The sequence below is a fragment of the Callorhinchus milii genome, unplaced genomic scaffold (assembly GCF_018977255.1).
Source record: "Callorhinchus milii isolate IMCB2004 unplaced genomic scaffold, IMCB_Cmil_1.0 Scaffold8, whole genome shotgun sequence".
Classification (NCBI taxonomy): domain Eukaryota; kingdom Metazoa; phylum Chordata; class Chondrichthyes; order Chimaeriformes; family Callorhinchidae; genus Callorhinchus; species Callorhinchus milii.
Genome location: NW_024704749.1, coordinates 4,841,147 through 5,129,504, shown reverse-complemented (window position 1 = coordinate 5,129,504; position 288,358 = coordinate 4,841,147). Strand labels below are relative to the sequence as shown.

The window sequence follows — 288,358 nt, the reverse complement described above, 5'->3', positions numbered from 1 at the left end:
GGTTCGATTCCTGGCAGGGCGAAACCTTGGGCAAGTTTCCTTACTCCACACGCCTGATAATAATCACTCAAGGAAAAAAAACAATAATTAATTGTTCACTTCAATTCATAGCTGTTTGTGGGACACTACTCTGTGTAATTGGCTGCTGCATTTTGCCCACAAATATACCGTCAATTCACTTTACAGTAAATTCTGTGAAGCGCTTTGAGACATCTAGAAGATGTGAAAAGCGCTATATCAAATGCAAGGATTATTATTATTATTTATCAGATTTAACCAAACATCCTCCTTGTGAACGCTGTTGCTAAGTGAACAGACCTCAATAACTTGTTTTCGCGGGTTTCATCAAACTTCAGGAATTATTTCGTTCTATCCTCACAAGGCAAATTTCCAAATTGGACGTGTCAGGTATTATCCTTGATATTATATTTCTCGTCAAGTCTGAATTAAAATTAGGCCGGGCTTTTACAAAGCTTTGTGAGGTACTCTTCTGGTATTAGGTGAGCTGGAAATTGACTGATTTGTTTTTGTGGATTTTGATTCTGCCCAGGCTTGCAAGCAGCTTTACTGTGCAATTGCGGGGGGTGGGGGGGAATGTGAAGGAAAGTTTGTGCGTGATTGATTGATAAGACCCTGAAGTGTCAAGCTGAAGTATGATGATGGCAGTGCTTCATGTTGGTGCAAAATAATAATAATAAAAATGTGCATTGAAATGAAGGGCATAAACATTAAAACCACACCACCGAATTTTAACTCTTTCAGAATAACTTGGAACACTGGAGTTAAAATGCAGAGTTTCAGAGTTCCAATCGATTTGTATCACGTTGTTAAAAAATGACAATTAGAATTGGAGCTCTTCTGAAATTACATTTAAATCTACTTTAATATTTAATAGAAAATTCTCTCAGGCTTCTGTTGCATGATTTAATAAACAGTTTTTGCTGTAAACAGCAAAGAAAACCCTTTTTTTTTTGCAAGAATGGAGCCTTTGAAAGTTTGCAATCTCACTGATACTTTGCCTTATGCAGCAATAGAATTATCGTATCAAAACTGGTAAGATGCTAATCGTAATCGATAATTCTTGAAATGCAGAACAACCTTAACATTGCATATATTTTTCCTCTACAGAGCTTTTTCTGCAACTAGAGGTGAGTGATTTGGGTTTCTATTTTTCCTGCCTTTTATATTAAAAAAAACAGTCACTATACTCAGCAGTAATTTTTTGAAGCACTTTGGGGGCATTTTGACATAAAAAGTCATTCTAAAAATACAAATAATTCTATCTAAAAAAAAGTGCAGTAATAAAAGTCATTCCAAGAGGGCACAATAGAGTTCTGTAGCATAGTGGTTAGCATGCGTGCCTCACGGGTGAGATGATCCATAGTTCGATTGCTGGATGGGGCGTAAATTTCCTTACTCCACACACCTTGTTTACCTAGCAGTAAATAGAAACCCAAGTGTTAGTCGATTGGCGATCGCTTTCTGGGAGTAATAATCTCTCACATTCCTACATAAATACAACACAGAAAGAAAGATGTTGAATGTTCATCGCAATTTTTACCAGCTAGCCAAGGTTTTTATTTTTACGAGCTGTTGCAGCCGAGACATCAAAGTGTTTCTTTGTTCCAGACAGAGCAAGTGGAAAGGAATTACATTAAAGAAAAGAAGGCAGCAGTGAAAGAGTTTGAAGATAAAAAGATTGAGCTGAAAGAGAACCTGATTGCAGAATTAGAAGAGAAGAAAAAGATGATTGAGAATGAGCGGCTAACAATGGAACTCACTGGAGGTGTGTGAAAGGAAGACTTAACCTAATTTGTTGCTGTGCTTGCAAAGGGGGAAAAAGCAAAGTGCTAACAAATGGATTAGTCATTTTCTAATCTGAATCGCGCCTTTCAGGGACACTTGGCTAGAAAAAAAAGTACTGTAGCATGTACAAAGGCTATAAATTAATTTTTAGAAAATCCTAGCATTGGCATAGTGCCTTGTTGTTGAGATACCTCAAATTACTTCACAGAATATACTGTAAAGTGAATTGACCATAGTTTGTGGGCGAAACGTGGCAGCACATGCAGTGAATCACAAACAGTCGTGGATTGAATGAATAAATTATTTATGTACTATGAAGGGATTATTACCCACAGATGCGATCCACCAATTGACTAACAACCGGGTTCCTACTTACTACTGGGTCAAAAGAGGCTTGTGGAGTAAGGACACTTGCTTAGGGTTTTGCCCTGCCTGGGAATCGAACTCGGGTCCTCTCGCTCTGTTAACGATGAGACATTATAGGGATGTAATGGTGATCATAATGCATCCGTTTTGTTATTGCAGATTCCATGGAAGTGAAGCCAATTATGACCAGGAAGTTGAGAAGGAGACCCAATGACCCAGTTCCGATTCCAGACAAAAGACGAAAACCTGCACCTGATATCCTTTTAAGACAGTCAAATATCAGCAAATGCACCTTGTCCTTAACACACCTTACTGATCTTGTTGTAAAATAGATAATTATACGATGCTTTGTAATATTTCTATTAAGGAATAGGGAAAGGTGCAAACATCTTCTGGGTTTCACTTTTGAAACTTGTGTTCATACATGGGAATTTAATTGAAATTAAATTAATAAATTTAAATCACCATTGACGGTCGGGCACTCAACCCTCACTCTCTGGAGCTCCATCCTGGAATCCCTCTGACTCTTCCCCCCTCACCTCTTTCAAGGTCTGTCTCAAGACCTTCCTCTTCGACTGCGCCTTTGGTCCTCTGTACCCTCTTGACTCCCACCTTCAGCTTGGTTGCCAAGCCAGGACAGTTACTTGCCTTGGGACATCCTTCCGATGAGAAAAGCACTGTATAAATGTAAATTTGTGTTGTATCTGCTGTGTTCATTATGCTAAGGAAATGAAAATGGTGAACTGCTTTTTGAGAAGATTTTATCAGACACTACTGAAGCACAGAGGAAGGCGGCGCAGTGTGAGATTCTAAGATTGCAGAGCAGAGATAGATAACTGGCAGGTGGTCTAAAACAAAATCACAGCTTCCTCATAAAGGACAAAAAAGTACAGTATAAGAAAAGTGTGTGGGTTTAGTCTTGCATTTGCAGCAGAAAGCTGATATTGCTGTTATATTTTACTCATTCTTATAAATTGCCCCCACCCATCTCGATTTTTCTTAACCACCTTTACCGCAGTTAAATTACTTGTTAACAGATGAGCAGATTATGGATGATTTACGCACCCTTAATAAGGTAATTCACTTTAGGTACTTGGGGTACAACAAAGAAAATATCGATTTTGCTTTTGACAAACAAAATAAAGTCTCTCGTGACTACAGTATCAAGTGCTACCTCATTGGAGTTGTAGTTACCACTCGAATCATGGAATCTAACAGCAGTGAATTGGGTCACTTGGGTGAGGTATCAAAGGGCGGCTGTTGTACTGTATTTCAGTGGAATCTAAAAGTAACCGAATGGCTTTGGGAGATGAGGGGTAAAAGGATCAATAGAAAGCTGCATACATTAACTTGACTTCCGGCATTGTACAATAGACAGTGTACAAAAAGGCACCAGTAACCACAACTTTTTTAACTAGCAAAGAACTTTAAAAAGTGTTCGTTGCTAAATAATTGATTAAAATAATTCTTGAAAGATAAAAGATCTGAAACAATGGAATTTGTGTTTCGAGGAGAGTAATGCGTAAATATTTTTTTGTCTCTATTACAGCTGAAATCACCAAAACGACCAGGTAGTTATGCTTTTGATTTCTTCTTTATTTCTCCTATTCTTTGCAAAATGTACAAGCTTATTTTTCTGGAAGCAGAACAGATCTAGCAAATCAAACTTATTCAGTCACTTCAGTCCATGCTGCTTCACTGCTGCTGTTTTGTCTTTTCGATAGCCTCCCCGTCTTCTCCCGAGCACCTTCCTAGCGCTCCCACCGAATCCCCAGCACAGCGATACGAAGCCCGAATAGAGGATGGAAAGCTCTACTATGATAAGAGATGGTGAGTCAGGACATTTGTGTATTTCTGCAAGATACCATGTAATGCTTACATTTATATAGCTCCCTTCACTCAGAGAAGCATCTCGGAGAGCTGAAAATATTGATCATGCACATCATGGCTGTTTATGTGCAAATTGGCTGCCACGTTTGCCTACAAATCCAGTCACTACACTTCACATTGAAACAAAACAGGGTCCATCTGGCCTTTCCATACTGAAGTCAGCAAACTCAGCATGGACCAGGATTCGAACCAGCGAGCTACTGATTCTTAACCTACCGTTCTAACCACTATCCCATTGCATAAAGCGTTTGGCCCACAAAACACGCAGTCAATTCACTTTACAGTATATTTTGTGAAGCGCTTTGAGACATCCCAAAAACGTGATAAGGCGGGCGCTATATCAAACGCAAGGATTATTAAGGATTATTATAGGAAAGCTTTTCCCACTCTCGTTGATTCTGGTACACGTGCCAATGTCATGTGGCAGATTCTTCCCTCTGCTCACGCTGCCAGTCTAGGTTCTCACGTGAATTTGCTGTCACTGGGGCAAGGTACCAAGGGACACTAACAAAGAGGTGATAGCTTCTTTTGACCATAAAAATGATTATAGGCTGAAACCAAGCTGCACATCTTAATGAGTTTTTCCACGTACATTTGGTAAAATATCCATGTGTTCTGAAGTTTAGACAAACTGCCACAAGGCGGTGCTGTAACCACACTGTATTTTCAGATTATTTTCCTCCCTGGTTGTGCGTTAGCTCCGGTGGGTGCCCTGACAATAATGAGAACAGCAACAAGCTGTTTGTAGGAATGCAAGAAACCACTGTTTTAGCATTCGGCATTGTCACTTACAGGATGGTCTGAAATAAATGAGAATATTTTGAATCTGTAGCGTTGGGATGGAGGAATATTTGCTTCGAATCTATAATAACCCATTAAGCAACGATTGACTCCAAATTTAACTTTTCATAATAATAATTCTTGTATTTGATACAGCACCTTATCACCCCGTTGAGTAGTCTCAAAGCGGATTGTCTGTGTATTTGTGGGTGAAACGCACCAGTGTTCCACAAACAGTCGTGGATTGAATGATCTGCCAATCGGCTGACAACCGAGTTTCTATTTACTGCTAGGTGAACAGAGGAGTGTGGAGTAAGGAAACCTGCTTAAGGTTTAACCAGCACTGATGTGTGATATATAAAGCTGAAACAGTGCCGTGGCCTGGGAGATTGGGATTTAAATCCTAAAATCCATTAACATTAGTGTTCATGCAGATAATGAACAAGCAGTCTTCATAAATCGGTATTTTAGGCACCGCAAGAAGTACAGACAAAACAGCAGAACTAATTGATGGGTTTTATTGGGTTTCTCAATTTAATATCTGCTCCTTCTTTACTTTTCTTTTTTTACTTCAATCACCCTCCTTACTCCCACCTTCCCTGCCCTCCAACTCTCTTGATCCCAACCCCCAGCTTGGGTGCAAATCCTGACTCCAGCACCTTGGGACATTCTCCCGACGTGAAAAGCGCTATACAAATGTAATTTGTTGTTGTTGGAAAAACCTAGAGAGGCTCTACAAATTACTTAGTCACTACCCTTTCTAGTATGTCCTGTGAAGCGCTTTACGACGTCATAACCCTAAGTATCACACTTAAGAATTATGATTATTTTTAGACTTAAGCAGGCTGCAAGTGGCATGCACGACTGTCAAAAGCGAGTCCAGTCACACACAATGCACATCCTAAAAAAGGAGGTAAAATGTATTCTCCGAGTGTTGCTGATAAGATGCTGTGATAAAAAAAAGACTGCACGGGAACGCTGAATGGAAAATGTTAATCCGGATTTGAAATGATAAGATCGCGAGCGGGTGAAACAATTTGAGGTGGCAGTGCTCTTAAAACAGCAAGATTCGTGCAAAGCCTGAATTTGGTTTGACTTTGAAAATTCCCTGAAATACTGCGTTCCACTTTTCAAAATATTTGTAACTCCCCTATCGATGCTCTGTAAGCTGCTTTGCTACTTCTGAATCGAAGGACAATTTCTCAAAGGTTCAAGAGCATTAGCCTTAATGGAACATTTTTCTGATGTCTGATGTGAGTCAGATGAATTGTTAACCATGTTCAAACTCCACTGAGTTCTGTCTTCCTTTGTTGCGGCAGCATGACGATCAAGCCCATGGTTCTATAGAAGACTTCCATGAATTACAAGGCCGATTGTTAATTGTTTAGCTTTGCCTATTGCATCCCAACGGGGAAGGCGGGGGAGTTGTGTGTAAGGGAATCTTTAGACCTTGGCTGCTGCATCTCTGTATTGTGCGAAGCCTCCACTGAGATCAAAGGGGTTTAAGCTCCAGGGACAAAAAAAAAGCAGTCTGTTGCTTTTGTAATTTCACAAAAATAACCTCTAGTATGTTGTGGAGGAAGGGATGAAACCTGCTGTATTCTCTTTCATTGAATGCATCTTACAGTGTGGTACCATGTTGATGCTGACAATTTAATTCCAATAAATTTTGCTCCTTTGCTTCTGGTTTTTTGCCTAAGGGTTGGATGCAATTTCCCACGGTGAGTTTATGATCTTCGTGCGGTCACTGCAGAGGAAACAATTAGACTGTAGGGGAAAGGAATAATTTGGGAATGTTCCAGGGTTAACAGTAATGGGATGTGAAGCTGAAAGTATGAATGAGGAAATGGAGATCTTAAAGGTGTTGGTAAAAATTAGACTCGACTAGATGACACACTCGTCTTAACACAAATTTCAGGTTAATTGCTTCCAATTGTGGTGCGCCTTCCTCCTCTTTAAATATTTCCACAGGTGTCCTGTTGTTTTCTGACTTGAAGCTCTGCATGTCTTTAGGTGGTGGAGGTGCGGAATCGCAGATAATGTGACGCACTTGTGTCCGCCTTCATTTAATCCTCCTGCTTTCAGTGCGATTGGGGTGTCTGCAGTTTAGCTTGCTGGCTTTTTCCAATAAGAGAATTGTCGAAGGCGAGGTTAAGACAAAGATTTGTTGCGGTTTGATAAGCCAGGGGGTTGGGAAGCCGAGTAACTCTTCCATAACGATGGTTAAAAGGAGCCTTTCAGTTCCAATCCTTCAGAGACTGTATACTCGCAGTCACCAGGTAAACCCTGTAAAGCTCTTTGAGATGTTTCAGCAACATAATCAAGTGCAAGGATTGATGAGATAATAATCCTTGCATTTGATATAGTGCCTTATCACGTCTTCAAGATATCTCAAAGTGCTTCACAGGGTATACTGTAAAGTGTAATGAGTGTATATTTTGTGGGCGAAACGTGGCATTCAATTGCACACAGCAGTGTCCCATTGAGTGAACTAATTATTATTATGTTTTGTTGAAGGGGTTATTACCCCTGGAAAAGCGATCCACCAATTGATTAACAAGTGCGTTCCTAATGCACAGTACTTAGGTTTTGCTATTTCCCCCACAGGTACCACAAAAGTCAGGCCATCTACCTAGAGTCTAAGGAGAACACGAAGATCAGCTGTGTTATCAGCTCAGTCGGGACAAATGAGGTATTTGTCTTTATTTTCACTAGCTCGTTTGTCTTTGTCGTTGAATTCTGAAAGATTTTTTTCACATGTAGTCCTTTTTTGTTTGGCATTTCAAAACATCAATTTGAGTCACAAGTTGGCAAAATGGTAGATTATTCCTATTTAATCAATCTGAGCAGAATTATGGCATTTGCACAATGTTGAGTAACATTTATATTTTGATAAATTGAGTGGAATTCGTGTTGCTGTGGTTTGCTGTCATTTTCTGAAATCCCAAGTACTTTATAAGCAATCTTGTTTACTGATGACTCAATCACCTTTTTATTGTCTGTTCCTGTCCTCCACCGTATATTGGATAATGCATGTGGCTTAACTTTTCCATTAAGGGACTCGAAATAGCTTGGAGTGGCAATTTAATAGTCTTAGAACAACCGTAGTTTTTTTTCGTCTTTTCTGTTTAACATTCCTATAATTTATTTTCCATTCTCATTTTCGCCTCCTTATCCAGTCCACGGCAAATCATAAACTCTAGTGCAGTCAATGCAGCAAGTCCGCTTTATATAGTAAAATCTTGTTCAAAACAAATCTATTATCAAGCCAGTTGAGAGTTGCTGACGAAATGAAAGTGTAGAAAATTCACAGTCTATAAAGTCTGACAATAAATATCTTGACCCGACATTGATCTTTGTTATGTAAGTGCAGATTAAGCTTTTTTGGAGAGTGGAAGAGTAATCTTTAATAATAACAATAATCCTTGCATATGATACAGTGCTTTTCATGTTGGGAGGTTGTCTCACCAAAGTGCTTCACGGGATTTACTGCAATGTGTAGTGACTGTGTTTTGTGATAAAATCTCATTTTATGCACCATCCCTGGTTAATGGAGCATGTAGATGGGGATCTTTTCCAAGCTGATGCTTCTCTTTAACTGGTGATGGGATGGGGTGGGGGGGGGGTGTCATTTGAAGTAGTTAATGTTGACTTCCTGTTGAAGAAGTACCTGTGCTGTGCACTTTGCCGCTGGGAAAGTGACTGAGGCTCTTACTTACTAAATCCGATGCCTCTGGCATTAAGCCTAAATTCTGCCACTAATTGGGATGGCACCTCCTGCCAATTAGAAAGAGCCGTGCTCTTGAGATGAGCACGGAATAGTTTGGAAGACAAACCCAAGGAATATGCTGCGTTCCATTTCCTCACACGGTGAATCTCATTTCAAACATCAGATCAACACGTGCAGGAGGCTGTGTGACGGCCTTCTTCGAGACGAACGAGGGCTACATTCTACATTCTATCACCATCAATTTTGCGTTGCTCCGTGACCTTCCTTCCACTGCTGTGCCCAAGCTGACCAGTGCCAGAGCAGCAATCTGAAATCTAATTTGTTTGCTGGGAGTCATTCCATTCCCTTTTGATCACTTGGTATGTCAGTTGAAGCATCAGAAAAGCACAAGGCAGGTTGTCCAAAGATACAGTCCGTTCCCGATTGCTATCGTCCTCACAGAAACTAGCATTGATGAAAAGAGGTTAATCTGCAATGTTTTCTTCATTGTGGATGTTAAAGATCTATTGGAAAAGAGATGGGAGTTTCTTTTTCTTTCCCTCCCTCCCTCCCTCCCTCCCTCCCAATAAAATTGGCTGTTTTACGGCTGTTTGCAGCATGTTGTTTTGTGCAAAGTGGCTGCTGCGTTCACCGCACAAAGCACACAGTCACTACACTTTGCAGTGTGTCCTGCAAAGCACGTTGAGATGTCCTAAGGTGCTAGTCGAAACGTAAGGATTATTTTCCTACTTTAGTGAATGCCTTGTTTTTGATCCCACAACATGGTGAGCAGTTGTTTGCCTCATATTATTGTAAGCTCCCAACTGCTCCAGAGGAATTTGCATGTAAATGATTTCTACAGGGCGTGGAATATATTTGGAGTTATCCGTGCAAATCTGCAGCCTGGAATTTAGTTGTAATGGAGGATACTTCAAACATACAACCGCCATCGAAAATAATGAACCAACGACTAAACAATGTGGAGGCTCTTTAGTGTTAATCGCTGGGAGTAGCGTTTTGGCTGTAGAATGATGCATTGGGTCAAAGCTTTCACTTTCTGTGTGTGTGTGTGTGTGTGTGTTGCTCTTAGTGCTTGCGTACTAGTCTAGGAAGGCTTCTCGATCTTTGCTTTAGAAATGTAGATTCCATTCCAGTAGAAAAGAACATCTCAAAGCAGGTCCCTGTCTACACAGTAATGAGAAAGGTTTAATGCAATGTTTAGTAACTACCAGTGGAGTGCAGACTCGTAGTGTAGTGGTTAGTGCCCTCGCCTAGCAAACGAGAGGACCCGGGTTCGATTCCTGGGTGGGGTGAAACCGTAGGCAAGTTTCCTTACTCCACATGCCTTTCTTTACCTAGCAGTAAGTAGGAACCCGGTTGTTAGCGATTGGCTGATCACTTTCTGGGGGGTTAATATCCCCCCCCCAAAATGTGATCACTCAATCCACGACTGTGTGTGGGACACTGCCGTGTGCAATTGGCTGCCGTGTTTTGCCCACAAAATATAGGGTCAATCCACATTACAGCGGACGTCCCAAGGCGCTGGACAGTCAGTGTTTTGGACCCGACCTGGGGGTTGGGATTGGGGAGGGTGGAGGGCAGTGGGGGAAGCAAGGTGATGAAAAGCACGGTCGAAGAGGAAGGTCTTGAAGGAGGCGAGGGAGGGGGCGAGGCATAGGGACTGCGGGATGGAGTTCCAGGGGATGGGGGCAGAGTGGCGGAAAGCCCGCCTGCTAATGGTGGGGTGCGTGAGTGGGGGACATGAAGCAGGCCAGAGCCCGCTGAGCGGAGGGAGCGACCAGGATGGTAGGGGGTTAGGAGTTGCAGAGATAGGGGGGAAGCAAGACCGTGGAGGGCTTTGAAGGTGAGGATCAGGATCTTGAACTGTACCCTCTGTGTGATGGGAAGCCAGTGGAGTCGGGTGAGGACGGGGGTGATAGGGTCACGGAGCCTGGTGCGGGAGAGGACACGGGCTGCAGAGTTCTGGATGCATAGATATGCAGCCTATGGAGGGAGGTGTTACGGAGGCCGACAAGCAAGGAGTTGGCATAGTCAAGCCTTGATGTTATGAATGTATGAGGGTTTCGGTGGCCTGCGGTGTGAGACAATGGGCGGACACGTGGTAACGGATACATAACTTGAGTTCTCCTGTAGTGTTAAACAGTATTACTAATAGTCATTTTCTTTGTTGTGTGCAGATCTGGGTGAGGAAGACGAGCGACAGCACGAAGATGCGCATATACCTGGGACAGCTACATCGAGGGGTGTTCATCATACGCCGGCGGTCAGCTGCCTAACGCTGCATTCCTCACCAAAGTCTCACCAGCATCTCCTCTCAGTGAGTCTTCCCTGTGTTTTGGTCAGGGACCTTGCGTTTATAACTAAGCAAGCTTAGTATACGGACTGGAGAAGATGTTTATTTATATAAAGACATTTTCGTACGCCACCTCAACTTGTAAAAAGCACCTTTTTTTTTGACATTCTGTCATTTGGTTCCATTTCTTCTCGACAATGAAGTCGACCGTTCTTCCTGGCCGTGTTCTAACTCCCATTTTGAGGATGGTTTCGCTTGATCCCCGGCCGGATGAGAAGCCTCTTTGTTTTGCCTCAACGCTGGACAATCTAGAACATTTCGACCCGGACAGTTGAGTTACGACTTTGCGTGGGGAAATTTGATCTTTTATACGTGCTGTTTTATTCGCTAACCAAACGCTTTATTGCCATAGTCACAAGTGGACACGGGCCAAAAGTTAGATTTTTTTAAATAAAATAGCAAACGGATCAAAAAATCTTATTTCTTTTGCAAATCAACTCGGGAGTCTTCACAGTCAGTTAGTATTCTGCATTTAATAAAACTGAAAGTCGTGATGGGCCTGTGATTGTGCTGATTATGTTAATATTTTGCATTTGCCTTCTTAGTTTTCACGATGTGTTTTGTAATAATAATAATCTTTGCATTTGGTACAGCGCCTTTCATGTCAGAAGGATATTCTGAAGCACTTCACAGGATATACTGTACGCCCACAGTTTGTAATAACCTATAAATATATTTTTTTATCTGCTCTGAAAGTTTGCCCTAAGTGCCTCAAAGTTGCTTAGCTTGTCACCAGCTGAATGATCTGTAGTCTTCCATTTGCTCTCCGGGCAGATTTTCACTGCTCTTTGGGGGTATTTTTTTAAGGCGCTAAATGCTTCTAAACAGATTGTAATGGTGTCGTTAAACGAAGAGAGTTTGGCTCCTGAAGTGATTGAGTTCATTCAGTGATGGCTCAATTCATACAGACTGTGAAAGACCTAGGTGTGAACGATCGATCTCTGCTGATGCAGTAGTAAGGGTTGCCGTAATCGTTCTCTTGTTGAGTCGAGAATATATTCATATATTATTATATCTTATATAATATATATCCAAATATATTCAACCCCCAGCTTAGATGCAAATCCTTGACTGTCCAGCGCCTTGGGATGTCCTCCTGACGTGAAAGGTGCTTTACAAATATAATTTGTTGTTAGGAATAGGCAGGATAGCTGTCCTGATTGCTATCTACCAGCCCTTGGCTGGAGGTTTCACATTTCCGAATACTGGATGAGTGTAGAATCGCTGACTTGCCACGTAAACCAATGCCCATTTTGGGCAACATACCAGAGGGCTGCACCGTACACTATACACAAGAGAAGGAAAAGAGCAGACAAAACGCCTTACAGAGAGGTGGAAAGTTAAATGTAAAGGCGAACACAACTGGGAACGAATTCTTGGGAAATGTACTTTGGACACGCTGTAAAACTACTGTCATCAAAAGCCAACGGTCTTCAAAACACAGTTGAAGTGCCACCAAAGTAGCTTTTGCCGGGGCCATCTGTTTTCTTGCCATCGTCTAAATTCCTGCCAGCGTCACATTTTGGGAAGTGAATTGAATTGAAATGTGGCTCCCACAAGTTTGAAAGTGGCAGCAGATCCCTAAATAATAACAATAATCCTTGCATTTGATATAGCGCGTTATCACATTGTCGATACATCTCAAACCCTTCACAGGATATACTGCAAAGTGGATTGACTATTTTGTGGGCGAAACTTGGCAGCCAGTTTTGTGCACAGAAATGTCCTACAAACAGCCATTGAGCGAGTGACCAAATTTTTTTTATTTGGGGGATTTATTGGCCAGGACAAGGGGAGAAACCCCTTTCTCTTATTGTATAAATGATAAAAAGAAATAAAATAATTGCCAGGTAAAAAGCCAGTTCCTGAGTTGATTCAGATTGGGGGAAGCAAGCTGTTTTGAGGGAGGGAGGGAGGGAGGGAGGGAGTAAAAGGCAGGCAACCTGGAATCTGTGCTAAATGTTCTCCACCAAGTGTATTGAATAACATTTGCACTTGTTCAAAGGTAATTTTGTTTTGTTTCAAATGACTTGTATTCCCTTCACAGCCAATTGATCACACGCTGGAGAAATGTCAGTTGGCGGCTGCACCAACTATCGGTCAGAAATGTAAGATGGATAAACACAAATGTTTTCCCTGTTGCTGTCCGACAGAGCTGTTTTTACTGTCATACATTTATGTTGTTTTGTTTCCTTGTTGGACTTGTACCTTGGATAGAAAACTTGTTCTTATTCCTCTTCTAGCTCTGTCCCAGAGCCAGTAACTTTACAAGTGTTACCGTTAAAGATAACCTATTTTTTTTCTCATATATTAACCCGAAATCCCACATGTAAAATTACTACTTCACACAAGGATTCTTTTATTTCTCTCTTCTGGGCATCATAATGTGGGCATTTGCCCAAAAAACACACAGTAAATCCTGTGAAGTGCTTTGGAATCATCGTCCTGACCTAATAGGCGCTGTATCAAGTGTAGGATCAACACAAATAGCAGCTAGCTTGCCTCTTCACATCTGTTTAATTTTCTAGATATTTATATGTGTATTCTCCATAGATTTTAGTTTACAGTTGGATTATTCCAAAGGGAATACCTAAATTGCTGCTTTGTGCTTAAGGTAATGAGAGGGAAAGAAACTTTGCTAAAGAGAACAGTGAACATCATTTAAAACATAAAACTTACCCCGATCACCCCAGTCCTCGCCAGACTGCACTGGCTGCCTATCCCAGAGAGGATCGATTTCAAGATCCTCACCCTTGTATTCAAATCCCTGCACTCCTCTGCTCCCCCCCCCCCCCCCCCCACCTCTCTGACCTTCTCTCTCCTCAAAAAACGTTGCCTTCGTTCCTCCAGATCTGGCCTCCTCCGAGTCCTCCGCTCCACTCTCGGCGGCCGTGCCTTCAGCCACTATGCCCTGAGGCTCTGGAATTCCCTTCCTTACTCCCTTTGTCTCGCCCCCTCTCTTCCTACTTTCAGGTCCCTTCTGAAGACCTTTCTTTTCGACCGCGCCTTTGGTCACCTTCCTCCCCCTCCCCCCGGCTCGGCCCCGTGATTCGTTACTGTGAAGCGCTCTGAGATGGCGTGGAGGGCGCTATATAAATCCAAGTTGTTGTTGTAAGATACTGCAGATGCTAGAAATCTGAAACAAAAACAAATCGCTGGGAACACTCAGCAGGTAAGGCAGCATCTAAAGATGGAGAAAGATGGAGTCCTGTAGCTCAGTGGTTAGAGCACTTGCCTTGCAAGCGAGAGACCTGGGTTCGTTTCCCGGCAGGGTGAGACCTTGGGCAAGTTTCCTTACATCACACGCCTGATAATAATCTTTCAAGAAAAAAACAATAATAACTTGGTCACTTGAATCCACGACTGTTAGTCAGACGCTGCTGTGCGCAATCGACTGCTGCGTTTCGCCCACAAAATATACAGTCAATTCACTTTACAGTATATTCTGTGAAGCGCTTTGAGACGTCTAGAAGATGCGAAAAGCGCTATATCAAATGCAAGGATTATTATTATTAAAGGAAAGTTAGTCAACGATTCGGGTCCATGACGCTTCATCAGAACACAAGGGTCGTGGACCCAAAACGTTGACTCACTTTTCTTTCTCCGTAAATGCTGCCTGACCTGAGTGTTCCCAGCGATCTTTGTTTTAATTTAAGCATAATCCTTGTTGACTTGTTGATGAGACGCGATATCAAATAATATTAGTCCTTACATTTAGTGTGGAGCCTTTCGAGTTGGGAGGCTCTCTTCACAGGATCTACAGTAAAATGGAATGACTACCTTTTGTGGGTAAACGTGACAGCTAATCTGCGCACGGCAATGCCACACACATAGCAACGATCAACTTGATTATTATTGATTGAGGTATTCAAAATTATGAGGAGTAAAAGAACCAGAAGGGAGACTAGGAGAATTTTTTTTTAACCCAGCAAGTCGTTACGATCTGGAATGCACGGCCTGAAAGGGTAGTAGGAGCAGATTCAATAGTGGCTTTCAAAAGGGAATTGGATGTGTACTTGAAAAGGAATAATCTGCAGGAATTTGGGATAAGAGCGGCAGAGTGGGACTAGTTGGATAGCGCTTTCAAAGAGCTTGCACAGGGACGTTATGCTGTGAGATTCTATGAATTGCTCCACACTGTTTTCGCTTCCAACATGTAATTTCACCCTGAGTAACGAAACACTAAAACTACCTCCTCCGAATAGAATCACTCTACATAGTTTAACTCGTCCTGTTATCGACGCTTCTGTGATCCTGGTCCTTTAAGACTGGAGTGAGTTCCAGCTGCAAGTCTCTTGTACTCAGTCAGGAGACAGCTGTTCAAACAAATTTCTCATGTCCCATGTGTCAAACTCATGTGTGACAAGCTGGCTACAGCATCTCTGCCTATTGCTTGACAGTTCTAAGTTTTCGTCAAGCACGCATTTATTTGCGATGGTCCAAACATTTTTGTTCAGCACGACTGTTCTACTTAGCAGGGGGCTGACAGCTTAACCATCCTGCGCACAGAGTGAAAATCCTGCTTCAAATGTTTCTTAGGGAAAAAGGCCCATTAAGGGCATATTAGTTAGAGCACTCGCCTCGCAAGCGAGAGGTCCTGAATTTGGTTCCCGGACAGAGCGAAACCATAGGCAAGTTTCCTTACTCCACACGCCTTTGTTTACCTAGCAGTAAGTAGAAACCTGGTTGTTTGTCGTTTGGCGGATCTCTCTCCAGGCATAATAACGTAAATTCCTGTGTAAGGTGTTATGTGAATTGCAAGGATTTTTATTGTTTGTTTATTGTTGTAACCTGGTCAAACCTCAGCCATACCTTGGATGATAATGCTAATAATAATATTCCTTGCAATTGATATAGTGCCTTGTCACGTTTTCGAGACGTCTCAAAGCGAATCAAAATGATAGAGATATGGTTGGACACGGAACTCAATGTCAACCTTAGAAGGTGAAAGACTGAGACATCGGGAAATGGGCTAATAACCCAGCTCAGGAATAGGCTATAAAATGTCATGTAATAGTTAGACCTATCCGCATTACCTTCTTGCCACTTAATTTGACTTCAAGCATTATACTTTGCTTTCAAATACTTATGATGGAGATAACTGGGGAAAGGGCTTTTAATGTATTTAAGCAAAGCTCTGAAGGAATTAGCATCAGTACTTCAGTCCACATTAGGTGAGTGAAACACACACACTGAACTGGACTGATGACGCAAATCAATCCTTAGCCTTGGGTTTAATGTGCTTTGACGAATGGTCCATTGGGTTCTGAATTATGCCATTCTGCGTTTCATTACAATGGCACTTGGAGTACTCTTATCACACATTACTGTGGCATTTTCAATGAGGGACGTTGCATTATCAAAGACTGAAGACCATGTACTTACCTTTAGACGTTCATTTTTCTTTTCCGCCATGTGTAGTATAAGAACTGTCATCGCTGGTCGCTACAATGTCAAAAGATCTTTTAAAGCTGGCTTCTGAATAGTGGGTCTCAAGGGTCCCGCACTCTCTAGAACTATATCCCAGGGTCCCTCCGACTTGCTTGCTCCCTCCCTTCCACCCTCGCCTCATTCATAGACCGTTCTCAAAACTTGCTTCTGTCACCGTGCTTTCGGTCATCTTCCCCCTCCCCACCCTCCTCGGCTCCCACCCCCACCTCAGGTGCACCAACCAGTTCTGTGAAGCGTTTTGTCAACTGTCCTCTTGACGTGAAAGGCACTGTATCAAACACAAGGATTCTTATTATTATTATCTGTAGTGTAGTGGTTAGAACAATCGCCTTGCTACCTGGAGGACTTGGGTTTGATTCCCAGGTAGGGCAAAACCTTTGGCAAGTTTCCTTACTCCATACGCCTCTGTTTACCTAGCAGTAAGTAGGAACCCGGTAATTAGTTGATTGACGGATCACTTTCTGGAGATAATAAATCCCTCCAAAAAAAATTTGGTCCCTCGATCCACGACTGTTTGGGTGTAATTGCGTTTCACCCACAAAATACACAGTCATTTCACTTCACATTTTGTGAAGCGCTTTGAGACGACTCAACGATGTGATAAGGCGCTGAATCAAATGCAAGGATATTATTGTTGGCAGCGTCACTTTTTTCTCACTTAAGGGTGCAGACTTTACGTTCAAGGTCTCACATACTTCCTATATTGAGCAAAACCCACTCAGATCACGGTTTGAAACACATGGTTCACGATTGAATATCACCAAATGCACACACTGCTATGATCAGGCATACAGCACAATCCATCACTTTGTGATTCTCAACATCTCGAAGAGGAGACTTTCGTTTGAAAATAAGGCATCGAGCCGTAAATTTAAAAAAAAACGAGACGAAGCTTATGTTTCCCTTTAAGCTACGTCTGCACTGGAGCACCAAGCATTCATCTTATCTCTGTGCTGAACAGCGACAGGCAGAAGGAGCGTTACCTTTGCAGAGCAGTGGTGTGAATGTTCAGATGAGATATGCCAAGAAGCCTGCGGAGTTCTTAAAAAGAAAATCTCTGCGGCACTCTGGCAAAATTAGTTTCTCATTTATCTAATTTCATGCATCAAAGATATTTACTGTTTTGCAAAAAACATCGATTTTTGTTACAACTGTTGCTGGGTTACACCAGTAACCAAAAGGGAAGCTTTTTAAGCATAGGTTTAAGCCCTGATTGTACAACAGACATTCTCCTCCAGTCAAAGGCAATAATAATAACAATAATCATCATCCTTGTATTTGATATAGCGCCTTATCACATCGTTGAAACGTCTCAAAGCTCTTCACAGGATACACTGTAAAGTTGATTGACTATTTTGTGGGCAAAACATGGCAGCCAGTTGCGCACAGCAATGTCCCACAAACAGGCATGAAGTGAGTGACCAGTTTTATTTGGGGAGAGTGTTGGCCAAGACACCGAGAAAGAGAAACTCCCTTCTTTTTTCAAATAGACCCGCCGGATCTTTAACATCCACCTGAACAACTACTTGAGCGTCCCAGCACTTTAGGACGTCCTTCCGACATGAAAGGCACTATACAAATGTATTGCAAAATACTGCAGATGCTGGAAATCTGAAACAAAAACAGTAGTCGCTGGGAACACTTAGCAGGTCAGGCAGCATCTATGGGGAAAGGAAAGTGAGTCAATGTTTCGGGTCCACGACCCTTCATCGGAATCCTTCAGTTCTGACGAGGGTCGTGGACCGGAAATGTTGACTCACTTTCCTTCCTTCATAGATGCTGTCTGACCCGCTGAGGGTTCCCAGCGACTACTGTACAAATGTAATGTGTTGTTGTTAGTTACTGTGTGTTTAGTAGGCGAGCGCGGCAGCCAGTTTGCACACAGCGAATGAAGCGAGTTACCAGTTTTATTGGGGTGGGGAGGAGGAGATTGTCGGTCAGGACATGCTGGGTTGGGTGACCTCCTAACTCCCTCCAGCTATTGTAATAAACCACTTTGGAATCAGGCCACTTTGTCACCCACTTAGCACCGCTTTTTGGCAGCTTAATACGGGCTGTTATACAGAGAAGCTTTTACCATCATTCTTACATCCCAGGGTCGCTGTCAAATTCCAATCGGTCATGTTGTCATTCACATACACTTTTCTCCTGCAGCTGTCACAGCATCCAGACTACTTTGTAGTTTTTGTGTGGCTTTGCAAGCTCAATGCACGTGTAGTGTTTAATGTATCTGCAAAGCAGTGTCTTTCAGTACCTCACCACTGAGCCATTCGGCTTGCTGGTTGGAATTTATTGGGTATCATTGTAGCTCAGTGGTTAGAGCACTCGCTTTGCAAGCGAGAGACCTGAGTTCAATTCCAGGCAGAGGGCGAAACCTTGGGCAAGTTTCCTTACTCCACACACAGCCTAATAATAATCCCTCCAAAACCAAAAACAATAATAAATTGGTCATTTTCAATCTACGACTGTTTGTGGGACATTGCTGTGCGCAATTGGCTGCCGCGTTCGCCCACAAATATACAGTCAATTCACTGTACAGTGTGTTCTGTGAAGCGCTTTGGGACGTCCTCCCGATGTGAAAAGCGCTATATCAAATACAAGGATTATTATTATAACAGTCAAACAGATAAGGCAGAAGGCAGGGAGAGAGGACCCTTGCTTTGCCAATGATCACTGAAGACTTTAGTTTTTGTCTATAAGACTATTCGGTCTTAATGTTTAACGTTGCGAGGATTATCTGATAAAAATTTGCAGTATTCCTTAAAGTCTTCCTTAACCTATTTAAGTAACAGATGGCACCCCTCGACAGATAAGCGGTTTGTTCCTCTTGGGTTACATCTTAAATCGGCAGCCGTTTTTTTTGGAGGACTGCAGAAAAGCGTCTTCCAAAGTAAGATTGAAATTAAAAATGTTGCGCAAGTGGAGGGGGTGGAGGAAGGGAGGAAGCATCATGTTCCATCTCATCATGGAAAGTATTTGGCACAAGTTGGCAAGAACCAAGGTTTGGGGACCCCAGAGTGTTAGTTTAATGGCAAACCTTACCATTGCAAACGCTGACTGGAAGTTAGAATCATAATCTTGGCATTTATTAGAATGCCTTTCACATCAGAAGGATGCCTACAAATATACAGTCAATTCACTTTACAGTCTATATCAAATGCAAGGATTATTTATTATTATTATATCTCAAAACGCTTCACAAGATATACTATAAAGTGTAGTGACTGAGTGTTTTATAATAATAATCCTTGCATTGATATAGTGCCTTATCACATCGTTGAGACATCTCTCAGCTGTATATTTGTGGGCCAAACGCAGCAGCCAATTGTGCACAGCAGGCTACCACAAACAGTCATGGATTGGGTGACCAAATTATCATTATTTTCTTTTTGAAGGGATTATTACCCCCGGAAAGTGATCCGCCAATCGTCTAACAACCGGGTTCCTACTTACTGCTGGGTAAACAAAGGCGTGTGGAGTGAGAAAACTTGCCTAAGGATTCGCCTTGGCCTGGAATCGAACCCAGATTCTCTCGCTTGTGGGGACAACAATGTCCCCCAGACATCCGTGAAGCGAATGAGCGATTTCCTTTATCTGTTGCCATCGTTGCTGTCCGAGTGGAAGTCTCACTAGAATCTTCTTTGCCCGAGGAGGTGAACGTTAGCAAGTTAGGATCAGGTAATACGCGCACTGTACTTAAGAAACTAGCAGACTTCAGCAGAGTGGAAGAACAAAGAACAAAACCCCTGCAGCAAAGTTTGGGCGCTGTTATCAGGAGAGAATTGACAAGACGCATTAGTGGAATTGAGAACACCCAGAGCCTGGGTCTGAATCACAGCCAGGACGAGTGCAGTGATGTCTCGACTCAGTGCACCAACGTAACGTTTCAGTGAAGAGAATTGAGTCTGGACTGAGCTCCAGGACCTTCCCTGGAGGAGCTCGAGCCCTCATTTTGATGGCAGGCCAGTGTTGGACCGAGCCCCGTGGATCGCAGAGAACAGTCTGCACAGCGTAGCAAACTGCGCAGGCTTGATTACACTTCAGACCGCGACCTCCGATTCCAACTGACGACCTGAGACCGCTGCACACTGAGCTTCAATCCGTTTTGTCAACCTTTTTTTTCGCAACGACAAAAAGAATAAAAAGAAGGAAGAGCAATAGCGCTGGAGTCACCGTTTTGCCTTTGTTTTTAGGCACTTTTAGGGAGTGTGCATGTATATGTGTGTGGGGGGTGGGGCTGGCCAGGGGAGTGGGGGTGCGGGGAGCGGTGTGTGTGGGGTGTGTGTGTGCTTAAAAATATTGCGGTATTCCTTAACATGTTCCTTAACTTATTTGAGGAACAAGACAGTCCAACAGGTGGTGCCACTCGCCGCTTGAGTTCCTCTCAGGGTCCTGACGCTGCCTTTTTACTCCTGCCACAGGTGGTAGCACTCTCCGTCTGAGTCGGAAGGTTTGCGGGTGCAAACTCCCGCGGCGGGATATTGAAATCGTATTATCTGAGCTAACATTCCAAAACAGTGTTGAGATGCACTGCGTTGATGGAAGCGCCATCCTCCAGATGAGATGTTAAATTGAGGTCCCACCTGCCTATAAGCGCACGTTAAGAAGAGTTTCTCCTGGTGTCCCGGCCAACAATCACCCGGATAAAAATCAGTCATTCACTTCACTGTTTGTGGGACATCGCTGTGCGCAAAGCAGATGCTGCATTCTCCCAGAAATTAAATCCTGTAAGCAACTTGAGACGTCCCCGTGACATGAAAGGCGCTGCATCTAAATTCAAAGGTTATTAGTAGTAGTAGTATTATGATAGAGGTTTATGCCTCAAAAGGGGTTACAGCACAAGGCAGGATTTGGTTTGTTACCTTCCCCCTTATTGATGGCGCCAGTCACTAGAGTGAAGGAGTAGGATGGCTGTGTGTGACGCTGCTGGTCTGAGGTATAAATGAAACTAATGCAATTCAATTAAATTGACTATCTAAATAAATAATAATAATCCTTGCATTTGATATAGCGTTTTTCACGTCTTCTCGACGTCTCAAAGCGCTTCACAGAATATGCTGTAAAGTGAACTGACTGTATATTTGTGGGCGAAACGCGGCAACAACCAGTTGCGCACAGCAGCGTCCCACAGATATTCGTGGATTGAAGTGACTAAATCTTTTTTTAATCTACTGCACAAACACTTTTCTTGATCTTCGGCCAAAAGTCGCTAATTGATTTGTATTCCAGAACGATCACTGTCTAACCCGGGTACAGTTGAGTTTATTCGCTGTGTTTTTCACATCAGGAAGACGTCCCAAAGTGTGTTTGGTCATCTTCCACTCACCCGCCCCCCCCATCCCCCAACTGCTCTCCCTTCCCCTACCCTCAATTCGGGTGACAAAACGGATGTCTTCCCGATCTGAAAGGTATTCTACCTAAGCTCCAACCTTATCAAACGTCTTTTCACCATCCAATCATTGCCAATTGGGAGAAATCAAAGGATCGTGATGTTGACTACTTCATTGTCGTGGGACGTTTAATGATCATTGTAGATGTGTGTCCACTTGTGGTGGATAAAGTGCCTTGGTTTCCTCAAGTCGAGCAGTGAAGTGTCTTACGAGTGTTTGTTAGAGTCCCTACTTTTTGCCACTCAGACAGATGGACGCCTTGTTTGAAATTACCACTTGCCCAAAATGAAGGGTCGGTAGTTTATTCCTAAATGAAAACAGAGTCTGGCCTCGCAGATTGCCTGAGGTGAGTGGGGGAGGGGGGGAGCATTGAGCAAATTGAAGGCAGGGCTTTTGTCATCCTCGAAATACAGACCGTACATACATTGGAAGGGGAGATCCAGCCCTTGCGCTGCTCTGTAGCCATGGGAACTAAACGATTTCCACCATATTAAGTCGTCATCCCAGGATTGAGCCCGGATTCCTGCCTTTTGAAGTGAGGGTGGTTTGAAGTGTGGCTATTGTACAGCACTCGTGTGCAGGACACAGTCACTCAACGTAATGGCATCTGGGGGAATTGACGAAGGCAAAGGAGCCTGGCCTGGATCATCGGTCTTTGCTGTTTATCTCCGTAGTGTAAATGCTACGCATCTGTCTTGTCCTCTGGTGTAATTAAAATACACTGTGAGTGAGAGCGTAAAAACGGCTGATTGTAGCAAAGGCAACAGGGCACCAAGACCACAGCTACGGTGCAATTACACCCAAAGCCATTTGCCTGGTTTAAGACGCGGATTATTGACAAGTTATTTTCGAGCCACTGAGTGCGTGCATTTGCATTTGCCGAGTCAGCAAGGCCGATTCCAACACAAAAGACTTCAAACAGCCTCATACATTTTGGCAAGTCGATTTTAATGAAACCATTAATTTTATGATAATGTAGCGGGGAGTAATTAGAAATATTTAGACGTCTCTGCATTAATGTAATCAGTGTGCAAAGCTTTTCTACTTATTATTTTGTGCCGCGGAAAGAATTCGGAGGAGCAGGGCCCCAAAGAGCGATTGATTAAGTCGTTGTGCCTTTTCTTTTTAACCCGTTGTTACCCTCACAGTAAGTTGGAGCAAAGTTTGCTCGGAAGCTCTCAATGCCTGAGCGTGCGCGATGACCATCAGCTGTTGATCTCACAAGGTCGCAAGATGGCTTTGGATGAGGAAGGCATTTTCGGCTCATCTGGTTAGCGCTTAGAGCACTCGCCTCGCAAGCGAGAGGACCCGGGTTGGATTCCCAGTGGGGCAAAACACTGGCCAAGTTTCCTTACTCCACATATCTCTGTTTACCTAGCAGTAAGTAGGAATCCGGTTGTTAGTTGATTGGCAGATCGCTTTTCCGGGGGTAATAATTCCTTCAAAAACAAACAAAAATAATAGCAATAATAATTTGGTCACCTAATCCACAAGTGTTTATGGGACACGACTGTGTGCAATTGGCTGCCGCGTTTCGCCCACAAAATATACACTTTACAGTGTATCCTATGAAGCGCTTTGAGATGTCTAGAAGACGCGCTGTATCAAATGCAAGGATTATTATTATTTTTATTAGCATCTTCACTGTCCTCGCATCACAGCATCGAGCCGCTTTTTAAACGAGTCCCAGCTTCCTGAGGAATCGCGGCAGACCAATTGCGCACAGCAATGTCTCACAAACAGCCCGTGAAGCGAACAGCCGATTTTATTTGGGGGGAATTGTTGGTCAGGACACTGGAGAGAGAGAAACTCCTTTCTCTCTTTGAATAGCGCCGCGAGATCTTTAACGTCCCCCTGGACAGGCAGACGGAACCTCGGTTTAACGTCTCATCCGAAGGATGGCACCTCCAACAAGGCAACACACCCCCCAGCCCTGCACTGGAATGTTACTCTACAGCGGAATTGAATCAAACGCAGTCTCCCAGGCAAACACCTCCTCGTGAGGTGAATGGCAGCGAGTTCACACTGCTTAGATGAGCGTGTCAGCCCCGCTCGCCTTTAATTTCATTCGATCCCTAGTTTCTGCAGCTCATTTCCAATGAATTCAGATCACAACTCAACTCCATAGCCCTGACAGGTCTGCAAAGAGAGGACGGCAGTCTTGACAGTCTCTTTTGATGAGCGTTTAATTTCAGGAAAAAAACGTCGCTTTGTTAAGAGTTTGGGCCGGCCTCGACTGACAGTGATTGATGGGTGCTGCTCGATCAACTCCCAGGCTGCTGCTCAAATTCAACATTACTCCAGAGGAGAAGGCAAAAATAAGACACTTGGATCAACAGGCGCCACATCATCTCTACTGCATTTGCTCAGCGTGAAGTGCAATGCACTCCGTCCACTTCAGATGACGCTCGGAGTGCTTTCTGCGTAGAATCCGAGCGGTTTACAATAATAATCCTCGCATTTTGATATAACGCTTTAATTTATCACGTCGTTGAGATGTCTCAAAGCGCACGAAAGGCCACGCAATCAGATGTCAGGGTTATTATTATTGTTGTGTATTTCAGCAATTCTAATAATAATAATCCTTGCATTTGATAAAGCGCCTCATCACGTCGTTGAGGCGTCTCATAGAATATACTGTAAAGTGAATCAATCGACTGTGTATTTTGTGGGCAAAACGTGTCCCTACCACAAACAGTCATGGAATTGAGTGAGCAAATCATTATTCTCATTTTAAAAGGGATTATTACCCCCGGAAAGCGACCCGCCAATCGACTAACAACCGGGTTCCTACTTACCGCTGGGTGAGCAGAGACGTGTGGGGTCTCTGAGCGCTTAAATCGCCCACGAAACACATGCAGTCACTCCACTTTAAGGCACATCCCGTCTCTACGACGTTTTATGACGCTGTATCAAATGCAGGCATTACATAATATTACTGTATTATTAACAATTTGTAAATTGAGGTCCTGTCTGCCTGTTCAGGCGGACGCTAAAGATCTCAACAAATAATGAAACCTACCAAATGTTCTGACCCTATCTAATCGCTTAGCTTTTTCCTGTGCCTGAGGTAATTTGACACGTCCGAGGTTGGATTTGTTTCAGAGTTGGCCAGCACGCTAAATTAAGCCGATTCGTTCCAATAAGAATTCAGCTGGCTGGGCAAAGAATTCAGTCAGACACAGGTAAACAAGAACTTGAACGAGATAATTGAATAAGAGGATTCATTTCCTTTGTTCTTCAAGGCCTGTAGCGTAGTGGTTAGTCCGCTCGTCTCGCAAGTGAGAGGATCCGGGTTCGATTCTCCGGGCGAGACAAAACCTTAGGCAAGTTTCCTTACTCCACATGCCTCTGTTTACCTATTCCGAGGGTAATAATTCCTTCAAAAAACATAATGATTTTGTCACTCAATCCATGACTGCGGGACCCTGCTGTGTGCAATTGGCTGCCAAGTTTTGCCCACAAAATAGACAGTCAATCGAGTTTGCAGTATAACCTGTGAAGCGCTTTGAGACGTCTCAGCGATGTGATAAGGTGCTTGGGACGTCCTCCCGACGTGAAAGGCGCTCTATAAATGCAATCTTGTTGTTGTTGTTGTATCACATGCAAGGATTATTATTATTATAAGACTAATCTCTTGGCACTTTCAGTCATCATTCCTGCGCACCACCACCCCCTCACCCTTCCCACCCCCAGGTTCCCACTGTCAGTGTTTTGAGACCACAATCCTGCCGCCGTGAACGACACTATCTAAATGTAAATTATAATTGCGTTATAATTCAACACTTGGTGATATCTCAGCTGACTGACCCTTGGTGTAAATACACAACACCAAGGTCCAGCGCTGCATTATATTTGCAGGAGCTCCAAATATCAGGAGGACCATTGTTTTTTAATGAAAAGCTAAAATGATTCATATTCAAGGAATAAAACTGCTAGCCGTCTTGAAATATGATTCATCTGCCTGCTAAAACGTGGTGGCTATGGACTTGTAATGTATCCAGCTCATTACAGGCCTTTTCAAGTGCCGTGGTTAGAGAGCTGGTTGAGCGAACCCTGATTTATATGTGATCATGTTGAGAATAACCATTAGTGTCTCTACCGCGATTCCTGAGGCATTGCAACCCGTCGGATAGGTGAATGTGGGGGAAAATCATATCAAAATGCAAATGTGGCTCCACGTCACGTTGATGATAATTTTTACTTGTCGGGTGATTCAATTTACTGAGCATTCAGTGAGCAACTGTCTGCGGTCACATGTCCTAGTTAGTGCCCTGTGGGTTTTGTGATTGAAACGTGGCAGCCAATTGAACTTACAAACATAAATATGTCTAGACCAAAAGAAGACCGAGGTCCATCCAGTTCACCTTCCACCATCCTAGCAATCGCTTGCACATGTCGTGTCCCAAACTATATCCCAAGATATTGTTGGAATTGCAGCACTGAGAAGAGGGAAGGTTCCAGGTTTTATCAGTAGGCTGTTTAGTCAATTGGTGGATCGCTTTCCCAGGGTAATAATCCCTCCAGTGCTTCTGGGACACTGCTGTGCGCAAACACTATTTCAGTGAGCGAGTAGTAAATGTATGGAACACACTCCCAAGGGAGACGGTGGAAGCAGAAAGTGTTGATTCTTTCAAAAGGCAAATTAGATTTCTCTTAGAAAATAATATCTTGGGATACAGTGTATAGTTTGGTTCTCCTTTCGTCTAGCAATTCTTATGTTCAATTGGCTGCCGCGTTTCGCCCACAAAATGCACAGTCAATCCACTGTACAATATATTCTATGAAGGGCTTTGAGATGTCTCAACAATGTGATAAAGTGCTGTATCAAATGCAAGCATTATTATTTCTTTTACGAACAGCTTTATAGTATCTCTGCTGTTCAGCACACGGTAGAGAAATGGCATTGTAAAAAGGCATTAGGCTTGATGGAAATGGAATTATTTGAGTATTAAATATTATATGCATGAAATTTCATGTCCACACTTGCAGATCAGTGGACTTTTATTTTTCTGTTTTGTGCACCAGTGCATTATGTAATAATAATAATGATAATAATCCTTGCATTTGGTAATAGCCCATTCCACGTAGGCAAGATGTCTAAGAGCACCTCACAGGAAGTGCAATTAAGTGTGTGTTTTGTAGGTGATGACAGTGGTTAATTTTTGGTGCACAGCAACGTCCCGGAAACAGCCGTGAAGTGAATCACAGGCCAGGGGATTGTTGGCCAGGAAACCAGGGGAGAAACTTCCTTCTCTTTATGAATAGTGCTGTGGGATCTTTAAGTCCACCTGAACAACATAGAGAGGATCTCGGTTTAACGTCTCATCAGTACCTCTGACAATGAAGCGTTCCCCCCAGCACTACATTAGAGAGCGAGTTCAAAGTCCTGACTTGGGGCCTTGAACAGATAATATTCTGACTTAGCGATGGACAAAGATAGATGGCGTCACATAACTTTTCTTGTTTGTTGCGAGTGCTGTAGGTTCAATCTAATTACTTACGAGGACAATGGCTCCAACTTCTGACGCGTCTGAAAAATGGTGAAACATTTTTAATTTCCATGTTCTGGGATGACAGCACAGCCAGCCTGGCTCATCGGCAGTCACTGGGGGTCAGGAATCATCCCATTCAGCAACTGTTAACCCTGCAAGCCAAAGCCCTAACAGGTAGGGTGGTCCAAGCAGCAGGAAAGCTTACCGGACAGCGAAATCAATGGCAAACTAAAGGTTTTTAACCGGTTTTAGCTGGTTAGACTCCAGCAGTTACCCCAACGCACACTCTGGGGTCTCCCCCAAGCCTTGGCTCTTACCAACCTGCGCCTAATAATTGCTGGAATGAGTTAAGGCAGAGTGCGTCACTCCAGAGAGAGAGTGTGCATTCCATTCCAACAACCTATCCCTGGAAATTCCACGCGGAGGTGGAATGCATGATCATGGACTTGATCAGGGGGTTGGGATCATGAGGGCGGGGATAGCAGTGACCGAATTTGATACACATCAGCTCCCCCAAGCACTGCACTGGAGGGTCAGCCTTGACTCTGAGCTTTCTCCGATAATAAGAACAACTTCTAAAAGTCCCCTAAGGGTTCAATGTCTGACGATCAGTTTTGTCTTGCTTATCACTGCCGCATTCTCGTGGCTCGAGGCAGAGAGAGACTTGCTCAGCGATCAGAATGACTGCCTAGGATACTCCGCACACCAACCCTGCTTCCCGAAGCTGAACTATAAAGCTCAGGGCAATGTTACCGCACTTCCATCCATGAAATAGACCCATTACACACTCTAGGGTGCAACCCCACTGAAATATTGGCTGCTTCTGGATTTGTGCTGATGGTAGCGTTTCATAACAATTTCAAGCAGGTCAGGTGATTTGCTCGTTGAACTCTCACAAATTACAACGCCATACAGTTCTTAATAATTCATATAATCCCTTCAAAACAAATAATTTAGTCACTCACTCGATCCACGGCTGTTTGTGAGACAAACAGTCTTGGATTTGGCTCACAAAATATACAGTCAATTCAATGAAGAGACAGTGAAAAGCTTTGAGACGTCTCGAAGACGTGATAAGGCGCTGCATTGAATGCGAGGATTATTATTATCATATAATTTTTCTATCATTTGCATCTCACGTCGGGAGGATGTCCGCAAACACTTGTTATATTAAGTTGTATCACGGCAGAAAATATCAGTGGCTACAAAACACACTGTGTGAGATTGCGCTCCGAGACACTGCCCCATGTGAAGGGCGCTATATAAGTGCAAGTTGTTGTTGTTGAAGCAAGGCAATGCCCACCTGATCAGGACCTTGGATTAAGGTCTCATCCGCACTCTGACAAAGCAGCACTCCCCTCCCACACTCCCCGCGCTGCGTCGGAGGATCACACCAGATGTTATGAGTTCAAAGTCCCGACGTGCGAGCTTCAACCCACACCCAGAGGCGAAAGCACCACAACTCAGCCAGACAGACACCTTTTTAAGGGATTCTTAAGGAAATATAGTCTTAAGGAACTATTGCAATGAAAACAGGAGCTGAGGATCTGGTTAAGGTACAGTGGAGTGTGGGAATTGATGAATAGATAGCTGGACAGTGACCAGTCGCATGATTTAAACCTTTAATTAAATAATGTTCCTCGTTAATGTTTGTTCAAATGCGTTTCCATTTGAAATTTAAGTCTGGCTTTCTCTCTTGGCTGCACAGTCACCTGGAACAGAATTAAAGCTTGTTGTGCTTTTATTTTAATTTTAATTAGTGCGAACGCAGCCAGCCCTGAACAAGCGAAAGATACAAAGTGAGTGAAAAGCCCTCTCCCTCGCCCCCAAGTCCCAGCCCCCAAGGCCCCCCCACTCCCCCACAGCCCCGAGCTGTGCTGCTGGTGTTTCCAATTTACTGACAGTCCTTGAGAGGTGCTTGAAATTGCAAAGAATTGGCACCTGAGTATCCGACTGAGGCTTTGGTTAATAACATCCAACCGCAGGTAACAATCCCTTCCAAAAAAAATAATGATCATTTTGGTCACTCAATCCACGATTGTTTGTGGGACACTGCTATGCGCCATCGGCTGTCGCGTTTTGTCCACAGTGTATCTATCCCGTGAAGTGCTTTGAGACCTCTGATAATGCTCTATATCAAATGCAAGGATTATTATTATCATTGATAATCCAACTGGCCTTCATGTCTTCGCCCCATCTCAGGGCATGTTACAGTAATGATAATCCTTACATTTAATAATACTCCTTGCATTTGATGTAGAGCATTATCACATCCTAGAGACTGTCAAATCATTGCAAGATTCCTACCGGGTTCTAAGCAATGGGAGTGACAAATCACTGGGGGCGTAAAAAAAATGCCTTGTTTGTTCAGCAGTACTCCAGCAGTACTCCAGCAGTACCCCAACGCACACTCTAGGGTCCCTCAGCCTTGGCTCTTGCCAACCTGCGCCTAATTCCCTCCGGGGAGAGAATGCCCATTCCATTTTAATACATTCCAAACGAGGTGATGGGTTTCCATTTGTGACAGATACTCGCCTGACCCAAAAAAACAAGATTACATTTGTATAGCTCCTTGCACGTCGGGAGGACATCCCAAGGCACTGGAGAGAGTAACAGCATTTCAAACCTGAGCTGGGGTCAGGGGGGGAAGGGAGGGGAGGGGAAGGGGGGTGGCCAATGGAATGGTCGAAGAGGAGGGTCTTGAAGTGGACCTGAAGGAGGCTAAGGAGGGGCAAGGCAGAGTGACTGGGGGATGGAATTCCAGAGGTTGGAGCTGGAGTGGCTGAAGGCTCTCCTGCCAATGGTGCGGAGGGTGGGTTGGGGGACGTGGAGCAGGCCAGAGTCGGCTGAGCGGAGGGAACGGGTGGGTTGGTAGGGGTTAGGAGGTCGCAGAGGTAGGGTGGAGTTGGGGGTGGGGGGGCTGCGAGGCCATGGAGGGCTTTGTATGTGAGGACCAGGATCTTGAAAAAGGATATGTAACTGTTCGCATTCCACTGCTCAATAATGGCAGACGGATTTGTTTGGTGCCTTTTGTTTAAGAATCGCAGATGACATTAATTCTTCCTTATCAGGTCTTTAAGCCACTTATATCTGTGCAGCCCTATTGAAAAGTGGAATTGATTTGGAAAAGCCCTATTTGTGGGTGCAGGAAATAAATGAAAGCAAATAGCAATCCTTAAGTCGTGTGATTTGACACGCCACTGAAATAATACTTTGGAACAGTCAACTCCCGCTTCACACAATTAAACACAATTATGTCCATCTTTTAAAAGAAAAATACTTGCTTTCTTCCCTCAAACTGGCACGGGAATTGTGCTTCGATCTGCAATTCTGAATTGGCTGCCGCGTTTCATCCACAAATTACACAGTCAATCCACTGTACAATATATTCTGTGAAGCACTTTGAGATGTCTCAATGATGTGATAAGGCATTATATCAAATGCAAGGATTATTATTTTTAATGTACCCCTGAATCTCTGCGATGGGCTGTGAAACTGCATCAGAACCAGGTCACGTTCCAGGCCAGAGTTTCTGGGTTTAGTTATTGCAGCAGCATACCCCTAACAATGACATATTGGCTACAGATAAGGCTGCAAATGGCTTTGATGTACAACAGATGTACTGAGGCAGATAACACTTCAGTGGATACAGAACGCTCTCCGCAATGCAACTGACTCTGGCTTTTGCTAAGGCATTAATCAATCTCTCCCGAACCTGCAGAAGGAAAGCAATGTGGGGTTGAAGATGAAATAGGAATGTGAGAACACAAATCAAGGGCTGAGGGGTGGGGGATGGGTGGGAGACACAGATTGACTGTCTCACATTGACTTTGGCTGATGGTGAGTAGACCTTCTCAAGGGCATTCACCCGTAAATGTGCGGCAAATGCCATCCGTCAGATGAGACTTTAAACTGAGAAGCACTGTCTGTGCCCGTTCAGGTGGATGTTAAAATCACTGCTCATAGAGAAGGGGGTTTATCTCTCCCGATGTCCTGGACAACAATCCCTCTACGGCCCAGATAACATTGGTCACACGCCCCATGGCTGTTTGTGAGAACTTGCTGCGTGCAAATTGGCTGCCTACAACAAACAACAAAATTACATTTGTATAGCGCCTTTCACATCAGGAGGACGTCCCAAGGCGCTGGACAGACAGAGATTATGGACCCGAGCTGAAGGTTGGGGTGGGGGAGGGCAGGGGGGGAAGCAGAGAGATTGAAAGCACGGTCAAAGAGGAGGGTCTTGAGATGGGTCTTGAAAGTGGCGAAGGAGAGGGCGAGACGGAGGGACTGCGAGATGGAGTTCCAGAGGGTGGGTGCAGAGTGGCGGAAGGCCCGCCCACCGATAGTGGGGCGAGCATGGCGGGGAAGCCCGAAATATAAAATAATAATAATCCTTGCATCTGATGTAGCATCTTATCACTTTGTTGAGACGTCCCACAGCGCTTCACGGGATATACTGTGAAGTGGATTGACTGCGTGTTTATGGCTGACACTGCGGCAGCCAATTGCACACAGCAGTGTCCCACAAACAGTGGTGGATTGATTGACTAAATTATTTTTAATGCAGTCACTACACTTTACAGCATATCCTGTGAAGAGCTTTTGAAACATCCTCTCCTCCTGACCTACAGGGTATACTTTTTATACTTACATAGAATTCTTAACCAATTCAGCAGAAATGACGGTCCAGATGCCTGTATGAGACAATGTAATTATTTTTCCTGAAGATTTTAGTAACTGAAAAATCTCTCTTTCCTACGGACAGAACGCTATAATGTTTTGCTGAATTGCCCAGTGCAGGTTTGTGTCCTCATGAATATTCCAGAAACACAGCCCTGAAGCCATGGAGACTGTGCTCTATATTAACCGGGCTCCAGTGGGAAGGAGTCTCATTTCTAACAGAGTGAGGTAATGCTACTGAAATATCACTCAACGTGACTCGCAATCTAGAGAGCACAGGTTTCAATCTGATTTTGTTGTTTGGTCAGTCGGTTTGATCTGACACAGGCGGTAATCTGTTATCTTGGTTAAGAGTATCCAAAACCAGAATGAGAGTTCCACATTAATATAATATCATAATATAATAATAATTGCATAGCAGTGTCCCACAAACAGTCGTGGATTGAGTGACCAAGTTATTATTTTTAGTTAAAAAAAAGGAAGTGATTATTACCCCCTTAAAGTGATCCTCCCATCGACTAATGACCACCGGGTTTCTACTTACTGTTAGGTGGAGTAAGAAAACCTGCCTGTGGTTTTGCCCCGGCCGGGAATCGAACCGGGTCCTCTCGCTTGCGAGGCGATTGCCCTAACGAATACACTACAGGATTCCAGACCTCAGCTCCCACTATTTTGATGCTGCAGATTTTGGAAAATCACTGTAACACTCCTAAACCTGGAACTCTCTCCCCAAAAGGCTGTGGATTCTGGATCCATTCAAATTTTCAAGGTTGAGGTTTTTGTTAGGTCAGGGTATCGAGGGATATGGGGCGAAGGTGGGTAATTGGAGTTGAGGTACAGATCAGTCAAGACCTTATAGAATGGCAGAACAGGCTCAAGGGGCTGAATGGCCTCCTAGTGTTCTTATGTTCTTAAACACTGCAGCACGCATTCAACAAGAAAAAAGCTTAGCTCCTGAAATCCGTCACGCAGAAATGACAAGTGGCTAATGAGCTTTAATTGCACAGCACGTCTTGTTATTTCTCTCTCGTGACTGAAGTAACTTTTTGTCCTGCTATTGAAAGTCCTTGCAGAGTGCTTGCTGTATGATAAGTTAAAGATTTTTTTCTCCTGTTGGTAAGGAGCAGGATATAAATCACCGTACGTGCTCTCACAGTGGTGATCCATCACGCCCAGCGATCACTGGCAGGTGCTAGCTTTATAGCTTCTTCTCGGACTTTTGCTAAGTAATAACAACAACAGCGACTTGCATTCCTATAGCGCCCTTCACGCAGGCCAGTGTCTCTGAGCGCTTAACCATGACGGAGCCTGACCCCGAGCCGGGAGAAGGGAGGAGGTGACTGTAAGCACAGTCGAAGAGGAGGGTCTTCAGTCGTGATCTAAAAGAAGGGAAGGAGGGGGCAAAGCGGGAGGGATTAAGGGAGAGAGTTCCAAAGCTTTGGGGTATAATAATAATAATAATAATAATAATCCTTGCATTTGATATAGCGCTTTTCACGTCGGGAGGACGTCCCAATATATATATATATATATATTGTATATATATATATATACAATATATATATGGCCAGTATAGCAATCTGCCCACAAACAACCATGGAGTGAGTGACCACTTTTATTTGGGGGCTTGTTGGCCAGGACACTGGGAGAACTCCCTTCTCTTTTCAAATAGCACCTGAACAGGCAGACGGGACCTCGGTTTAACGTCTCATCTGGAGGAAGGAACTTGTAATTACCAAACAAGTAATTACCGTATTAGTACAACTTTTAGTGCCGTCGGCAGGGCAATTATAAATTTTATGTCTAAATATATTTTGAGAAAAAAACCAGAATAAGGTCTTCAGACTCCAGAGATTGTTCCATTGCTCTTTGGGCTGAAAAATGAATCATTCATAAAAACAACTCCTCTGTCACAAATCACGCAATTATGCATTGGCTTCACTTCTAAATTCCACTGCTTTCCCGCAGGCTCCTCAGTGATAAAAAGATAATACCTCTTATCTGGATGTGAAATGATCTTGGTTAACGTACAAATGGGGGCATTTGAGTCCACACGTTAAAAGGCCTGTCAATCACCTCGCAATACATGCAGATGTGAATCACAGGCCTATTAGCATTCCAGAAACACGCTATTATCTCAGGCCATGAGGGTTATTAACGAGCAGATGAAAGGAATCTCAACATTTATTGAGTCACCGTTTTACTTTTCCCCGAGCAAAGACTCCCTCGGACGTATCTCAATTTTCCATTTCGGAATCTCTGCCTTTCGAAAGTAGACGAGTGGTTAGAGTGCTCGCCTCGCGAGCGAGAGAACCCGACCTCGATTCCCAGGTGGGGAGAAACCTTTAGGCAAGTTTCCTTACTCCACACGTCTCAAAGCGCTTCACAGAATATACTGCAAAGTGAATTGCCAGTGTATTTTGTGGGCGAAACCCGGTAGCCAATTGCGCACAGAAGTGTCCCACAAAGAGTCGTGGATTGAGGTGACCAAATTCTTAACCTTTTTTAATTATTCTTGCCTTTTTTGAAGAGATTACAAAACAGAGAGAGAGAGAGACAGAGAGAAAGAAAGAAACGAGAGAGAAGTTTCAGGGCAATGCTTGAGAAGTTGATATACAAAGTTATTTTCCCCAGGGACCTGGAAGACTTTTATTTGCTTTTGCTTCTGAACAAAGAGACATCAAGTCAGTTGTGTTGAGTGCAATTCACCAGAGGATATTGGGAGCATTTGTGTGGCTGTGCATCATTTTAATTACCAACTGATTTGCATGCAAAATTGATGCACAGTGTCTGCTCGTTGAACAGATGCCACTTGTTAATTTGCTTATCTCCTGACTGATGCCAACCAACAGACTCGGCACAAAGGTTCGCCAAACAACAACAAAAGCCTGAGTGACATGCGACAAGGCTCTCTTGAATGCAGAGGCGAGATGTCAATGTGATTTGTTGTTGTTGTTGCTGTTGTCAAAGGACACTAATCAGAACCATGGCGAGCTCCTGCAAGTCCTCATCGGTGCTTCTTTGTTTGCATACGATCTCCTCATCTCCTGCTTGCTCAGCCTGGCTCAGTTGGACTTTCTCTCGCCTCTGAGTCAGATGGTCGTGGGTTCAAGCCCCCACGTACAGTCTAGATGGACACACTACAAGATCACTGTGGAGTCCTGTAGCCTAGTGGTTAGAGCACTCGCCTCGCAAGCGAGAGGAGCTGGGCTCATTTCCCGAGTGGGACGAAACGCTGGGCGAGTTTCCTTGCACCACCTGTCAATACACTTTACGGTATATTCAGTGAAGCGCTTTGAGACGTCTCGAAGACGTGATAAGGCGCTGTGTCAAAATGCAAGGATCATTATCATTATCACAACACAGCATTTAGGGAATCGGGCTGTGTTGTAAGAATTGCCGTCCTTCTGATGAGACGTTAAACCCAGATCCTGTCTGCCTGTCCAGGTGGACGTTAAAGATCCATTTGGAAAGAGAAGAGAGTTTCTCTCTCTCCTGGTGTCCTGACCCACAATCACCACCAGTAAAATTTGTCATGGCTGTTTGCGGTATGTTGGGTGCGTGCAAAATTGGCTGTCGGGTCGGTCCTCCCGCCAAACACACAGTCACTCCACTTGATGTGTAAAGGCGTTACATCAAAAGCACAGCCACAGAGGTACAGTCATACGGTGTAATTCCAAGCCGGGTAGAATGTCAGATTTAAGCGTTTTGCAACCAGAATCAAATCACCCATTTTGCAAACAGCCGAAATGGTGTCATTGGAAACAGTTGGCAAAGCTGCCGGTGTTCCAAACATCCCGATGTTGGGCAGAGCCGCTCTGATGGGAGAGAGGAGATGTTTGCCGGCGGTTTTCCACTGCCCTCTTTGCAAGATGGCTGCCGTGTTGGATCCGTGACAGTTTGAAACTCTTCCAAAATAAGCCGTGACGCTTGAATGGTGCAGAGCTGTTTCCTGTGCTCTACTGGCAGGATGAAGTCAGATGCCAGAGCCTTCTGTTCCCCTGTTGAGCTGCGCAACATTGCTCTTCCCAGCCTGTGTCAACTTTGCACCAGTTTTGATCGTAAACGTAATAACAACAGTCATCCTTAAATACGACATGGAGCCTTTCGCGTCAGGAAGAACATCTCAAAACGCTTCACAGGATAAACTGTAAAGTGCAGCGACTGTGTATTTTGTAGGGTACCGTGGCAGCCAATTTCCGCGCAGCAATGTCCTACAAATAGTGAAGTGAATGATTAATTTTGTTGGCCAGGACACCAGGACGCTACCCGGCGTGAAGGGCTCTATATAAACGCAAGTTGTTGTTGCTGCTGTTGTTGTCTAACCGAGCAGACAGATGGGACATCGGTTTAACGTCTCATCTGAAGGATGTCACCTCCGACAATGCAACACACACCCCCGGCACTGCAATGGAGTTTCAGCTTAGACTATGTGGTTCCAAGTTCCGACGTGGGGCTTGAACCCACAACCTTGTGACGCAGAGGCGAGATAGTGCTACCAACTGAGCCAGGCTGACACACCCTTCCTAAAGTGATAAGTCTTAGCATGGAGCACTTATTACTGAATGCAGAATCAAGTAGTCACTGTCTCAGAAGACTTTTCCAGTCGAAGTCTCTCCTAGTAAATAAATCACAATGGCTAGAGGTGGGCTATATATCACTTGAACCCTCTCAGATTCCAGCGAGATATACTGCAGAATCTCATGGTTTAATTATTAGGTGCGAGCATCCAATTCCTTTAACTCTGATTGCGCATCACTTACATTTGTTCCCCCCAAAAAAGCAAAAAAATCACTATAATTTATGTTAAGAATACAGGAAGCTCCGCTGTCACTAAGTGAAATTGGCACCTTTAAGGCGCCAATTACCTCGATACATAATGCATTATTCCAATCAATAAGTGATTGCTTGTGAAGGCAAAAAAAAACTTACTGTAATGAATTTAGAGTTGTTTTTTTGCGCACTGTTTCGGGGCTTCATTGCTTGTTAAAAGTATTATGGCACCCAATAAAAGAGTCACAAAACAGTAAAGTCATTCCCTTCCTGCAGGGCTGCTTTAACAATCAGTGTTAAAATCTTTGGAATCTCTGAGCCAGAAGGTTGTGGGTTCAAACCCTCAATTAAACTTGCCTAATTCGTGCTAATGTCAGCCTGGCTCAGTTGGTAGCACTCTTACCTCTGAGCAGAAGATTGTGGGCTCAAGCCTCACGTCAGGACTTGGAATCACCTAATCTAAGCTGACAATCCAATGCAATGCTGGGTGGGGGGGGGGGGGCGCGGGGTGTTACATTTCGAAGGTGCCGTCCTTCGGATGAGATGTTAAGCTGTCTGTTCAGGTGGATGTGGCACTGTTCGAAAAGAAGAAGGCGTTTCTCCTGATGTCCCGGCCAACAATCCCCCAAAATAAAATTGGTCACTCGTTACCGTGGCTGTTTGTGGGACACTGTTGTGCTCAATTGGCTGTCGAGTTTCGTCCACAAAATACACAGTCGCTCCACAGTGTACCCCATGAAGCGCTTTGGATCTCTTGGTTTTGCTCATGAAACATTTCGGTTGTCATTATCCTCCTCCTGCATTTCTCTTATCCGTCTCGTTTGTCCATGATACGGCGACTGTATTCTTCGTGATTTTAAATGTTGCATTGAATATGCATTTATTTCTCATTATTCCCCAGAAAATAGGAAGAAAGTTACACAGCGCCAGCTAAGGCCAGGAATTGGATTGTTAATTGATTCATTCCTCTCTTATTATAAAATAGCGTTTTATGGGAACCTGTTTCCTCTGTTATAATGAGCTGTGCTTCTTTCGATGACCTTTAATAGCGGACAGTTAATGTACAATGTTAGACAAGGATCAGGAACCTTATAATTATCCTAGGGTTAGCGCCTTATCGCATCTTTGAGACATTCTTAAAGCATTTCAACGTCAAATCCTGCGAAGCGCTTTGAGGCTTCCTCCTGACATGAAATGCGCTGTGTGAACTGCAAGGATCATTACATAGTTGTGTCGTGACCCAAACTGATAAATAGAAATCTTTTTATTTTGCAATCTCTACCGTTATAAGCCATCATTTCAGCCATCGTTGCACAAAAGTCTCCACTGCACGCGGGAAGATTGGTTCAGGTTTACTGTGATTTACTTTTTCTTCAGAAATCTCACCCCGACTTCAATAAATCGCTACTTTAATTTATTGCGCAGTAGCTCAGCCTTGGAATATTTAATCTGTCAAAATCACACCCTTGAATCCAGAAGGCATATGAATCTCTCTTTTTATTCCCAGCCAATTGCACATAGCAGTTTCTCACAAACACTCGTGGATTGAATGACCAACATTTTATTTTTCTTCAGTGTATCACATGAAGCGTTTTGAGACGTCCTTCTGACATAACGTTGCTGTACCAAAGGTAAGGATTATTACTGTTTATTTATATGCAGCATTTCTTCAAATCCTTGATCATTATGTGCTGGGTGTCACATTTCCTGCCAGGATTTGTGCCTTAAGTTTCTCGGTAAGCACTAAATGACTGTTTGCGGGACACTGCTGTGCGCAATTGGCTGCTGCGTTTCGCCCACAAAATACACAGTCAATCCACTTTACAGTATAGTCTGTGATGCACTTTGAGACATCTCAACGATGTGATAAGGCACTATATCAAATGCAAGGATATTATTATTGGCAGCGTCTCTCATTTAAAGGTGCAGACTTTGCGTTCAAGCTCTGGTCTCATATATTTCCTACGTTGAGCAAAAACCGCTCAGATCACTGTTTGAAACACATGGTTCATGATTGACTATCACCATAAATAAAGCAAATAAATCAGATCGTCACGTGTATTTCGATGTCCTCAAAAATACAGCAATTTATGTACAATTTACAGACAGGTGCGGTGAGCAGCTGCTTTAACTAATAAAACAACTATAAATGTATTGGATCAGTCAGAATACCTTTGTGATTTATGAGGCAGATTATAATACCAAAAGCAGATTACTCTGCATCCTTTCTATTGTAACTCCTTAATCTGAATTCAAATTAAGTTCAATAAAGCCATCAAGACGCTACTGTGAGATTTGAGCGAGCTATTTAAAGATTCGTCTCTCTCTGACTAATGCTTGAGCAAAGAACTCATGATGCTTGCAGTTACTCGCAACTAAACAGTAACCATCCTCGTGTTCGATACAGCGCCTTATCACGTCGTCGAAACGCCTCAAAGCTCTTCAAGGGATCTTTCCGTAAAGCGTAGTCACTGCGGATTTTGTAGGAGAACTCAACAGCCAATTTGCGCAAAGCAACGTCTCGCTAAACAGCCTTGAAGCGAAAGATCAATTTAATCTGTGGGGGGAATTGTTGGTCAGGACACCGGGAGAAACTCCCTTCTCTTCTCGTGGGATGTTTAACGTCCACTTGAACAGACACAAGGCGGGACCTGATCTCATCTGAAAGACAATGCCTCCGACAATGCAGGTCACCCCCCAGCACAGGACTGGTCTACGACTCTCAAAGCCCCGATGTGGGAGCTGGAACCCACAACCTTCTGACTCTGAGGCGAGAGTGCTACCCACTGGGCCAGGTGGACGCAGATCAAACACATTAATTTGTTAATAAATATGAAAAACAGAAACAAGCATTTTTAGAACACTAAAACTCTCTTTGGGGAACAGGGCAACAGAAACCTCTTCACTGTAAAAGAAATAACTTGCAATCCAAGTTTGGAGTGGGATGATTTGTAGGCATTTCTCAAGGCAGATTCTGCATTTAATGAACTATTTGCTGTCTGTGCCCCAAGCTCCTCAAAATGAATTCAATAAATCTCTTTGTCACCAGTCAGGCGATGGGTGGACAAGTTGCTTTTATTTTGACTGAGACAGATAAGACCTCGACACCTGAGAGTCACAGCGGATCTGAGCAGATTACGACTTTCAGTCTCGAGTTTTATTGTGCTGGGTGAGGAGAGAGGGGGGCTGAAACCGTGGGGTAGGGAGGAAGTGGGGGTGGGGGGGGGGGGGGGAAAGGGGCAGGAGGGGTGTGAAACGAGGTGGGGAGGGAGGGGGGGGGAAATGTTGGGGGTGGGGGGGATGGAAACTATGAGAAATGCTGCACGTATTTTTGAGTGAAGTTGGCGTGATTCTTTAATAACTTTCCTTTGCTGCCTTTATTGCCTTTGTTGCTCGTCGGTTAGTGAAAGGTGTTACGAGAATTTGGGATGATGAAGGCCTTTCGACCCTGGCCTGGGGGAGCGGGCTGGAGGGGGGAGTGGGGGGGGGTGGAACCTGAATAGAGGCGCATCGAATGATGGGGGTTTTTGACAGGGTAGACGAGGGGACACAGTTATAAGATAGACCACGAGAACAGCCAAAGGAAAATTTAAGAGGAATTTTTGATGGGAGGGAAGGTGACCAAGGGCACGGTCCAAAAGGAAGGTCTTGGGACGAGCCTTGAAGTAGGCAAGGGAGGGGACGAAGTAGAGGGGCTCTGGGATGGAGTTCGAAAGGGTGGTGGGGGTGTGGTGGGGGGTGCAGAGAGGCTGGAAGCCTGACCGACGATATTGGAGCGGGCAGAGCCTGCAGAGCGGAGCGAGCAGACAGCTGGGTGAAGTTTTAATGGGTCTCAGAGGTAGGGAGGTGCAAAGAGCATGGAGCGCGTTAAAGGTGACGATCTTGAACTCGATCCTCTGGTGGATTGGAGAGCCAACTCGGGTAGCTTAGTGCGGGAGAGCGGACACGAGTTGCAGAGCTCTGGATAATCTGCAGCACCTTTATTTTGGGGGCTCAATCGGGCCCTTGTTGATTTTGGAGCGACGTGGCGTCATTTCATCAAACATTTACGACTTGGAAATGAGGGGAGAGATCAAAACACGCTGACTAATTGGCCGCTGCCTGAGAATAAACTCCCGTCCTTAGCAAACGCTTTGAATTTTAACAGCCAGAGTCGGGTGGATTGTATCAGGTAATGACTGTGTTGAATAATCCAGTAGTTGCCGCGACTGAACGGGAATGCTCCAGCTAATTACAGCACTTGCTTCTGTATTATGTTTTAATAGGCTCAAAGTCTCCCGGTTTAAACAGAGAGCTCGTTGGATCAATCATTATCGCCTTAATAAAACACGCCATCCGCCAAGCGCTGATCCCACAAAATACACTGTCAATCCACTGTGCAGTAAATCCTGTGAAGCGTTTTGAAACGTCTCAATGACGTGATAAGGCGCTATATCAATTGCAAGGATTATTATTATTATTATTAAGCGTTGCCCCCCACCCCCACCCCCACCTCGCTTTGCTCCGCAGTAACTACTATCAAAAGGCAAACTAACTTGCACTAAATAACATGGGAAGAACTTGGATTCCTATCCTGCCCTATCACGTTAAAGCATCTCAAAGGGCTTCACACTGATTTACCGCTCTTGTTTTAAGACAAATGCAGCAAACAAACAATGCGGAGGCCCGGCGACCTATTATGTGGGACGATTGTTGGCTGGAACACTGGGATAATACTCCCTTCTCTTTCGGATGGTGTCCCGGGACCTTTCAAGTGCATCGGAACAGGCGGACCTGGGTTGTTAAAGTCTTAACCAAATGGCAGCTCTCTTAATTGAATGCTCTGCCCCTCCCCGGCACCTCTGCCCAGGGCTACGCAGCAGCATCAGTCCGGGCTGATCACACGGTCTAAACCAACACTCCAGTGCAGCGCTGGGTGTGTGTCGTACTGTCAGAGTTGCCGCCCTTCGGATGAGACGTTAAACCCGAGGTCCCGTCTGCCTGCCCAGGTAGTGGACGTTCAAGATCCCACAGCGCTACTCGAAAAGGGAAGGGAGTTTCTCTCTCTCCCGGTGTCCTGGCCGATAAATCCCCCCCCCCCCCAATAAATTCGGTCGCTGGCTCCGTGGCTGTTTGTGGGACTTTGTTGCCCGCAAACTCCGTGCATGTGAACTGGGAAATGAGAAATGAAGCAACTTAATCTAGCAGGACAGAGTTATAGCACAATTATATCAAAATTAATAATATTTTGCAAATGGTGCGAACGCAATACTGAAAGAGCTTTGTTCCCCTCACAGCGCCCGCATAACCTCTCACCGTTTGCAGCGCGTGCAATTTCAGCTCTGCTTTTAACCCTCATTAATACTGCATTCATTTGAGTGCAATCATAGTACATAATTATTGAAACAATACAGAACTCAGAGAGACAGCCGAGACACTGCGGCTCCAATTTACTTGAGAGGCTCGGATTCTGGTGGAGCTTTGCATTTTTACAGGCGACGATATCACTTGATTCCTTCAATTAATTTACCATTGGCAATTATCATCCATAATTCTGCGTCTCATAACACCTGAGCACCCTTGCAGCTCTGTGAGGCTCCCACTGGCAGATACAGGCAGCAGTTCACCTCTGACGATCACTGCCGTGCTTTGGGCTAATGTTACACTCATTCGAGGCACCTCCCTGCCTCTATCTCTATCTTGGTATCGTACCTGAAGACCTACCTCTTCGAACTAAGGTCACCTCCTCCTTCAAGCTTGCTTAGCATCCAGCCCTGCCCCTGTGCAGCGCTCCGAGACACTATCCTGCATGAAGGGCATTGTAATAAGAAAAACAACAACACGATTACATTTGTATAGCGCTTTTCACGTTGGGAGGACGTCCCAAGGCACTCCACCAGATATGCTACAAAGTGCAGCAACTGTGTGCTTGGTTGTTATTCTTACATAACAAGTGCCTTTTTTGGGGGGGGCGGGAAACAATGCAAAGAAACTTTTTTTTAATAGCCAACCAAGTAAAGTGAAAAGCAATCCAGCTTTCAGAACGGACACGATCGGTCTGTGATGAATGATGCACAATCGAATTGAAAAGTTATTGCACTGAGTGTGATTCATACTACAGCGCTAATGTCCCGTGTAACTCACACCGCAGTGATTTCATTTTACAGAATGTCACAGGAATACAAAACACCCTGCGTTACAAGGAAATTGTTTTTCAATTGCAGGGCAGGACTGCAAAGGAGTTAAGAACCTCGGATGAATCACTTTGAGTGGGAGAGAGAGAGAGAGAGAGCAAAATAGGCCTTGTTGTGTCCACACCGATATTAGCTGGTTTCATTCCTTTGAACATTTCTATAGGAGCACAGGGAAGGGCAGGTGAAAATGGTTCATTCGATCGCAAGGCACAGTCGTACGTGTAATGATGGTTATTATTTGTTATTACTGTTAGTAATAATGAGTATTCGTATTGTTATCTTTTGAAAAAATGCCACTGGGTAGAAATGTTTCCCCGAAAAAGGCATAAGGTAAATATATATTTCTCATTTAGTTCCAGTCCGAAGGAAGGTTACAAGGTTAATTAGGTTAAAGGTGGAGTCCTGTAGCTCAGTGGTTAGAGCACTCGCTTTGCAAGCGAGAGACCTGAGTTCAATTCCAGACAGGGCGAAACCTTGGGCAAGTTTCCTTACTCCACACAGAGCCTAATAATAATCCCTCCAAATCCAAAAACAATAATAAATTGGTCATTTTCAATCTACGACTGTTTGTGGGACATTGCTGTGCGCAATTGGCTGCCGCGTTCGCCCACAAATATACAGTCAATTCACTTTACAGTGTGTTCTGTGAAGCGCTTTGGGACGTCCTCCTGACGTGAAAAGCGCTATATCAAATGCAAGGATTATTATTATTATTATTATTAATTGCTGTGCACAATTGGCTGCCACGTTTTGCCCACAAAATATCCAACGACAAGATTCAACAACAAGATTTCATTTATACAGCGCCTTTCACGTCGGGAGGACGTCCCAAGGCGCTGGACAGTTGGGTCGGGACCCGAGCAGCGGGGAAATGGTCAGGGTGAGGGTAGGGAAGGGAGCGAGCGAGGAGGGGGTAGAGAGTCGAGAGGGGAGCTGAAAGCACGGTCGAAGAGAAAGGTCTTGAGACCGGCCTTGAAGTCAATTTACTTTACTTTACAGGATATTCTGCGAAGAGCTTTGAGACATCTCGAAGGCCTGATAAGGCCTATATCAAATGCAAGGATTATTATTATTATTATTATGGTTCCATTTAGCGCCTGGACTATATGATCTCAAAGGTCCCGATCTGGGGGTTTGAACCCACAACCTTCTGACTCAGAGGAGAGAGTGTTACCCATTGAGCCACAAGCTATTCGTAACTACAGTAGTCGGGGGATTAAACTCGTAGCGTCCTGTGCAATCTAAACTACGTTCTCTGGGCTGGATAATTGAGGGGAAGGAATGGAGTGAAATCACAGAGAGTTAATGTGGACTTCGATAAAAATCGACATATGTTTATAGCTGTTTCGTGACAATGTCACAATTAACAGAATAAAGTGTTTCCAAAGATGTGGAGGACAATCCCGTCAAGCACGTCGCATATAATCAGATAAGAGAGCGTGCAGTGGTATGCATACTAACTAGGTTAACAGAGCATTTAGAGGACATGTTGTTTCAAGTCTTTAGCTCTGATACGGATAACGTAGAACAGGAATTAAAGAAATTCACCAGGATACACTTAGGGGAAGAGGGAAGAGGGGAGGTTGAGGGAATAAATGTGTGATTTATTATTTGTAATTTACCTATTAGTAATTTATTATTAATAAATAAATACGTTATTAATAATAAATTGCATCTTTTAAATACAGTCATCTATTATTAAAGATAAATTATTATTACAAACATATTACATTATTAATTATTAGCTTTTTATTATTAAATTTACTACAAGCCACTACGCTTTATAGTGTAATAATAATAATAATAATCATAATCCTTGTATTTGAGGGAGTGCCTTATCATGTCGTTGAGACTCTCAAAGCGCTTCACAGCATATATATTGAATGTGTATTTTGTGGGCGAAACGCAGCAGCCAATTGCGCACAAACAGTCATGGATTGAGTGACCAAATTATCTTCGGTGTATCACGTGAAGCACTTCGAGTGGTCCTTCCGACGTGAAAGGTGCTCTGTCAAAGGTAAGGATTACTACTGTCTATTTATGCCTTAAGATTGCCGGCAGCACTGAGCTTGCTTTGCAGGTGGCTGGCAGCAAATATAATGTTGTGAATCTAATACAATAACTCTTTGAGTGCATTGTCAGTCTTCACATTAATGACATTCAGAGACCTTCACTTCAATGGGAATTGAAGATCACTGGGCTGGTGACTATTTCACAAGCGAGAGGACATGGGTTCGATTTCCGGGAAGAGCGAAAAGTTAGGCAAGTTTCCACACGCCTGTTTATCCAGCGATAAGTATGAACCCGGTTGTCAGTCGATTTATTGGATTGCTTTTCCGGGTGTAATAATCCCTTTTCAAAAAACATGTGGTCACTGTGGTCAATCCACGGCTGCTTGTGGGACACTGCTGTGGGCAATTGGCTGCAAGAGATTTCGCCAGCAAAATATACAGTCAATTCACTTTACAGTATGTTCTGTGAAGCGCTTTGAGATGTCTCGAAGATTTGATAAGGCGCTGTATCAAATGCAAGGATTATTATTATTATTATATTTTACACTGCGCGTCCCTTCGAGATTCCGCAAATCAACAATCCTATTGAAATGACTTGCAATAAGCAGCAGCCAGTTTCAGATAACCCTTGAAAATGCTTGCCTTTGACGTTCTCTAGCCTGAAGGGTGAGCAATCAATTTGGATTTGACGTGCCCTTTTAAGGCGTTTCAGCCTTTGATGTGAGGCCCTTTGATATTTGCATCCCAACGTTTAGTGAAAGTGGTGGTGATATATTAACTACATTTATTTGGCAGCATCTTCAGATACTAGATTATTGCACCTAGTGGAGTCCTGTAGTGTAGCGGTTAGAGCACTCGCCATGCAAGCGAGAGGACCCAGGTTTCGCAGGGCGAAACCTTAGCCAAGATTCCTTACTCCACACGCCTCCATTTACCTAGCAGTAAGTAGGAACCTGGTTGTTATTCAATTGGCGGATCGCCTACTGGGGTAAAAATCCCTCCAAAATAAAGTATTTGATCATTCAATCCACGACTGTTTGTGGGACGCTGCTGTGCGCAATTGGCTGTCGTGTCTCTCCCACAAAACATACAATTACTCCACTTTCCAGTATATTCTGTGAAGCGCTTTGAGACATCTCACCGACGAGATAAGTTGTTATGTCAAAGGATTATCATTATTATTTAGTTTACCACACAGTGGCAGACTGGTTCCCCAAAAAGGCTCGGGATTTTCAGGTAAAATGGAAGTGGAGGGGATTTGCAGACTGTTGATTCAGCATAAAAACTCCATGCGTTTAAACTTTATACGCGCTTAAACAGGAAGGCAAGAGAGAAGAGCTGTCCTGGCCAACAATCCCCCAGAAAAAAATGGCCACTGACTCCACGGCTGTTTGTGGGACATCTCGGAGTGCAAATTGGCTGCTGTGTTTGCCCACAAAACACACAAACACACACAGTCACAACGCTTTTCAGTGTTTCCTTTGACGCGCTTTGAGACGTCTTAATGCCACGATAAGGCGCTATACCAAATGCAAGGATTATTATTTCGGTGCAGTAAATCGGATAATAAGTCCTCATGTTATTGAAGACCCTGTTGGCAGAGGGAGAAAGATTGGACATGTTGATGGGGAGGGGAGTGGGGTGGGAGGGGGAGTGGAATATTGCGTGATTGATAAATAGTAATGATGATGATACATAACACTCTGAAGGCGAGATTTTAAACCACTTTTACACATAAGAGTGTTTCTGTTTGCCTTCCAATTTATCTGTCAACCATGATGATGGAACGTCGAGCTACAAAAGCTTTACTGCAATTTCAACAAAGCACCAGAGAGCTTTGGTCAATGATCTAGGTTTCAAGAGAAAAACAGCCCATTTTTTTTACAGGTTTGAGTGAACGCTATTGTGGGTCACCTACAAAATACACAGTCACTACATTTTGCATTAAATGCTGTAAAGCTCCATGAGGTGTCCTCCCGAGTTACCATAGCGTAGTGGTTAGCACAGCACCTCGCAAGCGAGAGGACCCGGGTTCGATTCCCAGGCAGAGCGAAACCTTAAGCAAGTTTCCTTACTTCACACGACTCTGTTTACCAAGCAGTTAGTAGGATCCCGGTTGTTAATCAATTGGTGGTTTGCTTTCTGGGGGTAGTAATCCCTTCAAAATAAATAAGTAATAAATGTGGTACTCATGACTGTTTGTGGGACGCTGTTGTGCGCAATTGGCTGCTACGTTTCACCCACAAAACGCACAGTCACTCACTCCAGTTTACAGTGTATTCTGTGAAGCGCTTTGAGACGTCTCAATGACGTGATAAGGCGCTACATCAAATGCAAGGATTATTATTATTATTAAATTCCATCTGGGTCTAGATTTGCTCACGTTTCTTAGCACTTCAAATCAGGGAGCTACAAAGGGAATATGTTGAGGAGGTTTTTAGTACGTAGGCTACGGAACGATTTGCGTTGGAGCGAGCGAGACGGGCCGAATAAAGTTTGTATATAAAAAGTCTTTCCTGAAGATAATTAATATTTATTCAACCAAAGAAAATTCAAGGCAGTGTCTTCCTAGGCCTTTGATCGGAAATGTGCAATAGACCGTTGGTTTCCAATGGTATCGCCTCGGGCTACAATCGCAATTGAAGATGACAAGAATCTATCTGACTCTCAGAAAAGTGGAAAATGTAAATACAAACATGCCTTAGAAAGCCATTTGGCTGAGCACAATGCAATCCAGAAATAGAACGAGGCTTAATAAATCACTCGTGTTTGTTTTGAAACGTAAGGCTTTTAACAGGGGTTGGATAATAAATATTTCTCATACAGTACATTAATCCCACATGTGAAACAGCCCTGAACGTAACTTGTTTGACATTTTGCTTTTCAATAAACAGGGTTTTGGGCCATCTCTTTATTAAATGGACTAATTTTCTCAAGGCAAACCTGCGCTTCTCAGAAGCTAGATGCTTTTGTTTGCGTTTGGGGCAAATTAGCGACAGGCTATTCCCGAGCTCATCACTCACTGCGAGCTGAAGCTTTTCCTGCTAATTATTAGTCATGTTAAAACTATGTGAGGATGATCCGGCTTTGTACAATGGCTCGTGCTATTGACAGGCAGATAAAGTGCTTCTGGAAACTAATAACCTATACTGTTAGTGTCCTTTTATCCATTGTTTTTGTATTCGATTTCTCCTCATTTCCTTAACTATTCATCATCAGTCTCTACATCATTTTAAGTCCTCAATTCAGGACAATGCAATCCCCCACCCCCAGCACTGTAATGGAGTGTCATCTTAGACTATGTGATTCCAAGCCCCGATGTGAGGCTTGACCCCACAAACTTCTGACCGAGAGAGCGACTGAGTGAACCAGACTGAAAGAGTCTGTGTGATTCAAGCGATGACACCTATTATAAATAATAATAATAATCCTTACGTTTGATACAATGCCTTATCACGTCTTCGAGACGTCTCAAAGCGCTTCACAGAATATATTGTAAAGTGAATTGACTGTATGTTTTGTGGGCGAAACGCGGCAGCCAATTGCGCACAACAGCGTCCCCACAATCAACCATGGATTAAGTGACCAAATTATTCTTTCTTTATTGTTATTATTTTTTTTGCAGGGATTGTTACCCTCGGAAAATCGATCCGCCAATCGACTATCCGTGAATCAACAGAAATGATTTATTTGGGTATCATGAAATATCATGACAATATCCCAGAAAAGAGTTTTAAGTTGATAAGGAATCATTGGATTGTTGCAAAGTAACGGGATACACAAGGATATCTAAAAATCCAACTTACTTTAATCAGTGAGAAGTTTAGTTAGAAGCTATTGATCTACCTATAAGTAATCTCAGGTACCAGAGGACAGAGAGAGATGCATCAGGAAAGATCTCAAAGCAAAGAGATGTGAGTGTAACAGTAATAATGATAATATTAAAAATAATGATCTTGGGATTTGATACAGCACCTCATCAGCTTGTCAAAATATCTCAAAGCACTTCACAGAGCTTTCTGTAAAACGTAATGACTGTATATTTGCAGTCAATCGCGGCAGCCAATTTGTGCACAGCAACATCCCACAAACAGTCATGACATGGAACAACCAGTTTTATGTGAGGCGACAATTGTTGTCAAGGACGCCATTCTTTTTGAATGGTGGCCATTTGTTACTTCTATTCTTGGATCAAAGCTCGGCTCTATAGAGTCTAACGTACAATGACGTCTGATAACATTCACAGCCTCAACTTTGCCCATTGTACTTACCTACCTGGTGCTTATATTACACAGCAAAATGAATCATAGAATTTTTAGAATCTTACAGCACAGAAGGAGGCCATTCGGCCCATCGTGTCTGTGTCGGCTCTTTGGAAGAGCTACCCAATCAGTCCCACCCCCCCGCTCTTTCCCCGTAACCCCTGCAAATTTTTCCTTTGCAAGTACCTATCTAATTCCCTTTTGAAAGTTGTTATCAATCTGTTTGAAGGCTGAATGAAGGTTCTTTTCCTCTCGATCTTCTTCACAGATTGGCACAGATTATCGCTAAAACGATAATCCTTACATTTGGTATAGAGCCTTCACATCAGGAGGACGTCCCAAAAGCAACGGTTATCAATATAATTTCCATTAATAATAATATATCAATAATAATGATATGAATAGATGGGTTAAACACAGCCTTAAGTAATGAACAATTTTATGCCGCGATTCATTCCGCTGAAGAAATTAACCTGCAACATAATCAGCGAAGTAAATCCAAACAGTAATTGCCAGTTTACAGTAAATTAAGTCAAAGAATTATATATTAAAAAAAGTCATCAGTTCTGACTTGTACGATCTTTAATTCAAAGAAATTCTGAAAATCCACGTTTGGCTTCACGTCCCACTTGGGGAATTAATAATAATAATAATATTTCATTTCATTTGATATAGCACCTTATCATGTCGTGGAGACGTCTTAAGGGGCTTCACAGAATATACTGCAAAGTGGATGGACTGTATATTTGTGGGCGTATGATTAAAAGTTTGGACGTTAAATCAACCAAAGTCGTTTGCTGGCACCCTTCCAAATCAGCCATCAGCTGCCAGCGATATTTCCTGACGTCAATTGAATTCAGAATCACAACAAAGAGATTTTCTTTTGTCAGGGCAGCGTAATCAAGTACACAAATCAATATTTCACGCCCGCTTTCTTTTGACTCGGTAGATTGAGCGATGGGAGAAGCACACCTCCTGCTCATCTTCCTTTCGATTCACGTCTCAGTCGCTGCCTGTGATAATGAAATTAGCTGAAAGTGTAGTCGTACTATCCATCAAAAAAGGTTCTCTTTTGGCAGTAACGCATACTTTACGTTTGGCAAAGATCATTAGGGCTTATCTGAATAAAATCATGCAAAAAAAAAAAGGGCTTTATAATTCTGAAGAAATTCTTGCAATGACCTCTAAAACTCACAAGCTGCGTCACAGGATATCGTTTGACGATAAATCATTTCTGCCCGATTTTTATTCTCTCTCCTACTCTCTGCTTGACGCGAGTTACTTTAGGAAATTCAAGCGCTGCTTTTATTTTCGTTTCAAACTGGAATAAGAATAATCCTCGCATTGTGACACTGGGCCCCATCACGTCTTCGTGACGTCTCAAAAGCGCTTCACGGAACGTACTGTAAAGTGGAATGACTGTGTATTTTTGTGGGCGAAATTCCCTGCGATCAGGACTTTGAGCTCACGTGGTCCAGACAGCCCACTCGATCGCTCCATTTCAACTGGCTCACCCGTTCCCTCCATATCTCGTCTATGTTATGTTTGTGGAAGGGAACCACCGAAATATCGCTGATTCAGACGTCCTTGGGACGTCCTCCCGACGTGAACGTCTCCCAAATAGGGCAATTGGCCCTCGTTAGCCAAAAGGTTGGTTCCTTCCTGGTCTAGGCTGATGCTCTAGTGCAGTTCCGGTGGTGCTGCATTGTCAGAGGTGCCATCCTTTGAATAAGATGTCAAACAAAGACAAGAAGAAATTGCATTTATGTAGCGCCTTTCACGTCGGGAGGATGTCCCAAAGTGCTAGCTTAGTTGCAGGAATGGCTGAAGCCAAACTGAGGCCTGAGAGGATAAGCTCGTCAGGAAATCCTTCCCCAGTCAGATGAAACAGTTATCTTAATCTCAATTTTGAGAATCCAGGAGTCACTTGAGGAATATTTCTTTTCTTAGAGAGCTGAAGCCAGTGGTAAGTCATCATTAAGGCTCAATAGGAAGGAAATTCGGGGTTCCCATTGGAATTTCTTGCCCTAAGTACATTTTGTTCTCTGCTGTTTCTTTGAGAAATAGATTACAGTGCTGCAATTATATAAATTCTCCAGCTTGTTAATAGTTTTCATGAAAGCTATTATAGAGAAATGGATTTCTGTCAGCATCTTCCTTTACTGTAATAGATGGCTCTTTCTTTCATTTATGTCTGAAGCTAAACACAGACAACGTAATGGGATAATGCTTAATTCTCTACAATGATGGTGCATACACAATATTATTTTAGTGGAGTGGAGTCCTGTTGTGTGGTGGTTAGAGCACTCGCCTCGCAAGTGAGAGGTCCTGGGTTCGATTCCCGGGCAGGGTGACTGATACCTTAGGCAAGTTTCTTAATCCACACTCCCGTAGCAGTAAGTAGGTACTTGGTTGTTACTCGATTGGCAGATTGTTTTTGGGGAGCAATATTCCCTTAAAAAAAATGATAATAAGTTGGTCACTCAATCTACGACCGTTTGTGGGACACTGCTGTGCGCAATTGGTTGCCGCGTTTCGCCCCCAAAATTTATGCAGTCCATTTACTTTACAGTATGTTCTGTGAAGAGCATTGGGACTTCTCAACGACGCGATGAGGCCTCTATATCAAACGCAAGGATTATTATAATCCTCATAATTCTGTACGGCGTCTCTGACAATGCAATTGACCACTTACTTCGTGGCTGTTTACGGGACGTTGCTGCGTGCAAATTCGCTGCCGCATTTCACCTCCAAAGCACGCAGTCCCACCGGTTGACAGTAAATCCTGCAAAGTGCCTTGAGAACGTCCTCCCGACATGAAAGGCGCTGTATCAAATGTGAGGATCGTTCTGTTTTTTAATCGATGGAGCACGGCAGTGCAGAACTGCGCGTGAGAGGCTCTGATTAATAGACTATCACTTACAAAGCAACAAAGACAAACGCTTTTCGGATGAGGTAAGCAAAAAAAAAAAACCAAAACAAAAGTTAGCTAAATGGCTGGTTTTGAACCGTTTGCTGGGTTGAATTCAAATGACAATTAGGATGTTATCTCAAATGTAATTATTTCACAAACGGGCAATTTAGCTGAAACTGTCACCATGGCTTTTGATGATTAACATAACTTGTTCGCTTGGAATACTTTTCTTTCCAGTCGTCTACAGAAACCCATATGTGTAACTTACTATTGTCTCCACAAAACACACACAACAACAATAACTTGTATTTATGTATAGCGCTGCTTCTCACAGGTTAGAGTCTCAGAGCACTTGCCCATATGGCGTGGGGTCGACGCCAAGCCTGGGAGGGAGAGGGAGGTGACTGTACGCGCGGTCGGAGAGGAAAGTCTTCAGTTGTGATTTGAAGACGGGCAACGAGGGAGGACAAGGCGGAGGGATTGAAGCAGGGAGGTCTAGATAGAGAGGATCGGGACGTGGGTGGCTGAAAGCACGGCCGCCGATGGTGGAGCGCTCGCTACACCTCACGGTAAATCCCGTGAAGCGCTTTGAGGCGTACGTCCCCCCGACGCGAACAGAGCCGCAGCAAACGCAAGAATTATTGCTATTATTGATGTTGGCAAAGTGTTGGCCCGTCCATCTCCGTGACAAATGAAATAATTGCTTGGGTTTGTCACAGGATTCCCCGCCTACCTGCCCGGCTGGACGCAGGGAATAAGGTAAAGCAGATTATCCCCATCTGTTTATTAATACCGCAAGTCAATGGCGGTGTCATTTATAGCTAGTTAATTTTCTCTGCGTATAAGCCAGCCATCCTCTGTAATGTATTCCTAACACCCAAGTGATGCAATTACTCCACACCAATTTTGAGTGATGATTGATGACACAGTTCGTCTGCGGTTATGAATACATATGCGGGTGTCAGGTGATCCCTAAAACAATCTAACGCTGCTCAACAGAGAGGGGAGGAAAATCAATCGCGGTGAGTGCTTAGGACTCAAAGCAGGAAGGAGGCTGTTGAATGGAAAATTTGATGCACATCCTCGCAGAGGTCCCTGATAAAACAGGACGAAGTAATAAAGTACTCGCTGCAGGTTTTTACAAGAGGAATAATAATAACCCAGCAAGCGGTGGCTATTGTTGTCGGAGCTAGGGACTCGTATAGTTCCGGCTGACACTCCAGCGCAGAGCTGGTGTGTGTGAGTGTGCTGCATTGTCAGGAGTCTTCGAGACGTCTCAAAACGCTTCACAGGATACACTGTGAAACGAATTGACTAAATCCCGCGACGCGCTTTGAGACGTTCTCCTGACGTGAAAGGAGCTGTATCAACTCCAAGGATTATTATTATTATTATTATTATTTCCAAGCTTCCTGTGGTTTTCTTTGCCACCTCCCCCTCCCCCCTGTGCAATAACCAAAGAGAACCTACCAGCGATGCATCATGTTCTGTCAGAGAGAAAATAATATTTAGAGAAATCAATGAGTGTAACACAATTAGCAGATTCTGACAGCTCTCTCAGAGTTGGGAATGCCGCATATCTTATGTGCAGCTTTGAAAATCATGTTGCAAACATGATTGCATTGATTTATTCAGGGGCAAACTCGTTGCTCATGAGTTGCACAGCCCGTGGATGCAAACATTTGTTTCACCAAAATGCTCTTGCGTGGATTTAAGCTTCCTCCTCTGTACTTTCTCTCCCCCCACGTGGGATTAAACCAAAGATATCCAAAGCAAAGGCCTTATCTTGCTAAATAATGGACGCGCACGTTACGGTTGAAGCATTTTATAAATAATCATTGATCGCCATTTTTTGGCTCACATCATTTGCGTTTGCTTTAGCATGTCGGCCTGGCTCAATCAGTGGGATTCTCACACCTCTGAGTGAGAAGGTTGGGGGTTCAAGCCTCACGTCAGGACTTTGACTTCACATTGTCTAGACTGATGCTCCAATGCAAGGCTGTTGGGGTGTGTGCGCGTGTTACATTTGCAGACGGTTTATCCTTCGGATGAGACGATAAACCGAGGTCCCCTCTGCCTGTTCAGATGGACAATAAATATCCCATAATGTTACTTGAAAAGAGAAGGAGTTTCTCTCCTTGTTGACAACCTGCAGATGAGCTCAAAGCACTTCACAGGATTTAAGGTAGAATGTACTGACTGTGAATTTGTTAGGTGAACACGGCAGCCAATTTGGACACAGCAATGTCTCTAAAACAGCCGTAAAGTGAATGGATCCAGTTGTATCAGGACATCAAGCGAAACTCCCTTCTCTTTTTAATACGCTACTAATTCGTGTTGAGTCACACAAAACATGAACCGTAAAGACTTTGGAAGATTTGAGGGATAAAATCTTAGTATGCTCAAGTAAAATCCTAATTGAAATGAAATTGTAGCTTGAATGTTATTCTTTGTAGCTTGAATGTCCTATGCTGCACAGGACACACTGGCCCAAATGGTAGTCATAAATCTCCTGTTTATTGGGCAAAGGAAGCCAGGAAGGCTGATTACTTTGGAACAAAACAGCTGGGAGGCACTGTGATGCAGCCACTGTCTTAATATCCAACCATTGTCTCTCTCCTATCTCAGTTTGTCTTCACATCGCTTGATTTAGGACTGTGTTCCTATAATCCTTACACTACCGTTTCCTTTGGCTGAAATGAATTGGGAACAAGGGCATAGATTGGCCACAAAAGAGTCGCTCCACTTTATAGTATGTCCTACTGATAATAACAACTGTTATGAATATATATTTTGAATGTATTACTAATTATGAATATATTAATACCATTGATTAATAACAGTCATAAAACAGCCATTATGAACATACTAATAATTATTATAATCAATAATAAGCTTTAACATGGAGTGTAAAGACAGCAGTCTAAGCTAAAAACAGTGCCTGCCCATAGCAGAACAAGTGCACGAAATTGATCTGGCATCTCATTAACCTATTTCACTGGGAGAGATAGACAAAATATAAACCCGCAATGAAAAGGAGCGAGGTCAGTTTGGTGGAATATGTTCTATTAATGACACTGGCTCCTCTGACCTCTTTGAACTGTGCAGATGAAGCACTCTATAGATTTCAGTGCATCCCAATGGGGTAATTTAAGCAAATAAGTGCTTTCAATAAAGATAAACATCGCACTGAACCAAGGGAAATTATCTCATTCAAAGCTAAATGGATTGATTGTGCCGAAGGGAATCAGCATCAACGGCTTTCTTTAAAAAGAAACTTCCTGATATTAAGCTGAAATATAGAAATAGCACATCATTTGGGTCATTTTACTTGTGCCTGTTCTCTGAAAGATAATAATAACCCTTGCATTTTATGTAGCACCTTATCACGTCGTCGAAAAGTCTCAAAGCTCTTCACAGAATATACTGTAAAGTGTAGTGACTGTGGGGGAAATAAATCAATCCATTTATTCCCACTCTTCCTGCCCCTTTCAAAATAACCTTTTATATATCTCGCCACCTTCACCGCCCCTCACATCGGCTACTTCTCCAATTCCCACTTAAAGTCCATTTTGGGTTCCTCGGGTTTTACTCAATGTGTCATCCAAAAGTTTTGTCCTCAAGACTGCCTTTCCAAGACAGCTTTGCACTAGGACCGGGCAACGTCTGGCAACCTCAGGCTCCTGCCTGACATTGAAGACTGCAGGTGCCGTGGTGCCAACCAGCAATGATAATGAGAAGCTTCCCCGGCTGATTGTCAAAGATCACTCCAAACACTGATTGTGCTGTGCCTCTTCAAGAAGGTCATGCAGCTGTTTGTTTAAATGGGTGAAATCTCTTTAGACCCACCGCTCTGCTCTGCGTGGCTCAGTCAGATAATAATAATAATAATATTATAAACCTTGCATTAGATACAGCACCTTATCGCGCCTTCGACATGTCTCGAAGCGCCTCACACAACGTACTGTAAAGTCAACTGTTTTGTGGGCGAAACACGCACAGCGGTGTCCCACTAACAGTTGTGGATTGAGTGACCAGATTGAAGGGATTGTTACCCCTGGAAAAGCGATCCGCCAATTCACTTACAACCAGGTTGCTACTTAGTGCTAGGTAAACAGAGGCGTGTGGAAGCTTGCCCAACGTTTCGCCCTGTCCGGGAATCGAACCCAGGTCCTCTCGTCTGCGAGGCGAGTGCCCTAACCACTGAGCTACAGGACGCCACAATGGGGTGAGGTCCCAGTGCAGTTATCTTCGTCAGGTAAAGTTATTTTGCCTGCGTTGCTAGTATAACACTGCCGCAGGAACAAGTAACCTTGCAGATAGTTGGTGCTAAGTGTTGAATATGGATGTGCCACATGCAGAATGTAGTGACTTGCCAGCAGTCAAGGGGATTTTGGGAACCTGCCATGGTCTTTGAGACTCCAACTGGATCTCTGATGTGTGCACAGTGACTTGGCAGCAGAGATGGAGAATCTGAAGGCTTTCAAGGGTACAAACCTGGGATAATGGCTATTAAATGACATTCAATGCAGATAAATGCCAGGCACTGGGAATAGGGAGTGGAAAATAGAAGTCAAATGTGCCTCACAGGTGGTGAAAAACAAGGAGGAAGCTGAAAGAAACTTAGGTGTCTTGGATTGTGTACAGGCCGAGATGGAAATAATAAGTAAGCAGGGTGCTGCTGGATTTCGTTGCTCAATACAGCTGTCAGAGAAATTGCCTCGCAAGCAAGAGGACCTGAGCTTGATTCTTGGGCAGTGCGAAACCTTAGACAAGTTTCCTTACTCCACACGCCGCTGTTTACCTGGAGGTAAAGAGGAACCTGGTTGGTGGATCGCTTTCCAAGGGTAATAATCCCTTCAAATGAACTAACTAACTAGAAACAATTTGGTCACTTCAATCCACGACTGTTTGTGGGACACTGCTGAGCGCAATTGGCTGCTGCGTTTTCGCCCATACGATACGGTCAATCCACTTGAGAGTATGTTCTGCGAAGCACTTTGAGACGTCTCATCGAAGTGATAAGGCGCTGTATCAAACTCAAAGAAGGAGAAAATACACATAGAATAACAATAGCAACAATAATAACCCATGCACTTTATACAGCCCCTTTCACATCAGCAGGACATCTCAAATGCCCTTCACAAGATTTGATGTAAAGTGTAACGACTTTTGCAGGTGAACTCTGAGAGAAAGAGGACATTTCTCCTGCATTGGTCCATTGCCTTCTGTATTGCTTGCCAAGCAAAAGAGCACTGTTCGTATTTCACTTGTCATCTCAAATTGGTTTTCTTTAGTCTAGTCTGGAGTGGTCCCTCTGACCTTGCCATTTCTTCAGTATTAAGGCTGTGTGCCCAATTTAGGGTTCGCATGTCACATCTCCTGTGATGTGTGTGATAATTTGTCACTGTGCCCAGCATAATCGACTGGAACTGCTGGCTTAATGGTATCTGCAAGAGCCTAACTATAATAGTAATAATAATAATCCTTGCATTTGATATAGCACCTTACCACGTCTTCGAGACATCTCAAAGCCTGTCACAGAACATACTGTAAAGTGAATTGACTGTATATTTTATGGGCGTAACTAGGTCACTCAACACATACAACAGTAACTTGCATTTATATATCGCCTTTCACCTTACCATTGTGCCTTCGGCCTCTCCACCCCCACCCTTTGGTACTCCCTCCCAAAGCCCCTTCACCTCGCTACCTCTCTTGCCTCCTTCAAAGCCCGTCTCAAGACCCTCCTCTTTGACTGCACCTTCGGTCGCCGTCCTACCCCTACAAGAGGACCTCAGGTCAACTCCCAGTCAGAGCAAAAGTTTTGGCAAGTTTCCTTACTCCACACGCCTCTGTTTACCTCCATGCAGTAGGTAGGTACCCGGTTGTTAGTCAAATGGCGGATCGCTTTCTGGGGATAATAATCCCTTCAAAAAAAACGAGATAAAATAATACTAATAATTCGGTCACTCAATCCACGACTGTCTGTAGGACGCTGCTGTGCGCAATTGGCTGCCGCATTTTGCCCACAAAATATACAGTCAATTGACTTTACGGTATATTCTGTGAAGTGCTTTGCGACGTCTCAACACCACGATAAGGAACTATATCAAATGCGAGGATTATTATCGTATTATTATTTCCACCCACTTTTATTGTTGTCTTCCCGCAGCGAGCCATTGTGGGATGCGTCAGGGACCTTCATTCATCGCCTTTATGTCTCTTCTGGTTCGCCTTATGAGGAAAATAAAAGGACGTCTCCAAAGATGGCATGTCTGTGCTGTTCGCTGCTGAAGCAACTCTCGCTGGCTGATTACTGTGAGTACACATGACTCCTTTCTGTTTTCCCATCACTGTCATTTATGCTGGATGCGCTCTCCTCAGTGCTGAAAGTTAAACACAATCCGTACCAGAGAGAATAAGATTGCTGTCACTTGTTACTCCGGATCACACGCTACGCTTTGAACAAAACGATGGGGAAAATCTATACCTCCTCTCATTACGTGCTGTTAGGCTAACGATGATATGAAGAGGGTGCCTTTCCGTTCACTTGCCAAGCGGAAAAAAGTACTGAATAATAATCATCCTTGCATTTGACAGAACACGTTTCACATCGGGAGTTCATCTCAAAGTGCTTCACACGATTCACTGTAAAGGGAGGCAGACAATTTGCTGCACAGCAACCTTCCACAAACCGCCATGAAGCAAATAATGAATTTTATCTGGGGCAGGAGGATTGTTGGCCAGGACACCAGGAGAAAAACTTCCTTCTCTTTTCGAATAGAGCCACGGGATCTTTAACGTCTGAAGGAGCACAGATCGATTTAACATCTCACCTGAAGAATGGTGCTCTGACCCATGGAGAGCTCTCCCTAGCACAGCATTGGAGTGGCAACCTGGCTTGTGAGTTCAAAGTCCCATTGGAGTTTGAATCCACTACCTTCTAACTCAGAGGCGAGAGGGCTACCAACTGAGCCATACGATGTTTACTGTAACGAGAGGGGTTTGTGGTTAAGCCTGACCCGATCTTCACCTACATAAGGACCGGTCTGCTTCATGTGGAGTCCCATAGTGTATTGGTTAGAGCGTTTGCCTCACAGATGAGAGGACCCTGGTTCAATTCCCAATAACACTCAATCCATGACCGTTAGTGGGACACTGCTGTGTGCAATTGGCTGCCACGTTTTCCTCACAAAGAACACAGTCAATTAATTCACTATACAATATATTCTGTGAAGCGCTTTGAGATGTCTCAATGTTGTGATAAGGTGCTATATCAAATGCAAGGATTATTATTATAATTATTATATTTATTATTTTAAATCTCTCCATGGTCTTGTTCCACCCTACCTCTGGGACCTCCTCAAACTGTAGTGACCCGACTGTTCCCTTCGCTCACTGGGTACTGGCCTGCTTCATGCCCTCTGCCCTACTCACCTCACCATCTGGGGTTAGGCTTTCAGCCTTTGCTGTCTGGTTCTCCATCCTGGAGTCTCTCTGACATGCTCCTCTTTTCCTCCCTCCCTCCCTCCCTCCCTCCCTCTGTTCTTTCAAGGTCCATCTCAAGAAAACAAATGGAAACTTATTTTCGCTTTCATTTTGGTATTTGCATTTTTCTTTTCATTTTTTCCTTCAAATTTCCTTTCATGCAATTTCACTTTCATCTTGCTTTTACCGTTCAATGCCTTTTGTCTCCAGGAACTCTTGGTAGATTCTCCAGACCTTGTGAATATTGTAATGAAAGTGTTGCCAATGACTTCTTATGGTCAGATATTGACTGAATCAAATGCCAATTCATTACTCTCTATCTTCAACCAGCGCACTCAGGATAAAAACACTCACCCCGCTATCTTCCTGGGGCTGTGCTGGTTTCTGACTCACGCTGGAAGAGAGAAGATTAAGAGGAGATATGATTGCTGTCTTTAAGAGTCTTAAGGGGCTAGACAATATAGATTATGACAAGCTGTTTCAACTCGTCCAGAATAATAAAACCAGAAGACCCGGCCTGTGATTGAAAGGGGGTGGGGGGAGTTTAGAACGAATCTATGGAAACACTATTTCATATTGAACCTGTGGAACAGGCACCCCAAGGAGATGGTTGAAGCAGGAAGTGTTGATTGCTTCAAACACAGATGAGATAGTTTTCTTTCGGGACGTAACATTACGGGATGTAGTACGTAGGAAGTTCGGGACATATGTGCATGCGACCGCCAGGAAGGTGGAAGGTGAACTAGGTAGACCCTGGTCTTTTTTTCATCTAGAATTTCTTCTGTCCTTATGTTCTTACATGGATCCTTGGCCAAGTTCATCCTGCAGTTAGTCAGTCAGTCACTCAGTTAGTCAGACAGTCAGTCAGTCACAGCTGCTAGATTCTTATGAGCTGAAATTGTCTGCTTGCCTTCGCAGTGTGAACGCTTTCATTTCCAAATGTCTGCCTTCCCGCGGGAATGTATGGGGACAGAGGACCTATGATGTCGCGACAGGGGATTAAAATGCGCAAAGCCTTTAATTAATGCATTCCAACATTTGCCGCGCTTGTTTGGTGTCATGAATCTTTATTGCGTTTGATTTGTTCAGTGAGCTCCATCAGCGAGACATCTCCATAACCCGATGGGTCTCTCACGGAGAAGTGGAATGATTCATTCATTCACTTGAAGCCTGCTTAGGAGGTGATTATCAGTGGTCGTCACCTTGTCTAGCAACACAAGTACCAAACCTCCCATAACTCTGAGCCTCAGGGTTTAAATTTAACAAGGATGATCCCCAGTGTTAGAGGAAAGAGATATGATCAACAAGGCTCTTCAGTCTCGACAGAAGGGGGCTTACAGAGGTGCACGCATTTTTTTAAATGAGGTTATTAATAATAATAATAATAATCATCCTTGAACTTGATATAGCACCTCAACATGTCATCTCAGAACGTTTCATAGAATATATTGTAAAGTGGATTGACTGTGTACTTTGTGGGTGAAATGGGGCGATCAATTAAAATGGGTTGAAAAATCAAACCCAGAACAATACTTTAGGCTGCATCAAGGACACGGGTTTAGGGATGCAAAGGGCAATTTCAGGACAGACACCAGGAGGTATTTCTTTGCCCAGAGGGTAATTAACGACTGGAACAGGGTTGCCGGGAAGGGCAGTTGAGGCCAGGACACTAGGAACTCATTTAAGAAGCAGCTCGAAGCTGTAAGGGAAGGGTGGTAGGGTGGGTGTGCTGGGGAGATGAGATCAGCTGGGCCCAAGAGCTTTCTTCATCCGATCCCATCTTGTGATCTCGTGAATGCGAATTAACAGACAAACTCAGATGAAAGAATTTCAGATGTATCGTTGATGTTTCTATTAAGAAGGTGACCCGGTGAACCAATCTACTCGAGCGTGAGGTCACAAGAGCACTGTGTCTGTACTTCCCACACGCTGAGCACCTGATCTCAGTTAATCTGCGTGGGAAAATACCAAAAGGGAAGCAAAACGTCTTTTCCACAAGAGGGAAGGTCCGATCAATGGGAAATGAACCTGCAGCGTGGCGTTGGGAGCAAAGGCAATGGGATTTTTCACACGGATGCACTCAGGAAACGATGGAATTTCAGCCAAGTTAAAAAAAAAAGAGAGAGAAACTTGTATTTCTTTCCAACCTTTCACTAGCAAAGGGCATCTCAAACCCTTCCCGTAATGTGGGCTCCTGTAGCGTCGTGGTTAATGCACTCGCCTAACAAACCCGAGGATCCGAGTTCGATTCCCGCGCCTGGGCGGGACGAAACCTTAGGCAAGTTTCCTTACTCCACACGCCCTCTCTTTACCTAGCAGTAAGTAGAAACCCAGTCGTTAGTCGATTGGAGGATATTCGATCATGGCTGATCTGTACCTCAACTCCAATTACCCGCCCTTGCCCCATATCCCTCATATCCAGTGAGAGCAGACAGGATATCCCGGGAAGCAAGTCATCATATACCATCAACCCCCTCACTTCCGTCACGTTTCTCCGCTCTCTCTTTCTCTCTCTCTCTCTCTAGAGTCCGTTGATGTTCAAAGGACAGATACAAGAGAGGTGAGAGCACCTCAGGGCAACTGCAGTGACTGTAAAGCTGTGCGCCATTGGTTGCCTCGTTTGGCCACGAAATGTACAGTCAATTCACTTTACAGTATATTCTGCGAAAGGCTTGGAGACGTCTCGACAAGGTGATAAGGCGCTGTATCAAATGCGAGGATTATTATTATTGTTATTATTAATTTGTAGGCCAAAGCGACGCGACAGCCAATTTTGCGCCCAGCGACGTCCCGCAAAGAGCCGTGAAGCGAGCGGGCGAGCAATTTTACCAAAGAGCTATTTCCCCGTGAGACATCACCGCTTTGTAACTGGCTTGTTGCAGCACAGCGAGTCTGTTCCTTTCAGAAATCTTACATGCGTGGGCACTTGCTGTGCGCCAGATGTGACTGTATATTATTAGAAAGGCAACAGGGATTGAGGGGGATGCAGGAGGCAGAGTTTATGCTGTCTTTATAGAAATAGGCAGTTGGCAATGTTCCATTTTGTTGCAGTTGACCTGTGAAGCGCTTGAAAATGGGTCTTTTTAATAAGAAGAAGAAGAATATTAATAACAATCCTTGCATTTGATACAGCGCCTTATCACGTCTTCAAGACGTCTCTCTTTATATATGTATATATATACAAAATAAATATTTTTATATCATATTTTTATATTACGTATTAAAATATTACTTTTTTTAATATATAAAAGGTCACTGCTGGACTTTGTAAACAGAATTACATTGGCACTAGCTCTACAGCGACGAAGCTCTATCAAGTGTGCCAGTGATAGTTGGGGGTGGAGTGTAACACAGGTTTGGCTCAGTGGGTAGCGCTCTTGACTCTGGTTCGTACCCCAGGTTGGCATGTTGAGCTCCCAGTCTTGGCTGGAAGTCCAGCACTGGTTGTAGGTAGAGGAGGGAGAGAGAGCTCAGCAATGTTGGACGTACAGGTCCTTGGGATGAGACGCTGAAGTCAACGTACTGTTGTCCTCGTCTTCAATAATAATAACAATAATAATAATAATAATAATAATAATCCTTGCATTTGATACAGCGCCTGATCACATCTTCGAGACGTCTCACAAGATATACTGTAAAGTGAATTGACTGTGTATCTTGCGGGCGAAACGCGGGAGCCAATTGGGCACAGTGGCGTCCCCACAAACAAGCCATGGATCGAGTGACCAAATTTTATTTGTTTATTTATTTTGAAGCCCTCCGTGGCTTTTATTATTATGTTGTTAGAGTTTAAATCACTCCGTGGAGGTGATTTCTAAATGGTTTTCAGTAGTGGGTCAGTGTTAATTATTAATATGATCATTAATAATAATAACTATTATTTTTACTAGTATTACACCACGCACATTAGTTTTTATTCTGTTTCTATGGAGCATTCAGATACCAATTATCAAGTAAATAGAGGCAAATGAGTGACTGAAGCAAACGAGGCAAACAATGAATCTGCAGCAGGAAGAGATTGAAAATTCACCACATGTCAGTCATCATTTGACAGAGAAAAGAAGATAATAAACTGAAGTAAGGGTTCAGCTTGAACTCTTAATCCGTCTTTCTCATTCGGAAGCTGATCGATTTACTGAGGATTTTGAACAATTTCTGTGTTTAGACTTGTTATCTATTGTTTCGTTTTTCTCTCTCTGTAAATCTGTTTTTAGTTTCCTTTGTAAAATCGCGACTGATAATAGTATCAAGGTATTAATAATCTTTATTACATTGTTGAAATGTCTCAAAGTGCTTCACAGGATTGACTGCAAAGAATACAGTAGTGTAATAACAATATGTATTGGCAGAATATAATAATAATAATAATAATCCTGGCATTTGATACAGCGCCTTTCGCGTCAGGAGGACGTTTCAAAGCTCGTCTCGGGGTGTACTGTAAAGTGCTGTGACTATGTGTTTGTAAGCCAACACAGTGGCCAGTTGGCACACGGCAAAGTCCTACAACCAGGCGTGAAAGTGAGCGAGTGATCAATTTTACCTGAGAGATTGTTGTCCAGAACAGAAGGAGAAACTCTCTCTTTTCAAACAGTGCAATGGCATCTTTAACGTCCACCTGAACAGGTTGAATGTCTCGTCGAACGGACGGCACCTACGGATATTGCAGCACGCACACCCCCAGCGCTGCAAGGGAACGTCAGCCTAAAGTGTTGACGGTGGGCGGGTTAAGCACGCCTTTGAAACAGAGCGAATTGCAGCGATCAGTATCTCTGACGGGTTTCTGAGCAGCTAATCTACGCGGGTGGCTGTGCATTTGGATGATTTTAAGCAGATAGATTATTATATAACTGCCAGCTATGAAAATGACATGTGAGCGAGGAACGCATTCAAGAAGTTACGGCTCTGAAATTATAGATTAATATTTCATTGTTGGAGCTTATTGTCAAAGGGATTGATAGCTTTCATTTTTTTTCCCGCAGCCTTCTCCTTTACCCGATTTTGACAGTTCTTGAGATATTAAAATACGCGGCTGCGAAAATCACCATCGCAGACCTCTTTACGTCGCCCTTTGATCAGTCCTCGCAGAATACGTGGATTCGAGTGTCGGCCTGGCTCAGTTAGCTGGTGGTCTCGATCTCTGAGACAGAACGTGGTGGGTTTGAGCCCACCCCCCCGCCCCACCTCGGGACTTTGAGCTCACACAATCTAAGCCGACGCTCCAAAGCAGTGCTGGGGTTATCACTGCGTTGTCGGAGGTGCCGTCCTTCGGATGAGACGTTAAATCGAGGGCCCGTATGCCTGTTCAGGTGGATGTTAAAGATCTCGCGGCGCTGTTTGTAAAGAGAAGAGGATTTCTCTCTCTCTCTCTCTCTCTGTCGAGGTCTTGTGGCCCACATTCCCCCAGGTAAAATGGGTCATTCACTTCATGCCTGTTTGTGGGACATTACTGCTTAGAAGACGTGATATCAAATGCAAGGATTATTCTTGTTATAATAATATTTGATATAGTGCCGTATTACATCATTGAGACTTCTCAAAGCGCTTCACAGAATATATTGTGGGCTGTATATATTGTGAGCGAAACGCGGCAGCCAATTGCACACAGTGTCCCACAAACAGTCGTGGATTAATTATTACTATTATTATTATTACTGTTGTGACTGCCCTGGCTCTTTTAAGAGCATCATTTCAGTCCAGCTTACCTCGGCCTTTCCACCCACTGTACTTTATTCCTTGTCAAATATTTATCTAATCGGTGTTGAAAACTGATATAGATTGCTCCGATACAATATCAGGAGATCGCTGCCCCCTCTTCGCTCTCTTTCCCTTTTCCAGTCCATTATTTTTTAATAAAACGAGAAAAATCCGATAGAGATAACATGTGGCTTCAGGCAATTTTCTTTGGTTGGTTTGGGTTTGTGGGGGGTCGCGGTGGGGGGGAACGTGGAACGATGTGTTAAAGCCATCTGCCATTGTCACCCATGTCTGATTAACTAACCATGTCCTCCTGTTCCTGTGTATGAAGCACAATGATTGGTCTCTGCAGCTTGAAGTTACAGGTTGACGGGCTCTAAAATATACCCGGGAGGATTTGTCGAGAAACCCTTTAATGAGGAATGACGTTGTTTCTTTTAACATCTGCGTTATTGCTTTGAAGCGATAGATTAACGTCTTCTGAGAGTCAGAGAGGTCGTATCATATCAATACACTTGCCATCAGTACACAAACGGTAGCTGATTTAAACTTAATTCCGTCTCAGTGGTCAATTATCAATCTACGACGTCTCTTATTCTCACGTGAAAGAGAATTTGAGAACCACACATAACATGGGAATGCACGTTAATTGGTTCAAGCTCCCACGTTGGGATGTGGGACTCGTATAAGTCTGGGCTAACACTCCATCCTGGAGCCCCGTTGCCTCACCTTCTTCAACGTCCGTCTCAAGATCTTCCTCTTTTACCACCCCTTCGGTCATCTTCCCCCTTGGCAAGTTCTGCCCCTTCCTAGGAGAGCATTTGTGTTACCTATTCTGATTTCCTTCGTGTAGCTCCTTGCATTTTATCTGCATTGAATTTCGAAATGCTTCCAATCATTGCACTGAACAAATACACGATGAAAAGACTTCAGTGCGTGACTTAAACACTTAAACAGTGCAGGCAAACCATATGCTCGCTCGTTGCTTACAGTCGATTCAAGACTTAAAAGAAAAACAGTCTCGGAATAAAAATAATAATTGCATTTGATACAGCGCCTTATCACTTTTTTGAGACGTCTCAAAGGGCTTCACAGAATGTACTGCAAGGTGAATTGACTGTATATTTTGTGGGCAAAATGCATCCCCACAAACAGTCGTGGATTGAGCAACCAAATTTGATTGATTTATTTATTTTTTGGAGGGATTATTACCCTCCACCGAAACGCTCCACCAAATTTTTTTTCTTTTAATTAATTTTTTGAAGGAATGATAAAAAAAATACATACAGTTAGCAAAACCATCGCGTTATTGTAGTGCGACGAGTAATGGATTATTGATGAAAATGATATAAAATGTACAACTTGTTTTAAAGGGTATTTTATAGGCACAGGACTCCGTGTAAGTGCAGAGATATGAGACGAGGAGATTGAAATAAACTGCCTCGGCATAGTGACTGACTGCCAAAATAATTGCTTTGCAGGCATAATGGTAATGTCCTTACAAGTATATATAAAACAATACAGCAGTGTCATTGTGTTTTACAATAATTACAGTATATTTTACAATCTCTGACAGTGCCACAGTACTGAACATGGTAATTCATACATTAATGATCTCCGTGTCTTTTATCGCAGCTCTTTAAGTATGTTAATAAGATTCCTTTGAAATCAAGCAATGGTTTTGCTGCAAGGTGTTAACCCGTTGAAGGCCACAGCTCCATCGCGCCCAGCTGTAAACACGATTCCGGGCCCCACTTCAACAGAGCTGCTCACCGATTCTTGCAATCGATATAAAGACGTCTCGAGGCGCTTCACGGAATATACTGTAAACAACAACAGCAACGACAACAAATTACATTTATAAAGCAAGTTTCACGTCTTGAGGTGGGCCTTGAAGGAGGCGAGGGAGGGGGCGAGGCGGAGGAGGGACTGTGGGATGCAGTTCCAGAGGGCGGGGGCAGAGTGGCAGAAGGCTCGCCCGCCAATAGTGGGGAGAGCGAGGCGGGGGAGGTGAAGCAGGCCGGAGCCCGCTGAGCGGAGGGAGCGAGCAGGGTGGCGGGGGGTTAGGAGGACACAGAGGTAGGGGGGCGAGCAAGACCATGGAGGGCTTTGAAGGTGAGGTCCAGGATCTTGAGCTGTATCCTCTGTGTGATGGGAAGCCAGTGGAGTCGGGCGAGGATGGGAGTGATAGGGTCACGGAGCCTGGTGCGGGAGAGGACACGGTAAAGTGAATCGACTGTATGCTTGTGGGCGAAACAGGACAGCCAATTGCGCGCAGCAGTGTCCCACAAACAGCTGTGGAAGGAGTGACCAAATTTATTTTGGTTTCATCTCCAGCTTCGAAATTTGTCACGACCTCCTTTTCATAAAGCTGCGTGAGCCTGCAATTACTGCCTTTACTCGTGTTAAATGCATCTGAATTGCTGCTTCATAACACACTTTAATGTTTTTCCTACCAGAAGCTGGCAGGTTAATTGTCCTATCATTAACATGCACCTGACCTTTTATTTTTTGTGGTTAAAAAAACATTTTAGCAATTTGCCACTCTCCCGATGCTTACCGTGCATTTGCCAAACCGAATTATTTCCATGCAAACTTTTCGCACGCTGAATATTTCAGCGTTCGAGTTTTTAGCCGTTATTTAATTTCGTCGCTAATCTTCAGAGTTTTGTTCCCCCCCCCCCCAGAAACTAGGTTGGTGGCATTCTCGTCTTCAAGTCAAGAAGGTTGTGGGTTCGAGCCCCACATCAGAGCTTCGATCGTAATCTGGTAATATGTTCCCAGTCAATCTGCTTTACAATATATTCTGTGAAGCGCTTTGAGACGTCTCAATGATGTGATCAGGCTCTGTATCAAATGCAAGTCTTATCATTGTTATTATATATTATTATTATGACAGATTTTCTTTCACAGACACTGTGAAAGGCGCCGTATTAAATCCAAGGTTTGTTGATCATCTTTACCAGTTTACGTAACCGTCGCTCTGGGACGCTACCCTGCGCGATGTGAGCACCATATAAACGCAAGTTGTTTAACGCACGCCATTTCCGGAGTTGTCAACGTCGACGCCGTACTGCCCTGAAGGGGTTAACTCAAGCGCGTAGTCGAATGGAATGAAACGGAACCAAATAACCGCCTGCCTTGACTCCACGTGCAGAATTCCGTGAGGGGTCCGCAAATGCCCTCATCGATAGCCCACCGCGAATCACGTGGCATTCTGTCGGTTCGGTCAAATACCTGGGTCGATCGTCGCGTCGAGCTCTTTGCGGGACTCTGCAGGAATCGGTTGGCGCTAAGACCCTCGTCCCAGTGAGCGTTGCCCCGTTACCCTGAGCACTGAAGGCATGCGAGCAAGTATTCTCAGTCTCTTCCGCTAACGAACCTCGGGTTTATTCACACATCCGCCTCGCAGTGTTCTGGCTTCTGTAGAGAACGGTGGTGCTCGACTCTCCGCTGAAAGACAGCATGGCATCCCATTACTATTAATGCAGCGAGCAGAGCCAAGCTAATTATCAAGGACCTTTCCCCCTCCGCCCAACAAAGTCATTACCATTAACATGGAGCTAATTACTCACAATATGTTCCTTTAATCACAACTGAAGGGACTGGGAACCTCACAGGAGTTCGATTTTGCATTAATAAATCAGCAGCGGCATTTGATGGGATGAGGGAGATGTCGGGCAAGCAGAGAGGTGAATGGTGGGGAGGAGGAAATAAAGGGAAGCAGTTTTTTTTGTTCTCTAAGCCTTCTGACACGCTCCCAGACATCACATAAAGGGCGTTGAATAAATGCAACTTGTTGTGTTGGTGGTGGTGATCGTATCCATCCGGCGTGTTTGCAAAGCGTGTACAATGCCCGATTCACGGCTGTTTGCAGTGTGTCTCGTGCTCAGATTGGCCGCCGTGTTTTGCCTACAAACACACAGTCACTACACTTTGATTTCAAAAACCCCTGATTGTCCAGCACTCTGGGATGTCTTTCCGACTCGAAGGGCGCTATACAAGTTTGAGACATTCTGCTGACCCACCCCCCAGATCGGGAGCAAATCCTTGACTGTTCAGCTTCTTGGGACGTCCTCCCGACATGAAAGGTGCTGGATAAATGTAACTTGTTGTTGTCGTTGCTGTTGTTTTCTAGGCGGAGGAGGACACATGCCCAGATGGTTCCTGGAAGGGACTGAGATGGTTTGGAGGAGATACAGGGATCTTAATACTGATTCCAATAGACAAAAAGCTTTGCTTTTGACAGTGTGCCTTTCATGTTAAGGGTAATGTCTGAAAGCGCTTCACAGGATTTTACTGTAAAGTGTAGTGACTGTGTATTTTGTAAATGAGCGCGACCCGATATCGCTGTTGTTATATCTGCGTGTTTCAGATTGCCGCATTGAGAAGCAGAAGCAAACCCAGCTACTGAAATCCAGCTACAGAAGCAAATCCACTCCATCACTGGAGTAGAACAGGACCCAGGACTAAATGAGACACTGTGCAGAAGAACCATCAGAGCAGACCTGTCTGCCTCTGTGCCACTTACAGCCAAACACTGGGTGCGCAGTGACCTGCGGCCTCCAACACCTCCGAGTTGCATAACTTAAGCCAGGCTAATGTGCTCGAACCCACTAGTCCGTGGAACGCAGTTGAATGCAAATCGAGTTGGAAAGTGAATACACGCTTGCATTCAACTCCCAGTGTGTGTGCATGTGTGTGAGAATGTGTGTGTGATCATTGATCATTCATTAATAATATTAATTATAGTCAATAACAAAAATGATAATAATTCTTAACAACAACAATTATTATTATTAATAGGCACAGAGACGGGATCTCGGTTTAACGTTTCACCAGAAACTCCGACAATGCAATGCGGCTTCTAAGTACTGCTTTGGAGCATCAGCTGAAAATCTTGCTGTGGGGCTTGAACCTCTCACCCTCTGTGTGTCAGACCTTCCTTGCTGATTACCTCCCAAAACTGAAAGTCGCATAGCGGAGCGGTTAGAGCCCTCGCCTCGCAAGCGAGCGGACCAGGCTTCGATTCCCGGGCGGAGCGAAATCTTAGGCGAGTTTCCTTACTCCACACGCCTCTGTTTACCTTAGCAGGAACCCGTTTGGTAGTCGATTGGGGGAATCGCTTTCCGGGGGTAATAATCCCTTCAAAAACAAGTTAAATCATTCAATCCACGACTGTTTGTGGGACACTGCTGTGCGCAATTGGCTGCCGCGTTTTGCCCACAAAATACACAATCAATCCACTTTACAGTGTGTTCTGTGAAGCGCTTTGGGACGTCCTCCCGATGTGAAAAGCGCTATATCAAATGCAAGGATTATTATTATTATTATTATTATATTATTATTTGCTGTATTGGAGGCTTAAGCAAACTCAGCCACTTCCCCCTCTCTCAGCATTGCTGAGGCAGCGTCTATCACACACAATATGCAACGAGATGTCCTTTAGTCGACATGTCAAGTTGAATGGAAATTAAGAACTGATTCACTGCTCCGTAACCATATCTCGCTGACAGATTACTCACTTGTGGGTTGCCATAGGTCTGTGTGGATCAGTGAGATTGTGATTGCTTCAGTCAAATGACAGATCTGGAGAGGGTTTGATAGTTCATCTGTTGCCTTTATAATACTTTTAAAACCAGTGTCTGCCCACTGAATTGTCTGTCATTTTTTTCAGCGGTGGAGGATGGGTGGGGAAGAGAGAAGGGTGATGAGTCTTATCATAAGAATGAGATTTCCTTGTTTTCTTCGAGGAAAGGGAAATCTTATCGAGTTCACATTTTTGTTTTCCACCCAAACTCACAAAGCCCGGAAGGAATATCACCTTGCCACAATCCGGTATTAGGTAAGCAGGAAACTTCCCGAGAGGGAGAGGGAGAGAGAGCGAGAGAGAGAGAGAGAGAGAGAGAGAGAGAGAGAAAAAGCGCATTCCATTCCAACAACCTATCTCTGGAATTTCCATGTGTAGGTGGGATGCGCGGAATTCTCAGTTTGGTTTGGAGACTCTTAATAATAATAATAATAATAATATTCCTTGCATTTGATATAGCACCTTATCACGTCGTTGGGACGTCTCAAAGTGCTTCACAGTAGGTACTACAAAGTCAATTGACTGAACGTTTTGTGGGCGAAACGCGGCAGCCAATTGCGCACAGCAGCGTCCCACAGACGGTCGTGGATTATGTCATCAAATGATAAGCAGAGTTACCGCAATTTACAGTAACAATTTGCGCAGAGTGCTTTGAGACGTCCTCCTGACGCAGCAAGGCGCTGGATCAAACGTAAGACTTGTTAACATTATTATTATTAGTAGTAGCAGTATTATTATTATAGCGATGCATTTCTCTTGTGAACTCAACACAATCTCTCTCATCTAATTCTATTTTGATCAGTTCAATCTGATCCGATCCGATCTGATCTCCTGTGTCATCCTTTGTTTCAAAGAGCTTCGTCAGGCGCATTTGCTACCGGATCAATTTCATTTAAAGGGTGCTTTTATCTCGACATCTCAGGGGTCCCTCTGCAGCTCTAGTTACAATGTTTCTCTGCAAGCAGAGAACATTCATTGCCGTATTCCCCCCACCATCATATCTCCACCATTTCCCCCCCACCCCCCTCACCACACCCAGCCCACCCCCCTCAGTCCCTTTCCTGCATTCATCAAGCTGTGCATATTGATCAAGGTCTAACGCTAAATAATTCAAAGGCACGGTAACCAAAATATCATCTGCTTGTGCAAGGAAAAATATCTCAAAGCGAGATGTGCCCTAATGAAAGAGATGTCTGATGCGCCGCTGGATAAGATTTCTCATTTACCCTTGAGTGTTGTTCCTTATTCAGGTGACAGGCTCCGGCATCCATTGCAAGCCCTCCACTGGCTGCACAGATACCTGGTTTAAATAACAAGGCGGGCCGCTTTGCTCGTTTGTTGGTTCGCTCGCTCACTCTGCATTCTTCCTTCGCTCCCCGCGCTTCAGCTCCTTGAGAAATCATTTATTCGGAAAGAACGCGGGAGAAAAATTGAACACGCAGCACAGGTCAAGCACACGCTACAGAAATTCTCTTTCCCATTCTTTTAAGGCGCCGGCAATTATTTTTAATGAAACCACTTTGCTCAACCTTTCCATCTAATGCACAGGCCTCCCTATCCCTGCTGAAATCTCTCTGGCATTCTCAGATGCGAGCGCACTTTAAATAACTTAACAGGGGCAAAGATTTCACCTGGGTCCAGATATACTCTATTTATAACCGCATTTCAAAGCTTCCTGAATTTGACAGTGCAGCCTTAACTTCTTGTAAATTCTATTAAGCACTACGAGAGAAAAGAACAACTTCCATTTTAAGGCTGAATCCAAAAATTGAATGATAATTATAATAATAATTTGGTAACTCAATCCACGTCCGTGGGTCACTGCTGTACGTAATTGGCTGCCGTGTTTCGCTCACAAAATACACAGTCAATTCCCTTACAGTATTTTCTGTGAAGCACTTTGAGTCGTTCGAAGACACGATAAGGTGCTATACCAAATGCAAGGAGTATTATTATTTTTATTATTCACTCTATTTATGCGGCATTTCAAAGCATCCAGACTTTGGCAATGCAGCCTAAACTTGGAACTACAAGAAAGAGAAAAAAAAAAACCTGCAAATTTAAGGTTGAATCTAAACATTTGCCTTATTCCGGATGACGTAAACTGCGACATAAATAGACCCAGGTGGAATTTCTCCCCAGATGTTGCTTGAAAGATGTATGAGCTTCCAAATTTGCTTTCCTGGGTACATTTAGCAACTGAATCCGGTGTCAGCTTGACTCAGTCGGTCTCGTCTCTGAGTAAGAAGGTAGTCAGTTCAAGCCTACCTGTTGGAGACTTTGAGCTAGCAGTCTAGTCTGATCCTCCAGTGAAGTGCTTGGGCAAACATCACTTAATCAGCGGTGCTGTCCGCTGGATGAGATGATAGACCAAGGCCCCTCTGTACCTATTCAGGCGAACGGACGTTAAAGACCCCACGACTCTATTCGAAAAGAGAAGGGAGTTCCTCCTGGAGTCCTGGCCGACAATCTTCCAAGTAAAATGGGTCACTCTTTTCATCTGGGACACTGACTTTGTGCAAAATTGGCTACCGCGTTCGCCTACAAAAATACACAGTCACTACATGTTACATATAAATCCCACAAAGCGTTGTTACTGTGCGCAATCGGCTGCCGCGTTTCACCCGCGAAACATACAGCCAATTCACTTTACGGTATATTCTGTGAAGCGCATTGAGACGTCTAGAAGACGCGATAAGGCGCTATATCCAATGCAAGGATTATTATTATTGTTATTATTACTGCTGTTATTATTAACTGTCACTGCTCATGTCTTGTGCAAACGCTCTCACTTTCAACCTGTCAATCTCTCGCTTTCTATTGTGTCTCCGTTGTATCAGTGGAGATCTGCAGTCTCGGCTGGTGAGATTGCAATTTGGTATCTGCTCCTGTCCAGTTATATACAAAATCAACAGCCGGTCAGATCACTGATAAATCCGAGATTGATTCGTTTGAATCTTACCCACTGCTGCTGTTCCTCTGAACCCCCATCCAATATTATTTCATAAAGAGCTTAACTATTACAATTGACATATATATGTACAGCGCCTTTCACATTGGGAGGACGTGTCAAGATGTTTTTCGCAGCCGACTGCAAGCCCGAGTTGGGGGAAGGAGAGCTGAGGAGAAGGGACGGGGGTGGCAGAAAGTGCGGTCGGAAAGTTGGTCAGAACAACAACAACAACTACTACTACTTGCACTCATACAGCACCCATCATGCCAGGAGGTGACCTAAGGCATGGTCAAAGAGGACAGTCTTCAGGTGCGATCTGAACGGGGCAAGGCAGAGGGATTTGAGGCAGAGAGTTCCTTGAGATGGGTTTGGAAATGGGGCGGTGGGGGAAGGAAGGAGAAAGCCATAGTGATTAGAGCAGTCGCCTCGCAGGCGAGAGGACCGGGGTTTGATTCCCGGGGGAATAATTTATGCTTGCGTCATCGTTGAAACCATTGCTACCGGGTTGGTGTTGTTGGTTCCCTTCACGTCACACGGGACTGGGGCACTTCTAGTTTTACATTATTTACATCAAGTTGTCAATCCAATGCTCCGTTTATCACCCAAATTATTCAGCACCAATGGACAGATGGGAGGAATGACTAGACAAGCTGGGGCTCTTCAGCCTTGAAAAGAAACATCGCAGCAGGGACCAAAGAGAGATGTATAAGATTTTGAACGGATGTTTGAGACGTCAAAGTAAACCCAGAGCGATATTTTCAGATAAGGCCAAGGGCAGCAGAACAATTGTTGGCCAGGACGTCGCGAGAAACTCTCTTCTCTTTTCGAGTAGTGCCGTGAGATCTTTAACGTCCACTCGAGAAGTCAGACGAACATTGGTTTAACGTCTCACTCAAAGGATGGCAACTACGACAATACAACGCTCCCCCAACATTGCGTTGGATCGTCAGCCTAGACTTTGAGCTCAAAGTCCCTGACGTGGGACTTGAACCCGTGATCTTCTGCCTCAGAGGCGAGAGCGCTACTGACTGAGCCAGGCTGACACTGCCTGTGTATCACAGTAGTTAATGACCAATTATATATGCTCAGCATCATCTGCGGATGATCACTTCTGACAGGAAGGAAGCAGGGACTGTTTCAACTGCGATATTCTTTTTTATAATCAAAAATAAAGCGATTTTGTAAGAACTGAAGTTAAGGGGGAAATGGAACCAGCCTGCAATGGTGGCTGAATGTATTTTAATTCCAGCTTTGACGTGCCATTTCTTTCAATGTAAAGAAAAGAAAATCTGCTCTATTCCCTTTCAGAAATCTATCCCGAAAATTAAGTCTCTCTTCTCAATACCTTGCACAGTTGGATTGGAACTTAATTTCATGTCTGTCAGTATCTTGTGTACTGCAAACAGTAGGGAAGCAAAGGACTTGTCTGTGCACATTAATGCATTTTACAACACATTGTCTTTAATGTCCCTCGCTGCACAGATAAAACAAGGGAAAGATTTGTTTAGAGAACCTTAGACAAAAGAGGAACAAACCTCAGTCCCCCCCCAGCTGCTGAGGAATTAATCCGCTGTGGCATTGGCCCATCAGAACTGAAAGCCTTATATACCTCTTCCTGGACATTATCATTGTAATAATCCTTCCGTTTAATACAGCGCCTTTCACGTCAGGAGGACGTCGCAAAGTGCTTCACGGGGTTCACTGTAAAGTGGAGTGACTGTGCGTTTTGTGGGCCAACCCATGAGCCAATTTGTGCACAGCAATGTCCCACAAACAACCACGGAGTGAAAGACCAATTTTATTGAGGGTGGAGTTGGTCTCATGGTACCCCAAGAAACTCCCTTGTCTTTTGGAACAGTGCCTGGGATCTTTAACGTCAACCTGGACAGGCAGACGGGACCTCAGTTTAATTCCAGCAGTGCTTCATTTTATTTCTGAGACGCTTACCTGTTTCGTTCCTTTTCCAGGTTTCACTCCTGCACAGTCAAATCACTTTACAATATACTGTGTGAAGTGCTTTGAGACGTCTCGGTGACGTGGGCCCTTCAGGAATCTGGATCGGTTGGGGATTTGGATAGAAATTTACAGTCGTGACCTTTGCAAGGTTTTTCTCGTGGAATCAGACATTGAAACAAGAGGGCAGTAAATGGGGAAAAACCAAGAGAAGGTGAGGAAGATTAACAGCTCAGCGCAGTGACCTGATTCCCAGCCTCGTCGACGATGGTGGGACAACCGTCGCAGTTTGTTTCCAGCAAACAGAACGAACAGAGAGTTCAGCAAAGAGAGTTCAAACTCCTCAGAGTTTCAAACAAATCCGAGCTCTCAAAGAGCTTCCAATCCACATAGAATTGCATACAATAAACAGGTCTTTTGGCCCAACTAGTCTGTGCCGGTGTTTACACTCCACCCGTGCCTCCTATTCCCCTCTCCTATTCCCTTCTCCCTCAAGTGTGTACCATGTCCCCTGTTAAATGCGTTGATGCTTTCTGCTTCGACTACAGCGAAGCAACCATGCTCTCGCCACCATCCGCGGGAAGATTTTCCCCAGACACAAAAGGCACAGTTACTGCACTTTACGGTATGTCCCGCGAAGCACTTTGGGACGTTCTCCTGACGTGAAAAGGCGCTGAACCAAATGTGAAAGCCTACCAACCTTCCTGTCTGAGTCGTGTCAGAATTTACTGCCATCAGCTCCTGAGGTCTGAATTGGCCATCAATATTACTTGGTTGCAGATTGCAGCACAGACAGCACTGACACACATCCCATCGATTCTGATCCAAGCAGATAGCAGCTGAACGAATAGATTTGTGTCCATTGCCCCCGTGGAGGTTAGGTTTAATTACTTTTCGAGTCTGCATTTTGTTGGCTGTTCAACTATTCCCCCACAATGTTGTCTTTGCTTCACTCAACAACCCGTCTCCCGTTAGAGCTCTGATACACTGTTTTATGAAACTGACCTTACTTTTAACAGCAAAGTCTGTGGCAGAGCGTCGGTGGGAAGCACGATATTTTTGATCAGGCATCCGATTAGAATTCTTCTCATCCCCACAGCAACAATGCTCCAGATATATATCACATCACAGCAGATTCCCCTGGTTACCAAGTTTCAGCCGAGCTCAGTTGGTAGATCCTCGCCTTTGAATCAGAAACTTACAGCACAAAAAATGGCCAATTAGCCCATCATGTATGTACCGGCTCTTTTAAGAGCAATCCTTTCAGTCCCATTAATATTATTATTATTATTATCAATATATTACGGATTCTGGCTCAACCCACCAGTCCCGGCAGGACTTTCCATGTCCTAACTATTGTAGAATCATAGAATCGTAGAATTATACAGCACAGAAGGAGGCAATTCGGCCCATCGTGTCCACATCGGCTCTTTGAAAGAGCTGTCCAAATTAATCCCACTCCCCCGCGTTCTCCCCATAGCCCTGCAAATTCGTCCTCACCCAAATATCTATCTAACAGCTCTGTGAATTTCTCCTAACCTCCCCATTGGAGACATTGTCCTGGGTGAAGACTGCTATATAAACGCAAGTAGTTGTCGTCGTTGTTGTTGTTGTGGGTTTGCGAATTACCTTAAATTGATGCCCACTAGTTACTGACTCGCCGACCAGTGGAAATAATTTCTTCCCATTCAGGCTATCAAAACCCCTCATAATTTTAAAGACCTCTCTTTAGGTCATCCCACGACCTGCTATGTTCCAATGGAAGAGCCCTGATTCCTCCGGTCTCTGCTCACAGGCTCAAGGTTGCTTGACACTTCTAAGCAATGGCTTGGTATTATATCGTTGAATGTGCAACTATATATAAGGACACAAAACCACAGTATGGTAGAAAAAATAATATGGTATTATTGTTAATTATGATCAAATGAACAGCAAGAAACAGATGTACTGGAGACTAATTTTACGATATTTATTCATGCGCTATGTGCAATTAGCTGTAATTTACATTTTTTTTGAATTCATTTTTAACAGTTTATTTGACAGGTTCTTGTAAACCAGGCACCTCAGAAATGTCACATTATTTCCCAATTTTTAAGACCTTTGTATTGCAACCGATAACAACTCTGGCACCTGCTCTGATCAGAAGTGAATGATTAAAATGATCAGATCTAAAGAGAATTATTAAAAATCTTTTCATTAAGTTACATAAGATTATTGCTTATTAGCTAGCGTTGAGCTGAATTTTTTTGATTATAAAAAGTTGTTTTGATTAAGTGAAGTATACTTAAGCTCATTAGCAGGTGTCGAGATGACTCGCAGAATGACAATCTTGATTATAATATGTTGCTTTAATTTAACTGAGCTGAGTTGCAGAACTTCTATCTAAATGCCACAGGGAAGCTGGGAGAACATTCAATAAAATGATATGAGAAGGTCAATATGCTGTATATTGTATTACCAAGGGTTAAATTGGGAAAGAAGGAAGAGGTAATAACAATAATAATCCTTGCATTTGATATAGCGCCTTATCACATCGTCGAAACATCTCCAAGCACTTGACAGGATATACATTAAATTGAAATGACTGTATTTTTTGGACGAAATGTGCACAGCAATGTCCCACAAACATCCATGGAGTGAGTGACAATTTTATTTGGAGGATTGTTGGCCAGGACACCAGGAGGGAGAAACTCCCTTCTCTTTTCTAATAGTACCGTACCACAACAACAACAAGATTCCATTTATAGAGCGCCTTTCACGTCGGGAGGACGTCCCAAGGCACTGTACAGTTGGGTCAGGACCCGAGCATTGGGGGGAAATGGTCAGGGTGAGGGGAGGGAAGGGAGGGAGCGAGGAGGGGGGAGATGGTCAGGGTGAGGGGAGGGAAGGGAGGGAACGAGGAGGGGGTAGAGAGTTGAGAGGGGAGCTGAAGGCTCGGTCAAAGAGAAAGGTCTTGAGACCGGCCTTGAAGGAGGAAAGGGAGGAGGCGGCGAAGGCACTGGGGGATAGAGTTCCAGAGCCTCGGGGCTGAGAGGCTGAAGGCCCGGCCACCGATGGTAGGGCGGTTGGGGCGGGGGATGTGGAGCAGACCGGAGGCAGAGGAACGGAGGGTATGGGCAGGTAGGTAGGGGGATAGTAGGTCAGAGAGGTAGGAGGGAGCAAGGCCGTGAATGGCCTTGTAGGTGAGGATGAGGATCTTGAATTCGAATACATACAATACATACATACATACCATACAACTGAACAGGCAGATGAAGCCTTGGTTTCATGAGTCATCTGAAGGATAGCAGCCAATTGCACTCAGCAGTGTCCCACAAACACTCATGGATTGAGTGAGCAAATTATTTTTTTCCAGGGATTATTACCACCAGAAAAGCGATCCCCAATTGACAAACAACTGGGTTCCTACTTACTGTTAGGTGAACAGAGGCGTGTGGAGTAAGGAAACTTGCTTAATGTTTCTCCTGGCCCGGGAATTGAACCCGGGTCCTCTTGGTTGCGAGGCAAGTGCTCTAACCCCTACACTCCAGGACTCCACATGTGGTTGACTAGCAAGACTAGACTGGAGCTGTGAATTTATGGCGAAGAGCTAATAGAGACAGACAACAAGTGCTTGAAATTTGAAATAAACCAGAAAATGCTTTAAATGCAGAGCAGGTCGATCAAAATCTTAAAGGGAAGAGATATTGATTCCCCGCTTAACTGCTCGTGTCTGGATTGAGACACATTATTGATTCATCATGCCCGCGATCAACGAAAGCAAAATCTAGTCATCCAAGTTAAAACCAGCGATCGTTTCGTCGCTTGTTCACGCTGTGAAAATGCCGTTATTAAATACCTAACGAAATATCAGCTTGGTCTGTAGAGCACTGCGTTACAGTGTAACATTGAGACATGTTGGACAGCAGTTCCGTGGGTTATTGCAGTAACATTTTCTGATCCTACAGATGAGACCCTAATCCTGAGATTGCTTTCTCTCTCAAGGGTACTGCATGTCTTTTGACCTCGTAGTCAAAATATAACCAGGACCTCTCCCCGTGGATGTTGTCGAAAAGTGAAGGGTGTTTCTCTCTCCCGCTGTCCCGACCAGCAATACCCCAAATAAACAACAACAACAACAAATCACATTTCTATAGTGCCTTTCATGTTGGGAGGACGTCCCAAAGCGATGGATGGTCAAGGATTTGCACACAAGCTGGGATTTGGGATCAGGAGGTGTGGAGGGCATTGGGGGGGCGGTTTGTGGTAGGAAACTTGCAGTCGAAGAGGATGGTCTTGAAGGAGGCGAGGGAGGGGAGGGCGAGGTGAAGGGACTGTGGGATGGAGTTCCAAAGGGTGGGGGCAGAGAGGCTGATAAAATTAGTCCCTCACTTCACGGCTGTTTGTGGGGCATTGCTGTGCGCAAATTGGGTGCCACGCTTGCCCCAGTCCCTCCACTTTAAAGTACATCCTTCGGGGTATACTTTGAGCCCTCCTGACGTGAAAGGAGATGTATCAAATGTTAGATGTCATGAGTTATTAAGCTTAAGCCAATTAGTGTGCAATGCAAAGTTTTACTCGAGTAGGATGAGATCACTGTCTTGATGTCTCATACCCTCACAGAACAGACTGTCTCTGTGGCTGAGCGGAATGCAAAATGAGCAAAATCACAACACATCTGACACAGATGGAGGTGAAATTGGTAGCAAGTCTCTAACATGGAGGTTCGTCAACACTGATTTACACCGGCAGGTACACCTTGAGACTGAGTTCTTTCTAGGCTCAAAATAAATACTGTTACCTACCGACAACAACAACAACAACTTGGATTTACATAGTGCCCTCTACGCCGGACGGCATCTCAGAGCGCTTTACAGTTTAGGATCCCGGGACCGAGCCAGGGGGAGGGGTGGGAAGGTGACCAATGGCGCGGTCGAAAAGAAAGGTCTTTAGCAGAGATCATCATCATCATAATAATAACCCCTGCTTTTGATACAGAACCTTATCACGTCGTTGAGACACTTCAAAGCGCTTCACAGGATACACTTTGACAGGATTGACTGTGTGTTTTGTGGGTGCAACGTGAGAGCCAGTTGCGCACAGCAATGTCCCGCAAACAGCCATGAGGCGAGCAACCAATTTTATTCGGGGGGACTGTTGGCCAGAAACTCTCTTCTCTTTTCGAATAGTGCCGAGAGATCTTTAACATCCACCTGAATGGGCAGGTGGGACCTCGGTTTAGGAGGACGGCACCTCCTAAATGCAAACGCATTGGAGTGTCAGCTTAGCCGATGCGATTCGAAGTCCCGCCGTTTTAGGGGCTTGAACTCACAACCTTCTGGCCCAGAGGCGAGAGCGCTACCAACTGAGCCAGGTCTGAAGATAAACACTGTTACTTACTCCCCTGACATCTGTGGAACCTGCAGGAGAGAATGGAATAATTTACACCTCCAGACTCCCAGATAAAAGCACTTCCACACGTCAAAATGGGAGTGTTTCTGATGGAGACTAATGGACAGTGGAGCCAACCGTCGCCTAGCCACCCGCCAAAGCACAAATGAGGTTCAGGTCTTTCCATTAGCTGGCGGGGAAGAGAAAAAGAAGCTGATTCGGAATAATTTGGGATGAAAAGGAGAGACATTGATCCTCCCGCTATCTCTTTGCGATGCCTACATGCGGAAAACACCTTAAAAAGCTCCGTGACAAATGCCTGCTCAAATAAGGATTGACAGGCCAGCTTGGTGGATAACTAGTGGCTGAAATGCACCACCATCATGTTGACTAATGATGCTTACTCTCCAGCGTTTGCGGTTCTTCATCAAACAGTCAAGCACAGAGTCGATGTGGGCCTTTGCATTTTTTTTCCCATACGCACACTCTAGCTCTGAGGTGGAGTCCTGTAGCTCAGTGGTTAGAGCACTCACTTCGCAAGCGAGAGGACCTGGGTTCGATTCACGGCAGGGCGAAATGTTGGGTAAATTTTCTTAATCCACACGCCTCTGTTTACCTAGCAGTAGGTAGGAACCCGGTTATTAGTCGATTGGCGGATCGCTTTTCTGGGGATAAAAACAACAACATTCCATTTGTATTGCGCCTTTCACATCGGTTTGAAACGTCTCGAAGACACGATAAGGCGCTGTATCAAATGTAAGGATTATTATTATTAAAGCTGTGTGTCAGCCTGGCTCGGATAGTCGGTTGCACTCTCCTCTGAGTCACAAAGTTGTGGGTTCAAGCCTTCAAGTTGCCCACCTTGGGACTTTGAGCTCATGCAGTCTAGATTGACGCTCCTGTGCAGTACTGGGGTGGGGGTGGGGGTGGGGGGGGTGGGGGTGGAGAAGGGAGAGTGGAATTGTTAGGCGTGCCGTGCTTTGGAGGAAATGTTAAACTGAGGTCCTGTCTGCCCTGCCTGCTCAGGTGGACGTTACAGAACCCGTAGGGCTACTTCGAAAGAGCAGGGAGTTTCTTTCCCACTGTCCTGCCCATTAATCCCCTCCATTCGCTGTGGTAGCACTCTCGCCTCTGAGTTAGAAGGATGTGGGTTGAAGCCCCTGGGGGGCTGTTGCATTGTCAGAGGTGCCGTCCTTCGGATGAGACATTAAACCGAGCTCCCGTCTGTCTGTCCAGGTGGACATTAAGGATGCTGTGGCCCTATTCGAGAAGAGAATGGAGTTCCTCTCTCCTGATCATTTCAATTGATCATTTCAATCCACGACTGTTTGTGGGATGCTGCTGTGTGCAATTGGCTGCCGCATTTTGTCCACAAATGTACAGTCAATTAATTTTACAGTCTATTCTGTGAAGCGCTTTGAGACATCGAGAAGATGTGAAAAGCGCTATATCAACTGCAATGTTTATTATTATTATTGTTGTTGTCTTATAAAGGGCACCCAAAGTGTTGCTCAATGGAAATGTTTTCACTCTAATTCTTTCTCAAGCCAAAGAAATGGGGGAGGGCTCCTATCTCCTGAGATTTATGTTATTGAGCTGCTGTTTTGTTGGTTGAGAAAAATAACCTTCGTTCCACACAGAGAGATTATTATCCAGCCTGCTAATGCTTTGTTCGAATGCTTATTTAAGTGATGGATGACGACTGTTTGATTTGGGAACACATTTTTTTAATATAATCTCCTCCCACTTCATGTGGGGGACTGGGGTCGCTGGTCAAAAAGCAGAATTGATGTTTATTAAAGAAAACAAAATACATTACCTTGAAGTTCAAAACTTGCTTCAAAAAAGCATAACTTACTCTCTTTTTTTTGGAAACTCTGATCTGCAATTCATCTCAGAGGACTTCATCAGGACATGCGCAAATTGGCTGCTGCGTTCATCTACACAATACACAGACACTGCCCTTAACTGTAATACTACTAGTAATAATCCTTGCATTTGATATAGTGCTTTATCATGTCGTTGAGACTGATAAAGCGCTATTCTGTGAAGCGCTTTGAGACCTTTCAATGACTCTGTCAAATGCAAGGATTATTATCATCTCCCAAAGGGCCAGTATTCTAAGGGAGAGGGTGGCAGGAACAAAGAGTGATGAGATTTAGATACGGCTGACAATAGGAATAATCCCTGCAATTAATGTAGCGCCTTAGCACAATGTGATTTAATGTAAAGTGATGTGATTGTGTATTTGCAGCTAATTTGCACACCGCAATGATCCCGCAAACAGCCGCAAAGTCTTATTAATGGCTGATTTTAACTGGGGCGTGGGGATTGTTGGCCAGTGATACATTTGCAGTTCACCCCACACTGAACAAACATTCCCCCGAGAGATTAATGATAAAATAATAATCCTTGCATTTGATATAGCGCCTTATAATAATAATAATAATAATAATAATAATCCTTGAATTTGATATAGCGCTTTTCACATCAGGAGGATGTTCCAAAGCGCTTCACAGAACACACTGTAAAGTGAATTGACTATATTTGTGGGCGAACGCGGCAGCCAATTGCGCACAGCAATGTCCCACAAACAGTCGTAGATTGAAAATGACCAATTTATTATTGTTTTGTTTTGAAGGGATTATTATTAGGCTCTGTGTGGAGTAAGGAAACTTGCCCAAGGTTTCGCCCTCTGCCTGGAATTGAACTCAGGTCTCTCGCTTGCAAAGCGAGTGCTCTAACCACTGAGCTACAGGACTTCACTTATCTTGTCTTCGAGACGTCTCAAAGCTCTTCACAGAATATACTGTAAAGTGAATTGACAATTATTTTGGGGGTGAAAAGATTACTGTAGAAATTGTAACCTCAGTCAGAATACTGATATTTTTATATCAGGTAGGCCGACAGATCCTGGTGAGAATGTGCACTGTAATACAGAAAGGCTTTAAGACATCCACACAGTAAGTGCTTATGTGTGTAGCAATTGTTTTATTCTCCTCTGCCCCACACCCCACCGCCCTCCTAGAGAGGAGTCCTGCTTGTCAGAAATGTGGCTCTATTGGTATACGGTTCCATCTATCGTCCCTTCCCCTTAGGACTCCTGTGCGATAGAAGAAATGGATGCAGATTTGTATTTACGGCCACTTGGGATCCTGCTTTAGCTGTAACTGCTGGAGAAATGGACATTTCGCTCTCCATCATTCAAGTTTAGAAGCACGCGAGGCAGACACAAACACCCGATGTGTCCTCAGAGACTGGCGGAGGCTGTCAGCGTGGAGCTTGCCAGAGTTGCTGAGATCAGGACAGCGCAGACAGAGAGTCTTATTAATAAAGTCGTGAAGAGGAACGAAGGCTGTCAGGGAAAGAGAGAAAACGACTGTCCCCCTGAGGCAGCCCTCGCTTTTCCTTTGTCTTTCTTGGCAAAGCAATGCGCTTGGCATTTCCACTGCAATGAGGCGTTTGATTATTGACTCACGCCAATTGCCTTCCGTCCTGCAGAGAAATGCTGAGGTTGCCTTTGCACAGCGTTTAACTGTGTGAAGTGGACCTTCAGCATTAAACATTCTCGTCCGTGAGCTTTGATAAAGGCAAAACGGGCTCCCAGGCTAAGACCGGATGGAATCTCTGGTCTCCCAACAGCCACTGTGCCCCGAAACCCTTGTATACTCGTCCTCTATCCCTCCCTCTGCCTTTCCCCCTTCCTTCCCCATCTTCAGGGGTCGCTCCTCAAGACCTTCCACTTCGAACGTGCCTATGGTCACGTTCCTCCTCCACCTCCTCCCCGGCTCGGGGTCGTGCTCCCCAGTTGTCAAGCGCTCTGGGACGCCACCCTGCTTGAGGGGTGCTATAAAGTTGTCGATGTTATACTCCGTCCTTCACCCATTCCTTCCTCCCTCTCATACACTTCTATTCCTTTCTCCCTCGTGTGAACATCTTGCAAGATGGTTTCTCTCCTACGAACTTGAGCATCAAACGCGCGCAAAGGTTTCTTTTGAAAAAAAGATGAAACTATTTTGCGGTGGCAAAAATGAGATCGTATCTCTCTCACTTCAGGCGGAGTGTGTTCGCCTGGTGATTTACTGTTCGTGTGCTACAGACTCTGTGAAAGCTTTGTGACATTGGCTGCCCTTGTGTAATACATGAGTCACATGGGAGCTGTTTGTGATCTGTGCAGAAGACAAAATGCTATTATTACTGAAACTGCGTGCCATTTATAGAGCTGCTGTGCCCATCTCAGAAGGGTAGGCAAAGGCACATTGGCTCCTCCATCACCTTTCATAGCCTGTCTTGCCCTCCACGACTGGGTCACGGCATCTCACGTGTAGTTTGTTAACACGAGATGCCTGTAGAAAAAAGGCATCCTCAGCGTTTTATTATGTTCATGTAATGTTAAATGTGATCTCATCCCAGGGACGCAGAGCTTAGCAAAGATTAGACATGCTCTCGTCCTTCACATGAGACATTAAACTGAAGTCCCATCTGTGCTTATTCAGGTGGAGGTTATTAGAATAGGGAAGTGAGTTTTTCCCCAGTGTCCTGGCCAATCTTCCCCCAGATAAAATTGATCATTCATTTCATGCCTGTTTGTGAGACATCGCTGTGAGTAAATTGGCCACAGCGCTTGCCTGCACAAAAACACAGTCACTACGCAGGAGGTGGGAGGAGGGGAAGGTGGGAAGGGGTAAAGTGTTCCTGGCTCCATCCTTTGAGATGTGTTGTGCATCCGTTTCGCTCACGCCCACATAGAGTCCGGTAGCGTAGTTAGGGCGCTTGCCTCGCAAGCGAGAGGATCCGGGTTCGATTCCTGGGCCGGGTGAAACCTTAGGCAAGTTTCCTTACTCCGCACGCCTCTGTTTACCTCGCAGTAAGTAGGAACCCGGTTGTTAGTCGCTTTCTGGGGGTAATAATTCCTCCAAAAAATAAATGAATAAAACTTGGTCACTCAATTCACGACCGTGAGTGCTGGGGGGGGGGAGGCATAGCGCATTATTGTCGGAGGTGCGGTCCTTCTGATGAGACGTTAATTCCTGCCCAACTACCCCCCAAATAAAATTGGTCACTCACTCCATGACTGTTTGCGGGACGCTGCTGTGCGTAATTGGCTACTGCGTTTTGCCCTCAAAATACAGTCAATCCACTTCACAGTGTATCCTGCGAAGCGCTTTGAGACGTCTCAACGACGTGATAAGTGGGACACTGCTGGGCGCAATTGGCTGCCGTGTTTTGTCCACAAAATGCACAGTCACTCCACTTTACAGTATAATCTGTGAAGCGCTTTGAGACATCTCAACGACGATAAGGCACTATATGGAATACAAGGATGATTATTATATTATATTATATCTATCCCTGAGGACAGTGCTGGTAGGAACAGCTAATGATGACTGCTGATCGATTCCCAGAGAGACTGCAAGACGGCTTCAGTGCTTATCACTGATCTTCTCTTTCTAACCTCATTTCAACCACAGGTCTCTGGCAAGGCAGGGGCCTTGTCCGGCTTATTAAAGTGTATTCCAGCCGCCCACTGCAATCTTCACAGGGACAGAGAGACATCAATCTGCTGCTTGTTGATTGTATGATCCGTGGTGTGATAAAAGTAAGTATTTTTACTGGCAGCTTTCCACAAAGCCAGACTAGGTGTGCTGGAACTCCTGTAAAGTGAGCCTTCCATGTTGAATAATTCTCTCAGAGACGTGCCTTGTTAGGTTACTAATAATGCCGAGTGCAACCGCATCTGGAGGGAGAAAGAAACGGCGAGCAATAGCAGTGCAATGCAATCTGTTTGATTGCTCTGCTACCCTGAGTGACATGTGAGCAAGTCCAACCTGATACTCCAGTGCAGTGCTGGGGGGAGGGTGGGGGGGGAGGCATAGCGCATTATTGTCGGAGGTGCGGTCCTTCTGATGAGACGTTAATTCCTGCCCAACTACCCCCCAAATAAAATTGGTCACTCACTCCATGACTGTTTGCGGGACGCTGCTGTGCGTAATTGGCTACTGCGTTTTGCCCTCAAAATACACAGTCAATCCACTTCACAGTGTATCCTGCGAAGCGCTTTGAGACGTCTCAACGACGTGATAAGGCAGGTGCTACGTTAAATTCAAGGATTATTATTATTATATTATTATGATAAATTTGGTTATTCGCTTCATGCCTGTTCATGGGACATCGCTGTGTACAATTCGACCGCCCTACAAAATAGGCAGTCGCTGTTAAATCCTGTGAAGCGCTTTGAGACGTCCTTCCGATGTGAAAGGCGCTGTATGAAATGCGATGATTATTATTGTAAATATTTCAGGATGCTGAGGGAAAATTGCAGAGAGAAGCATGTGCGGCTGTTTTGAGATGAAACATTCGAGCTGACTGGGATGAAAATTCCAGAGAGATTAGAAGGAGGACAACTGAACGGTTTGATTGTGTTGAGGGATATCTTCTTTTGGTCCATTTCCACAGCATTTGATTTCTCTAGATCAGCTCCCGTTAGTTTCTTCTCCAGTGCAGGTATTAATTCAAGAATAACGCCCACATTCTTCTGAAGTCAAACGTAGGCTTTTGAAAGACAAAAGAAAGTCCTTTTGGATGTTCATTCTCCATTACATGAGGAGGGAAATTCCACTGGGACGCTGAAGGAAATTAATTATTTGGGGGAGGAAAATAAATGCATTTTGTTCATCTCCACTGTCCCGGGCATAAAATAAACCAATATCCTTTTAACTCAAATGTGCTTTCAAGTTAATTGCTATTGACCGTAATTATGTCTATTACTGAATAAAAACACTTACCATTGTCCCTGGTTTGTGAACCCTGAACTGTCATTCAGGATGTAGCAAGACATTTGGAATGATTAGACTGACAAGACTGAAAGTAGCAGCACATGCGGACAAAGCCATAAAGAATGCAATTTGAACCCTTGGGTTTCTAATAATAATAACACCATATAATAAATAATATTCCTTGCATTTGATATAGCGCCTTAGAACAGTTGGGATAAAGTGGTTCAGAGGATATATTGTAAAATCCATTGCCTATGTATTGCAAGGGCGAAATTGTGCACAGCAGTGTCCCACAAACAGTCGTGGATTGAGTGATCACGTTTAAAAAATGTTTTTGATGGTTTATAATCCCCTGGAAACGATCCGCCAATGGACCAACAACCGGATTCCTGCTTACTGCTGGGTAAACAGAGGAGTGTGGAGTAAAAGAACTTGCCTAAGGTTTTGCCTTGCCTGGGAAGCAAACACGGGTCCTCTCGCTTGTGAAGCGAGCGCGCAAACCACTACGCTACAAGCACGAGGATTCTTATTCTTATTATTTTGGCTATAGTGGTGTACGACAGAGGGGTCCTGATCACTAGCAATGTACCATTGTTAATGACAGTTCAATGGAATGTAGGGCGTGACAGAACCCTGAAGCAAAAGGAGCCTTTCATTGACGTTCTATCACTCCGGCGGACAATCCCTGAAAGATATTTAATTTACTGTTTTAGTTGTCTGGTGTACTTGATCTTTTTGTAATTGAATCGCCCATTGACTGGAAGCCTTCCCCACCTTCCCAACGTCAGTGCTTCACAGTCAAGCCGTATAATTGGAAACGCCGCTTTGTTACAGTTCATCAAAGCGCATTTCCGAACGTCCGCCTTTCCAGTGATCTCAACAACGTGGCTTCTGACAGCTTTACTCCGTGAAATTGGAGGCTTTTTTTTAAATAGGAAAGACCCATCGTTAACTTTGCACCTACCTCTCTGACCTGCTCGTCTCCCACTCCTTTGTCCTGGTGTTTCATTCAGCTGAAACAGGTTAGTGCATTCCTTGACCACCACCCCCCACCCAACGCCAACAACGATAGCCGTGCCTTCAGCCACTATGCCCCTAAAAAATCATGAGGGCAATAGGACTTTGTGAACACTCTGTAAAGCGCTGCCCAGTTAATATGAGCTGACTCTCCGATGAGCCTGTTATTTTTGGTTTGGCAAACTCATCATCAAGTCTCTTTGTGCCGCGAGGGTCCGAACCCTTAGCTTCATGTTGTCTTCCTGGTGACTTGCCGGTCAGCTCTGCCAAGCATCATTCTTTTGCTTTGAACAAAATCACCCCCTGTGCGTCTCCACACACGATTTTCTAAATGGATTTTAATATTCAATTAAAGTATTAGTGTCCGAGCTTGACTGATTTATGGTCGCATTTAGAGGCAGCCCAGAGACTCGGTCATGTTAATTGATATTTAATAAGCCGTGCTTTCCATTTAAATGTAAAATTCGCCCCATCCATTCGGCCTTAATGGTCCTCACACTCGGCTGTCAAAACCTTTGATTGAAGTTTATGTCAAGACTTTGGAGTAGTGAGTCTGAGGAAGAACTTCCCTTTTCATTCTCTATCCTGAGGTGGATTCCCATTCTTCTCTGTATTGTCTGAGGGAAACATCTCAACGACTTGATAAGGCACTGTATCAAATGCAAGGATTATTATTATTATTATTATTGTTATTATTAGATTTTCAAATAAGCTTTCCTTTGCCGAAATACAAACTTTGCGAACTTCGATGAAACTTTCAAGCTGTTTCTTGGTTAAACAGATGGCGGCATGAACAAGTGAGGAGATAGAAACCAGGTGCCAGTCATGTTACTTACTGTTATTTCACTCAATGTCACACATCTGCTGGAGTTGATAGCGACGGATTTATTTCTTGATCACGCTGGCCTTGAGCGTTTTCAAAGTCACAAGAGGCTTCGTTTCGTAGCATGACCTTCCTCTATCTCCCCCCTCTCCCTCTCTTTCTCTCTCTCTCTCTCTCTCTCTCCCTCCACACAAAATAAATGCAACAGATTAATTCAAACAGTCTACAAAAGGAGTACATTTACTGGGTCAAAGTTGTGCGAGCGAAAGAACAAACCTAATGATTAGATAGCTCAGCTTCTTTGCTACATATAGTTCAAGTCCCAAAGGGATGATTCCTTGTCAGCCACTAAAATTATGGTACTTGGCGGACAGTGTATCCAATTGTCTACTAGTCCGTAAATTTGAAGACCTTGGTGATATTTTCTCATTATAAACCCAAGGCAGAAGGTCCATAAATGTAGCATCAGTCAGAGGGAGTTGCCTCTCACAGTTTTACTGGCTGTTTCCTGCGTCATACATTCCTCTTCAATCCACTTCACCTTCATTGTCCTGGGACACAAGTCATTGACCTCCCCACGCCCACCCCACCACCCCCTCACCAGTTGTTAGTTGAGGATCGCTTTCCAGGGGTCAGTCAATCAATGACTGTGTGTGGGTCGCTGCTGTGTGCAATTAGCTGCCGCATTTCACCCACAAAATATACAGTCAATTCACTTTACAGTGATTCCTGCGAAGTGCTTTGAGACGTCCTCCCGACATGAAAGGCGCTGCATCAATTATAATAATAACATAGTAATAATCTTTGCATTTGACACAGCGCCTTAGCACACCTTTGAGACGTCTCAAAGCGCTTCACTGAATATATTGTAAAGTGAATTGACTGTTTATTTCGTGGGCAAACCACGGCAGCCAATTGCGCACAGCAGCGTCCCACAAACAGTCATGGATTGAGAAACCAAATTATTTTTTGGGGTTGTTTTTAAGAGATTATTACCCCCGGAAAGCGAATCCTCCAATCGACTAACAACTGGGTTCCTACTTGCTGCTAGGTAAACAGACGTGTGGAGTAAGGAAACTTGCCTAAAGTTTCGCCCCACCCTGGAATCGAACCCAGGTTCTCTCGCTTGTGAGGCGAGCGCTCTAACCATTACACTTCAGGACTCCACAGATAATGAAACGAGAAGCTGTACAAGGCTGAGGTAGTCTGTCTGTCTGTCAGCATTTCACAAATACTGTAATATTTCACAAAGTCTGTAATATCGTCTGGTGGCTGCGATGCAGACACAGGTGGTGACAATTGCAAGGATTATTATTATTTTACAGATTGATAACAGTTGTTAGCCTCGAAATACCAAAATAGCATTCAAACACCCATGAAAAAGTTCGTAAAATGTTCCGCTGAATGTCTTTCCGAGCTGTAACAAAGCTGCTTCTCTGCAGCGTAACTTTTTTTTCCCCGGTCCAGAAATGATATTTAATGCAAAGTTAATTTACTGAGGGCATTTTTTTGGTTTGAAGTATGTTGTCAGAAGAGAATAAAATTGATAATTTGCATTGTGATAAATGATTCATATGCATGTCTTTGAACTAGAAAGATATAACTTCCTTCCCAGAAAGTAACAAGGTGTCATAAAGTATAGAACACAGACCGGGGGAAAAAAGAGTAAGATATTCATAGGATGTGAGGATGCTTCACGTATGCGCACTTACACCAGTGTGAGGTATAGATTGCTCCTTTGCCTTATGATCCCAATCTTGAGGGATACACAGCATCTAACAGAATTACTAAATGCAAAGCTACTTTGAAGCTTACTCAATCTTCTGGGGTATGATTCCACAGATGCCAGTCATTCTCTCAAAGCACTGCACTCCAAGATGCAGCTGATGACAGGAAAGCCAGTCTGGCAGCACCTAGAGGGTCAGGCTGGTCGGTCACTGTTAGCAGGGATGCTTCCTACTCAGCTTCTGTTAATCCTGCAAGCCAAAGCCCTGATAGGTACGGTGGTCCTAGCTGGACAAGCAGCAGGAAAGCTTGCCGGACAATAGTTACGATGGCAAGTGACGTAGTTTCAGCTGGTTAAACTCCAGCAGTTACTCTCCCCAATGAACCCTATGGGATACCCACAAGCCTTGGCTCTTGCCAACCTGCGTCTGATACCCAATACTCTCTGGAATCAGGTAATTAAGTGCGTCCCTCCAGGGAGATTGTACGTGTTCAATTACAGACACAGGGAAGTCTCCATGTGTAGGTGGCATGCATATGTGGAACTCTCAGTCCTGGGAAGCGATGGAACATGGACTGATGGCTTTTGAACACAGGGACGAGCTATGGATTGAAAGCAGGTTTCAAACCTTGGGGAGTTTGCCGATCGAGCGGGGCGCTAACACAGATGACAGGCTGACGAGATGCAGCGTCTGATACACCAATGAGAAAACACAGGAAGGCACAGATAGCATGCCAGGAGAAACAATTTTTAGCACAAAACACGGTTAGTTCTGACATATCGCGCATCTGTGTAAAGAGAAACCTATAAGGAAAAGGTATGGGATCCACGTGGCTACATTGTGTGTTGATCAGTCTGTGAGTCTTCTTACGAGAACACTGCTTTCAAGGCAATCTGTCAGAAGCAGCCGCAAGCTAATTATCACAGGTAACTGAGCAGTAGGGAGTCACCAAAAGCTCTCAGTTTGGGTTATTCATGGGAAGCGGGATTTCCAGACACAATTGAGTGCGTCGCGAAAGGCTTGTTAACACATGCGATCCATTCATTGTGTGTTTATGATGGGCTTTCAGCTGTTCTGTCCTCGCTCTGTCCATCCCAGGTTCCCCCCCCTGACCCCCCCCCCCCCCCCCCCCCCCCCCCATCCACCTCCCACTTTAAGACCTGTGTGGAGTCCTGCAGCACACTCGCCTCTCAAGCGAGAGGACTTGGGTTCGAATCTTGGGCTAGGGTGAAACCTTAGGCAAGTTTTTCCTTACTCCACACACCTCTGTTTACCTTGCAGTAAGTAGAAACCCGGTTGTTAATCGATTGGCAAATCGCTTTCCGGGGGTAATAATCCCTTCAAAATAAATAAACAATTTGGACAGTCAATCCATGGTGGTTTATGGGACACTGCTGTGCGCAATTGTCTGCTGTGTTTCACCCACAAAATGTACAGTCAATCCACTTTACAGTATATTCTGTGATGCACTTTGAGATGTCTCAAAGACGTGATAAGGCGCTGTATCAAATGTAAGGATTATTATTATCATTTGTTAGTATTTATACTCCACATGAGCCTCTTGCACCCTATTATTACCTTCTCCCTCGTCTAAACCAATAATAATAATAATCCTTGCATTTGATATAGCGCCTTATCACGTCTTCGAGACGTCTAAAAGCGCTTCACAGGATAGACTGCAAAGTGTAGTGATTGTATATTTTGTGGGCAAAATGTTGCTTCCCTTCTTAAATACAGACAAACGAATGTGACAGTAGCAGTCTGTATTTCGTGTTGTATTCTGCATTGCATTACAATTCAAGGCAATTGAATACAATTAATGTCGTAATGTGATAGGTAGCAGTTGACTGGCTAACGTTGCAAGTGAAAAAGAACCGTTGCAAGTGCAACAGAACGAATCATTGAGGGTTATCAACATGGAAATTGACATTGTTTGCATTATTCTATTAGAAATCGTATTATTCAATTAAATTATAGAAATATAGTATTAATAATCCAATATGTCCAATTAAACCTCCTTCCCATCTTCCTCTGCCCTTGGTAACGTTTTTTATCAGGCTCCACTGGCTCCCTATCAGTGAACGGATCGATTTGAAGATCCTCACACTCGTCTTCAAGGCCCTTCATGCTTTGGCACCTCCCTACCTCTCTGATCTGTTTACTCCAAAATCCACTAAGCTCTATTCTGCTCAACTAGTTTCCAGCTTCCTACTTGCCCGACATTCCACCGTGAGCGGACGCGCTTTGAGCCTCTACGCCCCGTAAATCTGGAACATTCTCCCTCAATCCCCCCTTGCCCCCTCCTTCCCCATGTTCAGGTCACATCTGAAGACCTTCCTTTTCGTCCGTGCTAATGTTCACCTCTCTCCCACCACCCACTCCCTCCGGCTTTGCCTTGTGCTCCATAACTGTCAAGCGCTCCGGCATGCTTCTCTTTCCCCCTTACCCCTGTAGTTTGTGCGATAAGAATAATGATGCTTGAAGCAAGCGAAAGCAGTTGAGAGAGTTATTTAATATGTATTGTTAGGATTAACCTTTTCTGATTGAAATCAGGGTTTCACAGTGTGGGGAGTAAATGGTTAGCTTTACCTCATCCGAGTGTCCTGCCCAGTACAAAACAGGGAAGAACATTTGTCTGAACGATCTTGAACACTGATTAACAGGAGCAATCTACCTCAATTGGTTTCACAGAGGATTCTTGTGTGGGTCAGGAGTTTTGAATGACCCAGTGAAATGCCATAGCTATCCGTGGTTCTGAAAGCAATCCAAATTTGATTTTACCTGCCACACACACACGCACGCACACACACACACGCACACACACAAGATTGGTTTGGATGAAGAAAGTCCTTCAGCCTCTCCATCTGATCTGATCCCTCCAGGAACACCCACTCTACCTGGCTCCCATCACAGCATCAAGCTGCTTTATTATGAACAATAATAATCCTTGCATTTGGTACAGCGTCTCAATGTGTCCAATTAAACCTCCTCTCTGTCCTCCTCTGCCCTTCGTAACCTTTCTTTACCAGGCTCTACTGGTTCCCTGTCACTGAACGGATCGATTTGAAAATCCTCAAAGATTCTCAAAGCCGTTCACGGGATTTCACTATGAAGCGTAATGACTGTGTATTTTGTGGATGAACGCAGCAGCCAATTTGCGCACAGCGATGTCCCACATGCAAACAGCCGTAACGTCAATGACCAAGTTCTCTCCCTCCTCACATGTTCCCCTGCAACCCCCTCAACTCTCTCTCTCTCTCTCTCCTGCTGGAATGAGTTGCAAACTCTCAGCAGTTGTGCCGTGCCGTGAGGAAAATGATTGCAAACCGTGGTAGCACATTTCCGCATCCGAAATCAATCGTAGCAGAATATTGGTGGGAAGAGAGTGATAATTAACTTTGGCCGGCGTTTAATTACATCCAGTTTGGGAAGCAGCCTCTGATGCGCTAATGGCTTGGTCTTATTGTACTTCCCCGAGGAAGCAATTTCTCTTTTTCTCTTTGCTGAGAGAAATGTTTGCATCCGCTAAAAGTTGGAGACTGGTTCTGCCACCGACTTCATCACTTATAAATTAAAGGCAGCGATGCATTCATGACGAGATTTGTGGCTTGCATGCAAATTAGTCACAAAGGATTTGCACTTGACTACAGGATAGAAGACTGATTTAATGGATAATACTTCCTTATTGAATGACAGAGCATTAACCAATTTCTTAACCTGCTGTTCTCAGAGCAGGATTGAAGCAAACTTTTGAACCCTGGACATTAGAGTGTGATGTCAACTTTGGTTCAGCACAAAATACTGTGGAGATGAAGTTGGATTAATTTTTGAGCAGGGAGAGGAGGAGGTTATAATGATATTAATAATCATCCTTGCCTTTGGTATAGTGCCCTATCATGTCTTTAAGACGTCTCAAAGCTCTTCGCAGAATAATAATAATCCTTGCATTTGATATAGTGCTTTATCATATCTTCGAGACATCTCAAAGCACTTCACAGAATATACTGTAAAGTGAATTGACTGTATATTTTGAGGGCTTGACAATTACACACAGCAGTGTCCAACAGTCGTGGATTGAATGAACAAATCCAAAAAAATTTTTTATGGGATTATTACCCCCGGAAAGTGATCCACCAATTGACTGACAACTGGGTTCCTGCTTACTGCTTGGTACACAGAGGTGTGTGGAGTAAGGAAACCTGCCTAAGGGAATCGAAACCTCTCTCTTGTGAGGCGAGTGCTCTAACCACTATGCTATAGGAATACGTCCTCATTTCAAAGAGGGCATCTTTCAATTAGTCACACGACAGTTAACCGGATGTTTGTTTCAATACAAGTTTGGGGGATTGCACCCCTTTTACGGAAACTGAACTAATGCCCCAGAGCTAATGGCGAGCTGTGAAATTCAGTGCCGCTCTATTTGAAACCGATGAGCCTTTTAAAAAAAAATCACGAAATAAATGATGCAGAAGATAACTCGCCAGAGCAGAGCGATATGGAGAGATCATCTGATGATAGGAGAAGATCAAAGGGTTCAGTCAGTCAAACACCCGGCACTAAAGTGTGGGATAATCTTTCGATTTCGCTCTGCGCTGCGGGACATTGCATCTTTTTTCTATCTGCTTCACTGCGACACGGTTCAATGCTCAATTCCTAGCCAGTGATCCCCCCCTGGTACCAGTCAACCTGTTAGCAAGGTACAGGTACCTCTGCAAATTCAGACTGTCAGGCTCAATGTGAACTCAGCCTCTCTGCCCCCACCCCATTGGAACTCCATGAAGAGGATTGCTGTATCAATGCAAGTTCGCCCACAAAATACACAGTCACGCCATTTCACAGTGCATCTTGCGAAGGGCTTTGAGACGTCTCGACGACGTAATAAGGCGCTGTATCAAATGCACAGATTATTTATTATTATTTAAGAGCACCTGTAATTCCCTGGAATACCTACAAATGACCCAGTCACTACACATTCCAGTAACATCCTTTGAAGGACTTCCAGACATCTTCCCGACATGAATGGAGCCGTATCAATTGCAAGGATTATTATGATTATTTTACAGCATGATGATACTTGCTGTTGGAAGAAAACATATTTGAAAACTAACAAAATAATCTTTCAATTTCCCTCTTGGATAGGTTTGAAATGAAGAGGTCTTTACCTTGGCTCAGAGAAATCTTTCTCAAAATGCTCAAAAGATTAAGCAATCTTTCTGTTCTGTACAAACTTGCAAACTCTTTAATTGAAGCCAATAGCTGTGGATTATTGGAAATTAGCTTCCCATCTGGTTCAGAGGCAGTTTGCCCCATTAGGGACCATTAATGGAACCTGTCAGTCATACTGTGGCAAGGCCCTGCGCTCATAAGCATAAGCTCTAAACTATGTCAACCTGCGGTCACCTTGAAGTTAATACATGGATCAGAAGGTGATGCTTTGTGACAAACACGTCCTGCCTACCCACTAAAGCCCAATGATGAAACACAACAGTGACATAGACTTGCCCTTGTGTCTGTGTGTCTATTCACCTCAGTCACAAGACTGGGGTGGATAGCTATATGTTAGGTCAGAGTATTAAGGGATACGGGGCAAGGGAGGATAATTGGATTTGAGGTACAGATCAGCCATGATCTTATAGAATTTCGGAACAGGCTCGAGGGGCTGAATGGCCTCCTCCTGTTTCTATGTTTCTATGTGTCAGCCTGACTCAGTCGGTCGCGCTCCCACCTCCAAGTGAGAAGGTGGTGGACTGAGAGCGCACACAGTCTAGACTGACGTTCCAGTGCAGTGCTAGCGGAGTTGGCGCATTGTTGGAGGCACCGTCCTTTGAGATGAAACGTTAAAGTAAGATCGAGTCTGCGCTTGTTCGACATTGAAGATCCCGTAGCATTATTTAAAAGAGAAGGGAGTTTCTCCCGTTGTTCTGTCCAACAATTCCCCCCTCCCACCCCACTCCCACCGAATCAAATTGGCCGTTCGCCTCATGGCTGTTTGTGGGACATTGCTGGGCGCAGGGTGGCTGATGCATTCATCCACAAAATACACAGGCAGACAGGACCTCTGGTTCACATCTCACTTCAGGCTGTGTGCGGGTCTTGAACTTACAGCCACCTGAAGCGAGAGTGCTGCCCACTGAGCCAGACTGAACTTGTTAAAAGGGAGTGAGCTCAGTTGTACTATTTTTGTTGCGGATGATGAGAAAATAATGAACAGTGTCTTAAAGGGAACATCCAATTAAGGGACTCCCTTAAACAACTAGCAGCTGAACCTGAGTCCTCAGTACTGTTAGGAGTTTGACGTGATAAGACTAAAGCAGCTCTTTACGATGAACTGCAAACAAAATTATAATATTTCAAGCCGATTTGAAAGGAGGGAGCCCTGGATTTATATACAGACAATATGCTTGCCAGCTGATCTCGCAATGGTTTATACATTGCTTGACAAGCACAATGCTTCACCAAAGTGGTGTTAAACCATTCTAATAACAGAGAAATGACTGCTGCCTGTTTTTTGACGATATTATAATGGGCGAAAGGTCGCAAATGTTTAAGCAATAACAATAATCCTCGCATTTGATATCAGCGCTTACAACTGCCAAAAGATCTCAAACCATTTCATATCATAGTAATAATAATAATCCTTGTCTTTGATATATTGCTTTATCACATTGTTCTGACATCTCAAAGGTAATGATTACTTCCCCCTGAAAGCGATCCGCCAATTGACTAACAACCGGTTTCCGAATTACTGCTAGGCAAACAGAGGCGTGTGGAGTAAGGAAACTTGCCTAAGGTCTCATCCCAGAGATTGGCGAAAACATGAATGGATTACACAGGGAGACGGAATGGTCAAGGACATTCAAAGAAACTCCCTTCTCTTTTCAAACCGTACCATGGGATCAACAATGATTCTCAAAACTCAGGTATATCAAGTAAGTCCTTTCTTCTTAGCTCACGGGACTCCATCCGTAGACCCGCGCCATTGAAAGAAGGCCAGGAAATATAAAAAAGGGATTATTTTCAGTCAGGTTGCGATGAGGGGAACTCGACAGCTCCTTAGCAGAGCATTCAGTCAAGGCTCAATCAGTTACTACACCAATAACAATTTGCACTTACATACCACCCTTCACGTAGGGTGGTGTCTCTTTAAATACATTCGGTAGTCATCTCAGGGTAGCCCAGATGGACTGCGATGCCCTTTACTGACTCCTGCCCTCCCCCACAAAGTGACCGCTGGGTTGTTTCAGCAGACAATCTTGACTCACGCACATGTTTTCCCCGCGCTGACGTGAATGAGCGACGGAGTAAAGGTAAGAAAGAGAGACCTCAAATGTTTTTTTCTGACTCGTGAGCTGTAAGCAAGTTTAACGATGCACATTTGCATATTGATTGCAGGTTTCCCTGGCAGCGGTGAAAGGGACCGGTCACGAGAATCATTCTGTTGATACATTCATTCGCCACTTCATTCATACAAATTGGGGTTGGTCCCATTGCCCTATTGCAAATAGCGCAGGTAAATGGACACTGTGCAAATTATAAATTGGCCAGAGGGCTGCCAACTCAAACAATCATTTTATCGTCAGTTTAACTCTATGAAAATAGTCATTGCCGCCCCCCCTGAAATTCTTTTCATTTCAAATAATTTTTCGTTTCTTAGAACGATCTCTGGAATGAGAAACTTCCATCTCTTTTCCAATAGGAACGCGGGATCTTTAACCCCCACCTGAACAGAAAGACGGCATTTGGCTACTTCAAAAGCAACTTACCACGCCTTCCATTAGAAACACTTGACCGGAAAGCTCACCACAGCTTAGCGGATATTTCATTGTAGAAACTGTTGCAATTGCAGTGCAATAGGTGCTCTGGAGACTGGTTACAAGGTCACGCCTCATCAAATCAAAGACCCAATTGTTTGTACAAGTCAATAGGAGAAAATCAATGTGCATTTTCAGGATGGAAGTTGAGTGCTTCACTGCTTCCTATGACAACATTTACCTTATGCCGTTTGCATTAATTGTTGCTTGGTCAGAATCGCACTCTCAGATTCCAAGCACTAGCTCAGAAGTAACAATAAGCATAATAATATTAATAGTAATAATAATAAATATAGTAGAGTTCACATTGTCACCATGTCCAGCTATCAGAGCACCTGATTCGACGTATTGTCCAACCACTGCGTATTTGTGGGTGAAAGTGACAGCCAATTTGCACACAGCGATGTCCTCCAAACAGCCATGAAATGAATGACTGATTTTATCTCAGGGATTATTGGCCACAACATCAAGAAAATTCCCTTGTCTTTATGAACAATGCCTAAGAAAATTTAACATCCACCTGAACAGGCAGACAGGACCTCAGTTTAATGTCTCATCCAAAGTCCACACCTCTGACAATGCAGCACTCCGCCAACCCCTCAACCTCCCATCCTCCGGTGCTATATTGGAGCAAAAACTTAGACTTGTGAGCTCTCAAAGTCCTGACGTGGGGCTTGAACCCACAAACGTCTGTCTCATGGGCCATAGTACTACCAATTGAGCCAGGCAGATACCCATGCAGAGACCAGCGAAATACTACTTCAATATGTTGCTCTGTAAAATATTGTGCAGTTGTTAAAAAAATAAGATTATAATGATTAGAGAAATTTGACTGTGGTTCTAAAAGTCAGTCTCCACAGCTTGCCTTGACCTCAGGCTATCTTGTTCAGTGCAGCTCGCCGAGTTTCCAATGCACTTCTTACATGCATAATAATTTTCACAATCGCATACACATTTTACGGGGGCAATTTTGTGTCTTATTTATTATGCAGGTGGAACGTAATGCCTTAGGAGAAGGATTTTATGGTGATGCTTTATGAAATCTTCATCTAGGCTGCATTGGAAAATCCTTTAATAAATGTTATTTTCTTTTCTTTAAAAAAACAGTGCGATTCTACTTAAACTTGAACCCACAAACTTCTGATTTCAGAGACGATAGACCGACAGACACCTGGATAGCAAAGAGGAGGGAGTTTCTCCCAGGGTCCTGGCTATTGACCCCCAAACCCCCCCCATCCCCCCCCACCCGCCAACAAAATTGTTCTTTCATACCACGTCTGTCTGTGGGATATTGCTGTGCGCAAATTGGCTGCTGTGTTCGCCTCCAAAACGGAGCACTTACTTCTTACGGCAAATCCTGTGAGGCTCTTTGTGACGTCCTCCTGATGTGAAAAGCACCGTATCTATCTCCACATCTACCGTATCTATCTCCCGCCATTCCATGTCCCCCGCCCGGCTGGCCCCACCATCGGCAGTCGGAACTTCAACCTCTCTGCCCCCACCCTTTGGAATTCCATCAGTCTCTTCGCCTCGCCCCTTCCTTGCCTCCTTCAAGGCACGTTTCAAGAACCCTCCTCTTCGAAACGCGCCTTTAGACACCCTCCTACCCCTACCCCATCCTCCCTGATTCCAACCCCCAGCTCGGTCCAAATCCCTGACTGTCCAGTGCCTTGTGACGTCCTCCTGACGTGAAAGGCGCCGTGTTAAATGCAACTTGTTGTTGTTGTTGTGTCAAGTGCAAGGATTAACGTTACATCATTGTCCCTTTTAAAGATTACGTATTGGGTCTCAGAAAGTATAGATTAGGTGTTGCAGTACTCAGGCTCTCCCAGTAGAGGCTACTGGAGCTCAATAGTGCCTCTCCTGGCGGAATCACACACTGCAGTATAATCCAGTTGGCAGTAGTGTAGATTTTGTCGCAAGCCTTGAGATTGTACCACGCCTTGTTCTGAACCGCAGTAACAGCTGAATATGTCACATACTCACCACCAATACTGCAGACTTTGTTACGTGATTTGTACTGGTATTCTCGCCTGACGTCTGATTAAGATCTGCCTCTTTGACCACACGTATGGTCACCTCCCCCTCCTCTGTTGCTCAGCATCCGACCCCGTCAGCCGTGCCACTCTCAGTCGCTCTGCTGCATATTGAGCACTGTATAAATGCAAGTTGTTGTTTTCCTGAACATTGATCCCTCCGACAAATCAATCCATGACTGTGCGGGACAATGCTGTGCGCAATTAATCGGCTGCCCCGCGTTTCGCCCACAAAACACACGGTCACTCCACTTTACAGTATATCCTGTGAAGCGCTTTGAGACGTCTCAACAACATGATAAGATGCTATATCAAATGCAAGTATTATTATTGTTATTATTGAGATTTTTACCAAATGTCACTCTAAAACACTCACAGTCGTTGATGTGCTGGCTAGCAACTAGCAGTAGGGCAATAACTCTCCTCTGCCTTTTTTTAAGGAAAATCAGTTTGAAAATTCCGAGTGGTGGACGTTAATGCGAGCCGAAATGATGGGCAGCCCAATTGAAGATCCGGGCAGAAGAGATAGTGTGACTTTAAATGTTACAGTTAAATTAGAGCTCTAATGGAAAATGACTGCCACAAGCCCTGAAAGGGATTCCCACTGCACACTACCACATTTAACACTTAAGCACAGTCATAAAGCACATTTCTTATTGCGCGTTACAATATGTCAAACGCAGATTTGTGTGTTTCAGAAAATAATGGGAGGCTAAAAACCGCAGCTTAGTAAAGGAATCACAGTTCTTCTGGTTAGACTACTGACAATCTTCTCTCTTTCTGATGCATTGTAATAATATTATGAGTTACACTGGCTCTTGTTTATTAAGGGAAGATTGCATCTATCCATGACCCTGGGCGAAATCAATCTTGCGTTTCTCAACAATTAACATCGATAAATAAGTCAAAGGAGGGAAGGATTTACCAAAAGCCTCTGGTTCATTGTGTTGGCTGAAGCCAATTTTTCACTGGATCTGTTGATATCACTCACACACACTGCCCAACAGTTCCTTACTTGCTTCCTGCTGAGCTGTCAGCCTGGCTCAGTTGGTAGCACTCTCGCACCTCTGAGTCAGAGGTTTGCGTGTTCAAGCCCCATGTTGGCTCTTTCATCTCACATAGTCTAGGCTGACATTCCATTGCAGTGTTGGGCTGCATTGTCGGAGATGCCGTCCTTCGGAAGGGCTGTTAAACCGGTGTCCTGAACGTTAAAGATCCTGTTGCATTATTCAAAAAAAACACAAGGAAGTTTGCTCCGATGAGCTGGCCAACGATCCTCCAGATAAAATAGGTCATGAACTTCATGGCTGTTTCTGGGGCATTGCTGTGCTGCAGTTTTTTGCCTACAAAATACACGGTCACTACACGTAACAGTAAATCTTGTGAATTGCTTTGAGACGTGCTCCCGACGTGAAAAGCACTGTACAAAATGTAAGGTAAAGTACAGATCAGCCATGATCTTATAGAATGGCGGAACAGGCTCGAGGGGCTGAATGGCCTGCTCTGGTTTCTATGTTTCTATGCAAGGATTATTAGGATTGCTTACCTCTCCTCGGCCTGTGTCTCTCAGTTGGTTTCCCCTCTGGCAGTGATTCTTCCCTGCTCTCATTCTCTGCTCTTTTCCCTGTTGTGCTTCAACCTAGTTTTCTATTGCAGTTACCTGATAGAATAATGATAATAATAATAACCTTGCATTTGGTTCAGTGGCTTATCGTGTTCGAAGAATGGCTTAAAGTGCTTCACAAAATTTACTGTGAAATGGAGTGACTGTAGTTCTAGGCACACACAGCAGCATAATTGTGCACAGCAATATCCCACAAACAGCCATGAAACGAGTGACAGATTTTATTGGGGTGGGGGGGGGGAGGGGGGGGATTGTTGGCCAGGACACTGGGAAAGAGAAACTCCCTTCTCTTTTCGAATAGCACTGAGGGATCTTTAGCGTCCAGCTGACCAGGCAGACTTCCAGCCTGAAATAATTTCCTTTCTGAGTACCAGATTTTACCATTGTAAATTTACACACCCAAGGTCCTTACAATCACAGGCTATTGGAATTCATCGCCCTATCTCTCTGCTATTAGATCTGAGTACTGTTATTATTGAGCCACTTTGGAGGAATTAGCAACATGGATCCTCTCGATATATCTCTGCCCGGGGCTCAATTTAATCATTTTCTTGTCACCTCCTTCACTTTATTTGGTTAACACTGAAATCTCCCAGCGTGTGGCTCACACCACTCGCTCTATGGCAGCGCTATGACTCCCTATCCTTATTGTGCGATGCTCCATAGTCGCAGGCAATGATTGCTTTTTGGTCGTCTGGGTGTCTGACACATGCGGAAACCCATCGCCGTGCTTAAGAGTATCCAAACTAGACTGAGAGTTTCACACGCATGTGCCATCTAAACATGGACCTTTCCCTATGGCTGGAGTGGAATGTGCACCCTCTCTCTCCCCGGAGAGACATATCCCGTTCACCTAATCGCAGAGATCTAAGGGGCAAGTTATCAAGAGCCAAGGCTTGGGGGCCCACCAAGTGTGTGTTGGGGTACTTAATGGAGTCTAACCAGCTAAAACAGTATAGCTTGCCATTGAGAACACTGTCTGACGAGCTTCCTGCTGCTTGTCCAGCTAGGAGCACTCCTATCCATTGGCGCTTTGGGTTCGTAGGGCTATCAGGAATCGAATGGGAAGAATCACTGCTCCAATTGTCCCTCCAACTCCTGCCGGTAAACCAGGTCTGTTATCAGCAGTGCCCTGGAGCACTGCGGACCTGCCTGGCTCAGGAACCAGACTCCCGAAGACCCTCGCAGAGGGCGGAATAGATTCCGACATTCCGTAAGAACTCCGTGACCGACAGCGAGCGAGCGGGCGGGGGGTGCGGGGGGGCCGGTGCGCGAGGGTGAGAGGCACAATTAGTTTAAAACTCCAGCTCACGGGTAGTGAAGTCGGCCGAGCCCAAAGTTGGTAAAATAGTAAAGGTTTTTATGATGTCACAAACATCAATTACAAGGACATGTTTACACATAAATCCCTTCACACTTCACCGCCAAAGGCAATTTGACACCTGCGTTGTAGCCATTTTGACTCTTTTGCCATCTGTTTGCAACTGAGCCCTTGGGATTTCGAGGGAACGTCTCCAGCTATGTCATAAATCGTAGCTTTTCAATTTCTTTTCTCCTCTAACAAGCTCCCGCTTTTATTTTAATTAATCTCCATCCCGGAGTCCCGGAGCGTAGTGGTTAGAGCGCTCGCCTCGCAAGCGAGAGGACCTGGGTTCGATTCCCGGGAGGGGCGAAACCTTAGGCAAGTTTTCTTACTCCGCACGCCTCTGTTTACCTCGTGGTAAGCAGGAACCTGGTTGTTAGTTGATTGGCGGATCCCTTTCCAGGGGTAATAAACCCTCCAAAAATAATGTGGTCATTCAATTCACGACTGTCTGTGTGACACTGCTGTGCGCAATTGTCTATCATGGTTCGCTCACAAAATCCACAAGTTACTCCACTTTACAGTATATTCTGTGAAGGGCTTTGAGACGTCTCGTTGGTGTGATAAGGTGCTGTATCAAATGCGGGGAATATTATTATCCCCATCATCCTGAGAATCGTTCATGTTAAAATATTTCTCCTTAAATTCCTGACACTCTTCTGTTCATGCCACAGGTTGAGCTTTTTTTTGGGTAGAAATTGTACTTGGAATTCATCGTTTTGGGAAAGTCAGACTTTCCCATTACAGTTATCCATCACCAAATGTGCTAAATGTTGTGCTGAATGCAATTTTAACCCCTTCATCTTTTAACAGGGTGTGGGGGGGGGTTGGGTTTCAGTGAGTGGAACATATATTAATCCTTGCATTTGATCCAGTGCCTTTCATGTCAGGAGGACGTCTCAAAATGCCACACGGGATTTTACTGCAAATGTGGCAGGCAATCTGCACGTAGAATCTTTAACGTCCACCTGAACAGGCAGACGGGACCTCGGTTCAACATCTTATCCGAAGGACGACACTTCTGACAAGACAGCGTTCTTCCCACAACACTGCGTCGGAGGCTCAGCCTAGACTGAGTAGCTGCAATAGAAAACTGGGTTGAAGCAACTGGTGAGGCTTGAACTGACAACCTTCTGACTCACAGGTGAGAGTGCTATCCACCAAGTCAGAGTGACTCATACCCAGATCAAGTGATGATTAGGACAGAGTCGGGGAAGTCTCGAGACGCAGTGTATTTTAGTCTGTTAGAGTTCAATACTGTGTCATTAGTGAAAGAGCAACTGCATTGGGGACATGGCATAGCTGACAATAGATTGTGATTGATATCTCCATGAGCCAGACTGACTGGATAATCCGGGATTGACGTTTTCCACTGATCTTTTCAAGCAGAATTAAAATTACAGACCGAGAGTTTGCGTCCAGGCAAAAGTTCAGTTGAAATCTTTTCTGACACGATGCTTTGCCGAGTAAAATTCGATTGGAAGTGCGGGCTTTCTCTTCAGAAAATAATTCTCTGCGCAGCCTGACACGGGGGAAAAAAAGAGAGTTGCGACCGCAAGCAACTTCTGTTTATATAGCCGAGTTTCGCCCACGGCAATCTACAGTCAATCTATTTACAATATATTCTGTGAAGCGCTTCGAGATGTGATAAGGCACTATATCAAATGAAAGGATTATTATTATTATTATGATGAATAATTTGAGATTTTGAGATATGACGTATAGCAAGTGTCGTACGCTTGCAAGAACCGGGCAACTTTGGATCTGCATAGTTGCCGTCCTTCAGATGAGATGTTAAACCAAGGTCTCATCTGCCCGTTCAGGTACACGTTAAAGATCCCATGGCGCTATCCGAAAAAAGAAGAGAGTATCTCTGTGTGCTGTGTGTCCTGGCCAACAACTCCCCGAGCTAGAATCGCCTATGCCCTTCATGGCTGTAGGTGGGATGTTGCTGTGTGGGAATTGGCTGCTGCATTCACCAACGGTCACTCCACTTCACAGTAAATGCTGGGAAGCGTTTTGAGACATCCTCCTGATGAGAAAGGCGCTGTATCGAATGCGAGAATTATTGTTGTTATTAATGTTGTTATTATTGCCATTTCTTAAACGTTCGCGCAATTGGCTGCCGCGTTTTGCCCTCAAAATATACAGTCAATTCGCTTTACGGTGTATTCTGTGAAGCGCTTTGAGACGTCTCGAAGACATGATAAGGCACTGTATCAAATGCGAGGATTATCATTATTATTATTGTTATTACACAAACAAACCCACGGAAAAGCAGAGGGTAAAATACCCACTTGATGACCAATGGGATTGTTAATTCTACACGTGAGCCACATATATTGCCTCATAAACAGAAGTGCTAAGGCACAGTTTTGCTTATGTCAACATTCCTAGAAAATGCTAACTCTCAGACAAAAAACACTCACGTTGCAATAAGAACCCAGAGGGCTCGCGAATAAACATTGACGACGCAATCCAGTCGTTTAATATTCCGGCTCTTCCACTGTGTCCTGGACCCCCACAGGGAATCTTTCCAGTGAAAATGCCCACAAATGAACATCCAGAGGCGTAATGTTTAAAAATCGTAAAATCGTTACTGAGCTGCATCGATTTGGGCTGATTTATGCAAACAGCGTTTGAAATCTCGAGAGTGCTAAAGCACGCAGCGTACCTTCAGCAAGCAATCCTGTTCACAATTCCCTCTGTGTCAGCCTGGCTCAGTAGATGGTGCTCTCGTTTGCCAAAAAGTCACGGGGTTGTGGGTTCAACAACAACAACAACAAATTGCATTTACACAGTGCCTTTCACGTCAGGAGGACGTCCCAAGGCGCTGGACGATGAGGGGTTTGTACCCGAGCTGCGGGTTGGGACCAGAGAGGAGAGAGGGGGGGGGGGGTGGGCGGTGGACAGCAAGGAGGGCGGAGGAGGGAAGATGACCGAAGGCACGATCAAAGAGCAAGGGCTTCGGACGGGTCTTGGAAGCGCCAAACGAAGGGGTCGAGGCATAAGTTTAATAATAATTTAATGGTGTAATAATGATTCCAAGCTCCATAACTGGACATGGAACCCATATGACACTATAACATATGACATCAGAGTTGCGGATGAAACGTTAAACTGAGGTCCTTTCTCCCTGTTCAGGTGGCCATTAAAGTTTCCATGTCCCTATTCTAAGGGAGAAGAGGTTTTACACCCGGTGGCCTGGCCAACAATCCGTCAAATAAAATCGGCCACTCACTCCTCCTTGGGGGTGGGGGGGGAAACAGATCCCAAAAGGACAAAAAAAACAGATCCCAAAAGGAAAAAAACAGTCGACTTTACACCGATCAACTCCTCCCTCGCCCAAACTACCACCATCCTCGGGCTGCATGTATCTAAAACACATTGCAAACTCTTGTCTGCCCACAATCGGAGAAAGAGAGAGAGAGACAAGTGAGAGAGGGATAGAAAAGAGAGAGGGAAGAAGAAAGAGCGAGCAGTCCATCTTGTCAGACAGAATCAATTCACCAAAAAGGAATAGAACGCCCAAAGTCAATATCCTTTTTTCCTTCATCCTTATGAGACCAAACCTCAAAGCCTTTTGACTAATGCAGGTCTCAATTTATCGTCCAAGACAGACTGAACTGTAACTGTCCCAAAGCTTCCTTGTTTCAACTGGCTATTGAGTGCTCACCAATATTGATTGGTAAAATCAATTGCATGGAAAATGTGCGCCGGAACGAAGAGAGTGTCTCTCTCTCCCGGTATCGTGGTCAAGAAATCCTCCAAATAAAATTGATCACTAGCTCCATGGCTGTTTGTAGGACATTGCTGTGCACAAACTGGCTAGCCTGTTCCCCACAAGAACACATTCGCTGCACTTTACAGTAAATGCTTTGTGACGTCCTCCTGATGTGAAAGGCGCTGATGTGATTGCAAGGAAGCAGGGAATATTACGATTACCATTATTATTGCTCAACTCCCCCAACCACCCCCCTCCTTGGCTCCAACCCCGAAATCGTATGCCCAGCAGACACTGTGAATGTTCTTTGGGACGTCCTCCAGACGTGAACGGCACTGCATGTGTGTAAACTCTACCCTATTGTACGTTTCACCTTACAGAACCTTAAGCTAACACTCCAGCGCAAGATCAATATTGTCATCTCGTCCCGCCAGAGTAAATCACAGAGCATCGATCACTGAGCAGCTGCTGGCTTCATCCTTTAAGATAAAACTCTCTTCTGTTTATTCTGTCACCTTTCCTGTTAAATGTGAAGGTGGCTTGAGCCCACAGAATACACAGTCAATCCACTTTACACTGTGAAGCGCTCGGAGACGTCTCAACAACACCGTAAGGGATTATTATTACTACGATCATTATTATAGAACATTCAGCACTCCGTTCACCTCAGACAAGCCGTTTATCGCTCGTTGCTTGACGCACCGCAGTGTTGCACAGAAAGCCTTTGTAAAGCATCTGCTTAAACTGGAAACATCATTGCATTTGACACAGCGCCTTTCATTGCATCAGGAATATGTCCCAAAGCGCTTGACAGGGTACACTCTAAAGTGCAGCGAGTGAGTATTTTGTAGGCGAACACAGCGGCCAATTTCACGCATGACGACGTCTCACAAACCGCGAAGGGAGGTCTCTGGTTAATGGAACTACCTTGAGGGTTAGCGTGGGCTGGTCCACAGACTGGTGGTTGACTAACTTTCCGTGGAGGATTGTTGGCCAGGACACCGAAAGAAATCTCCCTTCTCTATTTAAGTATCTGGCAAACTAGAGGCACCCTAAAATGTTAAGTTAAATCCTGGATGGAAGTTCTACCCAACATTGATCTTACTGTGAAATGTAGTGACTGTGTACAGCTTTTGTAGCTGGCTGTGCCCATTAATTTGCCTACATCAGGTGTGTCTACACTGATAAATCTTTCTGGGTCCAATCCCACTCCAGTTGCTATTATTAATTATAAACACAATTAAGTTACTATAATGGTGCAGATTAGCTTTAAAGTTATCCTCTACAACCACATGCACTTTCATTTCAGATCAATTATATTGTGTGAGGCGCTTTGTTTTGTAAAGGCATCTATTTATTTGTGAAATTAGCCGTGTAATTGCAAGTTATTCTTATTTCCTAAAGATCTTCAGCGTTTTAGTTTCCTATTAGCTTCCATCAACGTCCATCCAACCTTCCCGACTGTCAGTTCATTTCCTCAGCGATGTACAGGCCTCAGTTTTAGTTCTAGCTGACGAAACGTTAGGCAAGTTCCTAACTGCAAACACCTCTGTAGAAGAAAGTGGGAACCCGGTTGTTATTATTATTATTAGAATGTTATTAGTCGATTGGCGGATTGCTTTTCTGGGGGTAATAATTGTGAAAGGCAATGTGTGGGTGAAATCGGATTGTACCTCGTACACACTCTGAGAAGATAAACATAAATCGTGCTCCACCGATTTAAAAAAAGACTTTAGAATAAAAAGAAATCATTTGCAGACAGTGCATTGATGAAACATTATGGAACTATGGCTTCCAAAGAAACCTCACAAAAGTCTATCATTTTGTAAACGCTCCTTTCAATTCTTGTTAAAAATCCTTTGGGAAGAAAATTCCACTTGGGTCTAGATTTTTTTTAAACAATCCTTACACTTGATACAGCGCCTTTCACCTCTGGAGAACGTCTCAGAACGCTTCACGGGATTTACTGTTACAGTTACACTGTTGAATTTATCATTTAGTAAATTCTTAAATGCAAAAACCTTCATTTTGTGGTAAGAAAGTCACTTACGAAAGAATTCAGGGGGAAAAAATAACAGCTTCGTAGTTAAGACTAAATTAAAAAATCGTGTAAAAGCTGGTCATCCTGAAATTTAAGAGTAAATCTAGTCCCGGGTGGAATTTCTATCGGATATCTTTTATTCTCCCTTCTACCAATCTTTTCCTCCCTGAAAGGTGAGGGTTTAAATAAATCCCTGGTGTTTCCCATTTTCCTGGCCCAAATGCTCCACGTTTCCAAGTCACAAAGCGATTGTCAACAGGCCTTTTGACTGCAGGGGGCATTGCAGTCAAATCTGATTCTGTCCTCATGTCCACACATGCAACTCACAGCGAAGACCTGAATGTTTTGCCTGACTCGCTATAAAGCAATGAAGCCAACTGCAAAGTCCCAACTGCTGGGCTACCAGAGATCATCCAACTCAAGCCAAAGACCTGGGCACTGTGAATGATTTCGATGGAATTGAGAAAGTAAAACCCGAATAATACTTCCTGATGCATGTAGGCAGTAGAACAAGAGGACGTGGGCTTAAAGTTGCAAAGGGGGGGCAATTTCTGGGCAGACACCAAGGAAGGATTTTAAACTGCATGGCTTGTTATGGGACCCCGCTGTATGCAAATCAGTTGCTGCATTCACCCCACAAAATGCACAGTCACTGCACTTTACAGTATACCTCGTGAAGTGCTTTGAGACGTCCTCCTGATGTGAAAGGCGCTGAACCAAATGCAAGGACTGTTAGAATGTGGCTTTCGCAATCACAGGGCTCCCTCCGATTGCACACGCTTATTAAAGCCCGCAGTGGCAGGATTGATACTCACAGGCATTGCTCAAGCCTGACCGCTTGGTCACTAAGCAATCCCAGACTTTAACATGGTCAAATGAGTCTCTTTGCAGCCTTGCATGACTGATACAAAATTATTAGGTGCTTCACTTGTAGCTCCACAAAAAATGAATGCTGCCATTATAATAGAAATCCAGGCCTGCTGTTTATTACAGGGAGATTGAAATCATCGTGTCAAGCTCTTAGGGCAATTCGTAACAGTAATAAAGAGCAGCAGCCTGTTAGGATATTTTATTAAACGCAGCAATGAACACGAATTAACATTTCCCCATGTTTTGAGATTTGGTGAAGGTTTTAACAGCTGTGCGATTCTGTAAGGTTGGAGTCCCTATATTATTGAGTTCAGCTCTTTGCTTACAACGGGTGTCAGCCTGGCTCTGTCGGTAGCCCTATCAAGTCTGAGTCAGAGGGTTGCGAGTTCAAGCCCCACATTGGGACTTTGTGCTCATTGTCCAGGCTGATGCTCCAGTGCAGTACTGGGGGTGTGCTGCATTGTTGAAGGTGCCGTCCTTCAAATGAAACGTGAGATCCTGCCTGTTCAGGTGGACAATAAAGATCCTTTGGTCTCTATCTATAATAGAGATACTTACAGGAAGCGATGACCCCAGTATATGCCTCGCACCACAGTGGTACCTGAGCCATTCTGGTACCTATAGACGGTGGAAGTGACATAATAATAATAATCCTTGCATTTGATAAAGCACCTTATCAGTCTTCGAGACATCTCAAAGCACTTCACAGAATATTCTGTAAAATGAATTGACTGTATATTTGTGGGCGAAACATGGCAGCCAATTGCGCACAGCAGTGTCCCACAAACAGTCGTGGATTGAAGTGACCAATTTATTATTAGTTTTTTTTTGAAGGAATTATTACCTCTGGAAAAGCGTTCTGTGGGTAAAAGCTACAGGACATGCTAAGGAAGCCAACTAGCCAAGGTACCTTATTGAAGGTTCAATGTGTTAAGAGTTTTGCTTGATTTCCTTTTGAGAGGCTGGGAGACAACTTCGCAGAACCATTCATCAAGGTAATGAAATTGGGTGGATAGATCTTCTACTGAAATGGATAACCAAGTTAATGGACCAAGCAGTTTTTCTCCTTTCATGCTTGCTTATGTTCTTATTGCTCAGCTGTCTTCAATGTAAGTGAAGTTGGGACGTTATAGAACGGTTTTACATGCATTAAGGAACTTGACATCCATTATATGACTGCATTATACTCTGGTTTACTGCCATACATGGAGGACTCTGTGATGTTGGCTAAAACCAACAATGTGGATTTGCAATGAGAATTCCCTTTGTAAAGACACTTTGTAAAGTTATTGCTGTTTCCAGTGATCAAGATCAAAGTAAGAAAAAAAGATTTCAATGGAACAAGTTCTACCAGTGATCAGACACACCAAGGCAGTGGAACAAGAAAGCACAAGTTCAAGGTTACAAAAAATAATTTTGAAAACAGAAACCAGGAAGTATTTCTTTAGACAGTGGTTGATTAACAACTTGAATGGGTTACTGGGTGGTTGAGGCCAGGACAGTGGATGGACTCATTTAAGAAATAGACTGATACTGGAATGGAAGGTCGGGTGGGTGTTCAGGAGGGATAAGATCAAATAAGCCAAAGGGGCTTTCTTCATCCAAACCAAGCTTGGGATCTTGCCAATGTCCCATTTTTACCCAAAGATTTCTAACCTGCCGCTTTGTATAAGTACGATGTTCCTTTGGGAGACGGTGGAAGCAGAAAGTGTGGATTCTTTCAAAGGGAAATTAGACAGATTTCTTTTAAGAAATAATATCTTGGGATGTAGTATATAGTTTAGGTCGTGACACATGCATGTGACTGCCAGGATGGTGGAAGGTGAACTTTGGACCTTGGTCTTCTATTGTTTCGCGTTTCTTATGTTCTTATTTCAATGTGCATATTGTATTTACCCCAATAACCACAGATGGTATTGGGAGGAGAATTCCTCATAGGGTCTTCTGTTGAAAACCAACTGAAGAAGAGCGTTGAGACGTCTCAACAATATGATAAGGCGCTATACGAAATGTAAGGATTATTATTTATGATTATTACTATTACTAATAAAATAGCACTGATTGACTGTAACATAATAATTTCATTAGATGAGGATGAACACAACTACTGAGTGTCTAACAATGCGAGGAAGCCTCATTAGTAGTAATGATGAGATTATTAATGACCTGTGGATAATAATTCACCTGTCACTGAACAGAGCGAAACTCCTTGTGCTTATTCGCCTTACGGCAGGTTGATGAAGCTTCATCCCATTGAAAGAAAGATTCAACAGCAACAACAACTTGTATTTATAAAGCGCCCTTCACACGGGGTAGCTTCCCGGAGCACTTGATGTATAGGTTCTGACGTGCAGATTCTGACGTATTGACAGAAAGGAAAAATTCAAACGATGTTAAAGGGAAAGGGACACTGGGATTAAACAATCTGCCAACATGTTATAAACAAGTGGAACAGGCTCAATGGGCTGAATGACCTCCTTCCTGTACCCTCCTTTCCTTTGCTCCTATCAAGATTCCGATGCAGTCAATGTTCAGTGTTTGGCCAAAGTCCCTATACTTTCCAGTGAAATCCAATGCAAAATGGTCCCTGAATTAGGTAAGCAGGAGAGAGTGTGCATTCCATTCCAATAAACATCTCTGAAATTTCCATGTATAAGTGGGGGTGGGTGAGTGGAGGTGGGTGGGGGGGGAGTTTGGTCCTCATCTCATCCCTAAGGTGAGATTCCAGCCTTGAAATCATTCCTAGTTCTTACCTTACATAGCAGAAAATTCCCAAAGTCATTTTAAAAACTGTCACTCACTCCATGGCTGTTTGTGGGACATTTCTGTGTGCATCTGTGTCCGGCAAGGCGTTCCGAGACGTCTCGACAATGCAATAAGGCGCTGTATCAAACGCAAGGATCGTTCTAATTATCAATTCAATTTTCCCTTTGTTTTGCCACTTGCTCCTGTAATTGACAGATGGTGTTCTCTGTAGGGGCGACAATTGTGATCTAATCATCATTAAGTGATAATTGACCATTGAAGTAAGTGAGTATAACTATGCATAGTATGGTTTTCTTTGTACAATCACTAACCATTAACCCTCCAGTGATATTCTCATTTCTATATTAATAAATAATAATCACTTCCAGTTGATGTGGCGCTGCTCACGTTAGGAGGTCGTCCCTTCACAAGATTTTACTCGAAAGTGTAGTGACTGAATTTGTAATGAATTTGTAGGCGAACGCCGCAGCTAATTTGCGTACAGCAATGTCCCACAAGCAGCTATGCAGTGAATGACCAATTTTCTATGGGGATTATAATAATAATAATCACAATAATAATCCTTGCATTTGATATCATGCCATTGAGACATCTCAATGCACTTCACAGAATATATTGTAAAGTGAATTGACTGTACATTTTGTGGGCGAGACACAGCAGCCGTGTACCACAAACCGTTGTGGATTGAGTAACCAAATTATTATCATTTTACTATTTTAGTGAGGGATTATTAACCCCGGTTAGCAATCCACCAATCGACTAAAAAATGGGCCTACTTACTGCTGACGAAATAGAAGCGTGTGGAGTAAGGAAACTTGTCTAAGGTTTTTCCCCACCCGGGAATCGACCCCGGGTCCTCTCGCTTGCGAGGTGAGGTCTCTAACCACTACGCTATGGGACTCCAAAAGAATGACCAATTTTGTTTGGGGGATTGTCAACCACGACACCGAGAGATGAGCCAGGCTGGCCGGTCATCAAAAGTGCCTTGGAGTCCTGTGGACCCTTCACAGGAAGCAGACTACTGATAGAGACTGCCACAGAGGATAAACTCGTTAAAAATATTGTAAGCTTGACCTTTTTTGGGCGGTTGATTGTTCAGGGACATATTGAACTTCTAATATAATTTAACTTACTGCGCTTCCAATTAACATTTTAACCTTTGGTGTGGTGGCTCCCCCATGCTAATGATGGATATCTGGATGACACTGAGCACAGCTGAACAGATAGCAATAGACCCATTAATGGGAACATCAGGCAGATGGGAGGCAGTCTGTTGTATCTTGGAATTATGATTTAAATCTGTCTTCTCTTGAATAGACCCCACGTAATAAGCTCATCTTCTGTGCCCTTACTGGTGGACACAACTGTAAATATTCCTTCTTCTATAGAGATTTGTAATAATAAATTTCGCCCACAAAATTGCCTACAGTCAATTCACTTTGCAGTCTATTCTCTGAACCACTTTGAGATGTCGCAATGAGGTGATAAGGCGCTATATCAAATGCAACGATTATTATTATTTGCATTTGATATACCATTTGGCCTTGTCATGTCATTAAAATGTCTCAAAGTGCTTCATAGCATTCAACGGTGAAGTGAGTGACTGTGTATTTTGTCGGCAAAAGCAACCGCCAATTTTATGCACAGCAACATCCCACAAACAGCCATGAAATGAATTATCTTTTCCATTCGGGGGATTGTTGGCCAGGACAGTGGGAGAAAGAAACTCCCTTCCCTTTTCGAATAGAGCTGCGGGAGCTTTAACATCCCCCCTGAACAGGCAGACGGGACCTCAGTTTAACATCTCGCCTGAAGGACGGCATCTCTGGCAATGCAGAGCTCCCCCAGTACTCCCTATGTGTCCCGCCATGAGTTACTGAGAAGAGTCCCTATTCACGACCAGCCATCCCTATTGAAGAAATCTTGCTCGGTAGCGCTGTGCACTAAGAGCCCTTCCATTGATGTCTTCCCTTTGTATCCAGTTTGTCGCCACCTGGTTAAATCTTGCATTTACAATTCCTAATTTAATTTAGTTCCTAATTTGGTCATTCCAAACCGGCACCTGCAGTCAACACACTTGTTACAGCAAAGCCATCTGTCCCGGCTCCCCCTCTCCCAGGGCAAGCTCTTTACATTGAACGTCATTCATTCAGAGCTGTTGGAGGTTTACAGTAACCCAGCTGAGGGTCAGGGATCACAGAGACACCACACAGCTGTCATGGCTTGAGGCACAATCTCTTCCCGTTACAACAGCCCAGACCAGACCAGACCAGACATTCCTGGTGTGTTCCTGCCAACGCACTGCATATCGATTTTGTTTTCAAATCCATTCGCTCCCTGGCACCTCCCTCCCTCCCTCCCTCCCTCCCTCTCCGACCTCCTCACTCCCCAATCCACCACCCGGCGCCTGCGCTCGACTGGCCCTGGCCTCCTGCCCATCCGTCGCGACCTCCGCCCCGCCATCAGAGGCCGGGCATTCAGCCACTACGCCCCGAAACTCTGGAACGCTCTCCCTCAATCCCTCCGCCTGGCCCCCTCTCTGCCCTTTTTCAAATCCCGCCTGAAAACCTTCCTTTTCGACCGTGCTTACGGTGACCTCCCCCCAACCCCGGCTCGGAGTCAGGCTCCGCCACCGTTGAGCGCTCTGGGACGCTAACCTGCACGCAGGGCGCTAAATAAGTGCAAGCTGTTGTTGTAGTTGCATAGCACTATCCGCTCAGGCCTCGCTCGCTGTTCTGAATCGTGTTTGCTTCCATTAAAGAGACCGCATTCAAGATGTGTTTCCTCATGGTAACGTGAATGTAAGTAATACTGTTGATATGAATTGTTTCAGTCAGGCAACTGAAGTGTGCAATTGGAGCCTCCACAGTCTCTGGTGACTATGACAAAGTACAACCATGCATTGCATTGCTCTTTGAGGAATCCAAAAAGCGCTGACTCCGCTAAAAACCAAAATGTTATGAGCTGTTACAACAATTTAGACGAGCGATTAAGGCAAAGCAATCGAGCAGCCAGGCTCCGTACAGCTTTTGTCAGTCTCGCCGAAAGGCTTCAACTGGTTCACACCTTCCACCTTTACAGGATTTACGAGGGCGATATTCAAGGCTACAGCGTAAATGATTCCAACGGCAGATAGACGTCATCGGGTGGGGGGGGGGCTGTGTTGGACTGAGTTGCCAATTGTAATTCTTTTTCAGACTGAACTTTGTTTTTAACTCTGCGCCAAAATCCCAGGGGATGCGAGTTGAGGTGGGCAGACTCCACCACTGTTAAGCGCTCCAAGACGCTACCCCACGTGGAGGGCGCTACGTAAATGCAAGCTGTTGTTTTTGGTGGTGGTGTTGAGGGGGACGACCCCAGCAAGGGAACAGGTCGTTTGGCCCTGCCAGTGTTGGTGCCAGAATAATAACCGGGTCGTGCCAGTATAATAACCTTGGCATTCGATGCGGTGCATTACCACATCTCAAGGAGCCTCGCTAGGATTCACCGTGAAGTGTCGTGACTGTGTTTTGTAGGAAAACGGAGCGGCCAATTTGCACACAAAGTCCCCACAAACAGCCGTGAAGTGAACGGCCGATTTTATTTTATCCGGGGGAATTGTCGACCAGGGCACTGGGGCGAGAGAAATGACGCCACAGATCTTTAACGTCCACCGAAACAGGCACAGGATGGGACCTTGGTTTAAATGCATTCAATATAGTCCCATCTGTGCTTGCTCAAGTGGACGTTAAAACCCCTGTGGTGCTATTCAAAAGGAGTAGGGAGTTTCTCTCTCTCGGTGCCCTGGCCGACAATCCCCCAAATAAAATCGGTCACTCACTCTGTTGCTGTGTGGAAATTAGCTGCAGAGTTTGCCCACAAATACACACAATATACCCTGTGAAGCGCTTTGAGATGTCCTCCTGACATGATGGGCGCTCTAACCAAATGCAAGGATTATTATTATTATTATTATCCTTTTGCAGTCGGTACGAGTGGGAGTAACGGCAACACCAAATTACATTTGTGTAGCGCCTTTCACGTCGGGAGGATGTCCCAAGACACTGGACAGTCAAGGGCGTGCACCTGAGCTGGGATAGATATGTTGAGATACTTTCAAGGACAATAACAATAATAATCCTTGCATTTGATGCAATGCCTTACGTGGAGCGTTGCAGAATTTCTAATCAGGCAGACATCTCGCAAAAGCAATCTGCGAACACGTTAGTGTAATGGACAGAATCTAGTCACTGAGTATCCTGTTTTCAATCTATCCTTAGTAGCGCGAACTCCGTTGCTTCGTTGCGTTTTGACATCGGGAAATTGTCATTCGCCTTTTTTTGCGAACAAAAAGAACCGAACGAGGAAATTTAAATTAAATAGCGTCCTTAGAACCCATATTTCACGCGCCAGGAAAAATCTATTAAGTTGTAATTCGACTCAGATCAAATATTGAAATTTGCATTATTAAGCCAAATACATTAGGGTCTCTTTACATTTATTGAACGATCAGCAGTCCGCCTAACAGAAACCAACTTTTTTTTCACGATTGTTGTTGAGCGCTGTGTTGTTATTAATTGCCTCTCTTAATCGTGCTCATACAGATTTTATGTATGTCTTGACGGTCAGGTGAATGTGCAGTGTTTCACGCCTGTAATCTAACGTACTTGGCAGACAGCCAGCGGAGTTTTGTTTGTTCAGTTCTGTTTAAGGAGATTAGATTACGGCCCATTATACCGGCAACACACAATGCAAGGACTGCACCCAAGGCATCTGCAGCACTGTTTGATTGAGGAGAGCTCTTGTGCAGATGAACCACTTTTCCGACATATGGTCAGAGTCTTGATTGCTCTCGATTGCTCTCCCGCCACCCTGCAATCCTTGTGCTATTTGCATTATTTTTCTCCCGCACACTATTCCTGCTTCGAGGTGGGAAAAAAAATTGAGCCCCAGCTAGACTTGCACTCTGAGAGATCAATTTAAATGATGTTATTGTGGAGTCCTGTGGCATTGTGGTTAGTGCTCTCAACTCTCAAGCGAGAGAACCCGGGTTCGATTCCTGGGCAGGGCGAAACCTTAGGCAAGTTTCCGTACTACTCTGTTTACCTAGCAGTAAGTAGGAACCTGTTTGTTAGTCGATTGGTGGATTGCTTTACAGGGATAATAATAATCCCTCTACAAAAAAAATGTGGTCACTCAATCCACATTTGTTGGATATCCTCCTAACCCTACCCTATCTGTCCGCTACACCTCCTCATCCCAAATCACAGGTCAGGTCCAAATCCCTGACTGTCCAGCACCTTGGAATATCCTCCCGACATGAATGGCGCTGTGTAAATGTAGGTTGTTGCTGTTAGCCAAGTTGAGGGGCAAACTGAGGAGTGGGCAGGAGCGAGTTACACTGATACAGAAATGCTGGATCAATGATCGCCTAAGCACATTCTGAAAAGTCACTTACTGAACACAGATGAGGAGAGAGGAGGAATAAAACCAGACAGATTGTTTTGTAGGCTGTCTCAGGGCCTTTCCATTCAACACCGTTTGAATGCACCAAACCATTTCTCAGTATCTCCTGTTGTGCAGCCTTCTTATGCAATAAATAATTCCAGTAATAACAGCTTAATGCAAAAACCTGTATCCATTGGTAAAATTTCACTCAATTTGATGCCTTTTTATGTACGTTGTATTAAACAAATACAGTTTATTGCGATATTTCACCTCCAGGCTCAGTGTGTTTTACAAGTCAATCACTATTGTGAAAAAAACTATCTCTCTGCTAAGTGCTTTCAGTTGCTTTTTTTGTCGCTCCCCAGATTGTCTCACCGAACGAGCGATTAAATAGGCTCCGGGTACAAAGATTTCAAACCTGTCGGCTCGCTGAAACACTGGCTTTCGACAAAATAATAACAATAATAACGATCCTTACATTTGATACAGCGCCTTCCATGTCGAGAGGACATCTCAAGACCCTCCTCTTCGACCCTGCCTTCCGTCACCCTCCTACCCCTTCCCTCCCCTCGCCTCCCCTCCCCTCCCCTCCCCATACCTCCTGAACTCTCAGCTCGGCTCCAAATTCCTAACTGTCCAGCGCCTTGGGACGTCGTCTCAACACGAAAGTTATAAAGATGTAATGTGTCGTCGTTGTGGTTGCTCAAAGGGCTTCACAGGATACACTGCGAAGTGTGGTGACTTATGGACAGGGTGTTCACAAAGTCCTGTTACCCCACCTGTGTTTTTTTCTTACCATGAATTGTTAATTGCAGATCAGTCGAGTCTAACAATTTCTGATCCCAGCAACTTCCTCGCCGGTCACTCCATCCACCGAACATGGCGGCAGATCATTATCTGCCACGAAAATGATGGCGTCACACACACACACACACCGACCCTCTGAATGTCTAAATACAGTTTAAACACTTGCACTGAATACAATTACAACAACAACTTGCATTTATATCGCACCCCTCAAGCAGGTCCAGTCTCAAAGCGCTTTCAACGCTTCCAATGAAGTGCTTCTAAACACAATGATCGTCATTCTCCCTCATGTTTGAGTTGTTGGTCAGTGCGCTGTAGAAATAAAACATGGGGGCAACAGGACTTTGTGAACACCCTGTATTTTACAGGTGGACACAACAACCAATTTGCCCACAGCCGTAATCGGCAGTAAAATACAGTCACTCGCTTTACAGTAAATCCTGTGAAGCGCTTTGAGACACTCTCCCCACGCGAAAGGTGCTATATCAATGTAAGGTTATTATTATGAACTAATGTTACTTTTCTTAATATGTTTGAGCTTCTTAAATAACTACTGTTTGCAGGTTGGTTGATATTTTGTTCACCGGGTATTTTGTCAAGCCGTTTCTGTCACAGTTGCACCGATGATTATAGGAACTGTATTTGTTTTACATTGCCACGTAAGCCTGCATTCAATTTGCAGATCAATATAAATCTCTGATCTTCTCTCGTTCCTTATTTCTTATGTTGTAATCACTTGGAATGACCGCCACATCAATAGTACTACCTGTACAATCTATTTTATTCTTTACGATAATATCTGGTCGGTTACAGATTACTGTCCTATCTGCATGTACTTGTGAGTGCCAGATTGTTGTGATGTTATTTTTCATCACAAAAATCTAATTTGAATTTTAATCTAATATTATATAATCAGAATCCTTGCATTTGATATCACATGGCTGAGATGTCTCAAAGTGCTTCACAAAATATACTGTTAAGTGAAGTGACTGTATATTGGGTGGGTGAAACGTGGCAGCCAATTGCGCGCAGCAGTGACCCACAAGCAGTTGTGGATTGTAACCTGTAAGAGAGCTGCCTTTATGCAATGAAACACCGGCAAAAGCAAAGGCTCGTTTCTTACACGTTTTTTTATGTGGAGGAAGGAAACTTGCCTCAGGTTTCGCCTCGACTGGGAATCGTAAACCAGGTCGCAGTGCTCTAATCACTATGCTACAGGACTCCAATATGATAATTTCAAAATGATCATAATAATTTATTATTATTATTATTATCTTATTACAGTTTAAATCGCTCTGTGATGGGTCAGCCAGATCCAATAACACTGCCACGTGTCATTATAAAAAGGATGTTACTTTCCTTAGTATGTTTGAACTTCCTAAAATAGCTACTTTTTGCAGTATTATTGTTATTATTATCATTACCGCAGCAATACTCTTACCACAACACACAGATAAAACACTAAATGCAATGAGTCCAGCCCCCCAGGAGCACTGAAATACGAGGCTAAGTTTTGCTGTTCAAGGCTGCTTGTCCTAATGTCCGTGCGTCTCCACTTGCAGGAAAACTGCCTTCAGCAATGAAACACCAACAAAAGCAAAGGCTTCTTTCTTACACCCTGACTCACTGTGAAAATGTCGAATGCAGACGTAAGGGTTTTCAAACACTGCCTTATCGAATGTTGGGGCTATCCTAGTAGTTTCCAACTGTTTTTTTTTTGGTTTATAATCAAAAATGCAGTGAGTTAACTGTAGGAATTCTAAAATGGTTTGAATGACACAATAATCAGGTCAAATCAAATAATATTTGGTGCTGTCCAAAAACATCATTGTCTGTAACGAATTTTTAACCTTATTTTGTTAACAGATTACAATCCTCATAAACAGCAGCTCCTGTCCAGTAATTGTCAATATAATGCCAATGTGTCTGTTTTTACTGTTCTGTTGCTAAACCTCTCCTAGTATTTTACGTTCTTTATGTGGGTATTCTATATGAAGGATACATGCCCATAGAATACTCGGTTACTACACTTTACAGTATATTCTGTGAATTGCTATGAGACATTTCGACGACGTGATAAGGCACTATATCAACCTCAAAGATTATTTATGATTATTTATTAAAAACACAGTCACTACACGACAATAAATTCTGTGAAGCACTTGGAGACTCTTCAACAACAACAATAATAATCCGTGCATCTGATACAGCTCCTTTCATACCAGGAGGACATCTCAAAGCGCTTCACGGGATTTACTGTAAAGTTTAGTGACTGTGTATTGTTTAAGTGAGAGACTACCAATTTGCACATAGTCATCAAGCGAGTGCCCCAAGTTTACCGGGGTCAGGCGGTGGCATCACCTATAATAATAATAATCCTTGCATTTGATATGGTGCCTTATCAACTCGCTGAGCCGTCTCAAAGCGCTTCACGGAATATATTGTAAAGTGTAGGGACTGTGTATCCTGTGGGCGAAACAAGGCTACCAAATGCGCCCAGCAGTGTCCCACAAACAGTTGTGGATTGAAGTGACCACATCATTTTCTCTCTCACAGATCTAGCGAAAAACAACTTACATTCCTGTAATATCTTACACGTTGAGAGGATTTCTCAAATAGTACTTCATATATAGACCGAATGCAAGGATTATTATTCAGGCAAGACCTTGTTGGGTGCGAGTTTTGTCGGGTTTCGCTCAATCGTAGCATTAAGAAAAGAACTTAAGCTTTACATTCAATAACAGCTTCTTCTGGGTAAGCAAGCAATGGGTGAGTGTGCGTGCCAGCTTTGCTTTGAAGCAACCCACAAACAAATTAACTGGGCAAAGCTGAGAGAGTCGGGGATGACACTGCTGTACAGTGTTTTTTTCCGCATGGTGATTCGATTCAAAGTGGGAGTATTGACTTTCAATTCATTGCACTGAAATTGACATGCAACAAACAATCCACTGGGCAGAATGAATATATCTATTTTTTTTGGGTTGGGGAGGTGGAGGGTGGTGGTGGTGAGGGGGGGGTGGGGGGGGGTTGTGGTTGTCACAGATATCAGTGATGCAAAAAAAAACACACATCTGGGGCTGAATATCTAAAAGGGATGCCTCTTCAGAGAATAATAAATAATAATAATATCATTTATATGTGAAATGCAAGGATGGTTATTCAAACCATAGACCATAATAATAATAATAATAATTTATAATAATCCTTGCATTTTGCATCTCTTCAAAGAGAGCAAGGGACCACTTTTTTGTTCCTGTCTCTCTCTCTCTCTCTTTTTCACAATGTATTTGGCTGTGAGCTGCTTTTTTTTGGGGGGGGGGGGGTGGGTGTGGTGGTGGTGGGGGGTCGTTTGTAAATAAATAAGATTGCAAAAGGATATTGATTGTGAGTGAGGCACAGGTACAAACAAAAAAGCTCTGGCTCTGATGGGAATAAAATCTTTGGTTATGCAGACAGAAGAGACAGCAGGACAGGGGAGGAAGAGTGGTGATGGGGGGGGGGGGGGTTGGCTTTGTATGTGTGTATGTGTGTGTGTGTGTGTCAGAGACAGAGAGAGAAAGAGAGACAGATAGAGAGAAAGGAGGAATGAAAAAGAGACGTCATTTACACATCTGACCATCCCCTCCCTCCTTGCTCTAACGTCACGTAGTGAGACAAAACAAAGCACCATAAGAGCTCTCTCTCACACACACACAGAGACAGACAGACAGACAGACAGAGAGAGAGAAAGAAAGAAAGAGAGAGAGAGAGCTGCTGCTTTTGTGCTGTTGGGAGAAATCTTGAGAGCAAAGCTAAGCCACATCTGCTGTGTCTCTTGTGTTGCAAAGGCTTTGGTGAATTATATATATATATATATAGAGAGAGAGATAGATAGATAGATAGATTATATATATATAATGATACATATGTTTAAAATTTTATTTATAGATGATACAAAAAAAATGTTTTCCTTTCTTTCTGCCTCTTCGATTCCAAACTGCAAGGATTGATCGTTTCACAGTCAACAACAACAAATCATCATCATCATCATCACAATATTACTATTAACATCAATCAACCGTTGCATCACATCAAAAAGGAACCTGCAAATTGTCTGGACACAGAGAAAGAGAGAGAGAGAGAGGAGAAGGAGAGACAGAAGGAGAGAGAGAGAGAGAGAGAGAGGAGAGAAAGAGGGAAGAGCTAGGTTAAAAAAAAAAGAAGTGGAAAGCAGGTCTATCAAAGGAAGAAGAAAGAGCCTTGCCTTGCATTGCCTGTCCTGCCTTGCATTGCATTGGCTGCCCTGCATTGCCTGCCCTGCCCTGCCTTGCATTGCCTTGTATTGATGTTGACTGTCCATCACTGGGACAGAGCGCATTGCTTTGGCTGAAGGCATTCAGTCCCTGGACAGCTCCCATCTCTGAGAGGTGGACAAGGGATAGAGAGAGAGATAGAGAGTCTGATCTCTCTCTCTCTCTCCCTCTCTCTCACTCTCTATCTGCCCCTCTCCTCGCCTCCACCAGCCAACAAACAGGCTCTGTCTGCACTGACCATGGCCAGTGTTCACCAAGGGGAGAAGCAGCTTTTCGAAAAGTTCTGGAGGGGAACATTCAAGGCAGTGGCCAGCCCCAGACAGGAGAGTATCATTGTTGCCAGCATCACCGCCAGGAAGACCCTGAGCAAGTAAGTCAGCTTCTGTCTGTGTGTCTGTCTGTCTGTGTCTGTCTGCCTTGTGTGTGTGTGTGTTTTGTATGTGTGTGTACCTGTCTATCTACTGTGTGTGTGTATCTGTGTGTATGTGTGTTGTATGTGTGTGTATCTGTCTATCTACTGTGTTTGTGTGTGTTTTGTATATGTGTGTATCTGTGTGTATGTGTGTTGTATGTGTGTATCTGTCTGTCTGCTATGTGTGTGTGTTTTGTATGTGTGTATCTCTGTGTATGTGTGTTATATGTGTGTATCTGTCTGTCTGCCTTGTGTGTGTATTTTGTATGTGTGTATCTCTGTGTATGTGTGTTATATGTGTGTATCTGTCTGTCTGCCTTGTGTGTGTGTGTGTGTGTGGTTTTTGTAAAGGGAAAGACAGTGAGTGAGCTTGCAGGCCACAGTATATCTGTGGACTGGTGTGCAGTGAATTGGATTGGGTTGGGTTGGGTTGGGTTGAATCAAACCTCAGGGGTAGTAACTGGAGTTAGTGTTTATCTGACCCCCAACTGCCTCCATCATTCTGTCTACTGTGCTCTTTCTTGTTGATACCCTTGGTTTTGCTCCCCATTGTACTGTTTGCTATTCCCGGAATCTGATTGCAAGTGCGACAGCGACTTTATTCCCTGGGTTTATGGTGGAGCCAGAGTGGGACTTCATATGCTTCTAGGAACAGAGAGTGTAACCAGAAATATATATATGTGTGTATATATACCTTTTCTATGACAGTTCATAGCTTTAGGGGACTCTCAGTCTGGTTTGGATACTCTTAAGCACGGGATGGTTTCCGCGTGTGTCAGACACCCGGCTGAACCCATAATATGTAGGTACCTTTTGTTTCGGGAGAAAGGTTGAACCTTATTATCTCATTCAATGTGTGCGCTCTCTCATTTCTGCCCTGGTAATGGTTAACAACGACAGCAACTTGCATTTCTGTGCGTGTCGACAAAGGTGAAGACAAAGACTGGCTGAAAGGGACTGAATAGGTCACGATTTTTTTTTCCGTTCAACTGACATTGGTTGAACACAAAGAAAGAAAGAAAGAAAGAAAGAAAGAAAGAAAGAACCTAGATAAATATGAACAATAAGAAAATATGGTACAGACGTACAATGTTTCCCATCTCAACACAAACTGACATTTCTAATAGCTTGCGGTTTGCAGTTTGCGACCAGTTAAGTATCCAGTGCCCGATGACAGCTAAACTCCTTTTGCAAATAGAGACTGGCTGAACAATAACTTAAACATAATAACATTAATCATAATTATGATCCTTATCTTGCATACAGCGCCTTTCAAGTCGGGAGCACGTCTCACATACTGTAAAGTGTAAGCCACTGTGTGTTTTTTGTAGTTAAACTCGCATTTATCTTGCGCCCTTCACGTAAGATAATGCCTCGGGAAAGCTACGCAGAGCCGAACGAGGGAGGAGGGGAATGGGAGGGAAAGAGGGGGAAGGGGGGGGGGGGGGGAGAAGTGGGAAGGGTGGCACCGTACAGTAGTCAGATAGAGCTTCATCTGTACATGTGAAAATTTTCCTTGTCCCAAGCCACTGAGACAACACACGCCAGGCTCAAAGCAAAGCATCTCTCGGTGACAGCTGGCAAAGCACAGTCCATACCACACCAGGCAGGCCTCGAAGCAACCGCTCTTAAAAAACGTGCTCGATGCAACTTTGTTGCGCCCTAGGGCGCTATCTAAATGCAAGTTGTTGTTGTTGTAGTAAACGTGATGGACGAAAATAAAAAAAGAAAGAAGGTTGTCTCGGAATAAACGGGTGCCCCACCCCCCCAACACTCTTGCAGGTCAGTTTCTATCCTGACCTGGTGGTTTGGTTTGAGTCTGGGGGTTAAATAAACCCTAAGTGTCTGGTCCAGATATTCTTTCTCGTCCTATGATAAGAGCAGGTTACAGCTGCTCTGTATGCGTGTTTGTACATGTGCTTCTTTTCCCATTGTCTGGGTCTGTTTATGGCTGGGGGGGGGAGTCAGTGATTCCCAGCTCAGAGGTAAGGTGTGTCCAACCATAGTTAAAGCTGATCAAAGGAGCGGTGTGCAATCCTTTTAAAAATAAGAACAATGATAATAATAATAATTTGCTCGCTCAATCCACGACTGTTTGTGGCACAATCGGCTGCGGTGTTTCGTCCAAAAAATATAGTCAATTCACTTGACAGTATATTCTGTGAAGCACTTTGAAACGTCTTGAAGACGTGATGAGGCGCTATATCAAGCGCAAGGATTACTATTATTATTATTGCATTGGGCATTACATTGCTTTGAGGTCAGTGTGGATCAGTGAGTGGTACATTTTCGGTTTTCCAAATAAATATTTAACTTGGAGTAAAGATATATATGGTAGATTTCTCTCTCTCTCTCTCTCTCTCCCTCTCTCATTCCAAAATGGGGATAGTCCCATATTATGTTATGATATTATATTATCTTTTTCTCTCTCTCTCATAAAAGTAATAATCCTTGCATTTAATATAGCGCCTTATCGTGTCGTTGAGACGTCTCAAAGCGCTTCACAGAATATATTGTGAAGTGGATTGACTGCGTATTTTGTGGGCGAAACGTGCAGCCAATTGCGCACAGCAGCGTCCCCATAAAGAGTCGTGGATTGAATGATCAATTTTTTAAATATTATATGCTGCATGAAATGCAAGGATAATTATTATTATTATTAGATTTTTTTGTGCTGATTGTAATTGTGTAAGATACAGTAATAAACAAATAACATAGGGTGATTCATAAACACACACACACACACACACAAGTCTATTTAGGGGATTTTTTTTCTTTTATCTTTTTTTTTCTTTTTTTCTTTTGCTCAGTGGGGTGGGGGGGGGGGGAGGAAAGGGGAAAGTGGGGTTTAAAAAAAAATATATTTTCTCAAGTACAGCCAGCAAGGATAACAAACACACTGTTCGCTTGATCAGTGCCGTACTTTGGTGTATGTGTGTGCATGTGCATCACTGAAAGTTCATACAGATCTGCTTTGCAAGACATACATACACCCTCCTACACTCAGTTTAGCAATTAACATAGCCTCTCCAACCACCACCCCACCCCCCCCACCCCCCCACACATCTATATCTAACTGTCCTCTGCCTATTACAGCTGGAGGGTCTCTCTCTTGCCATTGTATCTGCAAGCTGTTTCCTACCAGCCTGTGTTCATTAAAAATTCAGCTCATTTTGTGAGAGACCCTAGCACACAGAGCAGATGGCTTGCAGGCTGATGCTAAGCCTGTTTTTTTTTCTCTCTCTCTCTCTCTCTTCCCTCTATCCCTCTCTCCCTTCGCCCTCAACAGATGCTGCTTTTTTTTTAAGGAAGAACAGAGCGGATTAAAGAAACCTTCCTAACAGTAGTTCAAATCGCAGAGGATTACTGATTCACAGGACAGACATAAAACAATATAAGATAGAAATGACAAGTGGGGCTTTTTTTTGATGTAATAACACACTATTGCTTTCTCACTCTTCTCACTTTCTGCACTGGATAATTGATGGATTTTAATATCCGTGTAACTTGTTGAAATTTGCGCATTTATTACATTTAAAGGCTGGTGGAGAATTATTGTCTCTCCCTCTCCCCCAACCCCAAGCAGCGCTCGAACACTCAGATTCTCACTGTTGCAAATTCACACAACAAAAATAAAGGAATGACTTGATAGGAAAGCACGCGGGGATCACAGTAATCTCTTGCTTTAATAAAGAGCGATATCTGGTATTCAGCGGAACGGTAGATTTCCCTTCACTGGGAAACCGGTTTAAGAACTGTATGTGCACAGTGCTAAATCTGCCACAGGGAAATGCGATAATCATTTCAGTCACTTGGAATTTTCCCTGCTTGATTTTTGGTCTCCAAATCCAGCTTGCACTTGCTCCCCTTGCTTTTGCAAGCAAACTGCACTGTGGATTCAATCCCTGGCCGTAACCTTCTTATTTATACCGGGTTTCAAGGCTGCAATCAGTGACGGACCAGGGTGAAACCAGAGGCCATGTTTTAAAATTCACCGCCTTGTTTCTAAGCAACGAGGAGGGTGGGGGGGGGGGGGGAGGCGAGATGGAGAGGAGCAGGGGAGGGAGCGAGGGAGGGGGTTAGAATGACAGATCCTGGCATCAAGCAGATGTCAATCGCTTATCTATCTGCACAGCTGAATTCAGGGACTTGAGGTCTGGAAAGAGAGAGCGTGTGTGTGTGTGTGTTTGTGTGTGTGGGTGGGTGGGGAGGGGGCGCGAGGAAGAGTGGGGGTTGGAATCTCCTACAATTCAATTTAATTCATCCCAGCATTGAACTCAAAGTGGAGTCCAAGTTCAATTTAAGCCAATTTAACCCACCGCTCGGTCCCCTTCTCCCTCTCATAAGTGTCCTCTTAAATACGTTGATGTTTTAAGTCTGCGATGGATTGTGACGCATCCGTTATGATTTCAAATGGTTCATTTCAATGTCGCCACGAGTAATGATAAAAGTAGAGACAGCACAAGTAGAGGGGACTATCCCCAAGCAGAAGGTCACTGCATCACAGGATCAGTTTAGATAAAGAAGTCCCTTCAGCCCATTCGTCTTAGCAATACGTAGGAACACGATTGTTAGTCGATTAGCAGATCGAGGTAATAATCCCTCCAAAAAAAAATTGGGCACTCAATCCACGACTGTTTGCGGGGACTCTGCTGCGCGCAATGGTTGCCGCGTTTCGCCCGCAGAATACACAGTCAATCCACTTTGCGGTATATTCTGCAAAGCCCTTTGAGACGTCTCGACGACGTGATAAGGCGCTGTATCAAATGCAAGGATTATTTTTATTATTATTATTCACCATTTGCCTGCAAGTACGGTCACTGCACTTCATAGTAAAATCCCGAGAAGCGCCTTAAGACGTCCTCCCAACACGGACGGCGCTGTGCAGACGTAAATTGCATTGTGCGCTCGTGACGATTTGCCCAACTATTGCGTCCTGGTTTAGACAGGAACCCAAACTAGCAGCGTGGGTTAGTAATCAGGATCCAGGACTCAATTCACTGATTGCTCAGATTTCCAAACAAATCCTGGGCCCAATCTTGTTTCCCGCTGCGGGGAACGGTTTTATTTTGATATCGACCCATTTGAGGGTCTCTCTCTCGCCTGCTGTTTGATATTTTTGTCTAACCCAAAGGAAGGATATGATGATGGACTGTGTTTTTTTTCCTCTCAAGCCAGGTCTGAGCAGCAGTTTGCCAGGCGTCTAGGGAAGAAACGTTTGACTGTGCGCAAACCGGCAGCTGCGGTCGCTCGCAAAATACTCGTTGACTGTGCTTTACAATACAGTACGTCCTGCGAAGGGCTGAAAGGCGCTGTACCAAACGCGAGGATTATTTTGCTCGGGATTATTTTAGGGGTGAGGAGCGGAGAAATGGAAGCTTTCAGGAATAGGGAAAAATCGGAGGAAAATCTAAGTACAAAATGCTACAATCCTTGTGTTTGATACACGCTTTATCACATCGTCGAGATGGCTCAAAGCGCTTCACGTGATATAATGTAAAGTGGATTGACCCTGTGTGTTGTGGGTGAACTGTTAGTTTCCTCCACTCTTCCCAGCTTCACCGTGTCCACTTGAAGCTGCAGGCAAAGAATAGCTTGTTAGAAGTCCTCACAATTGAGCCAATTAGCCAATCTTCCTTAGGTTTAAGCTGCCTCTCTAACCAGCAGCCCCATTGCTCTCCTGGTTACCTGTTCCTGATGTAGATGAATGGGGATCTCAGTCTGATATTCATACAAGCTGACAGAGAGTCATATACGCGCAGTGTACCGCGAGTTATCTTCTTTCTTCTGTTGTCAAAATATTGTCAGACGTTCTTTTAAGACCCATCGTGAGCAACCTGCGGTTCGTGGAAACATTGCATCGAATCAGGTGTACCGTAAGATCTAGTTTCCAATCTACAGTCCCAGCGATGAGCAGCGAAACACTCAGTTGCAATGTTTGGGCTTGTGTGCATGTGGCTTTTGATGTGTGAAATCTGTACGCCTTTAAAGTTTAAACGTAATGCGTTGACATCTTCAATTTGAATTCAGAATTTTCTAATTTCGCTCATGGATTTACATTTGTGGTGTCCTGTAGCGTGGAGGTTGGCGCACTCGCCTCGCAAGCGAGGAGACCCGGGGCAGGGCATAACCTCAGGCTAGTTTCCTTGTTCCACACGCCTGCGTTTCCCAAGCAGTAAATAGGAACCCGGTTGTTAGTCGATTTCCCCCCTCCCCCCACCCCCGCCCATGTCTGATGCTCAGAATTGCTATATTCTGGTCGCATAGTCTGATGGTCTTATCGGACACAATTTAGTAATCGCCTGACCAGCAGAGGGTTTAATCGTCTTTGTGGACAAGTAAAGTGCCAAACGATTAAAAAGGCTGCAGTAACCCCACAAGGAAGAGTTTTGTGTTTTCCTGCAAGCGATGATGTATGATTCCCGTTGTATAAATCAACAGCGAAACCTTGAACCTCTCTGCACAGAACGCCGCAGACTGCCAATCTGACCCAGTTTATTAAACTTAAATCCTGCAGGATTACCGCTTGGGTTTCAGCCTGATCAGAGAATGGTGTAATCATTGGCACAGTACTGTACGAAGAGAAAAGTAGTCAATTCCCTATATGAACATAAAGAGCAAGCACGTCGATCAAGAATATGTTGGGCGATAATGAAAATAAAACGTAGGATGTGGGAATCTGTTTATTCTTATTGTTAATTAATGAATAAAAATTTATTATTAATTATTGTTATATTACATAATAAAAAATAGCAATACTACTAATAATAATTGCATTTGATGTCTTGCCCTTCATGTCGGGAGGATGCCTCAAAGCGATTCACAGGTAATGTGTTTTGTAGGTGAACAAGGAGTATTAAAGCTAGCGCTATTTTTAGCTTGATGGTTTGAACGCTCTCCTCCTTCAGTCTGATGCTTAGAATTGCTGCATTCTGGTCACATAGTCTGTTGATCTTCTCGGACGCATTTAGTAATCTCATCATCAGAGGATTATCATTAGAGTGTAGTGACTGTGTATTTTGTAGACAGACGTGCAAAGATTGACATATACCGGGTAAAATTACACTGGGAATTAAATTTCGGAGGACCCAGAATTCTGCCTTAATTTTGAAGCCGTATTTGTGTAGATTCTGATAATATATATCACGTCGTTGAGACGTCTCAACGACGTGATATATAATGATGGCAATCGATTTTGCACAGCAATGTCGCACAGTCATGGATTGAGTGACCATTTTTTTGTTGGAGGGATTATTATCCCCGGAATGCGATCCGCCAATCGACTAACAACCGGGTTCCTATTTACTGCTGGGTAAACAATAGCCTGTGGAGTAAGGAAACTTGCCTAAGGAATCGCACTGGGTCCTCTCGCTTGCGAGGCTAGAGTTGTCGCGTTTCGCCCACAAAATACACAGTTAATTCCCTTTGCAGTATAGTCTGTGAAGCGCTTTGAGACGTCTCAACGACGTGATAAGGCGCTATATCAAATGCAAGGATTTTATTATTATTATTATTATCGTTATCATATTGACACCCAAAGCACCTGCCTTCCAGTTACTAAAGAGAAAACAATCTAAAAAAAACACACACACAAAGGAACAAAAGATGACATCTCTCACCACTAAATGAAACGGAAAATGTAAATAGTGCATGAGGCTCTCAGCATCCATGACCTTATTAAGTCTGAAACTGGAGATTGATCTCGTCAGGGACGGGCCAAAAGGCAGGCTATTTCCTTTGCAGCCTGCACAAGGCCTGGGGCAGGAGAATATGTGTGTGTGGAGGTAGGAGAGACGCATTTCACGAAGTTAATGATGGATCTCAGTGCTAACCAAGGCAGCAGTTATATTGCCTTAGCTCGGACTGCAATGGTGACCTCTGGAACAAAGATCACCCAAGGGATGGGGGGATGGGGTGGGGAGAGTTTGTGAAGCAGGTTATTGCATTGGTCGATTGATCTAGCTTCTGCAATGTCCATTCACTACTGTGCCAGGCTTGCTGCTCTTTGCAATCTAATAGATAGGAGCATTCACACAATGTAGGAATCCTGTAGCTCAGTGGACCAGGGTTTGATTCCCGGGTGGGGCAATGCCTTAGGCAAGTTTCCTTCATCCACACGCTTCTGTTTATCAATCAGTAAATAAGAACCCGGCTGTCTGTCGATCGGAGGATCGCTTTCTGGGGGTAACAATCCATTAACAAACATGCGTTTGCTCAATCCATGACTGTTTGTGGGACAGGACACTGCTGTGCGCAATTGGCTGCTGCTGCATTTCGCCCACGAAATATACAGTCAATTCACGTTATTGTTGTTGTTATTACAGTAAAAACCTACAAAGCGCTTTGAAACATCCCCCTGAGGCGATAGACGGTGCGTCAAATGCGAGGATTACTGTTGACTGTTATTTAATGAATTAACGGAAACAAATGTGCCGATAAGGGAAGAAAGTCGAGGAAAGCTCACGGACTGCGATTTCCTTGTGCAGTCACTGATTCGGCCTCTAAGACTGGATGCAGGGGAATGATCTTGAGTAGTTCGAAGATGTGCTATTTGCTTGATTGTTCCCAGGCAAATGATTGCAGTGATGATGGTTCTGCCTCTGAGCAGCGAGACGCAGAGCAATCATGAGCTTGTGCATCTGCAAAATACCTTAACCCTCCCTTCATCAATTGCTCAGGTCTCTCTGCTGGTCAGCGACCTCCTACTCTTAGCTCTCAAATTAAATGATTATTATTAATAAATCTTGTGAAGGGCTTGGAGACGTCTGTGTGGGAAGTTGTTGGGTGCAAATTAATTGCTGCGTTCGTCCGCAAACATGCAGCAAATGCGAGGATTATTGTTATTATTATAATTGTAGAAAAACGCAATAATAATAATAATAATCCTTACATTTAATTGCGTGCCTTTCATGTCAGGAGGATGTCTCGAAGTGCTTCACAGGCTTCACTGTAAACTACAACAACAACTTACATTTACATAGTGTCCTTCTCAAACCTGAAACATCTCGTTCACAGTACGATATGAAACAAGCATTGCACCTCTAACAGTGCAGCACAGCTAAATAGAGTTGAGGTTCGATTCAGTCGTGATCTAATAGAATGGCAGAACAGGCTCGGGGGGCTGAATGGCCTACTCACGTTCCTATGTTCCCCCCCAGCACTGCGCTGGTGTGATGCATTGGAGCTCCCTTTATTGGCGATTTGAGCTGTGTTCCTCTGAGCTGCCTCGCTTATAGTTCTGGAATTAACAGCTAACAGCTCTCTCCTCTCCTCAACTCCCCTCTCACAACCTGTGCGCTAGCCTCTCAATACATAATCACCACACCATAATGGATTTCGGTGAATTATTCATGGCTTAGACACATCACGATTATAATTGTTAACTGTTCAATTGTGCCACAATATAAAATTCAAGATTTTAGGCCAAGTCTATTAATTCACAAAACGTATTGTAGATAGATGTAGTCCTGACCTCCCTTCACAGGTACCACACTGCACCCCATTGCTGTCACAAGATCTGGTCCAGATGAAGGAAGCCATTCGGCTCATCTGATCTCATCCCCTGCAGAACACCCAGTCCACCATCCTCCCATCACAGCATCAATCTGCTTTCTAAATGAGTTCCCAATGTCCTGGACTCAACCGCCTTTCCTGGGGACCTGTACCAGTCATTGATTACCCCTCTGGGTAAAGAAAAACTTCCGTGAGTCTCTGCCCTTTTTGTAACTCTAAACCTTTTGTCCTCTTTTGTTCCGCTGTCATCTTGAAAGTATTATTCTGGCTTTGCTTTTTTCAATCCCATTTACAAATTTGGTAACCGACAGCAAAAGGAAATTACATTTGTGTAGCGCCTTTCACGTCAAGAGGACGTCCCAATGTGCTCCAACCAAACATAAAGCACTGGTAATCTGGGCCATTTATAATGTATAAGTCCCGTTACTTTACTTTCATCTAGACCAGACTCGGAAACAAAACAATGCCACGCAATGATAATAATAATAATAGTCCTTCCGTTTGATGTAGCGCCTTATCGCGTCACTGAGATGTCTCAAAGCGCTTCACAGAATATACTGCAAAGTGATTTGCCTGTGCAGCTTGTGGGTGAGACTTGCATTATTTGCCCTTCTAATGTTCTCCCGTTGCCTCCTGAAGGCGCTGACATAAGCTATCACTAGGCTGTGACACCAGTCACCCTCCAGTAGCTTGCTTGAGTGGATATCCTTCATGTTTGAGCCCAGACAGTAAGTGCTGGCAGGTTATTTCACTGTGTTATTTCGCAGCTGAGCCAAAAGCTTGCCCTTACTCAACATTGACTTTCCGGCAAGGGTCATTACACAGTGGTTAGCATTAGAATCTTATTTTTTCTCTGTCTTAGTGCATGGGTGCGGAGGGCAAATATATATTCCCTTGCCAAAGATTAGCTAACTCAATGACCAACGGGGAGAAACTTCAAAGCCCGATAACCTTTGCCCTCCAGTCCAGTACTGGGGGGAATGCTGTATTGTCAGAGGGGCTGATCCTTTGGCCTATATGTTAAGGCGAGGTCCCATCTGCCTATTTCCCGTTAAAGATCCCGCAGCACTATTGGAAAAGAGAAGGGAGTGTCTCTGTCCCGGGTGTCCTGGCCAGCAATCCCCCCAGATAAGATTGATCATTTACTTCAAGGCTGTTTTGCGGGATGTCACTGTGCGCAGATTTGCTGCCGCATTCGCCTACAGAACACACGGTCACTACACTTTACAGCAAAGTCTGTGAAGCGCTTTCGAGACGTCCTCCCGAAAGTGAAAGGCACTGTGTCAAATGTAAAGGATCCTATGAGGTAATGCAGCATATTTGATGCCAGTGATGAAGAGTAAAGGAGCAAAAATCCTTTTGAAGTTGTTCAATTAATAACCAGCAGAATGACTGCAACTATTGCATAGTTTAATGCGATGTGGGAAATCCACACTGCTCCCTTTTGTTTTAATGTTTAATCATATGCAAAGCACACTATACAGAAGACAAACATAGGGGTGATATCAATTGGGTTCTAAACCAAGTTTGGAGGCATTTATAATTACCTGTAATCCTACGATCATTTGTTTTAAGCAATATAATTAAGCCTCTGGGAGCCAAATGAGCCGTTTTCCAGCCATGCATTGATAGATCTAAGACATCCAGTTTTTAGTTTTGAACCGATTTACCAATTACTAAATACAATATTCCCGCTACAGTGGCTTTGATCTGAACTGCACTCCCTGTTTGGAAATGTGTTTCATGGGTGGTTTTTGAATATGATCGTGCACAAATGAGTATCTGCGTTGGAATCGTAAAGCCAAGTGAGGAGATACAAGCTTCAGTAAAATCCTGATAACCTGTCACTCTGTCACTATCTCGGCTACACCCATTTATGTATTTAGACATAATAATAATTAAAATGATCCTCGAATTTGATATAGTGTCTTATGTTGTTGAGACGCCTCACAGCGCTTCACAGGATAAACTGTTAAGTATATTTTTTGGGCAAAATGCGGCAGCCAATTGCACACAGCAGTGCCCCACCAACAGTCGTGGATTGATTGGCGAAATTATTCATTTATTTATTTTGAGGGATTTGCCAATCGACTTAACAACCGGGTTTCCTACTTGCTGCTAAGTAAACAGAGGCGTGTGGAGTAAGGAAACTCTGTGACTGATCACAAACATACACGGTGTAAACGTCTCGTAGCGCTTCACAGGATTCACTGCAAATTGTAATGACTGTGTATTTTGGAGGCCAACATACACCCAAAGCAAATACTTTTGGTTACACCCAGTCAGCAGGACAAGAGGGCACACGGTTCAGTGGTTGTGAAAGAGGCAATTGTAAGAGAGACACCAGGAAGTATTTCTTTAAAGAGAGGGCAATTAACAACCGGAACTGAATGGGTGGGATCCTGGACTCATTTGCTGACACAACGCACAGTCACTACACTGGGCAGTGATTGGCTGGGCCTCGCTTGGAGATGTTTTATGTAGTTGCTATACTAACTGCAATCATTTGAAAGACGCAGCGTGATGCTGTAATGGGAGGAGGGTAAAGGTTGGCGCTTGAGATATATGCTTTCAGGTGAAAAGTGCTGTAGAAACCCGTGTCGGCATTGCATTCGGGCAAGTGTGAGATCAATTGAGCCGAACCTCTTTCGTGAGCTTTGGATCTCGCTGCCTGAGCACAGCGGGAGTATTGACTTCCAAACTGCTGAGCAAGTCCTTGCCCGGCCACCTCAAGAGCAACACAAGGGTAGCAGTGACTTGATATTTCCAGCGATGTATTTGTGCGTGAGCTCTCGCTTGGCCTGTGGTTGTTCCGACGTGCTGCAGGGTGACAGTTCAGCGCTGGGTAAAACATTGCCGCAATTCGAATTGACAACGATACAGAAGTCATCAGTGCCTCTAGGCCTTTGGCTCCTGCCTCGACTAATCCGATGCCCTCCTCGCTGCCCTCCCCAGTTGCGCTCTCCACAAAGTCTCAAAGATGCGATAAGGCGCTATATCAAAATGCAAGGATTATTGTTAAATCCAACCAATTTTTTCTTGGGGGGGGATTGTTGGCCGGGACACCAGGAAAGAGAAACTCCCTACTCTTTTCGAGTAGCGCCACGGATCTTTAATGTCCACCAGAACAGGAACTTCGGTTTAGCATCTCATCCGAAGGATGGCTTAAACCCAGGACCTTCTGACTCAGAGGCGAGAGCGCTACCACTGAATCAGGCTGACACACATAATAATAATAATAATAATTAATAATAATAATTATAAAGCACGTATCTTGCCAGGAAGAGTTCTGTCTGGCAAGCCTTCTCCTTGTCCAGCCAAGATCACCTGCTGCGGTCTGAAGACTTGCCTGACTGCAGTGGTAAAGGCAGTGAGCTGTGGGCAAAGGTTGAGTCCAGAGCACCTCATCAACCTGCCAGAGCCAGTTTCACAACGGGTCACAGTCCCCCACAGCTCATTATTATTCTGATCCCTTGTTATATCCCTGGGAAGGAATCACAAAGCCTATCAGTGTCCCAGTTTCCCAATCAGGACGGGCTTGTCAAAGGGGAAATCAGGAAACAGGCGTTCCATTCTCATTTCCCTGTAGGGATCAACTGTCCTCATTATCTTTACCGTATCTTTGCACAATGCAAAGCACAAGAATGGCAAGAGACGCGGTGGTGGTGGGGGCAGGTGGGCACCAGCAAACGGAACGTAAAAATCGGTAACGTAAATGTGATTGAAATGCGTTTCGCCCGTTAAATTCACGGTCAATCCACTTTACAACACATTCTATGAAGCGCTTTGAGACGTCATTTGAATTGGACTATTTCCTTTAGGTCTTTAGTTCATCATATTCTAGTGGTTCAATTCCACATTGTTCAGTTCCATCCAGGGATGGGTTTCCGCATGTGTCGGACACCAGGATTACAAGACAAAAACATTTATTGAGTTCTTTCTTAAAAGTTAAGAATGGATTCTGTCTCAAACACAGTTCCAGATCAAATATTCCAGATCTTAACAGCGATCTGTATGGAAAGAAAATTCAGCTCACAACAATGACAACAATAACAACTTGCATTTGTTCGATACCCTTCTCGTGGGGCAGTGTCTGTGAACAGTTACCTCTTCCTCTTAGTTTGAACAGTGCCTTTTCCTCTGGGGAATTCTAAAAAGTGCCGTGTAATATGTCAAGCCGTGAAGTTTCTCTGTATCACAATGTACCTGGGAGTGACAAGTTATCAGTCTAGTTTGATTTCTTTTATGATCTATGGAGGTGACAATGTGCGTCGATGGAGAAATATATCCTGCTTTCAGGCGTGGGCAGCTTTGAACAAAACTGACAGACAGTGAATGGCTTGTTCTGTCCTTATTGCTGTGAATGCAATATTGGTTTAAAAGTACATTTTTTTTCCTAATGTTATAGCCTGAGTGAAGATGGTTAACGCATTTGTTGGAGAGACTCAGTGATTGTTGTGTTTCTAGTGAAATAGCCTTTCTGTTCAGGAAAAAAATACACTTCACAGTACATTGTGTGAAGTGCTTTGAGATGCCTTGAAAATGTGATAAGGCGCTATATCAAATGCAAAGATTATTATTATTAAAATATTATTATTATTAAGATACACAACACCAATTTGGATGAAGAAGGCCCTTTGGCTCATTTGATCTCATGCTTGCAGATTATCTACCCCTCTATCACAGCATCAAGCTTTTTTTTACATAGAACAACATACATGTAACAAAGGCCATTCAGCCCAACTAGTCTGTGTTGGTGATTATATTTCACACAAACCTCCGCCCCTCTTATCCCCCTCTCATACACTCCTCTTTTCACCTCTCCCTCATGTACGCATCAAGTTTCCTCTTAAATAAATTGAATGCTTTGTGCTTCAGTCGACAGTGAGTTTCGCATTCTCACCAAATGTAAGGTGTAGTATCTATCTTGGGGGTTGCCCTTCTCTATCGCTGGTGCGAGCCAAGGGAGAGATTCCTGTTAAATCCATCTTATGCTGTGCCTGACTCCGAGAGGAATTGACCGCTGACAATGGAAACACGCTCCATTTCTAAACAATGCTCATTGTGTTTGCTCGCGAAGGTTTTTGTGTTGAAAAAGGTCGGCCGTTGTCTAATTTCACTCGCAGGGCAGTGCCTAGATAGAATGTAGACTACTGCGTGTCAGCCTGGCTCAGCTGGTAGCGCTCTCACCTCTTGAGTCACAAGGTTATGGGTTTCAATCCCACGTCGGAACTTTGAACTCATTGTCGAGGCTGACACTCCAGTGTAGTGCTGGGGGTGTGCTGTATTGTCAGAGGACATTAAACCAAGGTCCCTTGTTCAAGTAGGCATTAATGATCTCATAGCACTACTTGAATAGAGAAGGGTGTTTCTTCTGATCTCCTCGCCAACAATCCCGTAAATCAAATTGATCATTCGCTTCATGGCTTAGTTTGTGGGACGTTGCTGTGCATAAAATTGGCTGTCGCATTTGCCTACAAAATCTACAGTCACTACGCTTTATGGTAAATCCACTTTGAGATGCCTCCTGACCTGAAAGTCCCTTTGTCCAGTGCTCAGATTATTATTAATAAAATAACATCGGCCAGAGTATTAAATGCAAATGCTAAAAACATCTGCGAGAGATATTACACAATTGTCTTCAAGAATAACGCTGGATTCTTTCTTAAAAGATTGGGTGTGGGGCGGAGGGAAGGCGGGGGAAACACATCATAAATTCCTTTAGGGAAGGTATTCATCGAGTGAAAGCATGAGATTTATGGACAAATAGATTGATGTGGATTCAAGGTTATTGCTTATCAAGGTCAGCCTGTAATGTAATGAAAGTGTCTGTCTGCAAATGTATCCAGAGACACATATGAATGATGAAGGTGGTGCACGAGAGAGTATCATTGACCCCATTTACGTGAGTGAGCTTGGCAGCATTAGATTAGATCCACACTCCTGATCCAGGTTGGTGCTTGAAGGAGAAATCCCATTGTAACCACGGAATGAAATGAGCATTTGCATTAATGATCTTCCCTTCACCCCCCCGCCCCATCAACTGGATGGACCTTGGTCCTAAACAACAACAACAAGATTCCATTTATAGAGCGCCTTTCACGTCAGGAGGACATCCCAAGGCGCTGAAAGGGAGCTTCTTCCAGAGTCCAAGTCAACCACTTATCGGGAGGGGGCAGAGAGAATGAAATGCGCTTGAAATGAAAATGACAATGTCGTTGTCAGGAAGAAAATGTCTGTGGGTTGTCACTCAACTCCCGAGAGTGAACTTACAGTTGCAAGATGTTTTTTTTTCCTCTTTCTGATCACGCAATCGTCTGTGTTTTATGTCAACCCCCTGCTTCCTCCTTCTTCTGTTTTGCTGATGTCCCCGTCTGCTCATCACTGTCCCTGACAGCCTCTCCTTCCCTCTTATCTATCCCCATTGTTGCTGCAACCACCTTTATCTGAGTGACTCCCGAACTGCTATCGGAATAATTAATCATAAAGATAATAATAATCCTTGCATTTGATACAGTGCCTTATCGCGTCGTTGAGTCTTTTCAAAGCGCTTCATAGAATATATTGTAAAGTGGATTGATAGTGTATTCTGTGGGCGAAACTCGGCAGCCAATTGCACAAACAGTCGTGGATTGAGTGACCATGTTTTTGGGGGGTTTGGGGGGCAGGGATTATTACCCCCGGAAAGCAATCTGCCAACCGGATTGCTACTTACTGCTAGGTGAACAGAGTTGTGTGGACTAAGGAAACTTGCCTGAGGTTTCGCCCTGCCCGGGAATCGAACCTGGATCCTCTCGCTTGCGAGGCGAGTGCTCTATACCAATACGCTCCATGGCAGGACTCCCATGATATTTCCCACATGAATAGGTAGAACTCTCACAGCATCTCTCATGTCAGGAGGACGTCTCAAAGTGCTGGCTCGGAGGGGTGGAGCAGGGGGGAGGGTAGGGGGAAGGAGAGCTGAAGAGTAGATTGTTGTTATTTTACCCTCTAAATGTTACGTGACTGCCAATTTTGTTCAATCTCCTGTTCCGTGTTAACATGACCAAGCTCAGATTTACTAGCTTGGAATACGGCTCAATATGCCATACAACAAAACACTCTGCTTTGCAGGGTGAGAAATAGTCAAAACGGTAGATGTATGGCACATTAAAGGCAGTAACCCAATCTTCGTGAATTCAATAACAAATAAACTGGTTTATTATATCATTTGAAACCTTCATTGTTTCACTGTCGCTACCTCAATCCCAGCATCCATCACACAGTCGTATGGCTACACTTTCAAAAGGCTTTAAACTGACTCTTTAAATGGGCTTTTGCTGGATTTAATAGATGGTTGATGGAAAATGTCAGCTCAGCTCAGTTGGTAGCACAAGTACTCTTATCTGGAGTCCTATAGCGTATTTGTTAGAGGCTCGCCTCGCAAGCGAGAGGGCCCGAGAGGACTTTAGGCAAATTTCCTTACTCCGCACCCCTCTGTTTACCAAGCAGTAAATGAGGAACCCGGTTGTTAATCGATTGGTGGATCGCTTTTCCGCCAGGCCTGTTAAGCGCTTTGGGACGTCCTCCTGCCGTGAAAGGCGCTGTATCAATGTAAATGTGTAAAGTGCTGTATTAAAAATAGCTGTCGGGCTTTCTGTTTTTCTTCCGGTGTCTATTTACGATGCAGCGAGGTGCTAGTTGTTGATAAAAGCTGCCCAGTTCAACAAGGACTGTCTCTCCTCTCTGCAGCACACATTAATTTAGACTCCATCAATAAGCAGGTCATTATAAAGTAATGAGCTTGTAGTTGCAATATTAGCTCGTGGTAATAGCTTTGCTAACATCTCATTTCTCTGTTGTTCCATAAGTACGATTGCATTACAGATTACAGATTGCATTACAGGCTTCACTCATTGTGATTGAAGGTCAAGCAAGAGTGCGGCCAGAGGTGATAGTTATCACCGGTGGGTGATAAGCATCGGTTGAACCCCCAAATAAGATTGGAATAATATTCGTCCACAAAATTTGAGGTCAATTCACTTTACAGTGTATTCTGAGAAGCGCTTTGAGTCGTCTCGAAGATGCGATTAGGCGCTACATCAAGTGCCAGGATTATCACTATAATTATAATATGGTCTTGCATTTGATGTGATGCCTTTTGCATCAGAAGGACGTCTCGAAGCTGTTCACAAGATTTATTCTAAAGTGTAGTGACCGTGTGTTTGGTAGGCCAATGCAACAGCCAATTGGCCTGCAGCCATGTCTCATCCAACAGTCATGAAGTGAATGACTAGTTTTATCTGGGGGATTGCTGGCCAGGATACAGGGAGAGAGGAACTCCCATCTTATTTTGAGTAGTGCCGCGGGATCTTTACTGTCTACCTGGCCGGGCAGACGGGACCTCGGTTTAACGTCTCATCCCGAAGGACGGCACCTCCGACCAACACAATGTTCTCCCCCAGCACCTCATTGGTGCATCAGCTTAGACAAGCGCGATTGAACCACGACTCAGTTCAGCGGGCTCTCTCTTTCGGGCACTACCGCAATGCCTCCAAACCTTTTTTAGCGTCAGCCGTTGGAAGTTTCCTGGAAAGTCAAACAAATCGCAGGACAGAAGAGCAGATTAAATTTTAAAGCTTCTCGGTCAGCGGGAGGTTTTGCAGGTTCGTCACGACCTTAAGCGTCTGCGAAGAGTGAGACCCACTCCTCTATGCACTTTTCACAGGCCTGCTATGGTGCTTTGTGTCGAGAGAGGGCTTTTGAGTGCATTTAGTGCAAATTAAAGGGAATGGGTTGGCCTTGTAGCGTGTCAAAATGATGGCTCTGAGTGCACACTATGAGCTTAGCTCTTTCCGTCTGGAGTGGACGGGGACAAAAAAAATCATTGGCGTTTTGACATCCGAGCACTTTCCGTAAACTGCTGATGGCTAAAATGCTCTCTCTCTCTCTCTCTCTCTCTCTCTCTCTCTGTCTCTCTGTTTCTCCGGATAAACTGCTTCAAACGACACGTCCCATTGCTTGGACCGAGCGAACAGGTCCCCGCTTGCCCTTGCTGAGGATCTTATTGTCGTTCTGCCAAATAGCTCACCTGTGGAGCAGCAAAGGACCTGGGTTTCCTGTCAGTGTGGAATAAGCACCATGAACACATGGGGCCGGTTACCAGCAAGAGCAGTAGAGGCCACGAAGCCGGTCTCATTTACCGCACAGCTTGAAGCTGTAATAAAAAACCCATCACTTTCCATTGTGCCTGCGGACTCCTCCCCCTCTCCCTCTCCCTCTTATTCCCCTCTTCTTGTCCAACCACACAATGCGCTGTGAGACAATATCCTATCTGTTGAGTGTTGTATAAGTACGTGGAGTCCTGTAGTGTAGTGGTTAGAGCACTCATCTTGCAAGCGAGAGGACCTGGGTTCGATTCCCGGGCGGGGCGCAACCTTAGGAGAGTTTCCTTACTCCACACGCTTCTGTTTACCCTGCAGTAAGTAGGAACCCGGTTGTTAGTCGATTGGCGGATCACTTTCTGGTGGTAATAATCCCTTCCAAAAAATAAATAAATCGGTAACTCAATCCATGACTGTTTGTGGGACACTGCTGTGCACAATTGGCTGCCGCTTTTCCCAGACAAAATATAGACAGTCAATCCATTTTACAATATAATAATAATAGTAATAATAATAATCCTTGCATTTAGCGCCTCATCACATTTCGAGAAGTCTCGAAGTGCTTCACAGAATATACTGTAGGGTGAATCAACTGTATATTTTGTGGGCGAAATGCATCTGGAAATGATCTATTCTGTGAAGCGTTTTGAGACGTCTCAACGACGTGATAGGGCCCTAGAATAAATGCAAGGATTATTATTATTATTTTACACGTTCTTGTTGCTGAGGGCAGGGGTTTTGAGGAAGGATGAAATCAAATGGGCTAATGGACTTGCTTCTTCTGACCTCTCTCAGTGAATTGCTTCTCCTCCCCCCCAGACAGAGGTGCTTTTTATGCAGCATATGTTAGCCTTTGACCTATCAAAAAGGAAATTCAGTTACACAGAAGAGTCTCGAAAAGACAGCAGTTTATTTTGCCACAAATCAGCAGATGGTTGGGGAGTGGGACTTGGCCTATTATTGCACAAAAATGGTGCCTGTTGACTGAAACATCGCTTTGGGTCTGAATGAAAAGAAATCTCTGTGAACCTCCCTGTGATCTTCATATATTTCGGTTGACGATGCTTTTAAAGGGCCTTCTCAAGACCTTCCTCCTCGCAATACCCTCCACCTTTCTTGATTCCAACCCCCAGCTCGGGTGCAAATCCCTGACTGTCCAGTGCGTTAGGGAGGTCATTCTGATGTAAAATGGAATTTGTTGTTGTTGCTGTTGTTGTTTCCCTGGTCCTGTTACAAGCTGTTTCATTAACACGGTCGGGAGAAGTAATTTTGGTCATCGGATAAGGGGAATCATGTCCTGATTCAGGGAAACAGGTTGTATTGTTTGGAAAATCTCTGAGCTTGTTATGAAATGTCCCAAACATTGCCCGGTTATTCCTATTGTGGCTCGGTCGGTAGCACACTCCACACCCCCCCACCCCCCGCCACCACTAGGTGGGACTCACATAATCGGGACCAGGGGGTCTTCAACCCCTAGGTGGCGCTCTCGCCATGATCCAAACGACAAGAGGAAAGGACAGATAGAACTGTGTTGTGGTTAAATCCAATTGAAGATGAAGGGCAGATTAACAAAGCATTTCATGCCTCTCGAAATAAAAATCTAGACGTTATTGTCTAAACTGTGGTAAATATCGCTCCTTCCTCTTGTTGTTATTAAACGCTCTGAGGTGCCTGGTCTAAGACGACACTCCAGTGCAGTGGTGGGGGAGCGCTGCAGCGTCGGAGGGGAGTCCCGTCTGTGCCTGTTCGGGCGGGCGCTAAAGATTACTATTGGAAAAAAAAAGGGAGTTCGTGACCCGGCACAGACAGGACCTCGGTTTAACGTCTCACCCGAAGGACAGCACCTCCAACACTGCAGCGCTCCCCCAGCACCATACTGGAACTTCAAGCTCAGCTGTGAGTTGCGAGTCCCAGAGAAGAGATATTCATCCAACACGAGACAGTTGGGTATTGATTGGACAACTGATAACTTTCCGACGCCTGGCGCGGATTCAATCTAATAAAAAAACACCCGAATTGTATTAAAAACATTGATCATTTTTTCAAATTGCATTAAAAGGATTGAGCAATTTTTTTAAAAAAAAAAGAATTGAGTTAATTTTAAGAGCAGGCCAAGAAGATGTCTTGTGTTACATCATTTGCAAGGTTGCCACCGAATCGTACTGGCGAGTGCTATCCACCTGGGGCCAAGGATATAAGAGAGAGGGAGAGAGTGCTGTTCAGCTCCACATGTCAATTTCAGTATCTCTTCCAACCCAGTCGCTAGCCTCGGTGAGATCACTAGTGGCCGCCACTTAAACATTCAACAGCAAAACAAAAATCGATAGATAATAAATTAGCCAACGCTCTTTTTTTAAAAAATGGGTTCTTTTTAACTAACCGCTGTGCGACAGTCCCGTAGCCTAGTGGTTAGAGTGTAAACACCGGCACGGACTAGTCGGTCTGGATGATAGGAAGAATTCTTTCATTTGATACGGTGCCTTATCCTGTTTCCGTGTCATATCACTCTATGCAGGATCTCTGTGTTACAAGGAATTAAATAACAGGCGAGAAGGACTGGAGCAAGATGCGGAGAGAGAGAGAGGGAGAGAGTGTTATGTGCAGGAGAACGTGATTTCTTGTGGTTATGCCTCACTGAGCTGTGTGTTATTCAGACCTGGGTGTCTGCTGTCACCTCCTGACAGTCCAGTGTCTGATTCAAGGAAGCGATGGGCCGGGAAGAAAGCACTCAAGGTTATTCCAGAGCAGGGTGAAGTCAGCCGGCGTAATATTCTGCTGAGAGCTCTTTAGCACAGCAGCACCATGAGTGAATTTTAATCCAAGTGAATCCATCGGTTATGCCACTGGACACTGGGGGGGAGAATTAGCTGCCACGTCTCGCCCACAACATGCACAGTCAATCCACTTGAATACAATATATTCCGTGAAGCGCTTTTATTATTATTTCCAAGGATGTTGGCGTTACGCAGCGCGCCAACAACAATCACTCGCCTTGCAAGCGAGACACCTGGGTTCAATGCCAGGCAGGGCGAAACCTTGGGCAAGTTTCCTTACTCCACACGCCTCGGTTTACCGGCAATGAGTAGGAACCCGGTTGTTAGTTGATTGGAGGGATCTCTTTCCAGGGGTAATAATCCGTCCCAAAAAAACTTGTTCGGGAAAACCTAATATTGCTGTTCAGTGAAGCCTAACTTTTGTGTTGCATCTGACAGCCCACAACTACTAATAGGAACCTGTGGGTCGCTGCAAGCCAGGACCAGAAAACCTCATTAAAACATTGACCGTTGAACTGTACTCTCTGGGGATGATCTTTGTGTGTTATCGTTCTGGACTCAGATATAAAGCTTTAAGCCTCTCCTCCCTCCCCCCCACCTCCAACATACACACAAGGAGAGCTCAGAAGATGCTTCACTTTCTGTGAGATGCCACTTGGGTCGAAGATTGACTTTGTTAACGCAGAACACTAGCCTCGCAAGCGAGAGGACCCAGGTTTGGTTCCCAGGCGAGGTGAAACTTTAGGCAGATTTCCTTACTCCACACGCCTCTGTTTACCTAGCAGTAAGTAGGAACCCGGTTGTTCGTCAACTGACGGATCGCTTTTCCGGGGGTAATAATCCCTTTAAGAAAATAAATAATAATAATAATTTGGTCACTCAATCCACGACTGTTTGTGAGTCACTGCTGTGCTCAATTGGCCCCCCTATTACTTTGCCCCCACAAAATATACAGTCAATTCACTTTACAGTACATCCTGTGAAGCGCTTTGAGACGTCTCGAAGACCTGATATGGCGCTATATCAAACGAGAGGATTATTATTATTATTATAGGATTATTATTTTCAGAAAGTGTTGCAGAATTTGGCAAATTGGTGTATTCAGCCTTAACTTTTGAGCCTGCTTTCCCGTAGATTCTTGAGAAAAACATAGGAGAGGACGGCATCAAAATCAAGGCCGCCCTTAAGAAATTGACAAGTTCTGGACATTCTGAAATGCTCCAGGGTAATTCGTAGACTCGGTGAGATTTAATACTTGGTTTGTTTAATTCCCACTATTCTGCTCTGTAAAGCATAAGCTGTATTTATCCTGTTCAAATGTTAATGGCCATATTGCTTCTCATTATTACCTGCTGCCAGAGTGCAGATTAATCCATGTGTGCTGGTGTCTGCCTCCCAACCACAGGAATAATAATAATTATCCCTTGCATTTTGATGTAACGCCTTATCATGCTGTTGGACATCTCAAAGCACTTCACAGGGTTTGCTAGAAAATGTAGTGACCGTGTATTTAATAATAATAATTATCCTAGCTTTTGAACATAGCGGCTTCTCAGGTCGTTGAGACGTCTCAAAGCACTTCACGGAATATATTGTAAATGGAATTGACTGTGTATTTTGTGGGCGAAACATGCAGCCAATTGCACACAGCAGCGTCCCACAAACAGTTGTGGGTTGAAGTGATCAATTTTTTTTGGAGGGATTATTACACCCAGAAAGCAATCCACCGATCGACTGGCAACCAGGTTCCTACTCACTGCTAGGTAAACAGAGTGGTGCGGAGTAAGGCAAGCTGCCTAAGGTTTCAGGAATTGAAGCCGTGTCCTTTCGCTTGCGAAGCGAATGCGTTAACCACTATGCTACAGGACTGCACATTTTGTAGGCAAATGCGGCAGCCAGTCTCCACAGAGCCATGCCTCGCAAACAGCTGTGAAATGAATGAATGATTTTATATTTAGATACACCCAAAGTATACTCCACTTGACGGCGAATGAATCGCGGAGCCCTTTGAGACGTTTCAACCTTAGAATCGCTGTATCAAGTTTAAGGATTTATTGTGTTACTGCGTGTCAAATCGATTGGGATGTTTTATTGTAATAAATAATATTATTTGCATTTGATGTAGCATCATTGAAATGTCTCAAATCAAAGCACTGCACACGATTTGTTGACAAGTAACGCGACTGTGTTTTGTGGGTGAACACAGGAGCCAGTTTGCGCAAAGCCATGTCCCGCAAACAGTGAATAATCAGCTTTATCTGCAGTGATTTGTTGACCAGGACTCACTGGGAAGAGAGAAACTCCCTTCTCTTTACAAGTAACACCACAGGATTGGTAGCGTTCACCCGAACAGGCAGACAGGACCTCGGTTTTAACGTCTCATCCGAAGGACGGAGCCTCCGACAATGCACTGCACACCCCCAGCACTACTTTCGAGCGTCAGCCTAGACTATGTGAGGTCCAAGTCCGTTTCGCCCACAAGATACACAATCGATCCCCTTTACGATATAAAGTGGATTGACACGATCATGGGAGCCTTTGAACTCAACAACAACTTGTAAATACAGCGCCCTTCACGTGGGGTAGTGTCCCGGAGCGCTTGACAGCGGGGGAATCTGACAACGAGCCAGGGGGAGAGGGAGGGGAGGAGATGACCGTAAGCGCGATCAAAAGGAAAGTCTTTAGGTGAGATTTGAAGGTGGGGAGGGAGGGGAGCAAGGCGGAGGGATTGAGGGAGAGAGTTCCAGAGTTTCAGGGCATAGTGGCTGAAGACACGGCCGCCGATGGTGGAACGGAGGGGGCGAGGGACAAATAGAAGGTCGGAGCCAGCCGAGCGGAGGCAGTGAGCGTGTGGTGGAGTGGGGTGGGGGGAGTAAGCAGGTCGGTGAGGTAGGGAGGAGCGAAGGAATTAAGTGATTTGGAAACGAGAGAGAGGCGAGAGTTGTCACTGACCGAGCCAGGCTGACACACAGCTGACAAACAACAGCCCGAACGTCAGCGCTGTGGAAAGATGTGTAACTCAACCCACAAAGCAATGACTTTCTCAATGTGCCAGCAATGATATCTCAGTCCCTGTTTCCAAGCATCATTGTGGCTTGTTTGATTGAAATGATCTAATTAGAGGCATTTAGTGCTGGAGTATGAGTACTTTCCTGCTGTGAATTGAGGTCTACAGAGATCCGGGTTCAAACTGCACCAAGTCATTTGCAATTTGGTGATTATTTACCAGTGAGTGAACAAAGCTAAATAATTCACAAGTGGCAAATTGCATTCAGAATTGATTGAAAATTCCAGTGGATGTTGGCATTGCATCTGTTTTTATTTTTTCCACAGTGCTTTACGCATCTCCACTCAAACATTAAATGATGCCCTTTGATGAGAGAGAAAAAAATAAAATGGAATCGTTAAAAGGAGAGGGAAATTTTTTTTTTCGGAGATCAGCTTAATGGAGGTCACACGGCTTTAAAAGTCACAGCTCATTCATATTTAATCTGTGACACTCTTACAGGAAAACTGTCCACCCAACACTTGCTTCGTTTTGCCCACAAAATATAGAGTCAATTCAATTTACAGTACATTCTGTGAAGCGCTTTAAGATGTCTCAACGACATGATAAGACGCTAGGTCAAATGCAAGGATTATTATCATTATTAAGACCAATTTTTTTATAAAACAAATAAAAAAAATTAAGATTATCCAAACCAAACCGAGAATTCCACGATCCAATGTGGAAATGGGATTCATGGAATTCTCAGTTTGATTTGGTTACTCCGAATGCACTCACGCTCCCAGGCTAAAGCTAGCTAGAATTTGAGATTTCTCCAGTCTTCTTTGGTTTGCAGGTAAAACATTTAGTTTTCTGTCTTCCCCACGTGACTCCTTGACAAATGCACAAATTAAATGGAGAAACGAAGGGGCCTTTAAGTCAAAGTAATTGGATTGCCGAATACATGGAACTGTGGCAACTTGTTATTAAATCTCTACCAAGCTTCATTCCATTTAACAAGCAGTTTCTTCACACTGCGATTTACTCAAGCACACTCCATCCATGAAATCCTCTCCGCGGTCATAAATCAGCGTGTATGTTGCAGGCAGACATTAAGTCGGAATCTTCGCAGGTAGCTCATTTGAGTTCCGAGTTCTTTGTCTGGAACGCCTCAATCCCCCCACCGTGCTCCCTCTGCCCTCGTGGAGTCTTTCAATGTATCGGTTGGAGCATTCGCCTTGCAAGCGAGAGGACCCGGGTTTGATTCTCCCCTCTCGCTTGCCCCCACTCTCCCCTTTTTGAAGTCCTCCCCTGAAGACCTTCCTCTTCAACCGTGCTTACGGTCACGTCCCCTTTCTCCCTGGCTAATCCTTGCATTTGATATAGTGCTGCCAATCGACTAACGACCGGGTTCCTACTTACTTCTGGGTGAACAGAGGAGCGTGGAGTGAGGAAACTTGCCTCAGGTTTCGCCCCGCCCGGGAATCGAACCCAGGTCCTCTCGCTTGAGAGGCGAGTGCTCTAACCACTACGCTGCAGGACTCCACAACTCCATTGCTTGATCCATTTCACACACCAGGGAAATACTCGCGCGCATGTGTGTGTGTGTGCGTGTGTGTCACACGTGTGGATATCTCTGGCTGGTTCGGAGACTTTCAAGCACAATGATGGGTTTCTGCGTGTGTAGGACGTTCAGCTGACCAAATAACAATATATAATCCCCATGGCTGGCTGGCTGGCTTGGCTGGCTGTTGAGTTTGCAATCCTCTGAGGGAAGGCAAGAAGGATATCAAAGACTGATTGCCACAACTCTGGAGCGAGGTGAAATAGAGATAGTCGGTATCCAATCTTCTGGTGGAACTGTTTGTTCAGCCTGAGGCACAAAGTAAATAATTGTCTCATAACAGCCCTTGTAACGCAGGCTACTAGGCTCTGTATATAATATAGATTGTAGGAGGGATACTGTAAAATGTTCCTGGATGAAGAACTATCGTAGAGACACCGAGAACAGAATGTGCTCATCTCACGACTGATGAAATAATTGTTCAGAGGGAACATTTAGAGTCTCACAAGATTCTCTAGCTGTTGCTCAAGGATAAGTTCTTTTAAACTCGGTCTCTTTCCGCCACCCCCACCACCGCCCCCTCCCACCGCCCCCCGCATTAATTGTGGCTATCTAGAAACAACTTGTAATAATAATAATAATAATATCAATAATCCTGGGCCTTATCGCGTCTCAAAATGCTTCACAGAATATGTTGTAAATTGGATTGACTGTGTGTTTTGTTGGCTAAACAGTGGTTTGATGGTTGCACAGAGGGTGGGGTGGGGGGGGGGAGGTTAGAGGGTGAGGGGAGAGAGCGGGGGAGGGGAGATGGACCGAGGTGCAACAAGCCAAGTTAAAGCTTATCCTTTCCTATCAATTCAGCGCTTTTATTGGCGCTGGTGAAAGATTGCGACGGTTTGCACTCAGATCCGCACAAACACCTAACAGGTGGCGATGGGTTCACTGCATCAGTCAGGCCTGGAAGCAAACACAGTTCCTTCACCTTTCCAAAGATCTCGTTCAGATGTCTCACTCTGGGAGGGGGGCCACACACAACAGGTTCCTCTGCACCTGCTTTTTGCCTGGCGTGTAATCTGCTGCTTTGTCTGAAGAGCCCGATTGTCCTCAACGAGGGACTCCGTTCACAAGTGTCGGCTACCAGGTCCTGTCCTCACCTGTCACTGCGGAATTAACATGTTTAGGAGTCACACCACCTGTCCACTGTTGTGCGATAATAATAACCCTTGCATTTGCTATCGACCTTATCGTGTCGTCGAGGCGTCTCAAAGCACTTCACGGGATACACTGTGAAGCGCAGTGACTGTGTATTTTGTAGGTGAACGCAGCAGTCAATTTATGCACAGCGATGTCCCCACGAGCAACCGTGGCGTGAGTGACCCATTTTATTTGGGGGATTGTTGGCCAGGACACAGGGAGAGAGAGAGAGAGAGAGCGAGAGAGAGAAACTCCCCTTTTTTTGAATAGCGCCGCGGGATCTTTAACAACCGCAAGGACAGGCAGCTGGTTCCTCAGTTTAATGTTTCACCCGAAGGACGGCACCTCTGACAATGCAGCACTCCTCCCAGCATTGCATTGGAGTATCAGCCTAGACTATGTGTCCGAGTCCGAATGTGCGGGCTTGATAGCACAACCTTCATGATTCAGAGATGAGAGCGCTATCGACTGAGTTGAGTTGTTATCCTCCACCCTCACACAGACACACACATACAAACAGACACACACACATACACATACAAACAGACACATAGACACAACATACACAAACAGAGAGCACACATACACGCAGACACATACCGACACAGACACACACACACAGACACACACACACACACAGACACACACACGCAGACACACACACACACACGTATGTTCCTTGCTACCATTTCTGTTAAGCTTCCGTCCGCCCATCAGCCTCTCACTGTGTTAATGAACTGCTGGGGTGATGAGATATTTTCGGGGACACAGCAAACGCTGTAAACAAAGCTTTATGTCAGCTGCTGGCAGGGTCGCTGTGACAGGAAGTGTTCAGCGTGCTTTCAGCACTGCGACCTGCCAGGCTGACATCTGCCGTGTGGCAACGGAAATATATATCCATCCCATGATCTTTTTACAACCAGCATCTCCGCGCGATGAATCTACAGAAGTCGACAGCTGCGATGGCATTAAACGCCTCTCGTTGGACAATTCACGGCTTTTGATGATAACCCTCGCATTTGACACAGCGCCTCATCACGTCTTTGAGACGTCTCAGAGCCCTTCACGGAATATACCGTAAAGTGAATTGACTGCTGATTCAGAAATGAGAGCCCCCCTCCCCCCAAAAAAAACAATCAGCCAGATTTTGGTGTAATTACAAGAGAAAGGAAGGATGAAAACGTGACTTTAGAAGCAATTAGTCAGCTCTGTTCCTTCCGCTCTGCCAAATTCCTCCCCCTCCCAGCCCTGAGTGATACCACACCCCAGTGGCCATTACTCATGCCTGAGCCCCGACAGTGTGTGCCTGTGTGCTGCCAAGCTGTTCTGACCCTGGGAGCATTTATTTTTGCAGCTGAGCTTGGTTCCGTCCTCACCCATCGAATGACGCTCACACTCTGGTGGGATGGAGCAGGGGGTGGGGGGGGGAGCACAGGGCGGGGGTGGTAGAGTCTCTGTATAGCAGTAGGCAATAATAATAATAATAATGCTTGCATTTGATACTGCACCTTATCATGTCATTGAGATGTGTCAAAGCGCATCGCAGAATATTCTGTAAAGTGTAGTGACTGTGCATTTTGTGAGCTTTCGTTTCACTGTTAAATTATGTAGAAATTAGTCAGAACCATACACCAACTCTGTTGAAGGAACCTCTGGAAGGATCAGGCTAGGAAGAAGGGACTTTCTCCTGGATTGACTGTGTATTTTTGTGGGAAACTTGCCTGAGGCTTTGCCCCCGCTCGGGAATCAAACCCGAGACTCCAGAGGAAGTCTGATTTTAAGGATTTTGAGCCTGATTTTAAGGATTTCCGCAAACCCGCACAATTTTCTGTCGAGACAGAGTAGCCTCACAGGCTAAGACCAGGTGGAATTTTGAGCGAAGGATGCCTTAAGATGGTTTCTTTGAAGCCGACAAGATCTAGGTATCTCAAAGGCATGAGGTCAGTCTAAAGATGTGAAGAAATCAGCTTCTCTGGAGGGTCTAAAAAGCAGAAAACCCATTGTGACCTTTCCAGTCATAATATGTTTGAAGTCTCGACCCGCTTCAGTAATCTGCCGAGTGCCTCATCCCTGGGGACGTCAGAAAGCTTTTCTAATGTCTTGGCGGTAATTTTGATCCTTTACCAGGAAAAGGTCTTATTTGCCGCTTCCTGTCCAGTTACTTTTTATTTCTACGTTTCAAGTCAATGTTACAATGTTAAAAATGACGTTTTCAATTGCAAGCCCTTAAACTGCCCCGTGAAGGTGGACTGTCATCCGTAGGATTGTTCAGATAAAACCCCTTGTTCGTTTCACGGCTGTTTGCAGGACGCCGTTGCGTGGATGTCTCGATACGTGCGGGAACCCATCACCGTGCTTGAGAGCATCCCCGCAAATTGGCTGTCACGTTCGCCTGCGGTTACGTTTCTCCCGCAAAATACACAAGTCACTGCGCTTTACAGTCAATCCAGCGATGCGCTTTGAGGCGTCTCGACGACGTCTGGAGCAGCCTAGAGCAAATGCAAGGATTATTATTGTTATGATAGTAATGTACAGTACAGAAGAAGGCCATTTGCCCTATTATTATTATTATTATTATCATTATTATCTTTGAAAGAGCAATCCTTTCATTCCCGTTGACCTGCCTTTTCCCCCCATACCCCTATAGTTCACTTCTAGTTAAGTACCTATCCAGCTCCCTCTTCGAGCGCTAACGTGGATATTGCTCGCCCACCGCACCCATTCCACATCCAAACCATCCTGTGTTAAAAACAATCCTCTTAATCGCCCCCTTTGCTCGTTAGCTAATTATCTTAAACTCATGCCCTGCGGTCACTGCCTCACTGGCTTCCCCTAGTGGTCTGGCCGAGAACTGACTTACACAGCCCATTTGCGATTGCAAGTTGTTCCCACGGATGCATTTATCCAGAGCTGTGATCAAATGTTTTATTTGTAATTTTAACTTGCACAGTTGTAGTCATTTTTATTTCTAAAACAAACGCACCGTTAATTGGCGAGCATTCATTCCTTCTTAAAAAAAGACGGCCATAATAACATTATTCCTTGCATTCGGTATAGCGCCTGCCTCATCATGTCGTTGAGACGTCTCAAAAAGTTTCACAGCATGTACTGTAAAGTGAATTGTCTGTATGTTTTGTGGGGGTACAGTAATTTTGTTCACCGGGCAGGCAGGTGAGAATTACAGTAATAAACCTTTTATTTAGACCAAAATTTAATTCAATAGCACCTTCCATCACAAACCTGGAGCACTCTCCCTCAATCCCTCCGCCTTGCCCCCTCTGTCCCCTCTTTTCACATCCCGCCTGAAAACTTTCCTCTTCGATCGTGTTTACGGCCAGCTCCCCCCCCCTCCCACTGGCTGGGAGTCAGGCTCCACCACTGTTATGCGCTCTGAGACACTACCCTGCGTGGAGGGCGCTCTGTAAATGCAAGTTGTTGTTGTTATTGTTGTTCGTGCCGTGTCTCAAAGCCCTTCGCAGGATATTTTACTGTTAAAAGAAAAGCACCGTGAAGTGTAGTGACTGTGTGTTTAGTGGGCGAGCGCGGCAGCCAATTTGCTCACAGCGACGTCCCCACAAACAGCCATGAAGTTGATTGACCGGGGAGATTGTTGCCCGGGACACGGAGGGAGAGAGAAACTCCCTTCTCTTAAACTGAAGCCAATGTATTTTGTTTTGCAGATGAGGTAGTTTTTCTTCCTTTTAATGTGACATATCACTGTACTGGATATGCCATAAACAAGCTTGATGGCCGTGAGTTAGTCAGGACTGACTGGCGTTGGATTAATCACATCCCGGCACCATTAAGGGAAAGGTTAGCGTTTAGAACGTGATGTTTCAAATGAAATACGCACTAAACGTCCCAAAATCTCAACCTAATTTAATGAGGTAAGAGGTATCACGAGGTCCTGCGTTTCTATTTTAACCAAGCCGTTACATTATTTCAAGAGATTCATAAATGCCGTATATAAAAAAAATTCAACAGCTTGTTTTGCATTCAGAGATTTTCCCCCGTTGAATCTTTTTTTCAGAATGGCTCACTCCTTTCCTTGTGAGCGAGTGTCAGCTCTCCCTGGCCTTCTGAGTCAGAAGGTTGTGGGTTCAAGCCCCCAAGTCGGGACTTGAACTGACATAGTCTGAGATGGCGTTCCAGTGCACAACCGGGGGTGTGCGTGTTGCATTGTCGGAGGTGCCGTTCTTTGGCTGAGATGTTGAACTGAGATCCCGTCTGGCTGATCGGCTGGATGTTAACGATCCTGTGGCGCTATTTGAAAAGAGAAGAGAGTTTCCCCCAATGACCCTGGCCAGAAATCCCCCAAATAAAGTTGGTCACTCACTTCATGGCTGAGTGATGGAGATCAGCAATTTTCCTCCAGCCGGCAGCGTGTTATTGTCAGTTTCCATTTGTCTGAGGGAAGCGGTAAGGCGGTTAGACCCACACACGGGCTGGAGCTCTCTCTCTCTCTCCTTCGCTGCCGGCTCCAGCTCTCCTCGTGGTGTGACTTCCCTCCAGAAAAACATTATCAGCAGCTAAAAATAACTGGAAAAGGGGGAAGAGAAAAAAAACATTTTGCGCATGTGTTAATTCACTCCCCTGGTATTTTTCATTGATGAGCGTTCTATCAGCCCGACTGCTGCCAGGAAGCACATGATGTCCCAGAGAAGAGATGTCCTCTCAGAGGACCTTATTTTATGGGTTTCACCCACAAAATACACAGTCAACACTTTCCAGTACTTTACTGTGAAGCGCTTTGAGACGTCTCAATGACGTGATAAGACGCTATATCGAATGCAAGGATTATTACTATTATTATTATTATCATTGTCATTATTATCACAGTAGAACGTTTTAAATGGGATAGAGAAAGTAAACCCAGAACAATTCTTTCGGGTGCGCCGAGAGAGGAGGACAGGAAGACCTGGGTTTAAGAGTTGCGAAGGGAGCGATTTCAGGACAGATACCAGGCAGAGGGTAATTAACAGCTGGGACAGGATGGTCAGGAACGGGATGCTGGTATCCTGTGATGGGAGGATGGCAGGGTGGGTACTGTTGAGGGATGAGATCGAACAATAATAATACTTGCATTTGATATAGCGCCTTATCACGTCTTCACGAAAGCGCTTCACACAACATACTGCACTGTAAAGTGCATTGACTCTTGCTTGCGAGGCGAGTGCTCTAACCACTGAGCTACAGGACTCCAAAGGGCCTTTCCAAACCTTTCTTGTGGTCTTGTGAATCGTATATGTCACGCTGCTGTACTGCGCTGTGCTGAAGGGGAAGGAACGCCTTTGGATACGCTGAAATCCACAGCACCCAAGACACTCTATCCTGCGCTATCCTGCGCTTGCATCGATGACGGCAACTCGCATCCATGTAGGGCCTTTCGCGTAAGAAATCAAGTGAACGTTTCATGACAATAATACCAATAATCCTTGTGTTTTGGCTAACACCTCATTCACGTCGTCGAAACACCTTCTGTGGAATGTAGTGATTGTGAAAAGGCAATAGCAAATTTGCGCACAGCACCATCTCCGTGAAGTGAATGACCAACTTTATCAGGGGTGGAGGTGGGGGTGACTGGTGGGAGGGTGGGTTGGCCAGGAGTTCAGGCGACAAACTCCCAGTGTTTCACAAGGCTTCACGGGATTTACTGTAAAGTACTGTGACCCTGTATTTTGTAGGCGAGCTTTGGGGGAATGAGAGAATTTTTAGGAACGCTACTGCTGTGGGGATGGTATGATTGCTGTTGCGAGAGATCCAAATCTTTGCCTTGTAAAGAGGCGATAATAGAGTTCTGTAATAGGATCCAATTGCCATTGTAAACACTTTTCCAGTGCTCCTGTGTGCTCGTTAGCTCTGTCTATATAACGATGGGCCATCTCACCACCCTTAATTAAAACGTCTCGCTGGTGAAATCCATTGTGCTTGAGGGCTGTGCTCCTCAGCTGATAAAATAGATGTGAAATCACTTCACGTCCCGGCGCATACTTCATGGTGCTGGGCTGGAGATATTTGCAGGGTCATGTTGATTGGTACTAATACGGATATTAATGTCAATATTTGATGCATTATGCTTGTAAAGGCTTTCTGATTTCTTTTTGCGGAATTATTGACCGGTTAAGCTTCGCCTTGACTCCCAAGAAAGATCATAACACATGCGACACGTCGTTTGTTTGAAGGACTTTGGAAGTTTAGTAAATAAATAAATAAATAAATAAATACATAAATAAGAACAATGCGTCATTTTATTCCTGTCGGGGACTGAAATTATGTTCGATCTACATTCTATCCTTCAGATGAGATATTAACCCAAGGTCCCTTCTGGCTGCTAAGGTCTCCCTCAATCCCTCTGCCTTGCCCCTTCTCTCCCCTTTCTTAAAGTCCCGCCTGAAAACCTTCCTCTTCGACCGTGTTTATGGTCACCTCCTCCCCCCCCCCCCCCGGCTCGGAGTCAGGCTCCGCCACCGTTAAGCGCTCTGAGACGCTACCCTGAGTGGAGGGCGCTACATAAGTGCAAGTTGTTGTCGTTGTTGTTGTTGTAAGGTGCATGTTAAAGGTCCTGTTGTGTTATTCGAAAGGAGATGGGAGATTCTCGCTCCCAGTGTTGCATTACTTGGCCTTTCTTACAGTTCCTTCTCTGGGAGAGGAAATAGAAAGCTCCATTCTAAACTAACCCTGAATTAGACAGTGTTTCTGACCGCCAATTGGCGTTCCTTCAGTTTATATTGTTCGCCTGTATGCGCCAGCCTTCTGCCATGCATTAAATTGAATTTGGTCAGAAGGAAGTTGAATGATAAATACACATTTCCTGCGGTCCGCTGTAAAGGAATTATTGACCTGCTTGGTATTATTATTACAGTCATTTCATACCTATTGGTTTCTATACTGTGTGACCTTTCCTATTTACTGAAAGATCAATAACTTAGATGTTGCATAATTATTTTTTTCCCCCCGTGGGTTGGGAAAAGTGGTGGGAGGAGAGGTGTGTGTGGGTGGGTGGGAGGGATTAAATCTACTCTGTTCTACTGGCCTGTGTGTGCTTCACGTTCCCCCACCCCATCGGTGGCTGAGGTTTCAGCCTTTCTGCCCCTACTCTCTGGAACTCCGTCCGTGAGTCTGTTTGACTCACCCCTTCCCTCACATCCTTCAAGGTTTGTCTGAGGACCTTTGTTTTTGACTGTTATTTCGGTCATCTTTCCCCCCCCCCCCCCAGAACCCTAGAAATTTTACAGCAAATTTACAGAAGAAAACCATCGTGTCCGTGCTAGCTTTTTTAAAAGCAATTACTGTGCACAAGAGAAGCAGAGTTGCTTGACACTTGTTGTAAAGTGTAGTGACTGTGTGATTTGTAAGCGACGGATAGTGCAAGGTGGAAAGGTTTAAGGCAGTGGCGGCCAACCTTTTTGGTCGGCCAACAAAATAAATTTTCTTGATTGAATATTTCTTCATTTAGGCCGGATAAAAAAAAATTCCCCCAGAGAGAAAAAAAATTGGTCATTCATTTCACAGCCATCTGTGCGCAATTTGGCTGCCAGTCTTCCCTACAAACTACACAGTCAATACACTTTACAGTATATTCTGTGAGGCATGATATGCTTTGAGACATTCTGGACCATGTGATAAGGCACTATATCAAATGTAAGGATTATTATTACTGATAGATCATGCGCTTTGAGATGTCCTCCCGATGTGAATGACGCTACACTAAAGTAAATTGTGTCCTATTGTATAAGTCACGTAGGCTAACATCTCAGAGAGCTTCACGAAAACAGGGGTCGGTTGGTGAAGGGAGCGAAGGGAGAGGACCAGGGAAACAGAAAACAATTAAGGATTGTGTCAGCACCTAGTTTCGGAGCTCGTAGCAGACTACGAAACTGATCAGTGTTGCCTCGCAAACTATTATATCGGGCGTGCCAATCCCTAATGTTGTTTTGTCACTCTCATTTACCTTACACGTTTCCAATCTGCCCTGCCGATTGCTTTGTGGCGAGACAATTAGATTCCTCCGGCTGGAATCACGGCCAGTCTGTCTGATGCTCATCTTCAAGTTGGAGGGGCTGGCTGTTATTGGAATTACAGGTGACAGGGAGAACAGTCTGTGTTACCGCAGATAACATAGAAATTTGTAGCTCATTGTGAATGGCAATGTGTAGCTACCACCAGCTGGGGAAAAAAAGACTGAATACAGGTCCCTCTTATGTTATAATGCTCTATATATTATTATTATATCTCAATAATCCTTCACACGATAATAATAATAATCCTTGCATTTGATATAGCGCCTTGTCACGTCTTCAAAACATCTCAATGCGCTTCACAGAATATACTGTAAAGTGAATTGACTGTATATTTTGATGCGTTAAACAATGCCCTGTTTGCCTGTTCGAGTGGATGTTAAAGGTCTCACAGCACTGCTTGAAAAGAGAAGGGAGTTTCTCTCAGTGTCTTGACCAACAATCCCTCCAAATATAATTGGTCAATTCACTTGAAGGCTGTTTGTGGGCGAATTCTGGGTGCAAATTGGCTGCAGCGTTTGTCCACAAAACATGGTCAGAATATCCCGTGAAGTGCTTTGGGATGTCCTCCCATTATGAAAGGCGCTGTATCAAACGCGATCAAGTGTTCACCATTATCATTAACTAGCTTGTTGTATTTGATCAGCCGGTGCCTGACACATGCGAAAACCCATCACCGCGTAGTGTATCGATTAGAGCAAGCGAGAGGACGTGGGTTCAGTTCCCCGGCAGGGCGAAACGGTAGACAACTTTGAGACATCCACCTGACGTGAACGATGCTACATAAAAGTAAATTGTACCGCGTTATATACAGCAGCCTTCACATAGAATAAATAATGTGTCCCACAAACAGTTATGGATTGAGTGAACACATTTTTTTTTAGGTTGGGAGGGAGGGGGGGGGTGGTAATTATTACCCGCGGAAAGCGATCCACCAGTCGACTAACAACCGGGTTCCTACTTACTGCTTGGTAAATAGAGACCGACTTTTTTTTGAGTTGGACGCTGAGTTTAGTCAAACTGTGATGTCTTTGCGGATTCTCTCCCTGTGCCCCGCGGTAACTGGCCTGCCACCCACACATTCGCCAGTGAGGCACAGTTTATATTTTCACGTTATTTCTTTAGGAGGTGGACGCTTTGAAGTTTTGCACTTCATCATCCCGGAGCGTTTGAACTGCTCGTGAGATGCTGTGGTGTTTCCTAATGTGAAATGAGCTCTGAAAGCAGTGTAGGCCTTGGGGCTGGATTTGTATCCATTTGTCACTTTTAGCTGAGACGCTGAGAAGTCTCTACCCCTTTCTTTTACCGGTTGGGGACGGAAACCTGAGGCAAGTGTCCTTACTCCGCACTCCTCTGTTTACTTAGCCATAACAAAAACAATTTGCATTTACGCGGGGTAGAGTCCCGGAGCACTTAATAAGTAGGAACATGTCTGCTAGTTGATTGGCAGATCGTTTTCCAGGAGTAATGATCACTCCATCCCTCCATCCCCCCTCCCCCCGTCCCGTCCCATCCCGTCCCCCCCCCACCCCCCAAAAAAAATGTGGTCACTCATTCTAGGACTGTTTGTGGGACACTGCTGTGCGCTATTGGCTGCATTGCAATACATTCTGCAAAGCAAAGCACTTTGAAACGTCTCAATGACGTGATAAAGTGCTATATCAAATGCAAGGAGTATTATTATTATTGTTATCATTATTATTATTAAGATTGGGGTTGAAATTCTCTGCGGCCCACTTGCTGTCATTACTCACAGTCAGGTGGTCACTGATGGAGATACAAGGGCGACCTCCCTTGTGAAGTAAGTTGCTCCCCCCCGATACGTGTCGCTCTCGAAACACTTAACAGGAGTCAGCGACACTGAGCGTGGGCACTTGCCAACAATCTCCCCACTGCAGCCAAGTGCTTTGAGTCCCGAACGCCACTTCACAATTGATTGATTCGATGATCTGCCGGAGTAAGTACGGAGACAATGTCAGGGGAGTGTTCTGTTCGCCCACAATGGCTTCGCTGAGAGTCAGCCCATTGTGGGGTTCATGTCAGCAGCCACACACCGATAATGATCTGCAGGCGAGATTTGTCAATATTCGCACAAAGAACTCTTTGTGACTAAGGGAGGCCTGAGCTCGGCAAGACATTAGCTGCCTTCCCCATTCATCCTTGTATCAGTCTGGCACAGTCAGGAGCACTCTCCCCTCTGAGTCAGAAGGTTGCGGGTTCAAGCCCCATGTTGGGACTCCATTACCAATATAGTCTCTGCTGACACTCCGATGCAGTGGGGGGGGTGAAGCTTTGAGTTGTTGGAGATGACGTCCTTTGGGTGAGACATTTTATGCCTCGTTTATGCCTGTTAAAGATCAGCCTCGACTGTGTGAGTTCAATGTCCTTCAAACTTCTGCCACAGCAGCGAAAGTGCTACGAACTGAGTCTGGCTTGGATGAGGTACCAGAGTACATCAGTGGAGGCACAACAACAACAACAACAACAACTTGCATTTCAATAGCCGCCTTCAAGTAGGATAGCATCTTGGAGTGCTGTACTTTGGTGAGGTCGGACACCAGGCAAGGAAGAAGGGGTAGGTTTTAAGGCAGGAGTTAAAGATAGAGAGTAGGGGTGAGGTGGAGGGATAGAGGGAAGAAGAGGGATAGAGAAATTTCCAATGGAGAGGGTAATCCACATGGCCGTTAGTCAGAGGAAAGCTTGTGTTCACAAACGTTCTCTGATCCAACTGCATGCTAATTTACACCGTGACATTTTCATGGTAAATAGCTTTGAGCATCAACAATCAAAACAAAGCCAGTAATGAAAGGTCAGTGGGAAACACTGTAACACCATTCATTTCCTTGTCAGTGCAGGCTTAGTAAATGGTGACAAATTCCGGAAAATAAAGCACCGAAATATTTATTTTCTCTGTGCACAGACGTACTTGAGCAAACTTGCTATAATTGGATAAGGGGGCTGTGGACAACCAAACCTGGTTAGAGATGCCTGAAGGAATGTGCTAACACATGAAAAATTGTAGTTCAAACTATGATTGACAGGATGGCTGATGACTTCAATAACAACAACAACAACAACACAACAACAAATGACATGTGTGAAGCGCCTTTCATGTCCCAAGTCGCTGGACAGTCAGAGATTTGGACCTGAGTTGGGGGTTGGGCTCAGCAAATGAGCTGCCGGTTTTCCAACATAACACAGTCACTACACGATAAAGAGGCACTTTGAGGCACTCTCCTGCTGTGAAAGGCGATACATCAAATGCAAGGATTATTATTCTTGTTAAAATATCGGCCGGAATTGTAGCTCGAACTGTGATCGACTGGGATGGCTGACTTTGATCTGTTAGTGCCTCGAGGAAATGAGGACATCAGTCTGATTGATGGACTTTGCCGAGAGACATGTCCTTTAGATTGTCCTGCCTGCCTTGCCCCTGGTGTGGTGGATGAAGCTGTGCGCTAACACGGGGAAAAGTGGCCAAGTCTTGGGTTAGATGAGAAATACAAACTCTGCAGTCTCTCGCTAGCCTGAGGTGAGCTACTACCCAGCTTTGGTGAAGATCATACAAGATTTGCTTGGTTGAAGAAAGCCCTTAGGTCCATTTGATCTCATCCTTCCAGATCACCCTCCCTACCATCTTCCCATCACAGCATCAAGATGTGTTTTCAATGCGTCCACAGCCTCCTGGCTAAACAATCCTTCCTGGTACCCACGTTCCATTTGTTCTGGGTAAAGAAGGGTGTCTGTCCTGAAAGTGCGCTTAGCAACCCTGAACCTGTGTCCTCTCTTCCTGCTGCCTTGCTGCTGTTTAAAATGTTACACCCCTCTACAAGGCCCCCTTTTAGTTGTCTCCTTCCAAAACTGAAAATGAAAGGCAGAGCCAGCTATGAGATTAGAAACATAGGAATTGCTAGAAGAAAAAAGACCAAGGTGCACTTAGTTCACCTGCCATCCGGGTAGTCGCATGCTACAATAATGGAGATGTTAATAGCAATTAATTCTGAGCTTGCAATTACAATATAAATGCCTTAGGTTCCTTTATCTCCAAACCCTCATGACTATGACATCCACCTCAGCTCCTCTGTCCCCACTTACCAGCTGTCGACTGCACCAAAGGTACTTTAATTCCCTTTTTAAGAGACATAAAAGCTTCAGACCTAAATTAAGGCCTGACTTGATTGGCTTTCCGGGGGTAATAATCACATTGTTCTATGTGAAGGCCGATGTATATAACACGGTACAGTTTACTTTTATATAGCATCGTTCACATCAGAAGGATATCTTCTAGTTGCAAGCTGTGTAAACCCAGACCTGGAGTGATGGCAGGTTCTAATTATCTGACAACCGGATTGCTACTGACTGCTAGATAAACAATGAGGAGGAAGCAAACTTGCCTAACGTTTCCATCCTGCCCGGGAATTGAACCCAGGTCCACTCGCTTGCGAGGCGAGTGGGCTAATCAATACACTACAGGACTTGTAAGCGTGGCGATGGGTTTCCGCATGTGTCAGGCATAATAACTAGCTAGTTAATGATAATAGTAAACAGTCGATTACATTTACATCACATCTATCCCCCCAAACGATTGGTCACTCAAACCACAACTGCGGGACATTGTGGAGTCCTGTAGCTCAGTGGTTAGAGCACTCGCTTTGCAAGTGAGAGACCTGAGTTCAATTCCAGGCAGAGGGCGAAACCTTGGGCAAGTTTCCTTACTCCACACAGAGCCTAATAATAATCCCTCCAAAAAACCAAAAACAATAATTAAATTGGTCATTTTCAATCTACGACTGTTTGTGGGACATTGCTGTGCGCAATTGGCTGCCGCGTTCGCCCACAAATATACAGTCAATTCACTTTACAGTGTGTTCTGTGAAGCGCTTTGGGACGTCCTCCCGACGTGAAAAGCGCTATATCAAATGCAAGGATTATTATTATTATTATTATTATTGCTGTGAGCAATTGGCTGCCGCGTTTCGCCCACAAAACACACAGTCAATTCGCTTTACAATGTATTCTGTGAAGTGCTTTGGATGTCTCAAGGACGTGATAATGCAAGGATTAAATCTCCCTTTTCCGTGTATCTGCAGTGGAATCAAATTGCCCTATAAAAACCTTACCATTGCAGTCAGGCGATCTATATATTTGTTTGTTGGATAACTCAGGTCAATAAAAATAAATCCTACGGCATATTTTTTTATGGATTAACATTAATTGCTTTGTATTGAATAATTCACTATGGAGCTAATGTATTTCACGTGGATATCCCACCGTATGGTATGCAACATAGCAACAAGGGGAACAAATTACCGTCACATTGTCTCATATTCACTGAGCTGTGTCAGCTCAGCTTATGCAGGGTTGTGAACCGTTCAAGAAAAAAGAGAGACAGAGGACTTTACCCAACTGTCTGGGCTGGATTCAATCTTAAACCTCAGAGACACCAATAATAATAATAATAATAATAATATTTTGATACAGCACCTTATCACCTCGTTGAGATGCCTCGACGGGCTTCACAGGATAGACTGTGAAAATGAATTGACTGCATATTTTGCCAATTGCGCTTTCTGGGGGGAGGAATTCACCCATCCATTCCCCCCAAAAATGTGGTCACTCGCTTAATGACGCGAACCTGGTACTTGATGACCTAAGTCCAGTGTCGCAGAACTGCTCTGCACTCTGCTCCCCTCAGTAGCTCCTTTCTTCAGGGACTTTATCAAAATTCAGTTGTATGCAAAAATTCTGAGCCTGTTTAAGCGCAAGAGGCACATCGTGACTGCATTCGACAGATCTGAACCACTTGGGTTGAGATATCTGCTAAGCCGCTAAGTCTCATTATAAGTTGCTCACGACACTTGCACGTAGCACCTAATGGTGCTGCCTAAACTCCTCAGAACGCCTTTCGCGTTGGGAGGATGGACGTCTCAAAGCGTTTCGCAGGGTTTTATACACAGTACTTTACAGTACGTTCTGTGAAGCTCTTTGAGACGTCTCAACGACGTGATAAGGCGATGTACTAAATGCAAGGATTGCTATTATTTAACTGTGACTGTGTGGGCGAATGTGGGCGATTTGCACACGGTAACGTCCTGCGAACAGCCGTGAAGTGAATGACCGATGATAAGAGGTAGAGGGGAGGCGTTATTTACGGAAGTTGGAGATATTCATGTTCAACAGTTGTTTCCCTCCCTCCCTCCCTCACCATCCCTTATTCCGAACACACCACCAAAACCAGGCACTTATTACCAGGCTCCGTGACCCCATCGCTCCCACCCTCGCCCGACTCCACTGGCTCCTCATGCCCCAGAGGATCGAGTTAAAGATCCTCGTCCTAACTTTCAAGGCCATCCATGGCCTTGCCCCCTCCTACCTATCTGACCTGCTGACTCCCTACCTACCTGCCCGCTCCTCCGTTCAGCTCCATGTCTCCCGCCCGACCCACTCTACCATCGGTGGCCGGGCTTTCAGCCTCTCTGCCCCCACACTCTGGAACTCCATCCCACGTTGAACATGAATATCTTCCTCCCTTGCCTCCTTCAAGGCTGGTCTCAAGACCCTCCTCTTTGATGTGCCTTTGATCACTCTCCCAACTCTCTGCCTTCCTCACCCCTACCCCCCCTCTCTCCCATGCTCGGACCTTGACACCTAACTGTTCAGCGCTTTGGGACGTCCTCCCGATGCGAAAGGTGCTCTATAAATGTAATTTTGTTGTTGTTGTTATACAGTGAAGCTCTTTTTTTTCCCCCTTCCTGTCAATACCCATCCCTCTCGCACATCACTCCCAGTGCCAGCGAAACACATCGTTTACTTTGTTTGGGCTGAATTGATTTGGCAGTACAGTCTGCCCCGCGTGGTGTGATTGATGGGCTGTTTAGGGTCCATGCACTCTCTTGTAATTACAGTACGGGGATTACATGATATGGAGATAAATCAAACCATTTATTCAATGGCTTTCTATCACAAGTCAGCGATAATTTAATAAAGCAACTCAGACTACTTCAGACTCTTCAACCACTGAAGACAAAGTCAGAAATATTGCTGTTTATACCTTGTCCAACACTCTAACCGATTACACTGCTCCATTACCCCTCACTGAGCTTCTCTCGACTGGTGTGTAAACTCCGGCACAAGACTAGTTGAGACAAACGACTGTTTCCTTGCTGTAGATTTTCTATAATTCTTCGTCTATAATTCCATGCGAAGCACTTGGCTCGCAAGCGAGAGGATCCGGGTTCGATTCGTCGGTGTGACGAAACCCTAGGCAAGTTTCCTTGCTCCGCACGTCTCTGTTTACCTAGCAGTAAGCAGGAACCCCTTTTGCAGGCGGTTGGCGCATTGTTTCTTGCGGGTAATAATCCCTTGAAAAAAAGATTTAAAACATTTTTAAAGCATATTTTGGTTACTCAATCCACGACTGTTTGTGGGGACGCTGCTGTGCGCAATTGGCTGCCGCGTTTCGCCCACAAAATATACAGTCAATTCACTCTACAGAGCATTTCTGTGAAGCGCTTTGAGACGTCTCAACGAGGTGAGAGGCGCTGCATCCAATGCAAGGATCGGCAAATCCTTGAAGCCTTACTGACATCAACACTGATCAGCAACTTTGGTAACCAACCTCTCCCCTCACTTCTTCTCTTCCGAAGCCAGTTCCTTTGCCATCAGTTTCAAGTAAGGTTGTCTGTCAGAGGCCAAGGTTATCAATACAGATTCCATTCCATTCCAGGCAAGTTGCAAGATGACATTTCTATATATATATTTTTTAAAAAAGAAAACGTTTCTACTTCAGTTTTCCTTCCCCTGAGGCCAGGGAGAAGGTTGCCATGACAATGTTCTGCTACCTTCTCGGTCGCTAAACCTCTCGAGCTGACAGGACACGTTTTGATTTTTTTTCCCCCCTGTGTCCTGGCCATCAAACCTCTCCTCCACCCCCTCCCAGGTCAATCCACCTTTCACTTCATTTTTGCTGCTTCTTGCAATTCACTGGCTCTGTGCAAATTAGCTGCTGCATTCACCTGCAAAGTGCAGTCACTCCACTTTACAGTAAATCTTGTGAAGTGCTTTGAGACATCCTCCCGACAGATAAAGTGCTATATTAAACGGAAGGATTATTATTATACTCAATCCACGACTGTTTGTGGGACGCTGCTGTGCGCAACTGGCTGCCGCGTTTCGCCCACAAATATACAGTCAATTCACTTTACGGTGTATTCTGAGAAATGCTTTCAGACGTCTCAACGACGTGATAAGGCGCCATATCAAATGCAAGGATTATTATTGTTTTCAGTGAGACCAATAACAATGCCACGTTACATATAAATGGATGTTACTCTCCTTAATTCAGTATATTTCAGCTTCCAAAAATAGCTACTTTTTGCAAGAGGTTGGTATTTTGTTCACCGGGTATTTTGTCAAGCCGTTTCTGAATAGTCTTATGAACAGTGCTGGTTACACAGATGATTATAGGACCTATGTTTGTTTTGTACTATTACGATTATGATTATGATGCACTATTCTTCTCCAGTCTAAAATCAGCTTCCCTCACTTTGTCACTTTGACAGCAATGTGTCTTATAATTAATGCTTTTACATTCATTACGAAGACACCAGAGATTAAAATGGACTGTCTCTGCGGGGTGGTCCCCCATTATAACGCACGGATTATGATAATAATAATACTCCTTATAACTCTTGCCTTTGATACAGCGCCTTTCACGTCAGGGGTGGGGGAGGGAAAATGTTGCAAAGCTTTTCACAGGACTTTACTGTAAAGTCTAAATGGCTGTATTTTGGAGGTGTACACGGCAGCCAACATGGCCACGGCAGCGTCCAGGAGAATGCCCAATGAATGCTTCGGTTGGCAGTATTGGGAAGAGCTGGGCTTCTGTGTAGGAAGTCCATTGATCAGCGGAAGAACTTGTGAAGCAACCCCGAGGCAAACTCTGCCTGATCCATTTATTCATCACTCCGGGAGACGTTGCTGTTTGTTTCGCTGGTGCGAGTCGACCACATTAAATGCCATAACATGACCCACACTGTACAGAACCGAAACAGCTCACTTCATGCCGGGGTTTATACTTCACATGAGCCTCCACTTCCCCCCCTTTAATCCCCTCTCCCTCTGTTCCATTCCCCCTTTCTACCTCTTCGAGCCTGCCTATGGCCAACCATTCCTCCCATTTCTCCTCCGCTGAGCATCCAAGCCCCCCCCCACCCCCACTCTGTGCAGCGCTCCGAGACTCCATCCTGTGTGAAGGACGCAAGTTGTTGTTGTTGTAGTACAGTTTCTTAGCAAGGAGAACACACTTTGATCTGTTAAAGGAAGTTCCCACCAGATGGTTTGTGCACTAAATTAATGATAGGACTTAAGGGCTTTGCAAAGAACACGTAACCAACAGCTTAATAATGATCCCAGAACACATGAGAGTCAGACTACAAGCAGACTTGATGCTGTAATGGGAGGAAGGGGTGGGGTCTGGACGGCTATTGTGGAGATGGGCTGAAGGGCCATCAGAAGTGATCTTGTGATCTTGTGTTTTTTTTGTTCCTTTTTATTATTATTAAGACAGGAGGGAATGACTTTGGCAGCGATGGTGTGGGAGAGAAACTGGGCCGATTGGAAGGCTAACTAGATGGAGACGCAGGCATTCCGCTGAGATGTCAATACGAGACGTCCACCTGCTCAGGTGGGATGTTAAAGATCCCGTGGAGCTGTTTGTAAATTAGAGGGAAGTTCCACCCGATGTCCTGGCCAATAATCCCCCTGATAAAAATTGGTCACTTACTTCATGGCAAAACTTTGGGCGTGTTTCCTTACTGTACGTGTTTCTGTTTACCTGGCAGTAAATAGGAGCCTGAGTGACGGATCACTTTTCCGAGGGGTAATTATCACTTGAAAAAACATAATTAATAATTTGGTCCGTAAATCCATGACTGTTTGTGGGACGCTGCTGTGCTCAATTGGCTGCTGCGTTCTGCCCATGAAACATACAGTCAATTCACTTTACAGTATAATAATAATCCTTGCATTTGATATAGCGCTTGTCACTTCTTCTCGACGTCTCAAAGCTCGTCACAGAATATGCTGTAAAGTGAATTGACTGTATATTTGTGGGCGAAACGTATATTCTGTGAAGCGCTTTGAGTAGTCTCGAAGACGTGATAAGGCGCTGCATCAAATGCAAGGATTATTATTATTATATTATTATTTATTTCGGAACGACTATCTAATGAAGAATAAATGTTCAAACAAACCCAGGATTTTAAGTTTAATAATTGCCCTTTAAATCCGACAGATAACAATGACTGGACCAATAAACAGTGCGAATCAGCATCCTAAATCCAAATCGATACGGTGCCATTTCGCAGAGTGCCCTGTGATCCATGCTCCCGAGTCTCTTTTCAACTACAGGATGCAATTGAGTCGCGAATGAAATAGATTTTACCTTTTAAAGATAGACAATGCTTTCCCTGGCGAGCTGTGCAGAGCCAAAATCAAATTAGTAGCCCTTTCAGAGGCTATCAGGTCTTCTGGAATTCTACAAGCTGGTGGTGTGTGGGTGGGCGAAGAGAGAGAGAGAGGGTAACTATTCTCCTGTTGACCCTGCAAGCCAAAGCCCGAGTGGCTAGAGTAGTCCTAGCTGGACAAGCAGCAGGAAAGCTTGTCGGACAGCGATATCGTTGTCGGCGAATGGCTCAGCTGATTTGCGCACCAACAAGTTTGCTTAACCAGTGAGCAGTATTGAGGTAACTCAGCCCTGTTTGTTTTCCTGTAGCGCTGGTGTGTCCTGTTTACAGGCATGTTGCGTGATGACTGAGTTGTTTGCACTGAATATTGACCGGTGCCCAGTGGGTGGTGAAGTACCTTGCGCAGTGGTAACGCTCTCGCCTTTGAGTCAGAACGTCGTGGCTTCAAGCCCCACTTTGGGACTTGGAACCACACAGTCAAAGCTGAAGCTCCAATGCAGTGCTGGGGGTGTGTTGCAAAGTCGGAGGTGCTGTCCATCAGATGAGATGTTGAACTGAGGTCCCGTCTGCCTGTCCAGGTGGACGTTAAAGATCCCATGGCATTACTTGAAAAGAGAAGGAGTTTCTCTCTCCCAGTGTCCTGGCCAACAATCCCCCAATAAAATCAGTCACTCACTCCATGTACGTTTGTGGGACATTGCTGTGTGCAAATGGGTGTTGTGTTTCGCCTACAAAATATAGTCAATTTATTTCACAGTATATCCTGTGAAGCGCTTTGAGGCATCTCAACAACGTGATAAGCCGCTATGTCAAATGCAAGGACTATTATCATTATATATTATATTATAACTTCCCCCTGACTTTATTGTTTATGAATTTCCTAAATCTTAAGAAACTGTACTTCCGATTGTTTGAGTGTCTTTCTCTAGAAACCCCTTTCATGAGAGATGGTTTATCGGATTCGAACTAGATTGATTTATTTGTTAGCAGAATACACACACACACACACGCCCTGACTCCCCACCTGGAACAGAAACTCTATTGCTAGCGAGAGAAGCCATCAACCACAGAAAAAATATATATCCTGCTGAATAGCCCTCAATATGCGATGCGTGGTTTCATCTTTGCTGCTGTGATGTGGAGGGCTGGGATTATTCATTAATCCTTAAAGCATTGCTGAATCTCATCATACGCAGCAATGCATCTGTCACAGCCACCCTCGAGTAGATGATAACATTTAGAGAAGGTTTTAAAAGTCATGCACGTTTTTTTTCTTCTTTGTCGAAAAGTAAAAAGCCTTTGAGAAGCTTGTAACCAAACTGAATTATCGGCGACTTTGGTTCACAGTCAAACAGCTGGGATGAAGGGCTTCTAGACGTCTGTCTGACGTGAAAGGGCTGTATCGAATGCAAGCGTTATCATAATTAGTCTCGTGGAGTCCTGTAGCTCAGTGGTTAGAGCACTCGCTTTGCAAGTGAGAGACCTGAGTTCAATTCCAGGCAGAGGGCGAAACCTTGGGCAAGTTTCCTTACTCCACACAGAGCCTAATAATAATCCCTCCAAAACCAAAAACAATAATAAATTGGTCATTTTCAATCTACGACTGTTTGTGGGACATTGCTGTGCGCAATTGGCTGCCGCGTTCGCCCACAAATATACAGTCAATTCACTTTACAGTGTGTTCTGTGAAGCGCTTTGGGACGTCCTCCCGACGTGAAAAGCACTATACCAAATGCAAGGATTATTATAATTAGTATTATTGGTATAATATTATTATTGTATGGGTTAGAGGGCTCGTCCCGCAAGCGAGAGGACCCGGGTTTGGTTCCCGGGTGGGGCACCACCCTGCTTGGGTCCAAATCCCAGCACCTTGGGATGTCCTTCCGACGTAAAAGGCGCTGTGCAAATGTAATTTGTGGTTGTTGGGATTGGGTAAACGGTTCTGCATGCTTTGAATCGGCCGCAGCTCAAATTAATGTGGATTACTGTTCGAGAATGAGAAGGCGGGACAACTAATAGCGATTCCCATTTTGTTCCCACTCTGCCTAAGCCCCCAGTTAAATGACACTCACTATTGGGTTGGAAACTTCCTCCCTTCCGTTTCCTTTCATTGAGATGTCTCAATGCGCTTCCCAGTATATATTCTAAAGTGGATTGACTATGTATTTTTGTGGGTGAATCGCGGCAGCCAATTTCGCCAACAGTGTCCCACAAACAGTCGTGGTTTGAGTGACCAATTATTTTTTAAGGGTTTATTACCTCTGGAAAGCGATCAGTCAATCAACCAACAACCGGGTTCCTACTTACGGTTGGTAAAGAGAGGTGTGTGGAGTAAGGAAACTTGGCTAAAGTTTCGCCCTGACCGGGAATCGAACCCGGGTCCTCTCGCTTGCGAGGTGAGCACTCTAACCACTGAGCTACAGGACTCCGAGCTATGAATAAATAAGCTTTTTTAAAAAAAATTTAGGGGATTATTGGCCAGTAGTTTTTCTTTACCCAGAGAGGCCCAGGATACTTAAACAACAGCTCGATGCTGCGATATCAAGACATTTGGCCGGGCATTCTGGAGGGATGAGATCGAATGGGCTGAACCGATCTTATAATCTTGTGATCTCAGAGCTGAAGACCGCTGTGTGTTGAGGCTTTGTATTTGCAAATATGCTCAGCTACACTGCACTGAAGGACTATACTCCACTGGACACTTGCCAACTCGAGGATTTGTGCACCTATGGCTAACTCTCAGTCAGGTGAGGGGCGAGGAGAGAGAAAGAGAGAGAGAGAGAGAGAATGGGTCTCGAAGAGGAAAATGTGCAGGATACTGTACTGCTGGGACGGTTCGAAGCCACTCTCAATTATTTGTAACAGCTGCCCAGCTGTTTTTATGAGGCCAACAAAAGGAATCTCTGGGAGAGGGTGTACAGCCAAAGATGCGGAACTAACGATTTGTTGACCCTGCTATCTCCCTTTCTCTGGAACTCCAATGATACCCAACAGAATATTGTTATATTCTGTGAAGCGCTTTGAGACGTCTCAACAACGTGATAAGGCGCTATATCAAATGCAAGGATTATTATAAGTGTAATGACTGTGAATTTTTGTAGGCGAACGGGTGAGGCAGCCAACAAAAAGTCATACCAAGCGAGTTGATATCAACCTTCGACACCTTGTAATCGGTAGAGGATTTCCATAGCTTATCTGGGCAATTAAGAGACTGAACTATTGATCTTCCATGAAACATGGCACATTTATCAACACGTGTAACTTATAGTCAGAAATCAATGTGGTTGATCTCTCTAGGTTGGGTAGACATCCCCAGCAATGTCAAATGAAAGCCATTTGGGTGGACTTAGTTGAGGATGTCAGGTTTAATCAAACATAAACCTTGAGCTGAATAATATGACACGTCTCAAAGCGCTTCACGGAATATCCTGTAAAGTGAATTGACTGTATGTCTTGTGGGCAAAACGCGGCAGTCAATTGCACACCGTAGTAAAAGTGAATAGTATTAATAATAATTAATAATAATCCTTACCATTTGATCTAACACACTTCATAGTCGGAAGGATGACTCAAAGTGCTCCACGGGATTTATTGTAAAGTGTAGCGACTGTATTTTGCGGGCGAGTGAAACATTGGGGTGTAAATATACGCTCGCACTCCTCCTCAGTGCATCAAGTGCAATTGCATTTCTGAAACTTTTCTTGTGTACAGAGCGCCCCGATGTTCCCCAAGAGAGTCTCCTTATTAATTTCTCGGTGATAAATGTGTCAGAACTAATTTTATATGGGAGGAAAATACTCGGGAGTCAGCTTTATGGAATTTTTAATACTCGACTCCCAATTCTCTGCTAAGGTTTTCACCCCAAAAGCAAGTCCGCTACCTTTAACACAAGAACATTCCTTCTCCTCACCCCCTCCCCTCGAGCTGTTTTGACAAGGTGAAACGAGTAGATTAGAAGCAATACACACATGATTAGCTCACTCCATACTCAAGAGAGGTCAAAAAGTCTAGGCTTAATTCCGGGGTGGAATAAAATCCTGCTTTGAAACCTGCCTGTGAGACACCTTATATATATATATATTTATATAACACTGAAGTTAAAATGTTGCATGGTATATTTGAATAGATCTGATTTGCTGAAGGTTTCGGTAACTAAATTGTCTTTGCTTCGAGATGGCATTTATTCTGTCTTATTCTGGGCTTGGCACTGCAGCCGTGACTCGAATGCTAATGCCCGTCTCCTTTGTCATCTGGGCGTCGAGATAAGTGGTGAAATATTCCCTGCGAAAAAAAAAATACTCAATTAAAGTTGCTCTCGGTGACATTGAAAGCGATTCTCTCGCTCCGTATGTGCAATCAGCCTGATTTGCCTTGCAAACCGCCCCCCGTAATTAACACGGTTTAAACATTCCCCCTCCTTAATAATAATAATAATAATAATCCTTGCATTTGATATAGCGCTTTTCACGTCGGGAGGACGTCCCAAAGCGCTTCACAGAACACACTGTAAAGTGAATTGACTGTATATTTGTGGGCGAACGCGGCAGCCAATTGCGCACAGCAATGTCCCACAAACAGTCGTAGATTGAAAATGACCAATTTATTATTGTTTTGGTTTTGGAGGGATTATTATTGAGAATTATTCGTATGCAGATATGGCTTCAGCATATAATTTGATACTGTTTTATCACAATCGACCTATTTATAATAATCCTCGCATTTTGATACAGCCCCTTATCACGTCTCCGAAACGTCTCAAAACGCTTCACAGAATATACTGTAGTGTGAATTGACCGCATATTTTGGGGGCGAAACGCGATTTGGAGTGCGTTGGCGAGCAGGCAACTGAGAAACGTGACCTCTTTGGCCATTTGATTGCGATGCACAGGTGGTTTAGATTCGACTTAAAGCATGTTGAGACGCTAACCTGGGTGAAGGGCGGAATATAAATGATAGGAAGAATCCTTGCGTTTGATATAACACCTTATCATGTCGTTGAGACGTCTCATAGCGAGTCACAGAATACATTGTAAAGTGGATTGACTGTGTATTTTGTGGGCAAAGACGACAGGAAGTGCAGTCAAAGAGATGGGTCCGAGATGCGAAAGGGATTATATAAATGTAAATTTGTATTGTATTGTATTGAGACGCTAGGGTAATATATAAATACATGCAAGTTGCAAAAAACTCCAGCTAGAGCTCAGGTTCACTGTAATAGCAATGGAAAGGCTCTCTATCTGTTGCACGTACATCCTGAAAGGTCATTGCACTGCCACACCTCGGGCAAAGTGTGAAATGTTACAGCCAGAAATAAGGGAATATGTTGTATTCCATTTTTTTTGCTCTCCCTTTCCTAACGACTTGAATTAACAAAATCCTCGATAAGTGCTCGGCGTAAGCACATAAGGCCTCCCTGGAACAGAATTCATGAGACTTTCATTGCCTGAGACGTTAAGACTCATTGTTCTGTCAGCGTATGTAGCTGCAAGGCACTTAGAGCGTATACATTGTACTGTTTGATGTAATGTGCGGTAAATCAGCACCATGAGGTTTCAATTACTGGGCTTTGATACCTTAAAGGCTCTGGGCTTGGAGGAGTGAAAAATGAAGCCCGTTTCAAGAAGGAGAGCGCTTTGATTTCAGCGCCGTCTTCTCTCTTCGTTTGAACCCAGGAGATCAGTGTGACGGGGCGAGCAAAAATAAAGGGGAATTTATTCTATCCCAGTTTTCCAAACAAAGACTTTGTCATTTGAATTTGACGACAATTTCATCCTTTGAATTCAATTCCCTTTCTAATCTCTTTCGAAAGTTGACCTCATCGAACCCCATTTCCCCCCCCCCACCCCCCAAAAAAAAAACACAGTCGCGAGGGCAAAAGAAAAAGAGAGATTTGGGTAATCGTGAACAAATGGCGTCAGAAAATAAATCCGAGAACATCGTTAGCTTCAGACCGGTTTAAATCTGCGTTAAAGCTCTGGTCCATTTGTGTCTCTTTTTTGCTGAGTTCCAGATAAAGTCAAATGTCCCAGAGTGACTGTATTGGACTGACCGGAAGTCCCATCTGCCTCAACTCACTGCCTTAATTCTTCTGCCCTGTCCCCTCTCTGCTCTCTGAGCGCTCTTGAGACGCCGCCCAGCGTGGAGGGCGCTATATAAGTGCAAGTTATTGTTGTTGTTGTTATTGTTGTTGCCCGTCTTCAGCAACTTTTCGACCGGGCCTACGGTCACCTGGACTTTCTCCCCGGCTTCGCGTCAAACCACGCCATTCTTCAGGGCTCCGAGACGCTACACCGCATGAAGGGCGATGTATAAGTCCAAGTCGTTGTTGTTCAGTTGACCCTGTGGATGAAAAAAATGGTTATTGACTTCCTGGCTGTTTGTGTGTGTGTATGGGACATTGCCTTGCACAAATTGGTTGTCACATTCACCTACAATTTGGAGTCCTGTAGCTCAGTGATTAGAGCACTCGCCTTGCAAGCGAGACACCTGGATTCAATCCCAGGCAGGGCGAAACCTTGGGCAAGTTTCCTTACTCCACACGCCTAATAATAATCCCTCCAAAAAACAAAACAACAATAAATTGGTCATTTTCAATCCACGACTGTTTGTGGGACGCTGCTGTGCGCAATTGCCTGCCGCGTTTCGCCCACAAATATACGGTCAATTCACTTTACAACGTATTCTGTGAAGTGCTTTGAGACGTCGAGAAGACGTGAAAAGCGCTGTATCAAATGCAAGGATTATTATTATATTATTACACAGTAAAATCCTGTGAAGCGCTTTGAGACATTTTGGCTGTGTGATAAGGCACCGAATCAAAGGCAGGGGGTATTATTGAGATGATTAACAGAGTAGAACAGTAGGGAATTGACAGTGCATCATCTATCGATAGCATTGTGTGAAGGAGGGTGTTCATAATTTAGAACCTATTTTATTATTGACAATGTTTCTGCTCTAATTGTCCCCCTGGCTTGATCTGGCTGAGGAAATAATCCACCTATTTACTCTCTCTTCACACCAAGATATTTTTCTTTAATAACAATAATAATAATAATATTCCTTGTATTCGATACAGCGCCTCATCATGTCGTTGAGACGTCTCAAAGCGCTTCACAGAATACACTGTAAGGTGGATTACTATTCATTTTTCTGAGCGAAACGCGGCATTCAATTGCACACAGCAATATCCTACAAACAGTCGTGGATTGAGTGCCCACTTTTTTTTGTGTGGGGGGTAGGGGAGGAGGGGATTATTACCCCTGGAAAGCAATCTGCTAATCGACTAACGACTAGGTTTCTACTTACTGCTCAGTAAACAGAGGCGTATGTGAAATTTTTATTCATTTTAATTTGTCATTTTTTGTGGGGGGTGGGGGGGTGTTCCAGTGAATCGCTGCCAGACCTGAGTGAGATTGAAGCAAGACGTGAAGCCCTTGGTAAACGTCTGTTAATTTGCAATCTGTTATCCCCTGTAGAATTGTGACCCATTCTGAAAGGCATCCAAGAGCATAAATCTCACTTTTCTTCCGGGAGGGAGGGAGGAGGGAGAGAGGGGGAGGGAGGGAAGAAGACAGAGGACATCACTTACATCGAGCACACAAAAAAAACCTTCAAAACATTGGACTGAGTTACACTTGTGCACGTTTCCACAACCCTGTGTGCGATAAAATGCTTGTGGTATTCACTCCTAAGTGGCCTAGCTCTAATTTTCAGATCATGTACATTTCCCTCTTGCGGGCTGAGGTTTTCCTAGGTCTCTCTCGTTATCAGGCGTTATTATTGACAGGCAGCAATAATGTTTATCCGTGTTTAGATTGCATTGCCTCGGCTTTCCATTCCTTCCCAGTGTCCCTTTCCGTGCCTGCTACTTTCTCATTCTTTGACATGGGTCCTCAGTCAGTGTTTTGACGGGGGTGAAATCAGGCGTGGCAGAAAACAAGATCCTTTGCAAGACGCCAAATATCATACTGCCTTGAACTGGCATTCTGCTTTATAGCACAGCAGCTCTCTGCGGGGGAAACATTGGTCCTAGCTGGACAAGCAGCGGGAAAGCTTGCCAGAACAGCGATGTCAATGGCAAGCTATGTAGATTTAGCTGGTTAGACTCCAGCAGTTACTCCCCACCGCACACTCTGGGATCCCCAAGCCTTGGCTCTTGCCAACCTGCGACTAATACTTTCCGGAATTTCCAGGGAGAGAGAGAGAGAGAGAGAGAGTTCGCATTCCATTTCAACAATCTATAGCTCTGGGATTTCCATGTGTAGTGTGGGATTCTCAGTTTGGTTTTTATACTCTTAAGCATGGCGATGGGTTTCCACATGTGCCCAACGTTTCACTCTGCCCGGGAATCGAACCTGGGTCCTTTCGCTTGCGAGGCGAGTGCTCTAACCACTCAGCTATAGGACTTGCTACAGGAATTAGGCAAAAAATTGGTCACTCAATCCATGACTGTTTGTGGGAAACTGCTGTGCGCAATTGGCTGCTGCATTTCTCCCACAAAATACACAGTCCATTGGCTTGACAGTATATTCTGTGAAGCACTTTGAGACGTCTCAATGACGTCATAAGGCGCTATATCAGCAGCAAGGATTATTATTATTTTCAGATTGCACAACTTCAAGATTTCTTGCGAAGCAACTTTTGTTGAGGGACAAGTGAAATTGGTCGCCGACACGTATTTCAGTTCCGAAGGTTTGAAGGTTGTAAGGAATGCTGTGTTCCATCTGTCTAAGTCAATGTCAGTCTGAAAATCCCTTCTGGTTAACATCTGCTGTGAACTGAAATCAGCTGGAACACCCATCTCCTCGCCTGTCTACTCCCTGCGCCTCGAAACCATGCCTTGTTACTGGCTCGATGTTGCGAAGTGGCTGCCTTTCAATAATGACCAGATAATGAGAGAGACCTAGGAAGCCCTCAGTCTATAGGAGGGGAAGTGTACATCATCTTAAAAGTAGAGCTAGGCCAGTTAGGAGTGAAACCGGAAAGCGTTTTATCACACGAAGGCTTGTGGAAATCTGGAATTAGCTATTTGTTGGTTAAGGGTATCAAGGGATATGGCGAATGGGTGGGTAAATGGGGTTGAGGTAAGCATCCGCCATGATATAAAAGGTTGGTGGGACAGGCTTGAGGGGCCGAATGGCTTCTCCTGTTCCCATGTACCATCTTGCCTTGCTTTTGATGTGCCATTAATCCTCCCACCTTCACTCCCTATGCGCTCCAGCCCTCTTGACTCCAACCCGCAGCTCGGGTGCAAACCCTTCACTGTCCACGCCTTGGGACATCCTTGCGACGCGAAAGCCGCTATGCAAATGCAATTTGTTGTTGTTGTTAGGAGATAGTCTTCTTTCGTGAACGAATAGGTGAATAACTTGCAATCCACTTCTACTAATACTAATAATACTAATTATTACTGTTACTATACTATAACTAATACTAATAATCTTGCATTTGATGCAGCGCCTCACCACGTCGCTGAGACGTCTCAAAGCGCTTCACAGGATTCACTGCAAAGTAAATTGGCTGTATATTTTGTGGGCGAAATGCGGCAACCAATTGCGCACTGCAGTTTTCTGTGTTCGGTCTCCTTTCCAGTTGTACGCAGTTCATTATATGTTGGATATTCATCTTGTGAAAAGCCTGGATTTGGCAGATTTACTGCAAAGGTGTGTAGCTCCATTGCTCAGCCTCATCAGCTAAATACCTAACAAGCCGTGTCCAATCACCAGTTGTAATGCAAACCCTTATATCCAAATAATAATAATCCTTGCGCACTTGTTCACGTTAGGAGGACATCCCAAAGTACTTTCACAGTATATGCTGTGAAGTGCAGTGAGCATGCATTTTGGAAGCACACGTGGCAGCCAATTTGCACACAGCAGTGTCCAACAAACATGGTTTTTCGGGTAGTAATAATTCCTTCAAAAAGAAATAATAATGGAGTTGAGGTACAGATCAGCCACGATCTAATAGAATGGCGGAACACGCTTGAGGGGCTGAATGACCTCCTCCCGTTCCGATGATCCTATTAAAAATGTAGTGTAGCTTGTGAGTCGGTTGTTGGTTTGCAAAGCTTACCTTTTTGGGGTGGGGGAGTATGGTGGTGGTTGGGAGGAGAAAAATAAAGTGACTTCAGAGCAATAACCTGTCAAGGGGTCATTATTACACAGCCCTGACAGATATGAAGTGAACCGGTGCAAATCTGGCTAGTTATTGCGTTCCAGAGCTGCCCGTAAATTCTTAGTTTGATCCGAGAATAGCACGTGGCTGATGGAAAAATCGATTTCATTTAGAGGCTCTCATCAGCAGAGCTGTTGAGACGACAGCTATCTACTGACAGCGAATTGCATCGGCCAATAAAGCTTGGCAATGAACGCTTTGTGTGTCTTGAATGGTCTGGAGATTGGAAAAAAAAAGAACAATTTAAAGGAAAAAATGGGAGGAGGCTTTGTTGGAGATTTCTGTGGTTGGGGCCAAACAATATTAGCTGTCAAGTTGAAAGCACTCGGAGACGTGCAGGGAAGATTGGAATTGTCAGTACATAAGAGACTTGATTAATTAAGGCTTATCTGTTCTCTTATGCTGGATCGCAGTATACCGTCATTAATAACAGGCAAATAATGGGGTGTAATCAAAATGGATTAGGTGGGAGATTGCTAGAGCACGGAATTGGATAACGTGCTCTTCTGGGCCTTGGTTGACCTTGAACTGATTTGAGTTCGTTTTTCAACAGAGAAACGTGGTAAGATTTATTCGAGGGAATGATGGCTCACAATTTCAGCCGGAATAAAAAGGTCACACACCGTGAGAGGCTAGCCTCTCGGCCATATTCTTTTTATTTGATCTCGCAAAAGAGGTTACTTGTTTCTGCGGGGAAGATTGGTATTTATTGGAGGCCAGGGTGGGGGAAAGGCAGCGGGAGAAAATCTCTTATGTCTCGTTGCTTTTGCAAACGTCTGCGGTGTCTTCTGAACAGAATGCTTGGCTTCAATGAGACTTTGAGGGCTGCAGAAGTATGTTCATCACGAATATCCTCTCAATTGCTGTATGTTTAATTGCTGAGTTTAACGTCTGGTCTATCCTTCGGTTGAGACGTTTGCCTGTTCAGGTGGACGTTCGAGATCCCATGCCTCTCTTTGAAAGGAGAAGGGAGTTTCTCCTGGTGTCCTGGTCAACAATCCCCCAAATAAAATCAATCGTCCACGTCATGACTGTTTGTGGGACATTGCGCGCAAACAACAACGACAACTTGCAATTATATAGCGTGCTTAAAACTAGCGTTCGTCTACAAAATACAATTACTACACTTCCTATGCCATCATATCAAATTCAAAGATTCTTATTATTATTCGAGTTAAGAATGAACTTGGCAAATTCAGAAGTGAAATCCTATAGAAATAGTCATTTTAGACTCAGGTGGAATTTCTTCCCAATAGAATAATAATGATAATCCTTGCATTTGATATAGCACCTCATCACGTCTTCGAGACGTCTCAAAGCGCTTCACACAATATACTGTAAAGCAAATTGACTGTGTATTGTGCGGCAAGACGCAGCAGCTAATTGCGCACAGCAGCGTCCCACAAACACACGTGGATTACTATTCTCCTCTGACTCCTTTTTCTGGTAACAGGAAGTAACTTGGAGGTTACCGACATCCAACACGCCTCGCCCAGTTGACACGCGGTGATGTTGACATTCGCACTAAAGCGCTAGCAATCCGGATACAATCACTGTAAATTTATCAAGCAACCCTTCGCAGTTGATTACCAGGAAAGAAACGCTGTCAGTCTGCATTAAAGCTCCGTCTCTCTGCACTCTGTGCTCTTAATCCTACTCCACCGCCCCCCCCCCCCTCCCCCCAACACCCCTGTCCCCTTCCAAATCACTCTCCAACCATGTCTGAAACTCTAGCTTTGAATCGCTGATGGATTTCAATGTTTCCACGACTGAAGGCAGCTTCCAAGCGACAATCTACCACAATCTACCAGGAGATGATCGAGCCATCTGTCTTACCTTTGAGATGACGAGCAGCCATTATTAACATAGTCATTTTGAACATACTAAGGATTGTGATAGGTATTCATCACCGCACTGGATAGGCAACATGCGGGATTGTTTCTGCACAGAGTGTCTTGCTCAGCCATGGCGCTAGTGATTGAAATGACACTTTAGATGCTTATTTCCGTGATACGGATTCACTCCGTCAGTCAGAGACCGACCAGCATTCGTCTGCAGAGCACAGTTACTGCACTTCCCAAGATGTGATGTGATAAGGCATCATATTGAATGCAAAGGTTATTAATGTTATAATTCAGAGCTAAGAATCAACTTAGCAAATTCGGACGTGAAATTCTACAGGAATAGAGTAATTCTTAGACCCGGTTGGAATTTCTACTCCAATATATTGAAGGAAACTCGCCTCTGTTGACCTAGCAGTAACTAGGAACCGGTTGTTAGTCGATCGGCCGATCGCTTTTCCGGGGGTAATAATCCCTTCCAAAAAAAAATAATAATCTTGTGACTCAATGCACGGCTGTTTGTGGGGACGCTGCTGTGCGCAATTGGCTGCCGCGTTTCGCCCACAAAATGTACAGTCAATTCACTTCACAGTATATTGCGTGAAGCGCTTTGAAACGTCTCGAAGATGTGATGAGGCGCCGTATCAAATGCAAGGGTCATTATTATTAATAGAAAAATACGGCATCAGCTCTGAAGTGAACCCACGCTTCCTTCTTGTACTCGGATTGTTGTAACTCATAGCTTGCGAATGGATGAGTGAAGACTGAAACACTTGTACTTCTCACCCTCTTATTGCAGTGACACATCGAGCTACCAGTCGTACAGAGAACCGAGAACCGATGAACAGAGAACCGAGAAGCCGAGTGCAATATTGGCAACCACAGGTATCAATGGATACAGCAAGGCCAAGGAAAATAGACATCAAAACCACCACAGAGTATGCAGGTAGGAGGCTGACTTTTCTAGGTCCATCCATCACCCACCCATCCAACCTCACCCACCCCACTGCATCCATCCTGGAGTCCTGTAGTATAATAGTTAGAGCACTTGCCTCGCAAACAGGGGTTCGATTCCCAGGCAGACGAAACCTTAGACAAGTTTCCTTACTCCACACGCCTCTGCTTACCTAGCAGTAAGTAGGAACCTGGTTGTTCGTCGCTTGCCGGATCGCTTTTCTGCAGGTAATAAACCCTTCAAAAAAAATAATAATAATAATTTGGTCAATCATTCCTCGACCGTTTGTGGGATGCTGCTGTGTGCAGTTGGCTGCCGCGTTTCGCCCACAAAATACACAGCCAATTCGCTTTACAGTATTCCCTGTGAAGGGCTTTGAGACGTCTCAACAATGTTTTAAGGCAATATATCAAAGTAAAAGGATCATTATTAGTATTATTATTAAGTAACTGCCCGTTAGTAACAGTAATAGCAAATTACACTCTTGCAGTTGGGGTAAATGTCTGGAACATGAGTAATTACAGTATTATAGTAAGGAGACAGGTCCTTGCTCTGGATTTTCAGGTCTATTTCATACATTTACATTCTCTCCATCTGTGCGCTCAAAGTGGCACATTTCCTCGGTAAATAGATTACCGGGAACAAACGATGGCAATTATCGAAACAAAATGATTTAGGCGAGCGAATTTAGGAAGTCGAACAGGAGTTAATGCAGTTTTAATTTCGTAATTTTCAATATTGGCTTCGAGAAGGTCCCAGAGGACAGATCAACAGAGTGTACGCTTTATTTAGACAGCGACAGGCAGAATGTGTTCAGTAGAACAATGCGAGTTAGGTTTTGGGAGGCTTTGAAGGTCTGACCTAGCCACCAGAGGGAGATTTTGCTTTAATTCGAGAGCACTTTGAAAGCATAATGTGACAAGACACGATGAATTAAATTAATAACAGCCTTCCAGACACGGTCACATCAAGTAACCAATTAAGCAGGCCAGCGATATCTGAGCGAGGGGAGAGGGGGGGTGGGGAAGAAAATGGCCTTTATCACAGAGTACCAAGGAACAGTTTGAGGCACTCATTAAAATAAGCTGAGATGTAAGGGGAGAAAAAAAATGTAAATGCATGGTTGGGAATGTTAAGTGCGTTCCATCTGTGACTTTTTTTTTACTCGTTATCTCAGATTACATGAAATAATACTGTAACTGGAATACGTTATTATGATTGGTAGCCATAGGTACTTTTAAAAAAAACCCTGGCAGAGAGAGTGAAAAAAATCCCATTAAAATTCTCATCGCCAACATCTGTTTGGAAGCAGGGTTTCTGGTTGTCGTGAACACTTTGCACTGCACGATATCCAGACTGCACATGTCTTTTCAGCTCTAGCAAAAGGAGGTTGTCTGTGTGTGGGGCGGGGCGGGGGGTGGGGGGGGGGGGGGGTGGCGAGGGGTAATTAAAGAGGTGCTGTAGAGATAAGGGCAGCACAGGCTTGATGGGTCAAATGAGTTCTGCTGCTGTTCATTATTACCTAGAATAATATTAATTAATCCTTGATGCAGTGCCTTTTGCCTCGGGATGGCTTCTCACAGCACTCCACGGGATTTACTGTGAAGCGCAGAGGCTGTGTGTCTTACCGGCAAACACGGCAGCCAATTTGCGCACGGCGACGTCCCTTACTTCCTTCAAGGCCCATCTCAAGACCCTCTTCTTCAACTGCGCCTTCGATCACCCTCCAACCCCTACTCTCCCTGCCCTCCACCCCTCCTGATCCCAACCTCCAGCTCGGGCCCAAATCCCTGACTGTCCAGCTCCTTGGGACGTCCTCCCGACATGAAAGGCGCTGTACAAATGTAATTTATTGTTGTTTTTGTTGTCCCACAAACCACCTTGAAGTGAACGACTGATTTTATCTTTTACGTGCAACATACAGAAGCCCCGACTGTACATGGGAGTTTACGTTCTGCAGCAAGAAGGTTATATAAGCGACGTGGGTTGTCATGATGGGGGGATGGGATAGCGAAAAATCTTTGGCCGCACTATTAAGTCTTAACTTTTCAGCCATAAATAACTTTTGAACAAGCTCTGCTTATATAAGAGCGAAGCAATATGTTCAAACCCAGTTAAAGTGGACAAATAATGGCAGCTCTTAACGTTAACGTTTGCTGGAAGATTGCTCAACGAGGTCACCGCATTGTGTTTCTGTGCCCGAAGTCAGAACTCATTTGGGTTTCCGTCCATTATGCCTCAAGGATAAATGCCTAACGGCGCAAGTCTTGTTGCTGTGCGATTCTGGTGACGATCATATCTTGCAAACAACAATCCACACAATGCATTTTATGCAACGTGTGCAATGTCCACCAGCATTAATTTATTGAAGAAATGTCAAAAGTAAGTGAAGCAAATTCACATTCTGTGTTCTACGGAGACAAAGCTAAGCAAAGCTACCTGCTCCATTTCACTTAACGTTGTTTTTACATTGCTCACCCAACACCCCCCCCCCCCCACCCTCCCGCCATGCAATGCCCACCGAGGTCCTGCCTCTGGGAGAAAGCTCCCAGTTGTCGGAGACGAGTAACTTAAAGATCCCATTGCGCTGTTCGAAAAGAGAACAGGGAGCTTCTCTCTCTCTCTCTCTCTCTCTCTCTCTCCCCCCGATGTCCCCCAAGTCAAAATTGGTCATTCTCTCCACGGCCGTTTGTGGGACGTTGCTGTGGGCGAATCGGCTCCCGCATTGGCCCACAAAATACACAGTCACTACATGTCATATTCAGAGCCGGGGAGAGAGTGTGCAATCCATTCCAACAATCTATCTCTGGGGTTTCCACGTGTAGGTGGGATGCACGGAATTCTCAGCTTGGTTTGGAGACTCTTAAGCAACGGTGATGGGTTTCCAGGTGTGTCAGACACCCGGCTGACCCCCACCCAAATAAAAAATTAGTTGGGAAACAAAGCCAGTTTTATCAAATTGCAAGGTTAAGATTGGCTCATTTGTAACCACTTCTCTCAGCAGATCCTGCCATTCCGCTCGCTCTCCTCTGCCTCCGTCCAGAGGGAAGAAGAAGAAAAAGAAATCAGAGCACAAGAGAAAGCGGTGAGCGGGTTTACATTCACCACATTCCCTGCGTCTTGTCTCCTAAAGTGCCTGTACCTGTGTCTCACACACTCCCGTATCTCACACACCACCCAATTCACACACACCGACTGTCCTTACACACACTGCCTGTCACACTCCACCTGTATCTCACACCACTGCCTGTATATCTCACTATCTCACACGTTGCTTCTATCACTAATCTCAAAGGGGCTTCTCAAGATGTACCATGAAATGATGTGACTGTGTGTATTTTGTGGGCGGAATCTAGACCCAGGTGGAATTTCTCCCCACTCAAAGTAACAATGAATCCAACTGATATTTCTGAGCGGGGTTTGTTGTTGTTGTTGTTGTTGTTGTACGTGTGGTGGGGGTGTGGCTGTTAACCCGTGCCTCGTTTTTTTCCAGGTCGCCTTCTTATAGCCCGGCCCCGGCGAGAAAGAAGAAAAAGAAAAGCTCTAAAAAGCACAAACGAAACAGGTAAAGGTGAAAGCGTGTGACGGTCACTGTGAGCAGCACAGAACATGCGAGGTGAGGGGAGGTGAGGCGAGGCGAGGACGTTAGCCACTACGCTACAGGGACTCCAGAGGCAGAAATGTTACTGACCGCCAGAGTGACACACGGCTGACCATTCTTAGACCTGAAAAATGTATTGCGAATGTTCACTAACCTGATTGTGCTTGTGATGTACTTGTGTGTGCGTGTGTGTGTGTGCGTGTGTGTGTGCGTGTGCGTGTGGTAGGCTTGACTGGGCATCCTCTATAGTCAGGGGACCTGCCAACATTGACTGGCAAAGGTCTCATATGAGCCATGGCCATCGTGGGGTGGGTGAGGTGGGGTGATGGGTACCCGAGAGCAATCAGTGTCCATGAAAACCTCGCCGCAGCCAGAGGAGAGGCCAGACCATGAGGTCAGAGGCGAAACCCAGTGGGGAGAACATTAGAGAAAAATAATAGGACCCACTAAATGTATTAAAATTAATAATAATAATTCTTGCTGTTGATTTAGTGCCTTATCACGTCTTCGAGAGCGCTTCGCAGGATATACTGTAAAGCGAATTGACTATATTTGTGGGCGAAACGCGGCAGCCAATTGCGCACAGCAGCGTCGCACAAACAGTCGTGGATCGAATGACCAAATTATTATTTTTTTTGGAAGGGATTATTATCCCCGGAAAGCGATCCGCCAATCGTCTAACATCCGGGGTTCCTGCTTACTGCTAGGTAAACAGAAGCGTGTGGCGTAAGAAAACTTTCCTGAGCTTTTGCCCTGCTCAGGATTTGAGCATTAAATTAATGGATTTTAAGCTCAGATATATTTTTAGCTTGACTGCACATTTTATAGTTGATTGCACATTTTGGGCTGTGTACTGATAGAGAGGTGCCTTTCAGCTAACCCTTCACTGCACAGTCCTTGTTGAACTCCACTTGGAATTAGTTTTAAATTAAAGAAAATGTTTATGTCTAATCCTCTTGAGTGCAGCTCTCTTTCATTAGTTTCATTGCAAATTGGGAGTAATTGCTTCATTTGCCTCCATCTCCGGGGGAAAATATGTGAAAAAGAAACTTGATCTGTAAAAGGTGCCTGAAATTTCTCAAACGCTAAAATAACTCTATTTTGCAATTTTTATTTAATAATAACAATAATAATAATAACAATAATAATAATATAATAATCCTTACATTTGATTCTTGCTATGTGCCTTTCGCATTGGGAGGACAAAATGTTTTACGGGATTCAGTGTAAAATGCAGTGGCTGTGTAATGATAATAATAATAATAATAATCCATGCATTTAATACAGAGCATTATCACATTGTTGAGTTGTCTCAAAGCGCTTCACAGAATATATTGTAAAGTGGGTTGATTGCACACAGCAGCGTCCCACAAACAGTCGCGGATTAAGTGAACAATTTTTTCGGGGGAAGGGATTATTACCCCCAGAAATCGATCCGCCAATTGACTAACAATCGGGTTAATTACTATTACTACTGCTAGGTCAAGTGAGGCGTGTGGAGTAAGGAGACTTGCCTAAGCTTTCCCCCTGCCTGGGAATCGAATTAGGTTTCCTCAAACCGCTAGGCTACAGAACTCCACAGCTTTATATTTTATAGGCGATCGCAGCACCCAGTTTGTGCACAGCTATGTCCCCACAAACAGCCGTGAAGTGACCGATGGATTTTTATTTGCATTATCCGCAGGTCAGACTCAGCCTCCACGAAGAAACGACGACACAGGTAAGGAAGCTTTAAGAATTAAAGTTGGCAACGAATCTGGTCTCCGGCTTGCTTGTTTTTTTTTCTTCCTGTCATTTCACGTTGCTGTCTGATCGATGAAGGAAAATGAGACGTTTTGTTTTTTGCTTTTCCAGCTCTGCGAGTCCACGAAGGAAAAGGAAAGAAGAGAAAAGACATCGGAGACGGTGAGAACGCAGACATTTGCTAGACAGCTCTTTGTCCCCGTAATAATAATGAGAATAATAAGAATAATCCTTGCATTTGCTGTAGCGATTATCACATTGTTGAGACGTCTCAGAGCGCTTCACAGGATATGCTGTAAAGTGGATTGACTGTGTATTTTGTGGGTGAAACGCGGCAACCAATTGCGTACAGCAGCGTCCCAGAAAACTTCATGTAGAGCATTTGATATAACGCCTGATCACGTCGTAGAGATGCCTCAAAGTGCTTCACAAGGGTATACTGTAAAGTGGATTGACTGTACTTTTGTGGGCGAAATGCGGCACAGCAATTTGATACAGTACCACAACCCTGCCCCCCTCTCCCAGTGCTGGATTGAGGATTGAGTGACCAAATCTTTGTCTAGACTGGGCGTCAGGTTTAAATTCAAGGCAACCTTCTTGCATGCGGTTGGTCCATTAATGATCTGCTGACGTTTAATCTATTTCATTGCTTTCTATTGAAGCAACACACAATGTACATAACCCTTCCAATCCTTCGAGTGAACTTCTGCCAGCACATCACGACTGCAGAACAGCACTGCTGACTACCTGAGCTCCCCCCCATTTCCTTTCTTGCGTCTTATCTTGTAATAATAATAATCCTTGCCTTTGACACAGTGCCTTATCACGTCGTAGAAACGTCTCAAAGCGCTTGACAAGATATACTGTAAAGTGGAGAGACTGTGTACTTTCGTGGGCGAAGGCGGCAGCCAGTTTGCGTACAGCAATGTCCCACAAACAGCCACGGAGTGAGTGACCAATTTATTTTAGGGGCTTGTTGGCCAGGACACCGGGAGAGAGAAACCCCCTTCTTTTTTCAAATAGTGCCATGGGATCTTTAACGTCCACCTGAACAGGCAGACGGGACCTCGGTTTAACGTCTCATCCGAAGGACGGCACCTCTGACAATGCAACAGCCCCCCCCAGGACTGCATTGGTATGTCAGCTTAGACTATGTGATTCCAAGTCCCAATGTGGGGCTTGAACCCACGACCTTCTGACTCGAATGCGAGAGTGCTACCACTGAGCCAGGCTGAGGCATGTTCCAGGTGGTTTGATGCTTTGCGTGGCTGGAATCCTAGTTCGGTCTTGTAAGTGACATGGTTGTTACGTGCCCCTTGAATTGCAGTTGTTGGAAACAGGGAACTCGATCAAGTGATACATGGGAGCCAGGACATTGGCCTACGAACAGTTATTGCTGGAGAGGATGGCTTTTGCTCAGAGGAATTGACCACTTAAACTTGTCAAGGGAAGCAGGGAAATAAAAGAATATTTATTTAGGTTCCCTGGCAGCCTCTCCCGGTGGCCTTATGAAATTATTAGGGCAAAATATTTCCTTTGGTCGGAAACAGACTGAGGATAATTTCCTCCAGAATTCTTCTCTCCCCACCACCTTCCCCCTACCCACACCCACACCCACACCCACACTCCCAAATAGTCACCACAAAGAGAAGACTGAAGAGCGATACTAATGGGGCTCTTGCAAGGTCAGAGCATTGTAATGAAATAGCTGAAAAATACAGATAATATTTCCTCTGTTACCAGCCGAACACTGAGAATTTATTGGTATCGTTTCATCCCTTCCGCAGGTAGCAACTTACTCGACTGATTTTCATCGAATACATTTTCCCCATAGGTTCAGAGCTATAATAGGAATCGTTCATCAGATAAATCTGCAGTGCAGCACAGCAAGAGGTTTCATAGAGATACAAGAGACAATTCGCTTGCTTAGACACACAATATTCCTGGAACGTTGATAAAAATAATCCTTGCGTTTGATGTAGCGCCTTATCACATCGTTGAGACGTCTCAAAGCGCTTCACTGAATGGATTGTAAAGTGGAGTGACTGTGTATTTTGTGGGCGAAACGCGGCAGCCAATTGCGCACAGCAAAGTCCCACAAACTGTGTGGATTGAGTGACCCGATTGATGTTTTTTTGAACGGATTATTACTCCCGGAAAGTGATCCGCCAATCGAAGTGATCCCAGGTCCTCTCACTTTTGAGGCGAGCTCTCTCACCAATAGATTCCACATCGTATATCATAATATATATATATATTCCATCGAATATTATGATATTATGATGTGACCGTACAAGGTGATACAGGGTGAGCAAAAAGTCATGATACTATTACAGTATCTGATAAGTCTTGAAGAAATTATGATATTTAGAGGTTTTTTTAGATAATAGGGCAGTTATCACATCGTTTTGGTCACCCTATATATGCTCTAACCAATACACTAGTGGATTAGAAATGGTCAGGGTGATTCTCAGCACTGATCACCTCTCTTTCTTGTGTCCCAATAAGATCTTGGAGTGGGTCACCTTCACGCAAAGCACACAGAGGGCGACGCTCCATCACAAGGAGCTCAGGCTCCAGCTGTTCCAGCAGGTAAATCAGAGCCTCTTTCCCCCAATTCTACGCTTACACCCCATTCAATCAGTCACAGCACCAGCATTTTATCACCACTCTATCATACAGTAAACCTCACATAAGTGGTCTCACTTGGAACCATACATTTAACATGACTTATGCAAAGCATGAGCTATATCAAACTTGCAGAGAATATAAAGTCTTGAACAGGACTTGGGCAGGTTTATGACTTAGATGTTCCTCAGTTTCCCCTCCTTCCACCCTCGCTCTCTCTCCCTGCCCTCCATTCTTCTCCCCTCACTCCCAAATTTGGAAGCTGTCTTTGAAACAAACCTCCCTGATGGAATGCAGGGATTTGAACCTGCGTGGAAATTTCCACCCAGATTTCCTGTTGCCATCACCGCAAAGTTTCTTTGTATTTCAAGCAAACCCAAATTTTCTCTCTCTCGTCCGTCCCTCCCTCCCTCCCTCCCTCCCTCTCTAACACAGGGCTGATGTCCAGAAATGGTGTTGGGGAAAGGGCAGTTGAACGGGACTCTTAAAAGGAAACGGCACAGACAGGATAGACCGAATAGCCTTCTCCTGTGCTGTAAATAGCTAACGTTCTAGGCAAAGCAAAGCTCCAAAATGTGCTTTTCCCCCACTCCGACCAAAATAAACCCACATAAGCTGATTCCCCTTTCCCCAAGGGAGAACATTGCTCTGTTTTCCCCATTATAAGAGAACACAGTTCAATCTTAGGGCAGTTTCTGCTGTGGACTTGTCTCTTGCTGGGAACTCCGAGGAGGGTGGGAATTGTCTCAAACATAATCCGACTGCCGGAGAGGCAAAACAGACGTCCCACCAGCACAGGGCTGGGTTTAAACCAAGGTCTGAGAAGACGTCTCATTTTACAGCACATTGTGTCCTTTTTGGGAGTGAAAGCTTACAAGATGGGAAGCTTTGCACAACGGGTTAGGTAAGTTAGCAGCTGCACCAGATGTTTGGCTTCGTAAAGGGTCAACATAATGACTCAGACCTCCACCCCATCACGACTGCGTGCATGAGGCGAGCGAGCAAGCGAGCATGTGAAAGCATCTCTGGCACACTTCATGTTGGTCGACTAATGCACTAATGTCTCTAACGTTAACACTTTCAGTGGAAAGTCACAGAGTGGTTCTCTATGCGCCGAGGGGCAGTTTGTTCCTCAGCATTACATACACCAACACCAACCTGCATTTATGTTGCACCCTTCACGTGGGGTAGCATCTTGGAGAGCTTAACGATGGCGGAGTTTGACGCTGAGCCGGGGAGAGAGAGGATGTTACCGTAGGCACGGTCGAAGAGGAAGGTCTTCAGTTGCGATCTGAAGATGGGTAAAGAGGGGGCAAGGCACAGGGATTGAGGCAGTTGACCAATTTTATCTAGTGAATAGTTGGCCAGGACACCAGGAGAAACTCCCTTCTCTTTAAAAGCATTGCAGAGGTATTTTTTAATGTCTTACCTGAACAAGGTAGCTCCGTGTAACGTCTCACCCGAAGGACAGCACCTCCGACCATGCAGCACTCGACCAGCAGTGCACTTGGGTGTCAACCTAGACGGTATTAGTTCAAAATCCCGGCATCCAGTGGGGCTTCAAACCACAACCTTCGGGTTCGGAGGCAGGAGTATGACTGACCTAACCAGGCTGACACACAAAGAATGGCTTTAAACCCATTTTTCCCCCATTCAATGGGAAAGCTTTTGGATGTGGTTCGCAAATTCCACGTATGAGCCCTGTTTGCATGTAAGTTGGCTCCCAGCGCAAATCAGGATAGAAATTGGATACCAACATAATGCAGCCAGCAGAGCTTTCAGTATTTAAAGCCTGGATTAACGTTGGACAATTTGAGCAAATAAAATGGCAATTGTGCCATAAATCAACTGCAATTCAAAGAAGATTTATTTTCTCAATTTCTAGATCCGCCCAAAGAAATACTCCAGCCCCCGGTGGTAGACGGTATTATTAGTAAAAAATAATAAAAATAATCCTTGCATTTGATATTTTTGCATTTGATGTTTCGCCCACAAAATATACAATCATTTTACTTTACAGTGTATTCAAATGCAAGGATTATTGTAAGGACTGTTACATTATTATATGACGCCTTTCACATCAGGGAAGCGCTTCACAGGATTTTACTGTAAAGTGTAGTGACTGTCTATTTTGGAGTTCTCAGTCATGTACCGGCCAGCCCTGTATTTCGATCTCGGGAGAGGTAATCTAGAATATACTGTAAAGTGAATTGACTGTGTATTTTGTGGGTGAAACGCTTTGAGACATCCTCCTGAATGCTAATATGCAAAGCAAGGATTATTATTCTTATAACTCGGACAGACTGCATGGAACTGTTCTCTGATGTCTGAACTTGGATTCAAAGTGAAGTCAAGCGGAGCAATTTCAACCTAGTTCCTGCCTTGACTCAACTGCAATGCACAAAGATGTCCACAATAAGGCACTAATTGGCATTAAATTAGCGGTTCCCTTCAGAGCCGCTGTGAGGATAGTGAGTGTGCGGAGGAGAAAATGTCATAGTGTTGCAAAAAGGGACGCTTCTCAGAAGATGGGGGTCAAATCCTATCATTACAACAGTGTCTGTCGAGCTTTATCCTGTAAGTAACTCATGCTGTAGCCTGAGCTTAAGTCTTAAATGCCAGCAGTCACTGAGAACAAAATTGTTCCTTTTTTCAGCTCTGCTATCTCACCAGCTTAAAGGAAATTCGCCCAAACCCGCTCTAGACATAATTAAACGTAACATGTTCATTACTTGCGATTGGAATACGTGGGTGAAGCGGAGGAGGTTCGTTTTTTTAATTAAACACTTTTTTATTAAAATGACATTCCCACTGACTAAGCATGAATTTTCTTAGCGTTGATGGGATTCTTGGCTTATACTATTCTTTTTAATAATTTAATAATCCTCACTTTCGATCTGGTGCTTTATCCCGTCCTCGAGATGCTTCAAGGCACTTCGCAGGAATTTATGGTGAAGTGCAATGACTGCGTATTTGTAAGTGAACGAGGCAGACAGTTTGCGCACAGCGACGTCCCACAAACAGCCATGAATTGAATGATCAGTTTTATCCGAGGGATTGTTGGCCAGAACATCGAGAGAAAACCCCTTCTCTTTTCAAATAACTCGACGGGATCGCTAACGTCCACCTGAACAGAACAGACGAGAACTTGGATTAACGTCTCATCCAAAGAAAGGCACCTTCCGACAATGCAACACGCCCCCAGCACTGCATTGGATTGTCGGCATAGTTTATATGGGTTCCAAGCCCCGATGTGGGACCTGAACCCACAACCTTCTGACCTGACTACGAGGAGAGAGAGTGCTCCCAACTTAGTCAGGCTGACACGTAGTTATTGGCGTAGTTAGAAATTATAAGACAATTTAAGGCTACTTAATGAATTCAGAAGTGTGGCATTTAGGCTGTCCAGACTCTGGTATCTAGGGAATAATGAGGTGTATTAAAGTATTCCATTTAAATGTGCAGTTAACATTAACATTACATGAGATTGAAGCTATTAAACTGAGGTCATTGTACATTGTCTGTACAGGACTAACATTTGCTAACATTAACCTATGATGTAGCTTTCTCCAGCCGTGTTCCAGTCAAATTTCCAATGAATAAATCTCCTTGCGTTTGATACGTCACTGATGTGGCTCAAAGCGCTTCACAGGAATTTGCAAGAAAGTGTAGTGACTGTGCATTCGGTTTGCCCACAAAACACAGAGTCACTCCACCCTCTGGTAATTTCTGGAAAGAAAGTGGATACTGTAAAATGAAATTGACTGTGTATTTTGTGGGCGAAACACGGCAGCAAATTGCGCACAGCAGTGGCCCCACAAACAGTCGTGGATTGAGCGACCATATTTTTGGGGTTTGTTTGTTTCTTTTTTTTCTTGAGCGATGTTTAGCCCCGGAAAGTGATCCGCCATACGCTCGATTAACAACCTATTGTTAGTTCCTATTTACTGCTAGGTAAAGCGGAGGCGTGTGGAGTTAAGGAAAAAAAAATTTCCCCTTCGAATTGCTTTCGCCGTGAAATTGATTTCGCCGGCGTTGTTAAGCTCTCTGAGACCCCACCTCGGGCGAAGGCCGCTGTATAAATGCGAGAGGCGGTCATTGTTGATGTTGTCGATGTCGTCGTTGCGGAACACCGGTTACAGAGTTCACTCCTGGTTCTGTTTACGCTGTAGCAATGAAGGCCGGTCAGGACCGGGGAGAGACTTACGTGGCAGGTCGAGAAGCAGCAGCCCCAGAGTTTGCTCCAAGGCCAACGACAAGCAGGTCGTCTATGGCAAAGGTCGTGCCTCTTCAGCTGGGTCACCGTGTAAAAGCCCCCGGAATAAACCCGGCAAATCCGCTGACAAAATAGTGAGTACTGAGGCCAATTTTATAGCTTGCACTAAGATCAAGATTAATAGGAGATGAAAATCTTTATTCGGGCCACATAAAATAAAGGGCGGTTGACAATTCAAGACACGTGTGTATTGATTTAATAAATAGAATTAGTTAGACATTCCCTCTCCAGCTCTCCCCACCCTCCCCACCCCTCCCCGGGCCACCCCTGTCCTGCCCCGTTTCTCTCGTCCTCCGCTGGTTGCTTTAACTAGACCAAAACGTGACGTTCTCTTATTTTGGGACTTTTTTTCTATCAAGAAGCCTTTTGTTTTATAATAATAATAATAATAATAATAATAATAATAATAATAATAATAATAATAATAATAATAATAATAATAGGGAGACATCTCAAAGCCCTTTGCGGAATATACTGTCAAGTGAATTTTCCCCGAGTCGCTGGTCTGTAGTAAACAAACCCTTGTTGCCCAGTCTCGCATTCAGCTTGATATTAAAGAGCCGGGCACCAATGCTGCTTTAAGTGATGATGTACTAGATTCAAAGGCATGAATCTGGTGCAGCCCAACAGAACCCTCGCCCAGCCCCTACCCCAACCCTCCCACCCCCAACCCCACCCCCAACCCCTCGCTTGATTTCAGCATTATTAAACAACTTCCAACCAATTTAAACGTCATTGGCGGGAGAGATTCGAGGGTGTGCCCTGTTCCGCACTGTCATTTTGCGTGGTCCGAACAGTGTGGCTAAGTGACTGACTGAACAGTATTGCGTTTTGAAGGTTATCACTGTGTTTTCTTATGTGTTAGCATTTAGTTTGGTATAATCCTCTGGACAGGTGTTAAGATATTAAAAGCAAAGTGTGAAGAGGATTGCTGCATGTTTCCGAAATGGGGGAATCTGCATTGGGGCAATTTATAACAATAATGCTTACATTCGATATAGCGCCTTTCACGTCAGGAGGATGCCTCAAAGCCCTTCACAAGTTTATACCGCAAAGTATATGTCGCGGGTGATCGCGGCAGTCTTTTTGGGATCAACAATGTCCCACAAAAAGTCATGAAGTGATTGACCAATTTTCTTACTTGGGGGAATTCTTGGCCAGGGACACCGGGAGAAACTCCCTTCTCTTTTCGAATGGGACCTTGGGATCTTTAACATCCACTCAAACGGGCAGTCGTGATCTGGGTTTAACCATCCGAACGACGGCACCTCTGAAAATGCAGCTGCCAATCCCCTCCCCCCCCCCCGCCCCAGCATTGCACTGGAGTGTCAGCGTAGAATATAAGCGTCCAAAGCCCCAAAGTGGGGGCTTGAGCCCACAACCTTCTGACCTGACCCGGAGACGGGAGTGCCTCCGACTGAGCCAGTCTTGAGCTCTGTGTAAAATTAACATGTTAAAGTTGCTGCACAGTGAAACCTCATTTCATCTCGCTGAACGCAAACATTGTAATGTCACTTTTTTCCCCATTCCTTCATAGCAGTGTGTAGCGGGGACGCTGGTGGGGGGTGGGGGGTGATGGGGAGTGGTGTGGGTTGCGGGGCGGTGTAGGGGAAGACGGCTGATTCATTTAATTTAAGGGAATAACTTGCGTTGACACTCGATTTATCTGCAACAAAAATTCATTAGAAGAAATAAAAACATATGCGGGGTAACAGGACATTGTGAACACCGTGTACAAAGTGAAAAGTAACTTTGTGTGAGAGCATTGTTGTGAGCTGAAAGCACTGTTGAAGTCAAATCCAATCTATTTTGCTGCATGTGTGTGCGCGTGTGTGTGTATGTGTGTGTATGCACATGTGTGTGTGTGTGCAATTGTGTGTGTGTGCGTGTGTGCGCAATTGTGTGTGTGTGTGTGTGCATGTGTGTGCGCATGTGTGCGTGTGTGCGCATGTGTGTGTGTTCGTGTGTGTGTGAATGTGTGTGTGAGCGTGTGCCCTAACCATTCTGCGCAGTGTTTCCTAAAATTTCCTTTTTTGGTTCGAAAGTGAGCAAGGCCCGAAATGAATACAGCATCAGTCCACAGGGCAACCTCCAAATAATGTGTTGGTATATCAGAGGTAATAATAATAATAATTTCATTTGATGTAGCGCTTTTCACGTCTTTGCGACGTCTCAAAGCGCTTTGCAGAATAGACTCTAAAGTCAAATTGACAGTATATTTGTGGGCGAAATGCGGCAGCCAATTGCGCACAGCAGCGTCCCACAAACAGTCGTGGATTGAAGTAACCAATTTTATTATTGTTTTTTTGTCTTGAGGGGTTATTATCAGGTGGGTGAAGTAAGGAAATTTGCCCAAGGTTTCGCCCTGTCGGGAATCGAACCCAGGTCTCTTGCTTGCGAGGCGAGTGCCCTAACCACTGAGCTACAGGACTCCACTGGTACCATGGACATAGGGCAAACCCTTAGGGCAAGGATATCTGCTTCAGATCTCTTATTATTAAACGGTTCATGTGGGGTTATGAAAAGCATGTGCCGCCTCTTTGATAAAGGGCCTAATTTATTTTATAAAAATAATCCTTGCATTTGATAAAGTGTTTTATCACTTCCAGGCGTCTCAAAGCACTTCCCAGAATATACCGTAAAGTGAATTGACAGTATATTTTGTGGGCGAAAATCAGCAGCCAATTGCGCACAGCAGCGTCCCACAAACAGTCATGGATTGAGTGACCAATTTATAAATTTTTAACGAANTTTTTTTTTAGGAAGGGCTTATTACTCCCGGAACTACCTGGGTTCCTACTTACTGCTAGGTGAACAGAAGGGTGCGGAGTAAAGAAAATTGCCCAAGGTTTCGCCCTGCCCGGGAATCGAACCCGGATCCTCTCACTTTCGAGGCGAGCGCTTTAACCAATAGACTCCACTTGCGGTGTCTCTTAACCGATTTCCTAATAAGAAACGGTTGTTTATCAAATTTCTGTAATGCGGAGCGTGCTACTGGCTGATTATTGAATTTCTGAAACATCATCGACTGTGGTGTGAACGCATTTGACTTTTCGAAGTCTCAAAGTGCTTAAGTTCGTTGCACATGCATTTCTTATTAAGAAATCCGTCAGCGCAAATTAGAGCCGGGTATTCCCATGGGTAGGTTGGGACAATCACCAATGCCTCCAAAAGACACACACAGAGACAGAGAGAGACAGAGAGAGAGACACACACACACACACACAAATACACACAGACACACGCAGAGCCGGAGAGAGCCACGCGCACAGAGAGGTAGAGAGACACACACACAAGCAGAGCCACACACACACACACAGGCAGAGAGAGAGACACACACACACAAAGCCACACACAGAGAGGCAGAGAGACACACACACACACACACAGAGACACACACAGAGAGGCAGAGAGACACACACACACAGAGACACACACACAGAGAGAGACACACATAGACACACACACACAAACACACATGCACACAGATACATACAGTGTATAGTTTGGGACACAACATACAAAGCGACTGCCGGGATGTTGGAAGGCGAACTAGATGGACCTTGGTCTTCTTGCGCCTTATAGCAAATTCTTATGTACTTATGATCACCGGATTCCCATTTTAGAATTCCGAGACTGGGAGCGAGGGCGCCGGGCAGACTGGAAGAAACAGCTGGGATAGAGCTCTCTGTTCCTCCCAGTTGCTGCTCCCCAGTTCCTGAAGAGACACGGCTAAACCAAAGAGATATCGCGTTACAGCCGAGACAGATTTAGAATCTCGAATGTTTCCAGGCTCCTTTTATAATGCAAGTCTACATTTACGTAGCGCCCTTTCGTGTCGGGAAGATGGCCCAAAGCGCATTCAGACCCATTGTCGCGACCCAGAGTAAGTTTGCTGCATTATGAATAAACGCAGTCATTTTAAGGACATTTCGTCCGAGCTCTTTATTAATAATAATAATCCTTGCCTTACGGTTAGCACCTCGTCACGTTGTTGAGACGTTTCAAAGCGCTTCACAGAATATACTGTAAAGTGAAATGACTGTGTATTTTGTGTGCAAAATGCAGACTCTTTAAGTGGAGTCTCCATGAGCGTGAGGAAAACTTAATCGAATCAGTGGAGATTCGTGGAGCAATGTATTTAACCATCGACTCATGAATCCATGAGAGAGGAGAGAACAGAGAAAAATAGTGGATCGGGTTAGGAGGGCTGAAGGCTCGTGTGCAGAATAAATACCAGTGCTGACTAATTGAACCGAGTGGCCTGTTTCCGTGCAGTACAATCTGTGTAATTTCTTGTAATAAGTACGAGAGATAAATTTCATCTGCTTATTTTTGAGTTGCGTGGCGTCGATAATAAGAATAATCCTTGCAATTGACTGTGTATTTTGTGGGAGAAACACGGCAGCTAATTGCGCAAGGCAGTGGGTGACCAAATTATAATTTTTCTGAAGGGAATATTACTTCCCGGAGAACGCTGCACCAATTGATCATTTTATTTTATTTTATTTTATTTTATTTTATTTTATTTTATTTTATTTTATTTTATTTTATTTTATTTTATTTTATTTTATTTTATTTTATTTTATTTTAAGTCAATGAAAGGCTCCCACCAATTTCTGGGGAAAAGATAAGGTGGGGAAACAGTGAGGATGTTGAATACGACATCCTTTACATAACAACAACAACAACAACTCACATTTAATATAATGCCCTTTACGCTGGACCGAGTCTCGGAGAGCATATAAAGAGAGTTAACCTGTGAAATATTCATCTTAGGTTGGTTGTATGACCACTGGTAATACAATATACAGCCCGAGTGCTATTATATATTTAGAGTTGATCTTTATAAAGGTCGCCCCAGTCTTTTTATTGTAACCACAGGAGGATTGGATTAATGCGTTGGAAACTATGGAACAGAATGTGGGTCAGAGCTTGAGACTTTAAAGAGGTAGTGCCCATTTGTCAGATAGTTGGCATTATTTGCTCCAGCAGAAATAATGTAACCTCTCCTTTAATCTTGCTCCAGAGCATCTGCGAAGCCAGATGGCTGTTGGCAGCTTTGAGGTTTGAGGCTGTCAATGGCTGTCACTCAAACTCACCTACTGCAGTCGAGGCGAGAATTTGGTCAGTACTTAGTTAAAATTTTATGTGGCCAATTTTATTTTTTCTTGCTTCATTTTCTTCCCACTGGCATCTCCACCTCTATTCCTCCTCTTGCTCGCGTATGGTTCCGTAGGCAATGATTTCCCTCCCTTCCCCTATCCCCGGCCATTAATAATAATACTAATCATAAAAATAATAATCCTTACATTTGATATGCTTTAATCACATCATTGAAACCGGCCTTGAAGGAGGCGAGGGAGGAAGCGAGGTGGAGGGATTGTCGGATGGAGTTCCAGAGTGTGGGGGTAGGGAGGCTGAAAGCCCGGCCACCGATGGGAGAGCGGGTCGGGCGGGAGACACGATGCAGGCCAGAGCCCCCTGAACGGAGGGAGCGGGCAGATTCGTAGGGAGTCAGCAGATCAGAGAGGTCAGAGGGGGCGAGGCCATGGATGGCCTTGAACGTGAGGACGAGGATCTTGAATTCGATCCTCTGGGGGATGGGGAGCCAGTGGAATCGGGCGAGGGTGGGAGTGGTGGGGTCACGGAGCCTGGTGCGTGAGAGTACACGAGCTGCAGAGTTGTGGATGATCTGCAACTTGTGAAGGGAAGAGTTGGGAAGGCCGATGAGGAGGGAGTTTCCATAATCGAGCCTACTGCTAGGTAAACAGAGATGGGTGGAGTAAGGAAACGTGCCTGGGAATCGAACCTGGGTCCTCTCGTTCGCGAGGCGAGTGCTCTGACCGATATGCTGTACATGTGTGAGCCTCGGCAGGTCACCCAGCTGTAGAGGGTGCCTGACTTCTCCCCACCTGGCTGCCACACACGCACGCACACAACAGGAGCAGCAAACCCAGCTTTTTTTCTCTTCCCACCCTACTGACCACAAAGACAGGGATTGAAACCAGCGAGCTCTTGATCTGTAAACTGCGGTTAAATGTCTACTACACCATCAGGGCTGCCCCTGTTCAGGAGTTCATAACTGGGACATTAGATGGAGTCCTTCACTGAAGTTTCCATCAAACTCAATAACGAGTGGAAGACCGCTATTTGTTTTGGCCAGCCGGGTGTCTGACGCATGTGGAAACCCATCAGTGTTGCTTAAAAGTCTCCAAACCAAGCTGAGAATTCCATACATCCCACCTACACATGGAAATGCCAGAGATAGATTGTAGGAATGGAAAGTGCGGACTCCCTCGCGCTCTCTCTCCCTAGAGGGATGCTTCCTGCTTACCTAATTCCAGAACGTATCAGGCCAGAAATATATTGTATTGAATATTTTAAAATAAATATAGAAATATCGGAAGACTGATAGAGGTCGCGAGTCACGAAGGTTTGGGTTACATTCTTGAACCGTGCCTTTGACCTTTCTGCCTTGCAAAGGGGCAATTTCAGGACAGACACCAGGAAGTATTTCTTTACTCAGCAGGTGCAGGGTAGGAGGGTGACAGAAGATGTGGTCGAAGAGGACGGTCTTCAGTGTAATATTAGGGTATTAAGGAATTTTCAGCTCTGAAATGGGGAACTTCTGCTTCAGGCAAACTCCAGCCTTGGCTCCCAATTCACCTCCACCCTCCAAAACACACACACAGACACACACAACCACACACATAGATACACACATACCTCACTCCTGGACAAACTCAAACTGCTCGCAAGATTGATTTGGATGAAGAATGCCCTTCAGCCCATCCGATCTCATCCCTCCGGAATACCCGCCCGACGCTTTCCCCATCACAGCATCGAGCTGCTTTTTAAATGAAACCCAGTGTCCTGGCCTCAACCACCCTTCTAGACAACCCTGTTCCAGTCGTTAATTACCCTCTTGAGTTAAAAAATATTTCCTGGTGTCTGTCCTGAAATTGACCTTTGCAACCCTGAATCAGCATCCTCTTGTTCTGCTCTCTCCGTGCGTCCGAAAGTATTTGATCTGGATGTTTACTATCTCAATCCTGTTTAAAATCCTTTAAACCTCTATAAGGTGCCCTCTGCGACATCTGCTTTCAAGCCTGGGATCGGAGGCTCAGCTGGAATGAGCCGCGACAGACTGTCAGTGCTCACAGCCAAGTACTCACCGTACATAATGGGGATAGTGAGAGGGGCCGTGTCTCCACAGGAACTTGGTCTGGTGGGAGGAACGGAATAATAGGGGAAAAAGGCAGGTGGTGGTGAACGAGAAGTAGATGATAACACTCACTGGTAAGACTCGCTGTTGCCACCAATGAGTCAGCTGTCCAACTTAAGTGATTTATGTTTCAGGGGAAAACAGGAGAGAACTACTGATACGATGCGTGCATAAGCACAAATAAGGATTGCGTAATAATAATAATCTATACGATTAGTTAGCGCCTTTCATGTCTGAAGGACGTCTCGATGCGTTTCGCAGGATGTGCTGTAAAGCGGAATAAATTGTTTTTTGCGGGCGGAATGCGGCGGCCGATTTGTGCGCGGTGACGTCCCGCGGAGTTGCGCGACAAGCAGGATGGTTTGCGTAACGCGGGGCACAAGACGAGGGAGTCACTCACTCCTCCCGCGAATGCAATGTCAATAACCAGCTTTGCTTTGTGCCTCTGTCTCTGTCCCTCCATCCCATGTAACTCATCCCATTGTACTCTCGCGATTCGGCTCTCGTAAGAGAATCGTCGCCCGTCTCTTATCATTCGCTCTCGGCCCGTGGTGCTCACCGATGGTGCCCCAGGGAATGCGGTTACCTGTAAAAATGCTTATTTTTAAAATATATCCACCTCTATTAAAAAAAAAGAACCAAGCGTTCGGTATCTAGCGAATTCATTAAACTGACAGAAGTTTGTTGTGCTTTGCTCGGAACTGTGTCGCGCCAATGGAGAAATGTTCTTTGCGTTTTCTTTCTAATCCTGCACTCGAAATGAATAAGGGAAAGGTGGGTATTGTCGCTAAATTTACAATTCAAGCCAGTTACAGCGATAGACGATGTCGTCCCTGGAAACAAAGTGCTGTTTGAAACCGAAAAAAAAATGGAGTACATTGCAGCTCCGAATATGTGTGAGTGATAGGCCAATTTCATTTCTGAGGCCAAGTGCCTAATTGTTTAGATCTTAAAGGCAATCAGGACTCTAACTCAGCAAGGCAGGCTTTGACATTTTGCCATCCACTGTCGTTAGCTCAGTTAATTCAACCGTTCAAAATTGTCACGCGTGATTTCTGACACCAAGGCAACCCCGCGAGGCACGAAACCCAGGGTGTTTAAACCACAGGGTCTTTGACTTCCCGGCACTTGTTGCTAGTTTGCGTAAACGTTTTGATGGGATCCTGCAAAAGTTTTTTGGTGATCCTTTCATGCTCACGGTTGAAGCTCGTTGACACTTTGGTCTAGCGCCTTATCACGCCGTTGAGACGTCTCAAGGTATACCGTAAAGTGCAGTGACTGTGTGTTTTGTGGGCGAAACTGAATGACCGTTTCACTTTACTCTCCCCGTTTATTTTCTTCCTTATCCTTTTCCTTTGCACCTCTCCAGTGTCCTTTTGTAGGTGGTGCGCCCATAACCTGCACACAGTATTCCACATGTACGCGCACTGTTCATGTGCAGACTCAGAATAACTTGCCTTGACCTTAAACTGCATCCCAGTACATGGTTAGCATGCTTGAAGCAGTCTGATATTGACTGGATGCTTTCAGTAGAGGGTCAATAATCAATCTAGATTCTTCCCCTTTTCTTCCTTGCTAATAAATAGACTTTAATTCTGTAGACATATTTAAGGTGTCCTCTTCCAATGTATTCCAAATGCAGAATATTGTCATATTGTCACCTATGAAATACACAGTCACTGCACTTCACAGTAAATCCTGTGAAGAATTCATAGGATACACCTTTTGAGATGTTCCCAGGACGTGAACGGTGCTGTATCAAACGTGAAAACTATTATTTTTATTTATGATAGTTATGTAATTATTACGCACCGCATTCTTACATCAAATCCGACTTTTTCCGCTGTTTGGGAAGTTTGTCTGGAGTGAGAAGTCTCCAATTGCCTATGTAAAATTGTCACGTTAAAGGCAGCGGCTCAATCGACAGCTCGCAAAATTGTAAAATGCCATCGAACTCGCACATATTCTGTATTAAATGTACCACAATTACTCTTCCAAACATCCCCTTGGTTCGAGGAGAATTTGACGATCGAAACAGATTTATCAATTCACACCAGGTAGAAACTCACACAGGCAGACAGTCAGTTTAATGTTATTCTATCCTCTCCTCCTCACTCCCCCACCCCAACCCCCTTCCCCCCAGGGGCAAACCCAAACGGAATTACGACAGGCTTTCAAAGCTACGACAGATAAATCGATGAATCCTGCACTTAAATTGAATCGGGTTGCTGGCTCTCACAAATCAACCTGCTGTTTTCCGCTTTGAGCCATTGAAACTGTACTAATTTTGTTAATTTAATACCGGAACCGCTGCGTGAAAAGGCAGGAGCCAAGCCCTGAGGGTTGCTTCCCCCCGTCCCACCCCCCCGCCCCCCAGGAAGCTTAGCTCTCTGGTGATTAGAAACAATACATAGTTGTGATATACATAGTTTATAGTTTGGGACACGACATGTCACGCGACTGCCAGATGGTGGAAGGCGAATTGGACGGACCTCGGTCTTCTTTCGCCAGCAAATTCTTACGTTCTTCAGACCATAAGGGTTAAAAAGACGACAATGGGAGGGGAGAAGGGGGAAAGGGGGAAGGGGGTGGGGGAGGGAAAGAACGGTGATGGGGGAGAGGGGGAGAGTGGGTGAGAAATGACTAAAACGAACCGGCACTTAGCATCTTTTTTTGAGGTGGGGGTGGGGGGAGGGTGGGGGGGAGGAGGGTGGGGTGGGAACAAAAATAGCAAACAAGTTAAACTCATCCGTCCCACATGAATGAAAGGAGAAAAAAAATACATGAAAACACATAATATTCACATGGAAACAAAATGGAGGGATTTGGACAGGGTTTTGTGTCTTTTTTTCTTGTAATTTGAGACTCTAATGATGCACTTATGTTACCCGCTCTTCCCTTTTTCTTACACCTTACCTACTTAAGGAGGAATTCTTGATTGGTAAGTCGATGCTACCTACAGACCTAGGGATATATTGTAGGTCGGTGGTGAAAAAAAATAGATTTCTTCTACAGGAAACTCAAGCAGTACCTTTCAGAGGGCTTTTTTAGTTAAAGTGATGGACTATTTGTTTTGCGAGTTTAATTTCCGACATAATTCTCATTTTGTGATGTTCGTTCATCGCCCTCTCTTGCCACGCTTCTTGGGGTTTTATTGATTTCCACTTTTATGCAGTCCGTAGTTCTGTATTCACATTTCCCTCTCTTTCCCTTTTCTTTCTCTCTCTCTCTCTCTGTCTCTATTTCTTTCCCTTTCCCTCTCTCTCCACACACCACTTTTCCGTTGCCTTACTCCCTTCGTTCTTTGAGTTGGTTTATTTCTCTTATTATTAGTAAAAGAAAAAAAGCTTTTTTTTTTAAACTCCAATTTCCTTACGATTCTGATTTCTCTTACCACATGGTTTCGTTCGCATGCTTTTTTTTGGTTAAAAATTAAAACCACTACCCAAAAAAAAAAGCCAATTTTTTTGCATGACGTCTTAAGAAAAGAAAAAGAAAAAAAAAAAACGACGAGCTTTTCACGTTCAAAAAAGAGTTTGGGTTGGTTTTTTTTTTTTTTGGTTGGTTTCTGTTTCTTTTTGTGTGTTTGTAAGGGTAAGTGCCTTTAAAGGTATTCAGTGCATCATTGCCGCTGGTTTGTCTGCCTCCGCGCAGAGACTGTGCCACAGTGATAGCAGAGTGCTTTCTGTCTGCAGGTATGGAAGGCTCAGGACGAAGCTTTGACGAAGGATTACGACTCGGGCAATGACACCTCCTCGCCCCCCTCGGCCAAAGCGGCGGCCGTCAGATCGCAAGCTGCGGGGGAGGCCAAGTCGCAGCAGCCGTCCCAAGGGACCCCCTCCCCAGAGAAACTGAAGTTCAGTGACCTTGAGCATGGCTCAGATTCCGGGAACTCCGTAACCAGCTACCCGTCTCCGTGCAAAGGGGCGCCTTCTCCGCCTAATGCGTCGCCCGCTTACCAACTGGACAAGGGCGTCAGTCGGTAAGGCTTTCCCGACCGACTGCAGCAGCTGTGCGCGATCGGCTGTCGCGTTTCGCCAGCGGGGTGCGCGGTCGATTCACTTCGCAGTGTATCCCGTGAAGCGCTTTGGGACGTCTCGAAAGACGTGATAAGGCGCCGTCTCGAGCGCAAGGATTAGTGTTGTTATGACGCACGTCAACAATAACTTCCGCCCTTGGGATGGGACGTTAAACCGAGATCCCGTCGGTCTGTTCAGTTGGAACGTTAGAAATCCTCGCGGCGAAAAGACAAAGGAGTTTCTCTCCACCCGTGTCCCGGCCAACAGTCCAACCCCCCCCTCCCCCACCCCGAAAAAAATCGGTCACTCACTCTGTGGCTGTTCGTGGGACACTGCTGAGCGTAACTGCAGCTCGTGTGCTCTCACGCACCAGGCTCCGGGACCCCATCACTCCCACCCTCGCCCGACTCCACTGGTTCCCCATTCCCCAGAGAATCGAGTTCCAGATCCTCGTCCTAACTTTCAAGGCCATCCATGGCCTTGCCCCCTCCTACCTCTCTGACCTGCTGACTCCCTACCAACCTGCCCGCTCCCTCCGTTCATCAGGGTCCGGGCTGCTCCATGTCTCCCGCCCGACCCGCCCTACCATCGGTGGCCGGGCTTTCAGCCTCTCTGCCCCCACACTCTGGAACTCCGTCCCACGGTCCCTTCGCCTCACTTCCTCCCTCGCCTCCTTCAAGGTCGGCCTCAAGACCCTTCTCTTCGCTCGTGCCTTTGGTCGCCCTCCCACCTCTCTGCCTTCCCTCACCCCTACACGCCCCCTCCCCCATGCTCGGGCCCCGACATCTGACTGTTCAGCACTTTGGGACGTCCTCCCGACGTGAAAGGCGCTCTATAAATGTAATTTTGTTGTTGTTGTTGTAACTGGCTGCTGCTTTTCACCCCCAAAATACACATTCAATCCACTTTACAGTGTATCCCGGGAAGCGCTTTGGTGAGACGTCTCAACGACATAGTACGGCGCTGCATCAAACGGAAGGATTATTATTTTGTCCAGCTTGGACCACTTTAACCCCCTTGGAGATTTTGGTTGCAGGATTAATACGAAACAGCTTGATACTGTGATGGGAGGATGCTAGGAACAGATGGGTGGTGGGGGGGTGGGGGGGAAGGATTGGGGGGTTGGGTTTTGAACCCAGGGATAATTAACAGGTCGACTCTTTCCCCTTTCAGAGAGTTACCGTCGACCCACGACTGGTGCGCCACAAGCGACGAGAGGAAGAGAAGCCTCTCTCCCTCCCCGGGCAGACATCGCTCCAGGAGTGACTCCCGGAGCACAGGGCACCCCACCACTTCCCGGAGCTCCAGCCGTTCCTCCCGCTCCCGCTCTCCCGCGTACACCCCCACCACCAAATATTCCCGAAGCAGATCGCACTCGTCAGGAAAAAGGTTGGTGCGAGAGTGTTTGGGATATGGTGGGGTGAGGGGGGAGTGGGGGGACAAGTGAGAGGGTGATGGAGTGGGGTGGGGTGGTGGGGTGGGGGGGTATGGGGGGCAGGGGATAAATAGTTCCCTGCAAAGCGCTTTGAGACAACTGGAAGACGTGATAAGGCGCCATATCAAATGCAACGATTATTATTATTATTGTAATTATTACGTTCAATCTCTTGCCAGAGACAATGCAGCCCCCATTACTCCCCCCCTCCCCACCACCCCCCCCCCCCACCCTGACTGGAGAGGAGAAATAAACGTTGGGGTTGAAAATGCGATGGGTGATGTAATAATTATCACGGGTGTTATTGTCACACTGTCACAGTCTTTCCACTGCTGTGGAAAGAAAGGGAAGGGAAGTCTTAGCTAATGTCTGGCCATCGCTAGATTGACGCACGGATAATGAAGCTTTGTCCCCTTTTTGCCCCGTCCAGGTCTTCATCCCGATCCTCAAGTTATTCCCCGAAGTCCAGGAGGAGAAGCTCAGGAATCAGGAGCTCACGATCCCGTCGGAGTCCTAGCTACTCCAGATACAGCCCTCAGAGGTAGCTCGGGCCTTCATCTCTCCGTTGTAGCGTAGTGGGTTAGAGCCCTCGCCTCGCAAGCCAGAGGACCCGGGTTCGATTCTCAGGCGGAGTGACAGTGGTGGGGTGGGGGGTGGGGGGGGCGAGAAAACTTAGGCAGGTTTCCTTACTCCACACACGCCTCTGTTTGTCTCACAGTAAATGGGAACGCGGTTGTTAAGCGATTAGCGGATCGCTTTCCGGAGGTTATAATCCCTCCTCAAGAAAAACAATTGGGGTCGCTGTTGTGCGCCGCGTTTCACCCACAAAATACATTTGTCAATATATACTGTGAAGCGCGTTGAGACGTCTCGTAAACCACCCGATAAGGCACTGTATCATCAACAACAACAACAACTTGCGTTTATATAGCATCTCCCAGCGCTTAAATGCGAATGACATCGAACGCGAGAATTCTAAATATTCTTATTATATATAAATATATAATCCCGACGCTTTAAATCGCGATCGTGTAGGGACCACGACCGGGAACGTAAAAAGTACAGCTCGAGGGAGTCCAGGCGTCGGCGCTCTCGATCTTACTCTCCGATGAGGAAGCGCAGGAGAGATTCTCCCAGTCATTTGGAGCCTCGTAGGATCACCAGGTCTGTAACGGCAGCCGCTCACCGAGTCCTCTCTCTCTCTCTCTCTCTCTCTCCACTCTCTCTCTCTCTCTCTCTCTCTCTCTCGTGTGTTTCCTTACCGGACAGGAAAGGGGCGCGGTGGGGGGGTGGAGGGGTGGTGTGGTTGGGGGGATGTGGTGGGGGTTGTGGGTGGGGGGGTGGTGGTGGAATGGGGCAATTAAGCAAAAGAAAAAAGACGACTTAGATCCCTTTTTATTACACTGGGGTTATTTGGCGTGAACTTGAATCGCAGATAGTTAACGGATTGAAACGTTCCCCAAGTGATGGGATCAAAGCAAAGCTTTTAAAGTGCGTGTCAGTGGAGCCAATGACAAATGCCACGTCGGGACTCACACAGTCTAAGCTAATGCTCCAATGTAGTCCCGGGGCAGGGGTGGGGTGGGGGGTGTGTGTGTGGAGGGGTTGGGGGTCGCATTGTCATAGGCTTGCAAATTACCCGGTCCCTCCACTCCGGGTGGAAGCGCTTCTGAGCCGTCCTTGCGACTCTGCGAAGGCGCGATCCCCAAGGATGCAAGGATTACCATCGTTGTGGTTCATTGGTTTTATTGGGTTTGTGTCCTGCATTAGTGCTCGCAAACGCCCCATCCCGTACTACAGACCCAGCCCTCTGTCGTTCAGCAGCGTGAGCAGCTACTCCTCCTGGTACAGCGGCCGGAGCTGGAGTCGCAGCCGGAGCCGAAGCCGGAGCAAGAGCAGGAGTAGGAGCAGGACCCGGAGCAGGAGCAGGAGCAGGAGCCGGGGCCGGGGCCGGTCTCGCACCAGCACCAGCAGCGGCAGCGGCAGCGGTAGCGGCAGCGGCGGCGGCAGTTTCTACAGCTACCGCAGTCACAGTCGCACCCGGAGTTCGTCGGTGAGCGGGAGCAGCAGCCGGAGCAGGAGCAGGAGCAGCCGGAGCCGGAGTCGGAGCTATGACTCCTTCGGGAGCTACGAGAGCCTCAGGCGCTGAGGGCTCCCTCCTGCCATAGGCTTGCCGATTGGCCTCCGCGTGCGGTGTGCTGGTTTCCCCCCCACCCCCCCCCCCCCCACCCCTCCGCGGGGTCTACCCGGTGGAATCCGGGTCAGCCAGTTGGTGTCACAAGGCGCTCAGACTGAGGGACGTGTGTCTCCCAAACCCCCGCTCGCCCACCCCCCCACTCTTCTCCCTGCCCCCTCTCCTCTCCCGCTATCCCATCTCCCCGTTTACCTTGAGGACGGAATGAAAACCCTTACTTAAGAGGTGCCTGAACGAGGCTGTGTCACGGGTCCGGACGTGCGAGTGAGGCACACGGACGATCGATGTCTTAAGCGCGTGACGCAGTCTTTCCCACGTGGCACGGAGTTTTTGTTTCGAACAGAAAATGGTTGTCTTTTCCTTTCACTCCCCTCCCCTCACCCCCCCCCACCCCCCCAATCAAAAACATCCAGGTCCCTTCCGTGCCTAAAATCGGGGGCGGTGGGGTGGGGGGGAGGGTGTTGGGGGGTGGGAGGGGCGACCGTCTCGATTCCGAGACCGGAACCCCACCTTGTGCGGAACACGCAGTCCCTGCGCTCCGCAGTAAACCCTGAGAGGCACTTTGAGACGCTCTGCTGGCACGATAAGGCCGCTTCATCCAAATGCCCCTCAAGACTTGTCGCACACATACAGAGCCCCTCATTGAGGGTTAATACTAATCCTTGCACCTTATCATGTTCCTCGAGACATCTCGAATCACTTCACGGGATTTCACCGCGAGGTGCAGTGACTGGTCTGTTTGCAAGCAAACATGGCGGTCAATTTGCGTACGCCAGTGATGTCTCGGAGCGCTTTAGAGGGACAGGGTCGGGCCCCGAGCAAGGGAAAGGGGGAAAGTGGGGGAAGGTCAGCTGGTCACAGGCGCATTGCAAAAGTTAGGATGTGAGGTCGATGATGGAACAGCTACAAATTAAGCACAAAATTAATATGTAGCTTTCCCGTTGCTTGTCCAGCTAGGACCACCCTACCCATTAGAGCTTTGGCTTGCAGGGTTGACAGGAGGAGTGAGTGGGATGACTCCCTACACCCCCCCAGTGACTGGTCCGCCCTTCCAAGTCCTGCCAATGACAACGGACTCGTTTGGCTCAAGAACCGGTCTACGGAGACCACCACAGAGGGTTGACTCGAGTCCAAGGGTGTCAGCTTGGAACCACTTGCCTCCCTTACTCTCTCCCCCTCCCTCCCCCCCATTCTATACCTCCCCCACCCCCCTCCCCCCACACACACAAACCACCGGCAGAGGAGTCCATTTAACAGTATTGCAAAAAGAACATCTGAGGTGACCTACTTTCCCAGCACTTGCCCTGCGGAGACTCAGGGTGCAATGAACGGGCGCAAAAATAGACCGAGTGAGAAGTGCCACAGCACAACAGGTGCAGCGTCTATACTTAGGACATTTTTTTTAGACTTGGTCGCTGAGTTGCTGAATCAGATCATGTACAAGCACATCTGACATCCTCCTCCCATTCTCTCTCCCTCCTTCCCTCTGTCTGACCCTCCCTTCCTCTCTCCCTCCCTCCCAGCGATGACAAGTCAAAGTGCATCCAATTGCCCCCCTCTCCTCCCCCCGCACCCGGCCACTCACACCCCCACCTCACACCCCTCTCTCATACCTCTGTTCCGTCTGCTTTGACCGCAGCTATGAACGACGCAGTTGCCATAGGCAACGAGCATTGTTGGAGACTGGAACAGAAACTGCAGGTCTGGTTATAGCTTCACATTCCCAACTTAAAGCCAACTCAAATGCCGTTGAGAACCATTGATAGACAGTGGGATTATCCGACCTGGAATCGAGCCTGTTTTCACAGGAGCCTCACCCCTCTCGGAAATGTGTGCTCGTAACCCTTTTGATCCGTTGCCTTTGTTTATTAAGTGGTGGAGTCTGCTGCAGATCACGACATGCCGCGATCCGTTCTGCCTTCCCCCATCTCCGCGACATCGCCCGGCTACACCGCTGCCTCTCCCCCTCGAGCCGCCGAGCCCCTCACCCACGCATTCAGCAGATCCAGGCTTGACTACGCTAACACCTCCCCAACCCTACCCTACTCCCACTCTCCCCTCCCTCCCAGCTCAGGCTTACACGATCACAAGTTTGGTCTGGATGAGGAACACACTTTGGCCCATCCGATCTCATCCCTCCAGAACACCCACCCTTCCCTTCCGTCCGTGCATTGCCCCATCCCCCCCCCCCACCCCCCGCATCACTGCAACCCGCTGCTTTTTAAATGAGTCCCAGTGTCCTGGCCTCTATCATCTCTCCTGGCAACTTTGTTCCACGTGTTGATCACCCTCGATCACCCTCGGCGTAAAGAAAAACTTCCTGGTGTCTGCCCTGAAATTGCCGTTTGCAAACCTAAACCCGTGTCCCCTCGTTCTGCTGTCTTGATGCCTTGGTCTAGGTTTACTTTCTCACTCAGGCTTTGTAAAGCGCTTTGAGCCGTTCGTTCGTTGTCCATGTGAAAGGCGCCGTATAAATTCAGTTTGTTGTTGCTCGCGCCTTGGGATGTTTCAGCCTGATCAGACTCTACACCAAATCCAGGGAGTTTATTACCTTCTCTGAAGCAGAAGATTGTGGGTTCAAGCCCCAGGTCGGGACTTTGAATCACATCGTCTAAACTAACACTCCAATGCAGTGCTGGAAGTGTGTTGCATTGCCAGAGATGCCGTCCTTCATATGAGATGTTAAACTGAGGTCCCATCTGCCTGTTCAGGTGGATGTTAAAGATCCCATGACACTATTCGAAAAGAGTGCCAATTTTTTTTTAAAAAAAGAATAATTTGTTCACTCAGTCCACGACTGTGTGTGGCACTGTGTTTTTGCCCACAAAATATACAGTCAACTCACTTTACAGTATATTCCGTGAAGCGCTTTGAGACATCTCGAAGATGTGGTAAGGCGCTCTATCAAATGCAAGGATTATTATTACTATATTCCAAGGCCCAGCTCAGTTTCGTTTTATCTTTGATGTGCGCCTTTCAAATGCGTGTTGCAAAACAAACAATGTTAAAAGAGTTGAGCCAGAGCTCAGTTAGCAAATTGGCTTAGGGAGCACAATCCTGCCAATGCAAAGATCGCAAGCAGTGACAGTAATCTCGCAGGTGAATATAGAAAACCCTAATTGTCCTTCACCCTGTCTTAGTAACTTATTGATAGTCCTTTCCTTAGTTTGCGTTCCGCTGAATTTTATGTTTATTTAAAATCTGTCACCTAGAATTAGCGAATATACCAAAATATTGTCTGCTATAATTGTCGATCAATTGTATTTTCACTATGCACTGTACATACGTTTAATGACAGAGATCAAAACCGTTCCAATTATTTATTTAATATTTATTTGCCCTATTTATGACGTTATTTATTATAGATCTCGGCCTACGGGACTTGTATTTATGAATCTGCCCGTGCGTAACGTGAAAATAAATCCTCTCCGTTCTTAATATTTTTTTTTCTTCTTTCCGTAAGCGAAACATTTGTGGGACCGTCTTTGTGAGCATCTTAAGTAAAGTTTCCCCCAAAATATTGATGATTTGCGACACGATTTTCCCAGCCAGCGATGAATGGCAGCAGCTAAATAAATGACCACATTGGACACCGTTCTGTATTATTAATATAATTAGCTAGAATTATCAGTCCGATTTGCCAACAGCCAGTGTGTTGTGTATTCGTCAGGTCACAATCTAACCAAAATAGTAATTGTAAATGTTTTTAGGCGAGAAAAAAAAGTGAAACTGGGAGGAACAAGGAGCGTAGCAATGCACTGGTACGGAAATGGCCCTCAGTAATAAATCCTCATACCCGCTGTTTGCAGTAGAGTTGGAGGTTTTCTCTTGATATCTGTGAAGCAGCTCTTACGATCTCTCTCTCCTGTGAAAATAAGATACTATATTCTCCATGACATTAGTCTTCCTGATGTATTTAATTTGTGAGCTTGTAAAACAAATCTGTTCAAAATAAACATCCTGACTTGAATTTGCGGCTGGTTTTATTTCATGCCTGTTTGTCCCTCCCTCCCTCCCTCATTCCCTCATTCCCTCCCTCCCTCCCTCCCTCCCTCCCTCCCTCCCTCACTCACTCACTCACTCACTCACTCAATAAATACACTCACTCAAACATGTACACTCACACGCTCTCACTCACTCTCCTTTACTCACACTTATTCATACATACACACATATGCTCGCTCGCTCGCTCACATACATACATACATACACACATACACACACACACACATACATACACACACACACACATACACACACACACACAGATACATAGTTTAAGGCATTTTTAATTTGCATTCACCTACAAAGTGGAGTTGCCAGGGTCAATTGTCCCTTAAGAGTGAGTTGGGGAATCGATGAATTTTGTTGTCAGCTTGGATCTGAATCCCTCTCAAGCACAGTAATGTGAATCAGAAAATACGAGCGCCTTTGCTGTTTTCTACACAGTGGAGCCCTCCTGGAGTGAAACAAAGTGGCCATAAAAATATTGTTTTCAGAATCATTTTCCCTCGAAGATGTTGACAAAACGACAGTTAAATAGAACAACATAAATATAGACCTTTGCAAAACACAGCAGAGCCTGAATTTGGGCAAAGGCATGTTAAAGAGAGAGAGAGAGAGGGAGGGAGGGAGAGAGAAGCAGAACCCCAGTGAGGGGAGATTTGCAGGCAAGCAAAAACTCAAGCCAAACCCAAGCTGGAACCAAGGCATTTTTTTTAACATATAAAATGCTGGGGAAAATCTCTACCGGCCCCTAGGAATTCCGCAAGCAGTCATTTCAAAGTTCCCCATCAGTAAATTGGCCTTCCATAATAATAATAATAATCATAATAATAATAGTAATCGCAATTTCATCGGCAGTCTTTAAGCGGTCACCATTCAGCAGTTTCTATAGAAATTTAGACACACTTTGCAGATATTATTTGATAATTAAAGACCTAAAAAACATAAGAATTTCCGAGGCGAAAGAAGACCGAGGTCCATCTAGTTCGCCTTCTGCCATCCACGTCGTGTCACAAACTATACACTGTATCCTGAGATATCAGTAAGAACATAAGTATATTCATTCAATGACTATTACTTATTAGATTACTGCTTTCATGTGATTTTAATCATCCTAAGGTCTTTTGGGTGTGGGATAAAAATGGCATCTTTGAATTCAGTCCCCAGCAACTGACAATCCCTTAAAAGATACCCTGGGGCTGGGCTATTTGATCAGTCAAAATGTTTCATGGTGGGTGGATGAGCTAGGGACCCAGATTTGCGCACAGCTATGTTATTGCCCAGCTGCACAGCTGATAGTGGAATGTAAGCCATCTGTTCGGGTGATATTTCAGTCAGCCCCGCATTCCTTAGATAGTCAGTCAGTCGAGGTTTCGAATGAAAAGAACCGATCAATTTACTGGGCTTTATGAAGCCATCGTTCCTTCTTTATTCAATGCAAGAACTGCTACAAGTGCGTCTTGTCCGGCTGGCTCTCGCTTCCGAGTCAGAAAGGTTGTGGCTTCAAGCCTCACCATGTCGGGACTTGGTCTCAGCTGACGTTCCAATGCTGTGCTGTGGGGTGGGGTGGGGTGGGGTGGGAGGGCTGCACAGTCAGAGGTGCCGATTTTCAGATGAGACGTCAAACCGAGGTCCCGACTGCCTGTTCAGGCAGACGCTAAAGATCCCGCGTAAGATTTCGGCCACAAAATCCACACAAACCATTTTACAGTATATCCAGTAAAACACTTTGAGACTTCTTGACGAAGTGATGAGACACTATATCAATTGCAAGGATTATTATTAGTAGTAGTAGTATTATTACGTACCGATTTACTGTGGCGTCCTACATACTGTTTAACTATGGCACCGATACAGCGCTTTGCAGGATTTACTTGAAGGTGTAGTGACTGGGTACTTTGCAGGTGAACGAGGCAATTTACGCGAGGCGACGTCCCGCGGACAGCCATGAAGCGGACGGTCCATTTCGTTCATGGCCACGGGAAACCCTTCTCTTTTCAAGTAGCGCCATGGGATCTTTGATTAAATATTCGAGTGTAAAAATTCTCAATGGCGTACAAGAAAAAAAACCCTCTGTTTCCTTTCTTTTCTGGCTTGACCTTTCCCCTCCTTAGTCGCCTCCTCTCCATTTCCCTTCGGGTCAAAGCAACAGTACGATACAACAACCCCCCACCCCCCCCCCACCTCCCAACTCTTCGACAGATAAGACTCTCCTTATTAATAATTCTCCTCCAATGTGTAACCTAGTGATCACTACAAGCAATGCTCCTGATGCCTCTCACCCCCAACCCCTAACCCCAACCAAGCAGGGCAGAAAGGAACTTGATGTGTGGTCGAGAAGTCTCCATTGCTATTTACAGCCCTTCCGTCCCAGAGAATTTTCTGGTAATGATCTGTAACGATGACAGCGCAGAATACCAAGTAGGTGTCATGCAATTTGGAAGGAAGAGTTGGGATACGCCTGCATTCCTCAATGGAGCGGTCAGTCAGTCAATCAGTCCATCAAGACAAGTTGGGGGAGGTGAGTCAAGCTGTTTTTTCGGTCATCGGCATGAAATTGTTTACCAGATGACCACCCGAGTGATTTTTTTTTGTTGTCTTTTTTTGCTGCCCTAATTTCCGTCATTCGTAAAAGAAAAACAAGTGGGAGCGACAAGAAAGTTTGGCGCTGTGCAGGTTTGAGATGGGGAGAGAGGTGGTGGGGGGGTGGGGGAGAGAGCGAAGGGGGGGAAGGGGTGGAGATGGAGAGAGGGGGGTGAAGAGAGAGGGGGGGAAAGAGATAGAGAGGGAGGGAAAGAGAGTGGGGGGGAGGGAGATAAAGAGTGGGGGGCAAAGAGAGAGGGGGGGAGGGAGATAGAGTGGGGGGGAAAGAGAGAGGGAGAGGAGAGAGAGATGGGAGAGAGAAGGGGGAGGAGAGAAAAGTGGGAAGAGAGTGGGGGGTTAGAGAGAGAGGGGGTTAGAGGGGTGGGGGGGGGGAAGGGAGAGAGCGAGAGAGGAAGGAGAGGGTGACAGAAGAGTTTATTATGAATCAAATATTTCTGATCAGTGACAAGTTGAGAGGAGGAGGTGAGGAGGTAAACAGCAAGCGGTGACTGGGGTGGCTTTAAATAGCCACAGAAGTAAGGGAGAGAGAGCGGGGGGGAGAGAGAGGTTGGGCTATTGTGGATTGGGAAAACGAGCATAACTAAACATGGGCATCGCACGTAAGAGAGGGTTTGACTCGACTCTGCCTGCGGCTGTCATCTCCAGCGAATAGAGAGAAAGAGAAAGAGAGAGATGGATTTCCATTGCTCACAAGTTTCAGAGAATTGGAGATGACAAAGTGGGCAAACTCCTAACTCCCTCCCTCCCTCCCCCTCCAAAAAATGAGCTTATAAATAGCAGGGACCTGTCTTCTCTCACTCTGGCAGAAGTTCTCAATGCAAAACAAAGTTTGATCTGTGCTTGTGGTGTGAGGATCTCTCTCTCTCTCTCTCTCTCTCTTAAGCTTAGTTGGAGATGGCAGAAAGTCAAGCTCCTTTCTCTTGTCAGATCCCGGGGAGACATAGGAGCAATAGAGACCCTTTCAGGGAACCTGGCTTGACCTCTCGTTTTTTGGATGATGAGTTCGCTTTCCCCGACCACTTCACAGCCGACTGGCCCGACTGGGCTCGACCCAGGCTCACCTCCACCTGGCCAGGACCCTTGAGAACTTCCTTCAATGGTCCCAACAGAGAACCGCAAGCCACCTATTCCCCGTCGCCTCCTCAGTACTCGGCTCGCTACATGGGTTACCCAGAGTCCAAGAGCCAGACCAGCCTCACCCCAGGGGAACCTTGGAAAGTGTGTGTCAACGTGCAGAGCTTCAGACCCGAGGAGATCACAGTGAAAACCAGAGACGGTTTTGTGGAGATCTCAGGTCAGTCAAGTCAAATCAGTCAGTCCTTTCCACCGGTAGTGGCCAACCAACCAAATCCATGGTTCTTGATTGAATATTTATTATAATAATAATATTAATATTCATAATAATCCTTGATTTGATTAGAGAGCCTTATCACGGAATGTACCGTAAAGTGAATTGACTGTGTATTTTCCGGGCGAAACGCAGCAGCCAATTGCGCACAACAGCGTCCCCACAAACTGGATTGAGTGACCAATTTTATCTTTTTTTGGGGGGAGGGATTAACTGTCCTAACTGCTGTGCTACAGGACTTCATTTCTTGATTGAATATTCCTTGATTTATGGCGCTTTTTTGATCGGCCAAGAAAATAAATGTAGCTTGGTTGAATATTTCTTTCTTTAAGGCGTAAATCTGTTGCTATTTTGTTATTTCCGTGATTATTTTGTTGGCAGGTCAAAAAATGTTGCGCTTACACCTGCTTTGGTCTTTCACGCCCCAGGCTGTTTGTGTCGGACTTTGAGGTGGGCAAATTGGTTTCTGCCCTGGCCTATAAAAAATATACAGTCACGACAACTCCTTTGGTCATTGGCATTCATGGCTCTTTTGTGTGTGTGTGTGTGTGTGTGTGTGGTGGGGGGGAGAGTGGGGGCTGCTCAGAAATAGGCTGCCACGCTAACCCACAAAACTCACGGTCAATGTACTTCACAGTAAGATCCTGCCAAGTGCTTTGCGACATCCTAAGGCACTGTCCCAAAATGTAATAATCTATTTTTATTTCGATGGACAGATCAGACAGGCATCGGGGATTACAGTCCAACACCATCTGCTCTCTCCCACACCTCCCCTCCCATTCCCCCCCAACCCCCAAAACAAAACCAGACTGACTGGAATCCTTACAATGCTCAAAAATTAGTATACAATATGGGAAACAAAATCGAGACTCGAGTTGGTGTTATGTAGCCGATCGATTGAAGGATGCTACTACACCACAACAACCTGGTTGATGTTGCGCCCTTCACGTGGATAATATCTCGGGGCGCTTATATCAATTTAAGTTGTTGTCGTTGTTGATTTGGGGGTAGGGGAATCCGCCCATTGGAATTCTACAGAAAATAACAATGATAACAATCCTTTCATTTGATACAGCGCCTTATCACGTCGTTGAGACGTCTCAAAGCACCTCACAGAGTATATTTTAAAGCGAATTGACTGCGTAGCAATTTCTCTCTCGCTCTTGTCACACTTCTCAAGGAAAAAGACCAGCAAAACAAAGAGAAAAGCTTTGAGGTGCTCCTGATTTGAAAGGCAAGGGTTGTTGTGAAGACTGTATTGTATGGTTGTGCAAGAGGCAAAGTGTCCAGATTTAAAGGGAGACTGCGATGGTGGATTCCAATGGGAATAAGCTTGATGCACATATCAGAGGGCAGTGTGTGGGTCGGTGGCTGGCTTTGAAATGGGAATTATGTCTGCAGTGGTGTCAGGAAGTTAGATGGGGATAGTGCACATAAGTACAGAAATAGACAGGCGCCTTAGTGATGTATAATAATAGATGATGGAAAACCTACACGTCAAAAATAAGTCTCTTGTTACTGAGGGGAGTGGAACGCAGTTCTACAGTACTTTTTCCCCCACCTTAACTCCAGTTAAGAATGGCTCACGCAGTTTGGTTCAGGCAACTGAGCAGATATTCAAGTGATACACTTGGATCCTGACTGATGGCAGTAAGTTTGATCGTGTGTTTCACTCACCCTTTGGGTTTGACGATCCGCTATTTTTCTCTCTCTTTTCTCCAGGGAAACACGAAGAGAAACAGGAGGAAGGCGGGATCGTGTCAAAAAACTTCACCAAAAAGATCCAGTGAGTAACAGTTCTTTTTTATTGTTTGTCGGTTTCAGTGGCCATTGACAGTGAAAGAGAGAGAGAGAGAGACACACACAGACACATACACACATCGATTGAGAAATTTAACAAGAGAGGGAGAGAGAGTTATTTGAACCCGCAGACAATGTCTCACTTGAATATCTTTTTCTTTTTTGTTGTAAAAAATACATGTTGTTTTTAATCTCCTTGCGTGTGGCGATGTAAAAGCTCTTGCCTCTGCAAAAGAGATCTCTAACATTAAAGCCGAGAATTTCAATGAACTCCACTGGATTAGACAGAGAGTTCTTGGCAGCAGTGACGAAGCTTAAATCCAGACCTTATTTGGGGATATAGTCGACTGTTGCTGTCTCATAAATCCCCCCCCATAATAAACCCTCCACCGACGATTTTCCATGAAACTTGCTCTTAAAATACCTGATCTGCCTGTTTTATTACTGTTTTAAAAGAAAAGGAAACTTTTAATAATCATAATTATCAACTTTTCTTTTAGAAGAATAAAATACGTAATAATAACAATAAAAGGGGCTAATAATCACCCTAACCGCCCCACAAAAAACGCTGTTTACCACGCCTCTGTTTACCTAGCAGTAAGTAGGAACAAGGGGTGGTAAATCGATTGGCAAATGGCTGTAGTGTTTCGCCCACAGAATACACAGTCAATCCATTTTAAGGTAATTCTGTGAGGTGTCTTTGAAGCTTTGAGACGTCTTAACAGTTTGAGACCCTATCACCCTCATCCTCGTCCAGCTCCACTGGCTCCCCATCCCCCAGGGGATACAGTTCACCTTCCTCATCCTCACTTTTAAAGCCTTCTGAGGCTTTGCTCCTCCATACCTGTGTGACCTGATAACTCTGTATAGACCCCCTTGTCCACTTCACCCGCTCATCGGGCTCCGGACTCCTCCACGTCCCCCGCCCAGCCCGCCACACCATCGGCAGTCAGTCGGGCCTTCAGCCTTTCTGCCCCCACCCTTTGAAACTCCATCCCAAAGTGCCTTCGCCTCAACCCCCCCACCCTCCCAACCCCCACTTCCCTCGCCTCCTTCAAGGCCTGTCCCAAGGCCCTTTTCTCTCTATCACATCATCACTCACGACATCTCAGAGCGCTCCACAGGATAGATTGCAAAGCGAGGTGGCTGTGTGTATCTACATCAGTGAAAGCAGCAGCTAGTTTGCCCTTAGCAATGTCCCACCAACAGCCGGGGAGTGAGTGACCCAATTTTATTTTGGGGGGGTGGGGGGAATTGTTGGCCAGTACATTGGGAGAATGAAAAGAGAATAGAGTTTCTAATAGTGCCTTGGGATCTTTAATGTCCACCTGAACATGCAGATGGGACCTTGGGTTTACACATCTCTTCTGAAGGAAAGATGTAATCCCTACAGATGATACCGTGTCATATGGAAATTATATTAATTATGTATTATGGGCTGTTTGTGGCTGAATTTGCACTCCATGGCGTTATCCTAGTTACGTAAATGAAGGTTGTTGTCGTTGTATTATGGGTCGTTTCTGGTAATAACGCTGAGAATGCGTCTGTTGGTGTTTCATGGTGAAGTTTTTGTCAGATCTGTTTCATGAAGGGGGTGGGGGGGTGGGGGGGTGGGGGGTGGGAAGGGGGAGGCAGGCAGGAAGAGAAGAGAAAGTGCTAGAGGGATGCCAGATGAGTCCTCCGCTATATTTATCACACTAGCCTCATGCCGTAGTCATGGGACACTCAGCGTCAACAGTATTGACATCACATGTTGTGTGTTTGTAAAGGTAAACATTTTGCAAGTTCAACTTTGCCTTGGGAGCTTTAATAAGTTACTAGGGTCAGAATTCACTTGGCTTTGGAATTCAGCCACTGAAATGCAGGACTCACACAGGAGAAAAAAGTAAATGGAACCTGGGGAGGAACACATCCAGCGATCAGCACTTGCTAATTCTGCTACTTATCCTCAATTTTCCTTCATAAAGCAAATACATTATTTTCCTGTTCCTCAGCCTTCCTATTTCTCATTCACGCATTCGATAGCTAAGGTGTACACTGTACAGTGAGTAGCTTTTTAAAGATGTTTTAAGGTTCATGGAACAAAAGAGGAATTAAGATGAGGCATTGAAAGATGAATTAGGATAAAAAGTAGAAGGTCATCAGTAATTGCATCAATAATGGTCTGAAATGGACTCTGACTATAGACAATGGGGTTTCATGTTGTCCTGTTATGGATTCTCTGTTATTCTTATTGTTCATAAACCGTAAGGAAGAGTTCGGTACAGCTTGCAAAGCTTCATCTTGGTTGACAACATCATGCTACGTGTCCAGGTCAGGTTTACGTGTTTAAGTGTAAAGGAGATTGTATTTGCAGGGAAATGGATGAATTATGCAAATAATTATTACAATAATCCTTGCATTTGATATAGCGCCTTATCATGTCTTCGAGACATCTCAAAGCGCATCATAGAATATACCGTAAAGTAAATTGACTGTATATTTTGTGGACGAAAACAGCTTTGGGATGTCCCCTTGCATGAAAAAGCACTGTACCAAATGTAAGGATTATTATGGAACAGAAGACGCAAAGAATAAAGGGGTTTAAAGTCTGTTTTCCTGACCCTGAGCTATATTACTCCTTTTAATAAATTCTTAGTAAATGTGTCATCTGTTGCTGTGAGACTATTGCGCTACAAACGTAATTGTTTACTTTGCCTCTCCAATTCTGCGGAGTTCAAAGTAAATGCCATTGTATTTACTTGTAACTTGCATTGGTGGGGGTGGGGGGGGTGGGGGGGAATGCAATAGTTAGCAACATCATTCATTGAGAGTGATTCGATCGCTAACAGACAATCCTGTGATGAATGCCAGTAGCTTTATCTTACTGCGAGCAGAGATGCTGCTCAATACCTGGAGGTTCTTCGTTAGTTAATCCAAGTCTCCGCTTGTTAACCCCATTGTGAAGCCCTTTGTTTTTTTTGTGACCACATCGACAGAAGTTAGCAGATCATTTTTTTCCACAACAAATATACAATTAACTAAATTATATAATATTAATATAATATGTTATACAATGAGATAAATTTACAATAAGATAATGTAACTAAAACGGCTGCCGATTTCGCCCACAAAAACGCACAGTCACCGTATTTTACAGTGAATCCTGTGAAGCACTTTGGGACGTCCTCCCGATGTGAAAGGCGCTCTACCAAACATAAGGATTAATACCATATCAAGTGCAAAGGAACCTTATGTTTCCACCCACTATTATCAGCGAGATCAAAATCAGCATCGTTTGTTTTTTAACTTGGACGTAGAATATTTTTCCAAAGTGGTTGACATTTTTGATGTGAAAAAAAGATGTGGTCACTCAATCCACGACTGTTTGCGGGACCCTGCTGTGCGCAATTGGCTCCCGCGTTTCGCCCACAAAGTACACAGTCAATTCACTTTACAATATATCCTGTGAAGCGCTTTGAGACGTCTCAATGACGTGATGAAACTCTGTATCAAATGCGAGGATCATTAATATTATTATTATAAAACGGATCAAAGGTAATGACGTTTTTCAATGCCGGTGTTTGTCTGTCGTCCCGCAGGCTGCCGATGGAAGTGAACGCTGTGACTGTCTTTGCGTCCTTGTCCCCCGAAGGAGTTTTAATCATCGAAGCCCCCCCTGTGAGACCACCCTCCTACCTGTACGGGGATGAATGCATGGCCGTGGACCGAGAAGGAAGTGAGTTCGAAAACCAGGAACAGACCGTTTCATCTTAATCCCAGTTTTGCCACAAAGTCACACGTCGTTCGAAAACAAGTTCTATGTGTATTACTTTTTGTAACAAAGATTGTATATAAGTCATTATTTGTTTACTTTGATACTTCAGGATGGTCTTATGGAAGATATTGATTCGTTTTGGTCTAATTTGTATATGAGACGAGGACTGTATATTGATCAGGGCTTTTTTTTTGGCAGTAAAAACCATGTGTTTCCATGCCTGGCAGAGCAGAATGGGCTCTATCGATCCTTCTGTAAAAGTGCCTTATTTGTTGATTTTAAATAAAATGCGGTTTGAAAATGTTCTCTCTCTCTGTCTCTCTCTCTCTCTGTCTCTCTCTCTCTCTCTCTCTCTGTCTGTCTCTCTCCGTCAATGAAGCCTAAATCATTAGAAAGATCATCTTAAACCGCCACGTGGAGTCCCATAGCGTATTGGTGACGGTGCTCGCCTCGCTGGCGAGAGGACACAGGTTTGATTCCCGGGCGGGGCGAAACCTTAGCCAAGGTTCCTTATTCCCACAGTCCTCTGTTTAACCCAGCAGTAGATAAGAACCCGGTTATTAGTTGATAATATCTTTCCCGGGGGGGGGGGGGGTTGGGTAACAATCCCTCAAAATAAAATTGATCACTCAAAACACAACTCTTTTTATATAAATGCAAGTCGTTGTTGTTGCGGTTGGGAAATGCCTTGAGGTTCCTAACACCCCTGACCTGATCCCAGCCCCACTTTTGCTGCTCATCACCACTTATCCCGGAGAACACACAAAAGGACAAACTACAGACTTGTGTTCCACTTAAATCAGGGAAAAGATGCATTCGGCCTCTGATTACCACTGTCATCCACTGGAAATGATGTGACAGACACACTGAGGCACTGGGAGTGAGAAGCAATTGCTTTCAATTCAATTCAACATATTTTCCAATGTAACGCCTCAAAATAAAATAGATTTGAATTGCATGGGTTTTGGAGGAACTGCTGATTTTGGTGAGTAGATTTCTCTTCCCACTTAAAGCTTATAGTGAAAGGAATATGTATTTCCATATAGACAAGAATACAATCTTGTCACCCACATTAAACACCACGACAAATTACATTTGTAAACAGCGCCTTTCAGGTCGGGAGGACATCCCAAGGCGCTGGACAGTCAAGGATTTGGCCCCGGGCTGGAGGTTGGGATCAGGAGAGGTGGAGGCTAGGGGTAGGAGGGTGACCATAGGTGCGGTCGAAGAGGAGGGTCTTGAGACACCTTGAAGGAGGGAAGGGGAGAGGTGAACGGGCTGTGGGATAAAGTTCAGAAGGGTGGGGGCAGAAAGGATGAGAGCCCGACCTGCCGATGGTGGAGCGGGCCAGGTGGGGGACATGGAGCAGGTCTGTATGGAGTTAGCAGGTCACAGAGGTAGGAAGGAGCTAAGTGTGGAGTGTTCGAGGGAAGCTTAGAGGATTTGCTGAGCCTGACAGTGTGAAGGAAGGAAACCATTGGCAGATATACAGCACATCAAGATAAAAATTCTATCTAATTGACAAGTTCTGGGACTGGAAACTTGAAGGTAATTATATAATAATAATATAATAATAATCCTTGCATTTGATATAGCACCTGATCACGCCTTCTAGACATCTCAAAGCGCTTCACAGAATATACTGTCAAGTAAATTAACTGTATATTTTGTGGGCGAAATGCGGCAGCCAATTGCGTACAGCAGCGTCCCACAAACAGTCATGGATTGAAGTGACCAAATTATTACTGCTATTGTTTTCTTGAGGGATTATTATCAGGCGCGTGGAGTAAGGAAACTTGCCCAAGGTTTCACCCTGCCGGGAATCGAACCCAGGTCTCGCGCTTGACCCACATTGAATCAGAGCTCTTAATATATTCAGCAATCTCACGATTTGCTTGGCTGGACGCTGGAGCAAAAATAAATTGAACGGTTGGCGTTAAACAATGAAAGGTCACTTTCAGCCTTGATATACATTGCAATTTATATGTGAAAAAGCTTCTAAGCTACTTTTATTTCTCAAAGGAACAGCGTAATGGCAGTATTTATCCGGTGTAGATTGACGTTTATCGGAGATGGGAACGCATTCAGATGGAAAATGCTGCACTTTCTATTATACGCCTGGTGTTTTATGATTCCGAAAGGAGGCGACGCAGGGGCTGACAGAGGATCACGTGGGAAAATCGTCAATTTGTATTCACCGCGACTGACATTTCAGGTTGCAGTGTTTACATAAGTAAAAGGAGGGAGGCTGTAGATTGCTGTTAAAGAGAAACTTACTCGTGAAAACTCGTCAGGTTGGCTTCTCGTCAGTGGCAAATCAAATGATCACTTCCTTTAACTGCGCAACAAGGTGCTCTAAGAAAGTCTAGGACTGCAGAGCAATTGGCCCATCGAAACCCAAAGCAATTGATAATAATTGCCACCAGTTGTGAGGCTTTCTGTATACTTAAAACAGGTAACTGTAGGGTATGTGGTTAGAGCGCTCGCTTTGTGAGTGAGGACCTGGGTTCGATTCCCAGGCAGGGCGAAGAGTTGGGCAAGTTTCCTTACTCCACTCGCTTCTGTTTACCCAGCGGTAAGTAGGAACCTGGTCGTTAGTCGATTGGCGGATTGCTTCTCCGAGGGAAATTAAAAAATAAATTTGAAAAAAAAATGACAGTAATAATAATTAGTTCACTCGATCCACGACTGTTTGTGGGACACTGTCGCGCGCAATTGACTGCCGCATTCTTTGTAAGTTTCTTTTAAGAAACTACAGACAAACCTCGCTCTGAAAAGTCTCATCGATAGGACCCATCTGTGAATTCTGCTCCACCTATCGTCCCGTTAAGACAAAGTCACAGTTTGGTCGGAATTGCTTTATTCTATCGTAGCAAGATACACATTGCTCTCGTTTACAGTCTCCGGTACATTAAGCACGGGATATGGTTTGATCATGCGTTAACTTCGCTAAAGCATCTCTTACTTCACACAAGACAAATCGGCGGAGACTCTTGCCCTGAATTCGGTCAGTGGCGCTCAGACCGAGCCTGGGGTCTTTTCCTGCTCTGGTTTCTCTGTGGCTACCTCTTCCTCTCTGACCTGTTCCTGCCCCACTTCCTTCTCTTGCCTCACTTCCCTCTTGTCCTCCTGGTCCTTCTCAGCCGCGGGCTTCACCTCTGTCTGAACGGGGATGACAAACTCCACAGGAGCCTTGAGAGTCGGCTTGGGGAGAGGAGCCTCGATGGTAAGGATTCCATCGGACGTCAAGAATGAGTTCACTGCCAACAGGTCTGCTTCCGAAGGGAGCCTGTGATCACGTAACAGGAGGTGAAATTAATTAGGTTTTGTTCAGTCAAATGCCCATCCTGGATCCCACAAGATCTCTAAATGGGTCAGCCTGGCGCAGTGGGTAGCGCTCTGGCTTCCGAGTCAGAGAGTCATGGGTTCAAGCCCCCACGTCTGGGACTTGGAATCACATAGTCTAAGCTGACGCTCCATTACAGTACTGGGGGGAGGGGGTCAGTGCACCTTACAGTCCCTGCACTTTACAGTATATCACGGGAAGCAATTTGAGACATCTCGACGACGTGATAAGACGCTGAATCAAATGCGAGGATTATTATTATTATTATTATTATTATTATGATTATTATTAAATTTCACTTCTTTTCATGTTTGACATCGCTATTGTTTGCTGGCATTGTGAATTTTGTAAAGCGCTCAAATAATGATTGAATTTAAATCCCAATTTTCTAGCGCTTCGAGTCTCTAACCTGCATGAGGGTAAATACATGCAAGTCGTTGTTGTTGTTGTTACTCACTTATATTTTCTGATAAAACTGCGCGAAATAAATCCATGTCGATCTGGTCTTTCTTCATGTTTCCCTGCGAAGCAAAAGCATTTAATCTAAGTACAGTACATGAACTGTTTCCCAGGTGTATTAGGAAGATGGATACCGAATAAAGACAATTGATTTACCATTAGATTGGAGAGCAGTTCACGGTCTCTGCTGACAAAGCATCGAATAGCTATTTACAACTCGACGCAGAGAAGTCAGAGCTTCGATGCGAACACAAGCGTTTCCAATAAACATGGCATAAAACATATAACACAATATAATACTCCTCGCATTTGATACAGCGCCTTATCGCGTCTCAAAGCGCTTCGCACAATATGCTGTAACATGAATTGACGCTCCAGTACGGAGCTGGGGTGAACGTTGAGGTGTCGGAGGTGCTGTCCTTTGGATGAGACGCGTAGAGAAAAAAACATGGGGGTGACAGGTCTACGCGGACAACTTGTACATACAATATATTCCCAGATCTTGGATCAACTGGTAATGGCACCATCTAGTGTTCGAGATGTACAGGGCACATACTGACATCCCCAAAGCATTTGAAAATGCCTGTGGCATCGAACATAACATAACATGTAGGAGCAGGAGGAGGCCATTCGGCCCTTCGAGTCTGCCCCGTCATTCAATCATAGCTGATCTTCTAATCTAACTCCAGCTAATAACCTGACCCCGCCTTATCCCCATATCACTTAATCCCTTTTGCCATAAGAAATATATCTATCTCAGTCTTGAATATGTTCCAGGACTGAGCGTCAACAGCCCTTTGGGGTAGTGAGTTCCATACATTCACTGCCCTTTGAGTGAAGAAGTTCTTCCTCAACTCAGTGCGAAAGGGCTGCCTCTGATTTTAAGGTTGTGACCCCTGGTTTTAGTTTCTCCAACCGGGGAAACAATCTCCCACTATCTACTCTATCATGCCTTTTGATGATCTTATAGGTTTCTATAAGATCTCCTCTAATTCTTCTATATTCTAGAGAATATAGGCCCAAATTGGTCAGCCTATCCTCGTAACTATCTATCTATCGGTACCCAGTCACTGCACCTCACAGGAGATGCTATGAAGCGCTTTGAGACGTGAAGGTTCTGTATCAAATGCAAGGATTATTATTATTATTGGTTATTGTATCTGCTACTGGCATTTATCCGCCCTCGGATCATGTGTTATTGGTAACGGCAGCAGCACTCCTAACTTGTCAATAAGCGGAGATGATTGAAGTTGGTCACGAAAGCCATTTCCTGACACTGATTTAATAATAATAATATATAATAATAATTATAATTTCCACCGTAGTCGCCCACAGCACATACGCTGTGAGCTCAATGTCCCTGCGTTATTCATTGGGCACTTACAAGGCAAGATAATTGCTCCGTGGAATGAAAACATCTTTGCTTTATTACAAAATAATAATAATAATAATAATAATCCCTGCATTTGATACAACTCCTTAAGGTATCGCTGAGACAACTTAAAGCGCCTTACGTGATTCATTGTAGTGCGCAGTGACTGTGTGTTTTGTAGGTGAATGTGGCAGCTGGTTCGCATGTCCCACAAACAGCCGTGATGTGAATGACCTGTATTTTTTATTTAGGCGAGGGGGGAGGAATTCTCGGGTCCGATTGTTCAACTGTTTCAGTGCAAAAAAAGTCTATGGTTTTTCAAACATCTGCCCTCAGAAGTTTCAGGGAAGAAATAAAAGTTAATATCTCTTCCGTCTTGAACTTCTGAGATGGGAATGATTCTGGCGAACTTCTCTGTTTGCTTCTGGGAGATACTGAATTTTGGAAGGTTCCTTTCGATCGAGTCAAAATAATAATCATAATAACCCTTGCATTTGATCCCGCGCCTCATCACGTCTTCGAGACGTCCCAAAGTGCTTCAAAGAATACACTGTAAGGGGATTAACTGTATATTTTGTGGGCGAAACGAGTCGTCGAAAGAATGTGGACACCAAAGTCTTCGGGATTACGCGAGATATATTTAGACTGGAGACTCATTCCAGTCCCTTTGCGAATGGATCAGAACAGCCCACACTTCACTGATGTTCCCACTGTCTCTGTTTCTAAAGAGAAGGGGATGCAAAGCTATTGTGGTGCTCCACTGCGCTGGACTGCAGAGACCAGGGTCACGGAACACAGCCTTCCTCAAAGGGACTGAGAGGGTGGATACGCAGCAGATAGACAACAGTCTCTCTCATTTACCCCTGGAGTAAAGAGCTACACGGAATCATCAAAATTACAGCAGTCACCGCCACCATCCTATGCTGGTGTTATCTTTTCCACCGCACCGATCTATTCATCTGTTGATCTATTCGGATGAGACGTTAAACCGAGGTCCCGTCTTCCTGCTCGGGTGGACGTTAAAGCTCCCGCGGCGCTATCAGAAAGGAGAAGGGAGATTCTCTCTCCCGGATTCCGGGCCGATAATCCCCCTCCCCCAAGTAAAAATTGGTCACCCGCTCCACGACTTGGTTTAACGTAACATCCGAAGATATTTCACCCGCAAAATACACAGTCAATTCACTTTACAGTATATCCTGCGAAGCGCTTTGAGACATCTCGAAGACGTGATAAGGCGCTGAATCAAATGCCAGGATTATTATTATTATTATTATTATTATTTATTATTAAATTAAATGCGAGGAGGCTTGATATAAGGAAAGGGAAGAGAGGGAGCGCGACTTAGGAAAGATACCGATCCGTAAGAGTTGCTAATTTGTCGAGAGGGTGTGAAAGTTGGAGAGGGGACGTACCTGAGATCTCCACGGAGCCATCGTTCGCTTTCACCTGGATCTCCTCTGGAGCGAAATGCTTAACGTTGAGACTGATCCTCCACCTGTCTGAGGTCTGCTGGACTTCGGACAGCCCCCCACTGAGCCGCCCGTAAGGGAAGGTGGGGGGACACTGACCAGAAAGGGCCCTAGCCGCCGGGTAGGGGGGTGCGAAGCCTCCCGCCCAGCTCGGCCCGAGTCGTTTCTCCACCCACTCCATCCATTCCCTCGCCGCGGGTTCTTCGGGGAAGGGAGGCAGCCCGAAATCCTGGTCGAAAAGCCGGCTCGGGAAACGGCAGTTACCGAAGGGATCCCATCGAAGCCAACTGGAGTGAATTGGATGCTCGGACATTTTTGTGTGTGGGAGCGGCGGTGTGGGGTGGGGGCAGAGAGAGAGAGAGAGAGAGAGGACTTTGATCGAGTTGACCAAATAGTCACAGCTCAAGTTGCTGAGGTTCGTTACAATGCAGTGTCACCACATCTTGACTGTATTTATACATCCAGCCCATTGCTTGATCGCTGATAAATGGTCCCACAATTTGACACCAGGATCAGGATTGGCACTGTCCAACTGGTCTGCACAACGACAAAGGCATTTGCAATGACTTCAGCTGTTAAACTTAGAGAGCTGACTTAGAGGAAGGCATCAATTTATAAATAGCACGTACAGTCACCATCCCCTGACATTGTCACTCGTATAATAATAATGAGATGATAATCCTTGCGTTTTGATGTATAGCGCTTTATCATCTCAAAGCGCTTCACAGTATATATTGTAAAGTGCAGTCACTGTGTATTTTGGGGGTGAAACGCGGCAGCCAATTGCCCACAGCAGCGTCCCACAAACAGCCGTGGATCGAGTGCGCGCGTTATTTTTTGAGGGATTATTACCCCCGGAAAGCGATACGCCCATCGACGAACAACTAGGTTCCAACTTATTGCTGGGTAAACAGAGGCGTGTGGAGTAAGGAAAATCGTCTAAGTTTTGCGCCCCGCCCGGGAATCGAACCCGGGTCCTCTCGCTCGCCAGGCGAGTGCTCTAACCGCTACGCTGCAGAAAAATTGTGGGTCTTTGGATGGTCGTGCAGGAAGCTGAGCTAGACTTGAAGACTACATAATAAGCCTCCTTGCTCCCCCTGTTTTATCTTATTATCTTATTCACGTAACTTTTTTAAAGTATTATACGGTCTAATTATTTATTTATCCCATTCCAACTCCGATCAGTTTGCAAGTCAGGCCTTCTCTCCCACCTGACAAATTTGCTAGTCACGTTCGTTCCTTGTTAAAGTAAAGCCACTCAAAGCTGCGTCCCCTTTCATTTGCTCGATTGGTCAAGATGATGAGATTCTGCCTCTTAAATAATTGAATGCTGAGTGGCAGCCCGCTTAACATGGAACTCGTTCTACCACAGCCTGCTCGGAGCAGGACTCCACCAGGTCAGTTATAAGTTACGTGGACACATCCCAGTTTAGTCACTCATCTGGGCAAGCGAGGGGAAAATACCAGCGTTAATAACCAGAATAACCGTGCGCTCGCAACATGGCTGCACGTTTCCGGGTAATGACCACAACACGGTGCAGTTACTGGTATCGGACATTGTTACACTCGACTTATCTGCATCAGAAAGCAGTGGGAAGGGGTGGGTGGGGAAGGGGGTAACAGGACTTTGTGAACGCCTTGCGCTAACAGCCACTGTGTGTTGACAGAGATTCCAGATGCATGAATTATTACTCAGTTCCTTTAATATCCCCAAATTGCATTCTCGGAATATCAAACCCACGGCAACCCATTTACAAAGCATTACTGCCAGCTTCTCATCAAGGTGATGGATGCGAGTGCCGGAGAAACGGAATATGTTTGCACTGTAGGGAGCTTTCCTCTGCGTTAAGCATTCCCGGGGTCAGGCACAGTGTGGTTGGATTCCAAGCAAGTCTCCCTCTCCTTCCCCAATGGCCACGCCTTCCGCTTCTCACTCCGACTGCCGCAGCGACAAAAAACGTCAACAACAGCGTGCATTTATATCGCGCCCTTCACACGAGGCAGTGTCTCGGAGCACTTAACAGTGGCGGAGCACGGTGGGGGGGTGGGAGGTGACCATCAGCCCGGTCGAAGGGGAAGGTCTTCAGTCGAGATCTGAAAGAGCGGATGGAGGGGACAAGATGGAGGAACGGAGGGAGAGCGTTCCGAAGCTGTAGTGACTGCTGAAAGTGCAGCCGCTGATGGTTCCTCACGGTGAGGGTGTAAGTCCCCCAATTTGGTGAAGTTTAACACTGAAGCTGTGGTTGGTTTATTGTAATTTATATTAATAATAATCCTGGCGATTGATACAGCGCCTTTCAGGTCGGGAAGACGTCTCAAAGCTCTTTACGTGACTTCACTGCAAAGTGTAGAAATAACTTTAAGCGCTCCGGGATGCAGGTGAAGAGCGCTGTACAAAGGCAAATTGTTGTTGTTGTGGTCGTTGTTGAAACGGTTGTGCTTAACTACAACCTGGAACATAAATTAACCGGGTCTCTTTGTCTTTTGCCATTTTCCACTTCCATTTTCACTGACGAGAGGCGTCTCTCTCGCTCTCTTTTTTTTAAAAAAAGGGTTAAAATATTAAACGAGACGCGAGGCACCTGGTTTAGGTTTGGCAGTTTGTTCCGAGTCTGTGAAATATTGGTCTCAGGTGCGATCAGCTCCTGAGTTTGCGCGCGAGGATACTTTAGCGACGTTGGAAGTTTGAAGATGGGATCTGCGGGATCTGGGAGGGAAAATGTAATTGTTGCCGACGGCTTTAGCGCTCGCTGTGCGAGAGGGTTCAGAAATAGAGTAACTAACAAGCTCTGAATTCCAGACCTAATGAACTGGCATTCCTGGGAACTTTCACTTTCTGGAGGAATTTGAGAGTGAGATGGCGAAGCACTCTTACGGCTCGCACGCAAACACACACGCGCGCAAACACACACGCACACACATGCATGCAAACACACACACACACATGCACACAGGTATACACACACGCACGTACACACACACACAAACACACATCACGGTCATTACATGACTGACCTATCACCAGGCTATAACATTGGCTGCTCTAATGTTTTTCAGTATCAGTTGTTCCAGTTGTTGTTGTTGTTGTTGTTGTTGTTGAGGTGTCATCCCTCTGTGAGATGTTAAACCAAGGTCCAATGCGCACCCTGCACCCACGGTTCAATTCCCGAGCATGGCGAAACCTTAGTCAAGTTTCCTTACTTCGCTCATCTCTGTTTACACAGCAGGAAGTAGGAACCAGGGTGTAAGTCGATTGTCAGATCGTTTTTCCGGGGGTAATAATCCCTCCTCCCCCCTCCCCCCAACAAAAATGTGGTCACTCAATCCACGATTGTTTGCGGTGCGCATTTGGCTGCTGTGTTTCGCATAAGAATACACAGTCACTCCATTTTACAATATAGTCTGTGAAGCGCTTTGAGACGTGTCAACAACATGAAAGGGCGCTCTATCAAGCGCAAGGATTATGATTATTACTATTATTATTATTATTTCATAAAGGGAAGGGACAGGTGTCCTGACCCATCAACCCGCATATAAAATTGGTCATTCACTTCCTGACTGTTTCATGATTGTTTGCTGTGTGCAAATCGGCTGACGTGTTTGCCGAGAAAATCCACTGTCAACTCCCTTTGCGGTAAAATCCTGTAAAGGAAGCCCTTCAGCCCATCTGATCCCAACTTTGCGGAATCCGTACTTTTCGGTTTGCTTTTATCATTTTTTTAATAAAAAGACCGTGGTTTGAGGGTCACAGTTTTAGATGTAACTTCACAGAAAGTCATTGCAGGGCTCCGCCATCCAGATATTGCTTTATTATATGTGTGCGTTTTTTCTATTAAAAAACAATAAAATATTTCCTGATGTTATTCAGGTGATATCAGTCTCCATCACAGCTGTGGTATACCAGAGTCTTGGGACGTCCGCCCGACGTGAAAGGCGCTATGCGAATGCAATTTTGTCGCGGTCGTCGGTGCAGTTTGCGGAGGTATCCGATTTGCAACTTGGCTCGGAATCTGCCGCATTTCCAAAGGGGCGTCAGGAAAGAAGCATTCGAATCTGGAGCGCAAAAGGGGTGGGTGGGGGGATGGGGGGATGGGGAGGAGAAAACAACATTTATTTTTGGAAGCCGAAAAAAAATGACTTGCTGAGAACGACTTTTTATCAAAGTAGAAATAGCCTTCAGAGGAAAAATCCCAGTCGTATATTTAAAGGGGACGGGTGAGAGAGACAGAGCTAGAGAGAGAGAGAGAGAGAGAGAGAGGAAGAGGGAGAGAGAAAAAAAAACACCCTTTCTTTCATGAGTTGGAGTGAGCCGTGGCTTTGTTTGTTACCATTGGAAACAGAGGCTGTTGGACAAAAACATAGGGAAACATAGTCTTAACTAAGTAATCGGCTGTCGGTTTTACAGGTGGTTCGAGCTGACGGAGGGTTCACGTGGGTGCACGGAATGATTATTTTGTTCAACGAGAAGGAAGGCCTGTGAAACGTTTTAAAACAGTTCAAAAACTTTTTTAAAGTTTAAAAGCTGAAAAAGTCTCCCTTATAGTTTTTTTTCCCCCGAAAGACAAGTTTTGAACTTCTCTCTTTCTCTCTCTCTCTTTCTCGTTTCTTTTTTTTCTCTTTTTCTTGTTAGGAAAAAGTTTTTCGTGAAAACTTTTCTTTTGTTTGGGGTGGGGTGGGGGGTGGGGGGGAGACAGAAAAACATGTTTGAGTTGTTTTGCAGAACTTTCACGTTCCCCCCCACCCACCCCACACGCATTCCCCCTCCCTCCCCACACATTCCCCCCACCACCCCACACACCTCCCCCTCACCCCATACGTCGCTCCCCCACCCCCCACCCCACACATCCCTCCCAACGAAACGTTTTTCTTGAGCTTTCGCAACAACAACTTGCATTTTATACAGCGCCCCACGCATCAGGTTGCGTCCCAGATTGCTTGATATATAACGTAACCCTCTTGCTTTTTTTTCTGCTCAGCTCAGCAATGCCTACGCAGAGCTGCCGAGGGCTAGACCCGCGGAGTTTCGTGATCATTCAGCCCTTGCCCTCCCCGCCTCTCGGAGGGTTAAAGATTCAGGCGAGAAGCTTGACCTCAGAGCTTGGCGTCTACAATCCCTGCGAGCCCAGCAGGGAGCAGATTTTCCGAGAGAACTATCGGCGCAGACAGAGGCAGCTGAGCCAGCAGGGATACAGGTCTGTCAGCTGGAAACCCTATCAGGAAATCGGAGCGCCTCTCTACCTGGAGACCAAGAAGCTCATTCTGCATTCGCTGGGGCAGCTCGATCAGGTCAGAGTTTAACCTTAACCTGTTGTAGTAACAATAACAGTAATAATCCTTGCATTCGATGCAGCGCCTCATCACGTCGTTGAGACCACTCAGAGTGCTTCACGGGAAATATACTGTAAATATACTTCGTATTTTGGTGGCTAAACGTGGCAGCCGATTGCGCACAGCAGTGTTCCCTCCAAACATCCATGGGATGAGGCTGAGAGGCAGAAGGTTGTGGGTTCAAGCCCCAAGTCTAAGCTGACACACAATGCAGTGCTGGGGGGGGGTGGGTGGGTGTGGGTGGGCGGGGGGTTAGGGGTTGCACTGTCGGAGTTGCCGCCCTTCAGATGAGACGTTAAACCAAGCTCCCGTCTGTCTGTTCAGGTGGACGTTAAACATCCCCGCGGCGCTATTTGAAAAGAGAAGGGAGTTTCTCTCTCTCTCCCGGTGCCTTGGCTAAGAATCCCCCCCAAATAAAATTGGTCGCTCACTCCATGGCTGTTTGTGGGGACGCTGCTGTGCGCTACTGGCTGCCGCGTTTGGCCCACAAAACACACAGGTCACTCCACTTTACAGTATATTCTGTGAAGCGCGTTGAGACGTCTCAACAACGTGATAAGCCGCTGTATTATTACATAGTGTTCCTTTTAGCCACCTGCCCTCCAGGATATTACCGATGAGACACACGGTACAGCGGAAGAAAAACTTGAAGAAGTAAAACTCCCCGTCTCCCCAGACGTCTCAAAGGATGACAAGGTAACCAACCTGTCATTCTTCTGGTGTCGTTGCTTGATAATGACTTCGCTTAAGTGAGCATTTCACATCTCACAAACTGTGTGTCGGCCTGGCTCAGTCAGTGATGCTCCTGTCTCAGAGTCGCAAGGTTGTGAGTCCTAAACCCCATATTGCAGTCCCGTAGCGTAGCTGTTAGAGCGCTCGTCTCGCAAGCGAGAGGACCCGCATTCGACCCCCGCCGAGGTAAACCTTTAGGCAAGTTTCCTTTCTCCACACGCCTGTTTACCCTGCAGCAAGTAGGAAGCTGTTAGTTGATTGTCAGTTTGCTCTCTCTCTCTCTCTCTTTCCCTGGACGGACGCCCCCTGCTTACCTAATTCTGGAGAGTATTAGGCGCAGTTTGGCAAGAGCCAAGGCTTGGAGGGAGAGCCCAGAGTGTGCGTTGGGGTAACTGCTGGAGTCTTAACCAACTAAAGTCGCGGAGTTTGCATTGATATTGCTGTCCGGCAAGCTTTCCTGCTGCTTGTCCAGCTGGGACCACCCTACCCCTACGCAAAGTGAAAGCTCAAAGTAACGTCCGGCAGAACCGTGCTTGAAGATGGACAAAGGTTGACAGAAATGGAGGGGATTTTTTTTTGCCGTTGTTTTGCAGTTATTCCCCGGAAAGCTGTTGCGTCTGACTCACGAGAGCAGAGAACTGAGGACCATCCGTAAGGATCTCGTCCACACAAGGTAAAAGGACAAGGCAAAGGTTACGTCCTCTGAGTAGCTCAGCTGTGCATTGCAATGATTCGATGCCCGACACAAGTTTTGTTCAACGCGACAGATCTCAAAGTTGAGGCAGGGAATTGAAGGGGTGGGAAAAATGGCCTTCGATCGACACCAGAGGGAGGAGGAAGAAACTCCCTTCTCTTTTCGAACAGTGCCGTGGGATTTTCTACCGTCCGGCTCAGCAGGCGGGCGGATGGGACCTCGGCTTACGGGACGTCTCAGCCGAAGGAAGGCACCTACCTCTGACAGTGCGGAGTGTCGGCTTAGATGGCGCGAGGACAGAACCATCTCCGCGATCGCCCGACACTTCCATCGAAGTGTCAAGGCAACAACATGAGGCGATGCTCTGACTGAGCAGGAACAGACGGTGCCACCAGGTGGTGCTACTGGCAGCATTTTGCCAATGAGTAGAACCACCCCCCCCCCCCCCACCCCGATCTTGGGTTAAAAACATCACCCTGCGGGTTAAAATCCAACATAATTCCAGCTTCGCTGGCAAAACAGCGAATTTACTGCCGCTCTAGTTGGGTAGTAGTTCCCGTTGCGTTGCCAAGCTTCCCCTCCTGCTGCCCGCGGGCAAAGCAGCTCTTAGTAGATAAAACATCAGCAACAACAACAACTTGAGCTACACAGCTCTCGCCACTCAGGGTAGCGTCTCCGAGTGCTTAACAACGGCGGAGCGGTGGTGGGGGGGTGGTGAGTGGGGGGTGGTGGGGGTGTTGATGGCTGTAATTATATTGAAGGAATGCAGACAATCTGCAAGTATTCATCATCTCAGCCTCACCGTTGAAGAGGAAGGTCTTCAGACGCGCCCTGAAGACGGGGAAGGATGGGGGGGGGGGGTGGCGGGTGGTGGGGGACAGGGCCAAGGCGGAGCGTGCTCCAGACTTTTCGGGGAGCAGTGGCTGAAAGGGCGGAATGGAGGATGGAACGCGGACTCCTTATTACTGAGCCCCGAGGTTAATGCGCTGATGAAGCCGACCTTAAACGGCCTGACTCCGCTGCGGCCCAGTCTTATCCATCAGCACAGTTAATAATTGCTCTCAGCACTCGAACAATTCATCACTGCCGCTTCCAATACGGCCTTTTCTTAGTTTCGGAGCGGACAAACAGCACGTTTTGTACAGCTTCTGCTGTAAGGTGATTTCTCTCTCGATCCGGTGCGTGTGAGTGTGCGAGAGAGAGAGAGAGAGAGTGGTTTCCATTATTTTGTATCAATGTTAATTCCACACAGCTGTGATGATGACTATAGACCCTGCGGATGAATCCCTCTCTCTCTCTCTCTCGCTATATCAGAAATATGAGCTTCCATTCTTGTTGCTGATCACCAATTTACTCGAGTGCATTGTGGGTTACAAGAGGGAAGTAATAATAATAATAATAATAATAACAATACTAATAGCCCTCGCATTTTAAACCCAGCGCCTTATCGCATCATCGCGACGTCTCTAAGAGCTTCGCAGGACACGCTGTGAAGGGGTGGGGGGGGGGGGGCGGTGGGTTTGACTTAAATACCGTTTGCATGATTCAATCGCTTCCCGTGCTAACGCGCTGGTCTTGATTTGTTTCCCTCTGCGTTGGCAGCCAGAGGTTCAAGCAGAGCTCGCCCGGGCTGACGGTTTGCATGTTAATTCCCTTAACAACTCCCTTAACAACGGGTAATCCGCTCGCTCTGTAACGAGCCCACCGTTTGCAATCTCGTCCGGATAATTGGCCGCAGGGTCAACAACTTGACATTTGCCGTTGCCACCGCGACCGTTGAAATCGACAACGAGACCAAAACGCGCGGCGGAAACGCGGACGTTTCATCGTCTCCGCAGTAGGCTGTGCGCGTGTTAAACGGGGGAGGTGTGGTGCAGGTGCAGACACCCACACACACACACACTCACGCACGCGCACACGCACCACACACACGTGTGGAACTCACAGTCTGGTTTGGATACTCTTAACCACAGGTGCTGGGTTTCCGCTTGGGTCAGACGCCTGTTAAACCGAGGTCCCGTCTGCCCGTTCGGGTGGTCAAGCGCTCTGAGACACTGCCCTGCGTGTAGGGCGTTGTATAAGTGCAAGTTGTCATTGTTGTTGTTGTCATCAAACATCCGGCGACAGGATTTATTTTTCGTCAGAACGAAAGGCCATCGACTCGAAATGTTCGCTCGCTTTCCTCTCTCCATAGATGCTGCCTGACCTGCTGCGGGTTCCCAGCCACTTCTGTTTTTATTTCAGACTCTCAGCCTTTGCCCTTTGCAGGGATTTATTTGATTTGCCCCTCGTTGGGCGGCTAACGGATATGTCGTTTGCCGGTTTCCAGACAGCTGATGAGCGCGGTGAGGCGGGGAGCGGGCTACTTCAAGTGTCTGAAGAAGGAGGAGGAGGAGAAGGAGGGCGAGTTGTTAGCCGCGAGGCGGAGGCGAGAGGAACAGCGCAGGGCGGCCTGGAACCCACCCAAACCTTCATCAGACGAGGAATCCGAGGGAGAGCAAAGTGACCCTGAAAAGTACGTCTGTATCAGGCGGATTCTGGGCTGGTGCTTCAGGGTCAAACACCTTACGCAGATTTAATAATAATAATATTGATAGTAATAATCCTTGCATTTGATATAGCGCCTTATCGCGTCTTCGAGACGTCTCAAAGCGCTTCGCAGGACAACGCTGCAAGGTAGATTTGACGGCGTATTTTGTGGGCAAAGCAGTTATATCGTTATATCAAATGCAAGGATTATTATTATTATTGTTAATATTTCCTTAGCTTTTTTAAAACGGAGCCAGCGTCCTTCGAGGTGACCGGGCAAGGATCAGAGACGGGCAGGTGGTCTTCAAGGAGGAAGAGGGTGGTGCCTACACGACCTTTTACCCCGATACACTGCAGCCTGCTGTCAACCAGGTTGACGGAGAGAGATGCGTGAGTAAGCCCGAAAAAGTCCCGTTCGCGATACGGGGTGTTGTTTGGCAAGGCCCTCCCTCGCCTCCTTCAAGACCCTCCTCTTCGACCGCGCCTTCGGTCACGCTCCTACCACCCCTACCCTCCCTGCCCTCCACACACCCCCCACCCCTCCTGATCCCAACCCGTCCCAGCTCGGGTCCAAGTCCCCGACAGCCCAGGGCCTTGGGACGTCCTCAGGACGGGAAAGAGCCCGTGCGACTCGACCTTGCATTCAGTATCGCATCTTAACAGGTCGTCAAAATATCTTACAGTTGCCTCGCAGGATTTACTGGTAGAATGCAGGGTTTTTTTTGGAGGTGAATGGGGCAGTCAGTTTGCACGCAGTGCCCACTAAAGCCGTGGCGTTGAATGGCCAAAGTTACCTGGGGGAATTGTTCCTTTCTCTTTTCAAACAGCGCCACGGGATGATAGTGCTAATAATAATATAATAATAATAATAATAATAATAATAATCCTTGCATTTGGTATAGCGCCCAATCAAGTCTTCGAGACGTCCCAAAGCGCTTCACCGGATATACTGTTCAGCGAATCGACTGTGTGTTTTGTGGGCGAAACACGGGCAGCCAATTGCGCATAGCGGTGTCCAACAAACACTCATGGATTTGGGGTGGGGAGGAACCAAATCATATTATTATTATTATTATTAATTTATGTATTTTCCTCTCTCCCTTCCCTCCCTCTGTCCCGTTCTCTCCCCCTCTCCTCTCCTCTCCTCTCCTCTCCTCTCACACACACAGCGAGACTCTCTTCCGCCAGCTCTGTGTGCTGATCTGGCTGCTGGAGACATTGACCGTCGAACCACCCAACGCCACGGGAAGCGTGTTGACCTGTTGGAGCGGCAGGTGAGCTAACCCCGAGAGCCGGTGGGCACACAGCACCACCTCGGGTGCCAGCATCCATTTGATGGTTCGATTCCCGGGCAGGGCGAAACCTTAGGCGAGTTTCCTTAACCCACGCGTCTCTGTTTACCTCGCAGTAAGTAGGAACCCGGTTGTTAGTCGATTGGCGGATCGCTCCAAACTCACTCAAGTTTGCGGGGACGCTGCCGTGCGCAATTGGCTGCCGCGTTTCGCCCACAACACACGCAGTCGATTCACTTTACAGTATATTCCGCGAAGCCCTTTGAGACGTCTCAACGAGGCGATAAGATAAGGCGATAATCAAAGGCAAGGCTTATTTATTATGATTGGTGCTGCACCTTACAAGTAACACCTACGTTCCAGAGTCGATTGACAATTGGCACGAAGCTTACAGCTGATTAAAAATGGGTGTCAGCCTGGCTCAGTGGGTAGAGCTCCCATCTCTGGGTCAGAAGGTTGAAACGGTTGCAATGGTTCACAGGAGTCCTGTAGCTCAGTGATTAGAGCACTCGCCTCGCAAGTGAGAGACCTGGGTTCGATTCCCGACCGGGCAAAACTTTGGGCAAGTTTCCTTACTCCACACGCCTGATAATAATCCTTCAAAACAAAAGCAATAATAAAATCGGTCACTTCCATCCAACGGTGCTTGTGGGAACGCTGCTGTGCGCAATTGGCTGCTGCGTTTCGCCCACAAAATACTCAGTCAATTCACTTTACAATCTATTCTGCGAAGGGCTTTGAGTGCATCTGGAAGACGTGATAAGGCGCTGTACTAAATGCAAGGATTATTATTTATTATTATGGTTATTGAATGGGAGGAATCCTACCCAGCGTTCAGGCCTCCAGAGTTTTCCTTTCTGTTTCAGAGATCCGGGAGGAACCAAAAGCTCAACCAAGAGGATCAATAAAGATAAAGCCATAGAAACCAAATGGGAGCAGTTCGTGATGCAATCCAAGGTAACCTGCGCTCTCACCTTCGTGTCGCGCCGGTTGGAAGCTCTCTCGCCTCTGAGTCAGAAGGTTGTGGGTTCGACCCCCACCCCCCCGCGCCCCTCACCCCACGTCAGGACTTGCTGCATCATCGGGAGGTGCCATCCTTCGCTTGAGACGTTCCCGTGCTCCGCTCTTAGGAGATGTTAATGCCGGGTGAAGGGGAGCTGTATAAATTCAAGCGGTTTAGTTTGACCCAACTCCCCTGTCCGCACCTGTTCAGGCGGACGTTAAAGATCCCGCGGCACTATTCGGAAAGAGAAGGGAGTTTCTCTCTCTCTCCCTCTCTCTCAGTTTCCTGGCCAACAATCCCCCCTCTCCCCCCCCACCCAATAAAATGTAGTCATTCACTTTGGGACACTGCTGTGCGCAAACTGACCGCCATGTTTCGCCCACAAAATACAACAACAACACCAGGGATCAGGGAGGGTGGAGGGCAGTGGCGGGAGGGGGGTGTGGGGTGGGGAGGTGACACAGGGAGATTGAAGGCAAGGTCGAAGAAGAGGCTCTTGAGAGACACGATCAATCCACTTTACAGTGTATCCCGTGAAGAGCTTTGCGACGTCTCGACGAGGTGATGAGTTGCCATATCAAATATCAGGATGATTAAACCCTGTGAAGCACTTAGGGACGTCCTCACGATGGGGAAAGGCACTGGATAAGATGTAAGGACTATTATTCTTATTCATTTCTAGGGTAAGAAGCTGGGCCATCGGACCCCCCGCAGGACATCCTTCCACCTGCGGAAAACCTCCTTCGGGAGCGCTTCCCGGATCAGCCTGATGTCGTCTAACCAGACACTGGTTCCCGACAGCGCCTCGTCTTTGATGACCAGCTCTGATGAGCTGGCGGCCGGCACCTCAGGGCTGAACCTCGTGTGCGAGACTCAGGAGGAGGAATCGGCCACCAACGGCTCCGTCAGTCACAACAGGCAGGAGCGGGAGGACGAAGAGCCGGTGACAGACTGTGAGTGAGCAGCCTGACCCCCCCCCCCCCACCCACCCACTCAACCCCACTCCCCACCCCACCACACACACACCCCCCCCCCCCCCAACTACCCCCGAGAGGGTTTACTGCCCATGCAGCCTCAGATCTCAGCCTCTCGTCCACTTTAAGACAGTGTTGAAACCCCCCTTTGCCTCATGTTGAGAACCCAACATGGCCTCTCTCTCCCAACTCACCTTCAGCCACTCCTCCCCACTCTTCCCAAAACCTGGAACTCCATCCCAGAATCCCTACACTCCCCCCCACCATCCCCCACCCCACCCTGCATCTCTCCCACTCCCCCCCCACCCAAGACCTTGATCAGGCTTGCGCTTACAAATGGGGGCAATTCGAGGACAGCCACCAGGAAGCTTCTCTTCCCGACTGGGACGAGGTTGCCAGGAAGGGTGGTTGAGAGCAAGGCACTGGGACGAAACAACAACAGCAACTATATAGCGCCCTTAAGGGGGTTGGAGGGTAGCTTCCCGGAGAGCTTCACAGCGGCGGAGCCTGACAAAGAGCCAGGGGGAGAGGGAGGGGGAGGGGGGGAGGACTTGTTTAGAAAGCAGCTTGATGCTGCGATGGGAGGAGGGCAAGAGTGGGGCGGGCGTTCTGGAGGGATGAGATCTAACGGGCTGGAAAGGCCTTCTTCATCCGACCCGGCCTTGTGACCCGGTGTGATAATAAATAATTGATAACGATAATTTGGTCGCTGCAATCCACGGCTGTTTGTGGGGACGCTGCTGTGCGCAATTGGCCGCCGCGTTTTGCCCACAAAAAAGATACAGTCAATCCACTTTACAGTGTATCCTGTGAAGCGCTTTTGAGACGTGGCGAAGACGTGATAAGGCGCGATATTAAATGCAAGGCTTATTGTTATTATTATTATTGTTGTTATAAATTGCTCTGGGTTCCCAGTTCACTCTCCAGTGTAATGTTTGTCGTTGCCACCGGGTGACGCCACGGAACCGGGTTTGGGCTTAATCCCTGCATTATACGGTGTTCGGCCGAGTCAGAAATGTTTCCCCGCGTCCATCCTCCGTTTCACTCCCAAGTCGGAAAATACGAATTGATCAAAATCGGTTAAAAAAAAAGAGTGGATGAAAAAGGCTGTCCGAGGTCCCAATTTTTTTCCCTTTCGCGCAACTGTGTGTTGTCGTTCGCTTCGAGGCTGTCTGTGGGGGACGCTGCTGTGCGCAAATCAGCGGCCGCCTTTCGCCCACAAAACGCACCAGTCACTGCACTTTACAGTCAGTCCTGTGAAGCGCTTTGAAATGTCTGACGACGCGATAAGGCGCCATATCAAATGCAAGGATTATCACTATTGCTATGATTATTAGCCCAGCCCCACATCACAGGAATAGATGCCCTGATTCTTACCCCAAATCCTACAACTACTCACGTGTCTCCCCGCTTGCCCCTTGTCCCCATATTCCTGACATTTTAGATATCATTTCCCCTTTTCCCCAAACCCGCTCCCCTGCCTCTGATCGCCCCTCCACCTCCCTCCTCCCCGGTCTTCCAGGATCAGCCACATGGCCACCGCCTTTTAACACAGGAGGTGTGCGATGTAGAAGGGTTTGAAGCAGCAGGTGCTGAGATAACATCGCACGATTACTAAGCAACCAGGCTGCACAGACTGAGCCGTCGTCGTCCGTCAGGCTGGAGATGGTGATGATGCCACGTTCAGTCTGGGGCGGTGTGACCTCCCAGGGCCTCCGTCTCTTCCCCTCAGAGAGCGTCACAGACGCCGAAGGGCCTTCACTGAGGTCCCCTTCCCTCTCCCCACCACCCCACCCTCTCCCCTCCTCCCCCTCCCCTGCCCCCGCAATGCAGGTGGCCGTGTCCAAAGGAAAGGGGTTAAATTGAAGGGGATTAAATTCAGAAAGAACTCTTGTCTGCCCACAATCAGAGAGAGAGAGAGAGAAAGAGAACGAAAGAGAAGCGAGTGCTATAAAATGGCTGACTTAAGCGCTCCGAGACCCCGTCCGGCGTGAAGGGCGCTGTGTGTGAATACAAGTTGTTGTTGTTTTGTTGTTGTTGTTCGGGCTGCCAGGTCGCTGCTGATGTCACTTCTGGTACAATGCGGGCGCGAGGCGACCTCACTTCCTGTGCGCCGGTCGCGAGAAGCAGCTCACACACAGCGATTTCCTCACCGAGTGGGAGTGGGAGGGGCTGCATAGCAGTAAATAGCATTGGATCCACTACAACAACAGCAACAACAACAACAACAACAACAACAACAACATTACCTGAGGGTGACTGAAGGCACGGTCGAAGAGGATCTTGAGATGGGTCTTGAAGGAGGCAAGGGAGGGGGCGAGGCGGAGGGACTGTGGGATGGAGTCCCGGAGGGTAGGGGCAGAGTGGCAGAAGGTCTGCCCGCCAATGGTGGGGTGGGTGAGGCGGGGGAAATGAAGCAGGCCTGAGCCCACTGAGCGGAGGGAGCGACCAGGATGGTAGGGGGTTAGGAGTTGCAGAGATAGGGGGGAAGCGAGACCGTGGAGGGCTTTGAAGGTGAGGACCAAGATCTTGAACTGCATCCTCTGTGTGATGGGAAGCCAGTGGAGTCGGGTGAGGACGGGGGTGATAGGGTCACGGAGCGTAGTGCGGGAGAGGACACGGGCTGCAGAGTTCTGGATGATCTGCAGCCTGTGGAGGGAGGAGTTGGGGAGGCCGACAAGCAAGGAGTTGGCATAGTCAAGCCTGGATGTAATGGCTGAGGGTTTCAGCGGCCTGCAGTGTGAGACAGTGGCGGAGCCGGGCGATGTTGCGGAGTTTACAGATACAAATTGGCCGACATACCATAGAGGGACGTATGATTCTTGTATATGTATTGACAGACCTGAGGAAACTGCTGGAGTCTGTGCACCAGAGCATAGCGAAGGAATTACACGGAGAAGAGGGGGCTGAGAGGAAGAACTGTAAGGAAAGGTAACGTATTCTAACACAAGGGGGTGGGACATTCCATCCGGTCTCCGTTGACTCTCCTTATGGCATATTTCGGAGCATCCAAAATTCGGCAAATTTGCCAGCCTGGGTAAGGAGGGAAGATATAAGGGAGGAACGAGACGCATGGTTCGCAGAGTGAAGGAAGATTTGGCTCATCTGATCGGACGCACAGATAGATGTTTCTCTTTTATCTTAGCTCGGCTGCGGCTCCGAGGAGCGAGCAGAGGTGCGGGTGGACTGATCGCAGTGTAGAACAGCAACAGCAACAGCAGCAGCAACAGCAGCCTGGGGTCTGTCAACCTGCCCAGCGACCCAGAAGGTGAGCCGTGAAGTCTTCTCAGTCCATGGAGTGTTTCGTGCAGACCAGGCTTTTTAACTCCAAATTAATCCTGCTTCGCTGCAATTCCAGCTAACGCCTGTCAATCGTGGCCAACATTTCCCCCCCCACCCCCCAACCGCTTTACCCCTCTCTCCCCGCCCCCACCACCCACCCCACCCCGGCAGTGATTCTGCCTGTCTCAGTCGATAACACTCTTACCTCCTGAGTCAGACGGTTGTGGGTTCAAACCCTACGCCGGAAGCTCACAGTCTGACTCTCGCTCCAGCGCAAGGCTGGGGGCAGCACTACTCTATCGGAAGAGACGTGAAGCCGAGGTGCCCCTTTGTGCCTCCATAGTTTCGTCCGACGCACGTTTGACTTTGACATGTACGATACGGCAGGCGTGGTTTGGGGTGGGAGCCTTGTCTTTGGTGGGTTAGGGGCAGCGGACGAAGGAGTTAAAGTGACCGTTCTCCCTCTCCCCCTCCTGTCCCTCAGCTCCCCGACACACCCCTTCTCGAACGCCGGCCGCTTTAGCGCCAGCAAATCGAGGTTCTCGGCAGATCTGCAGTCAAAGTTCGTCGAGGTAGCGGAGGAGGCTGTCTTGTCTCTGCACGACAGCCTGGCATGTTTAGAGAGGTCAGTGCGTACTGCGTGTGGGCGCTGCGTGTGTATTGCATGTGCACTGCACGTCTGCATAGTGTGTGCTGCTCTCGGGCAGCGCGTCTGTGTCTGTGCAAACAAACCAGAACAACACGTGTCTTAACGGCTTTCACGTCGGGAGGACAGCCTGAAGCACCGGATGGTCAGGGATTTGGACCTGAGCTGGGGGTTGGGATCAGGAGGGGTGGAGGGAGGGTGGAGGGTAGGAGGGTGATCGAAGACGCGGTTGAAATGGAAGGTCTTGAGGTGAGCCTTGAAAGAGGCAAGGGAAAGGGGGAGGGGGGGGAAGGGGCGAGGTGAAGGGACTGTGGGATGGAGTTCCCAATGGTGGGGGCAGAGAGGCTAAATGCACATCCCCCTGATGGTGGGGTAAAATGGGTCACGGCTCAGATGTGAGGTTCGAAGGACAGTCGAGTGTCAAACAAGATGCCAAGGTTCCTTACTGGCTCAGCGAGGTGTGGAGTGCATCCCGTGAACGGTGATGCTATCAGCACCCGAGGTGTGGAGCGCTAACGGGAGCCAAGCAGGAGGCCATGAGCCTTGTTGACGCTCGACTGGAAATTGACACGTCTCTCTCTAAAGCGCATCGCGGTGACTCTTTTGGCGCAAGGCTGTCAGCTCTGGAGGCCTCACCCACTTTGCCCTTCGCTGAGCATCTCGTTGGCAAATCTAGGAAGCGTTTGGACAGCGGCAGAAGCAAATTGAACGCCTTAGACCAGCCGAGGAGCCCCCACACGTACGCTCAGGACTTGTGCCGATTGGCTGAAGAGCCCGGGCCAGATCAAGTTCAAGGCCGGGCAGAGACCTGGTGAGCATCAAAGACGTTCGCAAACTAATCCCATCCATTCTTATCAAGTCCCCTTTTCCTCACCTCAACCCTGCTTCAACCGCCCACCCCACCAACCCCCCCCAACACCCCCCCACCCACCCCACCCACCCCTCCAATCCCCTCCCCCTCTCCCTATCTTAAAACTTAACATCGCCCCAAATAGTGGCAAGGTTCAAGTTCTTAAAATCAGACTCAATTTGGAAGCCCAGAATTTTCTTGCAAGTGAGAGGACCTGGGTTCAATTCCTTGGGGCAGGGCAAAATCTTTGGCAAGTTTCCTTACTCCACACACACACGTCTCTAGGCTGTTTACCTAGCAGTAAGTAGATAGTTAGTCGATTGGCGGTGATAATCCTTTCCTTCCCCCCCCCCCCAAAATGTGGTCACTCACTCAATCCACGACTGTTTGTGGGACGTTGCTGGGCGCAATTGGCTGGGGCGTTTCGCCCACAAAATACTCAGTCACTCCACTCTACAATATATTCCGTGAAGCGCTTTGAGGCGTCTCGAAGATATGATAAGGCACTGTATCAAATGCAAGGCTTATTATTATTATTATTATTACAGTTAACGATTTCACAATAAACAGGATTCAGCCTCACTGTTTCTCTTTAAGGGTGACATGTTTTTTAGGGGGAGGTAAAATTGAGCCAATTCAGACCAGGAAACGTGTCTCTATTTTTTACGCACCCCTTTCCTCCCCGCTCCTTGGCCCTGATTGCCCCTCCTTTCCCAGGTTCTCTGGCCTGCTGTCCAGAATTCCCGAGGGCCTGAAGGAAAATCCGCAGATCAGCCGGGCGCTGAGGAGACTGTCGAAGCTCGGAGACCGTCAGGACTTGAGGGTTCGATCCCAGCACTTCCTTAGAGTGCTGAGCGGACTCCGAGACTGGGAGCTGTGCTCTCCCTATGTCAGCTCAGCTATCGAGGTGAGGGCATCTCCCCCAATCCCACCTAGTCTTAGCCCCTCATACCATATTGCCACAAAAAAGTGTCCTGGTCAACAATCATAGAGACCAACTCATCCTCCACTCTGCAAACCATGTGTCTTATTCCACCCCAATATAATAATAATATCTATATATCTTCCCTTCCACCCCCATCGCCCTCCCTTCTCCCCGATTTTTCTCCATATGGACTATTGCACAAAATACACATATCATTTCACTTTACAGTATAGTCCTTGAAGCGCTTTGAGACGTCTCGACGACATGATAAGGCGCTATATCAAATGCAAGGATTATTATCTCATCCGAAGGATGGCATCTCCGACAATGCATTGCTCCCCACCCTATCCCTCTGAGCCCCCCCCGCCGCCCCCTCCCAACACTGCACTGGAGCATCGGCCTTGACCGTGCAAATTCTAAGTCCCGGTCTGGGGTTCGAACCCACAACCTTACTCATTGCCCCCAAGTGACTGCTATCCTGTCTACATCTCGTTCACAGTTTACACGGGACAAAGTGGTTCAGATGTCAGCGGAGGATTATGACTCCTGGCTTCAGCTGCGGGTGGATATAGCGAAGCGATGTCCGAGTGCACCACCACCCATGAGGTGAAAGGTCAAGGGGCCAAAAACGGTCCCGCTTCCTGTTCGACGTAGAATGTTCGATGTGCGTGGATTTCTTTTTCCTTTTTTAATGAAAAAAACCAATCGCGATGCATTTGACCGTTTTCTATCCCAAACGCAAGTGTGTCGTTTGCTGTCCAGTGGAGATTGTGTTAGTATTAATTATTATTGTTGTTAGATCGTCTGCGGTTTGCAGTTGAGCATTGCAAAATAAACTAAAACTACAACAAATTGCATTGATACAGTACTTTTCACGTCGAGAGAACGTCCCAAGGCACTGAAAACCACACCAACGGCACCAAAGGGCTTCTCACTGAGAGGCCAAGTAGTTTAAGTCAAACTGGTGCCAGAGCACACCAGAACCGATCCACTTTTCCTAGAGTACATGTTGCACAGTGGCAACAACAATAAAATAATAATAATAAAATGATCATAATCCTTGCGTTTGGTATAGCTCAAGGAAACAAACATCTCACGGGCAATTGCTGACAAGTGTAGTGACTGTGTGTTTTTGTGGGCAATTGTCACAGCCAGTTTGCACGCAAGAAAGTTCCGCAAACAGCCATCAAGTGATTTAATATGGGGATTGTCAGCCTGTACACTGGGAGAGAAACTCCCTTCTCTTTATGACTAGCGCCCCGGGATCTTAAACGGGATCTTTAAGTCCAACATAGGGGCTTGAACCCCTAACCTTCTCACTCAGGATCGAGACTGCTACCAACTGAGCCAGGCTGACGCACGATGAAAAGACAAAATCAAGGTTGCTTAGTATAACGGGCCTCATTAGCATCGAGAAGGCTGGTGTGATTACACCATAACAGAATGAAATGGCTTTTGAGAGGCGAACGGGAATGCTGATTACGAGTAATTAATCCATTATGTTTGATATCCATCTTTAAATGGATGTCGTTTAGCGGACCCAGTGGGGTTGTTTGCATTGCGTAGAAGTTTATTCAAACAGGCTGGTGCTAATGGCAGCTTATCACAGTAGAATGTTACGACTTTACGCTACGTTAACTGGTGCAAAGGGTGAGATTCTGTGTGAGTCCCTCTCACAAACACTGGCTTCACATTCCAAGTGCACCAGCCCAGACCAGCGCTCTTTCACTCGTGTAATTGCTCGCTCGCCCCACGACTGTTTGTGGGACGTTGCTACGCGCAAATTGGCTGCTACGCACACATTCAAAATACACATTCACTCCACTGCATGGAGTCCTGTAGCTCAGTGGTTAGAGCGCTCGCCTCACAAGCGAGAGGACCAGGCTTCGATTCCTGGACAGGGCGAAACCTTTAGGCAACTTTCCTTACTCCACACGCCTCTGTTTACCTAGCGGTAAGTAGGAACCCAGTTGTTAGTCGATTGGTGAATCGGTTTCAGGGAGTAATAATCCCTTAAAAAATAATAATTTAGTCACTCAATTCACGACTGTTTGTGGGAGGCTGCTGTGTGCAATTGGCTGCTGCGTTTCGCCCACAAAATATCCAGTCAATTCACTTTAAGGTATATTCCGTGAAGCGCTTTGAGACTTGGTGAGGTGCCGTATCAATGTGAGGACTGTTATATTATTATTAATGCACGGTTGCACCTTCAGCCGCTATGCGTGGAGAGGCGATTTCCGCTTATTGAAGCAGAAATCTAATCTTGTTGCAGACTGACCAAGCTTGAGCAGATGTGCAGTGAAGGTGACTGGTGGGGGATCATTAACACTGGAGAGATGCACTCTGCATTTACATGGGTTGCCACTGATTTGCATCCTGGTGTAACAACAGACAGCGGGTCAGATAGAGGGTTTCGGTGTGATACACATTCCCTCTGAGGCTTATTTACAAGGCAAATAAACATCAGTTGCAAACCCAAGTTAATCAGTCAAATCTGTTTGAACGTTATGCAAAAGGCCTTACCCAAACCATCCGTGTGTTAAATTATCTATCTATATCTATCTGGGGTGAGACATTTTAAGACGCAGATGATCCACAGTGTTAGAGGAACAAGCTATAAGCAACGGTTAGACAAGCTGGGTGCTCTTCAGTGTTGAGAGAAGACTGCTTAGATCCTGGGGTTTAGACTGAATCAGGTTTACACCTTCGGGAGCTTAACTTACTCCGAGCCCTTGAGTTTAGCAAGTTTTTTTTGCTGTGTTTGGAGACAAAGCGAAACAACGGCTCTTTTCATTGATCAGCGAAAAACAGACCAATTGTTCCTTGACCTGTTACGAACATTGGCGTGAACCAGCTTTTCTTAATAACCCCCAATAGCATTTCCACACTGGTAGAGGGTCTGAACACTTGTTTAAATTCTCAACCGAAGGACAGCACCTCCAAAATCGCAGCGCTCCGCCCAACCCCCAAATGCACTGTGTTTGAGTATCAGCCTAGACCGTCTCCCACGTGAGGGCTTGAACCCCCAACCTTCTGACCCCAGAAGCGAGAGCACTATCGACTGGAACAATAATAACAATCTTTGCGTTTGATGCAGTGCCTCATCGCACTGTTGGATTGTCCCAAAAGACTTTGTACGATTCAATTGTAAAGTGCAGTGACTATACTTGCAGGCAAACTGTTTTGTGAAGCTGACCTGATCTCTATCGGAAAGACAGAACATTGTAATCTTTTATGTTGGTTTCAGGAGGTCATCTGAAAATACATTTCTGATGTGTATCAGCAATTGCAAGGACATTTGGAGTCCTGTCCTTGTACTGGATAGAGCACTCGCCTCGCAAGTGAGAGGATCCGGGTTTGATTCCCTGACAGGGCAAAACTTTAGGCAAGTTTCTTTACTCCACATGCCTCTGTTTACCTTAGCAGTAAGTAGGAACCCGGTTGTTAGTCGATTGACAGATCGCTTTCCGGGGATAATAGTCCCTTCAAAAAGAAATAAATAGACAGACAGGCAGTTAAACAGACAGATAAATAGATAAATATTAATTGACTGTAGGCTCGATCGAAGAAGAAATTCCTTGGGTGCAATCTGAAGATGGCCAGAAAGGGGACAAGGCGGAGGGATGGAGGCAGGAGGTTTCAGAGAATTGGAGTGTAGTGGTTGAATGCACAGTCACTGATGGTGGAGCGGAGGGGTCCAGAGACATGCAGAAGGTCTGTGCGGCCTGAACAAAGGGGATGGCTCCCCCCTATAAACACACAGTCACTACACTTGACAGCAATTCCCTGCAAAGCACTTTGCGATGCTTCAATTGCATCTTATGCAAAGATTAGCATTTATCATGAGTATTGAACTTTGACATCTCTTAGTTGATTAAGGTGGAATCCTGTGATCATGTCTGTGCGAAAAACATTCAACTCTGGATTTAAGGCAGACTTAATAATACCCTTTGAGTAAAATTGTTTCAATGCAACAGCAAGTGACAATTTGGATAATTCTAATTGAGAACTGATTGCAGCCTCACCAATTATTGATTTAAATGAGTAGGTAAGTTCAGTACAATTAGCCCACAAACATCCCCCTCCTCCCACCGGGGTTGGGAAGGGAGAAAAATCAGTTGAAACGAGGAAGAATTCCCCCCCTGCTTCTTGATTTGGAATTTTACAGCGTTCAGAATTTGGTAAAAAATTTGAATGCAGTCTTAACTTTGATGCTGTTTTTTTCTGAAGCTCTTGAAAGAAATTTAGTGAAGTTTATATTACAAGGTTATTACGCATTTCTTATCCTTTCCCCTCCCCCATCCTTTCCCCTCTTCTCCCCCCATCCTTGGTCTGGGACACTGCCCTGCGTAATGCGCACTATGTAAATGCAAGTTGTTGTTGTCACATGTAAATTGCAACGTTCCCTACAAAATACACACTTCTCCAATTCACAGTAAAATCCTTAGGACGTCCTCCCGACGTGAAAGGCCCTATACAAATGTCATTTGCATTGTATTGTAATGCACTCGGAGACGTCCTCTCAATGTGAAAGGCATGAGTACTATTATTATGATTATTATTAATAATACCTCTCCGTGAAAGAGAGGCCCATGGCTGAACACAGGCTTGCATTGTACGGGAAGAAAATGTTACTGTTAGGAGCCAACCTGCCCACCTGTGAAAAAAATATGCACAGGCAGAAAATGATTCAGTCGGCCTGAGGGCCTTTGGACCAAAGTTCCTTATGAAAATAATCCTGTCTAACCAGCCCAGCCCAGCTCAGCCCAGCACTGCTCATTTACCCATTACCTTGACAACTCCCCAAGGCTTGGCAATTAAGTGTGGGTCGCACCCAGGTAGCTTTGAAAAAGTTCAATAAGTTGCTTAACAAAGAAAGTCCGACTCCTGTTTATTTTTCTCACTTCTGATATTCTTCCCACCGTCTTCCTCCCTCCTTGAAGGAGTTCAGTTCCTTTCCTCCACTGTCGAACCGTTCCCAAGACAACCCGTGAACATAAGAACATAAGGGTTTGCTAAGCAAAAGAAGACCCAAGGTCCATCCAGTTTGCCTTCCGCTTTCCTGGCAGTCCCATGTCATTATATCAAACTATACATTGTATGCCGAGACATTTTGCCCACAAGAATGTACAGTCAATTCGCTGCACAGTACATTCTGTGAAGTGTTTTGAGATGTCTCGAAGATGTGATAAGGCAAACCATCACCGTGCTTAAGGAGTATCCAAACCAAACTGAGTATTCCATGCCATCCCACCTACACGTGGAGATTCAAGAGATAAATTGTTGGAATGGAATGCTCTCTCTCTCTCTCTCTCTGGAGGGACGGATCCTAATTTTGGAAAGTATTAAGTGCAGGTTGGCAGGAGGCCAGGAGTTGGTGGGAGCCCCAGAGTGTGCGTTGGTGTATTTTTCCTTTCACTCCCTTCTCCAGTGTAAACGCTCTGATGGCTGGTCACCAATATTAAGCTAAGCTGATGTGGAACAATCTGGCAAATAAAGAGTGGAAATAAAATATTCCTGATCACTTGCCTTTTCCTTTCAGCAGTCCGCAACTCCCACCGCGCCCTGATTGTGCTATTAATACTGGACTAAGATCAGTGTGGACTCTACTCCCTGTGTCAATCTAATATGTTAACGCTTCACGCTGAATCGTGACGTGGGGGTCGAGACCCATATTATCAGGACTTTGAGCTCATAATCTAGGCTGAAGTTCCGAGGCTGACCCAGTGCCACATTGTCGGAGGTGCCGTTCTTGAGATATAGACGTTAAACTGAGGTCCTATCTGCCTGTTCAGGTGGATTTAAAGGTGCCCTGGCACTCCTCGAAAAGAGAAGGGAGTTTCTCTCTCTCGGTGTCCTGGCCACCCATCCCCCAAATAAAATCAGTCGCTCACTTCATTAGCTGTTTGTGGGATTTTACTACATGAAATAGGCTGGTGCTTTTACCTACAAAATACACAGTCACGACACTTTAGTGTAAAGTTTGTAAAACGCTTTAGATTCTTCGACATTGAAGATTGTATATGAAATGCCAGTAAGAGTAGTATTATAATAACGGTCGCCCTTCCTATCCGAAGATGGCCCTTCACACAATGTGGGTGCGTGAGCTTGTTTATCGTGTAGAAGCCTGCACAGATACCACACTCTTAGGTAACAAGCTGTTTCAGAGAATATCTGAGAAGACCAGACCACTTGCTAACCACACTGGCCTAAACCATTACCCCCGGCAAGCGATCCACCAATCGACTAACAACTGGGTTCCTACATACTGCTGGATAAAACAGGCGTGTGGAGTAAGGAAACTTCACTAAGGTTTCGCCCCCATCTAGGAATCGAACCTGGGTCCTCTCGCTTGCGAGGCGAGCGCTCTAACCACTATGCGTAGGGTTGAAGAGGGTTTTCATTGCGTCAGAACAGTAATCAGGGACTTTTAACCTTGCGCCCGCTGATAAGGACCAAGGTTGCTTTACGGGAAAATAAAGGCACTGAGAGAAATGCCAGGTGCAGAGCTAGGAAGAGAACAGCAAACAACTTCTATCCACCAATGTATACAGTCTGTCAAGGGCAAATAACACTGTGTTTATACTGCTAGAGCCAGCATGCTTTATTCCCAGCACTGAAGTCAAGAGGAGCAGAAAGTCCAATTTATACTTTGTGCATGTGAAACTTAGTGCAGTGACACCAAATTACATGCAAAAAATAATAAATTGGTCACTCAATCCACGGCTGTTTCTGAGACACTGCAGTGCGTAATTGGCTGCCGTGTTTCGCCCACAAAATATCCAGTCGATTCACTTTACGGTATATCCTGTGAAGCGTTTTGAGACGTCTCGACGACATGATAAGGCGCTATATCAAATTCAAGGATTATTATTATTATTAATACCAAGTAATTTACGTTTGTACCATGCCTTTCACATCGGGAGGACGTCTCAAGGCACTTCACAGGATATTCAGTAAAGTGGAGTGACTGTGTATTTCGTGAGTGAACGCATGGAGATTCCAGAAATAGATTGATGGAACGGATGAAAAGAAAAACACCTCATCCGAAGGATGGCATCTGTGATAATGCAACGCTCCCCCAGCGCTGCACTGGAGCGTCAGAGAAAGATAACGGGCGATTATTATTGAACAAAATATACAATGCACAGATCCTGATAACACAAAGAAACAACTTCACATTTACAGATTCAGTTTACTGTGGTTTGTGGGACTATCCTGGAATGTAATTTATTATCCTCTTTAATTGACTGTCGTTAATTATGTCCCTTTAAGACATAATTGCAATGTTCTCCTGTGGGCAAGATTTTCACGTGTGTTTCTTAATTAACCAGGGAGTGAAGCAGGGCTGGGCTCAGTGTCATGTTGTCCTTTCTCCTTGAAGAACGCGTGGTTGAACGCGATATAAATGCGTCTCGTGATTTTTGTTTCTTTCAACAAAATGCAGGCTTTTGCTTTTCGAGCGAGAGAAACTTAGGAATAAAACAGGCATGGAATCCATTGATGAATAATCCTGAGAAACACTATCTGCACAGTTCCTCTTTCACCCTCTGTGTCTCTCTCTTCCTCTTTCGTTCTCCCCCAACCACCCGCCATCCCACACGCCCTCCCGCCCCGCAACCGCCCTCCAACTCCTACACCCCCTCCCCCACCCTCCAACCCCCGAACACATTCACACAAGCCTTCTATTGAGATACAGTATTTCAGCCAGGCAGAGTGTGGTTACAGTTAGCCAGTCCTGCTGCTCAGATTGAACAGTCCAGTTGCAGGAGATGTCAGTGTGCTTCTGATTATTTTTCTTTATCGACTGAAATGGAAACGGTTTCCTTCCTGATGCTTTAGAAGTGAGGGCAGAGAGAAATGCTCTCTGCACAGCACCTCTTTCTCTCTCTCTCTTTAAAATCTCATCTGAAGGCACCTCTGATAATGCAATGCTCTAGAAATTAGGCCAGTGATCCCTCAGTGAGTAGGCAGACAACACCGATAAGTGGCACATTTTCATTTGGGTAACATCGGGTCAGTCCACGTGCTCCCAGCTCTTCAAATCAATGCAAACATCTGATTTCATCGCAGGTTGGGCGAGAACTGGAACCAGAGTCCGGTTCAGCCCCACGCCAGCTCCCAGCTAAACACACCTGTTGTGCTTGTCGTGTTTCCAACGGGTACTGTTAACCCATCTGCTCATAAGAAACAGCATTTCAACTTTGCAGCACATTCCCAGCTCTGCTTTAGGGCATCAGGCGTATTCGGCCCATGGGCCGATTTCAACCGGCCACCCCACCCCCCCCCCCAACCCCCTCTGCTCCCCTTCTCTCCATTTCATCTGCTCCCTCCATAACCCGTAAATGTTATGTCAAGTAAATGTTTCCCCCCACCCCCCCCCGGCTCGGAGTCAGGCTCTGCCACTGTTAAGCACACTGAGGCGCTACCCTGAGTGGAGGGTGCTATATCAGTGCAAGTTGTTGTTGTAGGTTTCTGGAAGGGAAACACAGAAGTATTGTTGTGCGTTGGACTTACAACCCATGGACTTTTGTCAAATAGGGCATCCAGCCCTCAGCAGCCAAAATTTTGGACCCCTCATGGCTTAGACTATAGGACCCTCATAGCCTAGACTGGAGCTGTGTTTTAAGGCTTCTGCCTTTCTGCAATGCAAAGACCAAAAGATCAGTTGATGAAGTGATCAGAACAATTGCCAGTTGGGATGAGCGGATGTGGTCCATCATGTATTTCTCCATCACTTTCACAAGAAGTCCTATCACAACAAAAAGCGCATTCTTCCTTTGACTCGTCTGGACACATGTGAATGTTGCACAACTGATCTCTCAACAGACTGCCAATGAATCCTCAAAGAAAATAAATGTGGTGAGTTGTGCAATTGCCATCCATTGACAAGGGAAGTGACTGAGGTTTGAATCAATTTGGGAGCTTAGTTTACAGTTGGGCCAACTTCAAAACTGCAGCAAATGTAACGCTCAGTTTAGTGTCAGAGCCACCCACCCTCTTGTCAGTGAGACTCATTTCATCCGGATGGAAGTGGGGCTAGAGAAAGGGTCAGGATTTGAGAGTGAGTGGGTCAATTATCTTCAAGATAAGTCGGTCAACAACAGGAACTTGCATTTATATAGCACCCCTCATTCAGGGTAGCGTCTCAATAACGGATGGACAGTGGCGGAGCCTGATGCTGAGCGGAGGTGACCGCAAGCACAAATTTTATATTAAAATATTATTTACAGCTGCTGACTTTGCCTGTGAACACAGTCACCAATACACTTGACAACTTGGATCTCAGACAATTCAACCCAACAACTTGCGAGTCCCAAAGTCCAAACATGGGGCTTGAACCCACAACCTTCTGGCTCAGAGGCAAGAGTCCTACAGACTTGAGTGAGGCTGTCATCTTGAAACCTGTGAACCAGCTCCAATTACACGCAAGCCACGATGCAACACAAAGCACCCTTGATACAATTGCTCTGTTCCTTTGACTAGCAATAACTTGTCCATTTCACAGACCGAACACATTGGATGGCTGTTCATTGCTCAAGGGCAGAGGCAGACACTGGTCTGGCATCCTGGCAGAGAACATTTGAATCATCAACACAACTCATGCTTATGTTAGTGAGTCAATTTCCGATGATCCCCAATGTTCAACATGGAAAATTTTAAAGACAACCGAGGTCTGCCAGTGTCCCAGGGCTCTCAATGGTAAGCCATATGGTTTTAGCTGGTTAGCCTCCAGCAGTACCACAACGCACACTCTGCAGTCCCTCAAGCCTTGGATCCTGCCAACCTCCACCTAATACTTTTCCCGAATTAGTAAGAGAGCGGATTCCAATCCGACAATCTATCTCTGGAACTTCCACGTGTGGGTGGGAAGCATGGAATTCTCAACTTGGTTTGGACACTCTTAAGCAACGGTGATGGATTTCTGCATGTGCCAGACACCTGGGCCGACCACACAAAAAATATCCCAGGATGAGTCACAGTCTTTAGGAGAGGGAAGTTGCTTAAAACTGCATGGAGGGAAGAAAACAGGATGTTTAACATTGGTCTGAACAGGCATAGACAGAACCTCGCTATAACATCTCAGCCAAAGGGATGGCACCTCTGACAATGCAAAGCTCCCACCAATACTGCACTGCAATGTCAGCGTAGACCATAAACCATGTCCCGGCATGGTTCTTGAACCCCACAACCTTTTAAACTCAAAGAAACAATTATGCTACTGACTGAGCCAGGCTCACCACCTTTCTCTGATATGCTAGCAAAGCACACATCAATTGATCACAGCCAGTTCTCATTAAACATGAACCATGGGGTTTCGGTGGGAATGAATCAACAGGAAACAGAACAATTCATTGCACATTTTTTTTTGTTTTTTTTATTAATTGCACAACTTTAAATAGTAAAAATTGAGAAAGCATCTGAACAGTTACATACGGCAAGAATCAAGTGGGGGTGGTGGGGGCTGGGGGGGTGGCAGGAGGGGGAAGAGGGAAATGAAGACGGTTATAAGCATTTACATAGTAAATTTTAATTACACAAAAATAGATCAAGCACATGGTATGTATCTATGTACATGGAACGAACTATCTTTAATAGGGGCCAAAATATACTGCATTATAACACAGTGTATGTCCAACTATCTGAATGCAAAATACTGGGACAATTTACAATAGGGAAATGCAAAGGCTTATGGATACCATTCAAGGAAGGCAATATCGAGGCATGGGAGGAGGACACACATTGAGTCAAATAATCCATGCCTACAGGGGGTCCTTTGGTCACTTGCTCAAGAGCATCTGGTCTGAGATAGCCCCAAGGCTGACACACTGCACGGAATGTCTTTGTGGACAATACCATGCAGGCTGATCTTTTCAGTTGGTTTGCTTTTAACTCGGGGCATGTGCAAGTTATGTGGATGTGGCTGGGAGGGGGGGGAGGGGAGGGGTGGGGGAAGTGAAGGCAGAAACACAAAAGCACATTGATAACCAAGGGCTCGTCACTGTGAATCAATTTGGTTTGAGGGGGGCACAGGGATTGAATTCGGCTCGGTATGAACCAAGCCTAGGAGAGTCAGCCTAGGGGTTAGACAGCTATTAACTGAGGGAAGAGTTCACTGGTGAAAGTGTCCTCCCAGCTGTTCTCCAGGGTCAACGGAGATGACATGTCGCTGAGAGGGGATGCAGTTTCCTCGTAGCCAGAGTCGCTGTAGGAATCTAAGGGGCATTTGGGTTTTTCTGGATTCTGCTCGGATGAAAGAATATTTTTGAGTCCCAGTTCGGTGATGAATTCATCTTCCAATGGCTCGCACTTGAGCTCGATTTGGACTGGTTCATTGTCTTCTTCCGCAGTACTGAGAGATGCTTCCTCGATCTTCACAGCAGTTTCGCTGCTCTCTACTAAGCCAGCCTCAGCCAGAGGCTTGTGGTAAAAATGGTCGAAGCGGATCAGTTCATTAATGGCTTCCAGCTTTGTCGATGGGGCCCCCAGAGAGGGAGCGGTGGAGGTTGGTAAGGAACCATTAGCAAAGCAACCATTGGTGTTGGTATATTCCCCCAGGTCTGTGAACGATCTGGACTCCTCTTCACTGAATCGGAGCAAGGTTTCTGGATCAAAGTAATCCAGGATCCCAAGGAATAGATCAGACTGTTGGGAAATAGACAACAATGTGTAAAAATAACCTTTATAACAAATAGATTGTTATATATTATAACCCTTAAAACAAATTTCGCTCAGAAAATACATACTCAATCCCCTTTACAATATATTCCGTGAAGTGCTTTGAGATGTCGCAACGACGCGATAAGGATTATTATTATACAAATCATAATCCTTGCATTTGATATGGTGCTCAATCATCTCATCGAGACGTCTCAAAGCGCTTCACAGGATTTGTTGTGAAACGCAGCAGTCAATTTGCCCACAGCAACGTCCCACAAATGGCCAAGCCATTAGTATCATCTGTGTTTTTAGTATCATCTGGGAGATTGGTGACCAGGACACCGTTTCATCTTATGTGTTGACCAACACTGCGCCAGGCACACTCGCTTCCCCCCCCACCCCCCAAGCCTATACCCCACGAAAGCCCAGGGCTCTCAGCGAACTCTTACCTCAGAGTCTGAAGAGTCAATGCTGTCAGTATCCATGTGGAAGCAATCATCCTGGTCGACAGCTGGGCCTGCACCTGCTGCAGAGGCACACATAGTCTGAGTACTGCTGACTCAGCTGACCCGGCCGCCAGGCTCATCTCATCCACTCTGGCCTGGAGAAGCACCTGCGATAGAGACAGAGAGAGAAAGAGCACAGACTTAGCAACACAAGAACATAACATGAGAATTCCCGTCATGTCGTTGAGACGTCCCAGAGTGCTTGGCGCTTACACAAACGTAATTTGATGTGAAAGGCGCTATGCTGTACAAGGGCCTTGTATATTTGTTGGTGGTGTTATCGTTGTTGCTTCACAGCATAGAATAATAAAAATGATAATAATAATGCTTGACTTTGATTATAGCGCCTCATCGGGTCATCGAGACGTCTCAAAGTGCTTCGCGGGATATACTGTGCAGTGGAGTGACTGTGCATTTTGTGGGTGAGAAGCAGCAGCCAGTTTGCGCACAGCAACATCCCATAAACAGCCTTGAAGCGAGCGACCAATTTTATTTGGGGAATGTGTTGGCCAGGACATGGGGAGAGAGAGAACCTCCCCTCTCTTTTGGAATAGTGCCATGGGATTTTTCATGTCCACCTGAACAGGCAGACGGGGTCTCAGTTTAACGTCTCATCGATGGACGGATATATACTGTAAAGCGGATTAACTGTGTATTTTTACGGGCAAAACTGGATTCAATTTGTGCCCAAATTAGTCTATTCTGTGAAGCCCTTTGAGACCTCAAGAAGACGTGTAAAGCGCTATATCAAATTCAAGGATTATTATTATTATAATAAATACTGGGAGCCCTGAGATGCCCCATAAAATAGAGTAAATCTAGATCAGGGCTGAATTGCTCCCTAAAGTGCACTAGACATTAATAATGGAAAGATTGTTATTTTTTTTAAAAAGAGATTAATGTGTGATCGCTGAAGCTTAATGCCCGGGTTTCACTGCGACCTTTTGTTAATACCAGCTGTTTAGTTTAAGAGAAATGGTACAAATGGGTATTCAGCAGAGCTTGTGCGCTCTTAAAAAAAATGACACAGCACTTGGCTCTGCAGAGGCGTCTATTACAATGTGCCTATAGTGTAATAAATAGGGGGAGCTGCCGAAAATGTCTCCACAGACGTTCATGCAGAGGATGGAAATTCAATAAGGTCAATATATACCCATGGCAGAACCTGTCATCACCTTTATAACATATAATATATATATGTACACACAAAAAAAAATTTGGTCACTCAATCCGCGACTCTTCATGGAACACTGCTACGTGCATTTGGATGCCGCGTTTCGCCCACAAGATACAGTTACTACACTTTACAATATATTCTGTGAAGCGCATCTCAACGGCATGATAACATGCTAGATCAAATGCAAGGGTGATTATTATTATTATCATCATCATCACAATTATAATGCCAGCATCCTAAATAAGAGGTAAATTCAGTGGTTAGAAAGCACTTGGATCAACGTTCGTGCTTTTGCTCGTGTAAACCTGCACTGGCAACTGTCCAGCGTGATTTTATAATGATCCGTTCATGAAACTATCCCTTCCCCTAGAAACCCAACACAATGCATCTCCCTCATCTACCTCCCCTCCCAGCCCCTTGCCCTCCCAGCCCCCTGCCCTCCCAGCCCCCTGCCCTCCCAGCCCCCTGCCCTCCCAGCCCCCCCCCCCCCCCCCCCCCCCCCCCCCCCCCCTGCCCTCCCAGCCCCCTGCCCTCCAGCCCCCTGCCCTCCCAGCCCCCTGCCCTCCCAGCCCCCTGCCCTCCCAGCCCCCTGCCCTCCCCCACTGAAGAGCAACTTGTAAAGAAAGGATAATCCTTACATGTTGCACAACACCTTTCACGTCAGGAGATGCCTCAAAGCCCTTCCCAGGACTTATTATAAAGTGCAGCCAGCAGCTGTATTTTATAATGGGTGAACGTGGCAGGCAATTTGCGTAAGGCAATGCCCCCACAAACAGACACAAAGTCAACGGCCAGTTTTAATATGGTGGGGAGGGTGGGATTGTCAGCCAGGACACTGGGAGCGAGAGACCCTTCTTTGAGTAGGTCTGTGGGATCTTTTAACACCCACCTGAGCAGACCGTTTGTGGGACACTGCTGTGCGCAATTGGCTGCTGCGTTTTGCCCACAAAATACACAGTTCACTTCACAGTATATCCTGTGAAGCGCTTTGAGACGTCTCAACGATGTGATAAGGCACCATGTCAAACGGTCAGGGTTAATTACATCCCCAGTGATCTCTGTGGGAAGCCATGCGTGGGGCTTTAAAATGCACAATACTATAGCGCCAACTGATCCAATCTGCTCTTTAAATAGCTGGGAGGCTTCAGGTGGAACAGAACAAGGATATGTAAATTTCAGCTTCCTGGTTGCGGCAATCATTATACATTTGCACGCCAAGTATTCAAGTGGAATAAAATACTTGGCTCCAAATTCCACCACCTTTGGACTCCGGGCAGTTAAAGGGAGATGGAAAATATTTTTATTATAAATAGTCCAGCTGTGAAGAGTAGTATATTTTTAAAAAATGAGATAAGCTGCAATCTGCGGCCTCATTTCCTCCCCGTCTCTTTCAACCCAGGAAATCACCCAGGAAATATTTTTGCCCACAAAGCATAATAATACTTACCTTTGATATAGTGCCTTATCACTTCATGAAGTCTCAATGCACGTCACCGAATACACTGTAAAGTGAATTGACTGTAGTCTGTGGGTGAAATGCGGCAGCCAATCACACAAGTCAATACAGAATATACAGTCACTCCACTTTACAGTGTATCCTGTGAGCGCTTTGAGACGTCTCAACGACGTGATAAGGCGTTATATCAAATGCAAGGATTAATATAAAAAGTGACCTCCTCCAACTGACCCATTCCAAGAGGATTAATGATTGAATGGATTTTACTGAATTATTTATTGTTTGATTTATTATTATTCCTACCTTTTCCTTTTCGGGATCAAGTACTTCCATTCCTAGTCTCTGTCGCAGCTCCTGATTCTCGGTCAGGAGACTGTGTGTTTTTTCATGGAGGAGACGGTTTTCGATCTCAAGTTTCTGGTTCTGCAGCAGAACAGACAAGAGGGCATTGAACAGAGTTACCCAGAAAGGAAAGACACACGACACAGATCACAGTGATGGGGCAAATAACACGGACACTCCTGGGTAATGTTGAAGCTGTCCACGCTCCCCCTAAAGGAGGGGGTGGGGGGTGGGTAGGGCAACAGGGAGGGGAGGGGTGGCACAAGACCCACCAACTGAGCCTTGCAAAAGTTAGTAGAAGCCCAAGGTGAGGAAGCCTTCTTCAGGGCATTGGGACGTCCTCCCGTCGCTATAGAAATGCAATTTGTTGTTGTTCCCTTCACCAAACTGGAGTGAGCTTCACACGAGATGCTGTAAAGTAATCCCTTTTTAAAAAAATACAAAGACAATTGGCTTCTTTTAAATTCAAATGGGTGTGGAGGAAATGGCCTTTAACATTTTTTAAAGACCGTATCATAAGATTTGAAAAAATTTGCACACCCTGAAATACTGTGTTAACAGGTTAATAATAATAAGCTTGGATCTGGGTTAAGGGTACCTGTACATTGGGGATAGAGTAAGGAATGGCTGAAGGCTCATGTGGAGTATAAATACTTGCACAAACTGGTTGGTCCAAGTAATTGGTTTCAATGCTGTACAGTCTTTGCAAATCTTTGTAGATTTTTCTACATAAAAGGAAACATTTGCAGGGTTACGGGGGTAAGAGTGGGGGAGTGGGACCAGTTGGGTAGCTCTTATTGAACAGCTGGCACAGGCACGATGGGCCGAACGGCCTCCTTCTCTGCTGTAAGACTCTATAATTCTATTTTTTTATATCTTTATATCACATTAACAACAGGCAAGTGACTTGCTCTGCTCGCCTGCGTACCCTGGAGTCATAGACGCTAACGAAACAAACGAGAGCCTTCTTGCTATTTCATTAGGGTTGTGAAAAGAACAATCCATCATTCACAGTCACCAGGGAAAATCTCTCCGTGCGGGTCTGGCCTCGGTCTGGTTTGGGTCATCCGCACGTGTCAGACGCCCAGCTGACCCCCCCCACCACCCCCCCCAAAAAAATATAATCGTTCTCACCTCAGATTCCAGATCGATCACCTGCTGCTCCAGCTCAGACATTCGAGCTTTCTTCCTGTCTCTGGCTGTCTGAGCAGCAACTCTGTTTTTCAATTTCCTTTATTAGGGAAAAAATATTTGATGTGAATATATATATATATATACACACACACACACACTTATTATTTATGTACATATATTTATATTGTAAAGTGAATTGATTGTATATGCTGTGGGCCAAACAAAATCAATCCGCAGCCAACTGCACACAGAGGTGTCTCACAAGCACTGGTGGATTGAGTGACCACATTTTAAAAAAAAAGATGTATTGGGTGAAAATATATATTCATATAATATACACAATATATATAGAAATACATATATATATATATCCTATATATAATGTATATATACTTATAAATATACGCACACACACAGATACAGATTTATTAAATACACACATATGGATAAATTAACTGTTTCGACGTTTTAAAGAGCCTTCAGTATAAAAAGCTCAGCTGAGATTACGCAATTTTCCTCACGTCAAACTGCCACGAAAGCAAAAAGGACATTTTTCTCTCTCCCTCTCTCTCTCTCTCTCTCACACACACACACACACACACACACAATCACGTCGTTAAGAAGAACACTTACGGTCAAACAAAACCACAAATCCACATCGTCTCAGCGAGAGAGAGAGAGAGAAATAAAATAAAACACTCGTCGATCTCGCAAACACAGCTCTGAAAAATGACAACAGTTTCATCTCCCAACAGCTCGACAGAAGATCCATTAAAGTAATAATAATAATAATAATATCTCAGCAAAGTCGGACATCTCCACGTTGGGTGACTTGACTCGGAAATGTCCTGAAATAATAGGATTTTATGTGTTTTTTGTTAATTTTTTTTAAAAAAACACAGAAATGCACTGAAATCATTATCCTGACCACCTGGTAAAAACAGAATGAATTCCCTGTGTACGACTTCCCGATTGCAGATGCAAAACATTATATGAAATGAATATACCCCCCACCCCCTTACCCCCCCAAAAAAAAAACAATTGAGGGGAATTTGAGGGGAAATATTATCCCCAATGGTCTGGTACAAATAGATGATTTGCTCCCCTCTCTAATACATCCTCACGACTTGTGTAACATATATTAAAATATCCCCCCCCCACCCCCCCCCCCACACACACACACACACAAACCCCCAAGGTTTAAGTGTGTGGGGGGGGATGTGGGGGGGGGGTGTTGGGGGTAATAGATCTAACCTCCTCAATGCTTTCTCCTCGGGGCTGAGGTGGGTGAGTCGCTGCCGTTTCCTGTGCGGGTGGCCGGCCCCCAGCCCCGGGGGCGACGGGTCACCGGCGTCCGGTCCGGAGGCGCTGCTGGAGTACAGCACCGAGAGGTGGCGGCCGATGTCGAAGCCGTTCTGCTTCCCTCCGGGGATCAGCAGGACTTTGGGAGAGCCCGAGGTGGCGGTGACGGCGACCATCCTGACCGTGGGGTGGGGGGGTGTGTGGGGCTGAGGGTGGGGGGTGGGGGCTGAGGGTGGGGGTGGGAGGGTGTGGGGCTGAGGGTGGGGGTGGGAGGGTGGGGGGGTGTGGGGCTGAGGGTGGGGGGGTGTGGGGCTGAGGGTGGGGGGGTGTGGGGCTGAGGGTGGGGGGGTGTGGGGCTGAGGGTGCGGGGTGGGAGGGTGGGGGGTGTGGGGCTGAGGGTGGGGGGGTGGGAGGGTGGGGGGGTGTGGGGCTGAGGGTGGGGGGGTGTGGGGCTGAGGGTGGGGGGTGTGGGGCTGAGGGTGGGGGTGTGGGAGGGTGGGGGGTGTGGGTGGGGGTCACAGTGGATCAGAACGGCGCGGAGTCCGAGCGCAATGGATCGAATCTTCGCCGAATACAATGTATCCAAAGCCTTTGTCGACGACAGTCTGTCGAATCCGCGTCGGTTACAGTGTATCGAGAACCCGATCGGTTACAATGTATCGACCGCCGCGCGCGCGTCTCTCTCTCTCTCTGTGTCTCTCTCTGTGTCCACATCCCCAGAACACAAACTACACTGACTTCACACTCCCCTCCACACACTCCCCCCTCACCCTCTCTCTCTCTGTTACAGTCCAACTGGTTCCACTTCCGATCAGGGCTTCAATTTCTACCATCGTGTTGAAATGCCATTGGTGGAGCTGTCGCCAGCATCAACCCCCCCCACACCCCCCCCCCCTCCACCACCACCACACACACACACACACACACACCCCCCCTCGCCTTTCATTGGACTCCACCGAGTTCACTCACTGATGAAAGACTTTGGCCCACGTAGCGTCATGTGTCTTGTTTACTGACTCGGGAAAGGAGGGAGTCATGTAAATCCACTCGATGTTACATCAAAATAGTTTGGGGGGGACTTTCCTGGATATCTTTAGGGATGATTCAATCGGGTGCAATACAAAGATCTCCATTCCTCCCCTCTCCTATCCCCCCCCCCCCCCACCCCACACACACATGTCCCACCATGATCTGAGCCGAGTTTGGGGGGAAATTATCCTCGGAGCGGGGGTTCCATTAATTAGGGTCTCCTCGGAGCTGAACTGGCTCCAAGGTGACGTGTTTGGCAACGGAATGTCGGAATCGAGCCCCCCCCGTAGCGGTCTCGGTTGTCCGGTTCTTGAGCCAGGAAGGTCTGCAGTATTCCAGGGCACTGCTCCCAGCCCGGCCCGGCCCAGCCCAGCCTGGCTCATCGGTGGGATATGGAGGGTCAGACCAGTCACGGTGGGGGGGGGAGAGGGGAGTAGTCCCACTTAGCTCCCGTTAACCCCGGAAGCCAACGCCATACCGGGATGGTGGGGTGGTCCTTGCTGGACAAGCAGACGGAAAGCTTATTTTTTTTCCTTTCGAGGGGGGGGAGATAATCACAGACTGTCATGCTGTTATATTTATAACAGTAATAATCCTTGCATTTGATATACAGAGCCTTTCATGTCGGGGTGGGGGGGGGGCACATCTCAAAGCGTTGCACAGGATTGACTGCAAATTAATGTAGTGACTGTGTATTTTGCAGGTGACACCTGTTTCCTTCAGCAAGCCACATATTGCATCAGCCACGGCCTGCCCGTTTTCTGTAATAAATTTCACATTATTAATTTTGCATTCTTCCTTCTCCCCCCCCCCCCCCGCCCCCCCCAACCCCTCCCCCACCTTGAAAAAATAAACTAAATTGAAACACGTACGACCGCCGAAGCTCATAGTTCAACGTTTTGGTGAAAAACAAAAAGGCTGGGTTTTATATTCGTTTTTATATTTGACAAAAAAATGGAAAATGCAACATGTCAGGTTTAAATCCGTCGCTAACAACAACAGCAACAGCTTGCATTTATACAGCGCCCCTCATTGCTATATAAATACAAGTTTAACCCCCCCCCCCCTACACTCCCAGGGCTCAGCTTTAACCCCAGAGAGCTTAAACCTCTGCACTGAGCTTTTTGATTTGTCTATCTGGAAAGCTGTCCAGCTGTTGTGGAGACGGGACTGCGGTTTGAAGGTTGAAACTCTTTTTTTTCTGCATGTTTTTAATTTATAAATACCTCTCAGATGGTTTCACCCAGACTTGTTCGGACGCCTGAGATGGTACCATCGGAAACTTTGACACGCGACACATGGGGCTGTTTGCAGAAAAAACGCCCGTGTAGAACACAGCAATTGCATCTTATTTCTTTAATCAGCTCCACCGTCGGTGGGGTGAGCGAGAGAGTACTCAGCCCCAGTCCAGCCAGGCAGGGCAGCACAGTGCAGGCAGCCAGTGATCATGATTTCCCCCCCCCCCTTTTCTTTCTCAATGTAATCCTATCTAATCCTTGCATTTGATGCAGCGCCTTATCACGTCTTCGAGACGTCTCAAAGCGCTTCACAGAATATACTGTAAAGCGCATTGACTATATTTTGTGGGCGAAACCCGGCAGTCAATTTGCGCACAGCAGCGTCCCCACAAACAGTGACCGCATTTTTTTTCGGGAGGTGGATTGTTACCGCTGGAAAAGCGATCCGCCAATCGACTAACAACTGGGTTACTGCTTACTGCGAGGTAAACAGAGGTAAGGAAACTTGTCCAAGGTTTTGTCCAGCCCGAGAATTGAACCCGGATCCACTCGCTTGAGAGGCGGAGTGCTCGAACCACTGAGCTTCAGGACTTCTGGGGGAAGAGATAGTGGGGAGATCAGCAAAAAGAAAAAGAGAGCCACCTGAAAACAAAGCAAGAAGTTTGGCTCTGGGGAACGTGCTTTTTCCCTTGGGATTAATTTAATGGCCTTCTGAAGAGGTGCAGGTGCCAACAGCAAAACACTCACTGCCATCCAAATTGGTCCCATGGCTGCAGTTTGCACAGCTGAGGGCTGAGGTGTGAGAGTGTTTGTGCCGTTACTCATCAAGCGAGGGACTGAGGAACACCAGCCCTTTTTCCCCACCTGAGGCCTGAAATTCCACCTCGCCTCAGGCCGTCGTATCATTTTGTCTTAAAATTTTATCTTGGCCCAGAATTTGGAGGCTGGTCCTTTTGAAGCCTAGCACTCTCTCTCCTCGGAGTCAGAAAATTGTGGGTTCAATATCCCCCGCCCCCACTGAAACCCACCCCCCCCCCCCCGACACCCCGCCGGTCGGGAGTTTCAGCTCGCAATCTAGGCTAATGCTCCAATGCAGCACTGAGGAGCTGAGGCTGCATTGTTGGGAAGTGCGGCCTGAGGATGAGATGTTAAACGAAGGCCCTGTCTGCCTGTTCCCGTAGTGTAGCTGTTAGCGCTCTCGTCCCGCAAGCGAGTGGACCCGGGTTCGATTCCCGGTCCGGGGCGAGACCTTAGGCAAGTGTCCTTACTCCACCCACATGTTTCTGTTTACTTCAAGGTAAGCAGGAGGATCAGGATCAGGAGGGTACGGGTGGGAACCTGACCAAAGTTCCAGAGGTTGGGGGCAGAAAGGCTGAAGGTTGTAACATTACTGGGTGTTAATGCCGTACAGACATTAACAGAAGATCTCAAGAAATGTCTGAGTCGAGACGCAGGCACCACTGACGTGCTTAGATTCTCTTTGATGCCGGGTTAAAGAGTGGTTACCGTGCGCGGGTCAAGTAACGGGAGAGACATTACGGGAGGAACTCAGTGAATGTGCAAGTTCTTAACTTGGGACAAAACATAATGTCTTACAGTCTTCTGCAATCGTGAGCAAGGCCGGGAGGTCTGCTGACAGCTCATTTGGTAAAGTCACTGACCGGCTCGAAATTGACCCACGCATGCAGAACAAAAAGCTATCAGACTGAGCAGCGAACGCACGCACACGCACACGCACGCTCACACAAACACGCTCACACACACGCACATGGATTTGTCAAGGCAGCAGAACAAGGGGTACTGGATTTGGAGTTGCAAAGGGCCATTTCAGAGAGAGACACCAGGTAATATTTTTTTGACGCCGAGATTAAACAGGATTAGTGGGCAGGATGGTTAAGGAACGCACACGCACACGAACACGCACACGCACAACACACTCGCACGCACACACACACACACACACTCGCACGCGCACACACAGATGCACGCACACACACACACATATGCACACACACACACACCGATACACGCACACACACACACACACACACACACAAACACCTGCGCGCACACAAACACGCGTGTGTGGGAATCTCCCGGTATCTCTGCCTAGCAAGCCCAAATCCAGATTATTACTATCATACCAGACTGCGCACACACGATAAATTTTTGTGGTAAGGATTCACACACGAATTTGCTTCGCCTTGGCTAACCTCTGCCATAACATTATATCTGTTCTCTCTGTTCCTCCGTCATGGGCTATGAATACAAGAGTTATGCAAATTCAGTTCCTGTTGGCAGCTTCCCAGAGACCAAACGGCACGTCAAACCCCTCTTCGAATTGAAGAACAGGAACGACTCCTTTCGCTCAGCAAAGAAAAGCAAATGAAAGGTTAAGACGAAAATGTGAATTAAATGTTGGAACAGCCGTTGATTTAACAAAGGATTCCATTCTCCGTGTTAATCCTGCTCATCGGGACTACACAATTTCATAATAATCCTTGCATTTGATACAGATATAGTATTGTAAGACGTGTCATGTTTGAAAGTGGCCGGTGATGGGGTTTTTTCTGTCATTCTTCGGCTGGTAAATGGAGAAAGTCTTGGTGTCCACATCAAACTTACTCTTACCTGTTGTTGTTTATTTGCTGCTGCGAAGACAGATTTAAAAAAAAGCGAAATAATACAGGTTTTTCTGACAATTAAAGGAATTCTTAAATCTTTTACAATTGCCAAGACGGCAGAACAAGAGGAATCGGATTTAAGGGTCATTTCAGGACAGGTACCAGGAAATGTTTCTTTACCCAGCGGAAAATTAATGACTGAAACAGGTTGAGCGAGAGGGGTGGTTTGAAGAAGTTTCGGATGAAGAAAGCCCTTCAGCTGATCTGATCTCATTGATCCAGAACATCCACCCCTACTGTACCTACATCACACCATCTTCCCTGTTCCACCACCAATTACCCTCCGGGTAAGGAAATACTTCCTGGTGTCTGCCCTGAAATTGCCTTTTGAAACTCGAAACCTAGGTCCTCATGCTCTGGTGTCTCTGACCATCCTTAAGTATGGGATTAAAAGCTCTCAATCCCATTTAAAATTTGACACACTTTTTACATCTCTCCGAGATGTTGTCTCTCAAGAGTGAAGACCCTTCGCTTGTCTAATCATTGCTCCAAGCTCATTCTTCTAACGCTGGGGTTCACTCTCGTCGCTGGTTCACACATGCACATACTCAAAGCGAGAGGCCCTGGGTTCGATTCCCAGGCAGGGCGAAACCCTAGGTAAATTTCCTGACTCCACACGCCTCTGTTTATCTAGCAGTCAGTAGGAAACCAGTTGCTAGTCGATTGGCAGATTGCTCTCCGGAGGTAATAAACCCTTCAACAAAAATATAACCCCCCACCCAAAATAATAATAATAATAATAATTTGGTCGTTTCAATCCACGACTGTTTGTGGGACGCTGCTCTGCGCAATTGGCTGCCGCGTTTCGCCCACAAAAGATACAGCCAATTCACTCTACAGTGTATTCTGTGAAACGCTTTGAGACGGCTCTAAGATGTAATAAGATGTATCAAATGCAATTATTATTATTAATAATTTGGCAAGGATGGGGAAAGCGATCAGGGATTGGGGGTGGGGAAGTGGGGGAATGGAGGGAGGCTGACTTGTGCCACAGGACTTGTGCCAAGGCACCTGTTACCACCTGTGGGAAAGGTATTGAACTAAGTCACATTATGGGTTTCCATTCAAATTCCATGAGATCGCAGATTATTTACAGAACCTGCCGTGCTTTTTCTGCCGCTGCTATTCTGTGTTCAGTTGGCTTGACCAGCAGCGGTGTGTGCTAATGTTTTTTGGAATAAAGCTCTGACCAGGATGTGGTCATCCAATAATCTGTACTGTGACTGAACGTCAATAAATTCATTCAAATCCCAACACTTCCAAGAGGAATGATCCCAAAACACACAAGCAAGCAAGCAAGCAAGCAATCCATCCATCCATCCATCAATCCATCAATCAATCAATCCACTTTACCATGGATTGTGTGAAGTGCTTTGAGATGTCTCAATGACCTGAAAGACACTATCAATTTGCAAGGATTATGATTATTATAATGTAAAACCATTCTATCAAATGCAGGAGTTACGTTTGTTTAATACATTTGACGTGTGCAATTATTGCCTGGCACTGGACAATTTGAGGTCTGCATTATTGATACGTGAGCAGATTGAAACTGCCACTCACCTCACACAGTGTTTACCATCACACATTCACATTCAATCCCCTGTCAGCCCTGAAGGCCCCCGCGTGAGCTGAGAGCATTGTGTCGTGGGAGTATCTGGTCTCTTCCACCCTGTGGAGGGATTAACACTTGTGCAAAACAAACAGGGCCCCAACCAGCAGAAACCGCTGCTTAACGCATCTCTGTAACTGGATGCCAAACGGTGCAAACAGGGAGTTTGTGGAGCCCTGTCGAGCATTGGTCATCGCGCTCTACTTTCAAGCGAGGGGACCTGGGTTCCAGTCCGGGCAGGGTGAAACTTTAGGCAAGTTTCCTTACTCCACGCACCTCTGCTTACCTAGAAGTAAGTAGGAACCTGGTTGGTGGATCGCTTCTCCGGGGGTAATAATCCTTTAAAAAAAAACTGTTTGTGGGAACGCCGCTGTGCGCAATCAGCTGCCCCGTTTGGCCCACAAAATACACAATCAATCCACTTGTGAAGCACTTTGAGAGACGTCTCGCAGACGTGATCAGGCGCTGTATCAAATTCAAGGATTATTATTATTATTATACGATAATTGTTGGGTAATCCGAAACAATGTGAAAAGAGGGGGAACCGTCTGTTTGACTGATTGGTAATTGGTAACAGCGACTGACGAGACTCCTTACCGCGTTGAAACGTCTCAAACAACAACAACCACCATTACAAAATTCACTTGTCTAGCGCCCTTCACACCGGGAGGACGTCCCGTCTCAAAACGCTTCAGACGACAGATCGCTTTGAAGCGCGGCAACTTTGGTGATGAAAGCAAACCCGACAGCTAGTCTGCGTCGTCAGCCCACAGACCGCATGGCCGTTCCACTGATCGGTATATCCTGTGAAACGCTTTGGGACCTCCTCCAGACACGAAAGGATTATTATTACCCAACAGCGAGTTACGTTGAGATAGAGAGCCTTTCAGACCTTGGCACTTGCCGTGGTTCCATGTAGTAGGATTGAGCAACGGAGACTGACAATTTCCCGACACAGCTCTGTCAGCATGTTATCTTGTTTACCTTCCCCCCAGGTCTCTTCTCAGAAGGCAATCTGGCAAAGGTTCCGCTGGGCGAGAGGACGATGAGACAGTTCAGTGCGATCTGGATTTGGTTTCATCGCCAGTCAATAGCTTGGGGAGGTAGGCTGGAAAAGCTGCCTTCGCTTTGGCCTGCACGGTTTGGCGTGCCTCCTTGTCTCTTAACCTGTTAACACCATACCAACCTGTCCACTCCCTCCCTGCTTCACCATTGCCCCCACCCTCTAGTACTCCGTCCCCGAATCCCCCTGTCTCGTCTCCTCCCTTTGCCCATCTCACGACTTTCCTCTTTGATCGTGCTTTTGGACAGACACCCTCTCACCACCGCACCCCCCCCACCTAGCCTGCACCCTTCTTGATTCCAACCCCCAGCTCGGGTGCAAACCCTTCAACTGTCCAGGGCCTTTGGGACATCCTTCTTGAAGCGTTCTGAGACGCCGTCCACTGTGGAGAGCGCTATATAAATCCAAGTTGTTGTTGTTGTTGACGAGTTGACTGACTGATATCAGCTGCCGTGTAACTTGTTCACGCTCGCATGAATTTGTTTTTGTTGTGGCTTGTAAGTAGATATATCGGGGGAAGAGAATATGATGTAAACAATATTGATAATAATAGCAATAATAATTAGCGATGTGATAATCATAGGAATGTGGATTTTTCTCATACCGACCAGCTGACGGGTTTTGCCAGAGATTTGATCGTGCTCCTATAATTCAGCAGCTCGGTGGGGATTGATCCCCAGAAGAACACTGAGGAAACGTTGCGATCGTTGGTTGGGAAGTGGATGGAAAATAAACCCCTTCAACACGAAGCTCTGGAGAATGATGCTCCCTCGCCCCAGGAGCCTGTGGAAATAAAGCCCCAACAAATCCTTCAAATAAAACTTAATCCCTTCACGTCCTGGCACTTCCCTACCTCTCTGACCTGTTTTACCCCCCCACCCCACCCCAACTCACAACCCGCTGCCTCCGCTCCACGGGGTCCTGCCTTCTGCATGTCCCTCGTGCCCCGTGCTTTCAATCGCTGTACCCCGAAACTCTGGAACACTCTTCCTCTATCCCTCCCTCTGCCTTGCCCCTTCCTTCCCCATCTTCAGGTCACGCCTGAATATCTTCCTAGTTGACCATCCGTGCTTATGATCACCTCCGGCTCAACCTTGTGCTCCGCCACTGGCAAGCGCTCTGGGATGTTACGCTGTGCGAGTGATTGTGTTGTTGTTCAGAGAATCATGGTATTGTTTGCACCCCTCCCCCCGGCCAACCAGGGGTCTGACCCACACGGAAACACATCTCCAATCCTCATGGAGTACCCGCGCTCTCTGCCTGGAGAGACGCACCCGTGCTCCCCCAAATCCCAGAACGCAGGCTGGCGAGTGCCAGTTAGGGCAATGAGGACTCCCCAAAGAGTGGGTTGAGTCTGCGGGGTGGGGGGGAGGGGTGGGGGCTGAGGAGGTCACTTCATAGCTGTTTGTGGGTCATTGGGGTATGTGAATCAATGCCGTGTTGGCCTTTAAAATACACATTATTTTACTCCAATTGCCTATGAAAGGTGAAGCTTGAGATGTTTGGAGGTTATAGGCTTTGTATCAAATACAAGGCTTATTTTGACACAACCCCCAAGGGAATTCAGCCCACAGATAATAACTTCTCTTACACATAAACCTCCAGGCTAATTGTATTCATGCTAAATAAAGCCAGTCTGTCTATTGATAACCGTCTTATCCACTTCCAAACAATAATGATAATAGTAATAATCCTGGCATTTGATACAGCGCCTTATCACGTATTTGAGACGTCTCTTAGCGCTTCACAGGATATACTGTAAAGTGAATTGACTGTATATTTTGTCTCTCTCGTTGTCTCAACCGAAACGTGCACAACAAATCTTAGTTGGAGGGTTTGTGTGCCAGTACCACCTGCTGGAAGATGAAGGAAATGACATTTCACTGATTTTCCTGCTCATTTGAACCGCCTGTTTATAATAATCCCTGCATTCGATACAGGGCCTTATCACGTCGTTGAGACGTCTCACAGAAGCTACTGTAAAGTGAATTGACCGTATATTTTGTGGGTGAAATGCAGCAGCCAAATGCACACAGCAGTGTCCCACAAACAGTCATGGATTGAGTGACTAAATTATTATTATTATTTATTTTATTTTATTGGAAGGATTATTACCCTCGGAAAGCGATCCGCCAATCGACTAACAACTGGATTCCTATTTATTGCTTGGTAAACAGAGGCACGTGGAGTAAGGAAACTTGTCTAAACTTTTGCTCTGCCCGGGAATTGAGCCTGGGTCCTCTCGCTTGCGAGTCGAGTGTCTAACCACTATGCTGGAGGACTCCATATCAAACATGTGAAAGAGCTTCACAGGAATTCATCAGAGAGTCACAGAATTATACAGCACAGAAGGAGGCCATTCGGCCCATCGTGTCTGCGTTGGCTCTTTCAAAAGAGCTATCCAAATCAACCACTCCCTCGCTCTCTTCCCATAGCCCTGCAAACTTGTCCTCCCCAAATAATTATCTAATAATTACTCCCCAAATAATTGTCCGCTCCAAACAATTATCTACTTCCAATTGTTGTAAACATGACATTTATAGAGCGCCTTTCACGTCGGAAGGTCAGGACCCGAGCATGGGAGAGGGGTGGGGTAGGGTTGAGGGAAGGCAGAGAGGTGGGAGGGCGACCAAAGGTACGGTCGAAGAGAAGGGGCTTGAGGCCGACCTTGAAGGAGGCAAGGGAGGAAGCGAGGCGAAGGGACCGTGGGATGTCACTTGTGACCTTGACCAGAGCAGTTTCCATGCTGTGGGCAGCACGGAAACCCGATTGGAGGGACTCACGGAGGGAGTGGGAGGAGAGGAAAGAGCGAAGCTGGGAGGCGACATCTCTCTCAAGGACTTTAGACAGACAAAGGAGGTGGGAAATGGGCCGGTAGCTGGATAGCTGTGTTGGGTCAAGGGAAGGTTTCTTCAAGGTGGGAGTGATAGTGGCTGTTTTGAGTGGAACAGTGCCAGATGACAGGGAGAGGTTGATATGTCGGCGTGTAGTGGGGCAAGGAGAGGGGTGGGGATGGGGTCCAGGGAGCAGGTGGCGAGCTTCATGCAGGATATGATGGTGATGACCAAGGAGGGGGTGACAGGTTCAAAGATGTGGAAGGAGGGATGGGTAGTGGTGGGGTGGGTGGCGGGGGGTTATGGAGGGAGGGGTGGAAGTTGGGAGGGCAGTGGCAGCTGAGCAGATTGCCTTGATTTTGGACTCGAGGAAGTCCAGCATTTCCTCACGGTGGGAGTCGGAGGAAAGAATCTGCGAGGCGCGGCGTGGCGGGCGGAGGAGCCAGTTGGCGGTGGAGAACGGGAGCCTGGGGTTGCCCTTCGCCTCCAGGATTAACTTGGAATAGAAGGACGATTTGGCTGAGGCGAAAGCGGGGCAGTAGGTTTTGATGAGGTCCAGCCGGATTTGAGCTAAGTGCATTCAGCAGCCCGCACCTGGCCCTTGAGCGAGCGGAGGTGAACCAGGGTGAGGATCGGGAATAGGAGGCAGTTCCTGGAGGCGAGGGGAGCAAGGGGAGTCGAGTGCGGTGGAGAGGGGGCTGGCTGCGGCGGAGAGCAAAGTGCAGTGATTCTTTTATTTTTAGGTTGGCAAACCCGAGTCAATTTGCGCACAGATGTGTCCCAGACAGCCACGAAGTGAGCGTTTATCTTCGCAGTGATTCAAACCGAGCACATTGTACATTCTTACCAATTTACTGCATAAACAGGAATCTAAAAGGTCAAAGCCACAGGCTGCCCTGCACATTCTTGTCATTCCACTGCCACCCAGTGGCAACGGGCGAGAAACGGAGGTACATGCCAACAAGCCATCTGGAGCAGCTGATCTCAGACTATGGACCATTTTGTGTGTTGGTGTCCACCAAGTCCTCTAAACACCCCCCACCACACCTCCCACCACCCCAGCACACCCCCTCCCCCTCCCCCACCCCCCACCACACACCTTTACAAAACTAGGAGAAACAAGCCGTCAGACCACTCCATCCGTTCGGCCAAAAATATACAGTCGATTCACTTTACAATATATCCTGTGAAGAGCTTTGAGACGTCTCAGCGACTCGATAAGGAAACTTGCCTAAGGTTTCGGCATGCCGGGAATCAAACCCCGGGTCCTCTCGCTTGTGAGGCCGGTGCTCTAACCGCTACGCCGCTGTTGAAGGGGTAGAACGGCATCAGTTACAAAAATACTTCTGTCCGTGCGCGCATGCACACGCACTCACACACACTCACACACACACACATTCACACACACACACTCACACACATGTTCACACACACTCACACTCTCACACACACACTCACACACACACTTTCTCAAACACACACACACACAAACACACTCACAAACACACACTCACAACTCTGCAGGTGATTGATGCTATTAATCAGATTGGGGAAGTGGCGGGGGGAAGGGGCGGAGGTGGTGGGGGGTGGAGGGCTGTGTCTGAGTTGTAGGGGCAGAGGACCCAGCCCAGTGCGGGCACCGTGCCTTTTTAATCTGTTTTTAATGAAACCAACTCCCACATCATCTGGTATCCTACAGCCCAAACACTGTCGGCTTCTATTTGCTTTGCACCGTGATTAAAACTGCCAGGACAGCGTTCTTTAAAGAGAGGATTCCGGCTCGTGTTCCCGGCATATTCAATCATTTCCGCTGTCATGATTCTTCTCGTTTCCCCCCTCCCCCACCCCCGTAAGGATTTAATCCCTTAACTCGCTCTGTTTGCTGGTGTTTTCAAGGCTCTGTTATACTATCCTTTCAGGTCCCACTGGAGCTTTGTCACTGACTAGCCTGAATAAGAGGTGAATGGAAGGGGTGAGAGGGGTCTTGATACCCAACTAAATCTGACCCAACTCCCACACACGCATACAACTGGTAAAGGGTTTCAGACTCAAGGTGAGAAGGACACTGGTAGCACCTGTTGGAATCCACCTTCAAAGCCAGAACACGAGGTCCTCGTACTCAGTGACAACACCATACCAAAGGCATGAATCTGGCCCTTCAACACCTGCAACAACAACTTGCACTTACTAACCCTTCACCCAGGGCAGCTCCTAACAATGGCGGAGCCTGAAGCTGAGCAACGGAGAAAGAGAGAGAGAGAGAGAGAGAAGCACGGTCGTAAAGGAAGGTCTTCAGGAACAATTTGAAGATGGTTAGAGAGGGAGGAAGGTGGAGGGATTGAGGCAGGAGTTCCAGAGTTTCGGGATGTGGTGGCTGAAAGCATGGCGGCTGATGGTGGAGCGGTTGGGGTTGAGGGATGTGCAGAAGGCCCGAGCGATGGGATGGGTGGTAGAGGAGTGCGGTGTGAGCAGGTGGGAGGAGAGGTAGGGGAGAAATAGTGGTGGGTGGGGGGGGAGTAAAAAAGGTTGAGGAAATAGAGGGAAGAGAGAATGGCTATTTATAGAGAGGATGTGTGTGTGTGTGTGTGTGGCTGTTAGTACGGTGAAGATTGCAGCTCTCTCTCCAGGGTACATAAGCTCTATACGACTGAACAACTCTGCCTCCTCTCTCCCAGTTCACAGCATCATTTAAAGCCCTGCCTGTGGCTCAGAGATTCCTTCCGCATTTTCCTCCTCCCACAGGGCTATTTGATTCCTTTCCTCCCCATCCCTCCCCTACATCCGCCCACAAGGTATCTAACCCGAGCAGGCATTGTGCTCAGATGAGACCAGGCAAAGTCCACCTCTAGCCGGAGTCACCGGATAGATACAGACCGGGTCTGATTTCGCTGATGTGCTTCTGTTAACCTGGTGACACGAGAGTGAATGGATGAGCAGAAGATCTGACCAGCTCCTCGTGTAGTCTGTCCCTTCCCCTCTCAACGCAACAATAACAACAACAAGTCTCAACTTTGGAAAACATTATTACCCCCGGAAAAGCGATCCACCAATCGACTAACAACCGGGTTCCTACTCACTTCCCGTTTGGAATGAGGACGCTTGCCAACTAGGGTTTCGCCCGATGAGCGCTGGTCCTCTCGCTTGTGAATCAAGTGGAGTGACTGCATTTTCTTGGGGGCGAATTATTACCTATCAAGCCATCATAACATCGGTCTGTGACATGTAGCCTCAAGTTGTGCACAGGCATAATTGGAGCCCGAAATACTCAACTCCCCATTTGACTTGCAACCTCAATTTTAAGAGACTCAATGAAATTCACATGTGGTTTTATACTGCTCTCGTGGGGCTATAATTAACATTGTATCACCAAAAGCACTTAATACCAGATTAAGTCTGAATCCAATGATAAACGAGTGGGACAATAATGATATCCTTATAGGCTCTTTCCACACTATTGCATGCACTGTCGTGTTGGGAAGCATTTGAGTAAAATTGCAGTCTGTGGTTTTTAGAAATTATTTGATTTTGCAGAAATAGGTGTATTTTGCGATGTAGAACTTTCAGAAAAAAACAGATAACAGCAGAGTGAAGATCGGTCGGACCTGAAGACTTTCCTCTTCGACCGTTCACCTCCCCTTTCTCCACAGCTCGGAGTTAAGTTAGGCTGTAACATAGTGGTTAGAGCACTCGCCTCACAAGCGAGAGGACCCGGGTTCAATTCCCGGGTGGGGCAAAACCTTAGGCAAGTTTCCTTACTCCACACACTCTAATTATCTAGCAGTAAGTAGGAACCCGGTTATTAGTCGATTTGCAGATCACTTTTCGAGGGTAATAATCCCTTCCCCCCCAAAAAATATTATTATAATTTGGTCACTCAATCCTCGACTGCTTGTGGGATACTGCTGTGCGCAATTGGCTGCTGCATTTCTTCTGCCTGGTGTATAGAGTACATTGCCTTTACGGTATAAATGCTTTGAGATGACTAAAGGGCGTGATGAGGTGCTATATCAATTGAAAAGATTATTATATAGTATTATTATAAAATAGATCTCGCAAGAAATTTGGTTCAGATGACAAAGACCTTTCAGCCCATCTGATCCACAATATCCACTCCCACCAGACTCCCCATTACAGCACTGAGCTGTGTTTTTAAATGAATCCCAGAGTCCTGACCTCAACCACCCTTCTGGGCAACCTGCTTCGATGATTAATTCTTCTGTCTTATCTTCCTGATGTCTGTCCTGAAATTGCCTCTTTGGAGCTCCTCCTGTTCTAACTGTCTTGGTGTATCCGGCAGTATTGTTCTGGGTTTACTTTCTCATTCCCGTTTAAAAGCTTGCCCAACATTTCGCTCTGCCCGATTCCCGGCAAGTTTCCTTAATCCACACACCTATGTTTAGCCAGTAGAAAGTAGGAGCCCGATTGTTAGTCGATTGGCGGATCGCTTTTCCGGGAGTAATAATCCCTTCAAAAAAAATAATAATTTGGTCAATCAAACCATGACTGTTTTTGTGGGACGCTGCTGTGTGCAATTGGCTGCTCCATCTCGTCCACAAAATACACAATCAATTCACTTTACAGTCCTCGTTGCGATGTCTAAAGGCACTTCATGTGATATACTGTTAAGTGGATTGACTGTATTTTGTGGGTGAAACGCATAAAAATATCAATAGTTGTGTGTGTGTGTGTGTGTGTCTGGTGGAGGGGAGTGGGGAGAATATAGGCTAGGTTCTTAAAGCACCACTATTAACTTCTTTTTGCTCCTGTCTTGTCAGCTAATAATCATAATGGATGTTGTGGCATGTTTTACGATGGGACAAGGGGGACTTTCAGCTGATTAAAGTGCTTGGCTTGGTGCTCCGTGCTTTAATCAGCTTCCAGCCCCCTATTCCAGCATCAATCAGGCTGGAATGTATCATTGTAATCATAATAAAGCCTTGATCCGCAAATCAAAGGTCTTGTTGTGGCTGCCATATGGAGTTCCTGTTTACTCAGCACTGTCCCCAGTAAAGCTGGCATTGACAGGATGAACACAATAAAATTCAGCCATCAAAGTGCAACTGTACACAACAGGAAGGCTCACATACTGTCTGCTGATAGGGATTTCAGATTGGGCGGTGCTGAGAGACACTCATTGGCTGCAAACTACACAGTCACTACATTCCACCGCTATAATTGTCTCTTAGAACACTAATGAGGTCAGATTTAGCACAGATTTGGACGCAGAGTGAAGTGTATTCTCTCTCCTCCCCCCCCCCCCCATTCAATGGAAACTCGCAGCCTCGGGCAGGCTGACACTCCTGATTCAGTGCTGGGGAAGTTCTGCATTGACTGAGGTCCTGTTTGGATATTAAACTGAGGTCCCGTGTGTGCCCTGTTCAGGCGGAGGTTAAAGGTCCCATGTTACCTGTTGGGAAGAGAAGGGCGTCTCTTCCTCCCTGGTCTCCTAAACTGATCGTTCACTTCACGGGGGTTTGTGGGACAGTGCTGTGCGTAAAGTTCGCCCCAAAGCATACAATCGCTATATTCCACAGTGAATCGCTGTGAAACGCTTTGAGACGAGCCCCGCAAGCGAAAGGCGCCGTAACGTTTATTGTTATTAAACTTTAACCTCAGAGTCTAACACACGGTGGGTGAAACTCATCGCTGTGATTAAGAGTATCTAAACCAGACTGAGAGTCGCAGGAACATAAGAATTGCTAAGGAGATGTAAGAAGACTAAGTCCATCCAGTTCACTTTCGCTCCCTAACTATATACTGTCTCCCAAGATAATAAGAACACAAGGACAACTTGAGTTTATACAGCTCCCTTCACAAGGGGTAGCGTCCTGGAGCGCATACACTCTATAAGAATAGAGCTTCACATGCGTGTGCCACCTATGCACGGGAACCTCCCTGCTTCTGGGATGGAACAGGTAAACTCTCCCTGAAGTGGCACATGCTGCTTTGTGATGGGGTGGGGGGGGGGGGGTGGGCGGGGGGGTGGGGTGGCGGGGGGGTGGGTGGAGGGATTAGGCGCAGGTAACGTGCACTTTCAGTAAAGATCGCACTTCCATTACGCACTCCTTGTGATCCGGGGTCGGTCTGGCTCAGCTGGCAATCCTCTCGCCTTCCATTCCAACAGTCTAACACTGGAATTCCCATGAGTAGGAGGTACGCGAGGAACTCCAAGCCAAATCAATTTGCGGTGAGGGCACAGGAGGGAACGCGAGGCAGTGGTGGAGGCGAGGGACGGCGAGGGGGAAGGAGGGGGTGGGGGGACAATCCCAGTTGGATGCGTGTGATGTCTGGTGCCTTCACGCTGAAACACGTGCGTGGCACATGTACGTTTAATACTGCCAACGTCCAAAACCATCTGATGTGCACATGTAACGAGGGGTCTGCTGCCAATATTACTGTGATGTGTTCAGCCCCAGTGGGTGAAAATCTTTCCCTCCAACAGGGTATCAGGGAGAGCATTCACAACAGTGGTGGGGCCCAAGCCTTCTGTTTTGTCGTGACTTGTCCTCTCCTCGTCATTGACTCCGTCTCCCTCGGAATCCGAAGAGAGAGACACAGAGAGAAAGAGAGAGAGAGAGAATGAAAGGCTGGGATGAAACCTATCAATAATATTAATAATAATTCCACCCGGGGGGGGGGGGGGGGGGGGTGTTGTTGGCCAGGACGCAGGGAGAAATAAAACTCCCTTGTCTTTTCCGATAGTGCCAATAACATGAGAGTAGCCAAACCAAATGTAAGGATTATTATTAGAATCCTTGTCGCATACCAGTAGAGCCTTTTGGAAATGGTTTTGAGTCCTTTCATACATTGCCACATGCATACATGTGAGCAACTGAGCAAAATTCTGCCCCTTTAATAACTTTTTCGTTAAACAGCGTATTCGTGAAGGCAATATTCGAATAGTGTTATGAAGTCACTAATCTTCTGGACTCTTCAAAGTTTCTTTCCCTGAGGCATCTGGGCTACTGGTGTGTGGGTGGCTCTCATATGTGTGCGGAGAGATTCTGGTTGGCCGCAAGAGACATTGCTCTACATCTCTGCATATCTTCTGGTATCCCTCTGTACCTTCCTGCTTACCCCTCACCACCGCTCCACCACCCGCCCGCTGTCTCCAGCCCCCTGTTTGTCCCGTGTGTTTTCTGTTCCACCATCGGTGGCCGTGCCTTCAGCCGATACGCTGCCGAAACTCTGGAACTCTCTCCCTAAATCCCTCGGCCTCGCCGCCACCCCCACCCCCCCACCTCCCTCCCCACCTTCAAATCCTGCCTAAAGTCCTTCCTTTTTGATCGCGCTTACGGTCACCTCCCCTCCTCCCCCCATTCCCTCTTTACAATACTCTGTGCGAATCATACTCCCATTCTTTGCAATGTTGCTCACATTGCTGCTAAGCTGGCACAACATTCATAGGAATCGCCCCGTGAGCAACATCTACCATACATGGGTTGGGGGAGGCTAGGGAAGGGGGTGTAGGAGGTAGGTGAACTCGTGTAGAACATACACACTGGCATGTTGGAGGTGCTGTCCTTTAGATGAGGCGTTAAAACCGAGGTCCCGTCTGCCTGTGTCTTGGCCAACGATCCTTCCAATAAAATTGACTCATTATTGATTTCATGGCTGTTTGTGGGGCGTTGCCGTCTGGACATTGGCTGCCGCGTTCGCCCACAAAACAGAGGGTCACAGCCTATTTCGGGGCTGAGTCCCGGCTGAGTTTCACACCCATGATCAAAGGGTGGAGATTAAAGTTTTCAGGGTTTGACGAAGGGCCTGAGAAAGTTTACAAAAATTCACAAAGAATGTACAGCCGGTGTTTATAGCCCACACGAGTCTCTACCCATTCCTTCACTCCCTCCCACACCCTTCTATTCCCCTCCCCCTTATGTGAAGGTCTAACTTTTTCTTGAAAGCATCGACACTATCTGGATCGACCATCGCTTCAGGCAGCGAGTTCCACAATCTCACGACCCTCTGTGGAAATACTTCCTCCTAAGTTCTCTGTTCTGATCCCCTCATCACTCTTATATTTGTGTCCCCTGGTTACGGACTCCCCAAGTAGTGGAAAAAAAACTATTTATGTTAACCGTATCGAACCCCTTTATGTTTTAAAATACTTTGATTAAGTCCCGTTTCCCCCACCCCTCACACACTTACAAGTCTCAGATGCAAATCAGTGACTAAACCAAACACTTCTAAATAAATTCATCACTCATTTTATCATTTGGGATCGCTTTGCCTGATGTCAATTTGCATCCCTCAGAGCTTCAGTGAAAGATACTTCAAAAGGGTAGATTTTAATCCCAAATGGTTAATTGCCTTTTTTAAAAAACAGAACATAAGATAAGGTGCCAGTGAAATCCAGTCAGCTGCATACAACGGAACTCTAGCTTTGGATAATAGTACTAATCTTTGTGTTCGAGATAGCAGCTACAGTGTGGAACTGTCACAATGCGCTTTGCAGAAACAGTTATAATAATAATAATCCTTGCATTTTGATTTGGCGCCTTATCACGTCATAGAGACATCTCAAAGAGCTTCACTGTTATGGGACGACTGTTTGTAAGGAATAGATTGTAAAGTGGATTGACTGCGTATTTTGTGGGCGAAACGTGCCAGCCAATTGCTCACAGCAGTGTCCCACAAAACAGTCTCCGAGTGACAAATTATTATTATTATTTCTTTACTTTATTTTTGGAGGCATTATTATCCCCCAGAAAAGCACCTAACAGCCGGGTTCCTACTTTCTGCTGGAGAAATACAGGTGTGTGGAGTAAGGGAACTTGCCTAAGGTTTCGCCCTGCCTGGGAATCGAACTCCTCTAGCTTGTGAGGCGAGCGTGCTGACCAATATGCTACAGGACTCCGCGTTGTCAACTGTAGGGACTATGTATTTTGTAGGGAAATTTGGCTGTCGATTTGCGCACAGCAAGGTCCTAAGGTGACGCTCCAGTGTGGTGCTGGAATTGCGCTGACGTGAAGGGCGCTATATAAATGCAAGTTGTTGTTGTTGTTAGAGCACTGTGGTGTCCTCTGCAGTGCCATAGCAGGAGCAAGGAACCATACGGACATTTGGGTAACGCCAGCTTGTGGAAGAAAGGATATTATTATAGAGACAGCAGTAAAGCCCCTACGAAAATTACATGCTGGGATTGAGCGCTCAGATCCAAGAATAAAACATGAGGCAACAAAAAAAACACACACAATATAAATAGAAGTTCACTGAAGTGGGAAATGGCTTCTTTCAAGCAAAAGACAACAACAATAACAAACAACAATAAATTACATTTGCACAGCGCCTTTCACGTCAGGGAGGAAGTCCCAAGGCGCTGGACAAGTCAAGGTTTTGCACCCAAGGTTAGGGTTTGGGGGTAGGAGGGTGACCGAAGGCATGGTTGAAGAGGAGAGTTTTGAGGTGGGCCGTGAAGGATCCGAGGGACGTGGAGGCTTGACCCTACAACCTTCTGACTCAGAGGCGAGAGTGCTACCAGCTGAGCCAGGTTGACACCTGTCAGTGTCAGTCGACGGGCCCATAAGAAAAGTGAGCCCAAGTAAAATCGATCCACTTAAATCAGTATACCATCTGAAGTCCTGATAAGGAGGCAGATAATGCAATAATAGGTGCAATTTGCTGCCTAGTCTCACTTCGCTCTATGTAGTTAGTGATAATGGGTCAGCCGTTCTCTCACTGAGCATCTGGTACACAGTCCTTTGGGGCGATCGAGTCAGATCTTTGTTTCCAGACTGTTTTCCAACGCCAGGCTCAACAACGACAACAACTTGTGTTTATATCTTGCCCCTCATGCAGGGTAGAGTCCCCGCGTGTACCCTCTGCTCTCTCTGAGACTGCAGTTTCTTTTCCCCAGTTCTCTTTTTAGCCTTGGTTGGTCGCCCAACAGACTCTGTACCAGATGCCAGATAATAATAATAATAATAATAATAATAATAATAATAATCCTTGCATTTGATGGTGCGCCTTATCAGGTCGTTGAGACGTCTCAAAGCGCTTCACGGGACATACAGTTAAGTGGATTGACTGTGTATTTTTGTGGGGCGAAATGCGGCAGACATTTGTGCACAGCGGTGTCCCACAAACAGTCCTGGATTGAGTGACTCGTAGGAAACACCGTAGTTTTACACCCCAACCAGTAGCTGGCACTATGACCGCAGCATCCAGTTTGTGCATTTGTCACCTCTCCAACTCCCTAAAGTGATAAGATTGGCATTCCAGAATTGTAACCACATTTGTGAGTCAAGAGAGACTCTAATCTGTTTCTCACCGTGAAAAGTTTCACTCTGCTTTACCCGGTTCCTCCCTTCGTCTGTGATCTTACGAATGCTCGACCAACATCTTTTAACTATGAGGGTCCAAGCCACACAGAGTTGCCCTTTCTTCTAGACTGGTTCCCATTATAAAAGAAGGGGAGCTTCATTTGGTCTAATTTGACACAGCAACAACAACTTGCATTTATAAAGCGCCCTTCACACGGCGTAGGGTCCTGGAGCTCCTAACGCACAGCGCCTTATCACGTCGTCGAAACGTCTCACTGTACTTTCCTGGTGTTTAATAATAATTAACACTAATAATAATCTATTATGGTTAATACGAATAATAGCTATTTTACATATTATGTTTGTACACATTTGACATAACTTATTCTACCTCTGCGACCTATGTCCACTCCCTCCGCTCTGCAGTCACTGGTCTGTTCCACGTCCTCTGCCCTGGTCTGGAACTCCATCCAGGAGCCCCTCCGCCCCACCTCCTCCCTCGCCTCCTTCAAGGTCCGTTTCAAGACTTGCCTTTTTGACAGTACCTTCAATCATCTTCCCTCCTCCACATCGCCCCTCCCCCCCCACTTTGCACTCCCCCACCTCTCTGATCCCAGCCCACAGTTCGGGTGCAAACCCCTCATTGTCCAGCGCCTTGGGATGTCCTCCCGACCTGAAAGGCGCCATGTAAAAGCAATTTGTTCTTGTTGGGATCATGCCTTTCACAAGGGGAAGGATGTCCCAAGGCGTTTCAGAGGATTTAGCTGTGAAGTGGAGTGACTGTGCTGGTAGGCGAACGCAGCAGCCGATTTGCACACGGCAATGTCTCTGTAAACAGCTCATGAAGTGAACGACCAAGTTTATTTTAGCAGCAGGGGGAGGGTAAATTGTTGGCCAGGACACCAAGTGAAACTTCCTTCTCTTAGAGCAATGGGAAATACATTGTAATGCTTATATTGTTGAGGCTCTTTGCCATTGCAGTCGATGTGGATTTAATGCTGCAATGCCACAAAAGTCGCATTTGATTTTCTAGTTGTTTATGTGATGTGAATCTCTGGTGCCATGGCCCCCACCCCCATACCCCCCACCCACTCCTCCATCCTCAATAGATAAAAACAAGGGGAAGAAATTGCTTTCTTTTTCACTGAGGAATCTAACCGCAAGAAATAATAACACCATTCATACTGAACCAATTGCTGTGCTGTCTTCACAACAAATGCAAGTCTGTAACACGTGTATAA

At 45.6% G+C, this 288,358-nt stretch overlaps 6 protein-coding genes across 12 annotated transcripts in view; 4 read left to right on the top strand and 2 right to left on the bottom strand.

Moving 5' to 3' along the window:
* The window catches only part of suds3 (SDS3 homolog, SIN3A corepressor complex component), a 26,256-nt gene extending 6,468 nt beyond the window's left edge, over positions 1–19,788 (top strand). For 3 of the 4 annotated variants that reach the window (XM_007899062.2, XM_007899063.2, XM_007899061.2), the window contains exons 5-12: positions 1,129–1,148; positions 1,630–1,786; positions 2,332–2,427; positions 3,186–3,247; positions 3,722–3,743; positions 3,897–4,002; positions 7,450–7,534; positions 10,750–11,419. In XM_007899062.2, coding sequence (XP_007897253.1) covers positions 1,129–1,148; positions 1,630–1,786; positions 2,332–2,427; positions 3,186–3,247; positions 3,722–3,743; positions 3,897–4,002; positions 7,450–7,534; positions 10,750–10,848 — 647 coding nt within the window. In that variant the 3' untranslated portion in view covers positions 10,849–11,419. Of the gene's footprint in view, positions 1–1,128; positions 1,149–1,629; positions 1,787–2,331; positions 2,428–3,185; positions 3,248–3,721; positions 3,744–3,896; positions 4,003–7,449; positions 7,535–10,749; positions 11,420–19,771 lie in introns of those variants that run through there. The other variant, XM_042337730.1, reaches the window with a different exon arrangement.
* A 104,616-nt stretch (positions 19,789–124,404) lies between these two features.
* Positions 124,405–212,115, top strand: srrm4 (serine/arginine repetitive matrix 4). The gene is made up of 14 exons (XM_042337347.1): positions 124,405–124,603; positions 183,123–183,269; positions 186,283–186,363; positions 186,772–186,843; positions 188,564–188,599; positions 188,734–188,784; positions 191,131–191,214; positions 195,423–195,600; positions 206,450–206,736; positions 207,947–208,162; positions 208,639–208,749; positions 209,244–209,372; positions 209,979–210,109; positions 212,042–212,115. The coding sequence occupies exons 1-14, from the start codon at positions 124,473–124,475 to the stop codon at positions 212,113–212,115; spliced, it is 1,728 nt and encodes a 575-aa protein (XP_042193281.1). The 5' UTR covers positions 124,405–124,472.
* A 5,673-nt stretch (positions 212,116–217,788) lies between these two features.
* On the top strand, positions 217,789–224,220 carry hspb8 (heat shock protein b8). Its single transcript, XM_007899064.2, has 3 exons — positions 217,789–218,305; positions 220,082–220,145; positions 223,741–224,220. The coding sequence occupies exons 1-3, from the start codon at positions 217,906–217,908 to the stop codon at positions 223,913–223,915; spliced, it is 639 nt and encodes a 212-aa protein (XP_007897255.1). The 5' UTR covers positions 217,789–217,905; the 3' UTR covers positions 223,916–224,220.
* Positions 224,221–226,759: 2,539 nt separating this feature from the next.
* Positions 226,760–231,007, bottom strand: si:dkey-1k23.3 (heat shock protein beta-1). The gene is made up of 3 exons (XM_007899066.2): positions 230,506–231,007; positions 227,720–227,783; positions 226,760–227,205 (listed from the first exon to the last, which is right to left on the bottom strand). Exons 1-3 carry the CDS (start codon positions 230,873–230,875, stop codon positions 226,935–226,937), a joined length of 705 nt encoding a protein of 234 aa, XP_007897257.2. The 5' UTR covers positions 230,876–231,007; the 3' UTR covers positions 226,760–226,934.
* Positions 231,008–234,828: 3,821 nt separating this feature from the next.
* On the top strand, positions 234,829–249,822 carry LOC103182173 (coiled-coil domain-containing protein 60). 4 transcript variants are annotated; one of them, XM_042337528.1, is made up of 15 exons: positions 234,829–235,034; positions 235,539–235,848; positions 236,482–236,586; positions 237,216–237,295; positions 239,646–239,831; positions 240,083–240,235; positions 241,015–241,119; positions 242,004–242,094; positions 242,823–243,093; positions 245,955–246,045; positions 246,260–246,382; positions 246,881–247,021; positions 247,719–247,853; positions 248,610–248,799; positions 249,317–249,822. In XM_042337528.1, exons 2-15 carry the CDS (start codon positions 235,546–235,548, stop codon positions 249,425–249,427), a joined length of 2,085 nt encoding a protein of 694 aa, XP_042193462.1. In that variant the 5' UTR covers positions 234,829–235,034; positions 235,539–235,545; the 3' UTR covers positions 249,428–249,822. The 4 variants fall into 4 exon arrangements, with proteins under 4 accessions (XP_042193462.1, XP_042193464.1, XP_042193465.1 ...); XM_042337529.1 differs by having other exon boundaries at positions 234,972–234,993; XM_042337530.1 differs by lacking the exon at positions 246,881–247,021.
* A 9,346-nt stretch (positions 249,823–259,168) lies between these two features.
* xbp1 (X-box binding protein 1) lies at positions 259,169–266,596 on the bottom strand. The gene is given in 6 exon segments (XM_007899139.2): positions 259,169–260,463; positions 260,928–261,035; positions 261,038–261,091; positions 263,921–264,040; positions 265,094–265,190; positions 266,348–266,596. Coding segments are annotated over 6 exon segments (1,164 nt in total). The 5' UTR covers positions 266,572–266,596; the 3' UTR covers positions 259,169–259,902.
* Between the last annotated feature and the right edge of the window lie 21,762 nt (positions 266,597–288,358).

What these genes read in the sequence shown, in the direction of transcription:
- hspb8 (XM_007899064.2), top strand. Translation starts at nt 217,906, where the DNA reads ATGGCAGAAAGTCAAGCTCCTTTCTCTTGTCAGATCCCGGGGAGACAT. An exon ending in CGGTTTTGTGGAGATCTCAG is followed by an intron (nt 218,306 to 220,081) that starts GTCAGTCAAGTC and finishes TCTTTTCTCCAG; the next exon opens with GGAAACACGAAGAGAAACAG. An exon ending in AACTTCACCAAAAAGATCCA is followed by an intron (nt 220,146 to 223,740) that starts GTGAGTAACAGT and finishes GTCGTCCCGCAG; the next exon opens with GCTGCCGATGGAAGTGAACG.
- si:dkey-1k23.3 (XM_007899066.2), bottom strand. Translation starts at nt 230,875, where the DNA reads ATGTCCGAGCATCCAATTCACTCCAGTTGGCTTCGATGGGATCCCTTC. An exon ending in TGGCTCCGTGGAGATCTCAG is followed by an intron (nt 227,784 to 230,505) that starts GTACGTCCCCTC and finishes TTTGCTTCGCAG; the next exon opens with GGAAACATGAAGAAAGACCA. An exon ending in AGTTTTATCAGAAAATATAA is followed by an intron (nt 227,206 to 227,719) that starts GTGAGTAACAAC and finishes ACGTGATCACAG; the next exon opens with GCTCCCTTCGGAAGCAGACC.
- LOC103182173 (XM_042337528.1), top strand. Translation starts at nt 235,546, where the DNA reads ATGCCTACGCAGAGCTGCCGAGGGCTAGACCCGCGGAGTTTCGTGATC. An exon ending in AGGTTGACGGAGAGAGATGC is followed by an intron (nt 240,236 to 241,014) that starts GTGAGTAAGCCC and finishes TCACACACACAG; the next exon opens with CGAGACTCTCTTCCGCCAGC. An exon ending in AGGAAGAACTGTAAGGAAAG is followed by an intron (nt 246,046 to 246,259) that starts GTAACGTATTCT and finishes CTTTTATCTTAG; the next exon opens with CTCGGCTGCGGCTCCGAGGA.
- srrm4 (XM_042337347.1), top strand. Translation starts at nt 124,473, where the DNA reads ATGGCCAGTGTTCACCAAGGGGAGAAGCAGCTTTTCGAAAAGTTCTGG. An exon ending in GCCAGGAAGACCCTGAGCAA is followed by an intron (nt 124,604 to 183,122) that starts GTAAGTCAGCTT and finishes CTCTTATTGCAG; the next exon opens with TGACACATCGAGCTACCAGT. An exon ending in TCGCACTCGTCAGGAAAAAG is followed by an intron (nt 208,163 to 208,638) that starts GTTGGTGCGAGA and finishes TGCCCCGTCCAG; the next exon opens with GTCTTCATCCCGATCCTCAA.